General features: G+C 35.1%; 8 protein-coding genes and 1 non-coding gene across 17 annotated transcripts; 4 read left to right on the forward strand and 5 right to left on the reverse strand.

The window, feature by feature from the left end:
• Window positions 1-66,971: 66,971 nt before the first annotated feature.
• On the forward strand, window positions 66,972-67,700 carry LOC123310386. Its single transcript, XM_044893854.1, has one exon. The coding sequence runs from the start codon at window positions 66,972-66,974 to the stop codon at window positions 67,698-67,700; it is 729 nt and encodes a 242-aa protein (XP_044749789.1).
• A 4,386-nt stretch (window positions 67,701-72,086) lies between these two features.
• Window positions 72,087-72,193, forward strand: LOC123310614. Its single transcript, XR_006537386.1, has one exon. It is a non-coding gene; the product is annotated as a U6 spliceosomal RNA (small nuclear RNA).
• A 15,160-nt stretch (window positions 72,194-87,353) lies between these two features.
• On the reverse strand, window positions 87,354-88,595 carry LOC123310387. The gene has a single exon (XM_044893855.1). The coding sequence runs from the start codon at window positions 88,593-88,595 to the stop codon at window positions 87,354-87,356; it is 1,242 nt and encodes a 413-aa protein (XP_044749790.1).
• A 3,354-nt stretch (window positions 88,596-91,949) lies between these two features.
• Window positions 91,950-177,592, reverse strand: LOC123309999 (potassium voltage-gated channel protein eag). Of its 5 annotated transcripts, none has more exons than XM_044893347.1 (10): window positions 177,166-177,592; window positions 150,997-151,230; window positions 115,567-115,590; window positions 109,078-109,209; window positions 106,519-106,640; window positions 105,809-106,204; window positions 103,283-103,706; window positions 99,906-100,105; window positions 97,258-97,510; window positions 91,950-95,215 (listed from the first exon to the last, which is right to left on the reverse strand). In XM_044893347.1, exons 1-10 carry the CDS (start codon window positions 177,242-177,244, stop codon window positions 93,909-93,911), a joined length of 3,171 nt encoding a protein of 1,056 aa, XP_044749282.1. In that variant the 5' UTR covers window positions 177,245-177,592; the 3' UTR covers window positions 91,950-93,908. The 5 variants fall into 5 exon arrangements, with proteins under 5 accessions (XP_044749282.1, XP_044749283.1, XP_044749284.1 ...); XM_044893348.1 differs by lacking the exon at window positions 115,567-115,590 and adding an exon at window positions 131,177-131,188; XM_044893349.1 differs by lacking the exon at window positions 115,567-115,590 and adding an exon at window positions 132,706-132,714.
• Window positions 177,593-185,119: 7,527 nt separating this feature from the next.
• LOC123309240 lies at window positions 185,120-186,847 on the reverse strand. Of its 2 annotated transcripts, none has more exons than XM_044892236.1 (4): window positions 186,309-186,847; window positions 185,881-186,255; window positions 185,712-185,780; window positions 185,120-185,615 (listed from the first exon to the last, which is right to left on the reverse strand). In XM_044892236.1, exons 1-4 carry the CDS (start codon window positions 186,720-186,722, stop codon window positions 185,331-185,333), a joined length of 1,143 nt encoding a protein of 380 aa, XP_044748171.1. In that variant the 5' UTR covers window positions 186,723-186,847; the 3' UTR covers window positions 185,120-185,330. The 2 variants fall into 2 exon arrangements, with proteins under 2 accessions (XP_044748171.1, XP_044748170.1); XM_044892235.1 differs by having other exon boundaries at window positions 185,120-185,627.
• Window positions 186,848-188,070: 1,223 nt separating this feature from the next.
• LOC123310509 (breast carcinoma-amplified sequence 3 homolog) lies at window positions 188,071-204,367 on the forward strand. 3 transcript variants are annotated; one of them, XM_044894001.1, is made up of 10 exons: window positions 188,073-188,359; window positions 189,025-189,312; window positions 192,279-192,497; window positions 192,553-192,810; window positions 192,931-193,122; window positions 193,592-194,189; window positions 195,787-196,267; window positions 196,490-196,728; window positions 198,981-199,928; window positions 202,983-204,367. In XM_044894001.1, exons 2-10 carry the CDS (start codon window positions 189,040-189,042, stop codon window positions 203,111-203,113), a joined length of 3,339 nt encoding a protein of 1,112 aa, XP_044749936.1. In that variant the 5' UTR covers window positions 188,073-188,359; window positions 189,025-189,039; the 3' UTR covers window positions 203,114-204,367. The 3 variants fall into 3 exon arrangements, with proteins under 3 accessions (XP_044749934.1, XP_044749936.1, XP_044749935.1); XM_044893999.1 differs by lacking the exon at window positions 202,983-204,367 and having other exon boundaries at window positions 188,071-188,359; window positions 198,981-202,899; XM_044894000.1 differs by lacking the exons at window positions 188,073-188,359; window positions 202,983-204,367 and adding an exon at window positions 188,637-188,789 and having other exon boundaries at window positions 198,981-202,899.
• A 1,416-nt stretch (window positions 204,368-205,783) lies between these two features.
• LOC123309660 (ets DNA-binding protein pokkuri) lies at window positions 205,784-217,980 on the reverse strand. The gene is made up of 6 exons (XM_044892871.1): window positions 217,669-217,980; window positions 209,469-209,765; window positions 207,942-208,228; window positions 207,533-207,842; window positions 207,159-207,408; window positions 205,784-206,995 (listed from the first exon to the last, which is right to left on the reverse strand). The coding sequence occupies exons 2-6, from the start codon at window positions 209,755-209,757 to the stop codon at window positions 206,707-206,709; spliced, it is 1,425 nt and encodes a 474-aa protein (XP_044748806.1). The 5' UTR covers window positions 209,758-209,765; window positions 217,669-217,980; the 3' UTR covers window positions 205,784-206,706.
• A 52,067-nt stretch (window positions 217,981-270,047) lies between these two features.
• LOC123309611 (putative nuclease HARBI1) lies at window positions 270,048-271,834 on the forward strand. The gene is made up of 4 exons (XM_044892810.1): window positions 270,048-270,451; window positions 270,511-270,750; window positions 270,805-270,940; window positions 271,179-271,834. The coding sequence occupies exons 1-4, from the start codon at window positions 270,230-270,232 to the stop codon at window positions 271,691-271,693; spliced, it is 1,113 nt and encodes a 370-aa protein (XP_044748745.1). The 5' UTR covers window positions 270,048-270,229; the 3' UTR covers window positions 271,694-271,834.
• LOC123309612 (trihelix transcription factor GTL1-like) lies at window positions 271,681-273,230 on the reverse strand. Of its 2 annotated transcripts, XM_044892811.1 has the most exons (5): window positions 273,037-273,230; window positions 272,684-272,728; window positions 272,507-272,560; window positions 271,980-272,442; window positions 271,681-271,898 (listed from the first exon to the last, which is right to left on the reverse strand). In XM_044892811.1, the coding sequence occupies exons 1-5, from the start codon at window positions 273,080-273,082 to the stop codon at window positions 271,715-271,717; spliced, it is 792 nt and encodes a 263-aa protein (XP_044748746.1). In that variant the 5' UTR covers window positions 273,083-273,230; the 3' UTR covers window positions 271,681-271,714. The 2 variants fall into 2 exon arrangements, with proteins under 2 accessions (XP_044748746.1, XP_044748747.1); XM_044892812.1 differs by lacking the exon at window positions 272,684-272,728.
• Between the last annotated feature and the right edge of the window lie 15,128 nt (window positions 273,231-288,358).

Here is a 288,358-nt window from a genome sequence, read left to right on the forward strand (position 1 = left end):
AATGCGAAAGCTGGAAGCCCTACAGGCGACATATTAAACATCTTGAACAAAATCAACAACGTCATCTAAGACAAATAATGCACATCAGATGGTTCCACAAAGTTTCGAATGCAGAAGTCTTGCAACGCGCGAGTTGTACAACAATTGAGACTCAAGTAACGAGGGCCCGACTCAGATGGAGCGGCCACGTTCTGAGGATGCAAGACACAAGACTCCCCAAAATAGCTCTGTATGGCGAATTTACAGAGAGAGCTCGGAAACCAGGAGGACAGTATAAGCGGTTTAAGAATATGTAGTATATTCTTATCCCTAAAATCAGTTAATGCCAATCATAACTGGGAAACTGGGAACAACTAGCTTTAGACAGATCACAGTGGAGGTCCTTGGTCCACAGTTATAATAGAGACTCGAGAAGAATACAGCGGCGGCCAGATCTGGTTGGTGACTATCCATGCCCGGAGTGTGGAAGGATCTTTAGGTCACGGTTGGGTCTCTTTAGTCACAGCAGGGCACACTTTCGCAATTAGCCCTAAGAAATTCTAAGTATGTTCGCAACGATAGTTTTTTTTTTTTTGAGTTCTTTTGTAGATTTGTTCTCGGTTACGGGATACAGCAAAGAAAATGAATGAACGAATGAATGATAATGAACGAGCGTTTGAAATACAAGAGAAGTCAAAACATCTAAACACAACTGTAGACCGGTTTCGGTTCCTACTCAGTTTAAAAAAAGGAAAAATTGACTTATTGTCACGCCCATATCATCTGTTTTCATAATCGAATGAACATTTTTTCAGAGAGTCTAGTTCGAAATGGATTGCAAAATCAAAAACAATAAACCAGGAAAAGGAAATCACCACACATGTGTTTACAGTCCGAACAACCATCTGGGAAGACCCTCTCCAAAACCAACCTTAACCTGGCAAGTACACTACCTACAGAAACATACTTGCAGGTTGATCACTTATTATTTTCATTCCATTCTAGATTCAATATTGTAGCATATTATATCATATGCATATATGAGTATGATTGGGTAGCACATACTACGACAATTCATAAACCATTATCGATTCTCTGCAGGTGCAGATGTGGAAGTCCAAAATACCAGATCAAAAAACTGGGGCTGGTATACAATCGAAACTGGTCTCAATCTAGTGACCACTGACCTGTTTCCGGCATCAGATGATCCACTGAGCAACATCCTCCACACCTGCAGAAAGGGTTGTTCAGCAGCATGCTCCTGCAAGAAAGCTGCCCTCAAATGCTTACGAAATGTTCATAGTGTCGAAGACCAAGAGGTGTCAGGTAACGAAAAAATTTTATACAGGATCTTTGACTCGTACAAATGTTTCGATAGTAGATTCTTGAGGTCAAAAGAAATACTTTTTTTTCCTCTACCATTTTTTCCGAATCGGCTCGGTCCAAAAGATACAGGCCATAAAAATCTTATTTTTAGTTCTATCTCACTAACGGTTTCATCGAAGGAAATGAATTTCGGAATATACTTTTTCATTTATTTGATTAATCCTTTTCGAACACAAGATATTACTCACGTCTTCCAGTTTTCTCATTATGACAATTACGCACCATAAAAATACCATAATTCAAAGAACTCATCTCTTGAAACTGAGTTGGACGCTATCCAATGAATATTTGAACGTTTTGCAAAATAAAAGTATTCTTCATATTTTTTTGTATAATGCGCCGTTTTTGAGTAATTGAAAATTAAAAAATATCTGTGAAATTCGAAAAATCGGGTACTTTGACCGAATGTAACTCTGTTTAAGATATCCACAGATGTGTAGTGTCACAGATTCAGCTAGTTATTCTGAAAGTAATTTTGTTTTTCCAGGCGTGGCGCAGCTATATCTTTTATCAGGGCCGGATCGGAACAAATGGTATATGAGAAAAGTGTTTCTTTTGTCCTCAAAAATCTACTGTTGAAATATTTGTGCTCTTGATCTGAGTTTTAAAAAATATCCTAATTTGGCGATCGATTGTGTCTTAACCACTTGGAAGATTTGAATAATTTTGATGTCATTTAAAAATTTGTTTCCTATTTTAGAAAAGAAGTCAAAAACAAATTTCTATCAGATGCTCTCTATTGCAAATTGTAAAAAAACAAGAAAAGGCCAACAAGTTTCTTTGTCCTCAAAAGTTGAGCCTTGGCAAAAAATTGTCGATATTTGAGATGCGCTCCATCGTTCGAAACGATTTCCAGGTTGTTAGAAATTTTTAAGAACCATAATCCAAATTTTCCTGGGCTAATAGTGAATGCCGAAGATCAATTTTGTGCGCAAGATACTTATTACTCACTTTATATATCAAAACAGCAACATACTGCCTCAGATGATAAATTTAATGGAAAATATGAATTCCCTGATTATAATTGAGAGTTGTAATCACACTGAGTGCTGCAAATTGTTACACGAATTTCATTCTAGAGAGTAATCAAGAAGCAAATTCCACCACCTTTCTAGAACAAAATAAACCAAATAATCAGCACGGTTCTTTGGAATCACAAATTCCAATATATTTTTTTTTATTTGGAATGTATACTTCCCTCCCCTCTCCCCTGTTTTCCTCAGTGGCAACTCATTCGGTTCCCATTTCACTCGAACACGGCGAAACCGTTTCTCCACCAACCGAAACCATCCCCGAAATGAAACTCCCCCAAATATTGCTTTCGAACGAGAAATGGAATAAGCGGATGGCGGCGGGCTTCGCAGGCACAGTAGACGCCAGTGCATTTAAATGAAAATCTTTGAAGCATACAAGGAATCAAAGTTGAAATGTTCATCGATTAATGGCTCGACGTCGAAGTTCTATTCGTTTGAATTGATAGGAAATGTTTTAGGGAAGACGTCAAATTGAAGGTACGCAACGAACGCCAAAATGCTATTATTCTGAATGAATCGATAAAGGCGATAGGTTCTGCTGCGGTTACGAAGTAATGAATTGCTGTTCGATGTATTTGGGATAAGAGGTACAACAAGGGAAATTCACTGGGAACTGCAAGGACTAAATTACATCACAACTATTGGAAATTACTACACGTGTTTAGCGGCGTTTTATTTTCAAGGAAATTGAGGGGTAAGATTGATTCAGTGAAATGCAGCCAGAAGTGATTATTTCGATGATTTGTAGCAATGAATGCACTCAACTGTGTTTTGTTCAATTTAGAATATTATTTTTCGTTCCTCAAGAGAAGTCTGTGAAGTTACTACCCCCAAATGCTGATTTTGAAACCAACCGTTGATACAAACGTTGCTCTAAAGGAGCAACACTTCGAGTAATAAATCTCGAAATTTCACTTCGGTGCAACCGTTCCTACTTGATGAATATTTAACTGATACCATCTTTTTGGAAAATTTTCGAGGGTCAGCTTTCGACACGTGTATATCCCAGAAAAATCATCGTAGAGCTTAATGTTATACACATTCTAAAGGAGCAACTCTTCTCATAACTCATCTCGAAATTTCATTGAGCTCGTTTCAACCGTTCCGTCTTGACGATTTTTTAGCTGACCTCATCTTTTGGAATATTTTCCAAAGGTCACCTTGGACACGCGTATCTGCCAGAAAAATCATCGTAGTTGTAAATGTGATGCATGTGTATATTCTAAAAGAGCAACATAATTATATATATGAAATTTTGTAATGTGTTCTTTGATATAAAATAAATATATCTTCATAATTGTTATATCTGCTAAATGCTATACAGGGTGTCCGAGGAATAGTGAATCAAACGTCACACCACGATAGAGTAGACCAAATACTATCGAATAACACCAACAATGTTCAGCAAAAATGTACCGTTTCCAAAATATTTAGAATTTTATGAAAATACCTAAAATAACGAACTATTTTTTTCAATCGCAGGGCCAATTTGAGATTGGATAGCGTTTTTCGCCCATATTAATCCCAGATTATTGTATTATCAGTATATACCAGAAAAATTCTAAATAATTAATCGAAAATCTCAGTACCGTAAAACGGGGCTACTTTATACACTTTTCCACATTTTAGGTCCTACCTCGCTGTAACAAAGAAACGTTAATCGAAAATAAAATTATTTTAGCTTACTTTGGAGTAAGGGCTATCAGGTGTCATACTCGGAAAACTTCTAGCCCACCCCATATTGAAGAAAAAAAACTTGAAAGAAATTTTTCAAGTAGCCCCATGATGGGGCTAAAAAATACTTTTATTTAGTGGTGAGTAGGAACTTACAACCTGATTACAAAAATATAAAAGGTGTAATAAAGAAAAACAACTACAACCATTCTGAATTAAGTCTTTAAATTTTATTTGTCCTCTTCTTAAAATTTCGTATTGGAGAAGCCGTTTCTTTATTTCATTTTTTCCGACGATGCCACTCTGCCTATATAATTGTAGCGCAGGCTGAAGAGTTTCATTATCATAGTCTCGGTATTTTCGACTTCCTGGCTTTCTTTTGTAAAATCGCACCATTTTCAAGTAGCCCCTGAAATGACAATAAAAAATAAATTTCTACAACAATGGCTAGTTAAACACGAAATATATGTTTTGACGTTAGATTGCCGAAGGTAATACTAGTCTCTTTCAAAAAAAAAAGTGGCTGTGCTACATTACTCATAGGTTTCTTTGTGTAATAGGAAGCATACAGGTTCATAAAGAATATATAAAACTTACCTTTTTTCAAAGCTACACAATCACTATTAACCAACACAACAAACTAGATGCCGGTAGCATGTGACTTAAGCAGTGACGGGTGAAATTTTCAAGTTACCTCGCCGTTTTCAAGTAGTCCCGTTTACGGTACCGGTAGATTCGGGTGACTTGGGACAGTCCTGTAACTTGGGACATTTTCCCCCTTTCAGATTTCTTTGTTTCTTACCATTTATGAGTGAAGGGGCAAACTTATAAGATCTTCTAGCGTCTTTTCGGTTAGTTTAACAATTAATTCCTGTTGAGTTTGACGTGACCAGAGCGTTTGAATTGACAGGAAAAATTAACGAATTCAGGAGAGTAAAAGCGCGTTTTTTATGGCCCTTATACTTTCTAGTGTCCTATACATGTGTTTCACTTTGTGCATGTGTAATTTTTTTTTCTTATTTTGTTGTTTCATAGGGTGACTTGGGACAATGCCGATTTTTAGCAGGATATTATTATTTACGTTATTTCCACAAAGAAATCACCAAAGAATAAAAGAAATCGAAGTTCCCTTGTTTTATTTTGTTTTATTACATTTGAGTTTCAATATATTTAATTTCTCTGTAATAGGGATTTATCATTTAATTTCCTTACCAAATTTCAACTATATAATCACAAATTCTATTTTTTCAACACTATACACAGTCCAAAGTCACCTATTTCATTTGAGAGTTGAGAAATCAATAGATTTTAACTTGTGTCCCAAGCTTCCCAAATCGGTGGGTGACTTGGGACAAGTATATTTTATTTTTTTCAAAATTTATATCCGAATTCTGAAGCATGGTATATATCCTAATCAATAGTCTGAGTCATTCAGCATATTTGAACCTCTTTCTCACATGAGAATAGGTCACCGTTTTTGAAATATGACAAGTTGAATTTCAAAATCGTCTTAAGTCACCCGAGTCTACGGTAAATATAAATTAAAACATTTTTTTTACATTTTTTTTGTTATTCAGAATTGAAAAATGATTATGATTTTTTCAAACTAGTGGTGGTTTATTCTGAGTAATGAAAATTATTTAAAAAAAATTGTTTTAATTTACATTTATTATCATTTTTCGATCAACTACTCAGAATAATTTCAATCAGTGTTGATAATACAATAATCTATTATTAATATGAGCTCAAATCGCTATCCTTGATCACAAACTGACCCTGTGATTGAAAAAAATACTTCGAAAATTGGCAATTTTGGCTAGTTGGAAACTTATTTTTATTTGACGAAATAAAATTATTTTCGATATTCGAAAAAATATTTCTCTCAAGTTCTAAAAAGGAAGGGGGCATACCCTCGCCTCACTGAATCCACCTTTGATAACTGCGCTATCGGCTATAGCGCAATTTTGAGTTAATTTAATGAGTTGACTAGGAAACATGCGCTTGTTGGTGTAAGAGTTAACCATCTCTACAAAAGCCATTTCGAGATTTATAGGTACGTCCACAACTTTTGACAAAACAGGGAAATCTTCAGAAAGACGAACCACACCTCTCCTGAAGGGGACAGTGTTTGTAACTCTTCTGAGCTTGAGAACCACTAAAACCTAAATCTGCATCTTCTTTTGTTTCGGGCATTTGCCTTTAAATCGTTGGTTCATGAGTTTCATCCTCCTTCTCTCTTTTTAAAGAGAAATAATAATTTCATGGAATTGTTTCAATGAGTTTCAGTTCTTATTTCAATCTCTTCTTCAATTGATCTTACGGTCTTACTCAGGGTCGTGGACTATAAGTCTGCTGAGTTCTTGATTCAGATGATTTTTCGCTGTTTCGAATAATTTCTCTGCTTTCCTTTTCGTTGATGGTTTCACAATTTAAATCTCGATAAATCTGTCCAATCCTGACACACCATCTAGTGTGCATCTTAACAGCTTGTTTTCTGTGGCCTGAATTCTGTTCATTTATATGGCTTTTTGCTGCGAATCCCCTTGCAAATGATCCATACGTCAATTGAGGCCTAGTAACGGCTTCAATTATTTGTAATTTGCTCCTTCTAACAGGGGTTAGAATCTATTCATCGCTGCTTTAGTTTTGTAGATATCTTGCTTAATATGGCTTTTCCAAATCAGTTCTTCGTCTAGGGTAATACATGAGTATTTAGCTTCATCTTTCCACTTGATTTCCTATCTATCAACCTCTAGATTTGTTTTGGTTCGGAGTTTTCTCTCCTGAAATAATAAAGCTTGGCTCTTTTGCACATTGAGCATGATTTTCCACTTTTTACACCAGTAATTCGTTTCGCTTCTTGCGAAATCGTCATCGCAGGCTTGCGATGACGAATTGCGGTTTCAGTGTCGTTTGAATATCTGAATATCACTAGGACCCTTATTCGTTGTGGACTGTAAACGTGCACTCTTACAAGAATTGGAGAACTGCCCGCTCAAAAAATCTCAGACGTCGAAGTGTGTACCTTCTTTGTCGTAATCTTTCTGGTGAACGTAGGGAAGCATAATGGCATGAAAAGTACTCGTACACTCCACCAAAAGTATTTGTTTCACTTTTCACTGCATGAAATTCCCCAAAATATCGACAACATTAGCAGCCAATGCAAATTTTGCTTCCAAAAGCAGACTAAGCCCTACTCGTAAATTAAAGGTTTTTCCTGATACGCCACGGTCTGCCAGCATTTCGCATATTATGAATATGTCCAAAACAGTCCCTCTTCACGCGCCAGTCCATAAAACTGAAAACCGCCGGCTTTTGTCCGTGACACGCGATAATGTATCAATTTCGAAAACAGCTAATAAATTCGCATTTTTCCGCTGCACTCGAAACTTGGCGGTACATTTGTGCAACATTTCACGTTTATTAAATTTGCGTTTCGATAAATACCAGTTAAGCGACCCGCCGAAACCGCGCAAGTGAGTCGGACTGTCATGCCGGGCGTTTTGTTCTGTTTTTCTGCTTTTACGGCAATTGGAAAACGGAGCTGCAGGAGCTGCATGCGAGAAATAGTTGCCAATAGCCGGCCTCGAGGTTAGAGTGGCTTTTTACTTATTTATGGGAAAGTGGAGCTGGCCGAAAGGATGAAGAGAAGAAGACCAAGTTTCTTATTGAGAAGTGGTTTTTGCTTCAAGGTTACATTTTTATGACATAGTTTTTTGAAAACTATCGAAAAATGGTTTACAAAATGATGCAATTTCAAGGAAAAAAATTAGTACATTCTTCACCCTTCACATGGCACAGTAGAGTATCTCTACCAAAAATTAGTCCTGTTAATAGAGGGAATTGTCTAGGACAGCCTGCCAGAATAGTAAGAAAAAACGATCATTGTACATACTCGAGCGTATCAGATTGATATGTATGTGATTAATTACATGTTGAAAAGTATATATTCTCTTAATCTGATAATTTAAGCGTGAGTGGGAGGGCGCCAAACTTGCAAAAAAAAGAAGTCACGTGTACATTCTCGAGCGCATTGGCTTTTTTTTCTCAATTTGAAGCTAATGATTCGAGAATATCGGAAAAAATATAGTCTGACCGTTTCAGCAAGCCAAAACAATAAAAATTGGTCACTAAGGTCGCAAATATCAGTTTTTTTGAATTATCTCCACTCCTGGGCTTCAAATAGTTTTCGCATTCATTATAAAAGTTGTAGACTATAACATTTTCTACAAATTTTGTTCGAAGCTATTTTTTCTCCCTTGGAATGTTTTTGAGATATATGACGATTAATGTTCATTATACTGGGTTTCTACACTGATCTTGGCCTCTCGAATGTGTGGCTAAGATCCTCCAACTCATCGCCCTCTAGCCCGAAAACGGTTAAGAGTATGTAAAATTGCTTCAGACAAAAGTTGTATAGAATTTTATTATCTTCAACTTCCATAATGAATACAGAAACGATTAGAGGTACAGGAAGGGAGATATTAAAAAAAAAATTCCTTGTTATCATCTTCAAACTGTCAGATTAAGAAAACCTTCCCTGATTAGTGTCAGGACAACACGTCTGAAACGCCGAGATTAACCATCTGTATGAAAATCTGACACGCTCGAGTAGGTACAACAATTTTTTTTTGCATTTTCAAACGCCACTGTGACCTTGCGTCACGTCCAAATTGTCAGTCCCTTGAAAAGTAGCTTCCTTTGGGTCCAACTAACATATCTTTTAAAATGTGACACGCTCCAAATAATTTTTTTTACCTTCTTCAACTCTTCCGTACGGCCAGCCCCACCACGCAAACTGAATTTATTATCAGAGACACGAAGGGCATATACAGTAAATTAATCTGACACACTTGGGTATGTACACCTGACAATTTTTTTTATATCGTCGAAAACCTGCAGGCGTTTTCCCCACCGCTGAAAGTGCATATATCATAGAACCTTTTTTCTTTCTACCATCTAATCTTCAAAATCCATTAGATCTGGTCTAGATTTTATAGATATCAATGTCAATTTGATATAAACAGTTCAATTATAACAACAACACCAAAAATAACAAATTACGAGGCATTAATTAACGAATATTCACCTGATATCAAGACAGATGCTTCTGCTTCTGATGATTTGAGCATCTCACTATTGTAGTAAAAAGGACAGCACCTTTTATACTTAAGTATCCTGACAATATAATGAACAAATGCACTTCAAGTAGATAGTACCTTTCAGCCTGGAAAAATTCTATACAGGATGTTTTCGAAGGTGAGGCTTTTTTTTGACAGAAGGTAGAACTCATCACAATAAGTCATTTAACCAAAAATTGGCTATATAAAATATCCAATATGGCTGAGATACAACCCCTAGAAGTTTGACAACATTTCATTGAATTTCAAGTACGGGACTGTGGAAGGTGATTCCAGCATCGCAAAAACGAAATAAAACATAAACATATGTCTGGACAATGAATGGTTCAGTACCAAGTTCATCGGATTAGATGCATCAGGTCACTTTTGAGAGAATCATAATTGTTGTATCGTGCAATTTAGGGTGAAAAAAATGTTTTCTTCCCACTGCTTTGCCATAATTCAGCTAACAAACGATCTAGGGTAGTATTAGGATCTATTTCAATAACCATTTTCAATTTTTTTTTCAACTTTGTCATTTTGAAAGTTTTGTATATGTGATTTTTGGTGAAACTCCTCATTTTGACCTGTTCTGCCTGCCCCATCTGAAACATTCTAGGTAGGTGAGCCACAGGGATCCCTTGTAGGTCCCTTGCTTTTTATGTTTTATACCCACATCTTTTGCTACCTTCAATTCTGTAATTCTCATTTTTAGACTGATGGTGTTTGATTTTATTTCGGTTTTATGGTCATGATGTTGTTGGTGTGAGGGGGATAAATCATTATCTTGCTACATCAAAAAAATGTCTGAGCAACCGAAGCTATCGATTAATTTTGGTCCAGATTAATTTGTACTCATCACCATAAACATTGGTATGTTATTTTGATGTGCTATTTTATCTAGGAACAAAAGCAGTTCTGCACACAGTTCGATATTATCAAGATTCCCTTTTAACAAACCAACCACGAACATTATTCTCTTTTTATCTCCAAACCATGGACACCGAATCTGGGGAGCAACACTTAGTGTATAAGAACCATACAAGATAGTTATTTGTATTTTATAAGCCAAGAATATATTTGCCCCGATCTCTACATGAGTATGAGTTCTTCTGGAGTACGCCGAGGAAAGTAAAATTTTATTTTGAGACCAACATCTTTTGGTTGCAAATTCGTGATGTCCAATGTCCATCTACCAAAGCGGAAAGGCAACCTCCTCAAGAATCTTGAGTGGCAGTAGAAGACCAGTGATCACATTTTGTTGAAAGTTTCGCAATTCTTTTGATGAATATGCTAAAAATTGCTCTTAGGGGTTCTTTCCGTTGTGAAAAACTCGTTGGAAGTGATGGGTGCTGATATTACTGAACAAATTTCAATTTATACATCATAAAAACCCTAGATAATTCAATCCTCGTACCCTCATCAATGAATAGAAGTATCATTCAGAGACGAACAAGCTCCTAACGAGTTTTGAATCGGTAACAAATATTCTGTCTACATCATTGTGCAAATATTTTCTCACCGAATTACTATCTGCCAAGACTCCTTCGTTCTTTTACCGCTCAAGAAGGTATAATAAAAGTCGGACCTTTCCCACTACCCATCTATTAGTCAGACAGGCTTTGTGAATCTGTTTTGCCGACTACAATCCCAAAACACTTTCGGCGCTCGTGAATGGGAAGTGGTTTTGGACACCCATATTGTGGATACCTGCTTCATTCTTCATTTTTTCACTGCTATTAATTTTGGTAAATCATGTAATGATATAGATATGTAGTTTTTCAACACTTTTTATCCAAGAAAGATGAAATCTAATTCAATTCCGAATTTTTTATGAGATAAGTTCACTTCGAAATGATGAACATGGACCAGAACGTTCAAAAAAATTGGCCGTGGATAAATATCGAGAGAAGCTTACGAAAAATCAGGAGCTATTTTGGGAGAGGATAAAACTGATATCAAAATAGTGTCATTCGTGTAATTTTTGACAGTGTACAAAAATCGAATCTAAAGAAAGGCTAAGCCTCCTCATGTAGCTGAGCACCAGAATTTATAATATACATACATTTCTGACTTATCATAAATCTTATGAATTGATTTCAATTTGAATGTAACGTGCTAAACTCGAATTTTGAATACTTTGTGATTTTATTGACAGGGGATGATGCTGGATCTAAAGCCCGTTTGCAACAGCCGAGAATTCTCTAGAAAATTTACTCGAGATTTCATGCGCCGTGAATTATGTACCGTTACATACGCACTTTCGGTAGAATTCTTTGTTGAGTTGCGTACTAAATAATCTCTGCCGTTTTCTTGCGAGAATTTTGTAGAGAATTCTCCAGAGAATTCTCGGCTTAATATATAACGCATCAAAAAGAGAAAATTAGTGAATTATTTTACATTGGATTCTGAGAAATATTTTCATGAGTCAGTTAGATTTTCCTGGCAAAAAATAACTCTCAACTTCACGCTAGTTTTTACTGAACGAAAAATATTGTATTTTGGAAACGATATTAATTTCATATCACTTTTTATTATACTGAAGAAATATAATTGATGTCTGAGAATACTTGAATCCATTACTCATCAAAATTTTAGCCTCCTTGGTGATGATCACGAGACGCTACTGCCGTATCTTGAGAATCGATGTATCTAGTTTTTTAGAAAAGCTTTTAAAAATTACAATAGTAATATAATAATATTGGCAATCCAATGGGCAATGCCTGGTAGCGCCTTTAAAGAGATTATCCCTGCAACTATTGGTGAAGAAGAGGTTTCTGGGGGAACTATACACATCTCAGCTTTTCTTTCAATTGGCACCAGATTGTATACAATCTATTTAGTCTAAATTTTGGAATTTCTTCTCTTCTTACAGATAATCTAATTAGTTTTTTACTAATAGGTCGGCAGAAGCGAATTATATAAAAACCCTAGGACTCGTTAAATTTGGATAACAGGGTGAAAATTCATAAGATCAAATGCAAAACCGTATCGGTTCAAACCTTTGTGTTTCAACCCCGAAACCATAAATTTTGAAAAGGGAAGATGAGGTAGGAGATATTTCATTTGAAAGTCCTTTTTCTTCTGAGTTCAGAAAATTTAATTTATTTTCATTCGATTTCGAAATATTTACGTTTGAATTTTAAAGAACGTTGGTTTTCCTCTTCAAGCATTCTGTCTAAATCAATCGAATTTTCAATCATTCATACTGCAATTTAGATAATAAATTTGCTGTACGGTTTCCGGACTGGTTATTTTTGAAAAATAAAGAGATTATTTGAGTTCTTTCTGCCTATGATTAAAGTATTTTCACCTTAATTGTAATGTTGTCTGCTGTATGGCAGTTTAACGATTATCGTCGAAACCATAGAATAAATTAGTGAAAAAATTATATTTAACGAAATGACCAATTCCTTACGAAATTTAAATTTGAAAATCTCAAAAACGAATGGATTAAATAAAAAAAATTAAATATTTTGAACTCACAATAGAAAGGCTATTCAAAATATACAATGTGGGTCTTCAACTCGTACAAATATTTTAACAGTAGATTCTTGAGGTCAAAAGAAACACTTTTTTCCCATACCATTTTTTCCGATTCGGTTCTGATAAAAAGATATAGCCGTTTTAAGTTTTCATAATAAGCTGGAAAAATAAAACTACCTCCAGAATAACTAGCTTAATCTGTGACACTACACATCTGTTGATCTTAAACAGAGTTGTATTCAGCCAAAAAACCCAATTTTTCAAATTTCACAGATACTTTTTAATTTTTGAACATCAGAATACTCGAAAACGGCGCATTATACGAGAAAATATGAATAATATAATACTTTTATTTTACAATACGTCCAAAAATTCATCAGATAGCGCCCAACTTAGTTTCCAGAGTTGGGTTCTTTGGATTTTTGGTATTTTTATGATACGTAATGGTCATAATGAGGAAACTGAAAGACTTGAGTGATATCTTGTGTTCGAAAAAGATTAATCAAATAAATGAAGAACTGTTTCACTGCATTTGATCAAACCGTTTATGAAATAGAACTGAAAATAACATTTTTTTATGGTTTTTCAAGAGCATGTATCTTTTAAACCGAGCCAATTTGGAGAAAATGGTAAAGAAAAAGAGTTTCTTTTGCCTGTTACAATATTTGTTCGAGTCAAAGACTCGCCCTGTAGAGTATAGAGGGGTTGTAACACTAATGTTTGTAGTGATATGGCTTTGAATTCGATATTAGAAGTTGTCCACTTGGTATCAAAAAAGGAAGCGTCCGAGCTTTTCATATACATAATTTTGTCGAACTAAAGACACTCTTTCGTTTTCAATAGCTCACACTTATATATGATATTCAATACACAGGGTTTACAATTATTTCCTAAGTTATATTGTTGTTCATGAAGCTCGTTCCATTTCCGAACAATTTTTAGTTGAAATTAAAAATTAAGGTTTTTTCGAATGATATTAATCCTCAGATTCTTCAAATACCTGAATAAACGTCCGGTCAGGTTACGAAGCTCTGAATTACGGACCACCACAAAGTCCCCACTCGTTTAAAAGCCTGTTTAAAAAGCTCTAAGGACAATGAAGTTGGATATTGTTGATATTGTAGGCATAACAATTCATTTTTATAAAAATTCTTCATTTTCTATAAAGTTGAGAAGATGAGTCTCATGCTGTGTTCGTTTTTTGTTGTAGCATTAGGCCCCTACTGTAACATATAGCCCACAGCCCCTAGCGCGGGGCTGAAAGTTGCACGCCTCTTTTTTTAGAATTCATTCGTTTATGTTTTTCACTAGTATGGTATCAAAAAATGTTTTTGAGTTAACTAACTAACTAACTGATCCTGATCAAACATAAATTAAGACAAAAATTTTTATGACCAGTCCTTGTGTCATCTGTCGATAAGAATGCAAGTGTTTGTAGATCCTATTTCAAAGAAATGAACGTGGTTGGACAATTTAATCATGCTAAATGACCGTGAAAAATTATAATGTACCTATATGTCGATATGTTTTGCCATAATGATCGTATTGTATGGCTAACACCGCAAAACATCCCACCCAAGTTTCAAAAACACCCATTACAGTTGTAACATCGGTACGCAACAGGTAATAAACCTCTTGAACGATACATCCACTAGGTGTACCACATCTGACAGACAGACAGACCCACGATCCGTGGACAAACGCGACTGACGAGCCATTACGATCGAGTTTGGGCGGCAACATGTGGACGCCTATATTGTTTCAAGATTATAAAAATAAAAAGCAATAATGACAGCTGTTGCTTGTTACCCGGGGGGTTCTCTGTCTGTTCGCCGACTGGTCTAACGACTACCGGTATCACAGGTGAAAGCGAGTCGCAGTCGGCGCTAGTTCATGCACCCCTGTTCTAGCAGTGCGGGCGTTTGTCCACTTCTGGAGCTGAGCGCAGCCCTCACCCCCGCCTCGATTATCGGATAAACCGTCCGGGTGTTTGCCTAGCGGTTCCCCCCATTAACTTTTTGTAACAACAAGTTAATTTGATAATCTCCGATTCGTTATCTGGATGTGATACCTACTCTGGTGGATCTGATTGTGAGAAACGTGAAACTGAAAGTAATCGGTTGATTTATTTCCCGTTCGAATTGAATAGAAAGCATGCGAATTATGATGGGAAATGGGGGAATTCTGTCTCAAGTTTCCAATCATCCGAGTCGTAGAAGTTCAATTTCCTTCTTAATATCGTGACGTTTTTTCATTAACCCATATCTAACGGGTATGAGGATCAGTTTCTTGATCGATATCCTCCCTGTCAGTATCTTTAAATCCAGTGTCTTTTTATTTACAGATGGAAAGAGTCTAGTCAATTGAGTTGGGATATGGGTAGGTATAATTAGAACAAATATTCAAGGCTTTCAGCGCCTTGTGGGTACAAAATCCAAGGTAGGAATCTATCGGTATATGAAACAGAATACATATTCGACTATCAGTCAGGGCCATCGCTATGAGGGAGAAGGTTACCCCTCTCTCGGAGCATATTGGAAAGGGCGACGAACTGACCGAGGGGCATGTGTGTGCAGTTGGGGCAGCACTTTTCGATTTCCAAAAAAAAAATTCTTGTGCTGAATTGTGCTAGGTTTGTGCTGCTTTGTGCGTGGAATTTTTTTTTCAATTCCATACGGTTCTCAAGATATTCCACAAAATGTATGGAATGGACCAGCCCAGCACTTTTAAAAAAAATTCGTTTTTAAGCCCGAAATAGTTGTGCTATATATGTATTCAGTTGTGCCATCGAATTTTTGCGAAATTTTCTCTTATCTCCCAGAAAATCGAAAATGAAGAAGAAAGTTAACCTAGCACTTTCGTGTTTTTTGTTCATAACTATTATTGGAATAATTTGTGCTACATCTGTGCTTACTTGTGGTTTAAATATTTTCTCAAAAATTCGTCGAATTTTCCGAGAAATCCCAAAATTGAAAAAAATCTAGCCCAGCACTAGTTTTTTCTTGACAAAAACATATAAATAAAATTGTGCTACACGTATACAAACTTGTGCCATTGATATTTTCACGAAAATTTTTCTAGTGAATAATAAAGATTTTGGAAAAAGTTAGCCCAGCACTTTCGTGTTATTCGTTCCTAAAAATGAATGGAATAATTTGTGCTACATCTGTGCTGACTTGTGCCGTAAATATCTTCTCGGAAATTCATCGAAATTGAAAAAAAAAGCTAGCCCAGCACGTTTACCGTCCTTTCTTAACAAAAATATAAAAAAATTGTGCTACACGTGTATCTACAAACTTGTGCCGTTGGAATTTTCAAGAAAATTTTTCTAGTTTCTCGAAAAAGAAAGATTTCCGAGAAAAGTTCGTGTTCTTTTGTTGAAATTTTTTTATGTAGTTTTGATCTATTTGTGCTGACTTCTGCCGTTGAGATTTTGAGAAAAAGCTTCCAACTTTTCTTTCTATGGTGGATTTTAGAAAAAATAAGTAGATTGTTCGAAAATCACTGTACATTGCAACAGCACTAATATACAACTCGTTAAGTTTTTCATAGCGTCATAAATTATCTGAAGTGTATAAAATAACAGTGTGTTGCCAGAATTCAAGTTTCATAAGGAAAATCTTAAATTTAACTATAGTATGGATAGCTGATGACTAAAGAAGTTTGTCGTACAGTGAAAGTGCAAAAACAGTGAAAGGTGAAATTTTGACTTCATCTGCTAAAGTATTGTCTGACTCACTTTCTTGAAGAGAAAAAGGTTTGTTAAGAAACAATAACAATCATCGAGTATCCAAGCTGGACTTCATCAAGCTCAATTAACGAGAGAATTCTCTCCTAAAAGTGGAATTCTGGCAACATTGTTATTTTCATAATTTATGACACTATGCAAATCTTGACAAATCGTCTGTTGTGCATGGAGGGTTTGATTATCACTGATTTTTTCTAATATCTACCATTCGAAGGAAAAGTTAAAAGCTTTTTCTGAAAATCTCAAGGGCACAAATGTAGCACAACTATATAAAAAAAATTTCAACAAAAACACGAAAGTGCTGGGCTTCATCCAAAATCTTCATTTTTCGAGAAACTAGAAAAATTTTCCTGAAAATTTCAACGGCATAAGCTTGTACACGTATGGCACAATTTTTCGTTAAAAAAAAAACGATAGTGCTGGGCTAGCTTTTCTTTCAATTTTGCGATTTCCCGGAAAATTACTATAATCAATCTTTTTTGAGTATGTATACGGATACTTACTAATAGATTACCTTGATTTCTTTCAAAGACTCTTCAGCAGTCCAATTATAGTTTCCTTTTTCCAGGACAATAGACTTAAAGTTCAGGTCACTGTCAAGATAAAATAGACTCATCAGTAGGTACGAAAAATTATTAGCCTTAAGTTTTGGGCATCCGAATATTTCAAAATTGTTTGTCACTCATAATCCGACATGTAGAATGAGGTATACAAACCTACCATCCTTGTGTACTGAACCTCAAGGCTATAGTATTGAACCATTAAAAGATATTAACCCAAGGCGACAATACAACTTCTTTCTACCTGGTTTTGTTCGTAGGGGCAAGATTTTCAGCTGTTCAGGAAGAATTATCACTCGGAGAGTTGCGAAATATTCCTTTGATACTGAATAAGCAGTATCTTCAATCTGTTTCTTTAATTTCAGTACAGACACTTAAACCTGAGCGAAGTTATAAATTCAAATATTTCTTTGGTAAAAAGCGATATTTTCATCTAAGATGGAACAGCTGGATTAAAATGTTATGCCCAGTATAAAGAAACATTACTCAGGATCACATACAAAAAAAACATATAAAAAAGTAAATACCATCGTAGGTGTAAATCTTTTCGATTTTTTCAATCTATGATTTCTAAAATACGCTAAAAATACGTGACTGGTTTATATTTTTCCGATAACCATTTTGGTCTGGTCTCTCACCCGGTTTTGGCTTGATGTCGACATCTGGCACACCCTGTATGTATGTATGAAAGAGGATTCCTTTAGGTTATCATCGATATGAATCATCGGTCGATAGTGTATTTGTCTTATATTCTCTCCTTCGATATGAAACGCGCCAGTTCAAAAACTCCAAGATGAAACAATCCTCATGAGAGCACGTTCTCCTCCTGAAGAATAATAATCAAAAAAGCGAATTCAATGAAAGTAGTAAGGAAAGAGAAGCGCGAATCGAAAATGCCCCGCATAAGAAAGGCAATTTCTTTCAACGAAATTACGGAAAATTCTGTAACTCCACCTTGAGTAATTATTATTTGAGACTCTGTAATTTGCCAGCAACTTGGATCGCTGCAGCTCGAAAATAATAAACCCATTTACAAATGTAAGTGAATAACAATCTGTAAACGTTGTAGTGAAGAAGGAACTCGCAGGGTTATTATTTAAAGCTCGGAAATGAAGGAGAATGGAAAGAACAAGAAATATAATATAGAAGCCTAGTAGGGAAGTTCGATTTATCAGCAAGGGGCCCTTCTAATGCAGATGGTGAGGGCCGTAGCCAGATATTTCTAATCATTATTTGAGAGTAGCTATCCACACACTATAAGGGAGTATTTACATTTTTTTTTCAAATATAAGTCTTCTTTTCCAAAAAGAATACGGAATTCTTTTCAACACCGGTTGACAGATCAAAAATATATGATATGTCAATCACAGTTTCAAACATCTGCTCATTAATAGTTTCGTTTGTTTTTGTTCAGTATCAGAGAATCAGAGTCGTTTTGTTACATTCATCTTTTGAAATGTGATTAAATCAGTTATGTAACCATGTGTTTTTTACCTGACAGTGGCGGTACTGAAGGGAGTTGCTAGATGCTTGAGGTTCCTTTTCAACTCATTTTTACATATTCATACATATTTGAGTGTTGTGTAATAAATTAACATTAACAGGAGGAATAAACACAGTTGAAAAACCCAATTCAGCATTAACAGTTTGACAATACATATTACCTATCGTACAAAATATTGAATTAATGAATTGAATTCAATGTATTCAAGGGACCAAAAAAACCAACATGATTCATCAATCATTTATTAATGTATGAACGTCCCGAAAATAAAACTTTCAGTATGATTCATTGAATTGAAAGTAACACTTTACAAAAACAGTACTTTTTGCGTATCTATGATAACGGATTAGACAATAATATAAACTTTGTATTTTGTATTTTATGATGACATCTCTGTGTGTATTTCTTCTTTTTTCAAGTCCAAAAAATGTAAACAAGTAGCGAAAGTAAGACTGCAGAAAAAATAATCTACGTAACATGCTTCAAAAGTGATTTTACGGGACTGGCAGGATTCCTACTAGTCTCATAAAATATCATTTTCGGAGCTTGTTACGTGAATTATTACAAAAATATATTCTAATATTTTTATTTCACAAACAATTAAATAATTAAGATATGTTTATTTCCAATAATTTATAATTAATTTCAGACATTAAACTATCATCTAAATCTAAGATTATAGAATAAAAAGATAGGAAACCTCTTCATATCTTCAGTACTGAAAAGCGACTACATTTTGGTCAGTGGAAACACATTTGACAATGAGATGGCGCTTAAAACGTACCTACGTACGTACGTAATGGACCTATAAAGGTCATAATTTCCCCTTATATTAATAGGCCCTCTCTGCAAGGGATGCTTTCTGCATACAACAATTTACGTCGATGAACAGTTCTCAATTGACTTGCAGTTAAATGTTTACTACACATGGTCTCCTGACAATTTTATTCACTTTGGAGCACTGAAAATAAAAATCAATGAATGACCAATTCATATGTTACGAGCTTTAATAGGTACTTACGTATCCATTTTCCTTCGTTGAGTGAAAAACTTAATTTCGGAAAATCCATTTTATTATTTGATCCACAGTTCTTCACCATTGATTAATTTTCGAAGGATATTTTGGGGTCTTCCACCAAGAAATTGGATTAGAAAATTCAATAACTAGCAACTAGAACGAGCTAGATAAACAAAAAGCGATACAAAAATCAAAACATTATCTCTTTGATAAAAATGGCCATCTGAAATCTTTCATATGTTTCTGCAAATGGTATTCAAATTAATATTTTAACCAGTCCTGATGTCTTAAAAACACACTTGACACGCAGATGGCGCTCACATCACTTTAATCGCTTCATTTCCCATTTTTCACTCTAGAATCTTTGGGTTAAATGCTACTGCCAGATTTTTAATCGACGCATTCGGCCACGCATTTTTTCGAAGATTTTCTTTATATGATGGTACCAAAAGTGGTTCGGGAAATGCAATAGCAATGGATCTACTTTATTTGGTTCTTGTAATTCCTTAGATTGGCGGTATATTTTGTCAATGTCGAAAAAAACATAATTTCGTATAGGCATACTTTCTGTAGATATTTCTTTTTGTTCGGAACATTCCTAGAGTGTTCAACAAATACAACCCCAGGGGGTCTTCCAGTAATCGTCAGAAATCATAGCTGATATCTCCCGGCACAGAACGAAAGGAATTGTATACAGTTCACTTCCGGCCCTCCCTAGCGGCGATTTCCATGAAATACATCTCTGGGGTTGTCCCGTCAGCGTCGCGGCGCATCAGGTCCGTAACGCTACACTTTAATCGATAAGGGGTATCCGTATGCGCGCCAAAAGTGTACAACCTCATTTGTATTCCCGGCGATTCCGTGGCCTTCTGCGTTAGATTTTTCCGATCTCGGCTTTATTAAAAACCATAACTCCTAATCCGTTGCTGAAGCGTTTTTTTTTGGGGGGGAATCATTTTCGCATCATCGTACGGCATAGGGGATAGAATTCGTTCACGATGTTGTATAGGAGAGTTCCTCATTTTGGCTTCCTTTGTGTGGGAGCAAGGGATTGGAACGTCAGGTATACATCGATTTGGATGATGATCGGCATTATACACAAAACGGGTATGATTAGCCTTACCTTAAGATGTTACGGAACAACTGATAGCGTTCTCGTAAAAAAATTGTGATCAACTAAGGAATCTGAACAACTTTATTCGACAGATGTTAATGAGAGTTTCAGATGACGCTTTTATATGGCCTCAATGCTGTTCACTCCCTTGTCGACTGCACGTGGGATCGAAATAACTACTACTACTACTCCCGCACAATTTAAATGGAATATGGTTTGGTTAACTTTCCTGAATTTTTTTGGTATGTTCCAGATTTTGATTTCCCGGCAAAATAGTTTATGGACAACAAAATCGTAATGTATTTTCGAAATACAGGGTGTCAAAGTTTGAAAGTGAAGCTTTCGGCTCAGAATTCTTCACAATTTCGAATGAACGCCTTTAAACAGTGTGTCCCGGGATGAATGCGACAAACAGAAATTATAAACTGTCATCAAGACAGTGGTGGTTTCAGAGGTGATTTCAGAGGGGCCATAATTTTATATTCGAAATTCTCTAAGTTGTTTGTTGATATAAAATAGGTATATCTTTATAATTGTAATATAAGCTATATGTTTGAAAGAAAACTACCTTGAAACTCATTCATATTTGAAGAGGGAAATATAGTCATTTTTCGTTATTCAAAATGTAATTTCTCTCGTTTTCAAAGGGAGGGGGGTATGCTTCCCCCCTCTGGAACCGCCCTTAATCTCTACTCTATAGCGCAATTTTGAGTTAATTTAATGAGTTGGCTAGGAAACATATGCTTGTTGGTACAAGAAGTAAAAAAATCAGTACAGGAGTGGAAAACTTTCGGACTTTTTTAAGTAAGGTACCTACCTACCTTATATCAGATAATCCTGTATACTGAATATTGACATTATGAATTTTCCAATTTTTATGATTATAAAAAATCAACTCAACTATAAAATCCCAAACCTTTGCTTGGCACTACCATACAGGGTGAGTAATGAGCATTTTTTATAAATAAAAATATTTTTATTTTCATTGATATTTCAATTGTGTGAAATGTCACATATTACTTCATTGATTCTGCTCGTAGATTACACAACAATAAAATTCTTGCTTTTCCAAATTCCAAATATCTTGAATAAAAGTTCATTAAAATATTCTAATTTTCATGAAGATCAAGAATCTTGGTACCAAATTAATATAGGAAGATTTTTATTATGTTCTCTACAATCCTCTCGAATATTGGTGTAACTTTTAGTTGAGAATTCATAACATTGGATAAAAACAATTTCTTTGCTAAAAGTTTCATTTTTTTCGTTACAAATTAGAAAATGAATGGGAGGATTGTAGAAGAAAAATAACACAATGGTTGTACTAGAAGACAACAGAAAAAAGGACAGAATAATTTTCACTTTAAAAATTGCTCAATAATTATCGACAATTCAAAGCAAGTAAAAAAGGTGGTTCACAGACTTCTTTAATGAATATGGTAAATTTCTAAATTTTTCACGAGCGTTCAAATTTCTTTGCAAGAGTTGCTCCCTACTACGGATCGGTAACCGCAGATTAGGGAATAGAGATGGCCGAGCCACTTGTCCTTTCCTTCCGATCCATCTGTTTTATACAGAGTGAGTCTTTGACTCGTACAAATATTTTACAGTAGATTCTTGTGGTCAAAAGAAACACTTTTTTCCTTAACCATTTTTTCCGAATCGGCTCGGTTTAAAAGATACAGGCTGTTGAAAAACAGAATGAAATAAATTTCGGAATATAGTTTTTCATTTAAACAAGACACTACATACCAAAAATACCAAAAATTCAAAGAACCCAACTCTTGAAACTAAGTTGGATGCTATCTATTAAATACTTAAAGGTTTTGCAAAATAAAAGTATTCTTCATATTTTCTCATATGATATGATGCTCCATTTTCTATTAATTTGATGTTCAAAAATTCAAAAGTATCTGTGAAATGTGGAAAAGTGGGTAATTTGGCTGAATACAACTCTGTTTCAAAGATCCACATAGATTTAGCTAGTAATTCTGAAGGTTATTTTCTTTTTCCAGGGGTGGCACATTATTAAATCTCAAAATGGCTATATCTTTTTATCAGGGTTCACCATACATTAACTGACAATCTATTTCGACTCAGTTTTTGTATTATTGCTTTTAGAGATTCCTCATATCAGCTCAGACGTGAATATTACGCGAAATCAAAAAAACATGAACTCAAAACGAACAATTTTGTGTTCCTCAGACAAAATGGAATTCTCTATATTGAGGTTTCTGATAACATACTATCGAATGCGATCTAGGTATGGATAACTACTTTGTGATTAAAATGTAAACTAAATTCCACATTCTACGTTGGTGAACCATAAGAAATTATAAATATTGAAGAGATATAAATCAGGAGGATTATAATTAAGACTTTGAATCTCATAATAGACTTATAGCATTATATTGCATAATAAATCAACTTTATAAAAGTTCAGGAAATTGATTACGTGGATATGTGTGGGGGTTTAGATTTTATTATTTACAAGCTTTCACTCGCGGCTCCGCACGCGCTTATAATTAATGTTTATCGCAACATTATAATGTATAAATAGAAATATTTATTTTAAATCCTTTGACACTGTTTTTTCCATTTCCTGGTGGTAAAAAACACAAAGTAATACAAGTTCCTATGAGCTTTGCTTCCCTGTTAAATAATTCATATATTTGCCATTTGTTCTAATAATTATCACAGAATATGTTCATATTGTCCATCCTTTTTGCAGGACGGCATTTTTATCGATGTTTTGGTCTGATTTGAAGTCACATATTTTGTTGCAAAAGAGAAAATCTCTCACCTAATGAATCCCACCATGTCATCACTTGATAATCTCTCAATATATTACGTTCAAAATACTCCTGAAGTGTTGAGAATGTTCTGAAAACTTTGAACCCTATTTTCAGCTTGAGAATCAAACGTGAAGCTGTGAACTCTGAAAGGTTCGTCAGACGATGATTAATCGATCTCATAATTTTGTACGCATAAGTTGGGACTGACGGTGAGGTTATTACATCTAGGGCCCTCAAGGGCCATTATAAAGCATATCCGGAACAAAACCGGAAGTACCAAAACAATTTATGTGCGTGATAATGTGGAACATTAGCAACCTGCCACTTCTTCATTGGAGGATATTTGAATGTGAGATAAATTTCAGGATGAACATGGAAGTTGTCTGATCGCAAGTATCAGGAGGATGCTGTTTTCTATGAGAACTTCGACAGCTGTTTATGAAGCTACTCCTGAAGATTCCAAAATGTTCTACATCTTTATACTCAATCATCTTATTACTTCAACTATCTATGTATAAAAATGTTTTCGAAGGAAAGTTTCTTCAAAGTTGATTGATGATTCCAAAAATATTTCCCAAAATAAGAATCTGAGTGATTTCGACGTTGAAATAAGTGGAAAACATTACATTATGTGCAATCATAGTATGAAAAAATGCACAATCTTTCCGAAAATGCATTCACATCAAGCAATATTGCTTACAAAATTTGAGTCTATGAGGTATGAAACATTTTAGGAAAAGAAAAAGAAGGAAGAAAAATGTATTGGCTATAAGAAAAAATACTATATTAACAGTATAGATACAACTTCAAATTTAAGGAATCTAGAAGGTCTTATCATATCATTATAAGGCTTTTATTCAACTGAACATCTAATTCTCTACTATCTAATTTCTCTACAAAAAAAACACAATAGATGGAAGAGGTATTTAATGATTACAATACAAGAAAGTAAAAAGTAGGGAGATTATAAAAACCTCCAATAACTTACCAAATAAAAATAAAAATAAATTAAGGCGAAAATAACTTTTTGTAGAAGTTGATCTTGAACTATGTGGCACTGAAGGCTGAAGGGGTAAGGGGTAAGGCCCTTCTATTTTGAGCTCAGTATATTCAGACTTTTTCGTTCAATCTACAGAACTGGTCATTTCTTAAAACATGCTGTGTGAATCAATCAAATTTTCACTAGTTTAATCCATGGTTTCAACGACAACTGTTAACTTCCATATGCCAGACCTCAAAATATTACTATTTGTTTCTTTTATTACAATTAAGGTAAAAATATTTTATTCATTGGCAGAAAGGATTCAAATGTTTCCTCTATTTTTCAAAAATAACCAGTGCGAGAACAGTACAGCAGATTTATCATCGAAATTGCAGAATGAATGAGTGAAAATTCGATTGATTCACACAGCACACTTTGAGGGAAAATCAACGTTGTTTAAAATTTAAATGAGGTAATTTCGAAAACGAATGAATTGAATGAAGAAGAATTAAATATCGTGAACTCAGAATAAAAAGGCCTTTCAAATGAGGTATCATTTACCCCATTTTCCCTGTTCAAAATATAGGAGTTTTGGGGTTGTAAAACTAAGCGTTGAAGCTTTACGGTTTTGACGTGCTGAGCGTTTTTATATAATTTTGTTTTGCTTACCTACACAACCCCTGTTTCGTTTTCAATGGCCCACTCTGTATAGCACTTACCACTTACCACTTAGCAATTACAGAAAGGAGGAGTTTATGTTTATACCACGGGACTTTTTCGCCATCCGTATAAGTCGTAAAGGGGAAAAGACTACCAAAATGTGGGTTGTTGCCAGAACACTTGAACGATAAGTAGAAGTTACGAACTCTCGTCGAAAAGATGGCAGCACTTACCGAACGTCTTCTTTCAATTTCACCAGGATACGAATTGTAGCCAATGGCGAGACTTTTCGAGAGATTTCTTCTTGCGGAAATTCATAGAAGAAATAATTTCACTTCGGAAAGTTAATAACATGAATGAATATTTGTTCTTCAATAAAAAAAAATTTCTGACTTTCCGAGATGACGAACTGATTGAATTGAATTATAATAAAAACTCCATATAAATTAGTGGTTTCTGATGTAAGATATAGACCCCTCTTAAGAGGAAGTAGTACATACGATTCGAGATCAAGACGATCGACATTGGTTGCTTTACGGATGCTAGCCCAAATACGAAAATGTGTCACATATTTGAGCAATAGCCTAAATAGGGAATACTCCTTCATTTCAACCGTTTCCCAAAAAAAAAATATTTTAAGTACTTAAAAATGAAAAATAAAAATGGGTATTTAAAATTTAAAGGGTTTCATTTCAATTGCACAAGTTGAAAACATCGACTGAAATATGAATTGATAATAAAGGACAACAAATTCATTATCTTGATGAGATAGACAAAGATGGCTGTCTATGAAGTCTGCAACGAACGAGGAAGGTCGTAAAATTTTATGGGATTTTTATGGCCGGTTGCAGTTGAGGCTCGCCAGTAAGTACGCGCCTGTAAATCAACAGACATTGTTCTTTTTATTTTCTAGTAGGCGTAGTTGCCAAATCGTTAACTTGAAACCAAGCGATTTAAATTTTAAAATCCCTTATTTGAAGAATGATTTTGAATAGTTTCCGCGGTGCATTTGAAAACATCATGAATGAAACTCATAATTATTCAGTTTGAGCTTGCATATGCAGTGATAACCCAAATTGAGGAGAAGTCCCCATTACGTACTGAGTCAGTTGAAAAGTAGAAATTACCACGTGAGAGGTAATATTAGGAGTATTGAATAATTTTCAGTTATTCCTCAATTTCAGCGTAATTTTGGCATATATCGCTATGAGAATCTTTGCAATATATAAACAATTGAATCGTCGATGTCACCCCGTCGTTATTTTTATCGAAATAAGTCGAAAAACCGTCTAAAAATGATTGTGAAAACTAGTTTCATTGACACAAAGTTCAAGTTTTTTTTCTCGTAAAAAAACAACTAAATTGGAAGAAAAGAGACGGGGTGACATCAAGACGCATTCACAACTAGTGAATGCCATTTTTGAATGGAAATTCTTGAGGTATTACTTCCCCTTAAACCTGTCTTGAATAAGTCGGTTCGAACATGCATCACTTCACTAATAATTATCATAAATGTAGCGCTTTTTAATTGTGACCCCAGTCTAAGTATCCCCCGAAATCAAAATGAAATAAATCACCCTAGGCAGTTCCGGTTTGTGTTGAATTTAATAATCAGTGAACCGGCGCAGATACCTTCTGCATCCTACAGAGCCCCTCCGGCACTCTTGCTCTGACCACCTTTAACCGCCAGAAGTCGAAAATAATGAATTCGTCGTATCTCTGCTGCTTGTTCCGTCCCCGCAATCTCCCCATTTGTACCGGACGATTGTTACTGCGAATTCTCAGAGAGCGCCGGTCCTCCTAAATATTTGAATGGTCAACTTCAGGAGTCGGCATTAGATGCGACCCTTAAAAAGCAGCGTTGTCGTGCGATTTGCCATGCCTACTGCTTCGTTGTTCCTCTGCTACACCCTCTCGAATTCGGCCACCCTTCCCGAGTCACCCCGAAATGAATTATCTCTTTTCTTTCTCAGGCCCGGAGAACAGGTTCTCGTAAATAGGCCGAACGATAAAATGGATATTTATAACGGACGGAAACGGCGTTTCTTCGTGGAAATGATCTTGACGTTGATGAAGATGTTTTTGTGGAATATGAGGATGATGGCATGATTTATATCGGTTTACGGGTTGAGTGTTTCAGCGATTATACTGCAGTGTTTCATCTCGAGTGTAAAACAATTATACTCAAGTTTAATATTCCGCAGAGGAAGATATCCCGAAAAGGATTAATCTCTGAAACTATGCCTTTAAATGAAATTAATCCAGATACATAACGCCCGCTGATAAAATCAACCAATGTTACGATCTAACTAAATCGAAGATAAGATGCTACTTACAATGGAAATGAAACGAATTGATGACCCCTTCATTTGATGTCAATAGCCGGTGTGGTGAAAGGATTCACACTAGCGCCATCTGACAGGAAACGAGGACCACCTCAGTGAAGATTGCAGGATGTATCGATTCGCTCAAACTCTCAGATTGCAGGAATTGCATTGCATATTACGTTCATCATCAAGCATTCAGGGTAACAACTATACTCCATTCACTTTTATTTTAGCACTCGGTGGGCCATGAAATAATTTTCTCTCTAGTCTTGTAACTAGAACGGAGTAAGGTTGGCATGAAATGTCGTTAATGTCATAACGCCGTTGCCACAACTAATATTACAAAAATGCCGAAAGTGATTGAAAAAGATAGACGACAGGGTTTGAGGAAGTGCTATTTAGAATTCATGTCCGCTCATTCAAATAGTAGGTAATCCTGACATTTTAATATGTACAATATATCAGACGGTAGAGAACATATTCAATGTAAGTGAATTTATATATCTAATGTTTCATCTAAATCTAAATGACTTATATTTTAGCTGAATGTTTCCCCAATCAGAAAGATGGTGAATGAAGAGGATGACGAAGAATTTCCTTCTATTGGGGGACCCAAAAAAGTGGTGGCATTTGGCAATATTATTATTATATTATAGTATCAGGGTGAACGAATGCTAAAAATTTCTACACTACTACAGGATTTTCGATTAATGTAATCGTAGAATCAGTTCCAGAAAATTGATTTTTCTATTTTTCATTTGACTTATCCTATACATTGTAAATTTCTTAGGGGATCAATAAATATATAATTATTATAATATTATTATACCAAAGTTTAAAAAAAAACAGCCATAAATGGGAGCCAGTTGTCCTGTTAATTGTTAATTCATGTGAAATTTTTGTTTAAAGGTGAAGTTCTTGCCTCGAAACTTCCTTCAATTTCTTTGACTTCCATTGATGTTGCAGAATTTAACATTCTTGTAATTATCCGTTAAGTTCTTCGAGAGATATCTATTTCCTACCACTGCATCAGATGCATTTCATCTTCGGGTTGATTTTTTTGAAATCTACAACTGATGTAACGCCTTCAATCTTTAGCCATAAAAGTTAACCAACATCAACACTCCCCAAGCTTTTGCGTATTATGTGTCAATAATTCAATTTTCTTCCAAAGCAAAAATAAATGTATTCAAAAACTGTTCTCTTGTATTTTCCATGCAAATAACTAGATTTGGTATGCCTTCAATCAGTTTGTATAAACGTCAATTATGTTCGTCACATATTTTCGACTTCATATTTCCCGAAGTGATTCGACATAAAATACGTAATTACTGAGACTTTTACGTAGAACGGACAACATATCGCTGATTTAAAACCAAAAAATGTTTTGACAAGCGTCATAACCCCACATTTTCGTACTTCACAGAGTAAAATGTGTAAAATTTTCATGGCCAACCGAGTGCTAAAATAAAAGTGAATAGGTGATAAAAGATTTCCTCTCGTACGGACCGACATAAAAATGGTACACTTTCTGTATGCTCCACAAAATTATCATGCGTCGAAAATGATACAGGATGATTCTTTGACTCGTTCATACAGGGTGGTTCTACGAAAACTTAATACCTCGATTTTCCGACTTTAGAATGAAAATGTTGAAAATTGCTCGGACCTGTCAATTTTCTATATTTTATTTTTTATTTTTATTCTACAAAAAACAGGAAACTTCCGTTTTATTAGGATTGTAACATAAACGCCATTCGAGGAAATTTTTTTCTCGTCGACCTGAACAAAAAATTACAATTTACGTACTAATTTCCAACCGAAAAGTCGACTATTTTTGAAGGCGAGTGCTTTTCGTACTGATTCACTTTTCGTACTGATTTACTTTTCGTCCGGCTGTTCGTCACTGAGCATTATATTAGACTAAGGAGCGATTGAATCAATTTTGTGAATTTAATACAGAATTTGATGAAAACATAAGTGCCTGTGACTGTGACAATAACTGTCATTTGATGTTGTCAAATTAATTCTTTACGAAATCGGCTACATTTTACAAGTGAATTAGGTACGTGGTCTGAATGTTAGTATTCAGTATAATCAAGGATGGATAGTGATAGCGATATGGATAACAGTAACACTTCACCAGGGCTCAGGGAATCGGAAATTACGGACACCTAAATGAGGCCAGAAATCGGATAACTTCTTACTTTCATAAAGGTATGTGAGGTCGACGAGAAAGTGTGATATGCACCTCGGCAAAAAAATTGTCTATATCGTCTTGCCTGATTGCTATCCTCGGCTGTACCTCTGCTATCAATTTGCTGGCTCGACTGTAACAGACAGTTTTTCGTCCTTGGTACATAAATAATTATTTTAGGATTTCTAAATCTTGGCTTAAACTATTTTCTATTACTTCGAAATCAGAATGGCGAATGCCAAGAGCAATATCATTGGCTGAATGCAAGACTGTTCAAAGGTCCATAGGAGCGTAGTGTAATAGCTTTAGCTTGTAATGCTGAGTGAAGTTTTCCCAGAGGTGGCATAGCTCATTATGGAAATTTAAAATAGCTATATCTTTTTATCTAGGCTGAATCGGAAAAAAATGTGTTTCTTCTGTCCCTAAGAATCTACTGATAAAATATATAAACGAGGCAAAGATTCGCCCTATACAGGGTATACACCTCCATACTCGCATGATGGGCCCCGCCACATTTCCCTCTGAAGGCGAAGAATAAATTCATCAAGAAACCAATCCAGATAACATGTGGGCCGAGCCGTATCTTCAAAGCTGTCTGTTCACAGTTCTCCCGATTGAAATTGCTGAATCTGAAGCAACATCTGCCGCTCACACGCAGACCCTACGCCGATGATTTTCTTCATGTGTAACCCAATACCTCCCTCTGTAATTTCGAATAGGCCTCTTCTGCGTTTCATATCTATGTCTTTCTTTTCATATTATCCGTTGGGGTGTGGATGGAACGGATCTGAGACGGCACGAAGTTTCCCGGGGAAATTCCAGAAAGGAAATTGCGTGGGGAAAAGTTATAATGTACGGAGATCAAAGGGTTAGAGAAATCTCTATCAGAATTATTTTTGGGGCGAAGCGCCGAGGAGTGATGTCAGAAATAGAATTTTGTAAATTTGAGGTGAAAATTTCCGTAGAATTTGTTGCAGTGGCAAATTCGTTTTATTCTATATGAAAGTAGGGAGGATAAGGTGGAGCATATAAATAAAATTCGAAGTAGTAAGTTAACGCCGAACAAGAATGTAGAAAATTCCAAATGAAACGCCACATTAGTTCTCATCACTTTCATTACAAAATATTGATGCACTTTACGCTGAATCTCTGCTACTGTTTTTTTTCGAAAGAATACGAATTTCACGAGAAAAAAATCTTTGTAAGGCTCCCATTGTTTCTCAATTCTTAGCCAATGAAGGCAAATTTTTCACTTCCCTATATTCACATCCTGTATAACAAGGAGAGCTAGAAAAAAATACCCTGCTCCAGTTGAAAGTATGGAAGCTTTATACATCTAGCAAAAAATTCGTCGAAATGTCGGAGCTATACCTAAAATATTAAGAAAAAGAGGTGGCTTCATAAAATAGCGATATTTCCATAGCAACGCATTGTACATTTTACGAAAAAAATGTCAAAGACGTTCCGTGTTGAGCTAACAATCCCCCAGCATAGGAACAACTCGGTAAAGTCCTCTACCATTCTCAAATTCTTCGTCAAAAAGAGGAAATTTTTGGCTGTCCTGCATTCACAGCAAAAAGAGATTGAAAAAAATACTTTATGCTAGTGGAAAATAGGCGATGGATAATGATTTGCATCTCAGGGTGAAAACCCAACATCACGAAAGTAATGTCAAACGTAGGTAATTTTTCAGCTGTCCCATTTCATTTGCAAAAGCTGCAATACTATGGCATATACCTGATTTAATCCTATCTTGCCAATAGAACATAAATATTGTGGAATGACACCATTTCCGAACCCTATCACTGCAGGTGTGCTACAGGGTTCGATACTTGGACCGCTGCTTTTTATGTTCTTCCGGGGAATACTACAGCGCAGGTTGTTGCTACTAACACTGCGAAACTCACCTATTATTCCACCAGTCAGATGTCATATGTTGTTGCCCCCTGGGGAGTCTACACAGATGCTCGTATGGTACTTCAGAAGCGTGCTCTGAGGACACAGGTTTGAGTGATAGGACAAGTTGTCGAGAGATATTCAGGAGGGAGAGGATACTTACTATCACTTCTGTTCTCATAAACAAACGAAGAATTCCACGATTATCTGACTAAGAGAAGAAAGGAATTCATCCTGCCATGGACCAGAATCAGAAGGGAACAACAGGGGCTTAACCTCATGAGCCGTAAACTGTATAAACGACTACCAGCTAACATAAAGTCGTTAAATGCTACACACTCTGTAGCATTTAACAAGAGGAAACTTTATAAACAGTAGAATAGTTTTTGGGCTGCTGAATTTCAAACTGTTTCTATTTGTGAATCCTTTGTAGTTTATTGGTATGATAGTATTCTATTGTGTGCTTTTTTCACTTTTTTATATTGCCTTTTGACATCCCATGTAGGTAAAACATTTGATGGGTTAATAAATTTAATGAAATTTACTGCTTAGTTGAGATCATTTTGAAAATAATGCTGAGCATGTCAAAAAATCAGACATTGAAATTGAATGCCTATGTATAAGACGTAATCACATCAGAGACAAGGCAAAATAGGATAGGTATTACATTATTGTATTTGCAATAGGATATGTTTTAAAATTAAGAGGAGTTTATGTTACGGAACTTTTTCCCCATCCGTATAAGACGTAAATGGGGAGAGACTACCATCATGTGGGGTGTTAGCAGAACACTTGAATGATAAGTAGAAGTTACGAACCGTTTTTTTTCAATTTCACAAGGATACGAATTGTAGACAATAGCGAGACTTTTCGAGAAATTTTTTCATGTGGAAATTCATAGAATAGATAATTTCACCTCGAAAAGTTAATAACATGAATGAATCTTTTTTCTTCAAGGAAAAAAATTTTTAATATTTTTTTCCGTTTGTCGAATAATAAAATTTCCGACTTTCCGAGTTGACGAACTGATTGAATTGAATTATAATACAAACCCCACATAAATTAGTGGTTTCTGACGTAAAATATTCATTTCCTCTTTTTGAACTGACCACTAAAACGGTGTAGACCTCTGTTAAGTGCAAATGATAATGCTCTCGTTTGAAAACTAAAACGCAAAAATTAGTTAATGACAAGAATAACGAAACTCAATTCATGAAATGAGCTGGATTTCAGAAAATTCTCATATGATAGTTTTCAATGACAACAGGTTATGCTTTGTGTGAAGACCTTGGCAATTACCAAAATGAATGGAAAGGAAAGCTATTATCTTCAAAATTCTTGATATCGACAAGCAACATTCCTCAATAACTCCTGAAGTGACACAAACAGAATCCCAGTAGACTATAACAGCCTTCTGCAGTCTGCTCAGGGGTCGCATTCTATGGAACCACTCCATAAATAAAGCAAAAATGATGGATTCGCGACCAACGCGTTCGACTATTAGCAAATGGACGGTATAAAATAATTCGTAAACGAGGCGTATCATAGATTACGGTACAATTTACATCCTATATATATTTATTTTAATAACAACAGCAAGAGAGACAACCAGCTGCAATAGTGGAGAAGTAGATTTATGAACCTGCCGAGTGCCTATCGGACTTCTCTCCCTATCCTGTTTTCATTTCACTTACTCTTCCAGCGAGATCTGGCCCGTATTGGGGATTTTGAAGCTAACAATGGGTTTTTTCTCGACCCATCCACTGAGATGATTCTTAATGAGGTTCTATTCTGAATATTGTGAGGGGAAAATTAAAATCTTTTATTGAGAAAGTAACGGTGTTCTTCGATAAAAATTATTGGAAGTAGCCCAGATGTATTGGGTATCAAAATTAATTCGTAGCTTTTTTTAAGTAAATTGTGAATAGAATTACTCTTCACCATTTTTCAGGCACTAGACCAATGTTGCTTCGGAAGAAAGTCTGGTAAATATTTGGGATGTCTAGAAAATTTGATTAAATAGGCCATGAATCATCAATCCTAGCAAATGTGAGGATTTCCATTGAGGGGCATTCACAGGTATGCTACTTTTACAACTTTACTCACAGATTCATCAAAAATAATTTGAATTTTGCATATTTAAATACTTAATCTAGTGCCTGATATATTGTAAATAAACCGAATGGAAGCAGCCGATAATTTACTTCTAAATTTGCATAGTAAAGTGCAAAAATCGATTATTACTTACTTTCTCCAAGACAATGATCGTTTTTGCTGATACTTTGAAAATATAGTTTTGCGAATATCTCGTTTAATTCTACACTTAAATTATGTAGGTATGAATTTTTAAATAAGTAGGTGTATGGTATATGACGTATTAGTGCGTATTGTGAATGTATGCAATGATGTTTATCTACTCGTTACAATTTCAATATATCCATGACAATAGAACCCAAGAAACCGGTTGTTTGCAGTTTCTTCTATCTACCTGTTCTTGAGGGTCAGAGAGCCCTTAAAGTTATTTAATATACTCGTACGTTAGTACAAGTATTCATTGGATTCATTTACAATTTACAAATAATATTTTCAAGGTATAATACTTCGAGAAAATGCACAGAAAACGATTTCTTGAAAAGTCTGACTTCCTAAATCTCTTGAACTTTCGGAATAATGTATGATCATTTTATATCAGTCTGGCAATGTGGAATTTTAATTTGCCTCTTCCTTGCACCTTTCCTTTAAGGAATGCTTCAATTTAGTGTAGTCGGTATTTCACTCATGAAGTCACCCAGGTCAGCCAGCAGCTTTCGATAGTTCAGACCAATCTGAACCTCCCAAATAGACCACATAAGTATACAATTTCATCGCATATAATATATGCAAAATTTCAATAGTCAATAGTCAGTTACATTTTAAAGTGAAGTTAAACTTCTCGCAAGAACTATTTATTCAGTAAAATTATTGTTGGCCATATCCTTCTTGATACTATCAATGAATTAATTTTATTATTATTATACTATTGGGTAGTTATCTGATATTTATAGTCTTATGGCATGGCTGACAGTCTTGAAAACAAGCACAATTTGTTGAGAAAATGGTTCACACATTTTAATTACTTTTCAGGGTTTAATGAAAAAAAGGGCGGTCAAAATAATCATAAGAAACTCGTAGACTGCAAGTTAATCACTTGGTGCCATTTTTTCATGAACATTGAGGAAGTTTTCTTAAAATATTTGGAGATTTTTGCGGTCAATTTGAATGAGCGAATAAAAATTCTGAGCTAAACAAAATTTTCAGTTCTTATAATATTTTTTATAATTCGTTAATTCTTATGTTGAGTTTACCTCTTTTTATTCACTGAGAAATATTATTTTGATTGATTTAATATTTCCTCAAATTTTCTCACATTTTACAAATGTGACCAATTTTTTATTGGAACCAAAATGAGTCAAAATCTAAATTGATGTGAATTTTGCATTTTCTGGTACTGGCTCCATAAGGTGCATTATAGTAAATTATAATCCAAACGTAAAAAAAACCCAACCATGGCCTTCATCATGAATACTTCTCATCCTTTTAGTACTGCTTCGGAAACAGGCCACCCAGGGGTATATTGCTGAACAGTACCTACTGCCAGTTTTCTGAGAGACAACAGTCTCGGTTCTATTATTGTTATTCGAATGTGACCAGTAACACCAGCAATATCGGAACTTGTTTGCAATTTTCATACAGGGTAAGGAAAAATTACCAGAACTGTCGATTATTTCAAAACAAACCGAGGATATCAAAAAATGTCTCATAAAAGTTGTACGGCTATTAAAAATCTACATATCTGTGATAAATTGAAATATACAGGGTCGCCAAGTATGACACTCATATTTTTTCAATGGAACATCCTATATATTGTTGCCCATTTTGATTTCAGGCTCAATTTGAAATTCTTTTTTATCGGCCATCTATGATAACTGAATTTATTAGTTTCCTAGAAATCAGCATTTCAAAAGTAAGAGAATAACGAGGGAAATGCTTTTAAATACACAAAGACATTTTTGCGATAATTTGTATAATTGTCAGTTACTACTTGGCAGTTTCGACACTTATTGCAAAATAGAATCATTTTGCCATTATCTCTTAATCGTTGAAAATTGTTTCTTGGAATTTATTTTGTGTTTAGTAACTGATCAAATTGCCATTTTATCTAGGGTACTAATGAATTTAATTATAACATCCAGTTATACAGTGTGTTTCATTTGAAAAAATATAACATTCTGCATTACTTTTGGGGCAAACCTGTATATGTATTTCAATTTTCCACAGATATGTAGATTTTTTACACCCCTATATCTTTTATGTTAGACTTTGTCTGATACCACCTGTGCATTCTGAAATTATCGACCGTTCTGGTGATTTTTCCTAACCCTGTATGCATTGGCGTCGCTACGGGGAGGGGGGTAATGGTAATGGGGGGGGGGATCCCCCCAGGAAAATACTCACCTAAAATTTTTTATCCATATTTCTTTCACAATTATCTTTACCTGATATTTTTTCCAATTCAACAAACATTGTCAATTGCCTGCCTCATTTGCTGATATGCATATTTGCGCCCGACAAATCCACAAGATTAGCTTTGAGGCTAATTGCTGATTCAACGCGTCTTTGAATGAGTCAGGAAAGGCTGATAGGCGTTCTTGCATTTCCACCGAGAAGACGAAATAGATTTTGATGCAGTGTTAAAAAGACTTGCTTCTCAGAAAAAGGGAAAATTATAATTCATTTTATGGCTCGATACATGAGGAGTAAGGACCTCTATAATCACTTTTTTAACGTTTCTTACACTTCGTAGAGAAAATGTTCTCATTCATTACAGATATTATTTCATATACAGGGTGTAAAATCATTGTCAAAACAGAGGAGTGTCTTTTCTTAACAGCCCCCACTTCGATACAATCCCCTAAAGCTGGAACCTGAAAATCAATCCATAATGGGGAATTCTCCTCAATTTGGGTTATCACTACATATGCAAGTTTAAACTGAATAATTATGAGTTTCATTCATGATTTCTTCAAATTCACCGCGGAAACTATTTAAAATCATCCTTCAAATATGGGATTTTAAAATTTAAATCGCTTTGTGCGCAGTTTACGATTTGGCAACAGCGCATACAAGACAATGAAAAGAACAATGTCCGATCAGCTTGTTTATGAAATAACAGCTGTTGATCTACAGGCGCGTGTTTACTGGCAAGCTTCAACTGCAACCGGCCATAAAAATCTCATAAAATTTTACAACCTTCCTCGTTCGTCGCAGACTTCATAGACAGCCATCTTTGTCTATCTCATCAAGATAATGTATTTGTTGTCCTTCATTATCGAGACATATTTCAGTCGATGTTGCCAGCTTGTGCAATTCTCACAAAACGCTTTAAACTTTAAATACCCATTTTTATTTTTCATTTTTAAGTGCTTAAAATAATTTTTTTTTGGAAACGGTTGAAATGATTATTTCAAAATGTGACGTTTAGAAGATATTTCATAAAAAATACATCATTTTCGTCAGAAGGAGTATTCCCTATTCTTTTCTTAGAAACCAGAAAACTGACAGAAATTACATTACGCAGACATTCTATAGGAGTAAGAAGGCAAAGAAAAAATGTTGGTGGTGTTCCGCTATAATATGTCAGCATGATAGGTGGATAATAGGTAAATTCAAGGTCGAAGATAATTACATCCTATGTGATTCAAGGTACCTGTTGATAAAAAAAAAATTCTCAGAAAAAGTTTTTCAATGGTGGTGGGGAAAAAAGCTTCTTTCTAAACAAATTTCAGGGGCGGCTTTTTTAAACCCTTGTAATTATAGGCGAAGACCACCAATTATTTTGTATTGTCTTCTCCCTCCCATAAAATGTGCTCGATTTAATTATTGTCTGTTCTCTGGTTTCTAAGACAAAAATTAAAAATTTCTTTTCAGGTGCTATGCATTTTTAGGGAGCTCTATCTAACCAGAGGCTGCTCAAAAAAAAAATTATTGAAGACCCACACTATTTTTTGACAAGGAATCAATGCTTAAATTTTTTCACAACTATTCATTTACATATCGATTGAAATTTATTCTGGGAGGATTCTGCATTTCTTAATAAACTTTTTAGGGTTTTCACTCCCAATCTCTGAAACAAAATCAATTAAAAATGAAATCGACGATTTGCTCCTGCGTAAATTCTTGCACTAATTTGTCAGGAGCAAATTAACTAAAAAAAATTGTTGCCTGACAATGAACTGAAAATAAATAACGTTGAAATTATAATTTTGAGTGGTAACGTTTCGGAGTCTATATCAGACTCCTTCATCAGACGAAAAATCTATTTTCGAAAATCTTCTGAATTGTGGCTTTTGTTTGACATTAATTGTCAACGTTATTTATTTTCAGTTCATTGTCAGGCAACAATTTTTTCTAGTTAATTTGCTCCTGACAAATTAGTGCAAGAATTTACGCAGGAGCAAATCGTCGATTTCATTTTTAATTGATTTTGTTTCAGAGATTGGGAATGAAAACCCTAAAAAGTTTATTAAGAAATATTCATTTACAGTGTATAATATCGTTTATAAATTTCAATTACCCCCCAGCGACGCCCTTGCCTGTATGTATATATTGCGGTGCTATAATCTCTTCTGCTCGTTCCTACCTGAGTACACTTCTGTCCTTCCATTCCATTTCAGCCCAATCGATTCCGATAACTGAACCCTAACAATGTTTTTGCCATCGACGTGACACTAAACGCCATTCATATTGCTTTGAATCATAAATTTAAATCGCATTTTGCGAAAATCCATCCAGGGTTCAAAATCTGCGCGTTGCGGGAGTTCCGAAAGCCGACCTACAATTGACTAATATTTTATTTATTGGATTTTTGCGGTGAATTATTGCTCCGAACATAAACTGGTGTGAGGGTGCGGAAACGGGAAGAGAGAAAGTTTTTTCGAGGGGTTTTCGACTATAGTGGGTAATCTTCAAAGGCATTCTTCTGACCGGATTCAGGCCTTTTTTTGTACTTTCCGGGAAAGATAAATGAAACGCTTTGGTAAATCAGTAAAAAACGTTTCGCACGTTTGATGCAGAGAAAATCCATTTTTTTCAATTGTTCTTGAACCCTGCTGCTAAAGCGAATAATTGAAGCTTTGTCGATAATTCTTTAACTGTATACAATTCGAATTACTCAGGGTAACGCATATTTTTTTATTATAGGAATGAAATAGGAAATAGCTAAACTTATAGACTTCGAATTTTCGATTTCGAGATCGATACCTCAGAGATATCTTTGTTCCAAGTCAATGACATACGTTCTACACTTTAGGAGTTATCGATGTCCTGCCATCGAAAATATTCCTTTTTCGTATACAGGGTGTGTCTTTGACTTGTACAAATAATTTAACAAAAAATTCCTCAGATCGAAAGAAACACTTTTCCCTTGACCATTTTTTCCAGTTTAGCTCGATTGAAAATATACAGTCTGTCCAAAAAAGGTAAATTTCCAGTTAAATCTCGCAAATGATTCCATCGAATGAAATAATTGTCGGAATATAGCTTTTCATTGATGTGATGAATCTTCTCCGAACACAAAATTCCATTAAAATCTTTCCTTTTATTCCTTGTGAATATACAGGGTGGGCAGAATTCGTTGTCTACTGAAGGGATCTCGAGAACTATGAGAGCTAGAAGAAAACGGATGACATGACACATTTCTGAGCTCTTTTTCAGAGAAACAAAGAATGGGGTGAAAACCGTAGCCTCCTAAGTGTCTTCGTTTGTGAGTTATTAGCAAAAAATGAAATTTTGACGATTTCGAAAAGTTTCCATAGCTTTTTTGTCTTTAAAGTTGCAGATCCGAAACTTGAAACGTCTTAGGCACTTTTATAAGTAGAATCTACTGACAAAAGATTTTTCCAATAAAAAAATAACAAATTCAATAAAAGTTTGTATTTAAAAAAACGAAAATTCGACTAATGATTCGAAATAAAAAATATTTTTAGCCCGTCAGTGGATTCTACGTTAAAAAGTGCCTGCAGAAGGTTGACGAAATCGTCAAAATCTCATTTGTTTGTTGAGTTCGGAAATGTGTCATCTTTTTTCTTCTAGCTCTTATAGTTCTCGAGATCCCCTTTGTGGACAACGAATTTTGTCCATCCTGTACATCGATACCATAAAATATTAGAAATTCAAAAACCCAACTTTTATAAGCAAGTTAAACGCTCACTCGTGACTATTTATTTGATCATTTTGAAAAATAAAAGTATTACCTACTAATATTATCTCGTATGATGACTATAATGTGCAGTTTTTGAGTAATTTGATATTCGAAATTCAAAAATAAAAATATGTGTGAAATTCGACAAATTGGGTGCTTTGGCTGAATGCAACACTGTTCAAAAGAAAGAATATTTTCTACATTGAATGAGCACACATAACAACACTTTAAAGCATAAAACATTCTTCTTTTTTTTAAGTTATGTGTCTGGCTGTTGCCATCTTCACATTACAGATGTATAGAGTCACAGACTTAGCTTGTTATTATGGATGTTGTACAAGGCAAATAACGAAAGCAATAGTCAAAACTCCATTCCTATCTGCTTCAATCCATCATTCTTAAATATCTATGTAGTTCTTAAACGATTATTCTGTATTTAAAAGGATTGGAAATTTTCAATTGTCTAACTCAATATTACAATGTATTTCTGTATGGTTTTTTGTTATTTTTCCAGGGTTTGATTTCTGAATATTCCTTCTTATTATTTTTTGAGAACAGTTTCCCTATTTTTTCTTCGTAACCACTATTTTTCTCTTATTTTTGGGAAAAAAATTCCAAATTTTACATCAAAAGATGTTATTTTTACTATATTACTATAACCTACTATTGGAAGGAGAAGACATCTGAAATTGGTCGAAGTTGAGGAATATTTCAATTGACTCGTTAGTTCCAATTACCTAATTTAATTGGAGAAGCACTATTAAGTGCGATTTAAAAAAAGCAGAATTTGGATTTTTTTATGTAATGTAAATTTTTGTTTTGTTATGTGTTCATTGCGTAGATGCCTTCTTTCAGATTATTTTTATACTATTATTCGAAAAAAAGGACATATTAGTTGGTTAATATTTTTATGATATGCAAAGAAAATGATATTTTTGCGTATAATTCCGAATCAAAAATATAGTGTTCAACCATATCATGAGAATCATGTCATGCTTAACAAACTTGATGATATCAATGATGGCAATATAGGACAATCTCTAAGAAACTGACATAACTTGAAATCTATCTATGCAGTCTGCCCATGATAAAAATCAATTTTTCCTGGGTTCAAAGCAAACAAAATTGAATTATCCAGGTCCTGGTTAGTTCGTAATTCATTAATCAACCCTACTGTTGATGTAAGTGACGTCTCAACAAACTTAATTGCAAGTTCGAAGTATTGTGAAGTACCCATTCCGCAAGACAAATACGCCTGTTATAAATCACCATTTCTCCCGTAATAAAAAGCAGGTAAAACGGTGGGAACCAGCTCGTGCCATCATGCCTCAGCACCTGGCCCCTCTTTACGTACTCATGGGACGTTGTCTGCATTGGGTTGAGCACGACCTTACCCACAGCCAGGTGCCTAATCCTGTGAAAAAAGAATATGTTAAGCACATATACCTTTCGCTCAACATTCAGCGTGTAGGGGTGCAAACAGTGCGGCGTCTGTGGCGACAGAAACTAGCGAAAAGGAAATCGACGAAGGTACCTAGCATTTCGCATGTTTTAAACACGCTTTTATTAGCTTGACCTGTTTATATTTATCTAACTACACATCTATGAAACGGTATATTTCAACGTAATCGTTACCAACTTTGAGACGTCCGAGTGATTTTGAATTTATAAGGTGCTCACTCTTACCACTGATTACTGTGACATGGCATGATAAAGTTTGTTTAGGATAAAAACAAAATGGCGTCTCTAAGGTGGCGATCGCGGTTTCTGATAACGGTCCAGTTGGGTTTGAAATTGGTATGAGGGGATTTTTTGGGTAGTAGATTATGGTTTTTTCCCCCAAATTCATAAACTCAAAATGGTGGTTCTAATTTGGCGCACCAGATTCAAGATTATGATCCGACATCGTTCAAAATTGGTATGTTGGTGTTAATGGGGTGAGGGAGTAGGCACCAATAATAAATATTATTAATTGAGCAACGACTAGATTTAAAATTTGTATTATGGTGTCGGAGATCAATATGGCACCCCTAAGATGACAGACGAGTCCAAGTTATTTGAAATTATGTTTACGTAGTGACACCCGATGACAGTGAACTCTAAAAGACCGCCTTTTAGAGTTCACTGCCCGATGACCGTTAAATAATATAAGAGTTCAAGAACGAGCTAAAATCCCAATCATGTCCTCTTAGTATTTGAAACATAAAAACGGGGAACTCATCAATAGAATTATGAACGTTTCGAATGTCCCAGCATTAAAGAAATTAAAACAGAATATCGAATGTTCTGAAAACTATGAACTGAAAATAAAACAAATATCATTATTTTTCTGGAATTACAATTAGTAATATGAGTCATAAGAATCAACGTTTTTTCTACATTTCTTTTTTGTCTTTTTCAGTTTTTTTAAACTTTAATTCCATTATTTGACATTGGTATGTTTTCCAGTTGCTTCATTTTATTTTCATCTAATTTAAAATGAGTGCTTTATATTTTAAATATTTACTAATTTCATACTCGATCATTTTCAACGTATAACGTTGGTTTTTATATTATCCCTATTTTTCGACATTTTATGTCGATATTTTGTCATTCATTATAATGAATTACATTATCTGAAGAAAAAAATCTACCTTCTTTGGCAGTGGATGGTCATCGATTTGGAGGTTTGTTCAATTTTACAAATACTTTGAATTCAAAATAATACGCAGATTTAGACATTCTAGAAGATTAGAGTTCTGACTATTTTCACCATTTAAATTTTTGAACTTGAACTTAGTGACCTAGAAATTTAAATTTTACTTACTGAAAAAAGGATCACTATCGTACTGTGGACATCCAGGACAGCGATTAGTCATATTCCCTACTAGGTCAATCATTAAATTATTTTATTTAGTAATTTTTTCAGAAAGAGTTAATTAATAAAATTAACCAATCTCAAAAACATGCAATTGGATTTTGTTTGATTATGAACTCATTCAAATTTTTGTATCAAATTTATATTTTTTGTTAGAGACCTCCTGCAATTCAACTGTTACTTTGTATATGGAACTCCTAGGTTGCATGATTCATATTTTTACTCTTGTAGTTCTCTTCAGAAAGGAGATGTGTCCCTTATTTGAGGTAGACATTGAAGCCTAGCTGATGTGTAGCTGCTCTATAGATTCGGCAAACATTTTCTAGACGTATCGAATCAATGAATTTATGAACAAAACCAGGCGCGAAATGAAGAGAACAAATATTTTTCCTCTCCTCTCCCAGCATTTCTCCTCAATACATAACGTGACTCAACATGAGATCATGAGATGTTCTTTCCTCCGTGAGTGCAAGTGCTACTGAGACTTGGCTATTCGCTTTTATTTCAATCGGCCGCGGCTTAGAAAGTTCAAAAGAGGGAAATTCTGGAATTCTTTCGCTTTGTTTAACTGATGCGATTTGCCTTTAACTTTCCTCTCAATTTCTGTCATGTGATATTTCCTATCCCTATACAACCCTTAACCAGACCTATACACAGGGTGTTGTCAGAGGTGAGACTTTTTTTTCGACAGAAGGTAGAACTCATCAAAATAAGTCGTTTAACCACAAATATCCAAGATGGCTGAGATACAACTCCTAGAAGTTCGACAAAAACGAAACAAAACATTAACATATGGCTGGACAGTGAATGTTGCAGTACCAAGTTCATCGGATTAGATGCATTAGGTCGCTTTTGAGAGAATCACAATTGTTGTATTTGTATGGTGCAATTAAGGGTGAAAAAATCATGTAGAAGATTGAGGCAGTTTCTCGAAGGTGCTTATGTTAGTTATGTTGAAGAAGTGATATGATGTTTCCCCATTTCATCCCATTTTAAATACGATTGTTGGAATGTTCGAACAAGAAGATTGTGATGCCCATTGTGAAAAAATTCGTGAATGATTTAGGCGAATTTTATTGTTGCGATTTTGAAGTATTATTCAATTTTTCACACTTGTGTCCTAAGTCTCTTCTTTCAGTTGGTATCGAATTGAGCCATTTCATAAAATCGGGTAAGTTACTAAACAATAATGACAATAATTCGGCAATTTAAAGTTTCCATTTTCATTGCCACGTAAATATCGAACGAGCCAATAACCTAAACGAAACCACATGTTTTTTCCACTGCTTTGCAATAATTCAGCTTACAAACGGTCTAGGGTCGTATTAGAATCTATTTCAGTAATCATTTTCAATTTTTTTTTCAACTTTGTTATTTTGACAGTTTTGTATAGGTGATTTCTGGTGAAACGCTTCATTTTGATCAGTACGACCTTCTGTTGAAAAAAAGCCTCACCTTTAAATACACATTGTATTTGTGAACTGAATGCTATAATTATGTGACGAAACAAGGAGCACTGGATATATTTTTGCTACAGCAGCTCTGTAATATGGTCACCTGGGTTTCGACCACCCTTCGACAATGTTATTTTGAAGGGTTTCACGTTGTTTTAAATGAGTCCGCCTACGTCAATGTCAAGAAACCCTGCTCCAAACCGATGTTCGCATCAGAACAATTAATCTTCATTTCAATTCACATTGGAAATAATAAGCTCGAATTAACTTCTCTTCGACAGATAGATCGGTACCTAAATATAGCATATCGCTTCTAATAACTTTCAGTTGAAAACAACCCTTCCAGATGCCTAATGGACAGGGAATCAACACGCTTTCGGACGATTATTCGTAGAAAACGACATAACGAGTAATAGAAATCACGTCAAACAAATAGGCATCGCGAAACTGAGAACTGAGGACGCATAAAACGGATCCGAAATGGGACACAAGCTCGAAACGTTGACATATAAAATATAATGATGTGTTTGGGGATTCAGAGCGAAGTTATAATCAAAATGATTGCGAACTTTCCCAGCCCGCCGTAAATCCGAGAGGCTCCGTCCCCCAACCAGTTCCCTCCCGACAAGGAGATTCAGGTTATTCCATTCTCTCCACCCTTATTTCGGCGCACAATTCCGCATTGCTTTATGATGGGGATAAGAGACTTCGGATAGATCTGTCAGCAATAAAGTTTGCTCTACGTTATGCGCTTCTGGTTTATAAAATCAACATTGGTGATTATCATTTTGGGCGGTAGTTGTCCGAGCGTTCTTAGGAGCGTCTATTGTTAGGTTATGTAACTAACTTATGCCAGCCTATTAATCAATAAAAGAAAAATTTCTTTTCACGAACACTAGATTTTTTAAGTACTATCAAACAACATTTTTCTACGTGTGTTGAGAAGTTGATTATCTTTCGTGACATTCTTTCTAATAAGCTTACAGAATAAGAAATATAATAAATTCATAGAAACTTCGTGAAAATAACCAAATGACAATTGACAAAATACTTGCACTTGCTGGACCACTGAGGAGCACACCAGTGTTGGTTAAGTTCATGTTATTGTTACAGTGGCGATTTGAAAAACTTGACTATGGACAACTTAATCAATCAGACTGGCAGAAATCTGCATTCTAAGTATGGACATTGAGTATTGAACTCAATATACAGAGTGAGTCTTTGACTCGTACAAATAGTTCCAGTTTTCCCATTATGACCATTACGTACCATAAAAATACCAAAAATTCAAAGAACTTAACACTTGAAATTAAGTTGGGCGCTATCTAATGAATATTTGAACGTTTTGTGAAATAACAGTTATTTAATCAACTAGGTTATTAATGAAAGCGATTAATGATTGAGATATTTTAATGTTATAATGTTCGAGATCATGACAATAATGCATTCATAGGAAATTAACCAATAAAAGGGTTCATTAACAGCTAATGTCGTGTACGTTAAACAGTGCTATTATTAAGAGGTCGGTGTGAAAAGTATTTTTCATATTTTCTCGTATAATGCTCTGTTTTTGAGTAATTTGATGTTCAAAAATTGATAAGTATCTGTGAAATTTGAAAAATTGGGTACTTTGGCTGAATACAACTCTGTTTAAAAGATCCACAGATGTGTATTGTTACAGATTTCGCTTGTTATTCTGAAGGGAATTTTTCTCCAGAGGTGACATAGCTCATTATGAAAACTCAAAATGACTATATCTTTTTATCAGGGCCGAATCGGAAAAAATGGTACAGGAAAAAAGTGTTTCATTTAACCTCAAGAATCTACTGTTAAATTATTTGTACGAGTGGAAGACTCAGCCTGTATACGGTAGGGTGTATCTGAATGATACCGAAAAAATGAAAGGGGTAATTCTTAGAGAAAAATTAAAGTGAGTATTAGGTATGAAATGATTTGAAAAACCTCACCTCGGAAAGATGACACCTCTTAAAAGATTAACAAAAAAAATTGTTTCTCTTCTTTATGTTCGATATACATTAAGCTAAAGACAAAACTTGTGAATAAGAAACTAACAGAAAATGACATTGCATAATCCTGGTATCGGTATTATTGTTTTTATGATTGTCATTGTAAATCACAAACTTCTAGATATAGGCAAAATACCCTCGCCTAGCTCATCTTTTTGAAAATACATTGCATTTTTTCTCGTAAAAAGTAAGTATGTGAATTGGGCATTTCAGCCATGATTTTTGAAAAGAAAATTTTTTTGGGGAGACCCAAATGAATGTCATTGTAGTATAAGTTCTAGAAAATTACTTTTTTTTTCATTTGATTTGTCCTATACATTGTGATTATCCTAAGGGATTAATGAATATATATCAAATCAAAGTATTGAAAAATAAATAAATAAATAAATAAATAAATAATAAAATAATAATAATAATTAAATAAATAAATATGAGCCAGTTGTCCTTCAATCGTTAATTTATGTGAAATTTTTGTCTAAAAGTGAGGTTTCTCTCTTGCCTTAAAACTTAAATTATTTCGACTTTCATTGATGTAATATGATTCATGTTGAAGAATTTCTTGTAATTATCCTTCAATTCTTCAGAGAGATACCCATTCCCTATACTACCATATACTACCACTACATCAGATACATTTCATCTTTGGTTTGAGTTTTTTTTGATTCAACAACTGATGTAAAGCCCAGAACTTTTAGCAAGAGAAGATAACCAACATTATCTCTTCTCAAGCAACTGCATATTATGTGTCAATGATCTAATTTTTTTCCCATAGCAAAAATAAATATATTTAAAAACTGATCTCTTGTCCTTTCCATAAAAATAACTAGACTTGGAATTTCTTCAATCAGTTTGTATAAACGTCAATTATTTTCGTCAGATATTTTCTGTAATTTGACATTGTGATAAAATATATAATTACTTAAACTTTTATGTAGAACGGACAATTGGACAATATAGCGCCGATTTAAAACTCAAAAATATTTTGACAAGCATCATAACCTCACATTTTCGTACTATACAGTAATGCAGTGTGGAATGTGTAAAATTTAAATGGCTAATCGAGTGCTTTTGAAAAAGTGAATGGAGTACATATATGCTTAAACAGCCATCAATGTTAAATCTCCCCAACAAATAAGTATATAGAATAAGAATAAGCTCATTCTAATGTCAATGCCCAAGGTTCTCCGCTTTCTTGTCACTTGTCAGGAACATAGATATTTAGACTTATTCACTTATTTCTGAAGTTGGTAAGGAATTCCCGTCTGCTTATCGACAGTGAACTAAATGCACAACAATTCCCGAAAGGGTTCTGCTTCCTGCCTTCTGCATCATGCGGTGAAACAAGGGGCGTAAACTTTATCGCTGACCCATCTATCTGTTATCTCCGGCATACCGAAGTCGTTGAGATGAGAGAGACGAAGAATCGATCTTCGAAATTACAAATGAAAATGCGGAGAAAGAGTTGGGAGTATGAAGTTCGAGAGACAGTTTCATTAAGAGAGTCGAGTATTTGTTCGTAATTCTGGGCGACACTGTGCGAGGGGTTAGCGGTTCATTTTGTGTGAGATATTGATCATTATTTGATTTTTCCTGCGAGGCAAACCATCTGCTACGGAGGGCTATGGGTTGTGTTCAGCGGAAGCGGTCGTTTATTGATGCATAATCGGACGTTGTGATGAAAAGCGATAAAGGGGATGAAGGGCTGATGGGGTTAGATGCGGACAAGAGAATATACTAAATATTGGTTGGTCATGGACTTTTGAAATATGACCAGAAAACAAGTGGTATCATCCTAGAAATTTTCTTCGTTTATTTCTTTCCATCATTGAACAGAATTAAAAAAAATATATTATCTAACTTCAACCATTATTCCCCCCCCCCTCTTTCTCCCAGATATATCGAATATTCATGAAAGAAGCAATTAGGGAAGTTCATTAGTCTTTTCCTAACGCACCCTGTATAATTTCTATATTCGTTGAATGAACATGCAGTAAATCACTCTCTTTGAGGTGGAAAATGAGCAATAGCTTATACATTAAAAGGAGCTCCTAACGAAAGTAAAAAAGGGCCCCGAAATTCTTTCTCTGTTTTATATCAATATATAATTGCTTATGAATCATAAATCATACGCAAACCACTATGTAACTCTCATTTATGGAGTGACTTTGCCAACCTTCTTACTTCCCTAGGAAGTGTTATTGAGCAATATTTAGGGCAATCTTCGTTGAGTTGTATTTCAGTCTTGAAAACCATATGTTTATGCAACTTTTTTCTTAAAATTACTCAAGGAATCTCCTCCTTTCGTTTGTACCTTCAATTTAGAAACACCCTGTATTACGTATAGTACGAAGCACGATTAAAACTGTCTTCCATCTCAGAACCGACCATATTTTATGCCATCCTATGGCTTAAAACGAGGAAAGAATGTATAAAATGCAGTAATCAAAAAACAGAGAAACAATCAAAGTAAACTGACAATATAACAGACATATTAACTAAGACGATAATTAATTCAAAGATACAGAATCTTAACATACAGGGTGTATTTGAAGGTGAGGCTTCTTCTTCAACAGGTAGAACTGATCAAAATGAAGCGTTTCACCAAAAATCACCTGTATAAAACTTTCAGAATGACGAAGTTAAAAAAAAAATTGAAAATGATTACTGAAATAGATCCTAATACGACCCTAGACCGTTTTTTAGCTGAATGGGGAATTCTCCTCAATTTGGGTTATCACTGCATATGCAAGTTTAAACTGAATAATTATGAGTTTCATTAATGAATTTTTCAAATGAACCGCAGAAACTATTCAAAATCATTCTTCAAATATGAGGTTTTAAAATTTAAATCGCTTCGTCTCTAGTTTATGATTTGGCAACAGCGCCTACTAGAAGAAGAAAAGAACAACGGCTTGTTTATAAAATAACAGTTGTTGATTCACAGCCATCATGAGGCGCGTAGTCACTGGCGAGCCTCAACAGCAACCAGCCATAAAAATCCCATAAAATTTTACCACCTTCCTCGTTCGTCCCAGACTTCATAGACAGCCATCTTTGTCTATCTCATCAAGATAGTGTATTTGTTGTCCTCTAATATCAACGCAGATTTCAGACGATATTGCCAACTTGTGCAATTGAAACGAAAGGCTTTAAATTTTAAATACCCATTTTTATTCTTCATTTTTAAGTATTTGAAATAATTTTTTTTGGGAAACGGTTGAAATGACAGAAGATACTTAGGACACAAGTGTGAAAAATAGAATAATACTTCAAAATCTCACCAATAAAATTCGTCTAAATTATTCACGAATTTTTTCACTATGGGCATCACAATCTTCTTGTTCGAACATTCCAACAATCGTCGTAAAAATGGGATGAAATGGAGAAAAATCATAGCACTTTCTCAACATAACTAACAAAAGCACTTTCAAGAAACTGCCTCGATTTTCTGAATTTTTTTCTTCCTAAATGGCACGATAAAACAAGTATGATTCTCTCAAAAGTGACCTGATGCATCTAATCCGATGAACTTGGTACTGAACCATTCATTGTCCAGCCATATGTTTATGTTTTGTTTCGTTTTTGCGATGCCGTAGTTACCTTCCACTCCACAGTCCCGTACTTGAAATTCAATGAGATTTTGTTGAATTTCTAGGGGTTGTATCTCAGCCATCTCGAATATTTTATATAGACAATTTGAACGATTTATTTTGATGAGTTCTACCTTCTGTCAAAAAAAGCCTCACCTTTGAAGAGACCCTATATCTACGGTCAATAGGAACTTTCAAAAAACTACTATAATCTGAATTTTTGCCACCCTGTACAAACATATTTATGAATAGAATGAAAATATAATACTATAGAAAGGTTTATTCCTTTTTCATCATTGTTGAATTTCTCAATTTCATAATACCGAGTATTACCTTTACTTTTGTTAATTAAAACAGGTGCTGCTAGGCTGGGTTTCAGAATAGCTGTCCTCTAAAGTTTTACCTAACAATGCATGAAGTACATCGAATTATAAACCCTATCAAATCATAATTTTGTATTAAAGGGCGTGTAGTCAACCGTACAGTAGATTGCCATAAACAAGTGTCCACGTTTTTGATCAATTTTTCACCTTCGTTCAAATAAAATTCTCTTTGCCATCTCCTGAGGTACCTACATCTTGATATCGAATATCGTTGTGTTACATCAGAAGCAAATACATATCAGTGGGTCGTAGACTTCGGAAGTCGACACGTCACACTTTCCTCACACAGGAAACAGCTGCTACATTTTATTCAAGTGTCAGTGTTCTTCGGTTTATCAATAATGGGGCTCCGCATAGAACGGCTCTCCCCGATATCCAATCTGCCCAGTTAGATCGAGTTACATGGATTTATTACTCTATTTCAATTCCATGACTCCACTTATTTCCTCGTACGAAGCATGTTTAACTGATTAAAGAAAGCTCAAATCAGCAACTATGAAGAATTGCTCATTTATTTTTCTCGGAAATTTCCTCTAATTCATACACAGTTTGAGTATCCAACTTGGAATAAAATGAGTGAAACAGAGACAGTTTTTTTGTTTTAAATATGCTCGGGGAGGTCGATCAATAATTTAATTACTTTTTTATGCAAACAAATATTAGACAGTTTATCCGAGCATGAATTAATTAATTCCAAGTTGAGGCTCGCATTACATGTTCCATGTATTCTTTTTTGACTGCAAAGATTGTAAGGTGTGTTATTGTATGATGTAGTATTTTGTTATGATGATCTTAATTTTATTGTATTAAAGCATCGAGATTCTATGGCAACTGTTTGAGGCTCAAACAGCATAAATTGTCTCGTTTAGAAACGGGTTTAGACATCAGATTGAGGGTAAATCGATAAAATGTCCCTGCGGACTGTAGGCGATCAATATGGTTGTCAATCAGGTGGTCATCTCAGTTGACAGCGAAGGGTTAAACCGTTGGGGTAACAAACCGTCAACGAGCCTACAAACGAGCAACATGGTTGTCAACACGGAAGATTGCCAACTTGACAACCTTCTTTCTTGTTTGTGGAATACCTCAGAAACGAAGTGGGTATAGATACTTTTTAGTTCATATTTTCTCCTTCATATTTTTGCTGGAACAATCGATTTACTTACTCAATTCGTAAGTTATCTGTGGGTTTTTGACCTTCGAATCATAGTTGGGGAGCCCAAGAGAGAAATTCGGGATTTACTCGAGCGTGTCAGATTAATTTAAAGGACCCTGACTACCAAAAATTAGATCTGTATATAGGGAGAATTGTCTAGGACAGCCTGTCAGAATAGTAAAAAAAAAAACGATCGGGCGTGTCAGATTAAGATATATGTGGTTAATTACATGTTGAAAAGTGTATATTCTTTAAATGTGACAATGCGTGAAGAAAATGTGTGGAAGGGCGCCAAAATTGTAAAAAAAAGTCACGTGTACATTCTCGAGAGCGGTGAAATTTTTCCATATGCTGAAGCTAATAACTCAAGAATAACAGATAAAATAAAATCTGACAGTTTCAGCAGATCGAAACAATAAAAATTGGCCATAAAGGTCACAAAAATAGGTTTTTTCGAATTATCTCCTCTCATAGGCTTCAAGTTATTTTCGCATTGATTATTAAAATTGTAGAGCATAACATTTTCTTAAAATTTTGCCCGAAGCAATTTTTTATATCTTCGAACGTTTTTGAGATATATGGCGATGAATGTGCATTAGACTGTGTTTCTACATTGACCTTGGCCTTTCGCATGTGTGGCTAAGCTCTTCGCCCTTATCGCCCTCTAACTCGAAAACGATTAAGAGTATGTAAAATTGCTGCAGACAAAAGTTGTATAGAATTTTATTATCTACAACTTTCATTATGAATACAGAAACGATCAGAGTTACAGGAAGGGAGATATTTAAAAAAAAATCCTTTTCATCATCTTCAAACTGTCAGATTAAGAAAACCCTCCCTGATTAGTGTCAGATTAATGGGTGAACACGTCTACAACACCGAGATTAACCATCTGTATGAAAATCTGACGCGCTCGAGTATGTACAAGTAATGATTTTTTTTTCATTTTCAAAAGACCGCTGTGAGCTTGTGTCACGTCCGAATTGTCGGTCCTTTGAAAAACAGCCTCCTTTGGGTTCAATTAACAAATCCTCCAAAAATCTGACACGCTCGAAATTTTTTTTACCATGTTCAACTCTTCCGTACGGCCTGCCCCACCACGCAAACTGTCAGATTGACATGAATTTATTATCAAAGACACGTAGAGCTTATAAGGTGTGTTCATAAACTTACTCCGAGAGTAGAGTATGAGTATGGTCATGCTCAGAGAGCATACTCTGAGGAACTAAAAGTACGTTTGTGAACGCTTCGGGTAATCAGAGCTTACTCAGAGCTTGCTCTGAGTAAGTTTGTGAACGCAACCATACAGTATTTCAATCTGACACGCTCGAGTATGTGCATCGGACGATTCTTTTTTATTACATCTATGAGAACCTGTAGACGCTTTCCTCACCGCTGAAAGTGCTATTGAGCTAGCTAGTCATCACCACTAGGAACATCTAGAAAAGGTCCATTTCATCGAGAAAGGGCAGATGCTGACTATGGTTTCAGCTTCATTTGACCTCGTCAGAGCAACACAACTCGCCTCGATGAAAACGTTTACTTTATACGTAAGAATAAAAATGAGATCTAATTCAATTCTGCTTCTATAGACCCTCCGAGTGAAGATGGCGGCGTTCATCCCTGTGCTCCAACTGTCAGTTTGCAGGAAACGAGAGTCACCGTATGACAGCGAAAATCGTTTACCGCAAACTGAGAATTGGAGAACATGGATGAACGCTGCCATATCTTCACTCCGAGGGTTAAAAAGAAGAATTGAGTTGGATCCAGTTTTCTGTCAGGTGTCGCTGGTGTTTATTCGAGCATCATAGGAACTATTGACATCTAATATAGGGTCTAGTAATTCGCCTTAATAAGTGGGCTTATTTATATGATTATTGTTTGAAATATTAATATCTATTATCAAGCTGAAATTGAGTTGGCTTTTCCCCCCTTGATACTGTATTATGTCTTCACCTCTGTTGGATAACACTGTTGCGGCAGAAGATATGCCTAAAATAACTTTTCTATTAGTCCATTGGCAATTCGAACCCAACGGAAAAGGTATGTTTTCGATAACACTTCAAAAACTTTAATCACTCCTAAAGTGTATGTCATTGACCTCAAAATACATAAAAAGTGAAAATTCCGACCTCAATAAGTTTCACCATTTCATTTCTATAGTGAAAAGAGAGTTTATAAGAAATCTAATCAATGACAAAATCATCCTCAGCAGTAGTTATGCTTGCACAAAAAGTTAGGGTTGTCTTTATAAAAACATATAATTTTCCCTCCACCCCTCCGCCTTCGCACAAAGTGCATAACAAACTTATAGGGGAAGTGTGCCTATGAGGGCATCCTGCCTATGATGGCACACTATGGAAAAGTCTGTTATTATCAAGTGAATAACCTTATGTTGGCTAAGGTTGTTCTCCAGATGGCATTACTGGAAGGTATTCGTAGTTACACATGAATACGTGCCTTTTGGTGTTTTTTATGGCAGTTTATTCTTTCAGGTATGTGTTGATGTATGAAAGTTGTTCAATTTTTTTCGGATTATTCAGATGCTTCCAAACATTGTGTAAAAAATATGTATACTTTCCTTTAAAAACCCTGTAAAAATGCTGTACGTATAAAACTTTGAGGTCATGTCGTACTGCAAATACCTTATTCGCTTTGTTGAAAGATATATGACATTTATGCCTATGATGGCATAGTCAAAGTGTTCCTAAAGATAGCAGAGTGTGTCATCATATTCTGTGTTTTAACAGCTATGGCAACAAGTAAGAGACAACTTTAGAAAGAGGAAGATATGGAGGCAGTGCTAAATGATGTGGGTTGAAAGCTCGCAGCTAAAACTTTTAACGACAACTTCGAGAAGAAGGTTTGTGCTAAATAAAGGACCTGCAAAACACGATCCAGCTGGACGAAGGACTACTTTCACGAATCAGGTGGAAACTGAACTGGTTGAAAACCAATTTAATAACACTAATCGACAAAATTATAGCTTTGTGCTCCCACCTAAGGAAAATATACATATTTTTAATCTTCGTAGCACGATAAATAAATAGTCGAAGTTAGCTCTTGTTGTTTTTTAATAATTATATTCATGATTTTTAACAAAAACAATGCATTATAATATTTACAATGGTGTGAAAGATTCCGATCGCTTAAATCTTTTGGCTTTTCTGATGTAGGACGACTCCAGTATTTCTCTAACGATGGACCAACAATAATCAGCAAGCATAGAGGGTTCCCCTTTGCCTTGGTAGCGTTTTTAGAATGACGCGATGTCTTCATGGAATCGCTCTCCATGCTCGTCACTTACGGCTCCCATATTTTGTGGAAAGAAATTAATATGTGATTGCAAAAAGAGTATTTTTAAGGACATGTTGCATCCCATTTTTTGATGAGCCTGTAACATCGTTTTGACGATATTTACATATTGCGGAGATTTGTGATTGCCAAGAAAATTTTTGGTCACTTCTGCAAAGGACAACCAGGCTTCTTTTTCAACGTCATTCAATGCAGCCAGAAACTGGTTTCAATAGTTTGCTTATTTTATAAAGTATCGTAAGCTACAGAAGTGCGAACATGGAGAATTCACGAATGTCTTTTATTTTAATGACGGGAGCTAAACAGTAAGTACTATTATTTTTGTAATAAGGTGAGGGATACCTAACAAAAAAATTATAAATCTCTTAGGTGGGAGAACCCTTGTTGAATAGTGTAATCAATTTCATTTTGTTTTCAGTTATATGCCATCATAGGAAACATATGGCGCTTATTATGCCACCCAAGACAAAATTTTTGAAAATATTTTCATTCATTTCCATTCAGAATAATGCTGAAAATTCGTTAAGGGTGCCAACATGGGCACACTTCCCATACATTAAATTTGCGTATTTTAAAATGAAAATTTAAAGTTTGTTCATTACTTTTTACTAACTTTGTATGTACCCTTTCTAGCGATTATGTATTTGTCTTTGAACACTCCTTTTTCTATATACCAAATATTTGGATATCTGTGAAAAATACTCAGAGACACCTCAACACATTATTATATACTAAAACATTTTCGTTAATTTGTCAACTCCATCCAATTTTATGCCAAAACATGGTCAGTATAAAAGGATCAGTCGAGAATAAAATACTTATTTCAAAACATCACCTTCCTATTATGTAAATAGTGAATAGACTCATATTGGAAACGTCTGAATCTTGGGAATTGAAATGTCCACAAACGATGAAAACATATCCTATTTGCAGTTATTATAATACTGCAGGAGATTAGCTCCTGTAGCATTTCGATTAACTCTCACAACGCTAGCACGCAATTTAGTCGCAAATTTTACGACCAATAACTTAATGTATTGTTCATTTGTATTATCCATAAATTACGAATGCAAACTGTAATGCGTTCATCCTCTTAGCTGAGAAGCCGCGAGCAACCTCCAATATCTGAAGTGGAATACAGACTGTCATCTAATAAACACATTTAATAGAACACGAAACGTATTATTATAAAAGGAATCATAAAGACGGCAGTAAAAGGACCGTAAAATAAATCAACTTTAAAATCTTGAACTCTCAGGCAGTGAGGTCAAACAAATGTATTTTGGCAACATACCAATACAGAGACTTGAGCATCGATATAATAGCGCAATATCTAGCGGACATAAAAATATAGAAACAGCGTATTACACGATTCGAATATAAATTCTTCGGAATACGCTGAATAGAACGGAACATATGATGGAGGGATGAAGCCGAAGACGGGATAAATAGAACCGTTTGTATTATTCAACAGCATTTTCTCGTGATTCTTGATTGCCCTCTGGGAACTGTGAGCCGATAATGTTTGGGTGTGTTCGCTCAAGCAAGAGAAATTATTTGACCATTATATTCTAAAATATGGTCGACTGCTTCTTCAGAATTCACATTTCAATGAAGGTCTGGAAGGTTCACATTTAGAATCATAATTTGATTTCGGTTTTAATTGACCCTTGTAGCTACGTGAGTCGCCATGTTGTGAATGGCACAATGTAAGTATCTACTTAAATTGGTAACCCGAAACTGTCTCAAGGAATCAGTGAGGTTGACTTAGCCAGTTCCTAACTCGCACCCACGTGTCTCCTAGAGCACATCACTCATAATATTACGAATGGAGTGGCCCCCTTAAGTTATATATAAAGATAGTTGCGCCATCTAACGCCAGATAGGCGGAGGTGCTACCTAGACCTCATGTCCTATTTTTAGATTCCTATCAAATGGAGATAAGCGCCTCAATAAAGAGTAGCCACAGACTCTTTAGGGTACCTACCCAATTTTTAAGAGTGAAGCAAAAAAAAATCAGCTGTTGTTATGTATTCAAATCCTGATTTTCCTAGGTACCAAGGTGATACTCTCAGAAGCTACCTATATACCTATATAAAGAGCTTGTGAGAGTGTAGGCTTCGTTACTGCATTATTTGGACACCTTATGAACAGCACTATTGATTTTGTATCCATACTTTTTCTATAATATTCTAAATATGTATTGCTTAAATGTATATAAGTTGTTTTCGAGTGAGACTCGTAACTCCTTATTTATACGTTAACAAATTCTCATTTTTTGGCTGATTCTGGTACTTCCAGACTAGATAGGTGAAAATATTGAAAGGAGTTCTGGGTTAGATAACTAGATTTTCGTGAACAGTCCATCAGTAGGACACCGTTTCACGATATCTTCATTTGTCTTGAAGATATAACCAAATTTTGATATTTTGAAAATGTGGTAAAACTCGTTATTTTCGAAAACATCTGAAAACGATAAAAACTTTGTACAGGCGTTTTTTCACTAGGAATACGACTCATCTATATTCAACATTTTTTATTTGTGGTACTAAGGCTTATTTTGAGTACAAATGCGTCCTTTCTTTGATGTCATATACTAAAAAGTGTTAAAATACTATGCAATTGAAAAATTGAAAATGGTGAAGATTCTTCTGAAAGCAATCTCTCTAGCAGGAATACTATCACTATCACTATTTTTTTTCAATCTCATTTTTTCAAACTCATAATCCGTTAACTCTTCACCCAAGCAAGTTATTGCTAAATATTGTTGAAATAGATATTACATCAGCTGAACAAAACTAGAATCGTACTGTGTGGTACGACTTCTGTGACCTTACTATAACTATACTCCATTCACTTGTATTTTAGCACTCGGTTGGCCATGAAATAATTTTCTCAAATTTCTCAAACTAGAACGGAGTTACAAAAATGCCGAAAGTGATTGAAAAAGAGAGAGGACAGGGTTTCAGGAAGTGTTATTTAGAATTCAGGTCCGCCCATTCAAATAGTTATACCCTGTATCCTGATATTCTAAAATCCACAATACGTCTGACGGTAGCGAACATATTCAATGTAAGTGAATTTATATTTTGTTTCATCTGAATCTAAACGACTTATATTTTAGCTGAATATTTCCACAATCAGAAAGATTGTGAATGTAGAGGATGACAAAGAATTTCCTTCTATTGGGAGATCCAAAAAAGTGGTGGCATTTGGGAATTTTCGGTTTGAGTGAATTAATGCGAAAAGTTTACCACAGGATTTTCGATGAATGTCATCGTAGAATAAGTTCCCGAAAATTGATTTTTCTATTTTTCATTTGACTTGTCCTATACATTGTAAATGTCTTAAGGTACCAATAAATATTTTATTATTATTATTATATCAATGTATTGAGATGAGCCACCAGAGTCCTGTTAATTGTTTATTCATGTGAAATTCTTGTTCAAAGGTGAAGTTCATCTTGACTTGAAACTTCCTTCAATTCCTTTTACTTATATTGATGCAAGATGATTTTTGTTGAAGTTTTCAACATTCTTGTAATTATCTGTTAATTCCTTCAGGAAATACCCATTCCCAACCACTGCATCATATGCATTTCATCTTCGGGTTAATATTTTTGAAATCTACAACTGATGTAACGTATTCAAACTTTAGCCAAAGAAGATAACGAACATTAACTCCTCAAGCTAGTGCATATTATGATATTATACTGATCTCTTGTATTCTCCATGCAAAAAACTGGATTTAATATGCCTTAAATCAGTTTGTATAAACTTCAGTTATGTTCGTCACATATTTTCCGAAGAGATTCGACATTGTGATAAAATACGTAATAACAGAAACTTTTACGTAGAACGGGCAACAAAGCGTTGATTTAAAATAATTTAAAACCCAAAAATGTTTTGACAAGCTTCATAACCCCACATTTTCGTACTGAACAGAGTGAAATGTGTCAAATTTCCATGGCCAACCGAGTGGGTTAGGTGACGAACATAATTGAAGTTTATACAAACTGATTGAAGGCATACCAAATCCAGTTATTTGCATGGAAAATACAAGATCAGTATAATATCATAATGTACACCAGCTTGAGGAGAGTTAATGTACGATACCTTCTCTGGCTAAAGTGTGAATACGCTGCATCAGTTGTAGATTTCAAAAATATCAACCCGAAGATGAAATGCATATGATGCAGTGGTTGGGAATGGGTATCTCCCGAAAGAATTAACAGATAATTACAAGAATGTTAAATTCTTCAACAAAAATCATCTTGCATCAATATAAGTAAAAGGAAACAAGGGAGTTCCAAGTCAAGATGAACTTTACCTTTGAAAAAAAAATCACATGAATAAACAATTAACAGGACAACTGGCGCTTATTTGTGGCTGTTCATCTTAATACATTGATATAATAATACTAATTAGGTTTTTATTGGTACCTTAAGACATTTACAATGTGTAGGACATATGAAATGGAAAATAGAAAAATCAATTATCGGGAACTTATTCTACGATGACATTTATCGAAAATCCTGTAGTAAACATTTCGCAATAATTCACTCAAACATAAAATTCTCAAATGCCACCACTCTTTTGGGTCTCTCAATAGAAGGAAATTTTTTGTCATCCTCTTCATTCACAATCTTTATGATTGTGAAAATATTCAGCTGAAATATAAGTCGTTCAGATTCAGATTAAACATTATGTAAATTCTCTTACATTGAATGTTCGCTACCTTCTGAAGTATTGTGGATTTTAGAATATCACGGTGTAACTATTTGAATGAAAGGACCTGAATTCCAAATAGCACTGTCTCTTTTTTCAATCACTTTCGGCGTTTTCGTAATAAAAATTTATATTAGTTGTGGCAACAGCGTTATGACATTAACGAGATTTCATGAGTGCCAACCTTACAAAAACTTGAGAAAATTATTTCATTGCCAACCGACTGCTAAAATAAATGTGAATGGAGTATAGTTATAGTTTGGAAAATGAAATTCCAATGATGATTTCCCTTTTCGCCTTCCCTAGCATATCATAGCCTCTGAATAAAGCATAACCGGAAAACAACGAGAACCCACACCTTTTCCCCTGTCTTATAAACTATTGAGGGTTCCGTTGCTTTGCGTGTATTTTCTATTATCGATCTCGCCCCGATAGACGCGATGTCGAGGAACACAGAGTTTACCCCACGGCCTGGAAACATCTTTCAACAATGTATGCAGGGGTTGACTGCGAACACCCGCAAGTTATCCAGTTTCTACGCCCGACAGTTTCGGGATTTTAGCTCATCATCATTTCGACGGTGGAGAAAAGACAATAAAATTAACCGGCGCTGTCTGGACGAGAGCCAGGCGGTCAACGCACTTCGTTTGAGTATTGCGATTCGAAGTTTTCAGATATAATCGGTGTGCGATTTATATGGATGACTTCGAATCGGGTGGAATTCTTTAAACGATAATACAGTTTGAATTTATTATGAAATCAAGATTTTGTCGAATTGACAATTCGTTTATATTTTTTTCAGAACCAGAAACATACAGTAAGTAATAAACTGCTCCACATGAGTTAGGGATATTGACTTAAATTCCAAAAAAATATACACTGCACAAAAAAATTAACGCACTGAAAATCTCAATTTTAATGAAAGTTAACTCTACATTGACCTTATAACTTATTTTTTATGTTCTCTCGGGAAGGTTTTGAACGAAACAACACACATTAAATGGAAGAAAAATTCAGGATTTCACCGAATCTTATGTGAAAGAAGAGAAATGAACAATTTTCAAAATACTGAAATGCTGATAAGTGATTTAATACTTGGTATTTCCACCACTTATTACAGCTCGGCAACGACGGTTCATACTCAAAATTAGTGATCTTAAAATGTTCTGATCTAATCCTTCCCAGATTTCTCCGAGTTGGATTCCTAAGTCATTAAGAGTAGCTGGATGATTTTATGAACTTCTCAGCCTTCTATTGAGGTTGTCCCAAACCTGCTCAATCAAATTGAGATCTGGACTTCTCGCTGGCCATTCCATTCGAGAGACTTCAACCTCTTCAAGGTACTCCTGAACGATGCGCGCACGATGGGGTCTGGCATTATCGTCCATAAAAATGAAATTTTCACCAATGTATGGGACAAATGGCACTACATGCTCTTCAAGAATGTTCCTTTTATACTACTACCAAAATCGATCCTTCCCCGAAACCAGTAGTATTCAGGAAATTGCACTGAGCATATCTCTCATGTGGACGTCTGTATACAAGGGAACGTCGATCACAATGGTAGAGGCAGAATCTAGACTCATCTGTGAAGAGAACTCTTTCCCAATTGGCCTCTACCCAATGGATATGCTCTCTCGCAAAATTCAAACACGCCCTTCGATGGGCTGGGGTAAGAGCTGGGCCTCTTGCCGCGACACGAGGCCTTAAATCATATTCTCTGAGGCGATTCCTTATTGTCTGAGTGCTAATTTGCACCTCATGAGTTTGCTCAAGCTGAATTTGAAGGAGGCGAGCGGTTGCAAACCGTTGTCTCAACGGAGAAACTCTCAAGTAACGTTCTTGAATGGCAGTTGTTACCCGTGGTCTACCCTGTCCTGGTCTTCGGACATTCATACCTGTCTCCCTGAATCGCTGCAACATTCTGGACACACTTGTATGGGAAACTCCAAACCTTTCTGCAATTCTCGTGTATGTCCACCCTTCTTCTCGCAAAACTACCGCTTGGGCACATTCCTCTTGGGTCAAATTGCGTGTTTCGCGTTGCATAGCGATCGAGTGTAGAGAATCAAACGAAAGAAAAACTATTGATCACTAGAATTGATCGAGAACAACTGATTTTAGCCAATACATTCAAAATCTGATAATATCATCTTTTTTTATTCCTGCTGGGAAAAAACATCTGTATTGAAGAAAACCGTTGAAAGTGGATAACATATGCATGCATAATTCTGATAAAAATAATTATCATTGAGAACACCTTCAGTTGTAGAATAAATTTGAGATTTCCATAATGAGCTTTAATTTTTTTGCGCAGTGAAGTTGAATAAGATTTTTGTGATGAAAATTCATATTAATATGCTTTCAAGTTGCAAATTAATTTTAGCCTGTAGGTCTGCAGCGTATACAGGGTGGTTAAAAAAATCTGGTAAAATAACGAAATTTTATTCCCAGAGAATTCAAGCATTTCAAGACTATCAATACAATGTATGGCCTCCACGGGCATCAATAACAGCTTGACATCTTCTTTGCATACTACACACCAGGTTGTTGATCATTTCTTGAGGAATTTGGTTCCATAAACGGGGCAGAAGCTCTCTCAGATCAGGATTCTGGGGTAGGTTGATGATTATCTAATCTTCTTTGGGGCATACCCCATGCATGTTCTATGAAATTCAAATCTGGTGAGTGCGGAGGTATCGGTAAATGTGGAATACCAAGCTCCTCGCGCGCATTCTCAACTATGGCTGCACGGTGCGGTCTAGCGTTATCGTCTAGAAATTGAAACGTTTCACCAATAGCAGAGTGAAAATTTGGCACAACATTGTCAATGACATGCTCCCTATAGTGTAAGGCGGTCATATTTCCAGAACAAATGTGTAGATCTTTGCGTCCGTTGAAACATATCCCGGCCCATACCATAACACTACCCCCCTCGGAATGGATGGACTTCTTGGACATAGCGACGATTCCGGGGTATGCGTGGGATTGTCCATACCTTTATTCTTCGCAAATCTGAAAATCGTCCATATCTGGATTCATGAGTAAAAAGGACACTACGCGTTCCAATTGATATGGGCAAGGCCCATTCCAGTCTTTGACGCTTATGGTCACGTATTTATGGAACTCCTCTTAATGGGCGTCTAGAACCTAGATTCACCTCTCCCAATCGTCGTCTGATGGTTTCGATGGAAACTTGGACCCCATTTGCATTTTGAAGAGTATTCCGTAGCATTCTACACGTAGATATTGGGTTTCTTCTCGCCGAAACGGTGATGAAACGATCCTGAGCAGGTGTTGTTTTTCGTCGCCGACCAAGCCTTGGTCTTTCCAACACGGAACCTGTCTCCCTGAACCTATTCCAAAGTGGAGATATCACACTTTGGCTGACTTGGAGCCTCCGCTACAACAACCTGAGTTAGGCCACCCTGTAGCATTCCGATAGCCCTATTAGCCTCAGTGATTGTTAATTTAAGTCTTGGAATTTTCAGAAAACTCGTTTCAAATCGAAGCCGTTGATAAACTGACTTCATTTCAAAATAAGAACATTCACGAAGCATATGCAAAGAACCAAACTTAAAAAAAAAGGCAACCAGTTTGACGAAATGTCTCATACTGATTTTTATTGGATTGATTCAAGTTGTTATTGAGTTTTGAATGATTTTACAGCGATTTTCTCGAAGATTACATACTTTTAAAAACGATTGAACACTATATCCGATATCCCTAACTCTTGTGAGATAGAGAGAAAAGTGAATGTACCATTCATGTCGTCGTTTTTCGAGAAACCAACGAGATAGAGGAAAATGAATGTGCATTTCATGTCGTCTTTTTTCGAGAAACTAATAATGCCATCAACTGCATTCCTCTTTCTTCTTTTGTTTTTGAGTTATAGGCCAAAATTTAAATTTGGGCGATTTCAACTTTGCTCAATATCTCCGTTTCTGTTTGTGCTAGGATGTTGAAATGAAGACATTATACAGACACTTTTTTGATAGCAATCCAGTGGCGTTCTATGATTTTTTCCTACAGGAATATTTGCTGAGCTATAACATAAAGTTGTGTTTTTTCTTATGAAAACAGTAGTTTAAAATGACTCAAAAAGAATCGCCATTTTTTTACCGTTTCAGAAATATATTTTACTTCACCCTCAGTCATTCTAAGTCATTTTTAACTACTGTTTTCATAAGAAAATGTTAAGACGGAGTTATACCGAATATTCACAATTTTCAGAAAAACTTAAAAAAATCATATCTCCCAAACTAGAAGTCTCCTGAAGTTGACACATGCACCAATCGATTTTTCATACAATACTTTATCTAAAAAAGTATCGATGACAAAATCGGAGGTGGGCACTAATGTAAACTTTTACCAGAAAATTAATATAAATTTTAATCTGATCTAATGGGATTCAGTCAAGCGAGGGTGAACCGGGAAGACAAAGTGCTTTGTCAAAACAGTAACCATTTCGACAAATTCAATCCTCATAGCACTATCTCGAAATTTACATAAATAAGTGCACAAGTTTAGAAAGAGCCTATGAATCGCAATTTTCTAACTAAAACATTTTACATAAGTGACCGAAAACCCATTGAAATTATCAGCAAATTATTTCAACACTTTATAAAATTATAGATAGTTCACAGATCAAATAGATAAGTGGATCTTAAAATCTGGAACAATTTCGAAAATCGTATAGCGACTACCCAAATACCCTATGGGGTACTCTGACGATTTGTCAAAATCAGTTGACCGTTCGTTGCCGTGGGGTGCACAAAGTTTTTTATTATATAACTATAAAGTAGCACTGAGAAAGTTATAGTCTAATCCCTCTAATCTAACGCCGGGAAGGACATTTTTTCCAAAAACATGTACAGAACATAATAATCAGCCAAAACAGTATACGAATCAATGGAGTTCCCTATCAGAAATAGAGGAAGGTATTTCCTATTAAAAAAGTTATACCTACGTTTGTACTTTTTCTCATTTTCCGAACAGATTTTTTTTATTGACGTTATAAAAATGCCCGAAATGGATTATGGCGAATGAAGTAATGAACAAAACATTGGAAGAATTACATTCAAATGCATACAGCCCGCCGATATGAATATCAACAACTTTTACGATATAAATTGAACTAGCCATCGCAATGACAATTAAATGGAGAACATCCACCGAAGTAAACCAGATGCTGACCACGGTTTTGCTCATTTGACCTCGTCAGAGCAACACAGCTCCTTCTCCGATAAAAAACGTTTGTAATCGATGGACCCTCATTAAAATAATGGCAAACGCTTCTGAGTATTATCGAGTTGTACTCGAGCGCCACCGAGTATGAAACGAGATCCGATTCAATCACCTCCAGATCGAACCTAGACGAAGACAATGGCATATGTCCCATATTTCCTCCAATTCAGTACGCTAGCCTGCTTCATGCATACAACATGCTTGTAAGAATTGAGAAGGTGGGAACACGTTCAGTTCACGGCGGAAGTGGTGCCAGCGGTAAAATGATGAACGCCTTAAGTTAAGGCAATGAATGCCTTCATGAATTCATTGCCTCAAATCGTTATCAATTCATAATATACATTGTTTTTCAAATTTGAATAGAAATTAAAACATCTCTATCTCCTGAACGGAATCACCGATTTATAAGAAATTTGGAATGAACTATAAGGTTTCGGAAAACTGCAATCAATATCCTTAGATTTGCAGGACCGTATCACATGAATTTGGACAGTTTGATAAATTACCCTGTACAATGATTTGTATGATTTCTTCGATAGCTGAGAAAACTGTTCATTCAATTATTCAATTCGCCAAATAATATTGCATGGCACCAGAGTCCCGAATAAACATAAAGTGATGGATAAGAAATAGGTAAAATAAAACAAATCTAAGCGGCTGTCAATGTCTGTTCGAAATGAAGGCCTTCCATCTGAATACATTTCTCAGCTCTTTTATATTGGAAGGCCTTCATTTCGAACAGAGCCGCTTAGATTTTGTTTTATTTTACCTTATCCATCATTTTATAGTTTATTCTTGCTAACCAAATGAAATAAAGATAAATAATTGTTAAAATTGAGTTACGCTTCACTGCTTCAGATTTGATCAAATGAAAACTGAAATTAACATTCAATAATGTATATTTAATTGATTAACTTCATAAAGATTCAAAATTAATTTTGTTATGAGATTAATAGGATGTTGAATATCGACACGAGAAAAAAAATTATTGTCATCAAGAAAAAAAAGAAAGAAACCAAAAATTAACATCCACAAATTTGAGCCAGTTTTCCTGTCAAAGAAGGTAAACCAACTCCCTTTCAAGCAACTGCATATTATTTGTCAATAATTAAATTTTTTTTCATAACAAAAATAAATATATTCGAAAGCTGATGTCTATGCAAATAACTAGGTTAAGAAACCCTTCAATCAATTTATGTAAACGTAAATTATGTTCACCACATATTTTCGAATCCATATTTCCAGAAGTAAGTAAAATCACATTGTGATAAAATACGTGACAAATTACTGAGACTTTTACGTAGAACGGACAACACAACGCTGATTCAAAACCCCAAAATAACCTCACATTTTCGTAGTATACAGTGTGGAATGTTTTAAATTTCCATGGCCAACCGAGTGCTTTTATAAAAGTGAATGGGGTATAGTATGAACCCCCAAATAGCTATGTCATTACCTAATATGAGTATAATTTCTATTGAAACTTTGAATTTCGCACCCTTATTGAAATATTGAATACATAATTGATATTATTTTTGTTTTAATTCTCAATCAATAAAACATCAATGAGTTCCAATCATTCCATAAGGATTGAAACGAAGAAGTTTATTGTTTGAGAATAATCCAATTGCCTGAAACATCGTGAAAAGGTTAATCGATAACGTAGAAGCAACAAATAAATCGAGAGCGTAAATCAAATATCCACTACATTTCAACTCAACTGGAAGATATCCGATAAATCCACATCAATCGTTCAATAACGATCTCTAAACCGAAACTTATTATCCTGTCTACAGCTGATGGATAAGAAAATGGAGATATTTTAATCGAATGAATGTTAAGATATTGTGAGGGCTCTTGTGTTCAATAACGTTGATTCCAATCTCGAAGTGAACAGTAGCGTGGGGTTTATTTCTAATGCCATCGCCAACGCTAGTCGCATCTTCTCGTATCAAGGATATGAAAAGCTAAGAGGACTCATTATTCACATATTATTCCTGTTATGAATCAGCTCTACCGTCAAAACATTTTGGCGATCATTCATTATTCAATTTCATATGTTAGTGAGATGATGACATCTCGTTAATGTCATCAGTTGTGGCAAAATGAAGAAATCAACATTATTCATAATCAAGTTCGATCATAAAATTTGGCGACGAAGAAGGGATAATCGATTAACTCGATGTGAAGCAGAATGAATGAACTTTTGTTCGTGATTGTGGTTCCCCTCCGAAAACTAAAATGTTCTGAACAGATGAACTGAGTTCAGTTCAGAACATTTAAGAACCGCAATTACAATTACCAGCAAACATAACGAAGATAATCCATAACCTAAATAACAAAAACGTAACAAAGGTCAAGGTAGGAGATCAATTCACTGAAAATATCCCAACACCGGGAGGAATTAGACAGGGTGACAGTCTAAGTCCCTTTTTGTTTAATCTCCTCATGGATAAAATTATAAACAAAGTAACATGTCTAAACCGCGGATACAGAATGGGCAACAAAAGAGTTAGTATGGTGTGCTACGCCGATGATGCAGCAATTATTGCCGAATCAGAAAAGGATCTACAGAGACAATTATTCCAGTTCTTCCTAGTCGGCCGCCAACTCAATATGAATATCTCTATCAGCAAAACTAAATGTATGACAATCGCGAAGGATCCGCTCAGATGTAAGCTAGTGGTGGAGGACAATCCCATAGAACAGGTGATGCAATTCAGATATCTGGGCGTAGATATATCAAGTACCCACGACCCAGTTAAAGACCTAAGGAGACAGATTACCAAAACATCCGCACTATCAGGATGCCTACGAGATATAGTCTGGTCAAACCCGTACATGCGCAAGGATAGCAATGTTAGAATCTACAAGACTTGTATCAGACCCATCATGACGTACGGCACGGAAGTCCGCGAGGACACCGTTAAGACGAAACACATGCTAAGGGTGGCTGAAATGAAAACACTGAGAACAATAGTGGGGAAAACAAAAAGAGACAGAGTAAGAAACACAGATATCAGAGAACAATGCGGGATACAAGATATCGTGAGATGGGGAAGACAACGTAAGAGGCAGTGGTACAACCATGTAAGACGGATGGACGAGAACAGACTTCCGAGAATAGTCCTAGAAAACAACCCGCCCGGGAGACCACCTAAAAGATGGAAAGATAGTTGGCAATCTACCTCTCAGGAAGAGATGCAGAGGCAGCTTCAGAACTAACAGATCGACAGATCTCCAGGAAGTAGAAGAAGAAGAAGAATTACAATTACAAAGTAGTAGATTTGTTCTTGTTTCTTTTGAATATATTAGTAAAAGCAACTAGGAATATTTCTGGATGGTTCGAAATTTAATTAAAAAAAATTATGATTCGAAATAGTTAACAACAACACTGGTCAACTTGCAGCTACATTTTACTGATTTGAAATAATATTTATTTCAATTTGATGAGGTGTGTAGTTACAATTATAATGATTTGCATGTCTTCTTCTTCTTCAACAGCCTGTCCGTATCCACTCCTGGACATAGTGACCTTGAATTTTCCAATTTAAACGATCTTGAGCCAATTGGTGTCAACATGGTCCAGCCTTTGCTTTGATGTCATCTAACCAGCGTTTTGGTGGTCTTCCTATTTTATGTTCTCGTGGTCATTGAAGACCACGATTTGCATGTAACCCACACATAACTTATCAAATTGCTATAAATCTATATTCATATCAAAACATTCTTAAAATAATTCAACTATACTTAACTTTTTTTCAACATAAGTCACAATTTCAATGGAAAAAAAATTTATTCAGATGCATAACATTCGCTGATACTAAATTATCAAATGTGACGATCTCACTCGAACTAATAAACCACCATCACTCAAAGTATTACAGGATTACCGTCTCGTTGAGAAAAAGTCTATACTTCTTCTCATTTAGCCTCGTCAAAGTGACACAACTCATACCTCGACGAAAACTTAAATGAATTGTTATGCGATGGTCTCGTAGCGGATATGATGTAGGATATACCCCCTAATGACAGCCGAGAGGAAGCAAGGAACAACTGAATTCACTTCCCTAACTTTCAGAGTGAAGATGGAAGTAGGTATCTATGTTTGCCCAAACTCTCATATTGCAGAAATCGTATAAATCGATAAAAGGAGATTTTTTTTACCTCCTCCTACAAGATTTCAATTGTAATAGCGAAACAAGTGAAGTAGTCGTAATACTATTGAAAATCCTGCATAATTCATGTCAGCTTGAAATTCAATGAAGAACAATATTAGCAGTGTCACACAAAAAAGTAACAAATCGAAATCATGGAGGATCTACAACAGTTTGAATGGAAACATTCCTTCGATAGGTTCACCCCCAGCTAGTTTTCGACATTCCATTTTCTCTTACGAAGTCCTTGATTGCTCTATAGGAGTGCTAATATCGATTATCTCCCCATCTCTCTCTCCGAACACGAATATCCAGAGTGCGTTAGTCTCGCTTATCGGTTTCCCGCTGTTTCTTAAACATTTTTCTTTCAAAACAGAATTGTTATCTCAAAAATAAATGGCGAAATATTTCTTTTAGTGCTTCTTTCTAGGCATTCCATCATATTTTTCGGCTCGAGATACCACGATTGGTAAATAACTGTCCCAAATAGCATAAAAAATGTTTTTGATGTTGATATTCCTCAGAGCTGGAATACTTTATAGTATATCTATCATTCAACGGCTGTTGCTTTGTGCCATTTTCATATAAAACAACTCTAGAGAAAAGAGGATATATAAATTGGGTGGTCTCGAGGTCTAAGGACTAAAGGGGTTGCTGTGACGAGGGTTAACTTATGCACCATTGAATAAAATGTATTGATGAACGAGATATAAAAAATGACCTTTGCATTCTTTAGAGCCAGTTCGTGTGAATTATACGATTGGACTAAAGGTGCCTACATATTACTCTGACGTGACGTGGGACCACGTCATAATGCGCATGACTCAAAAATTTAACGTTCGATTTTGCACAGCAGCGTTCGAATTGTTTTGACGTGACGCAAACTTATTGTGTTATCAATATTTCAGATCAGGACATAGATACATGGAATGGAAAATATACATTCCGAAGACTGGAGTGAGATAGTTGCTTAGTGTTGCCAATTACAATTGAGACAGTTGACTCGGACATCATTGTACATCAATTTAGAGTACAAATAGATAGGAAACATCTAAATTTTTCAATATAACGCCACTGCCTTAGTGTCGCGCTAGAGAGAGAAACATCGAATGTGTGTACTACAAAAAAATTCATTCGCAGCACTGAATGTCCATTCCATGTATCTACATATGTTCTAAGATCAACATCTCCGAGAAATAATCAATGTTTTCTGGAATGAGAACGTCATAAAAGGACTTATAGACTTCATTAAAACAACCTAGAAATGTTCCAGCTATAACAAAGTATTTAAGCATAAAATAGGTATCGTGGAATTACATTGTTACATATTTAAATCATATCACAAATCACTACTGGGAATATAAGCTCATTTCATTTTCCATCTTGTAAGCCTGCTTTTCACTTTAAATAGTTTACTTCTAAGCAAATCGTTGCTGTCTAACAATTGATCTATATCTCTTTCAAGTATGGGGAATGACAATATCTCTTCAGATCCCTCTCCAATTCCCCGCATAAATTCTGTATCAAGTACGTTGAAGCTCTTAGTATTTGGCACATGTATATTACGTTAACACTGGAAGGGGTTTAAATAGCGCCTCGCACCATACTCCGAGGATTCTTCAATTTAAGCGTTTGGGCAAACAACACCTATTTGATGGCTGGCTCGTGGCCAACCAGATCGTGCATGCCGTTGCACATCTGTCGTCAGTAAGTGTGTAAAGATGGTTCGATATGTTCGAGAAACGGTCGAATGATCGAAGGAATCTTAGCAATAGCCATAGCTATCTATCAGCTGATACCTCATATAAAGTTATAACCTTCTCCTTCGGTAATTAAAAATATAAGTACACTGTAGATAGGGGTAAAAACTCCAATATGATCAAAACAATAAAACAACAACGAACTCAAAAAATATCTTGTTCAAATAACTATCGATAAACGATTAGATAATGCCTTAATATTAAGCTCTTATCCTTTCGTTTCTCTAGACGTACGGGCATCGATTATTATTGGCGTGAAAATGAACGTTTCCTTAGCACCATCTTGCATGTACGTCGACCGTGAAATGCGGTTCTTGGTAACTGAGAGTATGAAACACATCTTCATTCTATGAGTCGCGAGGAGAATATGAGATACACCTGTAATGAAAGATAAAATACTTCTATCAGGATTTTCAGTTAATCATCACCCACCCAACCTTGATGCGATTAAGCGCGAGCACAATGCTCGATGTAGGTACATCTTTTCATTAATCTATATGAATATTACTTTGCTGTTAGATTCTTATAAAAAGTGATGATATGGTTTCTACTAAGTAACTACAAGTTTCAAGTGTGTACCCGATATTTTCATGAGAAACTTACAAAAGTTATCTCCCGTATAGGGCCAAGTTTCTATAACTCTATATATCTTAGGGCCAATAGGGAATTCTACTCAATTTGGGTGATAACAGCAAATGCAAGTTCAAAGTGAATAATTATGAGTTTCATTCATGAATTTTTCAAATGCACCGCGGAAACTATTCAAAATCATTCTTCAAATATGAGGTTTTAAAATTTAAATCGCTTCGATTCTAGTTCACGATTTGGCAACAGCGCCTAGTAGAAAATAAAAAGAACATTGGCTTGTTTATAAAATAACAGCTGTTGATGTACAGCCATCATAAGGCGCGTACTCACTGGCGAGCCTCAACAGCAACCGGCCATAAAAATCCCATAAAATTTTAGGACCTTTCTCGTTAGTCGTTCGTCACAGACTTCATAGACAGCCATCTTTGTCTATCTCATCATGATAGTGTATTTGTTGTACTTTATTATCAACGCATATTTCAGTCGATGTTACCAACTTGTGCAATAGAAACGAAATGTTTTAAATTTAAATACCCATTTTTATTTTTAAGTACTTAAAATAATTTTTTTCTTGGGAAACGGTTGAAATGGTTATTTGAAAATGTGATGTTTCAAAGATATGTCATAAAAGATACATCATTGTCGTCAGAAGGAGTATTCCCTATTTCACGAAACGGTGATAACTCCGCTCAAATTAAACTCAGATTAAAAATCAAATAACTCTTTCGAACATTGACTGCTGCTTTGTCTAAGAAGTGAAGTGACCAGAGTAAAGAATCACACAGACACTTAATTTTTACTAAAATCATGATTTTCTTTCTTTAACGTCAGTTACGTCTAATCTCGGTTTATATAAGGATATAAACCGAGGAGTGAAATCGGCCCTTATTCAAAATTCATATGTGCACATGTAAAAAAAAGTATCGTTAACTTTTGTTTTGTAGAAGATGTCAACAGTTATTAACTAAATGCTTCATTTTGTTACTTAGAAGGTCTCACAAATATGCAATCACCAGTTTCTGGTTTGAGGTTGAGTTCTGCAGGAATACTAGGATACTACTTCTAGTATCCTACCAAAATACCAAATAATTAATAACATTACTTTAGTACTCGCTTCGGCGGTACATATACTAAAATTGGAACGATACAGAGAAGATTAGCATGGCCCCTGCGCAAGGATGACACGCAAAATCGTGAAGCGTTCCACATTTTTTAGACTTGAGGAACAACTGGAAAATGTCATACCTAAACACCAATTTGGATTTCGGACCAAAAAATCAACTACTTTGCCAATTACCATATTTATATCTAACACACAAAATGCTCAACTAAATCGAAAGAAAACAGCTGCGATTTGCCTAGACATCAACAAAGCATTTGACAGCATTTGGCACAGAGGACTACTGTTTAAATTACACCAACTCGACAATCCTCACTATCTCATAAAAATAATCAAGGAATTTTTGGAAGAAAGAAAACTGACAGTTAAGATAAATGAGACGACCTCTTCCTGGTTCTCCCCAGAGCAGGGCACACCACAGGGTTCACCACTGTCCCCGTTCCTCTATAACATATACTGCAGCGATATATATAATGCACCCAGCCAATCACAATACCTTCTACAGTATGCTGACGACACAATAGTTATTTCACACGAAAAAACAGAACAAAAATGCCTGAAAGGCCTACAACTCTACACAAACAGTCTAGTTTCCTGGTTTCACAAATGGCGACTTCAACCTAATATAAGCAAATCAAAACTGATAATATTCAATCATAAGATACGTCCAAATTCACCAACAATACAGATTGAAAACAACATCATATCACCATCTCCATCAATAAAATACCTAGGCATACAAGTAGACAACAAGGCCAATATGAAATTGAATTCCAACATAGCCAAAAAAAACACAATAGCAAGAGCTAAACATTTCAGATGCCTCACATATAACGACCAAGGAATAAGTTTGGAAAATTCCATCAAAATCTACAAAACCATCTGTAGACCAATTTTAGAATATGGACATCCACTATATACAAACGTTGCGGACTCGGTAATGAGAAATATAGAAGTAGGAGAAAGATCAGCACTAAGAATTATAACTCGACTGAGACACCCACTTAATAAACTCCACAACCTATCAAATGAACTATTATATGAAAAAGCCAACATATAGCCAATCAAGGAGAGACTAGAGAAACTGAATAGAAGATTTGCACAAAGATTGAAAGAAATAGAGGATGTTGAAATCATGTTCCACAAGGACCCCCCGGTAAATAATCCACACAGAAAATTTCCAACTCGAAGTGTGATGGACAGACTATCTGAGCTACAGTGAAGAAACTGAAATTGAATGAATTTTTTTTTTTTTTGTATTTTTGTAATTCACTAGGCTGAAGGACTTCGGTCGATGGCCAATAAAGTACAGTTATTATTATTATTATTCATTACTTTAAAAACAAAGACAAGTGAAAGTTGAACTATTCGAAAATGCATTCACCTCCGTTAAATTTATATGACTTCAAGTCAGCTGAGATAATCATTTCATGAAATTTGTAATACGCTTTCAATATTATGTGATAATAAAACTTTGTGTGAAGAGTTAGTAGTTTAATCATTCCTTCAGGCCAGGTATCTCCTTTGGAAAAATGCTGAAAGAATATCGTTTTTACGAGGGTTCGTGTTGAGCCGTAACTGTGAATAATACATGGTCTATATTTCAACCGGAGCAACAGCTGTTGTATTGACAACAAAGGCTGGCCGAATAACACTTTATGAGCGGGCCATAAGCGTATCTGCATGGACTTGTTGAAAAACGAAAGGTAGCCAAAACAATCCTGACTGGACAGCGGTTTCACCTTCTGGTACTCTGGTGCATCGGCATGGCTGGAATTTCTGTTGAAAGTAGGCATGTAAACTCTTCTCACAGACTCAAATTTGTGCCGTTCAATCAGGGCCAATGCAATCAGACTTAAATCAAAATTGAAAGTTGTCTAGCGAAATTTCATTGTGTGTGAAATGAATTTTGATTAACGAGGTCATCAGTAGGTAAATCCACTAATTAAATAAAAGCACTAATTCCGATATCCTATAGCCTTCCTCATACGAAAAGGACTTCTGCTTCATCTAAGAAAATTTTGGAATGAATTTCGTCAGAAAAGCCTCTTTTCTCCTTCTGATCTAACACATATAGCGTAGAAGGGAAATCATTCAATGACTGAGAATTAATAATTACTGAAATTACCATTTTCGTAACATAAAATGAGGTGGAATGGGTATTGGAAGTGTAATTTTTCATTCAAGTGTTAATTATATTCGTTCATTTTAAATAAGTTATTAAAAATTATATGATTATTATTGATGTTCTCCTGGAATATCCATTTTCATCAGGGCATAAAATACCACAAACTAATATAATTAATACTAGGGACCAATTTGAATGCACGAACGTTCAAAAAATAAAAGGAGGCACACTCATTCATCACGAACATAATACCAGCATAATCGATCCATCTCATACTTACCGTAACACTGCTTATCTACGGCTTATGATATGAGTAAATGATTGATGAAACCTGAGTTATTTGTAACTTTTACTTGGGAAAGAATATATTCGAGTTAAAACACTTATAAGTAACAACGCGCTTTCTCTAGTTGAAACTAGTTTTTACTAAATGCTAAATGTCTCTGTTAAAACAAGAATTTACTGCAGCTCAAAAATGAGTATTAGCATTGAGTTATCGTTTTATCTAGAGTCTAGACAAATCGCATTTTGTCGAACTGATAAGTTAAAACTGGTTGAACACCAAGACGATAAAAGTTTTTTCTGGGTGAATGAATTTATGCTTTGTATTTGTTTTCCTTGAGTTGGTTTTCTGATGCCGAAGGTGGCTTGTCATTGAGATGTTCAGAAAATCTTATGCTTGCAGTGCGTGGTCATGCCTACAGAGTACAGAGATGTAGGCTATAAAGTTGTGAAATGTTAGACGCTGATCCTCCGGTAGTGGATATTGGGATATTTAAATGAATGTAGATAGAGTCATTCTGGACAACTGTGTGCACTTTTGCCTTCCAAACCATACACTGTTTCAAATGTTGAAGCTGGGAAAATTAAAACATATTCATGAGATAAAGCATTTTCAGAAGGTAAACAAACAAAAACGTTTTCTTCCTGCAAAAGAAAAGCGAATAGATAAATTCGGAATGGAAGTGTAGTGTTTACCAGGAACAATGCACTGCTTATAAAGAGGCGCTTTTGTATAGACGAGAAGAAGCATATTTCTTATATTGTAACATTTTGATGACATTATTTGTTTGTGTTGTTCACTACGCAATACGTTTACTTAACCGCTCATGCATGCGTTCACATACCCAGTGAGAGTGCGCACGCTTACCAGCAATACGGGGCATGTGAACGCATGCGCGGTTAAGTAAACGCATTGCTCAGTGAACCACACAAACAAAACAAATAACAAAATAACGTCATCAAAATGTTAAAATATAAGAAATATGCTGCTTATTGTCAATACAAAAGTACCTCTTTATAAGCAGTGCATTGTTCCTGGTAAACACTACACTTGATCCATTCCGAATTTATCTATTCGCTTTCCTTTTGCAGGAAGAAAACGTTTGCCTTCTGAAAAGGCTCTATCACATGAATATTTTTTAATTCTCCCAGCTTCAACATTTGAAACAGAGTATGGTTTGAAAGGCAAAAGTGCACACAGTTGTTCAGAAGGACTCTATCTATATTTAAATATCCCAATACCCACTACCGAAGGATCAGCGTCTAACATTTCACAACTCCATAGCCTACAATGCCTACAATGTACTCTGCAGGCATGACCACAGGCGCTGCAATTTTTCTGAACAAAGAGGACAAAAGTAATCCCTTTTGAAATAGAAGGCTTCTTTCTGTTTGCTTCTATGAATGTTTTTCTCTTCTCTCTTTTTCTTCTAGATAGAAGCTTGTATGTTCTTTTTAGCAGAACCAGCTAGGGATAAAGCTGATGGAACCTTTCTTTTCCTCTTCTAGCCGTCTCTTTTCTTCCAGCTGTTCTTCATAGGGACTATCTGTAATCATTTGTGATTTTATAGAATCCTTTCCTCCAAGTCTTTTTTCTTTCACATATTGGTTAACTGTTGAATTTATGGTCATCATCAGACGCGTTTCTTCTTGACCTTTGGCAGTGAACTTTTCCACTGTTTTAGCAAGTGTTGAAGAGCTCGGAGTAGCCGCCTGCATACAAGAGGTGTAAGTGGAGCAACCAGCAAATCAACAATGATCCTTTATTCCTTACTGAAATAATGCCCATATAATGAACGCATGCGCACACTTACCAGCGCACTCTTTCAGCGAAATATGAGTTGTTGTTTTAAAAAGATAAGCAGCTAACAGAGCATTTTTATCATATACATATTTAGATGAATATGCGCATGATCGAATAAAACATTGTTTACACGAGTCGGATTCGCAACTTGGACATGACACAATTTGCAGTGATGCTAAAAATTAAGTATAGAACTACTAAATTTAATTGGCTGAAAATGAAAAGTTAACAAAAATTCGCACTGTGCAGTCCTATGAAAAACTACTTACGATTCTGCGCCTTTGCTTCACCAAATTGAACTTCTTGCCCATACATTCAAAGAGGAACCTCTTTAATACATTTCATAGTGTAGATATACAAGCTGCGCTCACTTACCTACTTCGCTCAGTTACTCCCAATATAATAAATCTTTTTATAATCGTAAATAAAGTATAGTATCATACTCGCATATTATGGTTACTGATCACCTGGATCATTTTCAGTTTATAATTAATATTTAAACGAAATATTGAATATTGAATTGACGAATTCATATAGCTAATAGACCAAAAGGTCCAAATTCGTAACAAAAGGGATAGAAATATATGAATTTTCACATTGATGAAACTGTGAGAACAAACATTCGTGTTTGGACGTTCAATATAGGGAAAACCTGTTAGACCTAAACTCTTCAATGGAAATTTCAACTGTAGCAGCCGTCGGTCGTTATAATAACCTATAATCGATAATATAAATTCGAGCTGAATAACGTCCTCTGCGCTGGGTGATCACCTAAATTTCAATTTTATTCCTGGATGGCATGGACGCCAGGCGTCAGCGATAATTTGTTTCATGGGCACTCGACGCTGTTCATGAAATTAACAATCAAATTAATGAATTGTTACTGAAGGGAGTAATGAACGGTTTATGTTTCTATGTACATACACGATGAACCCCGAAAATATGGTTTTCGGCGTTTCGAATAATATTCATTTCAAATTCTTGATGAGAAAAAATAGTACAATTTTTCTTTTCGGAATACCAATCAACTTCTTCAACAGACTCGATAAATGGGGAATTCTCCTCAATTTGGGATATCACTGCATATGCAAGTTTAAACTGAATAAGTATGAGTTTAATTCATGATTTTTTCGAATTCACCGCGGAAACTATTCAAAATCATCCTTCAAATATGGAGTTTTAAAATTTAAATCGCTTTGTGCGGAGTTTAAGATTTGGCAACAGCGCATACAAGACAATGAAAAGAAGAATGTCCGATCAGCTTGTTTATAAAATAACAGCTGTTGATCTACAGGCGCGATTACTGGCGAGCTTCATAAAAATCCCATAAAATTTTACGACCTTCCTCGTTCGTCGCATTCTTCATAGACAGTCATCTTTGTCTATCTCATCAAGATAATGCATTTGTTGTCCTTTATTATCAAGGCATACCTCAGTCGATGTTGCCAACTCGTGCAATAGAAACGAAACGCTTTAAATTTTAAATACCCATTTTTATTTTTCATTTTTAAGTGCTTAAAATAATTTTTTTTTGGGAAACGGTTGAAATGGTTATTTCAAAATGTGATGTTTCAAAGATAAAAAAATACATCATGTCAGAAGGAGTATTCCCTATTCAGTGAGCGTGCATTGTCTGGATTATTAGGGATAGGTGGTTGTAATTTCAGGCGTTTTCCATTTTTTTTTCAGTGCAACGATGTGATTCCTACCGCGGCATACGCTTGTTAAATACACTGCTCAAAAATTGAAGTGGGTAATTTCAGTAGGTGTAATAATAAAGAGTATTTTCAAAGGTGAGGCTTTTTTTGACAGAAGGTAGAAGACATAAAACTAAGTCATTTTAACAAAAATTGCCTATATAAATTAATAAAATATTGGTTCAATTCATCTGAGTATATTTGATTAGTTGCATCAGGTCACTGAAAAAATTGTTGTAACTATCGTACCATTTGGAGTGAAAACTCCAAATTGAGACAGTTTATTGAAAGAGCTCATGTTGACAAGGTGCAATTATTGTTTAAACCCTATTTCACCCCATTTTTACGACTATTGTAGGAAAGTTTTAACAAGAAGAATTTTGTGATGTACATTGTGAAGAAATTTGTGAATATGTAGTCGAATTTTATTGGTGAGATTTTGAACTAATATTCTGTTTTTTTACACTTGTGTCCTGAATCCTTTTCTGTCAGTTGGTGTCGAAATGAGCCATTTTATAAAGTAGTTGCAGTTACTAAATAATGAGGAAAATTCGGCAATTCTAAGTTTCAAATCAAAATCGAACGGGCCAATATCCTAAACGAAAACATATGGTTGAGTCAGTCATCACGAAATAAGTTTTTTCCATTGCATTCCATAATTCAGATAACAAATGATCTAGGGTCGTAATAGGACCTATTTCAGATATCATTTTAAATTTTTCTTCATCTTTTTCATTTTGAAAGGTTTTTAAAGGTGATTTTTGGTGAAACGCTCAATTTCTATCAGTACCTTCCGTTTAAAAAAAAAACCTTCAAATACCCCGTGTATATTCCAGATTCAAAACAAATATATTTTTTGTATCACCATTCTATTCAAAACAATTTTGGTGATGTCAACACCTACACTTCATACTGTATAAGTATAAGTAACATCAGGTTTTCTTCACGAAAGAAAATATCATAACATTCAGCTAGGTGTAGCACTATTTCAACATCTTTTATTACAGTACTTTCATGCAATGAATTTATGGCTTCGACAACCAGCTGTTGAGCTTGAGAGCCTCTGGGTCGAAAAATACGTGTACTTTACTTTGAAAGTATGTGGAATAATTTCATCAACTTATATTCGAACTATAACGCATAATGAGAGTCAAAACAATCCCGAAGATCAACCAAATATTCGGATAAAATCAAATCTTCAAACCAATCTACATACCAATAGATTGATTAGATCTGAGATAACACTCTGTTATCAAGAAAGAAACCTGTGTCACGAAACAGGCAACCTACTTCCCTAAGTGCTGAAACATCGGCTCCTGAAGTTTTACATGGGTGCAAAATTAACATTTAAAACATCTCAAATAAATTCTGGAACCCCATTCAATTTAGCTTTCAGCCGACCAATTCGACCTTCCTATCGCTACAGATGAATATTTTACTGTCCCGCTGCATATAACCTGTTAAAACAAATTCTGCTCGAATGGGCAAGGGGTGTCCAAGCCGAATTGTTGACGAAACGATGGATTTAAGCGAGTCGATATCCTCTTACTATTTATAGGGGATTGTTGAATGGCCTTGATGACACAATATGGAACAGAATTAAAATCCAACTAGTCAACTGCTCCGATGAAAATATCGAAGCCCTCAGTCATAAATTACATAAAAATTGACTGCATTTATTACGATTCGTGTCAAAAGTAAGTCTATATTTGATCAAATATGAAAAATGGACATCCATGGAAGGACTGACAAAGTTGTGATAATGGATATACCTACATAAATGCAACATTCCTTGTTCATCAAAAGATATCTACTGGATATCTGTACTGTATGATTAGGATATCTATTGTAGTATTGTATTGTAGCTACGTGAATATCCTTGATTTGTCAGGTAATTTAATAATAATAGGCCTTCATTACCAATATTATAAAACATTACATAATTTATCAGTTGAAACATTCACATGGCGGAGTTCAGATGGGTGTGTGTCCGCTGTTTTTCCAATCAAACCCTCTGTTCTTCCATTCAAACCCTTTCGATTTCCTGCGTCCATTGCACTTCAGCCAGTGAGTATCATGATACTTAAACAAAATGAATGGAACATTTAATCGGAAACTCCCTCGAACATCTTGAATCGATATGCCTTCCCTTCTGTACATCCCTGGCACGAATCCTCGCAAACTCATGGTTCAGGCAGCGAGTCAGGCAGCAGGAGAAGAGCTTTCACGTTCGATACAAAGTGGTTATCGTGGCGGTTGGAATGGACCGCCGGAAGATAGAGCAACACAAACGGCTCAGTGTGTTAGCGCCGAATTAGACTAGAATTGCTAATTGATGTATGGAGATGAGTATTATGCCTGGGCGTATTCATAATAAGTAACCCCCGCTGCGACTAATAGGGGTCAAACGATGTGGGGGAGGTATTAAAAGAGGTCTTCAATTTTTATTCATCCCCTATAGTGACTACCGGATTTTTCTTCGTGAGGTATGGAAGTATTCTTTTTGAACCATTATCCCAAATCGACTTCATATATTTGGATTACCTGCAATAGACCTTGATTTCATAATTAAATATATTAGAGCTTCGACAGTTTTGTTACCTCTATGAATTTAACATAAGGAATTAAACTCGTGCAGTAGCTGAACTTAGAGCCTTCGTATCACTAGGTGACAAAATTGTGTTATTGAAAGTTGAATACTCGATGCTGATACACTACCATTCAATCTACAGGGTGTAACCAAATGAGTCCAAAAGTTTTCATGGGGTAATGGCGAAAATTAAAGGGGGTATTTCATGTGAACCAAAGTTATTAGTTCGTACTCCTCTAAAAGTAAGACGTTATCAAAAATAAAAATAAAATATTTAATATTTTGCTGATGAGAGATATATGGCATTTTGTAGGCATGGTCATACAATATGAAGGCTTCAATAGAAATCAAAGTGAATTGACAGCCACATTCTAGATTTTTTCAATTTCATTCACAGAAGATCTGCCCATGATTATAAGCTTGAAGTAATGTCAACGTTTTGAAACTTTCTCTTCGTTCCCTTCTCTAGGCAAAAAAAAAACTTAATCGTTGTAAGCGACAACAAAAACGTCCGAGCATGAAGGTACATTCCTAACCTAATTTTATTAATCACGTAACATGATGAAAATAATAAAAGCTTCAATAGTGCAACATGGTGCAAGCAATAAAAGAAGGCAAAGAGGACTTATATTTGTGAAAAGTGTTATCTTCGAGAGGATAACCTTCTCTTATTGCTGTTTTGAATAACTTTTTCGCAAGCATCCTGTCTCTTAATTCCGCATTATAACCGTTATTCTCTGCAATGCTTGTGCGACATGTTATTTAAAGCATCAATAAAAGGAGTTTATCTTTTTCAAAAAACACACTAACCACAAATAATAAGTTATACCTTGAAAGAGTGTTGAAAAAAATCAATTTTTTTAAATCGGTATTAAATAAGATTTTGAGACGGAAAATACCCTACTATACATCAAGAATAATAAAGATCCAACGAATGAGATATAGATAAATGTGGAGTCTCTGTTGAATGCAAAGCACAACTTCAACGGAGACTTCGAAATTTTACATATAGAAAGAAGCTAACCAAAAAAAAAATTAAATCTTCTAGAAAGTTTGCAAGATCAATAATTATTATAAGTTATCGCCAAACTTACTCAACGATCAGGTTGACCTCAATAATTCTCCATTATTGAATATTTGTGTTCAACTAGTAACTAGATATTTTAGGAGTAGAGTTAAACGCTTGTTTATATATCTTCTCTGAAGATGCTATTGTGATAACAACCACGTGTCCTGGCTTAACAACTCATATTAGTGAAAATAATATAATATTATTCTGTTTTAAGTTCAATTCCGGATTTTCGTCAAGTATTGGCCACATCAATTCAGTATATAAGCATCTACACACTATATACAGGGTGCTTCATAACTATTGGGACATAGGCTAAGGGCAGATTGTTTGGACCAAAATATGGCGATAGGACCAAATATACCTCAATAAAATATTGGGGTGGAAAAAAAAGAGGGCGTTAAATTTGAATTTTTTGTTTGTTTTTTGCTGATAATTTCACTGTATATTTTTTCATCAGTTTCAAAAAAACACAATTGAACAGTACAGAGCATCGGAAGGGGATTTGAAGTAACGATTTATTAATTTTATTTATTTATTTCGACGATAAAGCATAATCAAAAACAATGTACCATAAAAAAATAAACTTAAATTAAATGCTCTACGTGCCTTTTCTAATTCTTTTAATAAGGGACTTCCGAATTTCGAAGAAAATAATATTCTGTCCCCTTATATAAAAAATTCAATTTTAACGCCCTCTATCTTTTTCCACAGCAATATTTTATGGAGGTATTTTTGGTCCAAACAATCTGCCCTTAGCCTGCCCTATGTCCCAATAGTTATGAATCACCCTGTACTTATTTTTCTTGACAATACATTCGTGAGTAAATTTCTAAGTCATCTTATAGCCTTTCGAATTGAAACACCCTTTAAATATCCTTAAGATTGTAAGGTTTCTCTTCAAACATGAACAATTTCTAAGAACATGAATTAACATCTAAATCGCAACATTTACATCTACAATCTACATGGCACCCAAGCAAATTCTAAACGCGTGTTACTCCAATCCCAAGTATCTTCATCTCCGAGTAGGTTGAATTCTCATCGTATCATGGCTTGACTTGTTATACTTGCTTGTTCAGCGCTCGATCAATCGTATCGAAACCAATTTCTCAGGTTCTCGAATGTGCCAGCATTGTTATCACTGTTGAATAATTAACTGTGTAATAGCGTATCGATTCTGGTTAGCAGATACCATAATGTTATAAATTATTATCGAGGGGATCATATCGAAATTCCTGTTTCGGAACTATGTGTAGCTGCTGCAGCCTAGTCGATAATGGATGGAATGCATGCAGGTAACTATACTGTTGGTCAATAAGCTATGCACTGCTGTTTGATCTTACAAGTTTGGAAGACGGAGACATAGTAATCGTTTCAAAAATTGAATCATAAAAACTGTTCAAATTCTCAGCAGAAAGTTCATCTTACGATATAACACTGGTTCCCGACTAGTGGTCCGTGGACCACTAGTGGTCCGCAGAAGCCAAAATATGGTCCGCGAACTCAGAACATGGAACTTAATTCGAAGTCCGCGAATGATTTACAGTTTTTTATTTAAGATTTAACCGCTGCTCTCAGACCAAACTGTTTAATAGATGGCGTTAATGAATAGAATCATCAGTAGTACAGTCAACACAAACTTCATTATGGAAGATAATCTTGGAGCTTTTATTTGCAAACTTCAATTGTGATTATACGTAAAAATTTCCAAAAAGATGGAATCAATTAGATAATCGTCAAGACCGAACGGCTGCAGCGAGCTCCATAAAATTTTCATATTTAGTATTAGAAGAAATGCTCTTTCAGAATATGTATCACATTTCCATCTATGTTTATTGTTATTGAGAGATAATCGACTCGAAAGGTAACTATCGAAAATTTTCCAAAAATATGGAGTCAATTAAATAATCGTCAAGACCGAATGGCTGCATGGAGCTCCATTAAATTGTCAGATTTATTACTAGAAGAGTTGCTCTTTCAGAAAATGCATAACATTTCCATCTATGTTTATTGTTATTGAGAGATAATCGACTCGAAAGGTGACTATCGAAAATTTTTCAAAAATATGGAGTCAATTGAATAATCATCAAGACGAACGATTGCATCGAGTTCCATAAAATTGTCAGGTTTATTACAGGTGATCCCTGCAAACAAGAATAATATAAAAGAGGTCCCTGGCCGAGAAAAGGTTGAGAACCCCTGATATAACATGACAATCGAACATCTCTTGATTCTTCTAATATCGAAATGACTGGCTGGTACATGATAAATCTCCATAATTATAAACTGAATTACATGATTATTTTCACCAACATGAGCTAAACTCAGTTTACCTTCACCCACCTGCAGCTGCTACTGTGATAGAGAAACACATGTCGTGGATAAATAACTAAGGTTAGTGAGAAATCATGTATGTTATTCAGTTTTTATTTCTTGCTACTTCTCTTGGTGCCCTCATCTTGATTGAATTTACTTCAACTACTGCGGAAAGTTCTATATTTTCAGTTCGGAGTTGAAAAGCCAACGATATCTTAGTTCGATTCAAACCGTAATACTTTATATCCATATCAGCAGGTGATATGCGTCTGCAAATCCTAATTATTAGGCTTGTTCTTAGAGTGGTTCACAACGGTGGTGAACTGTACAGGGTGGGCAAATTTCGATGTTTTAGCACTACAGTTTTTAAACCAGAGGAGATACGCAAAATCTGATAATCCACTCTCGTTCTCTTTTTCTGAGAAACTAACAATAGTAGTAGTCATTTTTGGTCACCTTCTTTTGTTTTCGAGTTATAAGCAAAAAGTGGAAAAATGGCGATATCGAAATAAATTTATATCTCCGCTAATATTGATGATAGAGCTCTGAAATTGAAACATTATACAGGCACTTTTTTACGTAGAATCCAGTGGCCTGCTCGCCTTTTTAGCAGGATTTTTAATTACGAAGCTATGACCCAAAGTTATGTTTTTTTAAATAGGAACACTAGTTTTCTGTGCAATTTTTTGAAAGCTTAATTTTTACTGATTTCAAAAATATATAATATCATATGGTTTGTATCAATATAAATAATAGAAAATGGTCAAAAACCTTTTTTTCTCCATATTTCTATGGTTTCAACTTTTGATGAGCATAGAAAAATATAACATCGTATGATTACCAGTGTCTCTTCCTATAAGTCCTTTCATTATTATGAAAATTTATGAAATATATCTTGATTCAAATTTTGTGAAAATTGGTAAAAAGCATAGAAAGAATGACATTGCCGGAAGGAGACTGCTTTTGTTATAGGAAACTCTATTTTTTGTGCTCGTCAAAAGTTGAAACCATAGAAATATTGGGAAAAAGAGTTTTTTACCATTTTCTATTATTTATATTGCTACAAACCATATGAGGTTATATATTTTTGAAATCAGCAAAAAGTAAGCTTTCAAAAAAATTGCACAGAAAACTAGTGTTCCTATTTAAAAAAACATAACCTTGGGTCATAGCTTCGTAATTAAAAATCCTGCTAAAAAGAGGAGCACGCCACTGGATTCTACGTAAAAAAGTGCCTGTATAATGTTTCAATTTCAGAGCTCTATCATCAGTATTAGCGGAAATATAAATTTATTTCGATATCGCCATTTTTCCAATTTTTGCTTATAACTCGAAAACAAAAGAAAGTGGCCAAAAATCACTACTACTATTGTATGTTTCTCAGAAAATGAGAACGAGAATGGGGTATCAGATTTTGTGTATCTCCTCTGGTTTAAAAGCTGTAGTGCTAAAACATCGAAATTTGCCCACCCTGTACAGAGCAAGCGCAAATGGATTTTCGCTACCCTAAAATGGAACTGCGCTTGCTCTGTATAGTTCACAACTGTTGTGAACCACTCTAAGAACAAGCCGTAGAGTGGTTTCCAACGGTTGTGAAATGTACAGAGCAAGCTCAGTTCCATTTTAGGGTAGCGAAAATCCATTTGCGCTTGCTCTGTACAGTTCACAACCGTTGCAAACCACTCTACGAACAAACCTATTATAGACGTTTCATCTTTAAACGGATCAATATTTTTGGTACTGATGGACGACGGTGGTCAATAGACTCAATTTTAGGTGAATCAGTAGTTTCACCATATGGGTAGGTCAGTAGGCCTTCAGATACTTTGAACCTGATATTGAATAATTTAGTCGCAACCCGACTAAACTACTAGCGTAGTCTGAGCAAGGCTCAAGACTTAACTATGAGCGTAGAGCGAACAAAACTTAATTATTGATAATTCCACGCGTTTGGTATTCAAATTACTCGCTATCCAACTACTAGCGAAGGGGAAACAAGACTTCAATAACGAAAAGGCTTCAGAGAGAGCAATTTTGAAGAATTTTTTATTTGGATAAGGGTAGAGCAATTACTATTCGACATTACTGACCACTCTACGGAAAAAAATTAAAGAGAAAAGACGCCGAAAGCTATCTAAAGGTGTTTTGTTTTTGCACGACAACTCCCCTGCACACAAATCTCATGTTGCCATGCAAAAAATTCGTGATTTAGGATTTGAATTACTAGAACACCCCCCCTTATTCACCAGATTTGGCTCCATCCTACTATCATCTCTTTCCTCAACTGAAAAAAATTTTAAAGGGTAAAGTTTCTTTCAACGAGGAGTTAATAAAAGCTGTGGAGGTCTGGTTTGAAGAGCAAGAAGAAACATTTTTTTTGGAAGGTCTAGAGACGTTGCAGGTTCGCTGAAATAAATGTATTCAATTGAGAGGAGAATATGTTGAGTAATGAAATATTTTGACATTGGTTCTATAGTAGAAAATTTTTCAATTTATTGGAATATTTCATTTCAATGTGGATAAAAACTAGGCACTTTGAAATCATCCTTCACTGTGTCAAATTCCAATGTACACGTATTATCACTGAAAAAAAATACCAAAATTCAAAGAAATACACAATACGAACCATAATCCAAGAAGACGCTGAAGAATAGAGATCCCCGTATCATATATTCGTTGAGGTATTCCGAAACTTCAACATTGACGTAACGACTCCTGCCGCTATGGAAGACAGCGGAAAATATAACGAAAAGGGAATCCTAAGATTTTGCGCCCGCGGCGATTCATCTTCCATTGAAATAGGTCGGCCTGGAAACTGTGAAAGATGGGAGAATTATGTTGGGGAATGAACTGATTTCGTCAGGATAAATATTATCCCTTCAAATCGAGTCTCATTTCTAGAGATACTTCAGACCTCTCAGTAGGCTTCTACTGACTGACATTTTTTAGAATAATTGGGCAATTCAGAACGATGAACTCTAATTTGTAAATAGGTATGTATACTCCATTCATATTTATTTTAGCAGTCGATTGGCCATGAAATAATTTTCTCAAGTTTTTGTTACTAGAACGGAGTAAGGTTGGCACTAATGAAATGTCGTTAATGTCATAACGCCGTTGCCACCAAAGATATTACCAAAGATATTACACATATTACAAAGATATTAATATCTTTGGTTGCCACAAAAAATATCAATTTTCATTACGAAAATGCCGAAAGTGATTGAAAAAAGGGACAGGAAGTGCTAGTTAGAATTCAGGTCCGCTTATTCAAACAGTTATACCTTGATATTCTAAAATCCACAATACGTCAGACGGTAGCGAACATATTCAATGTAAGATATATATATATATATATCCGGGTTCATAGCGTCCTACGCCTTCCGGTTCCTAATCTCCAAGCCTTTCTATCTTGCCAGTCCCCTGGATGTAGATTTCTTTCGGACATAGCCTTTTCTATTCCCTCAAACCACGTTTTTTTGGGCCTTCCTCTCTTTCTTCTTTCTGGTGGTGTCCATTTCAGTATCATCTTTGGTAGGCGCTCGTCGCACATTCTTTCCACATGCCCGTACCAAATCAGCTGTCTTCTCTGGATTTCATCTATGATGGTTCTTTCAACTTGCATTATATTTCTGATCGTTTCATTTCTCACTTTGTCCATTTTGGATTTTCCTGCAGATCGTCGCCAGAAATCCATCTCAAGGGCCAAAAGTCGACGTTCCACACCCTTAGTCAATTGCCACGTCTCACAGCCGTATAGCACTATACCCTCAAAGATGGAATTATATATTTGATGTTTTTTCTCCCGCGAAATGTTTTTGGACCACAATATTGAGTTCAAACATCCAATGACCCTTCTACCCTTCAATATTCTCAGCCCAATCTCAGTTTCTGTTCGGCCGGTGTGATCAATTTGAGCACCCAGGTAAGTATATTCACTACATGTTCCAATTTCTATGTTGTCTTCCAAGTGTAAACTATCTGCTTTCTGCCCAATGCATAAATATTTGGTTTTCGTTTTATTCACAGACAGTCCCCACTTTTCGTATTCGGCGAAGAGTCTTGTTGCCATAAATTCTAAGTCTTCCTTGTCTTGGGCCACTACCACCTGATCGTCTGCGAAATGAAGAGTGTACAAAGTTTTTATATCGTTAAGTTGTATTCCCATACCACTGCAAGATTTTCTCCATTTCCGTAGCGTTTCGTTCAGATATATTTTGAACAACGTGGTGGACAGACAGCATCCCTGTCGTAAGCCTTTTGATATTGGAAAACTTTCGGACATACTCTTACCTAGCTTTATTCGAGATGTTGCCTGATTATAGAGCTGTTTGATGGCTTGTATGACTGTGTTATTTATTGAGGACATTTCTAAGACTTGCCAGAGCTTTTGGGTAGGGACATTGTCGTAGGCTTTTGTTAGATCGACAAAAAGAAGGTGGACCTCCCTGTTTGTAGCCAGTTTCCTTTCATTTAGTTGAACCAAACTGAAAATATGATCTACACATGATCGTCCTGTGCGGAAACCTGCCTGCTCTTCTATTTCGTGTGATGCGTATTCTTGCTCGACTATACTTCGGAGGATTCGACCATACAGTTTACTCATCGTACTTGTGACTGAAATGCATTTCAATGTAAGAGAATTTATATAATGTTTCATCTGAATCTAAACGACTTATATTTCAGCTGCATGTTTCCACAATCAGAAAGATTGTGAATGAAGAGGATGACAAAGAATTTCCTTCAATTGGGAGACCCAAAAAAGTGGTGGCATTTGAGAATTTTATGTTTGAGTGAATTAATGCGAAAAGTTCACTACAGGATTTTCGATGAAGGTCATCGTAGAATAAGTTCCCGAAAATTGATTTTTCTATTTTTCATTTGACTTCTCCTATACATTGCAAATGTCTTAATTATTATTTTTATATCAATGTATTAAAATGAACAGCCACAAATACGCGCCAGTTGTCCTGTTAATTGTTCATTCATGTGAAATTTTTGTTCAAAAGTGAAGTTTATCTTGACTTGAAACTTTCTTTAATTCCTTTTACTTATATTGATGCAAGATGATTTTTGTTGAAGAATTTAACATTCTTGTAATTATCTGTTAATTCCTTCGGGAGATACCCATTCCCATCATATGCATTTCAACTTCGGGTTTATATTTTTGAAATCTACAACTGATGTAACCTATTCAAACTTTAGCCAAAGAAGATAACGAACATTAACTCTCTTCAAGCTAGTGCATATTATGATATTATACTGATCTCTTGTATTTTCCATAAAAATAACTGGATTTGGTATGCCTCAAATCAGTTTGTATAAACTTCAATTATGTTCGTCACATATTTTCCGAAGAGATTCGACATTGTGATAAATTACGTAATAACAGAAATTTTTACGTAGAACGGGCAACATAGCGTTGATTTAAAACTCAAAAATGTTTTGACAAGCTTCATAACCCCACATTTTCGTACTATACAGAGTGAAATGTGACAAATATACATGGCCAACCGAGTGCTAAAATAAAAGTGAATGGAGTATACTCTAACGATTTGTCAAAAATCAGTTGAGCGTTCGTTGCTGTGGATTACACAAGCTTTTCCTCCATTGATTTGAATGCCGTTTTGGTCGAATATTGTGTTTTATGCATGTTTTGGAGAAAAATTTCTTTCCGACGTTATATTGGAGTGATTAAACAATAAACTTTCTCAGATATGTCTCTTTACAGTGATAGAGAAATGGTTTGTGTGACTCACGGCAACCAACCGATTTTGACAGCTGATTTTGACAAATAGTTAGAATACCCTATAGTACAAAAATGCTGGGTTATGACGCTTGTCAAAACATTTTTCAAATCAGCACTATATGTTGTCCGTCCTATGTAAAAGTCTCAGTAAATACGCATCTCATCACAATGTCGAATCACTTCGCAAAATATGAAATAAGTATATAGGTACCTACAAACTGATTGAAGGCATACTAAGGAAAATACAAGAGATGAGTTTTTAATATATTTATTTTTTCTATGGCCTAAATTGAATTATTGACACATAATATGCTTGGAGCTTGAGGAGAGTTAATGTTGGTTATCTTCTGTGGCTAAAGCAGGGGTTCCCAATCTTTTCTTGGTCAGGGACCTCTTTTATATCATTCTTGTTAGCAGGGACCACTTGTAATAAACCTGTAATAAATTGAGAATTTTATGGAGTTCGATACAGCCGTTCGGTCTTGACGATTATTCAATTGATTCCATCTTTCTGGAAATTTTTCGAAAGTCACCTTTCGAGTGGATTATCTCTCAATAACAATAACCGAAGATGGAATTCTGATATTAATTCTGGAACAGCAATTCTTCTAGTAATAAATCTGAAAATTTTATAGAGCTCGATACAGCCGTTCGGTCTTGACGATCATTCAATTGATTCCATCTTTTTGGAAATTTTTCGATAGTCACATTTCGAGTCGATTATCTCTCAATAACAATAACCGTAGATGGAATTGTGACAAATTCTGAAGGGGCAACTCTTCTAGAAATAAATCTGAAAATTTTATGGAGCTCGATGCACAATTGAAGTTTGCTCCAAGGTTATCTTCAAAAATGAATATATTTGGGACATTCTCAAATTTTTCAGCAAGTTTGTATTGACTCTACTACTGATTCTATTCACTAACGCCATCTATTAAACAGTTTGGTCTGAGAGCAGCAGTTAAATTTCAAAAAAAAAACTGTAAATCATTTGCCGACTTCGAATTAAGTTTCATGTTCTAAGTTCGCAGACCATATTTTGGCTTCTGCGGACCTAGAATTTCATGAAAATACCTAAAATTGTCGATTTTCGAACTATTTTTTTGTCAATCACAATTCACAGGGCCAGTTTGCGATTGAAGATAACGATTTTACCTCGTATTAATAATCGTAGATTATTGTATTATCACCTGTAATCAAAAGCATTCCAAGCTAAGTAGTTAATCGAATAGTAAATGTAAATTAAAACAATTTTTTTCCACATAATTTTTATTGCTCGCCATGAAATAATATACTATTTTTTTTACTTCTATAATATCACAGGTGGCTCTGGAAGCCTAAATTTATGTTGACTCAATTTACGATAAAACAAATTTTAGATATCTAGTGATATATGCCACATTACATCCCCTAACCATAGATATATAGACATATACGTCTCTATGTCTATGCCCCTAACACTGCTACTGAGCGAACCACTGCAAAGTGTATAAAGTCGCTGTATTGGTAAATTGTAACCGGGTAGAGCCATCTGCACGTTTTGGTTCTAAACATTAAAAGAAGGCTCTTATTCTCTGCTCGAATTTCTCAAGGCCTCAATAGATGGCGACATTTGTTTTTTAAATATTGATTCTTGATAATACTAATTCACAAATTAAAAAAAAAACACCTAATGTCGAAATATTGAAAAACTTCCTATAAAAGATAGAATCCTTTTTTACTACTACATATAAGATAATGTAGATATTATCATAAGATATTATGAAAGATATGTGTGGATTTCAGCGAACAAAATCTTCTAGAACTGGTGATACGTTTGTCTTCTTGAACTGAAACCTAATGAAGGAACCAATTTTATTGGCAAATAAAACTAGTTTTTGAAGCCAAATGGAAACTACTGTTACGATGACATTGGTGTACTTACTACACGGGCGTAGCCAGGGGGGGGGTTTTGGGGGTTCAAACCCCCCCCGAAATAATAAAGTTACATAATATTAGTTTCAAAAAGTCACAATTTATATGTCAAAATCAGAAAAATTTCATTTCAAAACCCCCCCCCGAAACTCAACCCGGGCTACGCCTATGACTTACTACCTACCTACTCTTCGAAAAAATTTCAAATCAATATTCAGAATGTTATTCGGCTTTCCTGGAAAATTATTCTTTTTTTTTAAAGACGATGTATGAAATGGGATAGTACAGAAACATAGATTTTTCATTTTAAAGCTTCGTTTATTAAATAAAAGTCAACTAAATATCACTCAAGATTTCATCTACACAAAGATAATTGATCATAATCCAATAGTCAATTGAAATATTCAACAAATTCAATCAATTCATACTTTATTATGTTAAAACTTAATATATATTATTTTATTGCTGTCAGCCAGTATTAGTGTTTTGATGTATTAAGTTGACACTTATCTGAGAAATATCACTCGATATAATTTTGCAAATAGCCAGGTATTCCAGCGCTGAGCAAGGATTCAAGTTGTAATTATTGACATAGGTAAGGTAAAATGAAGATTATAAACATTTTGGTGACATATCGATTAAAAGCATATCAATAAAAAAACATAATAGTTTTTGTATTCGTATGGGGCAGGTACATGAGATGATAAGAAGTATGATAAAGTAAGTAAATTTATAATGAGCACCTTTGAGTATGAGGGTAACAGATCTTTTTTAAACTTTGAATTTTGCAATAACAGTACGAATAATCTTTCCAAATGATATGTGTGAATTTGAAAACAAAAAAAACTTCTCCATCTGTTCAACAGTTCAACGTAGGAGGAAATATTTATAAAATACCTACTTTTGTATTGAAAAAACTATTTAAGATTTCCTAATACTGTTTCAATAAATATTCAATTCATTTCTAAGCAAAACTAGTTAGCATTAACAATAAGTTTTGTCACGAATATAGTTTAATTTTCAATCATTTGAATTTTGCTTGTTAAACACTATTTTGAAACCAAATTGTTAAAGATGTTATAAGAACCTAATTGAATTGGTGTTTTGTGTTTAGCATAGCGTGTAAAGATTTTTTTAAGCTCCAAGAAAAGAGCAAAGGCAGAAGTGGTCAACTTTTCGAAACAAAATGCGTATTGAAATATTAGAACAATTTATTGGTCAAGAAAAATTGAAATTTTTCCATAAGTTGAGTACTCAGTTTAAATGGCCAATAAGTAGGTATATTGAGTAGAATTTGATAATCCAATTGATTTCATGATTTAAATTTCATCAGATAAAAAGACTCTTTGAAATTTCAATAGTTCTGACCAATCAGATTTCCATTTCACTTTTGACTTGAATTTATACAGATTTATACAATTTCATGTTATATGTACAATTTTGCATGAATATAAAACATTTTAATAAATATGCACAACCTTTTACTCAGTTCGGTGAAACCTCCTCAAGAATAAGAAGAAATCTAAGTGGGAAAGCGATGAATTGGTTAGAAATTGATCCTTTGTTTCGTGGGGAAAATATGGCATTCTTATTCGAAAATTTCACTAGCAGTGTTCCCTAAAACTCTAATGTCTAAAAACGTCAAATATCGTTATATGAATTGCAGTTTTTGCTTCGGCAATAACTTTTGAGCTCTGAATGCTAATTCGAAGATGTAAATGAAGGGTGAATCTTCAGCTCTACGTTGAAGCGACGAAATTTTGAAGCAATCGTAATGAAGTTATTCTATGTCATCGACTCTTATGTTCAGTATAAAATAAACTAGATGACATCTGGGAAATTATATTAAAAGGTATGTGGATATTCTATATATTAATGACTTTTTTGTCAGAACCGCGATTTCTAGCCAGCTTCAATTCTCTTTTGACCGATAAGGTATATAATAAGGGGTTAGGGCGGCTCCTGCCGATCTATATATGCGTATAGTTTGATGATTCTACTGATTTCAGTTTTCAGTAGCTTTCAAGAAGTACGGCTCGAAATGGAATGTGATTCTGATAAAAAATTCACTGTATAAAGATAAAGAAAAAGAAACAATATTTCGGGTTTTTCCTCACTTTACGGAGCTTAAAGTGAATGTGATTCATCTATAGTAATTGCAAGAACTTTACAACTGACGTATATATATCCCCCTTCTTCTACGCAAAAAACTTAATAAGCAAGAGTTTCTTCAATTCACTCCGGTGTTCGTAAACGCTAAAGGTATTCGATAGATTTCTTCGAGGACGGAGTTGCTTCTTCGATCATATTTCCAGATTCTGTAGGACTAGAAGCTTGGCTTTCTGGTGAAGTAACTTTACTTCCTAGAGGCGTAGGAACTTGAGGTGCAGCTCCTTTGGCTCTGCTTTTCGACCTTCTCTTCCTCAATATAACAGGACCTAAACCACTTCCTTCCATAGCCTTCGTACAGAGATCAGTAGGTCGCTCAACTACTATCATGGAAGACTTTTTAGGCTCAGGATCTCCTTGTGGAGACTGGGAACTAGAACTACTCTCAGGAGGCGTAAGCCTCCTGATGATTTCATTCAGTAAATCCTCCAGTTTGCCCATTCTTTGGTTCAGTTTTTGTATTTCTAACTTAACGTCTACTTTGAAATCCATAAGATTGGTCATCAATTCTTTGTATTCAGGGGGAGCGATAGGATCGGGAAGAGGTGTCTGGTACATGGACGCTGTGGATGGATCTCTTAGGCCACAATCGTAACTTAGCATTTTTCGGAGGGATAGGTTCTTTGGAGGGTCCAGTTCTACCATCTCATCTATGGTATCCTGTCTGGTGATACCAGGGCTTGATGAAGAAGCAACCTTTTGTAGTTTTGGGAACACTTTATTACCACTTCCAGCAGCTATTTGAACCCCGGAACTACCTGAAGATGAGGAACTGGGGCGTTCTTTAGAATCTTTAGCACTGAGGCTTCTCGTGAAACCCTGAGGTGGCTGGGTGCTTCCCTCGCACCCAGAATCCAAACTCGCAGAACCTAGAAGTCTACCCCATTTGCTAGCCGGCCGTCCAGTTACAGGTCTAGCCACGGTTGTTTTGACAGCTCCTCCATTACCGTTCTTCTCGGCAACAGCTGAAAGTTTAGTTGTGGGTAAAGGTTTCGGGTTCACCTTGTCAGTTTCGTCTCCTTTCTCAACATCCGAGGATTGCTGGGAATTCGACTGATGCTGGGATCTGTCCCTCCTGAACTTCGAGAAGATTTTCCTTACTAGATGATCCTGACTCTGATCAAGCTGGGGTTCGTTTTTTCTACGTTCTGCTAATTCTTTTTCTCTCTTCACGTCAGCTACTTTTCTGAATATAAGGCGATGTCTTAGGTTATAGGTAAGTATTAAATTTCTTGCGAAACTATTAGCGAAAGCCTGATAAAAATCTAAAACTTCTAAGAGTTTGTCCCTCTTAATCGTGTGTAAATCACAATAAGTTAAAGCACGAACATTCGCTGCTGACTGTCCGACAGCGTTGTCCTTCCAGAAAGAGTCACCAAACACATCACCTTTACCTGAAAAAAAAACGAGAATTAGCATAGTTATATATTTTTTCTTAAAGCCTGCGCGGTCAGCCCTTTTCCTGCACGCATTTAAAGTCTCAAATAGTAACTTTTTCGCACCCAAATGTTAAAGATTAAATTGAATTCTATCATGTCTCTATGCACCTAGCGCCAATGATGATATAACTATGGTAACGACATCCAGAATTAAAGGTGGCTACAGATTACTCTGACGTGACGTGGGACCACGTCATAATACGCATGATTGAAAAATCTAACATACGATTTTGCGAGGGATCGCACAAAACCCTATGTTAGATTTTTGAATCATGCGCATTATGACGTTGTCCCACGTTACGTCAGAGTAATCTGTAGGCACCTTAAAGGTGCCTGTTTCGTACAATGGATATATACAGGGTGATTCCACAGAAGGTAGAACTCATCAAAATAAGTTGTTTAACCAAAAATTGTCTATATAAAATATCGGAGATCCTGAGATACAACCCCTAAAAGTTTCAATGAATTTCAAGTAAGGGACTGTGGGAAGGTGACTTCGGCATCGCAAAAACGAAACAAAACATAAAGATATGGCTGGACAATGAATGGTTCACTACCAAGTTCATCGGATTAGATGCATCAGGTCACTTTTGAGGGAATCATAATTGTTGTATCGTGCAATTTAGGGTGAAAAAAAAATGTAGAAAATCCAGGCAGTTTCTTGATAGAACTCATGTTAGTTATGTTGAAAAAGAGCTATGATGTTTCTCTATTTCATCCCATTTTCACGACGATTGTTGGAATGTTCGAACAAGAACAAGAACAAGAACAAGTGAGATTTTGAAGTATTATTCTATTATTTCACACTTGTGTCCTAAGTCTCTTCTGTCAATTGGTATTGAAATGAGCCATTTCATAAAATCGTGTAAACCTAAGTTTCCATTTTCATTACCACCTAAATATCGAACGAGCCAATATCCCAAACGAAACCACATGGTCGAATCAGGAGATAAGTTTTTCCCACTGCTTTGCGATAATTCAGCTAACAAACGGTCTAAGGTCGTATTAGGATCTATTTCAGGAATCATTTTAAATATTGTTTTTTCAACCTTGTCAATTTTTAGGTGATTTTTGTTGAGACACTTCATTTTGACCAGTTCTACCTTCTGTTGAAAAAAAAAGCCTCACCTTCAAATACACCCTGTATATTTCAAGCGCTTGTAGAAAAAATATTGTTCCTAACTCGTGCGGAACAAACTAAAAACTATTCTAAAATAAATAAATTAAAAAATGTCTGCCATCCATGGTAGTATCCATCCACACATTTTTTGAATAACTTATACGAATTTTATTAGTGAGAGTTTGAACTTTTTTTTTCAATTTGAAAAACCATTTCATAGGAAATTGTCCTAACTTCTTCAGTGACTTTTCAGGAATACTTTCACATTTATTATAAAAAATTATGATTAAATTTTAATATCCTTTAATTTTTGCATGTATAGAAACAAGAAGTAGAAAACCTATGCATAGTTAATCTGCATGAATAATTCATAAATACTTTCGACATTTTGGTCATTGCTAATCGATATCTTCTTCATCAAATATTTCGAGAGTGTACTTTCAATGAAATTCTAATGAAATCAATTGCTTTATCTCAATAAAAATTTCAAGATTAGACAACTTTTTATCGATGGAATAGTTTGTTGTTTTGTTCTACTTCAAAGAAGAAAATTAATGGGACAGAGTCGAAAATTGAAAGACAATCAGAGAGGAATGACTGGAATTCAATTTCTGGCCCGCATTCTATCAATTCTGACCAAAAACATAATAATCGCCGTAAAAGATATTATCGATTTTCAACCCTACTTTCAGGAGCAGGTAACAAACTCCATTAGTGAAAATAATAATTTGAATGGGAATTGTTTGGTTTATTCCATAGAGTTTGAATGTTCAGATAATACTCAGAGTCGATATAAACTTATTCTATCGCTATCCCTATGGGATATCAATTTTCGGGACCTTTCTGAACTTCTGAAACTCGTACGAATGTGTCTTACCCAATATTGCTACAACTTCGTCATCTTGTATAACTTCCAGAGAGCCGGTGACGATGAAGCATAGTGAATCTATCGATTCTCCTGTGTGGTAGAGGAGATCACCAGGGGCAGAATGAGACATGGTGAAATGCATCGCCAAAGCCCTGAGACAACCATCGGACGCCAGTCGGAATGCTGGATGTTCGTTGAAAACTTTCCTATTCAAGTGGACGCAAATGTCAGCTTTCATGTCCTTTGGGCAGAAGTTCAGCACCTGAGTATAACAGTTGTGTCACTAGAGAGCACACTTGGAATAACTGATAAGTTTCCTTGAATGAATCAGTCATGTTCATATACGAATCATTTTAACTGAATATTGAATAAATTTGAGTGAAAATTACCGTGTATCACTCATTATGAAAAACTGTGAGAAATAAAGTAGGCGCAGAATTTTAAATTTTCTGATTACATTTTGATATTAGAAATTATATGATATGGTAATGCATAATTTTCTGAATGAATTGCATTAGCCTAAGAACTTAGAAGTATCATATTCACTCCGGTGTTCATGAGTGGTGATTGCAATGCGATACTTATTAGTTTTGGAGTCATAGGTCTTGACTTGATCTATTTTTCAATATTATCTCTTCAGAGTCTGGTAGTTAGACCCTAGAGCAAGAGCAAGATACCCCAATTTCGTTTATTGCCAGACTAAGTCAGAAATATGTATGATGCCACAAATTCCTCTAGAAAATTACAGAAAAAAGTTCAAAATTTTTTAAAGAGATGTTATTGATACTTGACTTAAGCTAAGCTGAGTACCATAAGGATTTCCTTCGAACAATTAACAATTCTTGTGCAAGCAGATACAACTGGGTTGCTTTGGCCGAGCACCAAGAATTATTGACATCGAAAATAAAACTGATGATTTTTATATGTAGTTTTTGTGTGTGCAACCAGTTGGAAAAGGCATCATTACGAAGCGAATTACGAAAAATAGTGTTTCCCAACGTGATTCAAACGATACTTTTTCTGATTTCGAATAGGGTGTGACTATTTAAATTGAAATTAAAATTAATAAAAACGTGTATACAAGCGTCCCTCGCAGATTGTTTTTGAACCGTCTAGTGACAGAAATATTTATTTCTCACTTCGTTGCTATGGAAGCAAGTATCGTTACGAAATATTTCACTTTTAGTAACTGGTTGCGAAAAGTAAAAAGTTCAAAACGAAAATGAGTTTTAAAAAATGTCACTTTATTAGTCAAAATTATAAAAATTAATTTATTCATAACCTAGAAAGGCATTTGAAGAAATTAGGCATTTCGGATTGACGTCACTTGGGGGCAAACAAGCCAATGACATTTATGATCACAAAACATTAAATTATAACGTGCGCTCAAAAAAAGTCGTCGTCAAGTAGGCTATGGAATTTTAAACGTTGATATTGGGTTTCTGAACGTAGGTCTTTTCTTGAATTACCTCATCCTCCCAAAATGTAAACAATGATGATATTAACCTATACATCGTAATTTTGCTTGGAAAGTGGAAAGACACTTTTAAAGAAAAGTTAATTTCACCCAAAATGCAAAAAGCATTTCTTTCATTGAGTCAGATCACAAGAATCCAAACAATCTTAGACGGTTAGAAAAATTCTTGAAAAAAATTTGAACCCATGTCCACTATTTTCATACGTAGAGACATGAATCTTGAACGAATCGTGGTATTATGTTTTTTTTTGTGAAAAGCTTCTACCTATTTCAGTTATATGATTAAAGCACAGTGAAAATCTCAATATGTCTATTAATTTTCTATAAATATTGGATTGATTTGGTCGTTACTGAAAATACATGACTGAACTAAAGAACTGAAATACGTAAAAATAAATATTTGACAATTTATCAGAATTCAATTTAGCTATAAAAAGGCGTGATGCTTTCTCCTTATTCATAACGTTCTACTGTTAAAGTTCCAAAATAGAGCTTTTCACACGTCCGTGAAAACCATCATTATAATTTGGTGATAATTTCAATTCAACTACAATCCAAAATGCTAATTTCTAACTTAACAGTTCACCTGGAAAATACTACAGCAAAAGCTAAGAATTGCGTTTAAACACGAAATATCGACGTTCAAAATTCCATAGCCTACTTGACGACGAATTTTTTTGAACGCACATTATTTAATGGATAATACCTATAGTCAGTTTTCTATCTTAGCGATCTTTTATATGACCTCTGAAGGATGAACAATATTTATTTACGGATTGCGGATTAAGTAATAACAATTATTGTTAAGATCGCCAATGCTTGTCTGAAACTACGTACGTTGAACTGATATACATGGTGTGTAAATATATTTGCTGTTTTCAAATTAATATCTTCATGTGCATTCATGTTCCTCCCGGTGTGAAACAAATTCAATTATGCAACATTCGAACACGGAATGTACCCAATAATTCTCCTGGCACTGTTCGCCAGAATTACGCAGTTAGGAAAAACAATCCTCACTGGACCAGGTGAAGAAAACAAAGAGGTTTTCCTGCCAAACAAGTTCGAGGGAATTGCGGGACTCTGTTTGTAAACAAGATGAATGAGAAAACATACACGGAAGTGTTGGAGGATGGAAAATAAGATATAAAATCGCCAATATACTCCGAATTCTGCCTACCTTATCCTGATCGAGTCCTTTCGTCATAGCCCATGTGGATACCACATAGTCCATTACCCTTTCAGACAGCGCCTTCGGAACTTCATGCAATTTCATGAACTCCCTTACATTGTTCAGCATATCGTGGTATTTTGCCGTGGCAGATGTCATTTGTTGAATTATGGTAGTCACATGACCGAATATGGTGGCGTAGAGCAAGGCTGTAGAAAACAGAAATCAGGAACACACAAAAGTTGAAGATATTCATGAAAATTACTGAGTTTTTGCCAAACATAATAATGAATTAATTTCCAAACTATGAAATTTTATGTAACATGAATAAATATACCTAATCTATAAATTATATGTCATAAATAAAAAAAACAGAATAGTCTCAAGATGATTTTGCTTGAACTCAATTGGAAATGCGTTGTATATTTCAATTCCCATGTATCTATGTGATTTTTCTTATTCAGTTAGCTGTGATATGGAATTGCCTAGTCACACCTTTGGGAAGGTATTCAATTATTGAGTATACAAGAGGTGAATACTCAATGATTACACTAAGTTCACTAAGGAACCTTATAGTGAACTTAACAATGTACCTAAGAGGTTGATTTAGATCCAGTTGACTTTTTAGCACTATAACCGCTGAGGTTTATAAATTTGAAATAAAAGTTCAAGTACCCATGATTGTTCTTCTGATTTCAATTATTATGGACGCTATAAAAGTACAAATCGAGAAATGAAAATCGAAAAATTTGACCTTGGCTTGCACCATCTTGAATTTTCAGTACTGGAAATTAGTACTTAATTTAGCATAGTGGCAAATGTCCATGACCTACTTCCAGCAAGCCTTTTTGGCCTTTTTGAACACCGTTGAATAACATCCCAGAGAATTATAATACACTCCGTATCTCGTGGTTTGAATCCAGTATGAATTATTCATAGTAATATACGGTAATACGTATTTAATGATGTTGTTGAATGAACAAGCCCTGTAGGGTGAGAACAGCATTCTATGTTTCAGTTTACTCAGCGTATGGTGAGAGTACATAACAATTTTTCAAATGACGACATTCTAGTACCCTTTTTCAGGTCTGTCAATGTCCCTCCGGTGACGTTTGTGGATTCTTTCTTCAGCTTCATGCTGTAAAAAATTTGTCCGAGACAGCAACTTTCACATTGCCCTTTTGAATTCACTCGAATAATCCAGAACAGGGTAGCTTAATCGACGCATAGGGAACCTAAATCATCCCTGCAACTCACTTAACACGTTGACTGTCCCCATTCTAATTTTTTTTCACCCCCCACGTCCAACACATTTATCCAAAGAGAAGGGTTACTTTTGAGTGATAAAATATATATTCTATGAAAAATTGATTCTGCAACCATTTAAGGAAGTGTTCTTGTTCAAAATCTTCAAGTCCAATGGAAGGCTTGATGCTGACGTTTCTTGAATCACGTATGATTAATTATGATTGAGGTTATCAATACATATTTCTACAAAACGTTAAGCCCATATGAACCTAGCAAACTGCAGCGTTCATGAAAAGTAACCATATTTATCTTGAACGTCAAATGAATCAATGAATCACATACGACTCATGGACTCCTGACGAAAATTTTTATGTATCATATGTGATTCATGGGACAGTCAACGTGTTAAGTACTTTTTTTTTATCTTGGGACGCACAGCCGGACAGAAATAATTGTGATTTTATGCAGAGTTACTAAGAACTGATACCTCAGAAAGGGACCAATCATTGAATGATGCTCTCCTATGTTTGGATAATCTATTCTAATGGTTTCTAGAAGAAGCACAATGAATTCAACTAAGCAGTATCTAGTATCTATACATAGGTTAGATTATATTGGATATTCATTTAATATATCTACTAAATGCTCCACTGAATAAGAGGAAATTTTGGGGCCGTTTCAAAAGTCTTGTTCATCAAGTGTTCATTCATGAGTAATCAAATGTTTACTATCTTATATCTGAATGGTTTTTTCGCTGTTCGTTTAGTAACTTTCTAGTTTCGGGCAAGTTTAAGTTTAAGTGTTTTGCGTTTCAAAGAATTTTGAATCAGTTATATTTTTACGTATTTACAGTTAACTTAAAATCTGAATATGTGTTTTGCAATACTGCCTAGACGAGTGGATGAAGCGAATAAGTTATTGGTGTAATAGAGGTGGGACGTAATCTTATAGATGTTGTGAATTTTTTTCAAGTATGTGAAAACGTAGTTTCTGAGCTCATCGTGACCGAAAGACTGAGAAGTGGACTCCCAAGACCTACCACTACTCCACAAAATCGGTTTTTGACTGTGTATTTCCGTGGAGGGCCTTTGAGTACTTGTCAAATCATGTAAGAGCAGCATTTGAACGCTTCTTAGAGACCTTAATTTACATTCTTGACGACTTTTGAGAAAGATTCCACCAACTCAAAATCAAATGCGACTTCGATTGTTCACAGATGAGTCTAAATGTGGATGGTTTTCGTCGTGTTCGAGTATGGAGCCATCCTCTGGTGCCCAAAAATCGCAGAACGGTTCAGAAGTTCATCTGTTCAGAAGTGACACAGTTAGGTACTGTTTGGTAAGACATTTGTTTCAACGGACGTTTAGATTCTTTTTGGTTGATGCTACCATGAATGTGCAGATTTACATGGAGCGAGTCATTAATGATATTTTTCCTTCGTTTCATGCTGCTGTTGGGCCAAATTTCTTATTTTTGGAGTTTGATGCTAATGCACCACCCCATTATGCGAGAATTGTCGATGAAGCTCTAGAAATATATGGTTCTCCGCATTTGGCCTTACCCTCTGTATGGTCAGACCTCAATCATATTGAACACGCTTAGCATCAGCTAGAAAGAGCTTTCGATTCTCATCAACTACCTTTACATAGACTTCAACGACTCAGACCGACTTACCGCAATGCTGGAGAGAAATTGATCAAGGCTACTTCAACAATCTTATCGAGGATTTGCAAACGAGTGTCAGGCTGTTGTTGATTTTCGAGGAGGCCTTACTCTTTACTGAATTTTATTTTTTCAATTTTTTTGGTGAACGAATTTCGTGCTACGAACATAAAAATTTTGATTTCAAATTCAAACAATTGGTCTCAAAACTTCCTTTACTTCTGTGGAGCTGTATATTCTCTTCGGTATTTGTAAACGCTTGTTCGGTAACAACTTTTTCTTCATTTGAATCGTGAGCAAGATTTTGATGAAATACTTGTTAATCAACCTAATTAAATAATTTCAAATTAGCCTGGCAATAACTGATTGACTTGGTTAATCTTTTAAATAGAAAGCTGATTTACATTCCATCTGATGATAAATATATTTCTCTCAGAATAATACTAAAGGAAGATATAAAAATGATTCTGACTCACCGGCTATTATCATCATACAAATGGTAAAAATTCTTTCGTTGTCAGTCTCAGCGGCCACGTTGCCAAATCCAACGGAAGTCATACAGGTCATAGTGAAGTAGAGGGCAGTAACATACATCGTTTTCCTAGACGGACCATTGATCAGTTCTGGAGTACTCGAGTCATTAGGCCAAACATATGAATAGGGATTCTGAGTTATATTCGCCAATTTCCACAGCCAACTGTACTGAACCCCATTATCTGCGTCCGACCTTCCTATTGAGTACCACACGCAAGCTAGCCAATGAGCTACCAGCATATAAAAACATAACAGTAAAATCAGCATGGCGGCTCCATATTCTAGATATCTATCTAGTTTTCGGACTACTCGACCAAGTCTTAGAAGACGTACCACCTTCAGGGCACTGAAGAGACTTCCAATACCCTAAAATGTATTATATGATGAAGGATAATTGTAATACCTAGTACAGAAGCTGATTGCAAATGTTCACTAGTATAATAAATTTGCCTAAAATTAGCTGATTTGCTCAGATTCTAAATTAACACTCGTTCAGCAGTTCGGCTAACTGAACAGTAAAATTAGAAGAAAATGCGATATTTCTAACAATAGTGGAAACATTCTTTTTAACAGGTTCAAAAATAATAAATCAACAAATGTAACGATCTGAACGGAACTAGCAAACCACCATCACTCAAAGTATTAACAGAAATACCACCTCGTCGAGAAAGACTATATCCTGACCATGGCATTTGAACCCATCAGAGCAACACAACACATACCCAGACGAAAATGGAATGACTGAATTGATGACTCCTTTTTCAATGTCAGTAGCCGGTATAGTGTAGGAATAGATCCTAGCGACATCTGACAGAAGCGAGAATCAACTAAATTCACTTTCCTAACTAGAGTGAAGATGGCAACATGTACATATTTGCCCAAACTCGCAGATTGCAGGATGGGTATTTTCATGATAATAAAGCAGGGTATTGAAGAAGTTTGAATTCTCAACTGTAAGTTGCCTTCTAAAACAAAAATGGATATCGCCTTCTAGAAGGTGAATAAAAAATAAAAGAAATCAATTTAGATACATGACACCTGTTGATATGAGAACAACAGATGTTACAATCTGCCTGGAACTAGCGAACTACCATCACCCAAAATATTAACAGAAACACCACCTCGTCGAGAAATAACGAGAGAATGAATTGAGTTGGTCCTCATTTCTTCCCAGATGTCGCTAGGAGTGCATTCCTGCACCATACCGGCTACTGGCATCGAATAAAGTGGCCATTAATTCATTTTACTTTCGTCGGGGATTGAGTTGTCTTGCTCTGACGAGGTCAAATGGGATTCTTTTAATACTTGTGATGGTGGCTTATCAGTTCGATTCAGATCGTAACATTTGCTGATTTTATATTAGCGGGTTTAATGTGTTTGAATCAATTTCGTTAATTTTTCATTTGCCAGAAGGTGATAATCATCCATTTATGATGATAATAAATAATCCTGAAGATGGCCTGGAAATATGCTGCGCAAGCACTAATTGCTGATGAACATTCGATAACCGGTTTAATTCTTCTAACTTAATGGTATAGCTAGCAAAATGGGGGTTTCATTTTTCATTAGGGTGATAAATAGCATTAAATTATGGTGTGGCGAAATTCTTGTTGAACATTCCATTAACGGTTGGGTTCTGTTAATGTAAGATCAACCTTGACCTAGCGATTTCTCAAACAATTGTTAAGCAAGAAATTTTGCAACTGAAAAGCTGGTAGTAGCAGAACCCATTTTTGTCAAAAAAAAACTAAAATCTGCAGTGGATTCGAATAAGAAAGAAAAATTAATGGAAACAACAATTCCGAAGGAATTGTCGTTCCAATAATGTGAGTTAGTCATGAACTATCATAGGAAGTCCCAGAGAAGTCGAAAAATTCAAGTGCGACTTCTCTGGGACTTCCTATGATAGTTCATGACTAACTCACATTATTGGAACGACAATTCCTTCGGAATTGTTGTTTCCATTAATTTTTCATTCTTCCGATGCGCCTCATTAGGCGCTTGAACTGGAGTGCTGTACACTGTACAGTACTCCTTTTTGTATTGGATTCGAATAAGAGCCTGAAATGAGCATCAAATTATTATGTGATCATATTGTTGACAAACATTTAAGCTATATCAATGCGATAATTAGGGAGCAAAAAATTGATCCCTTTGCGTTTTTTCAGCTTTCAGAATTTCAATTAACACTGTGCTTGTAGTGTTAATTTTGTTCAGCCTTCGAAATATTCCAGTTACCATAAACCTCACTAATGTTTTATTTTTTTCATTCTGGTCTCTATTCCGGACTTTGTGAAATAGACCATATCCTCGCTGAACAGAATGTTCAACGATTTCACTATTTGATTCAATTATGTATTTCTTCATGTATTCTCTGTACATAAAACTCAGCCAAAATTTAAAAATTTCAAAAAATAAACAAATTCTGCGCCACGATGAGAAAAGCAATACAATACTAATTCACTTACATCTTCATCATGATCGAAAGCATTGAAAACGTCATAGGGCAAACAACTCAAAAGGTCTATAATGAACCAGCTCTTCAAATAGTTCATCCTGATGACCTTAGGATCAGAAACCACCTCACCACCTGGCCCCACAAAGGTGGTGTGAAAATTCAAAACGATGTCTATGAAAAATATCACATCTACTATCGAATCCACCACCAACAATGACACATCCTCCGACGTTTTGTTCTTGAAAGCCACGTTATAAGGAACCATTATAGCTGTGTAGAAGGTGAGGCACAGTATTATCCAATCCCAGATAGCTTTGAAGGCGCAGTAATGAAGAAGAATGTGTGGAGGTGTTTTTGGAGCTTCTTGGCGATATTGTGGCATAATATCTGCGCTTAAGCTCATCATCTATCGTGATAACGATAACGAAAGAAAAATAATTGAAAAAAAATATATTCAATAAAGAATCAAAGAGAAATAACAGAAAAGGATTCATATAATCGTTAAGGATAAAATATTTCAGTACAATCCAATAAGATACAGAAAATAGTGAGTAATGTACGAAATAAAACAAGGTGCATATAGAAAAATCAAAGCAGGTCGAGATAACGAATTAATCGTTTTCGTGGAAGAAAATACCGCAGTGAGCATAATCCAGCAGCATGAAAAAAAGAACGTCCATTAGTTTACTTCGGAAGGAACCAGTCATTAGTTTGACTGACTTGGGCCAAATGGGACTGCTTCGTGGTGTCCTTGAGGTTGGGAAGATGGGAGGAGAACTGGGAAACGAGAACAGAGCGGCTCCTTGTCACCGACCTTGCCAGTTTGGCGAACTTCGATAGACCTGAAAAAAAATCCTTTATGAATTACTCCGTGGGGTATTTTGGATGATGGCATAAATATGAACCCTATCATTCGGGAATTGAACGGGTATCGATTTTGTCTCATTTGATGCTATCTGCGTTTTTAGATAGAATGTAGGACAGCCGTTCAGTTCATATCAGCCGAAAATGAGTTTTGATCGTTTACGTAATGCAAAAAGTCGTTCTCATTTGTGAATTTTTTGCCACAAATGGGGTTCGTCCTCATCAGATGGTAGAGTCTGAAATTTCCGATTGAACCAATTTCTATAAAAATTAAACCTCGATACATCTCATGAATATCATCATTCTTCAAGAAAATCAATCAATTGTTTTGAATAATTATCCCCAAAATTGACTCATCAGTTTTTTGCTTCCATTCTTTAATGTGATATACACTGCGCAAAAAAATTGACGCACATTATGGAAATCTCAAATTTATTCTACAACTGAAGGTGTTCTCAATGATAATGATTTTTATCAGAATTATGCATGCATATGTCTACTTTCAACGGTTTTCTTCAATACAGATGTTTTTTCCCAGCAGGAATAAAAAAAGATGATATCAGATTTTGAATGTATTGGCTCCATTCTGAAATCAGTTGTTCTCGATCAATTCTAGTGATCAATAGTTTTTTTTCGTTTGATTTTCTACACTCGATCGCTATGCAACGCGAAACACGCAATTTGACCCAAGAGGAATGTGCCTAAGCGGTAGTTTTGCGAGAAGAAGGATGGACATACACAAGAATTGCAGAAAAGTTTAGAGTTTCCCATACAAGTGTGTCCAGAATGTTGCAGCGATTCAGGGAGACAGGTATGAATGTCCGAAGACCAGGACAGGGTAGACCACGGGTAACAACTGCCATTCAAAAACGTTACTTGAGAGTTTCTTCGTTGAGACAACGGTTTGCAACCGCTCGCCTCCTTCAAATTCAGCTTGAGCAAACTCATGAGGTGCAAATTAGCACTCAGACAATAAGAAATCGCCTCAGATATGATTTAAGGCCTCGTGTCGCGGCAAGAGGCCCAGCTCTTACCCCAGCCCATCGAAGGGCGCGTTTGGATTTTGCGAGAGAGCATATGCATTGGGAAGAGGCCGATGGGGAAAGAGTTCTCTTCACAGATGAGTCTAGATTCTGCCTCAACCATTGTGATCGACGTTACCTTGTATACAGACGTCCACATGAAAGATATGCTCAGTGCAATTTCCTGAATACTACTGGTTTCGGGGGAGGATCGGTTATGGTATGGGGTGGAATATCTTTGACTGCTCGCACAGACCTAGTGGTCGTTGATAATGGAGCTATGAATGCTGATAAGTATATAAGGAACATTCTTGAGGAGCATGTAGTGCCATTTGCCCAATACATTGGTGAAAATTTCATTTTTTTGGACGATAATGCCAGACCCCATCGTGCGCGCATCGTTCAGGAGTACTTTGAAGAGATTGAAGTCTCTCGAATGCAATGGCCAGCAAGAAGTCCAGATCTCAATCCGATTGAGCAGGTTTGGGACAACCTCAATAGAAGGCTGAGAAGTTCAGAAAATCATCCAGCTACTCTTAATGACTTAGGAATCCAACTCGGAGAAATATGGGAAGGATTAGATCAGAACATTTTCAGATCACTCATTTTGAGCATGAACCGTCGTTGCCGAGCTGTAATAAACGCAAGGGGTGGAAATACCAAGTATTAAATCACTTATCAGCATTTCAGTATTTTGAAAATTGTTCATTTCTCTTTTTTCACATAAGATTCGGTGAAATCCTGAACTTTTCTTTCATTTAATGTGTCCTGTTTCGTTCAAAACCTTCCCGAGAGAACATAAAAAATAAGTTATAAAGTTAACTTTCATTAAAATTGAGAATTTCAGAAAGTGCGTTAATTTTTTTGCGCTGTGTATAAATATATATATCCTTCATTCAAATTCTACAAAAAACATCTTTTGTGTATTTTATATAAGATGAATCGGAATTCCAAAGAAATATTGGTAGCTGCTTTTTGTCTAATGAAATCATGTCTAAATCTGAAACTGTTCATTGAGAGTAAGTATTAAAACATACGAAATCACACCAGCATTTTGATCTTATAGTTCTCTTATTGATATATCAATCAAAAACAAACCGTTTTAGAGTACTTAATTTATCCTTCAAGATTGATCTGTTTGACTTTTTAAAAGAATGTCAACCAAATTTCCGATCAGTAGGTACCTCTGAATCAGCATTGTTCAGGTGAACTGTTTCCATCGACAGAAGAAGCATCAATGCAATTGTTCCTTGCATTATTTGAAGGACGCATAGAAGAATTCCTTTGAAAAAATTCATCCCACGAAGCAGGCGCTTGAAGCTAGTATTTAGTAAGCAGATATCTTTATTTCTTGATTGAAAAATATTAAAAAAAAATGGATAATCAAACTTACCTCCTTTTGTGTCGTCTGTTTCTATGGGCTGCTTCAAGGCAGTGATGTCTCGAAATGTAAGTAGAAACAGCACCACCAAATCCCTCTCGTTCTTGATCGGGGAAATTTGCAGGAGTAGCCATAGCGGAGTTTCTATAAGAGAAAACAAATAGTTTTAGATTACTTCGAGTACTGTGGGAATAAGAGGTAGAATTAAATCTTCATACTATCTCAAGCAGCCAGACAATAACAAGCAATATTGTAAGTACTTCACCGCTACTAGTAATCAACCAAAGGCTACTTTTATGCATAATAATAAGCTATCAAGATCATCTACAAGTGTCCTTGATTTATTTCTACTGATGCATGGTTCAGATGAGGATTGTGAGAGTATATATTACATGATCGTAGAAATACTGGATTAGTTACTGCGCATGTAAATAAGGCGAAAGGATTCATAATGCTTCAGTGTTTTGGCATACTACATCAGGTGCATTCCCTTCTCCAAGTAACGGTTTCAAAGTGGAAAAATGTTTCTTATGATTTCTTAACTTGTTGGTTCGCCTTTGAACATCGAATAAGCGCATAATACATAAGAAATAATTATAAATCCTGTTTATTGAATATCATATACAGAGTGGGCCATTGAAGAAGAAACAGCGACTCTGTAGGTCGGCAGAACCGAATTTTTATAAAAACGCTCGATTTTTTATTCCAGTGGTGTTACAACCCCAGCCCTTATATTATGAATAGGGATGATGGTGTAAGCGACAACCCATTTGAAAGGACTTTCTATTTCGTGTTCATCATATTGATTTTTTTTTCATTCAATTTATTCGTTTTTGAAATATTCAAATTCGAATTTTGTACAGAATTGGTCATTGCGTTAAACATGCTGTTTGAATCAATCAAATTTTTGCTAAATTATTCTATGGTTTCGACTCTAATCGTTGACTGAATAGATCAGGCATCAGAATATTATTGTTTGGTTCTTTTATTAACAATCAAGGTAAAAATGGTTTATTCATGGTCAGTAAGTGACCTGTAAAGCAGATTCAGTATCGAAATTCCGGAATGAATGAGTGAAAAGTCGATTGATCTACGCAGCATGCTTGAAGGTTAAACAAACGTAGTGTCAAATTTAAATGTGAACATTTTGAAAACGAATGTATTGAATGAAAAAAAAAATTAAATATGCCGAACTCCAAATAGAAAGGCCTTTCAAATGATGTATTACTCACCCCATCTTACCTATTGAAAATATAGGGGTTGGGGTTGTAACACCAAGGGTTGAAGCGATACGGTTTTGAATTTTATCATAGAAGTTGTCCCCTTGGAATCATGAATTGACTTGTCTGAGCATTTTTCTATAAATAATTTTCGGTTCTGCCGACATAGAGAGCCGATGTTTCGTTATCAATGGCCCACTCTGTAGTTACTTCATCCTTTTCGATATTTTAATAGCGAAGTAAAAGTACCTGCACAATTCCTCATTTTAATGTTCAAGAGAGGTTTGTTATGTTAAATTCGATATAATAGCTTTCCCATTTATTACAATACCAAGTTTTGATTTTGTTCAAAAATTAATTATTATGGTATTTTTATAATACTACACACATGTTTTCCTAACAAAATATTTCAGCTTCCTTTTGTACAGGGTATCCCAAATTAGATTTCCAGTGAGGGGATTTCAGAAACTAGATGAGTTAGAGCACCCTAGATGGCACCTTTTCGAACTCTCTTTCAAAAACACACAGAATAGTGAAATCCGTAGTCTCCTAGAATCCTTCATTTTTGAGTTATTAGAGCCGTTTTCGATAAATTCTCCTAACTTTTTTTCCTTGAAGTTACAGATCTAAAATTTGAACCCTCTAGAGGCAGTTTTTGTAATGTAAACTATTATTGAATCTCTGAATTGGAAAAAAACAGATTTCCAAAATATAGATGTCTACTATTTTTTCTAAACGTAGCAAAAAATGTGAATTTTTGTGTCAATTGGTCAAATTGGCATACTTTGAACCATGAAAAGGTTGGTTTAGATTTCGAAGCATATATATTTTTGGTTTAGCTCATTTTTTTTGTGACTAATTCTAAATTTTCGATATTTTCCTTGCAGAAATTTGATGATTAGGTGCATTATCACAACATTTGTTATGAAGGAGGAAAAATTGCACTCGATTATTGACTTGAAGAAAACTGACTATTTTAGGATATGATTTTTCGTAATTTCTTGAGTTCTCGAGGTTGTTTGGTAGCAATTTACATCTCATCGGTCTCATGTAAGTGCTGGAAGATGGCCTTGCTCGAAAAAAAGCATGGGGAAATTGAATGTTTCAAGAGAGTTTTTCTATCTGATTATCACTACATTTTACAGGGTGTAAATGAATAGTTGCGAAAAAATCTAAAGGTAGATTCCTTGTCGAAAAATGATGTGAATCTTTCATCTTTCTTTAGGGAGCCTCCTAAAGATGGCACCTGAAAGGCAATTTTTAATTTTTTACAGGAACCAGAAAACTGACAAAAATGAAATGTTGAGTTGACATTTTATGGGAGCCATCTATGGCAATCAGAAATTTTTTTAGGTGTTCCCTGATAATGTCATCATGATATCTGCTTACTGAGTGGATTTAAATTTGAAGAAAATTCCAGCCTATACGACACACGCTACGTTTATTTTGAAAAAAAAATTTTTTTCTCAAAAACCGTTACTGTCAGTGTCAGGTGGCCTCATTTGTTCAAAATGAATCAAAGTGCCCAAAATGAATTTTTCAATACACTATGAATAAGGACGAATGTTTTAGGGTGGCTTTTTCTACCCTTGCAATTTGATTGCCCCCATGAAATGGGGAAATTAAATATCTGTCAGTTTTCTGATTTCTCAGAAAAAAATATTTTTCAAAAAATATATGAAGGACCCACATCTTTTTTCATTACACCCTTTATACCTCTTTTTCTGTAGTTTGACTTTTCTGGAATGAAAACCTGGTATGTTGACAGATGGCATATTAGATATTGAAAATCTGGCCATAACACCAAATAGATAGCTGACCTTTTTTTACTGTAGTATATACCATCTTTGGACAGGGGACATGCCTTAACAATGTTATATTTTGTGTCAACTCTCAATATTTCGAATCTTTTCAATTCAATTAGTTAATAATTAAGCATATTTCATTACGAAAGAACCATCCATTCAACTTAAAAACCTCAATTTTTCATTTATTGGTAAAAATTTGAGTGTTATTCATCAACTTGGTGCAGGATAATGAATTCAAGTTGTAACAAAATATGTTAAATAATCCAGCATTGTAGATCTATTCTTTTGATTCAACAATTAAACCAAGCTAATGAACAGCGTAGTGTACTGAAGAAGACCGATTTCTAAAAATTTTTTTTGTTCCTTTCAACCCTTCTAGGATTTCTTGAATAAAAGCTCCATATTACAGTTGACAAATTCATGGAATCGACTGTCGTGCATGCTTTCTATTTTAAATGAGGAACTAAATCTTTTCTAAGAAATGCTTTATTTCCAGGAAAAGTTGAAAACGGCATCTTGACATACAACGTTGGATCCATTTGCTATATCACATCAGGGTGAATTTTTCTATGAATTATCATTTTTATCAGTGAAAACACTGTGATTTCTAAAACACTCGGACTTTTTCAAACCTTAAAAGAATGTTTCCGAAATCTGTGGAATTTCTTGAATCGAAGTGAACAGCGATTCCCAACTTTCTGTCACTCATCACAAGAAAATTGTATCATAAGTTTCCTACATTTTCCATGCCGCAGTTTCCTCTCAATTTCTCAAATAAATTCTTGTGGTCCTACAGTGAACTACATATTCTAATTGGATTTGAATTTCCGTGAAGTTTCATCTTGAAACATACAGAAATATCAGAGGAGCTTCATCACCTAACAACTTTGACATCATTAAAAATGTGTATTTTGCTGGAGGAGTAACTACGCCGCAACTTTTCAGGGGAAAATGCAAATGAATTAGTTTGATTAATTCCAATACAGGTTTGAAGGTGAGTCTTTTTTTTCAACAGAAGGTAGAAGGTCAAAATAAATTGTTTCCACCAAAATCACCCCAACATTCAAAATTATTGGAAGGCCAATTTCATCAAACGGTGATAACCTCCGCACAACTTAACGAACTATTTCTGAAATTGACATTTCCTTTGCCTAAAAAGTAAAGTAAGGATGGTTTGGAAACCACAAAACACAGAGACACTCAATTTTTTTAACTGCAAACGTAGATCGGCAACGTAGATCGCCGAGTTTTTTTTCCTTAACGCCACTTACTTCTAATCTCGTAGTATATATAATACTTGGTGAAATTGGTCCTTTTGTTAAAATAGGTCACAATACCAATGTAGATCGGAAAGCTGTAAGAAACACATCGTCCCTTGATGACTTCATTAACCATATGGTTCAACCATTCGGTTTTTGAATGGGAATGAAAATGGAATCTTAGGATGTCAGTATTTTTCTTATTATCCTGTAACTTGGAGAATTTTTTATAAATGATTAATTTCCATATGTTCTACCCACTAACAGAAAAAGACTCAAGACGCCGGTATAAAAAAAAATTCAACACTTAAGCAATTATCTACTAACTACTATATTCAGAGTCGTCAACACATCCTTCTTCTTGTACAAAGTTGTCCGCAACCCCAATGCAATATTGGCGTAAAATACGGTGGCAGTTGTAGCACTTTGTCAACCAACAATGTCACAAGCACATTCAATAATGAAAATAAAATGTGTCGGTTCCACTACACAATTTTTACCTTACCTACACATATTTTTTCGAATGACTCGAAACAATCTTTCAGATGGTCTCGAATGCGCTGAGCTATTGTTAACAATGTTGGCTCAGTCATTTGTTGTCTTTTATTCCCATACTTGAAATTTATGAAATCGCATCGTACTAATAACTCCATCATCTTGAATATTGGATATACGCGATTTTTGGTGAAATGATTTAGTTTAATGAGTTCTACTTTCTGTTAAAAAAAGATTAACCTTCAAAAGTAAACTCTGTTTGTTGAATAAACCCTAAAATGGAAGTTATTTCATCGCCATATCAAAGAAGGTATTATACAAAAAGCGAAATATGATCATCAGAAACGAAAGCCTGTAATTTCTGCAAAAAAGATGGCTGATAGACAACCATGCTTTCGAAAACAGAGGCATATCCCACTGATTTTCACGTAAAACAAATATTTGATAGAATTATTATAGGTTTTCCTTTGAATTCGTTCAACGCGAAAAAAGTTCAAGGTAAGTCATTGTTGCCTTACCCTTTGTTGAAAAGCTAGTTGAAGTATTTAGTTCAGAACCTAGAGTTAGAAGTTCCGATTATAGTATTTATTCCAGAGCAAAATAGCGGAACACCTTCTTACTTATGGAAAATAAGAAAAAATATAACCCCACACCCCACAATGTTCGGACACATCATTTTTGTTTGATTTGATATAAAAACCATTTATTTGCACAGCATACTCATGAAATTTGAATTGTAGTGACGCATCAAATAAAAAAAAAATTATCGATGGTTTTTATAGTCACAAATATTGATGTAGATAGAGAAATGGAAGTTTTGAATGTTTATTTATCCTTCCTCTCTTGAAAAGAAGTTTCTACTTTATTATATTTATTATACCTTAGTCGAAATAGGTTAGGTTAGGTGCGTAATGGGACAATCAGAAAATCGAATCATCAAAATTATAAAATATCAATTATGGAAAATGTCAATCTTTGAAACTTCCCAATGCATTTATTCAATGCACAAAGAGAGTCGAATAAAATTGGTATGAATGAACAAAGTACACTCATCAGAATACTGGTGAGCAACTATAAATCTCATCATTTCATTGATGAATTAAAATAAACAAAAATATTCCAACCATTATTATCTTATTTGTAAAAAAGAGCCTGAATTGTAGATCGAGAATTCCTTTTTTCGATATTTGAAATGAATTTATATTTAAAATTTTTCGAAATCTTTTTTATCCGCTTTGATTGATTCAAATTGCTATTAGGGAAAACTGCTGAAACATAACCTTATATTTCAGGAGTTCAGATCTTTCAGATTTGTCTGGTTTTGACCGATCAAAAATTGTTTCAACAAAGACTCAAAATAGGAATATGCTTGAAAATATTCGATTACCAGATTCAAAACTATCAATAAATAATATAAATATAAGTATTTCGAGTATTTTCGATTACTGGAATCCTGTAATCAGACAGTACCATTTTCTACCCTGCAAGCAGAAAATATTTCGTGTTATCATCGAAAGGGAAATAGCCAATTCAATTTGGGAATACCTTTGAAAACACTCGGTGTTAAGCGAGAAGTATCTGTGTGCTAAATCTATAAAGCTAACTAACATGCATGCTCAAAATATATACATACTAGGTGTGATTATATAAGAAAATACTCGAATTTACGTTATCAAACTTGTGATGAGCTTTAGCTGTATGAGATGAAATGATTATCACCTTGTTCTTCCACCACCGTGATACCTTTGGTTAAACGGTCGATTCACAATAAAAATAAAAATTAAAATTTGACAATCAAGGACGAATCGCATTTAGTATTTCAAAATAATGTTGGTTGTGTGATACTGTGCCAATTATCAATAACTGTAAGTATACCTCTATATTTTGTCTTCGAAGAACTGTGTGTGTAGATAATAGATTATAATACTACCTACATAAAACAAAAATTCCAATTTGAAAGAAAAGAACGTTTTTAAACTGCTCAAATACAGAACTATTATTCTCTAAAAGATTGCCTGATAGTTGAAAAATATTCTTATTTTCCGTAGGTTCATTCAATTTTCGTATCCAGAGACTCCGGAGAGCAACAGGATACCAACATTCTTCTGTATTTTGCGGTACCTAAGGTCCGCTAAATCTTGCAGATTTAAATGAAAATTTCTACTTAGTCTTATGTCTCTATAAGAAAAACAGAATACATATTTTGATAACAGGTCGAATTATGCAGTTTTGGGTAGTAATTCACATACGTTTTTGTAGAACAAAGTAAGGAGAGGTAAGTGTGGAGAGACCCTAAATATTATTTTATTTATCAAAGGAAAATTTTTATGAAAAAAAGCCAAGATAGAGAAGTTTTAGAATTTCTCTTTTCGGACAAACTTTCATATTCATATTCATATTCATTTCCCTCACCTTTTTTTCTGTTTTTTAAGATATCGACTTCTTCTGGTAAACGAGAGTTTATTAGATAGATAGTCATGCTGATTTACTGATTGCAAACAGAAAGGGATGTTTCAATTATATTTGACTTTACTTGTTCAAAATCTAAACTTCAAAAAGCGCAGTACCTATAGTAGCTCTTTTTATACCTAAACATCGCCAAAGCTGTATTTTTTTATATCATAAAAAATGGTTCACTATTTAAAACATCTATACGAAATTGAAATTTTCCATTCTCTTATCGAAGGAATGAATAAAAACCAAAATACTCAAATATTTCAGCCTGATTTTCCACGTTCACATTCAGCACATGAAAATATGGGTTAAATTCAAAGGTGCAGAAGGTTCACTTCCTTCCAAATATTGAAGAAATATGCAGTGACTAATGTGAAAAATTATTTTATTTCTTTTGGGCTGGACTAATCAAGAATGTAATTATTCATTGCATTTTTGCATAACTTTAAAAACTCAATATCACAGTTTCACTTCAATGATTCAATGACTTTTATGATATCAACTATAATAATTGAATATGATGGTATAGGTGGACTGATTTCTGGAGCGGCGGGAACAATAATAGATGTTCGAAAATATATGAAATTCGAGATATTATCAATATTATTATGTAGATTCTAGTCAAGTTCAGTTGATGGTTGATATTATATAAAAACTTAGAAAACGATCTACATAGAAACTCCTCGAGATGTCTCTGACGACAAAAAGAGCCAAATATGAAAGCTGTAAAGGCTGAAAACATTTCTTCAAAAACGCATTTATGAATTATTATCGATGTTAGTTTCTTCTTCTTGTATATGGACGAATTTTGATTCTTAACCTTACTGCAGAGCTTCTAAAACATAGTATAAAAAATTATTGTAATTTTCATTTGAACTATTGGTTATTGCGTTTTGTTTCGAACCCATGCAATGGCACTATTTGACGTTATTTATATCACCGGTTAATTTTCAAACAACAATTTTTCATTCATTGGAAGAAATTTTTCAAGGAAGAACTTAGCCAAACGATGTGTTAAAAACGTTGATTAGATTTCTTGCTGTTCCGGGATCACAGACGAAAATTTTTTCATTATTCCTTCATGTTTTGGAAAAAATAAGTTGTTTAGAGCGCCAATGGTGCTGAACGCGAATGTATTTATGAACATTTTGTAATTATTTTTATAAATTTCTGTAGTCCTGGGACAGGACAGTGTGTACATAAAAAATCCCAGTGCGAGAAAATGAATTCATTCCATACTTTCTGTACACACTGTATACGTTTGACTTTTTTTCGGCTACATTACCTAATATTGACATTGTTTTATCTGAGCATTAATATATCGAAATTTTAAAGAAAAATCAAGAGTTTCCATTCTTTACACCTCATATGCAAGAAGGGGTCATATTTGACATTACTTCTCTGCACAATTTTAATTGTTTCCGTACAAGAAGAAACATCCATCTTCAGTAAACAGGCCGTACATACCAGAGGCGGATCCAGGCTTCGATTTTGGGGGGGGGGGCGCAACCCTCCCCCCTATTCCCCATCTCTCCCAGACTAAAATTTTTTATTCTTGTCTAAAAAAATACTTTTTTATGGTAATGCACGAACATCTTTAGGCTTCTTCTGTTTTCGAGATATAGTGAAAAAAAAAAGGTTATCGGTCGATAAGAGAAGTCATAACACGAAAATATAAAACAAAATATGTAGTCGCATTCAGAGACGGGTTCAGATCTCCCAGATTCGAGTTTTGGTGAACTATTCGAATCCACTGAGGTGAATTTTCGGAAATATATTTGAAAATCATATGAAAATTTAGTGCAAGCGAGGAAAAAATTTTTGGTTTTGGGAGGGGGCACGTGCCCCCTGTGCCGCCCCTCCTGGATCCGCTACTGGTAAATACTCTGACATCCAAATCCAACAGTATTTCGATCATGAAAACTTTTAGGTGTTAATTCATTTAAATTCGATTCTGCGCATATTTGGTTATAATAATGAAAGGTAATACTTAATGGCTGAGTGGAGTTTGAAGTTCCATCTGAATAATTTCAACATCGTTAATTCGCTCTTCGCTGAAGTACTATATTCGCGACAAGCCATCGTAAATTTACGCTTTTCCACAACGGCCCTCGAATTTCCCCAATATCGCTCATCCAAATAAACGGGAAATTAACAGAAGGGGAAACTTTGGGCAGCCGAAATCCGCCGGTCTTCAAGCGCTCGCGGAAAACTACACGAATTTTACGACGCTATCTTTGTGCCGAGGACAGGGAAGCTGTATGTTCCTGGTGTTAACGTCCTGAAATATTGGGAGGCGAACTGTGTTCGTTCTGGCACCGGCAAATTGAGTTATTGGAGAAGCCGGGCAAAAATCGAACTAGTGTTGTCTAGTTGGACTGCAAATGAGAATGGGGGCCTTTGTGGAAATTCCGAGGGTCATATTGTCTTTTGAATACATTGAACTCTCTTGAGGAGCTGGGAATATAAGGGAAATTGAATTCGTTGAGAAGCTATTGCGAATGATTATTGAAATTAGGTAGACATCATCATGAGAGCTGATAAAAATAATAATAATAATAAATCAGAGCCAGATGAAGAAATAATTAACGGAGGATTATTACCTACGTTTTCTCAGCATTGAGCTACTCATTCGGTATAATCTATTTGACCACCACGGATTTAGCAGCACTACAGAGAAAAATAAGGACGATGCCGACAAAACGTAATGAACATCACAACAGAGCTGCCACGACATCTTGGGGGTAGAGAATTGTTGACTTGTCCAACCGCATGTCCCAGGAAATTGATGGACTTCGAAAATATATTGCCCCACAAGAGTTAGGGATATCGTAAATTATCAAACGCTGAGGCTAATAGGGCTATCGGAATGCTGCAGGGTGGCCTAACCCAGGTTGTTGTAGCGTAAAGGCTCCAAGTCAGCCAAAGTGTGATATCTCGACTTTGGAATAGGTTCAGGGAGACAGATTCCGTGTTGGAAAGACCAAAGCTTGGTGGGCGACGAAAAACAACACCTGCTCAGGATCGTTTCATCACCGTTTCGGCGAGAAGAAACCCTACATCTACGTGTAGAATGCTACGGAATACTCTTCAAAATGCAGATGGGGTCCAAGTTTCCATCGAAACCATCAGACGAAGTTTGAGAGAGGTGAATCTAGGTTCTAGACGTCCATTAAGAGGAGTTTCATTAACACGTGACCATAAGCGTCAAAGACTGGAATGGGCAAGGCAACATATCAATTGGAACGATCAATGGCGTGGTGTCCTTTTCACTGATGAATCCAGATATGGACGATTTTCAGATTCTCGAAGAATAAGGGTATGGACAATTCCACACATAACCCGTAATCGTCGCTATGTCCAAGAAGTCCATCCATTCCGAGGGTGTAGTGTTATGGTAAAGGCCAAGATATGTTTCAACGGGCGCACAGATCTACACATTTGTCCTGGGAATTTGACCGCCTTACACTATAGGGAACATGTCATTGACAATGTTGTGCCAAATTTTCACGCTGCTATTGGTGAAACTTTTCAATTTCGATAACGCTAGTCCGCACCGTGCAGCCATATTTGAGAATGCGAGCGAGGAGCTTGGTATTCCACATTTACCAATACATCCGCACACACCAGATTTGAATTGCATAGAACATGCATGGGATATGCTCCAAAGAAGATTAGATAATCATCAACCTACCCCAGAATCCTTAAATGATCTGAGAGAGCTTCTGCCCCGTTTATGGAACCAAATTCCTCAAGAAATGTGCAACAACCTCGTGTGTAGTATGCAAAGAACATGTCGAGCTGTTATTGATGCCCGTGGAGGCCATACATGGTATTGATAGTCTTAAAATGCTTGAATTCTCTGGGAATAAATTTCGTTATTTGACTCGATTTTTCTTAATCACCCTGTATACGCTGCAAACCTACAGGCTAAAATTAATTTGCAACTTGAAATCATATTAATATGAATTTTTTGCAATTCAAGTCAATATCCCTAACTCATGTGGAGCAGTTTATTTACTGAACAAGGCTGCTTCGTCAGAACTCCATCGAGTTGTTTGTGTTGCTGATAGTTCTACTCCGTTGAAGCTACAACAGGACCACTTGGAAGCTGTCGAACTATCTGCAGAAAGCAAAATGCAGAAACTCATGATTGGCAAACCTTTGCATGGAAGGCACCAGAACGAGGTCAATCATGATTACGTCGACATATCTGCGTCTAACTACTGGTTGACTGCCAGAAGGTTTGTTTCCCGAGACAGAGGGCTTCATCCTCTTCATCCAGGACCAGGTGATTTCGACAAGGAACTGAATGAAATATATCGACAAGGATGCCTCAGTTAAAGACGATTGCTGTCGTTATGGCTATGCGACACATGAAACTATCCAGCACACCACTGGGGGATGTCAGAAGTTCGCATGGTTCTGCATGGCCCTGAATACCTTGTCTCAAAATTGTATTATACGAACTACGTCCTTAAGGGAAAAATGTCCAACGTCCGATATTGCAGAATTTACACTAGGTGTTTCGAAATTGAATCTTTTTTTGTAACAGAAGGTAGAGCCGGTCAAAATGAAGTGTTTCACCAAAAATCATCGATCCAAACGACCCTAGATCGTCTCGGAATGTCTTGGATCTGCAATATTGGGAGAAGATAAACACTTCATCCCATGGTAACTGAACCAAGCATGACTTTATTCACAATATATGTAGAATATTGACCAATTGACCAGTGGCATATTAGGACTAGGTTAACCCAGGCAAGGTCTAAGGGGCGGCAAATTTTTTATTAATAACAGAGCAAAGATGTTTCATGAATAAAAAAAGGTAAGCACTCACAAAAATCATGAATTCACTGAAATGATCATTTTTCTGCATGAATATTACTAATATTTTGTTTGTTGGTATATTTATTCCATTAGTTTATTATTGTATTAAATAATTGATCGTTTGGAATTTTGTAAACCTAATTTATTCAGTCAAATATAATAAAACGTTTCGGGTTCGGGCCCTTTGAAGAATGAGGACACATGCACCACAAGCAGAAGACTTGGAAATTGTTAAAATAAAGATTGAAAAAGGGCCCGAACCCGAAACGTTTTATTATATTTGACTGAATAAATTAGGTTTACAAAATTCCAAACGATCAATTATTTAATACAATAATTACTAATATTAATAACAAAGCCAGAAGAGGCTTAATTACACTTTTGTTTTGTTTTTACCGGTTGCTTCTGATTTGTGAATGTATTGGGATATTGTTACGGCTGAGGCCATTTCATTTATGAAACTTCTAAACAAATATGCACATGTTGTATGTAGGTTTGTATTTGTTCTGCATCTGTGTGAACATACATTCATCGTTGAACCTGCTTGTGACCAAGGTGGTTGTGAGCGATAATAAATTAAATAAACTATACAGAATGTATTAAATTTTAGGTTAAAGGATATCTACTTCGACTCCAATTTTCTGGCGATTTATTGATTGTTTTAGAGAAGCAATTCCAAAATAATCAACAAAAGTGCAAATTTAATAAAAGAATTACTCTTGGAGAGCGGCCTAGTGATAGTGGGCATCTGATGCCAGCCTGCGCTAGTCCCTGTCGTGGTTTTAGAACCATCTGTATACCAATTAATGGTATTTCTTTTGAGGATATGGGAGGTGGGTTCCCTTTCCCAAACTTTCTTTCTACTTAGCAACTGGAAGAATCGCTTATGGGATGTACTCAGAGAGGGCTTAGAGGGATGATAAGTCCGCCATTTTGAACATATTCAAAGGATAAATATAATTTGATTCGAGCTACTTTCTATATTCAGGAATAATGAATCAAAACAGATAAGCAAGGGCAATGAACGCTCACGCAAATCCTTATTCATATGAATATAGCTTCCTATCATCCAAAATTCTAAAATATTCGTTAGCTAGGTCGTTTTGCCTTATCTCACTGAAGGATGCTCGTTTCGATTGATGAATCTATACCTTTTCAAGTTCTAATTAGCGTTAATCAGAGTCAAAATGACATTAAAATCAAATTGGCAACATCAATTTCAAACTGGCATCAATCAAAAGCAAATTGGCAATAATCAAGTTCAAACTGGCATTTATCAATTGCAATTTGAAAATAAAAAAAATAAAATTGCAACTGTAGAAATCGAACATCAAAGTTCGAATGGAGCTGAATCAGTTGATCACACAGATCAACATGCTTTTTCAGCTTCTTTATCTGTCATTTTTGTACAAAAATTTTAAGTTTTTCTGATGCCAACATTTCGAAAATACTAAGTAGTGTATTCGGAGTCTCTTAAACCTTTTCATATTTTGCGAAATTAAATAAATAATATCCAAAAAACAGTGAACGGAAGTGAACGTTGATTCTGAAACACAATGAGGGACTGACATCGTCTCTTTTATGATAACTCATTAAAAAAACGCACGATTGTGGTTATCTTCTCTGTTTTGTAACGGCTCGGCTGTAGAATCCAGAATTTGCAGAGATTAGAGAATATCGTTTATATCCAAAGAATCATTCCTCCTGCATTGGATAACTAAGATATATTTTGTTGAGAAAATTCGTTATTCACGAAAGGTTTTAATTAATTATTATTATCATTCAATTCAATTCTTTTATTCAATACATTTCATTCAAATGGAGAATTCAAATTCAGAATTGACAATTTGATGTTGTTTATTTTCATTTTGCAATTGGCAAATGCCAGATGAAATTGATTATTGCCAATTTGTTTCTTGATTAATTCCAGTTTGAAATTGATGTTGCCAATTTGATTTCGAATAGCGTCATTTTGTTTTTAATTAGGATCAATTTAAACTTGAAAAGGTATAGTGCAGACGAAATTGTTCTTAAGTTTTCAGCAATAGGTTTTATACTGCGAGACTATACACAGACAACTCGAGAAGTCATGTCCCGTTTCGTCAATGAAATATCAAGTCCCGTCTAAAAAACGAGACAACACTATTGATTATTGTTGATTTTCACGTGAATATTTTTAAATAAAGGGTTCTATTTTTGAACAACAGATCTGTAAGTAACCCCTTTGTATATAAATAAATTATGAGCCATATCGAAATAAGTTTTTATTGATTTCCGTAAATCTTTGAAACGACAATTTGATGAGATATCTCTAAAAATGACTGTTTCTACTCAACCGTATTTTAATGGTTATCCAACTCGATCAATAATTTCCATGGTTTCATCAGAACACGAGAGAAGCTAATATATACAGTTTTGTTGTCCATTATGCAGTATATTGCTTTCACTAATCTCATTTATTTTCTACCGCCCCTTATGAAATAATATATATTTTCCTATCTTGAAGCAAGTCTTCAATACCAGAGTACATTCAATTGCTCGAAAATAACTGTTTATCAATCATGAAAATATGTCTACCCACAGACAGAAAAATTCAATCAATCATACAACTTTTTCCAATATATCCGTCATTTCCTTTCTAAAATAAATCACTCTGTTCATTCAAAAATTTGAGGACAAACTTTCTTGATCGTTATGCTGGATTGTGGGGTGGTTTTCATCATAATGCGCTTCGCGTGACCGAAGTATACAAATACATAAATAAGGGTAACTTACAGGAGTTTCGTTTTCTTTAACCCTGTGAGACATTCTAATATTTCGTGCTCTTTATCTTGGGTTTATTACAGGTAAATCTACAGGTAAAATATAAGGTTGGAGATAGGTATAAAAGATATCATTTCCATAGGGGATATTTTTATGAGGAAATAGGTCGTGTATATCGTCTTAGTGATAAAATTCGCAATATAATTCTTGTTCGTCATTCACAGTGTTTGAATAGCTTGAACATCCCAGTGACTTTCAATCTTTAGTATGGAGCTTGTTTGAGAAAGACATAAAAAAGATTGGCAATTTATATATTTACTATGATGGGTCTTTCATTCGAAGCTAAATGTATCTACTGTTACAATATTGTAAGAAAAGATTGCTCGAATTCAGTTGAACTCCTTTCCATTTCCCAAAAGTAGAGCTCTATCAGAGAATTGCCGAAAAGAATTTTTGATTCTTCCTCAGAGCCATGGCCAATCTTCCTTTGTCAAATTTGTTTTCTTCATTCAAGTTCTATTTATACAGGAGGTTTACTGAAGACACATCAAAATGCGGGAGAAAATTGATGAAACTGAAAAACCAAGATATATGTTGAAGTTCTTTCAATATTCTGAACAAAAAAAATGAGGTCATTCGCCTACTGTTTATTTTAGTGGTCTTTCCAGGGCTTACGACCCTTTATATCAATAATAACTTTTCGCCAGATGCAAATTTTCAACTGAATCATAGAAGTCTTGGAATGTTTGTCAGAAAAAACTACTCTGGCTATCAGGCTCTAAGCCTAAACCACTCCAACTTTCAAATAGTTGATTTTTCAATCTCTCCACTATTAGCGAAGCTGTAAGTTGTAGTGATACAATTACAATGTAACACTATACCGAGCATATTTTGTAGAACATCAAACTGAGGCCGCCAAACTATGAATTTTTGAGTATTCTTCAAAGATGATAACTTGTTGTATCGTGTAACTCTCCAATTCAGCTTACCCTAAACTGTCAGCAGTCAAAATGTTTTTTAGGGTTGCCAACACTTTACTGCACAAGTAGGGGAGTGTGCCTATAATGGCATCCTGTCTATGATGGCACACTATGGAAAAGTCTGTTATTATCGAGTGAATAATCTTATGTTCACTAAGGTCGTTTGCCAGATGGCATTATTGCAAGGTATGCGTAGTTACACATGAATACGTGCCTTTTAGTGTTTTCTTAAAATTTGTGTAAAAAACATTTATACTTCCCTTTAAAAGCCCTGTAACAATGCTTTACATTTAAAACTTTAAGGTCATGTCGTAATGCAAGTACCTTATTCGGTTTGTTGAAAGATATATGACTTGCATGTCTATGATGGCATAGTCAAAGTGTTCCTAAGATAGCATAGGCTGCCATCATATTCTTTGTTTTTGAATTAACAGCTATGGCAGCAAGAAGTAAGCTACAACTTTGGAAAGATATGGAGGCAGTGCTAAATGATGTGAAACAAAATGTGATGGGTTGAAAGCTCGCAGTTAAAACTTTTAACGTACCATCAACAACTCTGAGAAGAAGACGATTTAGGTGGACGCAGGCCTACTTTCAAAAATCAGGTGGAAACCAAACTGGTTGAAGACCAATTTAATCATCAATTTCATTTTATTTTCAGTTATATGCCATCATAGAAAACATATGCTCTTATGATGCCACCCAAGACAAATTTTTGAAAATGTTTTCATTCATTTCCTTTCAGATTAATGCTGAAAATATGCGAAAAAATGTATACTACAAGTGAGTAACACTAAATATGTATAGTCGATCATCCAAAAAAAATTTTTTCAGGGTGCCAACATGGGCACACTTCATATGCGAGCAAATTCAAATGTTGCATTTTAGAATTTCTTACAAATTAGAAAATCATCTGCTTTCATGAGAAAATTTTGAATTATGATTATAAGGAGCATTATTTTTTTTGTGAAATGATGTATTGTGATTCTTATTAAACTTTTTAGGGTTTTCCCTCCCAATCTATGAAACAAAATCAATTGAAAATGAAATAAACGATTTGCTCCTGCGTAAATTCTTGCCCTAATTTGTCAGGAGCAAATTAACTAATGACTGATGAAGGAGTCTGATATAGACTCCGACACGTTACAACATAAAATTATAATTTCAACGTTATTTATTTTCAGGTTATTGTCAGGAAACAATTTTTTTTAGTTAATTTGCTCCTGACAAATTAGTGCAAGAATTTACGCAGGAGCAAATCGTTTATTTCATTTTTAATTGATTGTGTTTTAGAGATTGGGACTGAAAACCCTAAAAAGTTTATTAAGAAATGCAGAATCCTCCCAGAATAAATTTCAATCGATATATGATGTATTGTGAATTAGTCTACATACGGTTAACCTTCCTGAAATGGCAACAGTAAGCTAGACTGCTCGAGAGCGACAACAGTAGATAAATGAACAAAATGAGGATTCTTCCTGGTGGAGTTTGCAGGCTTATAATACGGTTTGTTGGGATAGAATTTTGTATTTTTAGGTTTAGGGCTTGATCTAAAGGTGTCCAAAGTGATTTATGACAGGGTGAGAGTTTTGGATATGGACGTAGCATTTTTGATAAATTATTTTTTTGGTATATCAATAATGTGCCATCATTTTTCTTAATTGGGTGGATGTTCCATGGGAAACCATGTTTGTTATTGAAATAACAACGAATATCCCCTGGTACTTGTTGGTCCCCCAAACCCTCGGCCATAACCTAGCGTTCTAGTTATCGATTTTCTGATAAATGCAAATCCACTTCAAAGGTGGATCTGCTGTTCCTCCTGTTTGTTTTATCGTGATTCAGCATGAACTGAGTACGCCTGAGAATCAAACATAGCTCCTGTAATTGAATTATTAGATCCCCATGCAAGGTCAGTTTAATACTAATTGGATTAAATGACTTAATCTTTAGTTACGACCAGGTTACGAGTAGCAGGGTTATATTTTCACGTTCTTCGTGAACGACTCTCGATTTTCCCCAGTAGGAACTGCGATTGACCGTTTTAATAGAATTAGGTCTAAAAACCCACATTCCTGAAACTGTCTACATGAGATACATGTAAGGAAGTATTCACTCGATTTTTCTTTCGTCATCCTCGGGTATATAAAGGTGTCAAATAATCTGAACCACCGGAAAACGCTTGTCTTGATATACTTTTATTGGCTTCTATAAATGTAGATACATTTTAAAATATTATGATAAGATTATTCGGCCTAAAATGAAAAGTGCTATGCGAGCAACAATCACTTATTGTGTAGCTTTCTTGTCTACCCAAATATCTTGAATGAGACTAACATTTTGTTATATAAGATTTATTTTAGTAGCCCAAATCATCAGCCCTTCATCTAAATCTTCTAAATATAATCTTATTGTGAAAATTCCTTCTCACCTAAGATTGTTTAGCCGAGTTTTCGAATCGATAGGTACCCGATAAAAATATCTAAATGTTCACTATGTTCGATTCAAAGAAACAACGGGTGTTGAAAAAACAATACCTTTACTGGTATTTATCTCAGGGGGAACGTGAAAACCTCATTTCGCTGGTATTAAGGGCGTAGGGCACCATGCAATATACGCCAGAGAAATTACCTTCGAACAATTTCGGATGATAATAAAAGAAATATCTCGGGCTTTACGCCTCAAACAAAGCTTCACAACTGTTTTAACGTTTTCCTACTCACCGAACTGGAGGAAGTTATCGGGAAAATTGGTGGAGAACGTTTACTATTTGATGTATTTTTTCTATTTCAGATCTCGATTTTGTTTGATGACCCACTAGAAGTTCGAACGACTTGACAACCTCTTTTAGCGATTTCAGGAGTAAATCATCTCAACTCAATCGATCGGCGACTTCATAATATGTCATCGTACAGGGAGTACCGACATAAAATTGAAATAAAAAGAAGAGGAAAACTTAATCTGAACCCATATTTGGAAAGGTTATGTTTTCGATATACAGGTTGGTCCCATAAGACAGTTATTTTTAATAATGAAGAATGATCACGCCTTAACAGAGAAGCCATGAATACAATAATAAGAATTCATTCAAAAGCATAGCACCCGTTATTTTTAATTTTAATTTTGCAACTGATGGAGAAAAGTGGATGCAAATTTGTTAGATATTTCGCAAATGACACCACAACTGATTTTGCATGGAGACTTTGATCTCAAGACAGCAGGTCATTAACAACGTCGTGTCTTTGCCGATTGAACGTTAGGACAGCATGAAAATGACATGAACATGAATTCACTCAATTCAATAACTTTGCGAGAATGTAATGTGGAATATTTTTCACAAAATAAAAAATTTTCCTATAAATCGAAGAGAAAATCTAATTTGAAATCCCGTATATACTAATGAAAGAAATAATGCAAAAACCTTACTCAAGTACAAAATTGACATGCCTAATTTGCTGGCCGAACAAAAATTATCAAAGGTAAACTAGTGTGGAGCCTAACTTTTAAATACTAGCTTGTCTCACTATTCGGTGCTTCTTTTGGCACTTAAATAATAAAAGAAGCCTGTCAACTTGAACGTTAAAAATTAACTGATAAACAGAATAAGTAGGTACACTCCTTTCAGCTAGATCCATCAGCATCTGCAGCATCTCTAACGCTTCATTGCAAATGAAGAAAAACTAGGGTTGTTTCTATACACAAGATTTATAGTTGGCATGCCAGGCCAGCCAGAATATTATAATTAGCACTTTTAGTACAACCGTCTTTTTATAGGTACACGCTTATTAAATAATGCAATAATTTATCATTACGAATAGCTCTACACGTGCTTATTGCTGAACAGAAAATTCAATAACAAATATGAGAAACATGACCCGAATTAAATCTTTTTAGAAAATGGTAGAATCTTGATATACTATGCAAGGCCTAGAATCGTTTTCTTCAGATATTCCTTCTGAAAAAGTTCAACAAATTTTTTATTTAAACCATCAACATTCAAAATCAGATCAGCAGATCACCGAAAGTTAATTAGACCTACTTCCTTAGGTATCAAACAGCCAAACAACTAAGAGCTCTGAAATCCAACTGCTAGAACTCTCTGCTGACCTGGGAATGCCGCAACACCATGAAGAAGTTGGCCAGAGAATACAAAGTGACTCTTCTATGTATGCCAGAGCACTGCCGCATCGAGGGCATGAAAAGTTCTATTAACTTACGAATAGTGCATGGAGGGTACAACCTTTTGCACCTGAATCATTCTGTGGCTTGCAGAAGACCTCTTAAGGACTGCTATCCAGCAGAGGTAGTTGCAAAACAAGAAACTGCTCTGGATTAAAACCCCAAGACCCAAAGAAGCGAAAAGATTCGTGGAATTATCGCCTTTCTACAGACATCAGAAAGCTAATCCAGAGCTTCGGTGTATTGTTGGATCGCTAATGGGCACATCGCTACAAAGACCTTTTTCATCAAGTAGGCAAGTTGGCGGATCAACTGTTACCGGAAAGGAAACTACTGAACATATAGTACGCAAAACGCAAGTGTCTGAAGCTTGCTTGCCCCAAAAACATACACTGAGGCAACTCGGAATCTCTTAGGGAGATTGCTAGATTTATGAGGGTGATTGATGATATCCTTAGGGTTTGATTGAGTAGGGTACAAGAATAAAAGATCTACAGGGTCGTAGTTCTGAAAGTCTGAACTCCAACTAACTGCTCATTAGGATAAGAAGCATTGACTTCAACTACAACAAAGCTAATAATGTCAATCATTTGTAGAGATTGAAAATTGTCAATTTATGGAATCATTTTTTGACATTGTCGAAGTTCAATTTATTATTTAACAACTCAGAGTCACGTTTTATTGAATTTCAACCGAAAATTAAGGAATTACATCTATAATTGTGTGTTGAGTTGTCTTGTCGTTCGTTATTTCATGTTTTACTCACTCTTTTCATATAGCTCTCATTGAATGTAAGTATGGACGTTCAGTCATTCATCTGCAGCTTTGTTATTTAAAATTTTTCCTAGTTCTCTGATGGATATTATGCAAATAGTCCCATGAAATTCATATTGTCTAATATCAAAAATTTCCTCGTGAATAGCGACATAAATGCGAATACTGGTGTGATGTAAGGTAAATAATGAATTCATAAGAGCACTTCATTAACTATTGTGAATGAAAAATAAACTAATAAATAAAAATTTTCTCAGCGAATATGTCCATTTAATACTACGTGAATTTTGCTTGAGATCTCAATAAACCTATTATATTGGGAATTTTATGATCAGATCAGATATATAGAAGATCTATCTTCCAAGAATATAGTTCTTTCTTGCACTATACAATTTCAGTAGGTCGGTACATCACTTTGAATTAATATTTCCCCTGTAGTTGCTGTTGTGATTCCATTGAATGGTTCCCAATATTTCTAGATTGAGCACTACTGAGCTCTCCATAGTGAAGTTTTTTTATAAAAAGGATAATTTTCAATTTTTTAGTTTATCTCTATTGAAGACTTTTTCTAGTTTTTTCCTCTGTTATACTTATTTCTTATTTGAAATATATCATGTTTAATAATTTCTGAATATTTTTCATGATGTAATTTTATCGTTGGCTTCATTTTGATTGATAACGTTTATTATTGTGTGTATGAAATATGCGTTTTTCATTCGTGATAATTGTTATGCAAGAAGTTGAGAGGAAGAGATTTTATCAGCAAGTTTCGATCTACTGAAGCATATTGTTCTTAATTAGAGTTAAGGAGAACAAGCTTTCATGCCTGTAAATAAGAAATGAATAAGGCAGAAAAAGGAGCATGATAAAAGTTTCTTGAATAAACGTATGATTTCGATTCACCTGATGAAAAAAAAAACTGGACACCCATTAAAAGTATCGATGCAGAGAATACCCATGATTTTATATGCGATTTCGCAAAACATATTTCAGCCAATCTATCATTATAAGAACAGAAGGATGAATTCATATTTTGTTTTAGAGATAAATCAATAAATTTATTATTCAAAAAATTCAGGGGTTTGATTCCACATGTATTTTACCACATCATAAGACCCTCTGCCAGGGTGGTGTCCAGTTCTGGCATATTAATTTAACTTTGGAACCGAGAAATGGTACTGCTTTCTGATTTTTAAGGTTTATTCAGATTCATAGATGCGACTAAATTAAGCAGGAATATAGATTGAAGATAATGATAGAGATAGATAGAGACCCATTCTACAAAGCCAGAATAGAGACAGAGAGATAGAAGTTCATTTCACTTAAAATAGCGCTGTAATATTACATACCTTCAGGAATACCTGTTGAAAAATAAAATCTTAATCAGTTACTTCGCACAGTTGTGAGTTCATGTTTTTATTTTTTATTCTGCTCATGAAATGTTTTCATAACGTTACACATATTACATATTCGTATAATATGTGGAATGGAAGTAGTAAATGTTCCTCATGCAGAAACACTTGGTACGTTTGTTTGAAGCATTTTAAACAATTTAACTGTCATCTCCGGTAATTAACGCGTTGTAACGTGTTATCGATTTTATTTCATAATCCTTTCTGTTAGATGGAAACATCACTCAAACAAAATTTTCTAATTGTTGTAACCTTTCCTCAACTAAAAGTGTCAATCATGCAGTTACAACGATATTGATTGGAGTGTCCATTTCTTGGCATCCACTTCATCTCATATTATTGATAATAATATTTATAGTGTAGTGTTTTCTTGGAAATTTCAATATTTGAAATGTTGGAGTATAATTTCTGGTATATGACTAGCTGACTGGCTCGACTGACATGCAATTCTAAAGTTCAATGTTTGAAGTCGTATATTGACCATTACTAGAGCGATTTTGATATTTTTATTATCCAAAGTTTGTTTTTTTACTTAAAGTGACCTCCATTCATTAGGTGAATCTTCAGGTATCATAGAAACTAACACCATGATGGACCAACTAGGTCATTTCACTCTTTCTAAATTGACAAACATAAAGAGAAATTATCTTGTCGAAATGAATCCCTGTAAGGAAAGTAAAAAAATAAAACAATGTTAGAGCTTCTACTAAAACACCTGTTCATCTAACTACACTAAGTAGTCACTTGTCGAAATAAAAATCACAAATATATTTAGAGGCATAATGGCTTTTTATATCAATTTAGAGATTTCTGGTCAGAATGGACACCCCAAACCAACGAACACGAAGCAGACAGAGAACACCGAACAACGTCAAAAATCAAGCTTCAAGTATTTTGTAATGAGTATTCCATGGGCACTTGAAAAACTATATGAATTATTTATAATATACTAAGTATACTCGAAAGTAGATTGATATTTTTGTCAAATCGGGATTTGTGTGTCAGTAATAAAAATTACAGACATATGTCTTCTATAAGTGGAAAGAAAAAAGAATTAAATATAGATAGTCTAGGTTCAACGTAAATATAATTCAGGTCGACAATCTTGAGTTCAAAATATGAAAATACAATTGGGCCTATCCATATTAACGTTAAATTCGCATTACCTGTATAGTCAAGATGAATTGAAATAAAAGGAATTAGTTGTTGCAAAAGTTTAAACATTCAAATGAAAACTATTTTACAAAAACAACATTAAAATCCAAATTGACAAAGAAACAGTTCAATTACTATATCCTAAGTGCCCATGGAAAAATATACCATACGACAGAGAATTTGAAGCACCGCTCCTTCGTACAGAAAATATTCATAATAAACTATAAGCACATCGAACATCGACAAAAATCATCACAATCTGTAGGCGATAGTCATTCCCATACTAAGAAATGTCCTGTAGAGCTACATACCTTTGTTTTCTATACAAATCATGCGCGATGCGGGCGAAGACAAACACATATACAAGTTACAAAAAAGATATTCACAAATTTTCAAATTTGAATGTTGTAATTGTTCAATCTATTCATGTGTTATTCAGTGCAATTTTGTTAGTTTGTACTTTGTGTCATGCTCACAGTTCAGAATTAATTAGGATATGTTGACTGAACTATAAGTTGGTAACTCAAAAATAATTACTACGACGATTTTAATAAATAACTCATAGAGTAAATATACAAACACACAGCACTATCACTACTCATCATTTTGTAACCCATGAAGTCTCAGTTATACAATACACTATATCGTATATATATTAATAATATAAATTAATTATATTATATATTATTATATGTGGCCTTTCTCGTACATTTTCAGTTGTTATTATTATGTGTCATAAGTGAGAAACTCAAATAATAATTCACAAAATTTTTGTATCTCACCAATGTAGGTAATGTTTGAGTAGATTGAAAATTGATTGAAAATTTTCAATGAATATATACACCAATGGTAGGTAGAACATAATTTTTTTAATCAAAAAGCCTAATGACAAGAAAAATTTTCTCCTGAAACTGTGTTCAGTAAATGAAACACTGTTTTTGGATTAGAACTAGAACTAGAACTATCTCGAATGTGTTCATGTTTGTTCTGATCTCCAAATCCTATTCATAATGATATAAAAGTATCCTCCTAACTATAAAGGAAGTTGAGGGCATATCTGAGAGCTGGGTTTCATTTAAATGCTGCCAATGTCGTACAGTAATGTACGACATGTATGGTCCTAGTAGATTAAGATGGTACTTATGGCGGATGTGATTTTTCAAGAAGAAAGCAAACATTTTCTGTCACAATCACTACCCAAATTTGAATACCATTGTAACTTACAGATGGTTTAAATTAAATCTCCAAATTTTCAAAAAAAGTTGCGAATTAAATGTTGAACCTCATGTGGGGATCCAACTCGAGAATGGCTTGTTTCTGCTTTCAACTTAAGCTTCATCTCAAAATAGAAGGACATATATAGGTCAATATTAGTCGTTATTTTCTATTCTGGGGTGGAAGCACTATTCGATATATCTCTTACAAATTTTGTCTTTCATTAAAGGCTTTTCCACCTCACCTGCATCTAAGATCTAAGATTGCCCTATTGAGTCATTTTCAACCAACAATTTGTACCAGAATTTTTGTTTTCAACAATGATGTAAGTGGAGAATTTTTAAAATTAACCACAAACAGACCAGAAATTTGAATAAAAATAAAATAAAATCTGATCAATTGCTCTTAATTTCTTAAGCTGTCAAAATGATATTTCAGCGAGATTTTGTACAGCCCTATGGTTGCTGAAAATAGAATTTACAGGTTTTTTCCGAAAAGGAAAAAATAGGTTGACAAAGGCATGTCAGCTGCAGGATTCTCGGAAAGTAAATTTGCTAGACCAAAGGAGTATGTTGTATGTCCCTTCCAAAAAATCTTATTTTTTCGTTATATTATTTATAACGTGTCTTTAATATTGCTACGAAATTTTTGGTTATTTCACTAGCATTTAGAGTAAAATTCAGAACTCTTTGATTTCATGAATTCACACAAAAAATTTAAGAATGAAGATTGAATTGAAGTTGATGAATAACGATACCTTACCGCTGGCGCTGTCATGGTTGCGTTAATGAAAAAAATTAGATCTGTGCGCCCATTACAACAAATGCCTCCCCAAACACAAACTAAGCCACACAAAAGTGTTGTTGGCGTCATGAAATTTTCATTATAATTTTTTTTATTTATTCACAGGATACTAGGTAATAGCTCAACATTTAATGTCATGAATTGTCCATTTAATTGATCTTCATTTAACTGAGAATTTCTTCACTTAGTAGAGATTCATTTTCGATTCAATAAAAGAAGAATACAAATTTAAATAATACAATTTTATATATCGTCTTTTATTTCTATTCAGCTCAACAATAGCTATTTTTCTAACAAGTGTCCAAGGTGTCTCCGCACACAAAAATGCAGTCTGCACAAGTATACATTTTTCTAAGAACGTCTGAACTTTTTTATGGTTTGATCATGAAATCATAATGTCACTTCTTGTTGACACTAACGGAGGAACAAATAGACCTCATGCGTCAGAGTCAGCAGAAGCACATTACAGGTAATAAACAATATCAGTTTTTTGTATAAAAATTTAATAGAAAGATCGGAATCACGATTGAAAGGTTACGTAGCCTACAGCTACTAAAATAAATATACCTAAATTTTCTGTAACGCTGTGATTTTTGAGAAATCTTAGTTTTACGCACGCAAATACGTAATATTATTTTTCCGAAACGAATAGTCGAAACTAAGTGGTCGGATAGCTTTCTGATTACACATATATCAAAACAAAGGGATGAAAGAGCCTTTCTCTCACCGACATGAATAGACTCATGAAAGTTTCCAAACTAACTTTATCCAGATAAGAATGTTAGAAAATGATGGCACAGAAACTTGAAGCTTATCATGTGAGTTGCCGCAAAGGGTTTCTCTCCTCTTTTCTCTTTCCTCATGTATATAAAAGCCAATATTTTGGCTGAATATCCAGAAAGTCTTGCATTATCCATTCATTTCGTTCGTTGTCCGCATTCACTTACTGCAATTCTTCATTCCCTTGTTTTCCCCAAATGGATATGTTTGCCTAAATATCCATTTCTTCTTATATTCAGATATTACTGTAGGAAAATTCATGGTTTGATGTGTAGCAACTTGGCACGAAAAAAAAGTGGATATCTAGGTCGTCTTTATCATTTATAATGATTATTATATCGAGATTTCATCAAAATTCATTGTCATGCCGGCTTTGGATTAGCGGAAGAAGATGATTTATATGTGAACTCTACTTGTACACCGTCAAGTTCTCGAACTCCAATATTGAAGCAAATGAAATAAACCCGATTTATACTTCTTCATGTACATAATTGTTCGGAGTAAATCCCAAATGAAAAAAACTTGATTTAGGGGAGTATCTCCGTTATATTTTCAGCAATTATTCAAATAAGTTCCACTCGAGCAACATATTAATTATCCAAACCATACGAGAGATAGTTGAAGAATATGTCCTCAATTTAACTAAACACGTCAACCTTCTTTTCACCAAATAACAGTAATTGTAAATATACAGGGTCTTTCACGAGGAACCTCACCCATATTTATACGAGAAACTACTGAACGTATTTTCATGAAATTCAGCACTTATAAGTATTTCACGATGCTGATGAAATCTAAAATATTTTCAAGGCATGAGCACCTCCGGTTTTTCCGGAAATGACGTCAACTTCCGTTTTTCAAATTAGAACACCATTATTTTATTGCAGAAATGGATTCCTTAGAAAATTTCAAGTTATTTTGATGTAACATTTTTCAGTTTTGGTTGGAAAATTCTCTCTGAGCGGGAAAATTCGAAAAAAAAATCGAAAATAGAGCTCCGCTGAAACAAGAATAACTTCGAGGTTTTTGGATGGAAAATTTTCATTTTTGGGATTTTTCAAGATGTAAGATTGATGTATCCACTTTAAAAATCGAAATCGCGATTCATGATAAAGGGGGTGAAAAAATCGTTTTCAAAGTTAGGGATGACAAAATCGTGAAAAATCAATTTTTTCAAATTAGAACCCCATTTTTTTATGGCAGATATTGAATCTACGTTAAAAAATAATGTGAGTGTATGCATCACACCCTTTGCCCTAAAGTGGATATTTTCTGAGTTATTCACAAAAAACTGTTTTTCGTCTTGAATTTTCAGCTATTTCTTTTTCCTTCACGCCAAAAAGATGAAATTTTCAGGAACTGTTACTTAAACCATGTTTTAGATTTTACTACCCTAATATGCAAGAGAAAAAAGTTACAGGTTGTTCCTGAATAGTTGGCGAATTTTGATTCGAATTTGTATCGGAAACCTCTTTATTTCAACTAATCGGCCATCGGTTTTCTCTCCAGTGATAAATAAATAATTCCTTATGAACCATATGCAAAAACTTACCATGTTTTACATTTTTTTTTTCAATGATAGATATCATTAATTACATCTGCCAAATTCCTTTTTATTCAGTAGCATTTTGTGTTTACTATTAATTTGGTGATAATTCGTATTAAGTTATAAAATCGATCACTATGCCTAATTTTTCCAATGAAGATTATTTAAATCTCATTCTACTTCATGGAGAATGTAATAAAGTTGTAGATAGAACGATTCGACTGTTCATTGAGAGGTTTCCTGACCGACCCAGACCAACGAAAGATACCATTAACAGAACCATGACAAACTTGAGAAATGTCGGATCTTTCGTTAAGAAAACTATACACAGAAAAAAAAGTGTAGTAGAAGATGAGAACCACGAAATTACAGTTCTTGCATATTTTCGTGTGAATCCTGAAAATTCTCTCAAAGATGCCGAGATTGATCTGGGATTATCTCAATCGAGTGTTTGGAGAATATTAAAAAAACATAAAATGCACCCATATAAATTCAATAGGGTACAGCATTTGAAGGAAACTGATTTCGTCAGGAGAACAGAGTTTTGCGTAGCTATGATAATTAGATTTAAAGAGAATGAAAACTTTCTGGACTGTATAATTTGGACAGATGAATCTAAATTCACAAAGAATGGTTCTTTCAATAGGCATAACAGTCATTATTGGGATGAAGAGAACAACCACCACTTCAGACAATGGAACTTTCAAGAGACCTGGAGCTTCAATGTTTTTTACGCCATCAAAAATAATGCAATTCTCGATGTTCACATTTATGATGGGAACTGGTAAGATAGAACACTACACATGTTTGCATTATTTAAAGAATGTTCTCCCTTAGGAGATAGATATTCTCACATATTGACTCAAATAATTGAGCCGCTAGTACAGAACCATAATGACTTATGGTATCAACAAGATGGCGCGCCTCCACACAATTCACTCAATGTGTCAAATATCCTCTACAGGCTATTTGAAGATCGATGGTTGGCGAACAATGGTCCACATCTTTGGCCACCACGTTCTGCCGATTTAACTCCTTGATAACTGATAAAGAGGACTGCATAGAACGAGTCAGAAATGCGTTCAGGTTTGTTTAGATCTTTAGATTCATAGTTTTGAAACTCAATTTGGTTTTTAAACACTTTTGTAGATCTCTTCCTCCCGATGAAATAAGAACAGCAACGCACGAAGCATTCCTGAGACGTATAAATAAATGTCTAGAAATTAACGCTCAAAACTTTGAGCATCTTCTCTAGTTATGCGACACATTCCACACTGTGTATAGGACGAAAATGTGAAGTTATGACGGTTGTCAAAACATTTTTGTGTTTTATATCAAAGTTATTGTCCTATCTTTATAAAGGTCTCGGTAATTAAATATTTCTCACAAAGTGAACAAATGGATTCGAAAAGATGTGATAATTGAAGTTTATATACTTAGATAAACTGATTTAAGAGGTTTCTTATTCATTTTCTGAGTGGAGAGTACAAAAGATCCGTGTTTAAATATATTTATTTTCGTTATGGAACAAAATAAAATTATTGACATATAATAAGCGTTGCTTTACAAATTATAATTCCAAATTTCTTCTTGCAGATCTATCTAAAAGTAAAATCCTCAACAGGTATCATCATTTTAGGTCTCCCAATAAAAGAGAATTCTTTGTCATCCTCTTCACTCACAAAATCTTCCTGATTGTGGAAACTCGTTGCTAAAATATACCTAAGTCATTCAGATTCGAATTAAAAATAATACAAATTTCGGCATTTTTGTCGCGTTTAAAAATAGAAGTTGGTAAATAGTTGTGGCAAAGTCGTTTTGACATTGAAGACATTTCATGTGTCTCCGTTCCAGTACCAGGAACATAAGACAATCATTCCACGCGGCCAACTAACTGATTTTATAAAACTGAATGGAGATTTCATTTCCGAGAATCGCAAAACCTGAACAAGTAAAACCGAAAAATGAAAACAATTATAATTTACGTGAAGAAGACTCTCTCAATTTTTAATCCCGACCGCAAGTCGCCCGAGTCAATTCTCTCAATCTGAAGAAATATCATAATCTTAATTGAAGTCCCGAGTTCTTCAACTCTGTCCGACTCCAGCCAAAGGGGAATAAAATAAACGAACTGTGTTCTTTCAGAATCCTTAATTACGCCTCATTTCGAGCGGACCATCAAAAACGCGGATGGGTAAATTTAATAGTTGGTTTACCATGCCTCTCGGAAGCGAAATATTAAGAATTGAAGTAAAAACGAATCAAAATGTAAATTAACTCGTTTTATGGCAATACGTCGGATGAGGATGTGGAAAATTCATGACGATTCGCCGAAGACCCTTCGTATTGCATGAAAAAATACACGAACATAGCCGCCTGCCTCCAGCCAGACCAGATTTTATTCTGGGACTGAAATATCGCCAATAAATTACTATCCGGCAATGAAAACTCAATGGGAGCTTGCGCTATAATTCCTGTTTACTGGAGAAATTCAGGAGAGCCCCTTTTATGATCGTGACAACGGTTTAACGTCTTCGAAATTTCTTGGATATGTGCCTTTTTTGAAGATTTTAATGAACTTTGAAGGCAGCTAGGAACGCAAAAATATAATGAAAAGGTTATGAGGTATTGAATTAGGAAGAAATAATGCACATTACTTCAAAAACAACCCATATGATCTATTTTTTTCCGAATATCTCATATAACTCATGGATAAGTTTCAAACAACAAATAATATAAAATAAAATTAGAAAGCACTATCGGCAGATGGTAATCGTAAAATGTGAATAGGGCCTTGTGTTGTTATTCTTCGAATAACAGATACAGATAACCATCTCCCACAGATATAAATCTGTGGGAGATGATTCTCAAACACCTGAAGAGCAGAAGAATCTTCATTCAGGAGGCTGTTCGAAACAAAGAAAAAAGAAAGAGCAAAAGTGATAGATCTCACAAATTGATATAAAAATTTGATGCTCCTCACAATACATCTGGAGGACAAGTCCATGAAAGGATATTCATTCATTTCAATATACATTTATTTATTAATTTATTGTACATTTAAAAGTATTGAGTAAGTATTTATCTTTATTTCATGGTCAAGTCAGTAAAATTTTATAAAAATATATTATTTACTGGCTCTTTCTTGTTCTCCTTTCTTTTTTCGTTCAGATATGATTTCGAGATGAAGAGATAATAAAGAAATAATTTTCCATTGAAGAAGCGTCCTTCAGTATGAATAGTTAGCTTATGCTGTAAACAATTTCAACTGTTCTCTGTTTTCCCTTAGCTTTTGTAGCATATACGCCAAAAATGTATGGTACCCTGACACTAACCTCTACTAAAACTTTTTTCTCATACACATGTTATGTTGCTTGATGTATAAAAATTGTCTATAGGATAGCCTATCAGAATAGTAAAAAAAAAGATCATTGTACCTACTCCAGCGTGTCAGATTAAGATATATGTGGTTAATTGTTTGGTGAAAAGTATATATTCTCTTAATCTGACAATTTAAGCGTGACGAAAATGTGTGGGAGGGCGCCAAACTTGCAAAAAAAAACGTTAAGTGTACATTCCCGAGGGCGGTGGCTTCTTTTCTTATTTTGAAGCTAATGATTCAAGAATAACAGAAAAAAATATAATTTGACAGTTTCAGCAAGCGGAAACAATAATTTTTGAATTATCGCATTCGTTATAGAAGTTGTAGAGCATAACATTTTCTACAAATTATGTATAAATCAATTTTTTCTACGCTTGAACGTTTTTGAGATATATGGCGTTGAATGTAGATTGTAGGTACATTACACTGGGTTTCTACATTGACGTTGGCATTTCACCTGTATGGCTAAGCTCCTCTAACTTATCGCCCTCTAACTCGAAAACGGTTAAGAATATATAAAATTGCTTCAGACAAAAGTTGTTAAGAATCTTATTATCTACAACTTTCATAATGAATACAGAAACGATTCAAATTGTAAGATTAAGAAACTCTCCCCTGATTAGTGTCAGGTCAATGGGTCAGCACGTCTACAACAACGAGATTAACCATTTGTATGAAAATCTGACACACTCGAGTATGTACAAATAACGATTTTTTTCAGTCTCTTGAAAGGTAGCTTCCTTTGGGTCCAATTAACATATCCCCTAAAAATCTGACACGCTGGAAAAAAATATTTTTTTACCATTTTCAACTCTTCCGTACGGCCAGCCCCACCACGCAAACTGTCAGATTAACGTGAATTTATTATCAGAGACAATAACAATATCTTAATCTGAAACGATCGAGTAATGTACACCTGACGTTTTTCTTTTACATCTTTGAGAATGTTTTTTCCATCTAATCTTCAAAATCTACTAGGTCTCCACTACGCTCAATTAAATCACGATTTAGCATCGTCGGCTCCCCAACTATCATAAACAATCCAAATTTACGAAATAATCACATTAAAACGATTATTATACAAATATTTTGCTATGATTAGTCGATATTATTTCTACTCATTTCGACTGCCTGAATACGGTAGTTATGCCAAAATTAATGCTGAGCCTTTCTATCCCCCAAATTCAAAAAACCACCAGAATCGGTTGAATCGTTCTTAAGTTATCACAAAAAAAAACTGAATTATTGGAGTACCATTTGGAGACACATATCACCGTAGGGGGGGCTTCGTAGGAGAAAAAATACAAAAAAATTAAAGCACTCCTGTCTTCTCTTTATATTTTATACACTTCATTCATTCAAGTAGCCTACTTGTAGGTGTACAAGTAGGTGGCACATACTTCAACTAAATTTAATGATATCTTTCATATATTTTTTTTATTCCAAGCGAATTTTTTTCCAAGTTTCTGCTTCTGAATTTGGGGATAACATTGTGTGTATTGAATATCTTCTATAGGAAACAATAGGAATGGAATTTGGGGTAATGGAGTATCAATTAGTGATAGTTTTAAAAATCATAAAAGGGTAAAAAATCTCTGCAATACTTCGCATCAAAACTTCGACGATTCTCAAATAAAAATTGATTTGACAAGAATTTGAATATCCTATCCAAATCCAACCCTTTCGGCCATTAGCATCATTCTATTACACGATGATTAAATTTTTGAACCACGTTCGTTACATAGAAATAAAAATATTGTTTGATGAAACGGTACAAACGACAATCAGAATCAATATCCAATATAAGGTCATTTGATTAGTGGTTTTCTGTACTAATAGAAAAATGACGATCTCGTACGCAAATCATTTTTCGGAACATCCCCAGATAATGTGAAATGAACGAAATAAATGAGTGTGTCCGCATTGCTAATGGACTCCAACCAGATACTTCCCATGATAAATTATAGGAACCAGAGAAGATAAGAAATGGCAAACTAGGTCGTTGAAAACTTAAGGGTTCGATGTTTTCAGCTCCCTCTCGAAAAAGGAATTCGAAGAGAATGCAGCATTCGAAAGCGAATATTCATCACTAGATGAACCGCAGTAACCATAATTTTTAACACCAGAGACAAGGATAAGACTGCAAGTATCTTATTTTAGTGAGGGCATAACACAAGGTCTTTATAAATTAATGTAACATAGAAGTTGGGGTAATGTTTGTAGAAATTCTATGATTTTTGATTCCCTAGGCTAGGCAAATTAAGGATTTTTTGGTTCCTAAAAATTGCTAACAAGCTCAAAATGATTTCAATCGATGGAGGACATCTAAAATATGGATAAAGTGGAGTTTACGACAATACAATTTTCTGCCAGGTTTTAACATTTGGGGACGAAGAAACCACGAAATTTTTCGTCTTTTTTGTTTTTCTTGCAATTTTCAGTCAGAAAAGAACATCGCCACAAAAAATTCTCACTTCTTTAGTAGAAGAATCGTCTAAGTGGTTAGGCCAAAATTAGGACTCCTTAAATGATTTTAGGTTATGCCTTGAGCACATTCATATGAAAATATAGTAACAGTATTCGAATATGAGTACAATATAATAATACAAACATTATTCAGATGTGCATTCTTGAACGTTTCTGAGCAGAGGGCTCAGATGTGCAGGGACAAGAAGAAGATTTTACGTCATCTACAACTTTATTGACGTCGAGCTTCTCGTCAGATTTGTAAATCAAATCCTTTTCCAGAATATCAAATTCTTCGTCACCAGAATCCTTTTGGTCTTGAGGAGAATAGCAGGTATAGCACTTCCAATATGAACATATCGCTGAACATTTTAAGGCAGCTTTCTTGCAGGAACATGCTGGTGAATAACTCTTCCTGCAAGTGCAAAAGACGTTGTTCACTAGATCTTCTGGGGCTGAAAGCAGGTCAGTGGTCATTGGATAGAGACCACTCGCAGACGAATGTTGTTCAGTCTTTTGTTACTGGTACCTGAGTAGACAGAAGCAACGAATTTTGCCCGGGATCAGTGGCGTTGTGGTCCATGCAAATAGAGAGAGTTTTCTGGAAGTCTAGGCTTCTTTTGAATGTCTTTTTGAATTTCCCTGCCCAAATAGGCTTTTAGGCTTAAGTCTTGTTGCTTTTAGTGAAGGCAGGAAAAAATAATATTTGATTTCTGACCACTTACAGCCGTTCGGACTGTAAACACATATGTTCTGCTTTCCGTTCCCTAGCTTCATTAAAAAAACATTGTTGATAGGTTCTGAATCCAAGAACTAATCCAGTACATGGGCTGTGAGGATGACCAGCAAGTTTATATCCTTCCTGGCAATTAGAACTTTGCTTTCTGCACTACTGACCTCTCCTGCTGATTTCACAATTAAACGGTCAGCGTCCTAAGTGACCCGTTTGAAGCGGATGCCCTGACAACATAATCTCTCAGTCAGCAAAGCTATCTCTTCTTATTCATTTCATTCAATAAGAAGCGTTTCTTGAGCATTGTGTCTCGTCAGAAATTACCGATACTGATGAATGGGTTCCTGTCATAATGCACTCACTTGGAGGAGTAGGAAAAAACATCCGAATTTTGGAGATCGATTGTTGCTGAACCATTTATACGATTTCAACGATTTGCATGTCATTCAAAAAGTTACTTCCTCTTTTATGAAAAATTGGGAACAAACTTTGTGATACACTCTTCTCCGAAAATTCCTAGGTTTCTTGGCTCCCAAAAGTCCAACCCTTGCAGAAAACTTTCGCAAACTTCAACTTCCCCATATTTGAGAAGCCGTTCGTCTTTTGAAACCATTTCCAGCTTGTAAGCAATTTTTAGGTAGCACAGTTCTTTTTCGACCTAATTTGCCTGGGCTATAAGTAAAAAGCAACAAAGAGTAATTCAAGTCTAACTGCGATATTACAATCATTTATGAAGACCATGTACCATTAGTCCAAGATCCCAGAGCGACCAGACATAACTAATTTTCACACAGATGAAACTTTAGGATCTCAGTAGAGTCTCATGTGCTTTGAAAACTTGCGAACTTGTGGAGCTTGCCCAGTGACACCTGGGCAGATACCAGGTGGCAAAGGTAACTAAAAATAAGTGTTACTTAACTTATTTTCACAAGGCTGATTTTTATATTATATATGTTTTGAAGAATATTATTCTGAAGTTATATTATAAGTGACAGACACTTTCCATGGGCCAAAACTCTTGCCAGACGCTTTGAAGCTGCACAAAAAATAAATGAACTTTACTTATTTTCCTCTCTTCTTTTCTTATGATGTAGTCATCCTAAACCCCTATTTTCCAAAAAAATTTGGATTTACCGAAATTTCGATTATCCGAAATCACGTTGGTCCACATTATTTCGAATAATCGAGACTGTACTGTACTGAAATCGATTTGTGCAAAACCTGGCATCATCTACGAAAATACAAAAGAATTATACTTTTAATAGGAGTCATGCATGTCCATTAACTATTCGAAAGAAAATACTACCCCATTGTATCAGAATTAACAAGGGACTATGAATGCAGTCAGTTAGTTTATTGGGAATAAGTATGTGCTGTGTATGTGCAAGAGTTGATACTCTTAGGCATGTGTATGGTGTATGTGCCATACGCGCAATGTATAGTATCATTGAGTATTAATACTCAATGATAGTATACAGTGAAGGGGCCCCAAACATATTGTGAAAGGGAACCAAGCTACCATAGTCTCACTCACTCTGAAACGCATGCATAATGCTCTCGCGTTCACACTACTATTTGTCTGAATGATGAAATATAACTTTTTTGTAGTTATTTCAATGACATATTTCAATATCAGGCATGTGTAAATAAGTAAAGTTCATTTATTTTTTGTGCAGCAAAGCGTCTGGCAAGAGTTTTGGCCCATAGAAAGTGTCTGTCACTTATAATATAACAGAATGATATTCTTTAAAACATATATAAAAATCAGCCATGTGAAAATAACTTAAGTAACACTTATTTTTAGTAACCTTTGCCACCTGGTATCTGCCCAGATGTCACTAGGTAAGCTGCACAAGGTCGTAGGCATTCAAAGCACATGGGACTCTACTGAGATCCTAAAGTTCCATCTGCATGAATAAATTCCTCAATTATTCATGAAAAGTTGCGGATTTCCATAAGCAAGACGGTAACAGAAGATATGAATTATTTGCATAACTTTTCAACTAACTATATATTCAATATATTCACTGAATTGTTTTCTTCGCTCCGAATATCCTTTCACGTCCCCATTACATAAAATTGTTAAAACCATAAAAACTGAAGTAATAAACATTTTAATGCTTTTGATAACGCTTCGTGAGTAAACAACAACAGGGGTAAAAAACAAACAAAGCATAAAGCATCAATTCCACTAATGAATATTGTCTGCAATTTTTCCGGTTTAATTAACTCCACTTGTAACTCTTGTCAGCACATATCGCACCTTGTACACGGAGCCTTTCCATTACAAAAACAAACAGCTTTTTTACTGGTCAGAAATGTCATCCGAAAATTTCGGCTCACATTTCTTTTACCTCGAACAAACGAGCAAGAAGGACAAACAAAGGTGTAATATCCAACTGTTTCCTCCTGCCGGTTATAAAATCCGATGAGGATAGCCCTTTTTCCGTAAGCGAGCCTCTATCGGGTTAATGAAATGAAACTGAATCAAAACTTACACAGGTAAAATCGATTATCTGCCAGCATTATGTTTTGGCTGGTTAATAGGCCAAATGCTATAGGCCGGATGACGTATGAAGGTAGGGTAAGCGTGAAATTGAATGAGATTGCGTCCCGGATCACGTTTTCGGTAACGCGATTCTCCTGAATAGTTGGATAAGTTGAGAGTAACGATTGATTAGATTTTGGTGAAAAATAGTTTTTTATACAACAAGTGAGTTTAATGAATTTTTATTCATTAGAAGAAAGTTTAACCCACGAACCCGAATAAGTAAACATTTATAACTCACGTGTTGTATACACATTCACTAATACCAGAGGTCATGCCTCTGTGATAGATTATATAGTCACCAATAGACCCATACATCCAGGTCAGATCCTCGAGGTTAGAACTCTTAATTCAGCTAACATAGGAAGTGATCATAAATTACTGCTAGGAAAAATTAAAATAAAACTAACACCCAAGAAATATAAGCATTCGACAAAGCAAATAGAGAAAATCAATATCGATTCCTTGTGGGATCTGTCCATAAGGAAGTTATACCAAGAAAGGCTTAGGGAAAAGATAGACACAAACCCCGTAAACAATTCAGATGACGTAGACGCATGCTGGGTAAAAATTCAACAAAATATCAAGGACGCTGCTAACGAAGCTTTAGGCAAGCGTGTAGTAAAACGTGATACCAACAATGTAAGTAAGACACCATGGTTTTGCCAAGAAGTCAAGGCTAAATGTAGGGAAAAGAAGATAGCCTACCTTAAATATAGATCCTCAAAAACCGCAGAATCTTACGAACACTACAAACGTGTACGAAATGAAACAACAGCCTTGGTCAGACAAACAAAAAATAGTCACTGGGAAAAATTTTCAAAGAAGATGGAAGATGATTTTTACGGTCTGCAGAAGCAAATGTGGCGATTCATTCGGAACCAAAGAAAAGAAATCAGAGAATTGAATGAATCAAGTAAGATCAAACAAGAAACATGGATCCAATACCTCACCGAAATGTATAAAGCAGACAGTCCTAGGACTGAAAATAGAATACCAGAAATAACAACGAATGAGGACATTGAAATAAATGAATCCGACGTGGAAGATGCTATCAGAAAAATGAAGAATAGGAAGAGTCCGGGAATAGATGGTATAACGAATGAATTACTCAAATATGGCGGACCAAGCCTCACACGTCAACTAACCTGTTTGATCCGGAAGGTCATCTCCAGTCATAAAATCCCGGATGAATGGCGGACGAGTATCACAATCCCAATGTTTAAGAAGGGTGACAAAAAACTTCCAACTAACTACAGATGCATTAACCTTCTCTGCACTACATTGAAACTAACAACGAAGATCATAACCAATCAGATCAACCGGCTGATTAGGTACGCTATCAGATGAGCAACAGGGGTTTAGATCAGGGAGATCATGCACCGATGCGGTCTTCATCATCAGGCAGATAATGGAAAAGTCCATCGAATATAATAAACCAGCATATTTATGTTTCGTAGATCTGGAAAAAGCGTTCGATCGGGTTAAACTTGAGGACATCATACATCTTCTCCATGCCAGACAGATCCCTCACAACTTGATAAAAACCATTGAGAATATATATGAGGCAAACAAAATCAATGTCAGAATAAATAATGAGCTAACCCAGGCAATACCAGTTGGAAAAGGAATTAGACAGGGGGACTCTCTAAGCCCACTTCTTTTCAACATCATCATGGACGTGATAATACAGAAAATACGTAAACTGAGGGGATACAAAATGGGCGATAAAGAGATCAAGATCTTATGTTACGCCGATGATGCGGTCCTGGTCGCAGAGAGCGAAGATGACCTACAGCGGCTTCTTCATATGTTCAATCAGACGGCTAAAACGTTGAATATGGTGATATCAATATCCAAAACAAAATGCATGACAACGGCAAAAATTCCAACACGTTGTAAGCTGGTTGTTGATGATAAAATAGTTGAACAAGTCATGAAATTCAAATATCTCGGTATAGAAATATCAGGATATGGAGACGTTGAAGCCGAGGTCCAAGAGCAAACCAACAAAGCCTCTAGAATAGCAGCTTGCCTCAATAACTCAATCTGGCGTAATAAACATATTTTAACAGAAACGAAATCAAGAATATATAAGGCAACAATAAGACCAATAATGACTTATACTGCTGAAACTCGACCGGACACATCGAAGACAAAACGATTACTGGAAACGGCAGAAATGAGGGTACTCAGAAGAATTGTTGGAAAAACATTGCTAGACCGAGAACGCAGTGAAGCTATCAGGGAAACATGCAGGATAAAGGATGTTAACAGCTGGATACTGGATAGGAAGGTCGAATGGAATCAACATATCAATCGAATGGACGACACACGAATTGTAAAAATTGCCCGCGACAAATCACCTTTGGGTCGCAGAAGTGTCGGACGACCGAGGAAGCGATGGAGTGACACTTGAGACCAGACTAGGCATGGTGACGAAGAAGAAACAGGGAATTATGCCTATTTTTGAAGTTTGAAGAAGAAGAAGTGTTGTATACAGAATTTTATTCCATTTTGATAAGGATTCAAATGATAACACTCTCCGGGCAAAAAGCACTTTCCGCAAATGTTAGGAAAATTCTTTGGCATTGCCTTGTCCTTACTCTATGACAGTGGTTCCCAACTAGTGGTCCGTGGACCACCAGTGCTCCGCAGAAGCCAAAATATGGTCCGCGAATGATTTACAGTTTTTTATTCAAGATTTAGCCGCTGCTCTCAGACCAAACTGTTTAATAGATGGCGTTAGTGATAAGAATCAGTAGCACACTCAACACATACTTGCTGAAAAATTTGAGAACGTCGCAAATATATTCATTTTTGAAGATAACCTTGGAGCTTTTATTTGCAAACTACAAATGTGATTATACGTAAAAATTTCCAAAAAGATGGAATCAATCAAATAATCGTCAAGACCGAACGGTTGCATCGAGCTCCATAAAATTTTCAGATTTATTACTAGAAGAGTTGCTCTTTCAGAATATGTATCACATTTCCATCTACGGTTATTGTTATTGAGAGATAATCCACTCGAAATGTGACTATCGAAAAATTTATGAAAAAATGGAATAAATTAAATAATCGTCAAGACCGAACGGCTGCATCGAGCTCCATAAAATTCTCAGATTTATTTCACGTTTATTACAGGTGGTCTCTGCTAACAAGAATAATTTAAAAGAGGTCCCTGGCCAAGAAAAGGTTGGGAACCCCTGTTCTATGAAAAATCGTTGGTAACCCATTTTTACCAAATCTCGATCAAATATTTCGAGCCTTTTCGACAATATCGAGTACATAATTCGTTATTTATTTGGAATACTTTCAACGCCCTGTATTTTCAAAACAGAGCATTACCGGACGAAGGCCTTAATAAAAAACACTGTATAATAGTACAAAGTATAACGTATAAAGGGAAAGTTCTACTATGCATTAGAAATCAATGATCAATGAATCAGTCAGTCAGTTTTTGGATTTTACATTGAACTAGCCAACTCCTTATTAACTGCATTTTGTACGAAGCCTATCTCTGTGTCAAATGGACTATATGAGCAGGAATGAAATACCTATGGTTACCTGATGAAAAGAAGTTATACCACATACACATAAATCATTTTTGTGTGAATGAAGATTTATGTTATGAATGAAATTTGTATTGCTTTACTGTGATTTGAATCGAAATGAATGTCTGAGAAGTGAAGACCAATCAATCGAATGAGTATTTCACAAACCAACACATTGAGTTCTTCTGGTTCAACCAGACTCTGACATGATCAGAAAAAAATTTAATCATAGCATTCTGGAAATATTATTTTTGTTACATTTTGTGTGAATTCATGAATGAATTAAGAAATATATACCTTATGATCGAATAACCATTGATTTTTTTTCTCATTTTCGTTTATCAGTCAGATTCAGATTCAGCATATTGTGGATACACAGCTTTTGAAATATCAACTCCTTAAATTCAATGTATTTATAATTCAGTTATGAATAGTCAAAATATCATTCTGACATCAAATTGGGTTATTCATATGCCCATTTAATGGTTCTCCATCTATTTTTCTTCATCTTATCGTTGATCGGACAATTCAAGCTTTGTGAAACCCACTGGTAGTTTGTATGTGGTCGCTAGTAGTTAACTGGGGGTTTCATAATAAAACTCGTTCCTTTAGTAGAACTAAACGAAGCTTTAAATTTACAGAGAATTTGAAATTGATGGAAAAACTGTAGCTCAAAACCTCTTATACAGGTGTAAATTCACAGTTCTGCTAGGTCATTCTGAATTTTGCTGAATTATATTCCAGTGAGCCATCACGAAACATCACTTGATAAGAGTGTATGATGATTGCAGTTACTCAAAATGCCCATTCTCTCCCTACATTTCTATATTAAATTCGAATGGTTTTCTCATCCGATTCAGTCTAATCCAGAATTTTTCTGTGAGCATTTACGTACAAAGTAATCAAGAAACGAAAAACCCTTATTTTTCAATTATTTTCGTTATAATAACGACCCTCACGAACCAAAATTATTGGTATAATATCTCCACATAACTGGATGTATCTCCAAAATATGGCTCAAAAATGTTTAGTTCGTGATCACTAGAAATATACCTGAGTAAGTGTAAATTTGCAGCAGTTTTTATTCAGTTAACACTTAAATAATTCATACCTAGTTGAACAAATGTTTCGCTACATGAAGTATCAACTGTGCCTTCTTGTGTTGACTGAAACACTTTTGTCATGTTTAAATATAAGATTTAAAATGAATACAAAATCCTTTTTAGGAAGGCAATTACTGGGGGAATACAATTAAGAAATGTTTTGCACACTGTTATCGTGTGAAAAATATAATATCGCGCGCAGATAAATAAAAAATATTCCATTGATTTTCAATTGGACTCAACTTTCGAATGTTGTGTTACTGGTACTTACATTTTCGTCTATTGCAAAAATGCATTTGACAGAAAATTATCAATTTGATGATCGTAAATGTGCGAGAAATTTCAAACGCTCACTGTTTCTCTTTGCTGTGATGCTTCATCAATTCATAATTTCTAAATTCGAAACTTGATAAATCATTTCGGAGATTTAAATTATTAGTCAAAGTGAAAAAAACATTTGGTACTCACTATTTTTCTTGTATAAAAGAATCTCGAACTGATCGTACAGCTGGTGCTCCAAAACCTGATCTATCCTGTCGATTGTTTCCTTGTCTGTCAGTTCCCCATACATGAAGGTGCATCTGCAGGACTTTTGCATCACTTCCGCCCTGTTGTAGCCAGAAATCTTGCAAAAGGACTCGTTGCAGTACACGATGGGGAAGTCTACGATTTGTGCGTTGGCCAGTAGAAAACTGCTGTCAGCTACGGAAAAAAATCAACAAATAATGACCTCATAATAACAAGGAAAAGAACCATAGTTATTTGATTTGAGCAATAAACACAGTATATAAAAGAAATGATAAAAAATTGAGTAATAAATGGTAAAAAATTTTGTCCCTTCAAGTTGATGATTTCACTTCTGAATTCCATCAAGTTTGGTCCTTGTAAATGATCGCTATGGACAGAGGTTGAGTAGAATAGCTCTAGGCTAAACTTCGCCTCATTATTGTATTCATAGAGTACATAATAAAGGCCCTTTACTATTATATTATTATTATAATCATTCTTTTGCGCTCCATACTAACAATTATAATGAAATTCGGAAATTGACAGTCAGTCTAATTATTACATTTTCAATTGTCATTAACATTTTGTGAACCTCCTTCTTAAACAGCCACTAAAATTATTGAAATTTGCAAAATGAGAATATTTCCACTCCCACTGCAATGTTAATACTCAATGATAATAAGAATTTGTCAACAATTTTACCATTGCTCACAAAGGGTGAGGCAGAGCATATTTATCACCCTTTGTGAGCAATGGTAAAATTGCTCGATTCATATGAATGAATCGCCTTTACTGCATAAAAAATGCCTACGTACTTGTTCGACTTTGATATTTTGGTCCGTTTTAGTGGAATTCTAGTCAATATTTTCAATACAATTGGAGCTTTTGTATACAAAAATCGACTTAAGCATCTTTAAACAAACCCCAGAACGACCTTTTTTATGTTTAGAATACTTTTTAGGCCTCGGTATTTATGAAAATCATTTTATCATGTTTTATTTTGTATTTTCACAATCGGCTGATATAGGTGAATCTACCTACAAGGTGGATCCCCTGGATTTTATTCTTTTTTTTTTATTTAGGGGCTAGGTAGCAAAAGGGTTCAACTACATTTTCTGTACAGAGTGGGCAAAATTCGTTGTCTACTCAGGGGATCTCGAGAACTATAGCAGCTAGAAGAAAACAATGAGAAAAAAAAAATGGTGTGAAAATCGTAGCCTCCTACGATTTTTCGTTTGTCAGCTATTAGCAGAAAAAAAAAAGTTCTCATAACCTTTTTATATTTGAAGTTGTAGATCTGAACCTTGAACCTTCCACAGGCACTTTTTTACGTAGAATCCACTGACGATGTCAAAATATTTTTTCACTTCGAATCATTAGTAGAGGCGAACTTTCGTTTTTGAAATGCAAATTTTAATTGAATTTGTAATCTTTGAATTCGAAAAAAAATGTTTGTCAGTAGATTCTACCTATAAAAGTGCCTAAGAAGGTTCAAGTGTCCGATCTGAAACAAAAAAGTTATGAGAACTTTTCGAAATCGTCAAAATCCCAATTTATCTTTATAACTCAAAATTTTGAAATGATAGGATGGCTCTGTTTTCAGATATGGATTAGTCAGGAAAAAAGGTCTTAGCGAATGTGTCCGTTTTTTTCTAGATGCTATAGTTCTCGAGATCCCCTCAGTAGACAATGAATTTTGCCCACCCTGTACTTCTGAAATGATTGGCTTTAACTTGCATTTAAAAAGTCTAGGAAAATTATACCTACCTTTATCAATACCTTGATTTTGTACAGATGAAAATAGAGTTCAAAGATAAAATGATTTTTGATTTAGGATATCTTTTAAATGTGATATTGTGCACTTGGGTCGTTTTTTAAAATGTTTGCACTTGAACCCTTTCACTTACATGCCCCTCAAATATTTATTTTATTATTTCTTAAGAGACTTTTGTATTTCTCATTTTCCGTGAGCTTTCCAACTAGCCAAACATTTCTCTATGGGGTTGAAGAAAAACACTCAATTCGGTTGCCAGAAAATGAGGGTAATTGAAAATCAATTGATGGGTTTCATGGTTTCCATTTTGAGTAATTGGTTGAGGAGATATTAATTTTATTACAGACTTACGCCCAAGCCTGTATAAATTTGATCCTCTGTTAGAATGTTCAAAGGCTTCATAAAACTCAAAATCCTCCGCTTGACTTTATTAGTCCGGTCCTTTTGTGTGTATATTTTCGCAACCACCATAGGCCGCAGGTAGTTTAAAGATACGAGCTGTAGATTTTATTAATTCACAGTTATTATGAATTTTATAATATGGTCTCGGTAAATTACAACGTCCGAACCACCCCACTATAATGTGGCGGATGAAAAGCCACCTTTGACCTTCAGAGCTGAGGACTATCCCTTGAAAGTGGATCGTTGGAAGTTGGCATGTTTTCACGTTCATTCCCAATGGGGATGAACAAAAAGTCTCGATGTTTTTGATGTATCGTGAGAAGTTGCCGAGTTAGAAGAAAGTTCATATTATTTTAGAATTACGAAAATTCAAAATCAGAATAAGTTTCGATTTTTCATTCAATTGATTCATATTTAGAGAGATATAATGTGTAGGGTGGAGAAATAACAATTTAAAAAAAAAAATTTCTCAACAGAAAGTGACATTTCAGAATCAACAGACTTCATCCTTCAGTTGAAAATTGATCTTTTGATAATCTCGAGTAGTTACTGGGTGATACCGCAACAAATACTGAAATGTATAAATGGGTGAATCAACTTTTATTTGATCAACATCAGGCCCTCAGAGTCCCTGATCGATAATATAAATTTATATAAAAGTAATGAATTTCATTTGTATTCCGTTATATTCTCACTGATATTATCTAACATTTTATCACAAAATATTTTATTTTATTTACTATCTACCAGTTCTTTAATGGTTGTCCGAAAGACCAAAAGTTGGTTTGCAATAATAGGACAGATTGTCCTGAACATGAATAATTATGAGTTTCATTCATGAATCTTTCAAATGCAGCGCAGAAACTATTTAAAATCATTATTCAAATATGAGGTTTTAAAATTTAAATCGCTTCGTTTTTAGTTAACGATTTGGCAACAGCGCCTACTAGAACATATAAAGAACAATGGCCTGCTTATAAAATAATAGCTGTTGATTGATAGCCATCATAAGGCGCGAACTCAACAGCAACCGGCCATAAAAATCTCATAAAATTTTACGACCTTCCTCGTTCGTCGCAGACTCCATAGGCAGCCATCTTTGTCTATCTCATCAAGATAGTGTATTTGTTGTCCTTTATTATCAACACATATTTCAGTCGATGTTGCCAACTTGTGCAATAGAAACGAAACTCTTTAAATCATAAAAAATACATCATTTTCGTCAGAAGGAGTGTTCCCTATTATTTCATCATGTGGGTATTTAAAAATTGATTCACCCTGCATCAAAAACTGAAATGTATAAAATACATTGATTTGAGATGAGACTCATAGTATCTAGTTATCAATTCAAAACACGAATATCGAAATTCTAGACATTGTATTAAGATTTTTTGTTTGCCTTCAGTCGTTCGGATATGGAAAACATAAATTTTGTGAACGTCGACCTTGTACCATCGATATTGTCCTATCCCTGTTCCCCAACGTCTTCATGCCGATTTAGCACCTAATCCCGCTCTTGTGAGCTTTGTAGAATATCGATCAGGGTGTTTGCTTTCTCATTCTGCAATCGTAGGTAGGTAATGAAACATCCAGCTAATCGTACGATTTCGTGACGTTCATTTCTAGCGGGGGTCAAGGATAAGAAGTCATGTTGCTGGGATATTGCGGTTTCTGTTTCAGACGTTGAATACACCCACAACAGACACGTGTACCGGAAAGATTGAAATCGAATTGTTGGATATTCAACGAGAGCAGTTTAGCAAATGGGGAAAAGAAATGGTGTACCTAATTGCTGAAATTACATTCGTGCTCTACAGGTTAGGTATAAATTTAACTTTTTGTTCCAGGGTGAGATAAGATATCTGTTGGGGTTTGCGAGAGATTCCTCGAACACACTGCAGTGCGAAACCCTTCGCTGGTCCTCTGCATCCCCCTCAATTTCCATAAAAATTGGAGTAGCTTCGCCTGTTCAATGAGACCGCAGTAGAAGGGATGAAGTTGATACTGCATCGCTCAACTGAATTTATACTTTTTCTGTATCCATCACATATTTTTGTTCTGATACTTTTCCTGAATTCTTAGATAACACGTGTAAATATGAATATCAAAAATATTTAGTTTGAAATTACAGTGCAACCTTAATATAACGAACCTCAATATAACGATTTCCTCGATTTAACTAATTTTTTCCTAATCCCTTGAATTGTCCATAAAAGTCAATGTAAATTTAACCTTTACATTACGAAAATTTTTCACGAACAACCTCATTATAACGAATTTTCAACTATCAAAGAAAAGTGTAAATACCTCTAATTAACGAATTATGTCAACTCAAAACCTCTGTATAACGTTCGCACCAATAAATTACCCTCAATCCCATAGTATGTGATTCAGTTGCGACAGGCTTCAACACGTTTTTTTCGTAAAACAGTCAAAGTTGATTGATGGCAAGTAAGGTATAAACAGTAGGTACCTACTGCTCGTCTAGTTGCAATGGCTGAGAAACGTAAACGATGTTCTTTATCAGTCGTAGAAAAGCGAAACATCATTAATTATGTTGACAATAATCCTAAGATGAAAAAATTAGACATAGCTAATAAGTTCGGGATTAACCCAAGCATATTGACTGCAATTTTAAGTAGAAAATATGTACCTAGATGTGATAAAAATGTGTTCTCATTTATAAGTAGAAGTTGTTCGCTAAAACAAGTCGAATACGTAATGTTGAGTTGAATAAAACTACAGTGGAACCTCGATATATAATAACAAATTTTAGACCAATCTCACCTCAATATAAAAAACCTTATTTTAACGAATTACTTGATATAACGAATTTTCACTTGTTCCCTTCCGATTTGTTATATCGAGGTTTCACTATATATACTAATATTACTACTATATAAAGTATGAACACCTTGAAAACGAATACAAAACTTTGCTAAGTTGCCGATGTGCCCACTCTAAATGTTCGTCTTTATACAGGGTGAGTGTTTGAGTCATACAGTATATTCTTGAGGTCAAAAGAAACACTGTTTTCCTACACCATTCTCTCCGAATCGGCTCGGTTTAAAAGATACAGGCTGTTGAAAAACCATAAAAAAATTATTTTTAGTAATCTCACAAATGGTATTATCGAATGAAATGAATATCGGAATATGGTTTTTCATTTATTTGATGGATCTTTTTCGAACATAAGATCACCCACGTCTTCCACTATCTCGTGTTGTGAAAATTACTCAATGAAATAGATAAATAAATACGGAAAAGTTTTTTTTTATTATCCACTCATTTCAAAAGGCGACAAATTGCAGGGTAGAAAATAAGTCTAATTCGACCCTGAATAGGGTCTCTGTTTTTGTTCTCCAATTCATCTTTCAACTCAACGATAATCAGATATTTTGGTGAAGTTTTGTTCCGAAATTCTTGGAGATAGTTTAATAGGGTTGGGTATAATTCTACTGTCCGTCATTTATGATTCTCAAACAACCTCTGGCAAAACCTCGGGATATCGATGTAAAGAATATCATTTAGACTAACATTGATGCATATCTTTGGTTTGCATGGGTGGTAAATAGGGATGTTTTACCACCGAAAAATTGATGTTTCTGAAATATCAATGTATCTCTTGCATCCCTATGCATAACACATCCTACCCCCCCTTGAATAGCCTTCGACTACTGCAAAAAGCTTTCCATTCCTTCATCCTGATAAAATGCTATTTGGCATAATTCTTAGGTCTTATTTGGTTTACAGTTACTTTGCTTAAGTTCCTGTTGGTGAATATTACGAGTATTTGCTCTACATTTAGATATTGTATCGAAAGGTATTCAATACTTTAATATCTGAAGCATCACTAATCGACTTTTCTTGAGATTTATATTTTCAAAAATTAGAAATGTTGATTTTGAAGCTGTTGATATTACTTGGCCAAATAGTTAGTGTTCTGTTGGATTTTCATAATCTTTCCCAGGATTCTCGACTTGAGTTTTTTTGAACCGGAAGAGTTTTAGAGATTTTTTCTATATTTTCACAATATTATACAATTTACAATTTCATGTTTTCGTATAATGCAGGAATTCATAATTCTTTCCGGGTTCATTTTTTATAGATTTCCCTTAGCTTGAATCAATATTACTTCGAAATTGCTGGAGATAGTCCATTATCGATTAATTCCATTTTTTGAATTGCTCATTCTTGTTCTCGCCTCTAATCATATCTTCATTATGACGCCTCTTACTCTGATTATGATAACTTAGAACAGGAGTTCTAAGGGAATTAGAAACAGACACAGATTAAAGGAAACACATAAAAACCGCCCTTGCTCGCTTCGCCTCACTCAGTAGAAAAACATCTAAATGTTACTGTTCTCTACACCCTCGGTCAGTGAATAAACCTAGTAAAAAACTTATATCAATTCCACTTAACCTTTCTTGTCAGCTGTCTCAAGAATACCTCATCTTCCCTATATCAAGGGGGAAAAAAGAAAAGATTCTGGATGAGTTATCGAAATGCGTAGGTTATAAATGTCGACTTCGCTGATGTTTCATAAATAATGCTTTCAATTTAATAAACGTTGGAGACAGACTATTATTCATTGTTTAGAAGGACCTTCATCATGAAATGAAAGAAAAACGTTATTGTATTGAATGAGTTCTTTCAGAACAGTTTAACTGTGGGAAAAGTGAAATTAAGAGATTCACTTTATACTATCTTGAACATTCCCGAAATAGTTATGCGGAATATGTAGGAATGTGAGCTGTTCAGAATATATACATTCCGTTTCATTCGGTGACAATACGAGTACAATAGGAGGTAACTAAAGATTCAGGAAAAATACACAAGGTGATAACTTCTCCAAAAGCATTAATATTCTTAGAAAGGTCGTTGAAATGGAAAGGTTTTCTTTGATGAATTTGATTGCGCAAAAATATTTCGAAAGTTCATCATTATTCTGCTGTTTTAAGGGGTTATCACCCCTTGAAACCACCCCAAATAGATACAAATTCACATCTGAAAGAAAAGATATTTTTGGTCGGATGCTAAAATGCAACCATTTCAAAAGAAAACAATCTGAAATGGTACAAAATACTGACGCATTTTTGAACATTTTTGTAACATATTGGTCGTCGTAGTAAGTACGATGTACGTTCATTCTGTCTACTTTTATATTGTCATATTGACATGAAAGACTATCTGTATATACTAAATATATTAGTATATACAGGGTGTATTTTAAAGTGAGGCGTTTTTAAACAGAAGGTAGGAGCTCAAAATGAAGCGTTTCACCAAAAATCCAAAAAACACCTATACAAAACTTTCAAAATGACAAAGTGGAAGAAAAAAAATTGAAAATGATTAATGAAATAGATCCTAATACGACGCTAAACCGTTTGTTAGCTGAATTATCTCAAAGCAATGAAAAAAACTTATAGATTCGACCATGTGGTTTCGTTTAGGATATTGGCACGTTCGATATTTACGTGGTAATGAAAATGGAAACTTTGGATTGCCGAATTGTCCTCATTATTTTTCAGTTACTTACAGGATTTTATGAAATGGCTCATTGTGATACCAACTGACAGAAGAGACTTAGGACACAAATGTGAAAAAAAAATATTTCTTCAAAACCTCATCAATAAAATTCGTTCTAAATTATTCACAATGTGCGTCACAATTATCTTGTTTGAACATTCCAACAATCGTCGTAAAAATGGAATGAAATGGGGAAACATCAAACACTTTTTCAACATAACCAACATGAGCACTTTCAAGAAACTGACTCGATTTTCTAAATTTTTTTCTACCCTAAATTGCACGATACAACAATTATTATTGTCTCAAGTGATGCCTTTCCGATGAACTTGGTACTGAATAATTCATTGTCCAGCCATATGTTTATGTTTTGTTTCGTTTTTGCGAAGCCGTCCCGTGCTTGAAATTCAGTGAAATTTTGTTGAATTTCTGGGCGTTGTATCTCAGCCAGATATATATTTTATATAGACAAATTTTGATGAGTTCTACCTTCTGTCAAAAAAAAATGCCCCACCTTTGAAAATACCCTATATAGTAGTGCAAGCAGAGCATAGTTATATGCTATGCTTCGATCGAAGATGAAAAAGAACGAGCGTGGAATTGGTCTGAAATGGAGTCTCAATTTCTGATTGAAGCTCCGCTTTGTCGTCCGACTACCCTCATATAAATACCTAGTACAAAACAGCATGTCTTGTTCACCAACAAACTCCCAGCAATAAAAATAAAACTTCCAAACCTATTGCATCATTTAAAGAAAACTAAGTCGTGTTTGATCGTATTTTGAATAGCTCTATCAATTTTAAAGCTCAAACGAACTTACTTTTAAGCCGAATAATAAAGAAAAGCGGAAATTGTACCAGCTACGGAACTTATAAGTGGAATTACGCTACATCGTAGAAGTTTCATTTGTTTTTCAGCTTCAACTTCATCTCAGTTTTCTTGGGGATAATTGCGGTATTATCTGATCTTATTATCTAGGTTTATTGCATGAACTTCTGACCCCCCACGCCAGAGGAATTAGTGGTTTCAGTTACAATTACAAGTTACAATAATAGGCTAACGCATAAATGGTAACTCAACTGGAAGGGTTCAATGTGGAAAAAATTCCCTATCAAATTTTTGTCAATTGGTTGAATTGTGCACACTGATGTAGAAATATCGAATTTTCACCCTTTATTTTGATGTCAATGATTGTTTTGTGTTATTGTGTTATCGGAAACATTTTCGTAGAGTAGTTGGCCTTGCGGCTTTCACACTCTTCTCCAGATGAACATTCACTTATCCAGATATCTCGGAAAAGTAGTTTTAAGCAAATTCTTTCCCACACTGGGTAATGTGGAAATTTCGGAAAAAAAATCTGGTTCGTTGCAAAATGGCGAAGGCACGGTCTAAACTCTCCAGGTTTATGATGAATGATGATCGTAGATCAGAATGTTAATGTACTTATGATTAACAGAGGTATGAGAGAACTTGTATATGAAGTATCACATGGCATATTCTTTTGTTCAAGTAATATCATCAATGACATCACTTGTTCAATATTTTCATAAAAAATTGGATTCTCCAAAATAAAATTATGTAATTATAGATTTTTTCGAGATTCAATGGATTATAAAAACATAAATATCTTTCAAAATTTTTGTTATGCAAGTTATGCAAAAAATTCAAAGTGTTTACTATTTTCTACAAAATTGTCCGGACAAACCAATTTTCATTTTAAATAACGCAACTTTTCATGTGTTTTTAAGGCCTTTTCAATACACCCTCTAAAAAGAAAACTGGTGAGTTTTTTCAGATTTTTTTAAATGGAACCTTTTGAAGGCTGGATGAAGCCTTTGTTGCTGAGGATGATTTATTCATTCATGGGGGTTTTCAGATCTATTCTAACATTTTCTTCAATTTTCTACCAAATACATAAATTTTGCTCGTTAGATAGTCTCCATATATGTATTTATATTATTTATTTATAAATAAATGTTTTTCATACAAACAATTTTTCGACTATTTTGTGTTACATTTAAGAAAAAATGCCTCTTTTTCGAAAATTTGATACAACCAATAAAATCATTTTTAGGCATTTGGAAGAAGGTTTAATCGAAATAAAGGTCTGCAGGCAACATTATCTTATTGAAATGCCAAAATACTTATTATGTACATTACATCTATAATAAAAAAATACTTTTCAGAATTTTGATTTAAACCATTGTCGCACTAAATAATTTCTCAAATTTTGCTTTTTTTTTTATCGCTACAATACCAGTTGCCTAATATTTCAATTGTTGCTAAATGGCAAATGCAACTAATATTTATTTATTTGTATATTTTCTCTTTCCCTATAGTGTCCCTTTTGCTTCATGGTTGAAAAATGGCGAATGGATGTGATATTTCCTACAACAGCCATATTCTGAGGGGTACTTCGGTACCTATGGAGAATCAGGATAATATGTATATGAATAATTTGAATATGAATATGAATGACCATATGGCTCAATAGTTGCAAAATGGCGAATGCGCATGCTTTATTCATTGGCATATTTATTCCTTCATTACAGTGGCCTTAGTGCTCCAAAGTTGAAAAATAGCCAATTCATTTTATTTTAATTAATTAATTTTTCTTTCGCTCTAATGATCTTATTGCTCTATGGTTGCAAAATGACGGATGCAAATGATTTTCATGCCCATCTTTTGTTTCGCTGCATTTGCCTTACTGCTCAATACTTGTAAAATGCCAAATTCATTTTATATTTATTCTTTGCTCAAATTTTCTTTCGCTATAGTGTCCTTGTTACTTCATGGTTGAGCATTGGCTTTATTACTCAGTAGTTGCAAAATGGCGAATGTACATTATTTATTCATTTGCTTATATTTTCCTTCTCTATAGTGGCCTTATTGCTCCATGGTCGCAAAATGACCACTTCATTTGACAGTCACCCTATTGATCAATTGTTGCAAAATGGCGAATTCATTTGATGTTTCCCTATTTTCTTACTCTTTTTCTTTCGCAACAGTGTTGGTAAATGACGAATGCAAATGATATTCGTGCTTAATTTTTCTTTCGCTATAATGTCCTTATCGCTTCGCATTTGCAAAATGGCGAATACATTTGATATTTGCTCATTTTTTTCTTTCACTAAAATGGCCTAATTGCTCTGTTGTTACTAAATGGGATGCAAATGACATTCATTCCTTTGCTTATTTTTTCTTTCGGTATAGTGTCCTTATGGCTTCGTATTTGCAAAATGGCGAAGGCATTTGATATTTATTCATTTGATTATTTTTTCTTTCGCTCGATTGTTGCAAAATGGCGAATGCATTGTCTTTATAAATGATGGCAACATCGTAGTGGGCGTCAATTTTTAAATTCTATAATATACAGTTCGAATACCTTCAGTGGAGAGCAACACTGAATAATTCGAAGCCGACAGCGATGTCACAATCATTCATAAAGATCCGTATAATGACCCCAGGTAAAACGGAGCATGCTGTTCTTCCGCATGGCGAACAAGAACAACGCTTATTTAATTCATAACTGCCCTCATGGGAAAATGCATTCTGGTGTTTTGTTTCTATACGACAGACGTCTATTTTGAGTAACAGCCCGTGAATGACCTCTATCGTGCTCTATCGGATCCGTTCGCCCTTACCGAAGACAAAACGCCTCAGTTATTTTTAGATGTGTTCCACTGTTCCAGTTTCCCCATAGTGCGCTTTATGGGAAGGGGAATTTCAGGTCAGGTAAATTATTCCGAATTGGTGCAGGGATGACAGAGCCACTGCTGATGGAATTTATAATATCGGAGGATTTGCTTACGTCGACTAGGGATGAAATGATTAAGCCAATTGAAGTGCTGCAGTTAGTTATCTTTTGCCACATTTAATCCTTTGTCAATTAAATATTCAAATAGTACGAGAAATGGTACTGAAATATTGATGAAATCATTAGAAAACATTTGTTTTCAGTATTTTGAAGTATATAATGAGGTGTATTTGAAGGTGAGGATTTTTTTTCAACAGAAGCTAGAAGTGATCAAAATGAAGCGTTCCACCAAAAATCACCTATACAAAACTTTCAAAATGACAAGGTTGAAAAAAAAAATTAAAATTATAACTGACACAGATCCTAATACGACGCTAGACCATTTGTTAGCTGAATTATCGCAAAGCAGTGGTAAAAAACTTATCTCCTGATTCGACCATGTGGTTTCGCTTAGAGTATTGGATCGTTCGATATTTACGTGGTAATGAAAATGGAAACTTAGGATTGCCGAATTGTTCTCATTATTTTTTAGTAACTTACACGATTTTATGAAATGTCTAATTTCGACACCAACTGACAGAAGAGACTCAGGACACAAGTGTAAAAAATAGAATAATACTTCAAAATCTCACCAGTCTAAATTATTCACGAAGTTTTTCACAATGGGGATCACAATCTTCTTGTTCGAACATTCCAACAATCGTCGTAAAAATGGACTGAAATGGGGAAACATCATAGCAGTTTTCCAACATAAGCACTTTCAAGAAACTGTCCCGATTTTCTACATTTTTTTCACCCTAAATTGCACTATACAACAATTATGATTCTCTCAAAAGTGAACTTATGCATCTAATCCGATGAACTTGGTACTGAACCATTCATTGTCCAGCCATATGTTTATGTTTCGTTCTGTTTTTGCGATGCCGGAGTCACCTTCCACAGTCCCGTACTTGAAATTCAATGAAATTTTGTACTTTTTTACTTCAAGGGGTCGCATCTCAGCCGTCTTTGATATCTTATATAGACAATTTTTGGTTAAACGACTTATTTTGATGTGTTCTACCTTCTGTCAAAATAAAGTCTCACCTTTGAAAACATCCTATATATAGAATGTTTTTGGCTTATTAGTAGAATTAGGTGAAGTCAAGAAAGGTGTGTAGTATGGGTTTCTCTGTAGTTATATCAACAAAGATTTCCAAAATTATCGTGGAGCATCAAATTATAATTCCAATCACTCTCTTAAAAACACTCGGTTTGCCATGGAAATTTGACACATTTCACACTGTATAATACAAAAATGTGAGCTTATGACGCTTGTTCTCAGTTTGAAAATAAGGAGTATTGCCTTTTTTTCATGATGGAGCGCCAGTCAATTCTTTGATCTACGCGCCCAAATCTGCCCATGTATCTGATTCTGGGAACTGGGAAATTTGCTATATTTCAAAGAACTCCATTTTTAGTGTTCCTTATTCTGCATTGGCTATCCATTATGAATATGAAGAGAAGCTTCTTAATTATCATATACGAATCGAATGATTCTGCAAGAAATTCTCGTATGCTAGAATTCACGATGCCTACTCCGGAATAAATCAAAGAAATTATTTTCCTTGATGAATTTTCCGATGTTTGGAAGTGTTGGAAATGAGAATTAGTGGAGTAACTACTCAGAGCAGCTTCATTTTTGACTTATTACAAGTTTGAAAGTTGCCGAATAATCGTTATCAGAAATAAATTTAACAGTTCAATCCACTCAATTTCAGCTCAATTTTCATTTTGACGAAATCATCACATTCACTTGCTGAACCTTAAATAACATTTTTTGCTGATATTCAATAGCTTCGAGTTATTATCCGCGACATCCACCATCTCGTTTTTTTCGGAGTCATGTACAATTACGAAAAGTTCGTAAACTTCTGCTCTGCGTTTCGAATTTTAAATCACATCGAAGACAAGAATGCTCTTCTGTTTTAGAAACTTGGTTCGTTAAAAAATTCATGAACTTTTAAGGCCCCCGAAAAATCTTGGAGGATATTAGTTGAAGTTTCCATCATTCATCCTAGGAGCATTATGTTCATACAAGACCAAAACCATAAATCCAAGAAGTTTCGATTTAACGCTTTGGGAATCTACGAAAAATCCGACATTAGCTTGAAAAATGCCGCAGAAGTAAATACATAGATTTTCACAACGACGAGAAATTATTTAATATAAACTGCATAATGAATAAAAATAGAACTATAAAACTAATTCAAATAGACAAAAATCCTTGAAGCATTGTTCTGCCTGCTGCAATGTCTCTCTATAGTAGAAATAGAATTACCTACTCAATCACATACGTAATGCTGAAAATTAATGATAAGTAGGAAAATACACCCTTCACCCACCTGAAACTACTTTTTCAATAGTAGTTGGGGAGCCCAAGTGATAAATTCGGGATTTACTCGAGCGTGATTCATATGAGGGGAGATACCTTGGACACTGTAGAGTGTAGAGTGTCTCTACCAAAAATTAGATATAGGGGAAATTGTCTAGGACAACCTGACAGAATTAAAAAAAAATCATTGATTCAAAAAATTTTCTTTCTACCATTTTCAACTTTTCCCGTACGGCCAGCTCCACCATGCAAACTGTCAGATTAGCATGAATTTATAATAGGGCACATGCAGTATTTTAATCTGACACGCTCTAGTATGTACACCTGACGATTTTTTTTTCACATCTTTGAAAACCTATAGAACCTCTCTTCTTTCCACCATCTAATTCTCAAAATCCACTAGGTCTCCACGATGCTCGAGTTAATTCCGATTTAGCATCGTCGGCTCCCCAACTATATCGAACGAAGCACACTTATTGTTGTAGCAAAACATGTTAGTTGTTCAGTTCAATGGGAAATTCTCCCCAATTTGGGTTATCAGATCATATGCACGTTTAAGCTGAATAATCATGAGTTCCATTCATGAATTTTTCAAATGCACCGCGAAAACTATTCAAAATCATTCTTCAAATACGAGGTTTTAAAATTAAAATCGCTTCGTTTCTAGTTTATGATTTGGCAACAGCGCCTACTGGAAAATAAAAAGAATAATGTCTTGTTTATAAAATAACAGCTGTTGATTTACAGCCATCATAAGGCGCATACTCACTGGCGAGCCTCAACAGCAACCGGCCATAAAAATCCCATTAAATTTTACAACCTTCCTCGTTCGTCGCAGACTTTGTCTTTGTCTATCTCATCGAGATAGTGTATTTGTTGTCTTTTATTATCAACGCATATTTCAGTCGATGTTGCCAACTTGTGCAATAGAAACGAAACGCTTCAAATTTTAAATACTCATTTTTATTTTCCATTTTTAAGTACTTAAAATAATTTTTTGGGAAACGGTTGAAATGGTTCACTGCGATCTTGAGATCCATTTTGGCCCCCATCGATGCTGTTGAATTTACTGAATTTTGAGTATGTTGTGGACTTTGACCTCACCGGCAAAATGTCCATGAGCACAAAATAATCATATAACTAGTTTTCAAGAAGAGGGAGCCTAGCATTATAAATGAAGCTTTCTGTTATAAACCAAGCTCAGAATTTTCAACATTTTCGAGGATGGAAAAAAAAAGTATTTATTGTAGGAATAAGATTACTTGTTTTGTTGAGTTAGGCTGTGATAGAACATGTAATATGTATATTAAATATTGTTTGATTGTTTCAATTTCGAATAGTCATTGCGTATATACTTTCTTAGTAGTATTTCTTCTCACTGAACCATTAATTGCCTAGAATTTTTGATATTACGCATATTTTGAAGAGTCCAAAATAAAGAGACATCAGTATGAGCATAGGCTCCATATTATTGTCAACAAAAAAAAAACATAAAATTCCTAACAATTCATAAACATTGAAAAAAAAATTCAGAGCAAAGTACCTATCTTCGAATATTTTGTAAATTCAGAATTCAGAATTCATCGTATGAATGGATGCTTAATTTGAATTTGTGTTTTCGAACAATATTCTTGTGCGAACTTATGCAAATTCAGAAATGGAAAGGTGATTAAGAGGAATAATTCTTCATATGCAGACATCCAATTTCTCTCGAATTCGAATTGACTGGTTGACGTCAATCAAAACCTCTATTAAACGACCGAGCTTTGCGGAAATTCAATTCTCGTTCGAAATATAGGAGGCAGTCTTCATTACGTCACTGAAAGTGGGGTAAACTCATATTACAGATACACGCAAAATTCCCAATGCTTCCACTTCCTTCCTGAGCATGTGGAATACCGTGAAACCTTGGCACTTATTCGATTGAAATTAGCGGACCGTGATTTCTTCACCTATTAACCCTGCTAGAAGGGCAATAATTCACCCCAAGTTACTAGTCCTCTCAACAATTAAAACCAACGCTTCTATCGCTTGTATGTAGGGACCATTCATACGATATATTTAGCCTATCTGTAGTAACTATGCTAATTAACTGAAACCTTGACACTCCAAGTTAAAGATTATGGCACTTCGCCAGCCCACAGGAGTAGTCGGCATTGATCCACATGGTCTCATTCCAACATTTGAGGCATCAGGAATTGGTTCATTATCATTTAGCGGATTCAAGTCTGTTTAATTCGCAAACTTTAACAATTTTTTGGTTCTAGATACATTAACATAATACTTCCACTTTGGCTGCCAGAAATAGATTGGAATTTGGGTTTTGATTGTACAGGTACAGACAGAAGTCCGCTGGGATTAACTGACAGCTCTGAAACTGTGAAAGATCAGGATAAATGGAGGTCACATTTTCTGCCTTGTTCTTCGAAAGATGTTCCTTATAACGGACGAAACCACATCCCTTTATCCTCTTCTGTTTTCAAATTGTGTTTCGATTCTTTGAATTGGTGCCTTTACCTCAATAAGTCTTGAATTTCCACTTTTAACTTGAAAAAAAAAGAAGGTAGAGCCCTAATGGATCTTTTGAAAATCGAGGTCGAAAATGTGTCGTTCATTTTTCTCTAGCTCTCAAGGTTTTAAACAGCTGCCATTAAATCCCATCAAATTCTGTCTACCTTATTTATTTTGTATTATCCAAAATTCGAAGGGTTACGGTTTCTACAATAGGTACAGTTTTCATCAAGCTTTGTTTTAAAATTTAAATCGCTACGTTACTAGTTTACGATTCGGCAACAGCGCCTACTAGAAAATAAAAAGAACAATGTCTTGTTTATAAAATCACAGCTGTTGATTTACAGCAATCATAGGGCGCGTACTCACTGGTGAGCCTCAACAGCAACCGGCCATAAAAATCTCATAAAATTTTAGGACCTTTCTCGTTCGTCGCAGACTTCATAGACAGCCATCATTGTCTATCTCATCAAGATAGTGTATTTGTTGTCCTTTATTATCAACGCATATTTCAGTCGCTGTTGCCACCTTGTGCAATAGAAACGAAACGCTTTAAATTTTAGATACCTATATTCATTTTTCATTTTTAAGAACTTAAAATATTTTTTTTGGGAAACGATTGAAATGGTCATTTCAAAATGTGACGTTTCAAAGATATTTCATAAAACATACATCATTTTCGTCAGAAGGAGTATTCCCTATTGTAAGAAAATGTCAACATTCCACCATTCCAGGCAGTTCCATGATTTCCTTACTAATATTGAGCTACTGGAGCGTGTATATTCTCTTTCCGTTTACCTGAGGTGTTTCGAATGTAATTTAAAGTGTGATTCACTACTACCAATATTTCAACCTGTGAGACAGACTTAAAAATAATCTCAAAAAATATTAATAGATTTCTTGGCAGTGTGGTGTATTCATAGTTGAGCTGCCACCTCGTACTTGAATTTGGACCTCAGATTAAACCAACCCCGTCCTGTACGAGGTTTCTCTCCCCCGGAAGTAGTTCGACTGGCGGTGCGAAAGCCCCTGGAAAGACTAAAAGGAGAAAATAAAAGACAAAAGGTCCTATCCGAGTTCTCACCCTACTGTAACTAGTTCGACTGCGGGTGTGAAAGCACCTGGAAAGACAAAATAAGAGCAATGAACCAAATCACTGAAAACGAGTGCGTTTTCTTCCGACCTGTGAACCTGTAACTTTCGAGGCTGAATTCCGTCCTCATTTTCCGATAATTCTCTCTCCGATCTCTGATTATCATCAGAGAAAATTCGTCCAACAAGGAGTCGATTACTGGGGCCCAAAAATTTACAATAAACTTCCTGATGCCATAAAGCAGCTTAACGGAAAGAAATTCAAAAACAATTTGAAAAATATGCTACTTAAAAATACCATATACTCTCTGGAAGAAATTTTCCAAAATGAAATTTGAAAAATTTGTATTTTCTGACGTGACATGTAATGTTTTGATGTTGAAATAATAATAATAATTATTATTATTATTATTGAAAGTCTTGGTTCTGGCTGACGAATGAATAGGGAACATCATTCTTTGAGTTGAATCCAGTAGCTTCATTTTCGAATTAGTTGATGTTTGATAAATATCCTTTTATCGACAAGGAAAAAGAATTTGACATTTAGTACGCATGTGTAACTTGATATACCCTAAGAATTGTTGTAAAAAAATGGTTGCCATTTTATAAAACTATCGATGACGTTATGGCTCAAATTTAGGACCGCTATATAACACTCTGTCGTCTCTGTCGCTTCAAAAGGATCGGCCTGTCAGAGCATATTTATTTCAAGTTGTAGCAGTGTATTTCATCTGAAAGTCGTAATCAAATTTACGTTACCTATATTCGAATTAGATGAAAATGCAGTTTTTTCAATCTGTAGTTTGTAATAAAATACTAAGGATAGAGTTATGTTTGGAATAGCAGATAAATACTTAGTGTCAAGTCTTTATTACCACATATGCACTCTTTTTGGTTCATGACCATTTAATATGAACGTAGCTGAGATTTTTTTAATGCAGAGTATTTCACAGGTTGTATGACATGTGGCATCCTCTTGTTAGCAACCACATGTTGGCCAGATCAATATTATCCAATTTAGTAAGAAACAGTCTCTACATGAGCCGCCTCATGTCCTAGGATCCCTTCAATACGTTATCCTCTTTGTAGTTTAGCCTTTAGCTAACACTATAAGCTGTTAAATTGTTGTTGCATTTTTCTGAAACAATGGCGATAAATTCATATCTTGACGACTTTTATCAAAATCGAATAATCACAAACGATTAAGCTTGTTATTTTATGTTGCAGTGTATTAAATGAAATTCTTGTTTCGACAACCATTCAACAGATGGTCATTAATGTTCTCCCTGCGGATTTTCAGCTGATTAAACCAGCTCTATTTAATTTAACCTAGAGGCATAAATAATTTTCAAAATACCTCACTCCATGGAGTTCACAATATCGTTCCACGTTCATATAGAAATCCTCTTTTAGTATTGTAACCAGTCCGGCCCTTGCGGTCGGACCTTTCGAGAACCAGGGCGGTCGCTTCCTTCTAGAAGAATCGCGAAAGGTTCGCGAAGGTACCTGAATGTTTCCGGCGCCTATATAAGCCCAGCGGAGGAGCAGGTAGGCAAGTGAAGTACAAGTACAGTAATAGTGCAAGCGACTAGTGGAAATAAACAAGAGTGGAAATAAATAGTAGTGTAATAGTTAGTTTGTGAGTCATAAGTGTATTAAGTGTAAATAAATAATTTTAATAAGTTGGACGTTTTAATCAAGCGAAGAAAACGTTACATTGGTGTCAAGTGTGAGGTTTAACATCGCTCGAATTAAATAAATAATTTTGGATATTTGAAGTTCATGCCAGTGACCACAAGACTGCAGAACGCGATGGAGACTCAAGCGGTAATGGACTTTTTGCGAAAATTGAATGAGAAAATGGACGAGAACTCTTGTAAGTTGAATGAGAAAATGGACGAGATTAAGGAAAATTGTAATGATGTGGTGAGTCAACTTACAGACAAATTGGACGAGAAACTGGAAATCATAAATGGAAAATTCGATAAAGTGGACGAGAGATTCGATATAGTGAGTGGAAAATTTGACGAAGTTGATGATAAGTTTGACAAGGTTAACGGCAAGTTTGAAGAAATGGCAGGAATAATTGAACATCATTCCAAGTTGATAGATTCCTTGAAAAGAATGTCAAACAGAACAGATATTCTGGCTTCAACACCCTACAGCACAGCGAAAGCGGAAAATGACGGCGAAGGTAGTAGAATGAAGATCAAGCCTCCAACTTTTGATGGAAAAATACCCTGGTCAACTTACCAAAAACAGTTTGAAGCTGCTGCGCTGGCAAACAATTGGAACGATAACGAAAAAGCCACGGCATTAATAATAGCTCTACGAGGAGAGGCACTCAACATTCTGCAAACGATTCCGGAGAGCCAACAAGCCTGTTACGAAGTTCTTACATCGAAACTTCAGATGAGATATGGTGATGCTCATCTACAACAAGTATACCATGCACAAATAAAGAATCGAGTGCAGAAAACAGGGGAAAATCTCCAAGAGTTTGAAGCTGATGTGGCGAGATTAGTCAGGCTGGCTTATCCATCTGCTCCAGATAGCTTCCTGGAACAGCTATCAATCCAGACATTCGTGGATGGGATAAAGGATAGCGAAATACAACAAGCCCTGAGACTAGCACGCCCTAGAACCATTGATGATGCCTTAGCCCAGGCTTTAGAAATTGAGGCAGCAAAGCAAGCTTCACATAGAGGACACCTTCGTGTAAGACAAGAACAAGAAACAGATCGATGTGTTGAGGAGATTGTCAGAGAAAAAGTCCGCAGAATATTGCTTGCTAGAAAAAAGGATGCTGTGTGCTGGAACTGCAACAAAAGGAGGCGTTTCAAGCAAAATCGTCCAGAATTTGAAAAGGCTACAGCTGGGAAAATGAAAGAAGTCGCTGTGGTAGACAATGGCTCGACCAAAACCATTGAGTGTCCCCAGAATTCCAACCATTGTTCGCGCCTGGAAGAAAAGATCGATTTAAGGCGGACCACCGTAATCGAACACGATTGGTTACCTGAGGAAATTCAAAGAGCACAAGAGGAGGATAACGACTTGAAAGTAATCCTGTGTTGGAAGAAGAGCGGTAGACGACCTACTTGGGAAGAAGTATCCAGACTGAGCCAGAATGTAAAGTCGTATTGGGCACAATGGGAAACATTGAAGATTGATGGAGGTCTTCTGAAACGTTGTTGGGAAAATGAAGATGGAACTGAGCAGAGACTTCAGTTGATTGTGCCGAAGAGCCGTGTGACAGACATTCTGACCAGACTACATAACGGAACTTCAGGTGGACATTTCGGGATAACCAAGACATTGGAAAAAGTCAGGCAGCGATTCTATTGGCCAAATTGTAAGAGGGACGTTAAAGATTGGTGTAGAAGATGCAAGGTTTGCGCTGCTGCTAACGGACCTTATGGTAAAGGAAAAGCACCAATGAGGCAATATAACGTCGGATCCCCCATGGAACGAGTAGCTATCGACATCGCTGGCCCCTTTACCGAAACAGACCATGGAAACAAGTACATTTTGGTAGCGATGGACTATTTCACGAAATGGGTGGAAGCCTACGGTATTCCTAATCAAGAGGCAAGTACGGTAGCTGATAAATTGGTCAGAGAATTCTTCTGCAGATTTGGAATACCTCTGGAGCTGCATTGTGATCAAGGCCGAAATTTCGAATCGAAGTTATTCCAAGAAGTATGCAGCAAATTGGGAATTCACAAAACAAGAACTACACCTCTTCATCCACAATCAGACGGCATGGTCGAACGAATGAATCGGACCATGGGAAAACATCTAGCCAAAGTAGTTTCTGACCACCAGCGGGATTGGGATGAATATTTACATCTATTCACCATGGCATATAGATCTTCGGTTCAAGAATCTACCAAGGAAACTCCATCCAGTATAATGTTCGGCCGAGAAATAAGGCTGCCTTGCGACCTAGAGTTTGGATGTAAGCCTGGAGAAGACGTAGCTGGGGAGGACTACGTTAGTAAGTTAAGGAACAAGCTGGATTACATTCATGACAAGGTACGCAATCAAATGCAGCAAGCAAGTGACCGAATGAAAATGCGCTACGACATCAAGGCTATTGAAGGTGGATTCACCACTGGAGATCTGGTGTGGCTACATAATCCACAAAGGAGGAAAGGTTTTTCACCAAAGCTGCAGAGACAGTGGGAGGGACCGTATGAAATAATCAAGAGGATAAATGATGTAGTTTACCGGATAAGGAAGCTCCCCAGAGGAAAACCAAAGGTTGTCCATTTCAACCGATTAGCCCCGTACGCGCAGGACAAAGAAGAAGTACGTCTTGTGGAAGCCCCGATGCAAGGTAGCAGCGATTACCAGAAGTTTATGGATTGTTATGGTGAGACACGCGTTGCACGGTTCGGCGTTACACAGGAAGTACATCAAGATCTCTTTACCGTGTCTGAGGAATACTCTCTCGCTCATTGCGTAGCGGAGGACCTTCGTATGAGCAAAGGAATAGCCAGAGTATTCAGAAATAAATTTGGACGTCAGGAACAACTATTGCGACAGCAGCCAAGAATCGGAAAAGTTTTGAAATTGAAGGCTGAAGGTCGGTTCATTTATTACCTAGTCACCAAGCGACATTCCCATCAGAAGCCAACCTATCAGAATCTATGGACGGCACTGCATAGCTTGAAAGAAGACCTTCAACGCTTTGGGGTTAGGAAATTAGCTGTTCCCAAGCTCGGTTGTGGATTGGACCAGCTAAATTGGCGAGTTGTGCGAAGCATGCTGGAGGTGGTATTTCAGGGGACTGGTATAAGGATCCTGGTGTGCAGTTTCAACCCAAAGCAGGCCAGGGAGCCTGGAAAAACTGTGGAGTGCTACTTCCATCAGAATGGCTACTGTAGGAATGGTGATGAGTGCAAGTTTCGCCACGGTCCTCGGAGGAATTCACTAAACCTGTTCTGGGACAGAACAGGCTTAAGGAGGGGACAGTGTAACCAGTCCGGCCCTTGCGGTCGGACCTTTCGAGAACCAGGGCGGTCGCTTCCTTCTAGAAGAATCGCGAAAGGTTCGCGAAGGTACCTGAATGTTTCCGGCGCCTATATAAGCCCAGCGGAGGAGCAGGTAGGCAAGTGAAGTACAAGTACAGTAATAGTGCAAGCGACTAGTGGAAATAAACAAGAGTGGAAATAAATAGTAGTGTAATAGTTAGTTTGTGAGTCATAAGTGTATTAAGTGTAAATAAATAATTTTAATAAGTTGGACGTTTTAATCAAGCGAAGAAAACGTTACAGTATTATGAACTGAGCTTTGAATGAATTACAATAATTACATCCAACAATGACAAATCAAGTTTTCATTTGGAATTTTCCGAACTCAGTCATATTTTTCTAATGAATACCGCAACTTCCCTAAAATACCTAACTAAAATATGTATTTATCACCTCACGCCAACTTTCCTCCACTCATGCCGATCGTACTTCGTCATCTAAAAATCACTCAAAATCCACTCAAGCCTCAAGTTCCTCACTTCAATTTCCTCTTTCCTTACCGTTGAGAGGCAACAATTTCCAAACAAAAGACGCCGCCGAAGCCTGTTGCGAGACGACGAAGGCATGCTAAGAATTTTCATCCTGATTTAAGTGATTTGACGTAAGATGTTCACTGAACCTTTGTCGCATTACTCAAATTCTCTGTCTGACGATTCACCTGAACGGAAGTTCAATAGAGCTGTTTTGTTTGATCTTGCCGTGAATCCCTTGCATTAGATTGTCCGATGAACATTGGACATGCTTGAGGTGCACGATTTTCGTTCTTTCACCCTTGCCGCTTCCCGCGATATTTCTCTAAAAATTACATGTCGAAATCTTCTAACAAGTTACGGGAAATATGGACGTTTCAAATGCGTATAACCGATTAGCTCTCAATTATTTAGTATTCAGTATTTTTTTTTTCAAAATGACCGACGAACAAACCCTAACACTATCTTTCTTGTATTACATGCACATAATAATCTGAGAAAAACCATCTTGGCAGTAAATTTCTCAAATAAAAACGAATGAAGATTGTTCAACATTTGTTGAGTCGAACTTTCTTTCAATAGCGCCTTAACCTAGGGTCATAAGATACAAGGATACAGAAGAATGGAATGAATTGCCATTTGTATCTTTCGCCTTTTAACAATTGAGTACAGATTTTTCGACCCAACATCTTAAGCACAGGAATAAAAATAAAAATTTGTTTTAACTGTTCCTTAAAATATAATAAGGGAAAAATGGCAAGAAATTAAAGTCAGTGTTAATTTCCGCAACCTATATCAGACTTTTTTCTGCATTGGACAGTAAATTCCAAACAAATTCTTTCAACTAGTCAGCGTTCTATTGTCATAACAAAATTTTTTCTGAGAGTATCCGAAACTTTACAGTGAATCATTAAGGCATATTGTCATTCTTGAATATCATAATGAGAACAAAAATTTTCCAATAATCGACCGAATTATCCAAAGATTTTGAATTCAGTGTCTGAAAATTTCATTTATTCTTATATTCATATTATTTCGATTCCCTTTTTTAAATAAATTATTCGAATATTTCACAAAGATTCTATTTAGATATTATTGCAGAGCTCCGACCATACGACGTGTAGACGGATTTGTTATTTGTTCTTTGAAAGCAAAATTTGTATCTATATAGAAAGTGAAATCATTTTTTTTGTTCAAGTCCAAAGGGTTATAGTTAAAAATAATGAATCGAGAATAGGAAATAAAATATTTCTCGTATAGAGGTTTCCAGCCTTTTATATTTATCAATCTTATTTTTTCTTATTAGGTTTCTTATTTTTCATAATTATTCATTTCTATAATTTTTAGTTCCTGTATTATTATTATTATCCATCAGAACATTATCGATTACGCTGTGATGTTAAAAATCATTTGTATAAATAATCGCACAGTTATCTCTTTAAACATTCTCAATGAAATATTTGGGATAAGTCGAGAGTAAAATTAATATTTCTTCAACCAATAACTCAAAATGAAAGCCGTAACCTCATCCGCATTGCCGCTTTTCAAATGAAAATATATATCATGTATGGGTTCGTTGGAAAGCTTAGTCACTTGAAAAAAGTTAAATTACAATTACAACAATATCATCTTTGTTTTAAAATTAATCTTTTCATAGGGTGATGAAATTCTATACTAGTACGTGAATGGGGAAGATAGTTCTAATATGTATTCCGATGGGTGCATGATCTTAGTAGAGCTTGAGGGTTTATTTGATCCATTCTTTTACCTAATCGTATGCTTGTATCGGAGTCATATAACTCCGTTTTTCTTTTTCTTTATATTGTCGAATCTGAGTTTCGTTTACATAGTTTCGGCTGGTCATTTGTATTATTTCATAATGTATTATTTGCATTATTGGAGTTCGTCTTGTTGTCTTTCCTGATTTTTAATAAATGAATAGATTAATGAATAAATAAGCAAATAACTTTAAAATAAGACGCTGAAATAGTTTGAGTAAAGTAACCCTGGATCCTGGATCCAGCCTTCGTGTTTCAAATGGAAATATATACCATGTGTGGGTGGGCTACTAGCAAGATCACGGAAAATGGAATCCCACCATAATCTCTCTATATTTTTTCTAATTTGATGGTTATATTAAAAATAAAATTAATAGTTTTTCAACCAACAACTTAAGATGAAGACGCTGAAACACTTTAATTGGGTTTCGATTGTACTTATTATGTGGCAATGAAATTGAATTGTATTTTTCTCCAATCTCCTAACTGCAACCCTATTCAACCGTTTTTCAAATGAAAATATAAACCTACCATGTGTTGGCTTGTTGGAAAGTTTACGTAATTGGTCAACGCTTTATTTTTTGAAAATCAGATTAATTTTTCAGAGATAATCGTCGGTAGGCACTTGAAGAAAGGTGAAGAATGAAGAACAACTTGAAAAAATTATCCAGTCTTGAAAACTACATACAGTTTAATTAGAAATAGTGAACTTAAACTGGATAAAAAAAAAATAAAGTGTCTAGTGATTGAGTTGAGGAAGATTTGAACTAATTAGGAGTTATCATCGAAGTTGGATGGAGAAGTTATTTGGTCTGGAAGCAGTTTAATTAACGCAGAAATTTTGTTTATGATATGTAAATCTCTTCTCTTATAATATATTATTTGTAGATTGCACATATTGAAGGGAATGAAAACGCTGCAGTGTATCTGCTCTACTCGTTTCCAAACATGTAGGTTAATGATGTAGTTTTGATGACGCAAATACTATATTAGTAGGTATATGTACTCAAAGCATAGAATCATCACAAAGCTTCAAAACTTTTTCGGATATTCTTAATACATCGAAGATGTGTAATAAGTAATATACAATGAAAAAATAGTTTCTTTTGTTCCAACAGCAGTTTATTATTCCTCGTGACTTGTCGATTCAGTTGAGCATTTTTCCATTAACATAACAAACGATAGCCACAGTTGTAATCATTGATGTAATCAGAATAAAGTGGAAAAATATCGATTTCAACTAAGTTTATCTGTATCGATTGCCTGAAATGTTGTTGCTCAAGTTTGTTTTTTATGATTACGTTAACTTCTAAGGTACGCATTGTTGAATAAAAAATGAACCACCTCAACTTCGGTGTTGATATTCCTTAAATCTAGTGCGGACCATCTTCAAGACATACTCACGTTGAGAATTAGATCTTCGTATAATATTTTCCAAAAAAGTGTTTTGGGGGGCAACGAGCCCCCTCCTCCCCCCAGCCATGTTGACGGAATCCTAGGGTTAAATCACAATTTTCGTCATCTCCCCTCAATTACCATATCACAAAAATGAAACGGTAACACCGCAATTGGACCACGCACATTTTTAACCAAAATCGAGAAGGTTCAATTTTTTCTGCATGTTGATATCGTGGCAGTCCTAGAACCGCTCATAAAACCGACACTGTACACAAACATACTTTCGATTTCGAGGCACTTTTCTCTGAGTTTTTCCTTGTTTTCATAATAGGTTGGTCACTGCGTATACCGCTGGTTCAGTTTGAACATTTTTGCATGCCCCACTTGAAACACATTGTTTCTGTCGGGGTATGAACCACGTGATATCTGAGGGGGAATCTGGAAGGGTCTGCTGGACACACTTTGGATGTCAGTTGGAAATGGGGAGTGTTCTGCAACTGGGGATCTTTTCGAAATTTAAACGTGAAAAGTTCGTTCTTTTTCAATGTGTAGGTATCTATCAGTGTATACTACATTAAAACGAGGGATTTTGAATGAATTAAATGAAAAATTGGCAATGATTTCGGAGAAATTTTATTTTGATTTTAAATTTCTAAATTTTTTCTACACAAACATTATCTGTTAATGATTCTTGTTGATAGAAATTCAATCTGGCAGCACTCTGCATCTACTGAAATTCTTTAGGGTTTTCACTCCCAGTCTCTGAAACAAAATCAATTAAAAAATTCAAATAATTGGTTGGCTCCTGCCTCAATTCTTGCTCTAATTTGTCAGGAGCAAATCAGATGGAAAAAATTGTTGTCTGACAATGAACTTTAAAATGATGAACTTTCGTTACGTTTCGGAGTCTATATCAGATTCCTTCATCAGACGAATTCAATTGAAAAACAATAGTTTTTTTCATGAAATGTTTTTGACTAAAATGTTAAAATGTGATAAACAAAGTAACTAGAATTCCATACGAATCTCGAAATCGCATTTTTTATTTTTCTCAATCTCAAATATCCTGCGTTCTGCGTTTCACGTAAAAGTTGCAAGAGACAAGAAAGTTTTTCAATTCAATGGGATTTCTGAAGTAGGTATATAACCATTTAAATTATAACAATCTAATCTGAAACCATGTGCTAATGTCAGCAGACGCTCACAAAATCACGAAAAAATACTGAAACACTTGAGGTTTTATCCACGATCGATGCATAAAGTGATGATAATCTATCTGTCTCCTTGAACATTGTTATATTCATAGATCACTTGTAATTAATGAGTCATTATTCACTGATTGACTATCAAGCATTCATTAATCACTTGTGGGCCATTATTCACTGGTCTATCTAATTTAATGCTAACAAGGAAAGAGATGCCCTGAACATAGAAATAGTGCTATATACAAATATTCATGTGTCAGAACGTCAGAAGTGGTCATATAGGGACTATCAAATGTATTAAGATATTGAAATGAATAAAGATATTATTGAAAATGAAGTAAGATATTCTATAAATATTTGTTTTACAATCGTGAATGAAGTACAGTAATCCACTCGCTCTGTCTACAGAGCTGTTTTTGAACACTTATTTGTTTTTTGCGATGGATTTTTTTTAAATGTGCGTTATATTTTTTTGCTGTATCGGTTTCACCTGTTTGGTTATATCAATATGTTTTGTATATAAAATTTATTATATTTGGAATGTGTACGGGCCCAATAGGTCCTTGTGTAACAAAGATTTTTTGGCAATAAATATAATAATTATCACTAAAAGCTGTTGACAGGGAGTTAGGTTTGAAGAAAAAAGTCGTTATCAGCTTACTAATTTTTTGTTCGCTTTATAGTGAACCATACACACAGAGACATGGACTAAGTAATGTCATCATGAAATTGGCTATTTTATAGAAAGAGAGAAATGATCATCCGGCCATTACCTGTCTCTTTTCTGTTCACATAGAGGTGAGTGCGGACCAATCAAAATTCTAGAAAAAGACATCTGGATGCCCGATGTTCAGTTTCTCTCTGTCAATATTTTTTGACCGTATTTCATGCATAAATAGAAAGGGAAGGCACAGTACATGTCTTCATGTCTATGTAGTGAACCTCTTGTCGAGATAAAACCACTCTTAATAATATCAAATACAGGTTTGTTCTTTTCTACTTCAAGTTTGTCATATAGTGAAGCTATAGATTTTCTTTTGAAGTGGCTGAATATTTTACATAACTTACATAACTCCCGATACCAATGCCCGCATTTTCTGGTTCAAACTTGACTTAGATGCCAAAGATGAACAGTTACAGATTTTTTTTGGCGTCCGGACGACGGTAGCGCCGTGGTGTCTCCCGCGGCGTCGTTTGGCGATGGATCAAGCAGCGCACCGATTCTTGTTCTTCGTCATAACCATCGAATTTCGGAGGAAGATGGAGATATCGCCGTCGATTTTATCTAACGCCACTTTGGGATTGTAGAGGTTCTGTAGATCCTCTTGAGAAAGAACTTGTCGCCAGAGGATACTTAGGTCCGGTTGAGGGGGTGAAGGACTTTCGAAGTAGTCAATTATGCTGGCGAATTAATGTTCCCAACTCGAGGATAAATATTTTTTCCGCATTGAAATTCAGAAGCTATTTGTAGATTATTCGTCAGATTGATAATATAACCGAACAGAGCAATATGAGTCTATTGTCTAAGGGTTGTTTTCAGTGGTGAAAAATGTTTTTTTACGATTTCCGGCAGAACTGTACCTTATATCGATATAATGTTATGTAGATAATTGCGATATCTACAACTACTTTATTTTTCAATTCCTAACATAACCTCAAATTCATGGAGAGAAAGGCAAAAAAAACTATTTTCTGTTTATAATTTTTTTCTGCAACAAAAATGTATCAATTCAGATGAAAATCTCTGAAGATAAAAATTTCCATGTGTGGAATACCAATTAAAAAGAATTTTAAAACCAAAAATTTGATTTGCGATACTTTTCAAATTTTCATATTTAACAGTGCTCTTTCTTGAAATCTCAACCTAACGATGTAATAAGAAAAAAAATTTTGGTGTGAAAATATATTCTTCAACACGAGAAAAACCAAACAACTTTTCAGTAAGTGCTATGTGTTTAAATTTTTATGGCTTTAATGAAAATGAGAGAGGGAATTTTATGTGGTACTAAACAACCTTCACAAAATTATACTTCTACTATTTGAAGACCATCTGAACACATTGTTCAAATAACAACCGTTTATTCAAAATATTTCGGATATCAACACAGCAGCTTTTGAAAATGTTCAAAAAATCTTTTCACCCATCTAACAAAATGATGAAATTAAAATATTAATTCTTGCATTACAATACAAAATTGTTTAAATTATTTGCACGTGGTCAAAAGTAAATAATCTGAGAATTTTCTTTGAAGAGTTCTCTCCATCGTTGATGTAGCTTCCGATTTCTTCAGGTTCGTCTGAATCTTGAATATCGTCGGATTCTTTCGTACGTCTGTAGTTTAGAATTGGAACAAATTTCGGACACCCGTTCGTTTTTATTACATAAAATATTTTCAATACTTTTCATCAACTACTTAAATGAAAGACCGTCAAATCATCAGTTATAACCCTTATAACAAATTGGCGAATGCGTCGGTTGCCTTATTTCTTGATAATCCCACATGTATGTATTAAATATCATAGGCACACCGCGTTCTTCGATTTAAATATACAGGGTGAGTCGTACAAATATTTTAACAGTAGATTCTTGAGGTCGAATGAAGCACGTTTTTCCTTTACCATATTTTCCGAATCGGCTGGATTAAAAAGATACACATGCTATTGAAAAACCAAAAAAAAATTAATTTTTTTTGTTCTATCTCACAAAAGGTTTCATCGAATGAAATTAATTTCGGAATATAGTTTTTAATTTTTTTGGCAAATCTTTTTCGAACACAACCTATCCCCCATTTTTTCCAGTTTTCTCATTATGACAATTACACGTACCATCAAAATACCAAAAATTAAAAAGAACCCAACTCTTGAAACTAATAAGTTGGACGCCATCTGATAAATTATTGAACGTTTTCTGAATTAAAAGTATTCTTTATATTTTCTCGTATAATGCGCCGTTTTCGAGTAATTTGATGTTCAAAAATTAAAAAGTATCTGTGAAATTCGAAAAATTGGGTACTTGGCTGAATACAACTCTGTTTGAAAGATTCAAAGATGTGTAGTGACACAGCTAGTTATTTTGAAGGTAATTTTGTTTTTCCAGGGTTGGCCAGCTCATTACAAAAACTTAATATGGCTATATCTACTAATCTGTTTACCAGGGCCGAATCGAAAAAAATGGTATAGGAAAGAATAACTGTTTCTTTTGACCACAAGAATCTACTGTTTAAATATCTCACCTTGTATAGTTATATTATATATATTAATATATTAATTATATATCAAGAATTCATACACACAAATTTCGCAGACAGTCGTCAAAAATCTGTATAGATTTGGGAATCTGTTTATTAAAAATCTACATGGGTTTGAGGAACTGTATATTTAATGAATACACCCATAATATAATACCATTATAATAGTGTAGAGGACAACAATGTAAAATAAACTATATAGGTATATACGGTATACTTCCAAAATCACCACCATATACAAATTTCGCCCATTCTCTTCTGTCCGCTGTCATTGTCTTCCCCTTATTCAAGGGAATACTGAGGAGCTGCATGGGCTTATCAATGGAGGACTTCCCTACATGTTTGCCAACCTAGAAAAGGGTCTAAAAGGTCTACCATCAGGGAATGATTGCTTTCTAACGAAACCTACTTCATTCTTTCCGCAATGATCAAATATATTTATGAAATTCTATCGAGCTTTCTAGAGTTTACTGTTAAAAAGAAAAAAAGATTTTCATAACCTCGATTGCTGATTGGTTGAAATTTATGTTGGTATCACTACTTCTTGTGACAATCGACATATTTCATTGGCAAATGTCATTTTTACTGATATATATAATATTAATATTGTCTGCTGTATAGCTTACAAAATACAAGAAAACAAGAATGCGTTCAAGCAAAGATTGTGCACATAACCAAAACTTTGCCCATAACCTAACAGATTACTTTTTTCTTCTTGACATTTGCCAACGAAACATGTCAATTGTCACAAGAAGTAGTAATACCAACATAAATTTCAACCAATCAGCAATCGAGGTTATGAAAATCTTTTTTTCTTTTTAACAGTAAACTCTAGAAAGCTCGATAGAATTTCATAAATATATTTGATCATTGCGGAAAGAATGAAGTAGGTTTCGTTAGAAAGCAATCATTCCCTGATGGTAGACCTTTTAGACCTTTTTTTAGGTTGGCAAACATGTAGGGAAGTCCTCTATTGTTATTCCTCATTGGGCTATGATAGTGGATCTCGGACTTATTTGACCTACCTTCAGTTTAGAGGAAAATATTCTAACTTGTTCAAGTGGTTTCAACGTGGATCCTAGAGTAATCTGAGGACCAGATTTTGTCACCCATACCCTCTTTCTCATGCATATACCTACACGATTACCCCAGCTCAAAAGAACTAAATTGTGAGATTTGCAAAATACATCATTCACTAGTGACACACGTTTAAATATCGTTGAATTTTGCCTTTAAAGGTTCAAGGAAGCGATTGTACTCATCATTAATGTGAAAGCGTTTTATTTTCCGTATACATTGACAAAGTGTATATGGATATTGAAATCGGTGAGGCATTCATCTTATTCATAATTATTTCCGTTGATGTATTGTCCCACCATGCGTGGGTGTTTTTCCAAACCGTTTTATTATTTACTATGCCACCCCGAAACTTTTACAACTCACAGGGACGTGTTGGTGGACTGCAGGTAATCTAGATAGGTCACAACACTCTCACAGAAGCGCATTTTCCTCATGAGTTCACTAAGTGTCTGCTCGCAGTTCTTTGCCAAATTACACAATTGGGAAAGTTTGAAGAGGAATTGCCTGTGCCCCAGTAGTGTCCGCTACTATCCTGCCCAAGAACCCGAAACTTAATATCTCGCAGTGAAGAAATGGTGGACTGTGAGCCGCTTAGGTGATAACACAGTAACACACTCACGCATGAGCCCTATCGACGATAGTCCACCAAAGTGCCACTGCGAGATGTGAAGTTTATATTTCTCAGAAAGAATTCAAGCGTGCGCGAGTAGACATCGGCACTTTCTAAGAAAACTGTTCCAAACTCGTGAATTCAGCAAGTGACGATGACGGCATGCTCAGTGACCTAATAAGCAAGAAGAGATAGAGCTACCGCGATAGCGTTTTGACCTAGTCGGTCTATAGTACACACTATATAACAAAGCGAACGCGACTGAAACGGCAATTCCTGGGCAATAAGCTATTCCAAACAGTGTTGTGACATAGCCGGACGATAGTCCACCAAATCGCCACTGCGAGATATGAAGGTTCTGTTTCTCGGGAAGAATTGAAGCAGACGAGACTGGGTAGCAGCACTTCATAGGATAGGTAAACCTAAAGGAATTCTTGAATCTTGCCAGCGACCTCAAAACTGCAGGCACTCAGTGACCTAACAATTAAGGAGGGCTCCCGCCATAGCCTTGAGAACTAGCCGGTCGATAGTCCACCAAAGCGTCCTTACAAGTAGGGAAGGTTCGGTTCCTGAGAAAGAATTACAGTGGACGCGACTGGACACCGGTACTACCTGGGCAAACTGTTCCAAACAAAATACTTGAATCCGGCAAGTGACTTCAAAACGGCAGGCACCCAGTGGACTACCGAGCAAGATGGCCACCTGCGACAGTGTTGTGACCTAGCCGGACGATAGTCCACCAAAGCGCCACTGCGATACGTGAAGGTTCTGTTTCTCGGGAAGAATTGAAGCAGACGATACTTGGTATAAGCACTTCTAAGGCAAACGATTCCAAAGAGAATACTTGAATCCGGCAAGCGAATTCAAAACGACAGGTACTCAGTGGACTACCGAACATTGGGCTCCTGCGATAGCATTGTGACCTAGCCGGACGATAGTCCACCAAAGCGCCACTCCTAGATATGAAGTTTAGGATTCTCAGGAAGAATTGAAGTCTAAGATACCAGCAACACCCAGTCAAACTTTTTCAAATATAAATATATTGGCAAAGAAATTAATTATTAAGTTAATATTAATTGCTTTCATTTGTCTTTGGGGTTTCAAACGGTGCTTTCGCATCAAATTTTCGCGGTAGTTGATAGTGCTTTTTATCTGTATTTTCGTACATAGATTTGGAATTTTTCCACCTCTATGTTGAAGATAGATCCTCCATACATTCAATGAATGGAGAATTCTCCTGAATTTGGGTTATCACAGCAGATGCAAGTTCAAACTGAATAATTATGAGTTTCATTCATTAATTTTTCAAATGCACAGCGGAAAGTATTCGAAATCATTCTTCAAATACGAGGTTTTAAAATTTAAATCGCTTCGTTTCTAGATTTGGATTTGTCAACAGCCCCTACTAGAAAATGAAAAGAACAATGTTTGCTTTATAAAAAATCAGCTATTGATGTTCAGCCATCATAAGGCACGTACTCACTGGCGAGCCTCAACAGCACCCGGCTATCTCATCAACATAGTGTATTTGTTGTCCTTTATTATCAATGCATATTTCAGTCGATGTTGCCAACTTATGCAATAGAAACAAAACGCTTTAAATTTTAAATACCCATTTTTATTTTTCATTTTTAAGTACTTAAAATAATTTTTTTTGGGAAACAGTTGATATGGTGATTTCAAAATGTGACGTTTCAAAGATATTTCATAAAAAATACATCATTTTTGTCAGGAGGAGTATTCCCTATTATTCCTAAAAAAATGTGCAATAGTGTGACAATAAAATTTTTGATTGGCACTGACATAACAACACTCAGTTCTCTTTTAATCATCCAAATTCCTTTATTGAATTGCCAATTTTCAGGATAAATCTCCTTCATATTAATCAAGCAAAGTTGAAAAAGATTCATTATATCATCAGGACACCTCATTTAACACAATATCTTTCTTAAGATATATAAAGAAACAAGTTTTCTGAATGTACAAAATTTAAAATAATTTAACAATAACATAATAATATTTATACAATTATAAAACTAGTTTAGAATTAGATGTCAAATTCTCCATTTGTCCATGATACATTAAATCATGTACCAATTTCAAGGCAATACCATTCTGTTCTGCTGTCATGTCTCGAAGTCTTTTAGCCATCACTTTTCCTATTGTATCATAGACATCATCAGTCTGCTTGATATCCAAACTGTTTCCTGCCTCAACAGTTTGAGAAATATCAACTTGATCAAATGAGTCATTATCGATATTATCTGCCGATACCTCATAGTTATCTCGATCATTATCCCCACTATCACTTTCCTGTTTGAGAACCTTAAATTATTTGGAAATATATGCAATGATATTCACAATTGTTGTTAAATGAGCAACACTTGTGAATGAAAAGAAAATAATTACCTCTGCATGATTATAATCTTGGTCACTAGAAATATTCCCATTGCTCATCTTAATTCTTTTGCTTTGTCGCTGCGAAAAAATATATTATTTGGATATTTCAAATACAAGAAATCTTGGAATATTCATGGCTATCAGGAGTTACTGTATGAATCACTTCAAATAATATTACCTGGATCTGATCTCCATCTTTTCTCTTGAGCATACTTTCCATTTTCACAATATGTTTTCTGAGGAAAAAGAGCATGTTGAAACACCAAAGAGAAGGTTGATAGCTAGAAACATCTTTGCCAGACTGTCTATGCTTCTCAATTTTTCTGAATTCATACATAAATTGTCCCCTAAGTAAATGAATTTTTCTCCTTACGTCATCCTCGAAGAATATTTTGCCTGTTTTAGCCTTCAATTCTTCAGTTATTTTCTTAATAGCTTCAACCCTTTTATGTTTACTCTTGTAGTTAGGGTCATTTAAAGCATATAAGCATGTATGTTTTTTGTAGAGATTAATGGCCAAAGAAGAGTATTCTCTGCCCCAGAATGGGATTCTCTAAAAAAATATTATAAATGAAAGAAATCCACACCAGTAATGGGTTTCCTTACAACAACATTATAATCTTCAGGATTTGTTTCTACAGTAGTTTCATTGGTTATCGAGTTATCCTGCTCCTCATTTACCTCACCAGTAGTGAATAACAGAAGATCATAATACCATAAAGATGGCTTATATACATTTTTGGAATCAGGGTTTTGCATTCGTGAGTTCAAAACTTTTTTTCGTTCTTTTCGAAAAGTAGAACGCATAGAGTCTATTCTCAATCTAACATAATCCTCATCAGCCTCTGGAATGTATTCTTTACATTTTTTGAGTAGAATTTCGTACGCCTCACTGCGATCGTTCCTATTTTTATAGTTTGGATGATCTTTGTTCCAAAGACATTCTTGTTGTCTGTAGAGATTTATGAATTCTCTTAGGAATTTCTGATGCCCGTTCAAATTATGCAGGTGATTGTCCATTTTGGTTGATTACGATTTGCCATGAGAAAATATGGAGTCATATCAGTTAATAAACAATAGATGCATTTGTTATTAAACAAAAGCAAAAAACATCATTTATGTCAGTAGCAAAATGTGAGGTTAGATTTTCCATAATCATAGAACTTAATGACGTTTATTCCTGTCATTTAACTCTGTGGGAAACCATAGAGTTTTCAAGATGTGGCAGGGGCGTATTCAGGGGATTCGGAAGTTAGTTTTCTATACGGTATACGGTATTCCTTAATCTCTTAAACGGTTCATGGTCAGTCCGAAAACAAACAAAAATCAGAATTTAAGGCTTTAAGTCAAATAAACGTTTGTGGTTACTACCAAGGGTCCCCTTCCAAATTCTACGCCGATGGCGAAATTCCAAATTTGATCACAATTTTTTTCTTCTATATATTTGTATAAATTGCAGAAGAATACAATATGGTAAAAGTTTACTTAAGTGCCCACCTCCGATTTTGTCGTCGATTTTTTCAATAACGATTGTATTGTATTGTATATTGTATTGTGTTCATGTAGAAATTATTGGAGAATCGTAAAAATTTTGATAAAATTAGGTACAATTTTGGCTTTTTTCAGTAGTGTGTAGAATGTGGAAGAGAAAACCAATAAATAAGTCTTGGATAATGGAAAATGATCACAGTATTCACAGTAACAATCAAAACATGCCAAAAAGGAATATTATTCCTCAAAAATAAATAGTTTCCATCAGAAGTCATTCAACTAAATGAAAAATAATTTATGAAAAAATATTTGTTTACAAATATTATTAATTCTCATTCAATTGAATTACTTCTGATGGAAACTGATGAAAAACTTTTGAGTAATAATATTCGTTTTTGGCATGTTTTGATTGTTACTGTGAATACTATGATTATTTTCCATTATCCAAGACTTATTTAATGGTTGTCTTTTCCAAATACTACACACACTACTGGATACAAGGCAAATAATACCTAATTTTTGAATTGATAGACGTCAAATTCTTTCTATTTACGGAACTTTTGAGAAAACGGATACAATGGCAACATTGCTGCTCAAACGAGAAAAGAGTCCAATAGATGTCACCTGGAATATAATATTTCTTTTCTACTGGAATAATTCGATATTACGTAGAAAAAGCACTCATCCCATTACAATAATGAGTTGAAATATGATCTGTTCTACAGAAAATTTGGAAAATGATACGAGCGCACAGTTTTATTTGTACAAATTAATAAAATAAAATGCTTATTTCTAGCTAATAATTTCTATCGACCCATCAGAATTTCTACAGCGTTGCCGGCTGCTTTGTTTATCAACGATACGATCCCCAGACACAGCTGATTTCTGTTTTCAATGAAACGAACTGTCACTATTTTCCTTGAGTGAATTGACGTTGGTTTTGTTTGTACTACTAGATAAAAACAAACCACTTTGCAAATTCGAAATCGATTTTTTTCAGTTCAACGAATCTTGATCGAAATCTGAAAATCAACATTCGTATAAGAAACGATACTAATAATATAAATCGCGAAAAATGACGTCAAGTAACATATCATTTTGAAATCTCACAAACTCAAGAAATGGCGCAGTTGTGAATTCGAAATAATATTGTGATTCTTAACAGTGTAAGTCAGTTGCTTATTCATTATCCTAAATTGATTACTAATGATGACTATTTGCCATTTACTTTAATGCTTTGGAATAATGTTGCTATAAACATTTCCTTTGTTCTCAAGTTAATCTCACACCCTTTGTTTTGACACTATTGCATCACAACTAGAATCCTGACTGATTTTGTGTTGTTACAAAGAAATAAAATTTCATATTAAACATAATGCTCACAAAAAATAATTGTTTGAATATAAGTTGATCAATAATTTTTTTATTTATGTATGAACATTGCAAACATACTTCAAGGACTTTCAATTCAATCAGATGTCTGGGATGTGTATTATCACGAAAGATGCAGTTTTTTGCATCGATTCATTGTTTATCGGATTTAAAACTTCTGCTACTCATGAAAGTATCAAGTATTTTTCAACAAAACTTTTGAGGGTAATTTGATTTTCTAAATATCGCAATTTTCTCCACTAATGAACAACTATATCGCATTCCAATCTAGAATCTAGATATTATTGAATTTTTTTGTGAAAATCATGATTAATATTTGATATCATTGATGGTTAGAAAATGTAAATCATCTTCCCTAATTCATTCTAGTAGTTCCTAACTGAACTTACAACCTTCAACTTACACATTAGTTCGAATTAAGTATATTATGCTTTTCTAGTAAAACTTAAAGAAAATGTCATCCGATACAACAAAGTACCAAGTACCGAAGACTGTCAAGGAGGATCCTCATGTTGTCAATCCCCAAGTTGTTACTGATCCTTCCCTTTTGGACAGAGCTGCTGGTTTTATCAGTGACGTTGTCCCATCTTCTCACACAAATGTTGGGGATCAAATACAATGGGTACGATTTGAACAAGCTGAATTTGAAGAACTCTGCTACTTTCCTGAGAGCGAACATTTATCTCCACCAATTTTTTTAGTGGTAGGGTACACTAAAGGTGCTCAGGTAAGTCTAAGGTTCTGTGAGAAAACTAATGACTTTACCTTTAAGATTGTTGAATTTTTTGAGACATTGAGCAGGACACACCTTGAACTACTACAACTTAGCTGCCACTTGTTTTTTTATATATTAATCTTCTGTTAGGTAGAAATTAAAACAGATGGTGTTTTCAAGGAATGCAATCTTATATTTGAATAATTAATTAGTTACCACAAATCACAACAGAAGTTAGAATATGAATTGAAATGCTATTTTAGAAAAATATAAAATGTATCTATTTGTATATCGAGGAATCTATTATACGAGGATGTATTGATATCTAGTTAGCCTAGACCAGTTCCATGCATAAAAAAAATATTGTGTTACCATAGTAATGAACAGTAACTCATTAGAAGTGCCAGTGTGAAGTTTGAGGTAAAAAAAGTAAACCAGAGTTACGCAATAAATTAAAAGAAAGATGTCCACCGAAATTGTGAAAATCGAATAATTGGAGTATCGAGCCATCATCAAGTACCTGTATTTAAAAGGGTTAAGAGGTAAGCAGATTTACGAAGATATGCTTAATACCCTTGGTGATCAATGTCCTCCGTATGCGACCGTGAAAAATTGGACAAGCTTCAAAAGAGATAAATTGTACATTGAAGATGATGAACGATCGGGAAGGCCAGTTTCTGTGTCAGTCCCCGAAAATATCGATGCAGTTCACGACATGATTTTATCAGACCGTCGAATTGGGCTAAAACGTATATCTGAAGCACTGAATATTTCATACAAACGCGTTTATCAAATAGTTCACGTCAATTTGGACTTGAGAAAAATTGCTGCAAAATGGATACCCAAATGTTTGAGTGTTGACCAAAGCGTGATGGAAAAGTTTTTGCTTCAGTTTTTTAGGATTGCCATGGAGTAATAATGATTGATTTCTTGGATAAGGGTAGAACAATAACCGGAGATTACTATTCTATCCTAAGGTGTTTTGTTTTTGCGGGACAACGCCCCTGCACACAAATCCCATGTTGCCATGCAAAAAATTCGTAATTTAGGGTTTGAATTACTAGAAAACCCCCTTATTCACCAGATTTGGCTCCATCCGACTATCATCTCTTTCATCAACTGAAAAAGAGTACAAAATGTCGTAAATTTTTTTCCAACGAAGAGGTAATAAAAGCTGTGGAGATCTGGTTTGTAGAGCAAGAAGAAACATTTTTTTTTAAAGGCCTAGAGACGTTGCAGGTTCGCTGTAATAAATGTACACAATTAAAAGAAGAATATGTTGAGTAATAAAATATTTGGACATTGAAATTTTGTTTGGTTCTATAGTAGGCTAAGAATTTTTCAATATATCCTCGTATATAATATAAAGATCTTTCCAATATTGCTTGAATAGAGCACTCAACAGACACAGATCAAGGTCATTGACAGGAGTTCTGCCAAAATTCATGAGTGAAATCTCTTGTTGTTACTGTTTGCTAATGCCATTACTGCCATCTGGATTTATGCAATGAATTATATGAAGCATTTGCCCTGTACAACTTCACCCTTCAACTATTAAAAAATTTCACTATCCCTCAAAATAGCATTTCGACGCAGCTGATTTTTTAGTGGACCGCCATTTTTTTTCCTAAAGTCTTACTTCGTGAAGTGTTGGTTTAGTGGCTTTTGTAAATTCCTATCCATTTCTTGAGAAAATTATGTTTAGTGAAAGCCTCAAGAAGCGAGCTCGGTAATGCATATCCCCTTTAGGGCACTCTGATGAATTTCCAAAATTGCAGGAATGCCCTTGGTTACCGTGGGGCACTCAGTGCGTTTCTTAGAGCCGTTGTGTGTAAAAGTTTGCCCGCCCCACGGTATTCAACGGCAACCGACTATTTCTACAATTCGTTAGATTTCCCTATATCCGGGAAATTGAATCACGTGACAATAGACTAATCGGAACACAAGACCTCGCGAGTTTTAAGTTAAAAGTTACCGGATATGGCTGATATGCATTACCGAACTCGCTTAGTGGTGCAGTGAAAGTGCGGTATGATAAAAACAGATTTTTATTTACGATAATAAGACGTACAATTCGCTCGAGGTTTGCGAAGTTAGAGGCATCCAAAATTATCTTTCTCAATATTTGAATAATATTAATTCAAAGGAATTGAAATATTGGTGAGGTTCAAACAAGCACTTATGCGAAATATCATGTCGCAATATCGTATCATTGAAAAATAAAATAAATTCTATAACTGAGGAACAATCTACCAGATGGCGTTCCTGACTTCACTTCAGTACTGTGACTATCTGCTATATAGACTATATAGCTGGGGTTCCCAACCTTTTCTTGGCCAGGGACCTCCTTTATATTATTCTTGTTAACAGGGACCACCTGTAATAAATCTGAAAATTTTTCGATAGTCACCATTCGAGTGGATTATCTCTCAAAAACAATAACCGTAGATGGAAATGTGATACATATTCTGAAAGAGCAACTCTTCTAGTAATAAATACGAAAATTTTATGGAGCTCGATGCAGCCGTTCGGTCTTGACGATTATTCAAGTGATTCCATCTTTTTGGAAATTTTTTGATAGTCACCTTTCGGGTGGATTATCTCTCAATAACAATAACCGTAGATGGAAATGTGAAACTTATTCTGAAAGAGCAACTCTTCTAGTGATAAATACGAAAATTTTATGGAGCTCGATGCAGCGTTCGGTCTTGACGATTATTTGATTGATTCCATCTTTTTGAAAATTTTTGGAACTTCGATAGTCACCTTTCGTGTGGATTATCTGTCAATAACAATGACCGTTTTTCAGTTGATTTTGACTAAATTTCAATTTCATCAGAGAATTCTTAAAAACTCCTTAGCAGCACTTATGATGCATATTTAAATCCACTCTCTCAGATCAATAATAAATATTTTTTGTATTACCAGTGAGTCTTAAAAGTGATTTATTACTACTCACTTCCTGTCTTCCTTTGAAGGTATGGTGTATTTCTGCAACTGGAGAAGCAACTGAAATAATGTCCTGGAGACATCTGAACATTAAAACATTGCGCATTCTACCATCACCCTATATAGTGGATGAAAATATTGTTGATTTGTTTATGGATAAAAGACCTTTAATAGCTCTTTGTGACAATGGTACTCCTGCCGCCATGCACTCAACCCTAAGTTTCGTTTCCCTGAAAACTGGCGAACAGGTATCTGCTCAAGGATAAATACGTGAATAGACTTGAGAAATATGATCTGTTCTAGGTGTACCATATCAAGTTCAGAAACCAAGTGATCGACCTGCACTGCAATAAAACTTCTGTGGTCGTTACATTCGCTGAGAAGATAACAGTTTTAGATTCATTTAGCTTGAAAGAAAGATGTTCAGTAACAACATGTTATTTGAGTAGTGGGATTAATTGTAATCCCATTGCACTAGGAGCTCGCTGGCTTGCATTTGCCGATAAGACTCTTGTGCCATCTAGAAAAAGTTGTGGGGGATGTGAGAACGAAGGCGTTCAGGTAAATTCATAATTTATGTGGAATTATTGAGGTACCTACCTCAAGATGCAATAAGTTTTTGGACTATGTTCCTGAAGTAAACATGTAATATGTCGATTTTGAGATGCACTTTATTTACAGAGCTACAAAGCTACAGTAATACAGTGCGCTAAAACTTTAACACAAGGTTTCAAGGATCTTAGCGAAAGTGTAGCCAACAGCTTCACAGGGAACTCAAATTTCAAACCGAGCGTAGTTGGTCCTGGAAGCCCTCAGTCTGGAGGTCCTAATGATTGTTATGATAAAGGAACCGTTACTATTTTAAATTTAGAGGTAATGATGAAATAATGTAGGAAAAGTCACCAGCGGATATGTTGAATAATTTATATGCAAGTTGAATACTTGTTTTTGAAGTCATAAACTACGGAAGGGTAGTTTCCAAATATGTACTTTGAATACCCGACGACTACTTCATGAAGTGATTTTTCTGGAGATAATTTTATTTTTGATCAGAGTTGATTAAGTTTAGAAATCGTGCAGACCAGAAAAAACTCAAAAAATGTGAGATATTCGAAAATCACAGACGATCACTACAATTTTATTAGTTTTATTATTGATATTTGATCAAAACATGAATGTGAATATGCTCTCTTGTATTAATTTCGGAATTAAATATTTGAACGCCTTATTTATGAATACTTCAGAAGCGAAAAGACGCTAAAGACGATATTGATATCAACTGGTGACTACAACTCCTAACCTAACGCGTGAAGCATCCACTAGTGGACTGATTTCGTTTCAGTGTCATAAGCTTGAAGGGAACGAAGGTGCGATTCCAGCTGACGCTGTAGTGGCCCACTTCATGGCTCACAGCGATGTCATAGTTCAGCTTGAATTCGACAGGAGCGGGATGTTGTTACTCACCGCCGATTGCAAAGGATACGATTTCCACGTTTTCCGCATCCATCCGCACCCTTTGGGTTCTCAGATGGGCTCCGTACACCATCTCTACACTTTGCATCGCGGCGACACAGAGGCAACGATTCAGTCGATGTCTTTCTCATCGGACTCTAGATGGGTGGCAGTATCTTCTGCGAGGGGTACAACCCACGTGTTTCCTATCACTCCCTACGGCGGTAATATAAACTATAGGACGCACACCAAGAAGCGCGTGGTGAACAAACTTTCAAGGTATCATAGATCTGCTGGTCTTTCAAATGAAGAACGACCGAGGAGCCCGATACTTGGTACAGAAAGCCTAGGAGCGAAGGTTTATCCATATGCAAATCCAAGACACCCACCGTTTCCTAATCCCACCGTTATAAATCCTTTGGCTCAGCTTAGACTATCAACGGCAAGCCAAACGGCTGGAGCGGGTTTGCCTTCGAGAAGCACAATCAGTGAGTTATTAATTCTTCTTACTAATCGCATTCTTTGAAACAGCACATAAGAAGAAATTCCCTGTTAAAAAATACACTGCTCATTATAAGTTGGTCAACGTTAGGAATTATGTGACGTCAGCCGTCAAAAGTACAACATCGTTGCAAGTTTGTCCAAATAATCCTAGCTTTTTCTGCTTAAATTACTTAACGAATTTTCCTGTCAAATGATTCATTCAGATTCTAATGTAATGAATTTTCTCTATAAAGGATGATAAACATTTCACTTTTATTGGTCGTTTTGAGTAACATGGATGAGTTCCATAGCTTACTTAATGATCATTTATTTTTGAATATAAAGACAAAAGTTGCGGTGAAAGACTTTTATTGACATAAAGTCTGATCAAAATCTCTATCTGAGCTGTTCGACAACACAAGCATTTTCAATGAACTGTCTCAATTTTCTAGAATAATTTTTTCAAGTGACCAGATGCAATTACAGATAGACTCGGATTTACTGAACCATTGTGAACAATTTTGGTCTAGTTTATGTTATCTTTCGTTTTTCCGATGCCGGAGTCGCCTTCCACAGTCCAGTACTTGAAATTTCTGGTGTTATAGCTCAGCCGTCTTCAGTATTTTATATAGGCAATGGGGAATTCTCCTCAATTTGGGTTATCACAGCATATGCAAGTTTGAACTGAATAATTATGAGTTTCATTCATGAATTTTTCAAATGCACCACGGAAACTATTCAAAATCATTCTTCAAATATGAGGTTTTAAGATTTAATCCGGCTCGTTTCTAGTTTACGATTTGGCAACAGCGCCTACTAGAAAATAAAAAAACAATGGCTTGTTTAAAAAGCCAGCTGTTTATTTACAGTCATCATAAGGCGCGTACTCACTGGCGAGCCTCAACAGCAACAGGCCATAAAAATCCCATAAAATTTTACGACCTTCCACGTTCGTCGCAAACATCATAGACAGCCTTCTTTGTCTATCTCATCAACATAGTGTATTTGTTGTCCTTTATTATCAACGCATATTTCACTCGATGTTGCCAACTTGTGCAATAGAAACGCTTTAAATTTTAAATACCCATTTTTATTTTTCATTTTCAAGTACTTAAAATAATTTTTTTTGGGAAACGGTTGAAATGGTTATTTCAAAATGTGACGTTTCATTTTCGTCAGAAGGAGTATTCCCTATTTTGGCGAAATGAGTTACAAAAAAAAGCCTCACCTTTGGAAACGCCCTGTATAATATCAACACAGTAAATGGAAAATAGCCCATTTTTGTCGAAGCTCGGGATCTCATATGGCGAGAAGAGGAAGTAGTCCCTGCATGTTGGCCCATAAACGGAAAGAAAGAGCTATGTAAATCCAAGCGTTACAAGAAACAATAAACTAATCTAGTCCGGAAAATATTCTCTGTACAATGATCAATAGATATTATTGTCACTTACAGGGTATACTCATAACTGATTTGCAGTCTTAAGGTTAGCTTTAGTGTAGGTACTTCAACATTTTTCAAAAATTGAAACAGAAGTTTTTCATATTTCCTCTCTTAAATATAAGTATAATAAAGCGTCACATTGTGCTCGTGCTTTGTTTCAGCTCGACAGCGATCGTCTTCATCTTCAGATGAGCTGGTGTACACTAAAGTGGTCACATGCTTCGCTGCATCAAGAGCACATTCGACTATGCCTATGCCAACAGACGAAAACGAGCATAAATTCATAGAACACCTGTTCCAAATGAATTCAAACGGTATATTGTTCCAATACGACTTGGAACCTATCCCGGTATCTAATGGGGCGCCAGATTTGGTATGTGACGACACTCCCATTCAACTCAAGGCTACTCCTAGGTCTCAATGGGTGCTACAAAGGAGGCAGAATGCTGAAGATGTTCAACTACCGTTGGCAGAGGAATATCTCCGGTATTTTGTTCCTAGTGACGCTTTCAAGAGATCGTTTTCTTCGCAAAATGACAGCCACTGGCTGTCCCAGGTCGAAATACTCACGCATGCCGGGCCGCATAGGAGGCTTTGGATGGGTCCTCAGTTTGTTTTCAAAACTTACACCACAGCATCAAGGTGAGTTCCAAAATTGGAACATTTCTCTCCTCAGTTTCTTATTCTCCCTTTAAATGTCCACGGCTCCTAAGTTCAATTTATCAGTATGTACAAAAGCTACATAACTTTTTTAGTTTAAAAGTTTCCCGTAAATAAAACTTTGTTTCGGTGATTCCAACTACAATCATGCAGAACGTAAAAAAATTAATTGTCCTCCCTAGTATCTACTCAATTTCTTTCTAGGGTACCGGCTACTTTAAGCAATATTCAGCAGATTGATATTGCTCGTTCTAAACCAGTGAACATGCCAGTGACTCAAAACGCTGTTCTTATTGAATGCGGATCAGCTAATAGTAGAGAACTGTCACCTCCTGTAAACACATATCACGCCAAAACGGACGCCCTTGGAGGCTCAGAAGAAACGCGCCTTCAGGAAGATCTTGCTGATGCCATGCTTGAATCTTCAGACAGCAGAGAAGCAGGTAAGTTCATTACTGTTGCATGCTATGTTTGTAGATCCCTATTATCATTATCAGTGAATATCTATTAGTACCTGCTTCATGGTTCGTCACAAAGAGGGTTAGCATCTATTGGGTGCAATTTAATTTTTGATAAAGTAATTAAATGGAAAACTTCGATCTTACAAGCGTTTCGTCATATCACAATTAGTGAGATCGGAATAAATAGTACTATCTTATTGTAGTTTGTAAGTTATACTTTCTCTTCTGTTCGCGAAAGACTAGAATAGAAATTATGTATGTTCAATTAATCATAACACACTCATGCAATATAATTGTTCACGAAAAATTTATAAACAGGTGATTCAAAAGTAAGTTGTAAAAATGAACATATGTATGATAATACATACAGCTCGGTACAGAAACAAATCCGTCAAAGGGCTAGATATACAGATAGAAGCCTCCCATCTCTCTCTTTTATAATGATAAGTGATCTCTTTCTTATGCGTTGGGAGTCTACCTTCATCAGAATATTTTTAGTTCTTGTATAACCTGATAGTAAGCCGTAAAGATTGAGAATTAGTAATCGCTTTCGGTTGCTGAATGCAGCACTGGGCAACATCCAGTATATTGACGCTGCTATAATAGAACTACATATTCATTCTGCTAGTGCTCTAGAACCTACAATTTTACATCTTCCATACAAAATAACTTCAATAGGACATTAAGTAAAGTCAATATTTTTTCGAATTCTGAATGTATGTTGCTCATACTTGATTAAAATAATTCATCTAATTGATAAAAAATCTTGATCAGTCCAATTATTTAATGTGAAGAATATTCTTGAACGAGACGAATTCATGTCCATAGAAAATTTGTTAATCTAGAGTAGAAAAGAAGGTTAACGTAATTTTAGATGCAACTTTTTTGAACATCAGAAGTCCTTAACTTCTAAACTAAGGTAGACTGATTAGATCCATCTTGAGTAACAATGCTCAGGAAAACGAAATGAGTAGGTGCATGTTAAAATATCTATGTGCTTTATGCAGAACATTCACCATTGTACTTAAATTTTTATTCATATCGCACATTTCATATTTACACGAATAAAAACACGTATTAGATGAGTTGGGTTTCAGAATATCAATGTATCTTGACATCAATTGTGAGACAAGTAGTTGGTTTAATACATCAATTAGTTTCTTATTTCTTGTTATATTCTCATCATAATTTTATAATATATATTATTAAGGTCTCTGGAAGTAACCAATAATAAAATATTTCATGTTATGGAAAATTAAGCTTCAAAATTACAAACTGTTGGAACATACCAATCATCATCTATTGATGATCTCACTCACTGAATCAAGAACAAATTGTATATAGGAAATTTTATTTATCGAATATGTAGTTTAAAATAATTCATGAAAAAATATCCTGATGGTGAATGAATTTTCAGTAATGACTAAAATATGTGGAATATAAATTTAGATAATCTACAAGATGCATGAACTCATGTTTACCATAACATTATAAGGCTTGTTCGTAGAGTGGTTTGAAACGGTTGTGAACTGTACAGAGCAAGCGCAAATGGATTTTCGCTACCCTAAAATGGAATTGCGCTTGCTCTGTACAGTTCACAACCGTTTCAAACCACTCTACGAACAAAGCTATAATAAACGAAAAGTATAATTTTTTTTGATTATATTCACTGCTGATAATTCTCAAAATTGGATTTATATTTGTCTATAACTTTACACATATAATGTTTTCATTCTTTAATCTCATTTCGAGTGTATCCATGTTCCTCCTAACCTCTGACCATCTATTGATTTTTACCAATTATCTTCATTTTATGATTTATCTGTTTTAGCCTTCAGTTTTCAGCTGCTTATTGACACTGTGCTAATTTTGGTTGTGGTATTTTTATTATTTCTCGTCCAGGCTGTACCAGAATTAGCCAAAGGCAGGAAATTCACTTTCACTTTGGGCTATGGGCTGCCGGCTTGCTAACTATTTTGCTAAATTAATCAACAGGCAAGTTTTGCAAGACATTCAAACGCCGATTCGGTCGATACAACAGTTTCGGTTTAATTTTTGTTGCTTGAAAATAAATTTGGACTGAAAATGCATAATCCGAGTTGAGGTTTTGCAAAACGATCCGCACTCAGCTTCAATACCCTGCATGTAGCATGTTGTTTCCATCACACACATAAACACAAGATTGTTTGAAATTGATGCCTCAGTAATACCTGCCATTGGCTTTTTCTGTCCAGGTGGGCATCGCGTAATAGTTTCCATGAAATCCCAGGCGACTCCGGTTGCTAAAGTAGTGAACCCTCTGGGAACGGTGGTGACAATCCACTCTGACGCAGAAACGGAACAGGAAGAATTCGAAGAACCTGTTATACACGAAAACTGCGACGAAGCTTTATTCCGACCCATATTGATTTCAAAACCGGTAGTGCATACTGATGGAAAACCGCACACCAATCCCATCGACACAATGCTTGTTAGAAGTTTGGACGGTGGCACGGAAGTTGCAGTGAAGTTGCTGAACAAATCGAAAAATATACCTTCGAAAATTCCTTCGACCAACAAGAAACCAAAGCATATCAATGAAAAAACGATTAACAGTTCTACAAAACAAAAAACTAGCAATAGGAATATAAACGCGAACGAGAAGAATGAAGTCAAAAAAGACAATGAACAAATAAGTGAGAAGAAGGAGATGGTCAGCACACCTTTCGACATATCAAATCGGTCTGATTCAATCTCAATGGACGAAAACAAATATTCAAGTATTCCACCAGATGACATCGACTGCGGATTAGTATTCGACGACAACAAGGATTTCAAAAACGATTACGACTTCCCATACTTCGATAACAAGAACGAAGACAAAGAGGCCAAAACTGACATGTTTGAGGACGCCACAGATTGTTACGACGATCTTTACATCAACATGAAGAAAGAAATAGCCGAAAAGAACGAAGAAAATTTGACGGAAGATAAAATTACCACTGCGAAACCTAGGAAACCTAAGGCAAAATTAGGAGTACGCATTCCGAACAAAAACTTCCCCATCAAAAACGATGAAGAAGTCGAGAGCGTGATTCCAAAAAGGTCTTGGAGCTCAGTGGCCGCTACCAAACCTAAGGACAAAGTTGTAGATATTTCAGAAAAAGAAAATTGTGATCTTTTGGATCTGTCGGATGAGAAAGGTATGAAGAAATCTTTTAATTCCAGTATAAAAAACGTCAAGTTGATACACATTGAAACGCCTGCAGACGAAGATACAGCCATAGAGATCATAGAGCCGGCATTACCGGAGTATAGAAAAAATAACCGGTATTCTAATGTGCTGGATAAATCTTCAGACGAAGAGAAATTGGTCGATTTATCAGGGGAAACTACCGAAAGCGATGATTCGGGAAAATTACCGGAAAATACTACTATTGCGGACGAAATAATATCACAGAATATCGTTCCGACTGTGACAAAAGCCTCCAAAAAAAAGATCAAAAAGAAGCGCAAATAGAATTGTTTGTAACGAAGATATTTACGTATTAATATTATATCTTAGGAACGTTGTGTAGAGAATTCTGTGAAAAAAAAAATAAAAAAAAACAAATAAAAAACGAACGATTGTCAAACGAAAAGGTACAGACATTATTAAGATTCAAGAGCACTTGGAAAAAAATAATTTGGCTGAAATTGCATTTGATTAAGGGATTCTAGAATATTCATAATCTGTCCTGGGAAAATATGAAAATAAACTGCAGAAATGTTATGCGAATCTAAACTTTAACGTTTCCTGAAAGTTTCCCAAAAGAAAGTTTTCTCTTTCATTCTTTCAAAACTCTGGTAGTCTGACTTATCCTGTTTATACGCAAGGATAATATAGTCTTTGCTTACTTTAACGCAGTTGGCTTGACCCCTCTGTGAGTCGGTGCAGTAAATCAATACTTTATATAAAACGACTGAAAAACGGTACGATTACTCACTTGAGTAACATTTTTTGTTCTGCGCTGACTACGAATGGCATCTCCGATCCCTGTTTCACCTCTTCGCCTAAAAGAACAATACGGTATACGTTGGCCATAGCCTAATAAAATGAAAATTTACTAGGCTATGCGTTGGATTATTAGAGCTTTGATATGCATTCTGCCCATTTGGAGAGCTTGGGGTTTTGTCTAAAGCGTGTCGCCTTCGTTGTGTGTGGTTCATTATCAATCTTATCGAGACATTTTGAACACTTTAAAAATGAGTAGGTATTAGCCAAATTTTTGGATTTGTGGGTGCAGCAAAAAGAAGGCATTATATTGTTCTGCAGCGTGAATTTTCAATAATTTAACTCGCAATATTTTGGAAAAAATGTGTGCTGCAAAAGGTCTGTTTTGAAATTTTTTTCAACCTGGTATAACCAGGTCCCTCTATATGACAAGGTAACTTCCGATGACAATGAAAGATGAATAGATCCAGCATTCCATTCATAATATCGGGATTGTTATGAAGCCATTGAAGTCTCTAACCATGTGCTAAAAAAAGACAACAATGCAGTAATATTGCTGCTTTGCCAACGCCGCATATATTAAGTCATACATGCGCATATATCGACGATACTGGTTGTGTCAAACATAAACCCGGTTCAAATCATCCCATTTTATGCAAACTTCTTCCGTATGGCATTGCCGCATTTTTATATTTGTTGGATATACATATGGATATGAGTCAGTGGTAGTGAAAGAGTTGAACACCGAGAACTTGCTTTAATTCTTTGTTGAACAAAAAAAAGTTAGAAACTACAAAAACACTTTGTGGTAGAAATGTGAATCAATATTTCTACTGATTTTTTCTTCTTGCCACTCAGTAATTTAAATTTGTTATGGATATCCAACTATGGGAAGCTTTTGCTATAGTTTCATGTCAGTGTCACAAGAAATCTCATTTTTTATGCCGATATGAAAATTCGTCATAAAAAATTATAGATCACAATCATCCATTTCGGTTTGTCCATTCTCCTTAATTCAACTTCTATTTTTGTTAAGTGAATTCAAGTACATAGTAGTAAAATGTAAAGGGAATGGAATTATAGCGATTATGTATTTAAGTTTATGCCATAAATCGTTTTGAAACGAAACTTTCTTTTGGGGCTTATAACAAAAAACACTTCAAATAACCTTGAATATTCATGAAGACCCCAATTATAAATAATCACTGGCGTAATGTTTATCGATTTGACCAAACCATTTTGGCAGCAATTCGCCATCGTAGTGAACCTTGCTGATATGTATATGAATGAATTGTAAGTTCTTCTGCTGTCTATTGGCCACTTTACTTGTCTCAAATGTTCATTTTTGGAGGTTTTCCATTTTCATTTAGTTAAAAAGGTAGAAAATCTCTTTCTGCAAAGCTATACAATTTATCGAAATTTTCGGTTAATGTACTTTAAGCTTTAACGCATATAGTTGTTTTAACATGAAATATTATGAACCTTGAAACTAAAAGATTGACTAGTACTCTGTTGAGAAAAAAATTCAATCCGCACTTTCACATACAATAAAAGTATTGATCTCAACGAAGTATTATTCTTGAAGCAAGATTTCAAATGCTGATCAAAGTATCAAATCAGTCGGAGACATATTCAAGAACCTATTTTCAAAGTACAGGATATATTGAAAAGATTGTGATATCAAGCAAAGATGCAAATTTGTGTTTTTTCGACTTTGTGTTCATGCTACATCGTTAATGTATATTAATTAATAATTAATTAACATTCTCGGCAAAGAATGAATTGTTCGATTATGTTAAATTGTTTGTTAGCTATTTATTTTAATCGAAATATTAGTTTATTAGAAATAAATGTGTACATATATTATACTTAGATCATGAAGATGTCTAGTTTACTACTGAGTATTATATCCACCGAATAAAAATATTTATATGGAAATATATCATATTTTGGTTAAATAGAGGTTTGAGATATCGATTCCAAATATGAGACAAAATCGGAATTAGAGCTAGAGTAGAGTGACGATTGATCAAATTCGTAATGTACGATAGTTTTAAATAATTTAATACTGCAACTCCACTGGCTTCGGACATTTCTCAATGAATAGTCTGTTTTCTATTTCTTCAGCTAACTTGTAATACGTCATTTATGAATCAAAATAAAGATCTCATTGATATAAAGAGTTGTTTTTTCCCAGAATTTGTCACTTTTTCGTTTATTATCATTTTTGTTTAATATTACTCATGATGAAAAGTGTTTTCAGGTGGTGAATCGAGCAGAAATAATGATATAGAGGCGGAATTTGGTTCTTCTGAAAGCGTTGATACAACTAGTAAAACTTCAGTAAATAGTGATGGAGTATTAGAACTGTCTGGGGATATAGCTTTTCTATAATGCTAACCCTAAACAATGGTTCTTATGTCTTCTCTTTCCTTACAATATTCAACACAATCTCATTCAACTAACAAGAATGGAAATATTGATGGATCACATGGTGTTCCTTTGTTTTAATAAATATGTAATAAGTAGGTTTGAACTCAGGTACAAATTATCGGGATTGTGTTGTATATTCATCTTTGATCGACATATTCGAAAAGACAGTGTTTGAGTAGATGAGAGGCTGTGGAGTGAGTGCTAAAAAGACAGGCTGTGTCGTTTCGGAAGGTTGAAACGAAATATTGGGTGATATTTTTGATACGCACTCTAACAGAACGCTGTTCTGGAAGAAGCATTTTTTCACTCAAAAATAAGATTCAAATTGAGTATGAATTAGGAATTCTTTTGATTAGTCATGAAGAAAATCTCTTTAAATACATATTAAATTATTTATTTCCCCAGTGAATTGTTCCATTTGTATTACAAACATTTATGTTTTTGATTTGATATTTGTTGAAGCAATTTTTTTCAGTTCAGTGAAAATTAGCTGTTTATATTTGTTGCAATTTTATATTTGAATATCCACATTTCTTGTATTCGTAAAAATGTTTATATTTAAAACAATATCAATTTTATAAGTGAAGTAGTTTCGTCTTTTTTATCGGTAAATCATAATTAGAAATGAGAATTGTAATAGATTCGATTACTTAGCAGGTTTATATGTGTAAAGTATTTAAGGGATTTGTTGTAGGTTCTTTATTTTGTTTAATTGTTCACATTGATATTTTCGTTCAATATTATTTCTTCTGAATTTTCACCGTTGCCATAACTAATTGTTGCAAGAAACTTGATGAACATATGTGATCATTTTTACAATCCTTATTATAGTACTCTTATGAATTGCCGCTTGAACCATTATGTAGAAAGCAGAAATATCAAAATTTTTAAATATTTTTCATATTAAAATGAGTTTAAAGTACAACTTGTAGTACAAAAATATATTGGCAATACGAATTACCTACATTTTTTTTAAGAACAGAATTTCCTATAAAGATTGGTGATATGATATAAAAAGACAATGAATTGAATAAACTCCTTAAATAGCCAAGTGACGAATTTTTATTGGATAAATTGTTTATTTTCTAGTCTTTGCTGCTCAAAGTAACTCTTCATTTTTCAATTGAGTACGATAATTTAAGTTCAATATATATGTCATAAAGCAAACATTACTTCTCATTAATATTAACTCTGATTAAAGCATCGAATTAATTATGAATTTATTTATTTACAACCTATATTATTTACTATCTTTCGAGTTAAATGAAATGAGAAATTTGATGCATCTGTAAAACCGTCGCTTCATATTTTCAAGTTCGGGTAGTAAGTGCTGAAAAATTGAATAGTTCCTATAATGAGGTATTAGGAGCAAAAGATACTGGACGAAATATGTAAACAGACAAATACAACAAATGTATCAATTAATTATTTTTATTGATTCCCAAAAAAATAATCAATTTTAAGATTTGGTCATTAACAAATTTCTAATTATAAAATACTTTCTCACGGTCCCTTTACAAATGAAACAAAACTAGAAAAACTCACGGTAGGTTCTCAACCCAGATGTCGAGATATCTGTAATATTACGGAAGGAACAATAAATATCAAAGGCTTTCGGTCGTAAACATACATTCAGCTATGCGAATCGCAAGATTCTGATGATCTTTCAATCAGGAACGACATTCTGCCGACCCTGGGTATTGAGCAAATGGCCCATGATCAATATAAAAGGCAGTACCTTGAAAGTTTTTGAATGTTCAAAGAAGGTAGAAAATTGATCATTGTTACAATAAAATGTTCACCACAAAGATTATAGAGTTCACTCTACAATCTTTGGTTTACGTTCAAAAAATCACATTCGAATGGATGAACCTGCGACCGATACGTCAGAGGTTTTGTTTGGGTCCCCGAAATGAAAGAAAATTGTGATTTTTACACGAATTTGAATTTTTTCAAATGATTCACATCGAAATTTCTTATTCACAAGCCTAGGAAGGGAATAAATTTCCCGAAACGTTGCGCTGCTGAATAAATTGTACATTAATAGTTCCTTGTCATTGAAACCTTCACCTATTCTAATAAAAAATGAGTTTTTACTCATTTTTACACTATGTCATGTATGTGTGCCCGCTTATAAAACAATAGAGGTTGTAATTTTTTTCAGTTGAAAAATGCCTGCAGCAATTTAAAACGACAGAATTCGATTAATAAAATCTGGAAATAGCAAAGGATGAACATAGTACAAGTAGAGTGGACATAAACCAAAGTAGAAAAAATTAAGAAAAATGTTATCCCTGGTGAATCGTGAAAGGGAGGCGAACGGTGTAGAGGGAGAGAACGGTGAATTTTTATGGTTTTGAAGGTGCTTGTGCATTGAACTCTAAAAGCACTTTTAGAGTTCACTGTGTTTGTGAAACTGTTGGTATTACTGCTGTTGTATTTTAACCCAATTTTTACGTGAGCCGAGACTGTTCGGATATCGAATGCTGATAACTCAATAATTTTTGTGATAAATTCAGACCAATTTTATTGGCTATTTGTCTCACTGGTGCCTTAGGTCTTTTTCTGTTTAAGTGTTTTTCTTTGTTGGAGGGTAGGTTCTTGGGATTTTCTTGAAGAAAACAGATTCGCTAGAATTCTGATGGTATTCTATTTCAGTTTTTCCATCTTTAACAACATAATATTTTTTATAAAAAACAATTTACAAGTATGTATGAGTTAAAGACTTAAATTATTGCATATTTCCACAGTTCTATTTACAAAAATAAACATAATGGAACAAAATACCAACTGACAAAATGAAAACACATTCTAAAGCTCTCAACCCTATAAATTTTCTAATTTTGAAATGTTTGAATTTAGTTTTCTTCTATATACAAAATTTATATGAATATTCAATATATATAATAGATATATACTGCATCTTTAATTAGAAAAATCACACATGTTGAGTCAAATATTCATTCAGAGATCACAGAAACTGAGCTGGGAATTCAGCCTTTATATTTGAAAATATATTTCCAAAAATGTGAGACAAGTTTTTTCTAGTGGAATGTTTTGTGTTTTCTCTCAACCAAATCAATCGAAAATGTTTTTCCAGTCCCATCTTTTTGTACATTTCAATTCCTTTGCAAAATTCGATAATTTTTTATTGTCATTAATGAAACTATCACAATTGTGACATTTTCTCCATAATGGGGAAATTAAAGCTGCCTTTGGCAGTCAACGCTACCATTTGTGTCCAAATGATTATGTCTACATCAGACCCCACAATGATAAAACTTTTTATGTTCAAAAACCATTTTGATTCTTAATTTGATATCTGAATTGAAATAATTTGAGGAATAATTAGTTCTTTGCAGGGGCGACATTTTGGCACATTATTTAAAATTCTTATAAAAATATGCAATCTATACTATCCTATGCACAATTTTATAAAAATCTCTGTATAATAAACACTATTTACAAAAACTATCACTATTTGCACATTTGTTAAGGTCTATTGCATTGGCACTTAAAGTTTTATAATGCACATAATCACGTATCATTTGCTGCTAGTTTGCCTGTATTGGGGGATCAGGCGAACAAACTATATTCACATGTCTATTACTACTCAAATCGGTGGGGCTTTTGTCCATACTAAGATCGGTAGGCTTATCGTCATATTCCATTCGGGCACTTTCCTGCGTTTCTGTTGGTTCAGGTTTGACGTTTATCTGCGGCACCATCTGGGGAGGCGTTGCTTGACTTGAAGAACTTTTATTTGTAGGCGATATCGTCATTTGTTGTCTAAGTAAAGAAATGTTTTTTATGTTTTTGAGTTCTGTGGGATTCCTCAGGAACCTGTAAAGAAAAATAAGCAATGAAGTTTGTTTTCAAAAATTAATATGGAGAAAATCGCGAAAATTAATTCAGGGTAGTAACTTCTGAAGGCACTGATACTTTTAATACTTTGGAAGTTGTTCTACATTTACTCTATGATATTGATGCAATGAATGGTACTTACTGGTAACAATGTCTCTCGCCTTGAACTTTCCTCAAGATGTTCACCCTGTAGTAGTATCTCAAAGCTCTAGACATCTTGTCGTAATTCATAGAAAGGTGATTTTTTTGAATTCCCCAGAGTTTTGCAAGTCCAGCTGGATCTACTATTTTAAAAACACCTGTTTCCCTGTTCTTCCACGCGATGTGATTTGTGTATCTTTGAGCCGGATCGTTCAGCAATTGCTGAAGGAAGTCCCACAACAATCTTCCATCTGTAAGAAAAATAAATCTTTAAGAAATAATCAAATGTTAATTATTTATCGAATATCAACGAATAAACCGCAAATATTCTCTATAATATGATATTTTTTGTTTGATTCTGGCTATTCAACTTACTCGTGTTTGGTTCTGGCGAATCATTGGGGAAGAAATCTCTTCCGAAACTCCGAACATAAGAGTCTGGACTGAAATTTGGTTCCTTGGGGCTCCTTGGTGGACCTGTTTGTACTGAGTGTGTATTGAAGGTGAATGTTGGAGTGTTAGGAGGACTTGTCTGACTCCATTTCTTCTCTTCTTCGTCTGAATCGGAAGGATTGCTGCCATTACTACCAGTTGTACTGAATGCGTTGTGGCTGTAGGTTTGATGGTCCGAGTGTTGAGGGCTACTGTTTTGGCTGTCCATAGAGGGTGCTGGACTCAGAGTTACCTAAAAAGCGAAATTCAACATTAGCCATTATAATTCACGGGATTATAGCACAAAAAATGCTTATTCAGGTTCAGCAATCAGATATTAATTTTCACTTACCGAATTACTGTGGGCCAAGAGTTGTGCTGCAAGGTTAGCAGTGTGGGAGCTCTGGAAGGATTCTCCATTGTTTTGAGCGAGGACGTTCCAGGTGGGGGTTGGGGGGTGCGAGTGGGGAGAAATTGGGTACGGGTGTCGTGATGTTGGTGTCACTGGACTCGATGGTAACATCCGTTGGAAGGCATTCGCCTCGCGAACAAGAATTTGAAGAACGTTGTATAAAACGTCTCCAGAGCCTGGCGCTCTTTCGCCCAAATCTGTCCTGGTGAGGAGACACATTGCTTTACCTGGAAAAAACAAAGTCTCTGATAAGATTTTGGAAGATCGGTAGTAAAATTCGAAAATTGTCCTAATGAGCAACTGAACTTATTTCTGATACATTGAAGATTATTTCTCAGTAAGGAATTTTTGGAAAATGATACGTGAAAAATGCATTTCTACTAATTGGAAACATTGCAATCAATTACAGCCACTAATTATATTTGTCGAAAATAATATCGTTACAAAAATACAGGCGGAAAAAAACGTAGTTCAAGTTCACTTATTTAGATCAATTACTATTGGAGTAATGTAACGAAGTGCAACTTAATATCTCAGATTGCATTCTGTAGAAAAATATAAAATACCGTTCCAATTCTAACTAAATGTTGCAATCTTTTCGAAATAAGGCATCGCCATCGCCATAATTTTAAATGTAAATTCAGGAAATAATAACCGCGGAAATGGATATTTTCATGAATATCTATAGTCGACACATAATTGAGGAAATAAAAAAGGAGATTTATAATGGAAAAATTAATAAGTTAAGTTAATAATCAAAATAATATTTACAGCCGGATTTAATGATAAGCCTGATAATGCATCCCAGAAACTATTCGCGGAAATAAGCTGTATTTGATAAGGAAATCATTTATTGATAAGCTGGAGCTAATAGTGCGGTTACATAGAAATTGAACCGACACATTGTCGGGAACTAAGAAACGTGATGTTGCCCTTTCTAAGAAAAACATGACTTATTTGTATCAATAGACATCAAAGAGTATTAGAATATTCCATTTGATGTTACTAAATAAATTAATACCATGAATAAGTGGTGATTAGATTTCCTTTTTCATTTTATCATATATTTATTTTCCATATGGCGAAAAATTTAATTTGTGAAAGGGAGAATCCACCTCCGATGTTTACACTTCTCAAGTCTGCCCAATTATTATTGGTCATATTTGATGTATACCTAATTTATTATAAGAATAAAAATAATCAAATTGAAGATTTTCTGAGGGAGTATGAAATCGAGTTGGCTTACATCGTGGAAGGGAGGTTGAAAAATTTAATATTTCCCATGGAGTACTGAATATCCTAAACTATATACAACCTAATTCATTTTCCCTAAATGCGTTTTTTTAATACTTGATGATGTTTGATTCTCAGGGCTAGCAGTTTCATAATATTTATTACAGGCGTAGCTCAAATATTTTCACGATATTTCGTCCCTCATCCATATATGTAACTGTAGCAAGAACTCACCATTCATTTGGAACATATCCATATCTATGGGTTGGATATCGTATTCTCTTTCCGCCCATCTCAAGAAAGTTATGACGTCTTCCCTCGACCACAACCTTGGGTCTGATGTTAAGCTTGATGGCAGTTGGCTTTTGTAGTCCAAGAGAGGTGAGGATGGTTGTTGGCCTATTGAGGAAAATCCTAAAGGATACCTCCACAACAGATCTGGACTGAAAGGCATAGGCAGTGGCAGACGATCCATAGTAGTTCCAGTGGGTATTGGTGGCAGAGGCCCAGGTACTAATTTCATATTTCAGCCTGAAACAAAAGAAATATATTGAATAAGGCATGAAAATTCACATTATATAATTATAATCGACAAAGTTGCATTCGCAACAATCTTAAATCGTTGGTTTGAAGATTTCAATTTCGGTCTTTCTTCGGGTTTAACCTATTGTAATACTGATCAAGTTCGATTAAGAGTGTTTATGTTCTTCTCACAATAAGACAAATCATTGAATTTTTCCTAATTGCGAAAAACTTATATATTAAATACGCGAATCAAGTTATATCCATTGTCCAACCGAATTTAAACAAAGGTACCTCATCGAAACACAAATGATGGATAATAAAGAATATTTTAAGATAAGAGATTCGACGTTTACTGAATATGTCTAATGACAAAGGTTGAAAGCATATAAATTATAATCACGATAGTGTTATACCTCCTACTGCCACTGATAATCCAATGCCTCTTCCCAGTAAAAGTGTTATAAAAATTAATCTATTCTCTGCGAACTGTTCCAGAATAGCTGAATCACTTCCTTGCGGAACAACAATGGTATTGACGTAAAATGTGTTAATGTTAGTCTGCTCTTGGAGGCCTTCCGAAATTTTTGGAATTCTCGAAACGAAAATAATGAAATTTCTAAATTTACCGCACTCTGATGGGTGTGATATATGCCTAGGTTATTTTGGTACCGGCATTTTATTATGAGATGTAATGCGCGATTGGAAGACGCCACAGGCGCCGTTTTAGTCGATTTATAATTCTCATTCTCTGTCTTTTAGATGACGAGAACGTAAATAATTATCTCAAAGGAAAGATGGGGAAAACACCTTCCGTCTTCAGTAGGTAATACGATATTTTTTCTTTTTGATAATTCGATTGGAATCATGTGGGTGAGAAAACCTGCTATGAATAAAACTGTTTGGAATAAAATTACGTAATTACTGAATAAATGTGGTGTGTTTTTGCTTGCAATATTGGTGACTGCCACTGGGAATTAGCTAAAGGAAGATTATCAAGTCTATCTAGGACCTAGGCTATGGTTTTGTATAAAATACAAGCTTAGTTTCTGGTGATGCCAACAGGTGGCGATAGTTGTTGGTACATCTTACTCCGGTCTGCGCTAGTCTCGGTGCTAGTAGTACGGCGTATGGTTGGCACTTATGATTGATTATTTTAATGCTTTCTATGATTAGGAAGGTCAATGTGAGAAACGATAATCACTATTTAGATCATTTTATTATAGTTTGAGGTACAACAATCGAGACAACAATATATTTCTTCAGATTCAAAAATACGGATAATCAAGGTATATTCATAATAACATCGCAGTTGCCTTTGAATTACTCTAGGAGGAAAGAATTTGAATTACTCTATCCAGCTCCTTACTAAAAGGTTCCGAACTAAATTGCATAGAATTTAATAATTAACGCCCACTTCCAGGCGGATTTTCTATATAGGCTAGGTAGGTATAGCCTACTGCGAATTTTTGCAGGCGGTGAATTTCCGAAAGCGAACTTTGCCAAATTGGCAATTTAACCATTTTTGAAGCAACGTAACTCTTCAACGGAGCGTTTCCGGGCATTACTCCGCCGGTAGTTTCGTCTTATTTTTAGGTTTTCCATATTTATTCTCCTTAATCATGTATTTTAATATTATATTTTACTACCCATTCTTAGTTTTGTAAGAAATATAGGATAGGCGGCAATTTGGGTCAGCCTATAGGCGGCACATTTGTTAATCCGCTTCTGTGCCCGCTGTTATGTTAAAGTTAAAATCAAAAAGACATAGAAGCAGGCGCATTTCAGTTAGAGTTGGAAGAAAATTGGAAGGTTCATGACGTATTGGGTGGCAATGTTCATTATATTGGAAATAACGTGACCGGTTCATGTCGCTGACATGCTGAGATACTTTAAATCTGCGAATGATGTGACTTTACTAGCTAAGGAACACGTTCGCACACAGAACACCAACCTTGAATATTCCACAGTCTACTTGATGATGATGATAACGAAGACAGAGTTCTGTGTTCTGTCAAATATTCAAGATCCTGTCAAGTATCCAAGATTTTGACGAGTATCTTTGTATTATTACATCAAGTGTTATTTATGCAAATTCTGTTCCTCTTCTTCAAATTGAAAAGGAAATTTTTTTAGGGGTAGCCAAAAATAAATACGAGACATTTCAAGCATTCCAATGCAATCGCTAGGAAGTACGACAAAAATTCTAATGAATCCGACGGGCGCATAGAATGCAATAAAATATTGATATCGTTCCAGGCGATATATCGCGTTTATTGTTCCAGTAAAAATATCACTTAAAAATACTGCCGGATTTCTCAATCGACCTGAAGGCGCGCCACAGACAAAGAGAATTCCCGTCATCGAAATCGTATACCGATACTTTTTTTTCCATTCTGAAACCGCACAATGAAAAGCTCTCGGGAAGTATATAAGGCGGCCGAGTAGGAAGTAAATAAAACTGCTGGCGATTTAAAAATACGCCAACTAATGGTAAAGTTGAATATACGTGGGTATATGACGGTCACGGAAGTTATTTCAAGGCTGAAGTTGTGTTTTTCAATCGTTCATTTACATAAATGATTTTCCGGTAATTACGACAAGGAACGGCTTCGCTCCTCAGGCCTTTTTAGCGTTTTTTCTCGGCGAGATCGAACCGTCTCTTTGACTTTTGCCATTTCGTTGCCGGTCGTAGGGATAAATCTTGTTGATTTCCATACCGAACTCGTTTGCGGCTATTCTTCCAGTTCTGTGATGCTTTCTTTGTTCTCGTTGAACACTTCCGGGTACCGCGTTGGTAGATTTGTCGGGTCGTTTTGTGGAAGTTTACTTCTTCAACGTTTGAATGCTAGCTGTTTGTATTATCGGTCGAATACAATTTCATGAAAGATATTTAACGTCTACTATTTTGATGCACTTCGATACACTTTGTACTTTCACTATTCGGTTGGCATAATTATAATTATGTACACCTATTATTTATTTCAATCATGGAACTTCATCCTTTTAATTTTCATAAATTACTGCAACATCGCATTATGGAATTAGAAATATTGTCATTTTGGAGATTTTAATAATATGAAAATATTGGAATACAATAGTTGAAATGACTGACTCGAAATTTATTGAGACCTTGTATAATATGAGGAGCTGCTAAAAAAATGAGCCCAGTTGCCATAGTTTTCATAAAAAGAAAAATCGTTATTGTAAATGAAGGATGAAGAAAATTTAACTCAATGATTCGAAGAAATGATGTATACAGCGTGTTTTCAAAGGTGAGACTTTTTTGACAGAAGGTAGAACGCATCAAATTAAGTCATTTAACCAAAAATTGTCTATATAAAATATCCAAGATGGCTGAGATACAAACCCCTTGAAGTTCGACAGAATTTCATTAAATTTCAAGTACGGGACTGTGGAAGGTGACTGCGGCATAGCAAAAACGAAACGAATCATAAACATATGGCTGGACAATGGACGGTTCAGTACCAAGTTCAACGGACTAGATGCATCAGGTCACTTTTGAGATAATCATAATTGTTGTATCGTGCAATTTAGGGTGAAAAAAAAATGTAGAAAAGCGAGGCAGTTTCTTGAAAGTGCTTATGTTAGTTATGTTGAAAAAGTGCTATGTTGTTTTCCCATTTCTACCCATTTTTAAGACGATTGTTGGAATGCTCGCACAGGAAGATTGTGATGCCCATTGTGAAAAAATTCAGACGAATTTTATTGGTGAGATTTTGACTCGGATTTTGAAGTCTTATTCTATTTTTTACACTTGTGTCCTATAAGTCTCTTCTGTCAGTTGGTATAGAATTTTCATAAAATCGTGTAAGTTACTAAAAAATAATGGCAATCCTAAGTTTCAATATCGAACGAGCCAATATATCCTTAACGAAACCACATGGTCGAATCAGGAGTGGGTTTTCACCCACTGCTTTGCGATAATTCAACTAACAAACGGTCTAGGGTCGTATTTGGACCTACTACAGTAATCATTTTGAATTTTTTTGCAACTTTGTCATTTTGAAAGTTTTGTATATGTGATTTACGCTTTATTTTGACCAGTTCTACCTTCTGTTGAAAAAAAAAGAACCTCACCTTCAAATACACTATGAGATAAATTAATCCCAAATTAATTTTCGATATGAAAACTTGTTAGGAAAAATTCCTAGCATATTCTCGCAAAATCCGAAACGGCAACTTGATACGTTTGATACGTTTATTAAACGTAAAAGATGACCACAAATTGAACAGAAGCTGAGCATTACTAACAAGCCGAGTTTCAGGAACAGAATATCAACCTTCAAAGCTCCATATAGCGTACTTGAGAACGATTTTTTTCGAACGCACGTGATTGAGTTACTAAATTCATATATTCGGATCATAAAATACCTAATTTGGCCGTCAAAATGAATGGGTTCATAAGCTCTGGCCATTCGAATTGCAAATAAATAATTTATCGGTGGAATTCCGCACATGGCATATTGATATATTTATGCACTCGTTTCATTTGAAAAAATCCGCATTTTTTCTTCTCGCATTAGTTGTACGATTTTCGAGTAAAAGAATAATATCATAACTTTCCAGGAAGTAAATAAATATACCTGTTTTTGAAGTCAGAAATGAACACAGAAACAAGAATAGCGAAAACATAATGCTCGAGATAATGCTATAATCGAGATCTCAATTTAAATATCTTGAATGCAATTTATGGGAGCATGTATTTTCTGCTTTCAACGTGTTTTTTGTTATGTTGTTCGCAATTTCGCTGTTACGGCGCGGACAATCTTAAATCCAGCATACAGTACGGGGCGGACGTAATAGATCTTTACGTATTGCATTTCCATATTCTTTGTCTATAATTTTCTTGACGTTAAAAAACTGTATATAACAAGGAGTACAAAGTTCACCAGAATCATACAATTTCACACTCGTTTAAAATCGTTTATTTCCATTCAAAACGGTGTGGGACAAGCACGTCTTTATTCCTTCTAAATAACGTTGACTACCTAAACTAGCGGAAAATGTGTGCTTTCGAGTTTTGCAAGACAATTGAATCGATAAGGGTATCGTTCAAATGACACATCATTTTCCGTATCTTCGACGATAACCCAACGCTGGTGTCATTAAAATTTTCTAATCGATTCTGGTACCTATAATTGCTACCCAATATTATGGCTTAAGGCTTTTTATCTTTGGTATAACTAGTATATACAGAGGTTAATATAATTATTCCGTGGATAAGAGGATAAGATTAACTAAGGTGATTGATTCTACATGAAACATACTATATTGTTCGTTGGGTTCTTAACCCTTATTATGAAACAAGAAGTCTCGCAAGTGGTAGGTATATTAGATTATATTTTTCTACAAAAATATCTATTATCAATCTTTACAAACTTTTTCTATATAATCTCTTTTATTTATTCATACCAATATAAAACTAAGTATAGTCCATATTCGGAATAGAGGTAGGTATAAGAACTGATTTCACAAGAACATTTCATAGATGGCTTTTTAAGTAACCAAAGCATGAAGAACCAACCCTAGGGAAAACCCTCGGGAAAACCGGATATTATCCAACATCAAAAATTTGTAAACAACAAGGAATTAATTTTGAACATCTGTTTTTGGTTCTCATTACATGCAACTAGATTGTAAAGTGTTCCGTATGAAAATAAGGACACCCATATGAGACGAAGTTCTTGAAAGTTATACTTTCGTCCCCAAATAATCTTAGACATGAAAATTGAAATCAATCTGCCAGTTTTCATATGGTGCCAAAATAAAAAAAATCATTTGTACTCATGATATGAAAAGTCAAAATTGTCTGCACATACATAAAAAGAGCATCGAAGTTGATAACATCTCACCCCTTCTTCTATAGCGATTTTTTATGGGTTAAGCTGTGATTGTTGATTGACGCCATAAAGAGACGCCTACCTACTGAATTACTTGTGTTTTTCCCGAGATTTTTCCGAACAAACAAGTTACTTATGACATAAACTCGGGCATAAACTACATTCTAAGAAAATCGTGTTCTAAGTAGCTTGTTGAATGTGCAAATAAACCAACCGCATATTAATGTACTGGAAATTGCTCGGGAGCTAGGATTGTTTATTTACTGGTAATCCCAGGTTAAGGGAGTCATTTGTCATTGAGTCAGTTTTATGCTTGCTTTATGCGCCAACTTAAAATAGAAAATGTACGTCTTTTCTGTCAAATCATTTCCAAGCTGGTGTCTATGCCGGGGGAATAGGGGTGGTTAACCCCTAACGAAAATCTAAGCGATATACCTAATTCTTGAAATACTAAATGTAACAGTGTGGTTAACCTATGTGGCATTTTTTTTTAAATTTAATCAAAAGGAGACATTTAGATATTATCAATAGGCTTCTGAAGCTTTGATGGTTCAAAATTGATTCAACTGAATAACCTTCTTTTTTAGTATGGAGTGGCGTGCAATCAAATACGTATTTAGCAAGAGCTTTCGCGTCTCATTCAGATTGTTTGCAGAAGATTTTCTGTATTTGTTCAATTCTTGTTTATAAAATGTTAAGCTCGGCTACGATCATGTGTCCGTAACATTGATCATAGAAAAAAACGATAAGGGATATACCTGAGTATCGAATTAATGTAGAAACAGGGGTGTAATTTCCTATTTGTCGAACGTGACGTCCAAACATTATCACCTCCAGCCGCATGGTAACGCAGCAAACGACGAAATAGGAACTTATCGGATTGACTATCGGCAAAAAAGCTTTTATCGCTCGACATTTTGACTTCCAATATTTAATCGTAAGAAGCAGTTCCGGCTGATAACATTTGAGAAGTTTCAACATTAATTCTTGCTTACGTGAACATTAATCGAGGTACACATTCGAACGCTATCAAGTTGTACACCCCGTTTCTCGTTTTTCATCACGTAGAAACGACGTCTTATGAAATGATGGTGTAGGTAATAGTCATTCTTTTATTTACAAACTGCGAGAAGGCCTTTTGTAAAAGCCGAAATTGAGAAATGTTTTTCCTGAAGCACACCATTGGGTTAACAAAGCATCCATTCCATTATTTACACTCCAGATATACACTGACATTCTGTTGCTCTTTCAAGCGTTAAGTCTCAAGAAGGAATCCGCTGATACAGGTAGAAATCCTTGTATACCTACAATAAGTTCGTCGGAAGCGCCAACGCCAGTCAGCGTGACACCAAAATTCATTTACACCAATTCAGAGCCAATTACCGGAAGTGATTCCCAGAAATTACTATTTGAATACCTCAATTATGATTGCCTTATTTCCTCATTTCCTATTTCATAGCATTCTTCGAATAATTTGGCATGTTGGATCCCAATGAAAGAATCATTTGTGATTTGCTAGAGAGAAATTTCCTGACAAGTTCTGGCTGTTCTCTGAATACCTGTTGATGCGATAAGCCGTGCGGCTTCAAGACGGTTCGGAATAACGCACTTCCGGTTAAATAATCCCCATTTAGGACTGTTTTAAGAAAATGACCTTCCGAGTCATACTTCGTATCTCCTGATTTATGATGCCACAGGTAGGTTACAGCAATAAAAGGAATCCCTGGTTGTTAGTGCCCATTGACGAAGCATTAACTTTATGCTATCTATGTCATTGACTTCTCCTTAAGTGTAAATTTCAATTGTGCATAATATTCTCAGATTGCTATAAAATAATTTCTGGAGCAAGAGGAATCCTTTGGATTATCCTTATTTTCTTGAAGCTAAACAAACCATGCAACCGATTCGAACGAATAAGATTAAAAATAATTTTGTTCACCGTATCAATTCAGCATTTATAATAAATTCATCGCAAGATAACTTTCCACCCGATCAACTCTCAATACACCTCGCTTCACGTGCGTCTACTAACTTCATACCTAACATACCTTTCAGATTGTATCGGTTCGGGTCAGTGGTTATCCAAAACTTGCGGGCACATAGACACGGTAAATCCACAGGTGGTTGGCAAAGCACAGAATTGGGTCCGTTTGAATTCACTAGACTCGTACGGGACACAAGTTTTCATAGGAAAAACCGGCGATCGGAAAAGTTCAAATATCTCAGTGCACGATAGCAGTAACTGTGACCTGCCTAATCACGGGGCCACCTTACTACTTCAACTACTGTTCCGAAACTGATCTGAAAACGTCCGACTCGTCCGTTCGAAACCGTGCGTAGATTTGTCGGAGGTGAGGGAGTAGAGAGACCTGCGCCGCCTTGCCTTGAATTATTGCGGCTATAGGAAGTGGAAGGAACTAGGGACTTAGTGGAATTTTGAATCCTGACAGGCTTTATGATAGGATATTGGCGACCAATGGGATAATGATGTTCCTTGGCTTGACTTAGACAATGTATTCGCAAATGGAACACACCCCTTGCTTGTGGACACTTTAATATCCCTATTTCGGAGACATAGAACATAGAACAGTGTTTCTTGTAAAAACAGAAGAAAAGTGTCCTTAAGTTTATGTTTGCAACTAGCGCTTAGCTTGTTTCATACATTTTGTGGAAATCTGAATCTGTCAAACTTCAAACTGTCAAATTCACAAATTTGAAGCGCTGAAGGAAGTTAAGAAAGATTCCATTCAAAATATAAAATAGGTTCCCAGATTTGATGCATAATGTTAATAATGAAGAAGCTCTCTGAAGTTCTCAATGGGAAATTCTTCTGAATTTGGGTAATCACAGCATATGCAAGTTTAAACTGAATAATTATGAGTTTCATTCATGAATTTTTCAAATGCACCGTGGAAACTATTCAAAATTATTCCTCAAATATGAGGTTTTAAAATTTGAATCGCTTCGGTTCTAGTTAACGATTTGGCAACAGCGCCTACTAGAAAATAAAAAGAACAATGGCTTGTTTATAAAATAACAGCTGTTAGTGTAGAGCCATCATAAGGCGCGTACTCACTAGCGAGCCTCAACAGCACCCGGCCATAAAAATCCCATAAAATTTTACGACCTTCCTCGTTCGTCGCAACTTCATAGACAGCCATCTTTGTCTATCTCATCAACATAGTGTATTTGTTGTCCTTTATTATCAATGCATATTTCAGTCGATGTTGCCAACTTGTACAATAGAAACGAAACGCTTTAAATTTTAAATACCCAATTTTATTTTTCATTTTTAAGTTCTTAAAATAATTTTTTTTGGGGAACGGTTGAAATGGTGATTTCAAAATGTGACGGTTCAAAGATATATCGACTAGTGAGCAAAGATATTATTCATCTTGACTGGCAGTTGTTGATAGATCCACCCTTTCCGATGGATTCATTAAATCGAATTGAGAAAACCCTATATGAAATTTAAATATACAGATACAGTTCTACGATTTGCAGGCAAATATCATAAAGTTTTATGAACCTAAATTTTTTGACACAACTCTATGACCGGTCTAGAACAGGGCCGGCGCGAGTACTTTTGGCGCCTGAAGCAAAAAAATTTTTGGCGCCCCTGCCAAAAAAAGAATTTTTTCTTCCTTGAATGAGTGCGTAAAAAAAATTAAATTCGAGTGAATGAGGGATATTAAAATGTGCTATTATATAATACATATTTCACTTAGTGTTTCCAAAGTTTTTGAATGTGATAAAACAGCAAAAAAGAAATCTAGTTTATTCATACATAATTAAAAAATATTGTATACATAATTTACAAAATAACAAAACAAAAAATTAGTTTATTTATAACAAAGCATGAAAAGTAAAACAAAATATCACATTTGTTAATGAGATAGGATCTGTAAAAAAATCGTCATCACATAAGCATGTTTAAACCTACATACATAAAATATGAAAAAGCACATGGAATTTGTAGAAACTAAATGCATATAGCATTAAAATTTTATTAGGATTAGAACTAAGATAAATCACAGTATTTGTACCTTTCTAGATTTAATCCTGGCAAAATCATCTATAATATTTTCAAAATCTATTTTTGAACTAATTGTGTGTTCAATAGATATTATTGCCAGGCCCGAAAGTCTCTCCTGATGCATCGCGGAGCTCAAATAATTTTTTATAATTTTTAATTTAGAAAAAGAACGTTCTCCACTAGCTACAGTTACCGGCATTGTATAATTAGTATCCGAAGAACAATAACTATATTAGGATAATTTTCAGATAGATTACCCCCCTCCAAATAATTCAGCAACTTGATAGGTGACATTTTAGATTCCAATCGTGCTGCTCAAAAGAAGCAATTCTGTGCTGAGATTTTTGGGCTCAATGTCATTTCCTAATTGCTCGAAGAGTCCATTGCAATTTTGCATTATGTGCTCTGGTGATTTTGTAGATATTGCCTTAACGTAGTATAAGAATTCAAACAATGAGCTATGTTCTTTCAGTTGTAGGAAGCGTTCATTCAAAGAGTTAATGCAAATATCTAATAAATAATTGAAAAAATCTATCTGAAATTTTTTTTGAGGGTCTGTTATCGGTGTATCTCTTCCTTCATATTGAAAAAGCCTTGTTTTCCTACGAATGCGGACTTCTCTCTCAGATTCGAATTCAGGGTTTATTTCCATATTATCTGCCATTTCTTTAGCAGAGCAAAGCATTTGCTCGAAACTTTGTTCAGCTCGCTAACGCAAACATTTATTATCATACCTGGACTTTGCAATTGGTTGGAAACGTTATTGATACGAACTAAAACCTCGTACCAAGTAACTACTGAACAAATGAACTTGAAACATGAAATTTTCAAAGCCAAAATTTTTGCTCTTACTTCTGGTATCATCATTTCTCATCATTCGCTGCTATTTCACAAAGAGTATCATATATTTCCCCTAACTGATACCTTAGCGGCGTAATAGCATTTATTCTACTTTCCCATCTAGTGGTACTGAGACCTTTTAGAGTTAGTGCTAAATTGTGTTTTTTCAAAAATGAGATTTGAAAAAACGGGAATCAAGTGCGACCAATAAAATTGCGAGCTGCAAATGGAACGAACATTTGGTGCAACATGCATGCCGTAAAATTTTATGGCATTTTTATGGCCATTGCTGTTGGCCAGTGGGTACGCGCCTAAACAAACATCTGTTCCGCTGAATCTGAATACATCTGGCAGTAGCTTCGAATTCAAAATTAAAGTAATTTTCCATGTGTTAAATCTGTAAAAAACGGTTCCCAGAGCCAAACTGCCAAATAACTGGCAAGCGAAGGAAATTTTGATTCTGTGCAAAACAGCGATATACATATTTGTTTTTAAAAATTGAGGATGAAATTCCAAAAGGCGGCCGGTAAACTGAGCCGATATGCCGCCCCTCAGACAGTGGCGCCTGAAACAGTCGCTTCACTGTTTCACCCCTAACGCCGGCCCTGGTCTAGAATAATCTAAATCGTTAACTCCTCTTCAAGCCCACTCCAAACATTATCTTTTTCTTCGATGCAGTCTTAACTGTTAGTAAGTACAGTTTAAGCTACGCCCTCTTTGGATATCCAAAAGTTCTCTTAACGAGCGTTTTGATAAATTTTGATGAATTGGGAGTTTCCATATGAGAATTAGAAATAGTTGTTAGTTAATCTTCATAGATTCGAAATAAGTGCAGAATATAAGTCAGATAAATTGAACAGAAAGTTTATTGATGACCATTGAGTTCTGATGTGGCCAATATTTGATGAAAATCCATAATTTAAGTGAATGATGCATTACAAGATTTTCACTGATGGCGAAGGACATGTACCTAGGTAGTAGTTAAGTAACTTAACCTAGTGAAAATCATGTAATTCAGTTTGTAGTTTGATTGACGTAAATTTCAATAAAAAGAATGAAAAATTTATAGTTAAGATAATAAAAATGATTGAATAAGAAAGATATTGTACTAAATTGGAGAGTGATGAACGATGAATAATGAAATCTCAGGAGATAAAAATCGGTTTTTGATGTAAGAATAAATCAATTCTGAATTTCCACTCCAAATAAGTGTGTGAGCACTGAAATGCTCATCGTCAAAACACTCATTTACCCATTGAACCTTTCGAATCAAAGATCACGCTTATCTTGTTCTGTAGACGCACGATACACAGTGTTGTCACATTTATCCACACCGGATCTACACTTGTCCAACTGGAGTGGGGTAACACCGAACCGACCAGACTTCCTCTTTTATTCAATCTGTGCTGCGTTCGTTGATCATGCGAGACCGCCAACCTTATTGGTCGTTTTGTCTTCTTCGCCTTTCGAGATCTCCTGATGCACGATAATTTTCTGTGTGCGTCAGGCAGGTGTTACGTTCCGATACCATGAGAAAGAGGTTTTTCATCACCGGAAGTAGGAAATGATCGCAGGATCACATTATCTTTTATGCCGATACGTGTGGAATTTTCGAGACTTTGATTGTGCAGGTTTTAGAGGGTCATCGAGAATTGAGATTGGAGGATGGTGCCCGAATTGTTTCTACGGAGATTTAATGATAAATGAGTGCTCCACTCCGAGATAGGCAAATTCCAAGACCTCATTTCCTATTATTTTTCATGTCTTCAATTTTCCAAGCAATACAATAATTATTGTATTAAATATTTCGAGAATACTGAAACTTTTTTCGCCTTTGCTTATTCAAAAAGTATAAAAGTCAGATAACGTAAACAGAAAGTTCATTCATGAATGCAATTTGACAATCATAATAAAATTGATGAATCAAGGAAAGTAGTACAACATTGTTTTATCATTTATCGATATTTTATCAGTAGGTATCTTTATGAACAACACTTCAAGAAAGTTTTATACTTAACATTGTTGTTTTTCAGTTTTTTATTCCTAGTATACCTTTTTGTTTCCGTTTTTATTTTTTGGTTCTTTATTTGTATTATCTTCTTTATATTCTTGCTTCAGTTTATAATGACTTGAAAATGGGTTAGTTGTACCTACAGACGATGAAGGTTGAAATACTCAAGAAGAACTGAACATTACCCACCATAAGTAGGTACATAAATAATGAAATTTCTTAAAATATTGTGACGGTTCACAAAAGGCTTTCTTAATATGTATATTATATTCACCTTTGAAAGGTGACACATTTGAAAAAAGAGCCATCATCAACTGTTCTTTTGTGGAATTTCAGGGATTCAAGTTGCATTATTATTGTATACATTTTATTGTACGCGGGGTCTAGATGAAAATTATTTTCGAAAATTGGGCTGTTAGTACAGAAAGATTGGGGAACGCCGCTTCAGAGAACGGTGCAATTCTTGCAGAACGCCTTATACCACCATTCTGAGGAGAGTGAGTATAGTACACCAATATTTCCCTGCCAAAACCGGAAGCATAGTTCAATTTGTAAAATTTTTATTACAGTTATCACTCCGACTTTTATTACACCTGCCATTTCCGGGTTGAATCTGTTTGGTGTAGGACTCTATCTAAAGCTTTACCACCCACTTGTAAATTTTGGAGTAGGTAATTGTGATAATGGAATGCGATTTAGAATAGAATTTATTACAAATGAATCACAACTGACTCATCAATTACACTCCCAATTTTGACCTTCCACCGTCATCCCAAATATTATCTAATACAGGGTGTTGTAACCATACCTTAAATAGTTTTTCGATAATACAAAACGAATTATATTGCATTCAAAATTTCACATTTTTCTTCAACCAATAGTATGATAATCGCAAATTTCGTGACCATTTAGGAATGACAACTGACAAAATTCTTGACAATTCTCAGAGCAGTGTTGCAACATCTACATATTTTACGGTCGCCATTTTGCTAACGAAAGCTACGGACGCATTTTCCCACTCATCCTTCATAAGATCAGCAAATATAATTAATGTAAAATGTATTTTGAAGCCATGAAGCTCATAAGTATTTGAAACTGCTTTGAGCATTAGCCTTGTACTGTTTGTACAAGTTTCAGTAGTATGAGTCACACAATGAAACCAAACCTAATGACCAATTTTTGAAAAACTTTAAAACCCTTCCAAAATCATAATCCTTGAAGTTCAACATGAAAATGATAATGTTTGTCCGAATAAGTAACACATATGTGTTACTTACCTCACTACTCACTGACTTCAAGGATTATGCTTTTGGAAGGGTTTTAAAGTTTTTCAAAAATTGGTCATCCAGTTTGGTTTCATTGTGTGACTCATTTAAAATATCCGCTAGTTATTATGTTCATTATTCCTTAAATTTTTGGTTGAAATGACATTTTTCGTGTCTGCTGGACATAGAAATGAAAATAATACTAAGGTTACTTCTGAAAAAATGTAAGGTTTCAACCTGTGTACATCATCATGGAAAAAAAAAACAGGTTACATTTGAAAAAATTGAGAAAAAATTATTTGAAATTCTTCATATTTGGACATTGATAACGGACACCTTGTATAAGAGAGGTTGATAATTTAGGAACGATGACTAGGAAAATTCTTAAGTTGAAAGAAATCCTGATCAAATTCATGTTTCAATTTTAAATCGCTTCTGGAAATCGGTAAAGGGCTTTTACCGAACTACTGTTTCGTCGAAATTTCACAGCTTTTTCTGAATAAGATCCGTACCGTTGGAAAAATATCCCTAATATTTTGAATCATGGTAGAGGTATTGAAGGGCATTGAAAATATGCAAAAATATAAGGGGTGTTGCATTTAAAAAATAACGCATTTGTTGAATAATTTCATTTGGGAACAGCCTGTTTATTAGAAAATAATTTCCTGAGATGCAGAATTGAAAGTACAAAGGGAATGTTTTTCAACTAAATTTCTAAAACGTCTGGTTTGGCAGCTATGGAAACCTAACGCACTATTGCTGGACCCTGTTTATAATAAGTATCGCCAACGAAATTGCGGTAAGTTTTATTTATTCCGAGAAAAAATTTTACTTTTTTTCTCCAGAATTGAATGGGAAACCATAATAGAATTTTATTTTTCGAAAATCTATCCCACGAAAACAATTTTTGAAGGAAAATCATAGGGGGTTGTTATTTTCAACTCCTAATAATAATGTTATGAGACCTAAACAAATTTTGTGAGTAACATTTACTTAATGCTTCATATTATGTAAAGTTTAAAACTGTAAACTCGACATCGCCTTCCAAAGGCTGTATCTTGGAAGGGAGGTTGATTTCGAAAAAAAATTATGGAAACTACCCCTGCTTATTTTCATCGAGGAATCATCTCCCTAAGTCCTTCGTATTTATTTACAGACACCCTGTATATTTTTTCGTTCGGTATCAAATAATTCAGTTTCCCTTCACCCACCTGAAGATGCAACTGTGATAGCGAAACACGTGTCGTGGTTAAACATCAAACTAATCTTAGTGAAAATTATGTTATTCAGTTTTTAGTTTAATCGTGGATTTTCATCGAGTATTATTGTTCTTATCAATTCAATTTTTCGGAACTCAAGGACCCTAATAGAATTTTGTTTTGAACTCATGCGTATTCATGGGTCGATTCTTCGCAGGCACACCGTGCAGAAGAAGATCCGACATCGGAAAATGAAACATTTCGAAATGTTGACTTATGTAACCACCCGTGCAGTAGACGGAGTCACGTTCTTGTTGTATAAGGCGTCTTGAGCAAGTCCCAGGTTCAAAATTGGGTTAGTCGGTAGCCCCACACGGCTCGGCTCGTCGTTGCGGAGAAAGTTGACGGTGAATTTGTAACAAACTCGTCTTGGTTTGCCATACTATACACTCCCACGCTGCTCCGGCGTTATATCATAAACGGCGAATTTGATAATCGACCTGGAATGCTCGCTCAATTGCCTCATTATTGAGGAAGTTCTGATTTTATTTCTCATTCCGATCCTTATCGGATAAATATCGCTCTTACCCGGAGGTTGCGACAGGTAGGTAGATTATTTTATGGTTATAGGGTTACCCCTATTCTTAAAGCTTATTGCTTTGAGGGTTCCGTTAGAGAATTTATGATTATGGAAGATTTATTGTTGTTTTGGTGACTTTTCCTAGTATATAATGCTCTTCAGGGAATTTTCGTTTATCTATTATTTTTTCATAAGAATAAGAAAGATACATAAATGACCAAAATCATCTTCAGCAACAAAAGGCACAAAGAGAAATGAAAAAAGGATTGCCATTTGAAGAAACTCAACTGTTCTTCGAAGCCGAATAGACAAGAATTCTTGTCTTGATAAAAACTTTTTGTCTTGTCTCTAGAGAAAGTCAAGAAATTTGAAAAAATATTGTTTTGACGTTTTCATAACATATATCTTGTTTTGACTCAGAAGCGAATTAACAAATGTGCCGCCTATAGATAAGGCTGACCCAAATTACCGCCTATCCTATATTTCTTACAAAACTAAGAATGGGTAGTAACATATAATATTAAAATACCTACATGATTAAGGAGAATAAATTTGGAAAACCTAAAATTAAGACGAGAAGTACCTATGGCGGAGTCATGCCCGGAAACGCTCCGTTGAAGAGTTACGTTGCTTCAAAAAAGATTAAATGGCCAATTCGGCAAAGTTCGCATTCGGAAATTAGCCGCCTGCAAAAATTCACCGCCGTAGGCTATAGCCTACCTAGCCTATATAGAAAATCCGCCTCTGTCTACACTCAAGAAATTTCAATATTGGCGATCATACAAGAAGTTCAATTCTCGATGGGCGCGCGGGTGAAAAACATTGCAAATAATGAAGTATTCTGTATAGTGTATGTATAAGTTCAGTAACTTTCCTAAAAAATGACATGTGTGAACACCCCTTTAGGCTGCGTCCACTCAATCCGACATTGTCAAAGTTTTCACTTCCTAAAACTCCTGTATCCACTCTTTCTTGGATTATTTCCAGATCATTCTTCGTTATGTATACGATTTCTGAGCTCGATCAATAATCATCATTAGATAATAATTAAACTTTAACGAATGGATAAACTGTCGTTAATTTTGTATGACGTTTTGAGGTTACTTTAGATGTTTTGACAACTGTTAGTCAGATAATTTGTGGTTTTCGGAAGATTTGATCCATCCAGTATCTTTCCCCTATTTCTTCCATCACTAGGTACTAAAATTCAAACACTAGTATGGTATTTACCCAAGTGAGGTCTGTAAACAAGAACGTCAAATAGTATGTCATCATTCACGGGTTAACTCAATCCAAGTTACTGGGAGTTTTTCTTTCCAAGCAGGACTCGGCAACTCAAATGACCAATTATCGGTCTATTAAGTTTATCGAATAGATAAATGGAGCTCAGAAACCGGTCATTACAGGCCCGGCTTTTCTATCTCATGGGGACTATATGAAAATGATCCGAAACGATGGTATTTTACTGCGGCAAGTCGTAATTTCCCCACAACCACCGATAATTTGCGATTAAAATCATTTAGGGTTAAAAAAATTACTCGATCGGTCGATAATCTTAAAATATACAGTGGTTATGTGTGTCTCATGTCTAATATAAAAGTTGTACACTGCAACACTGCTGTTAAAATTATGCATATATGTGATAAATTGAAATATATAGGGTCCCCGCACAAGGGTGTGAAGAATTATTGTTGTTTTTTTCAAAAGGAACACTCTCTATATCATTACATATTCCGATTTTCGAAATTTTAAAAAGTATCAGCGAAATTCGGAAAATTGGGTACTTTGGCTGAATGCAACTCTGTCTACAAGATCAACAGATGTGTAGTGTTATTCTGTTAGCTTGTTATTCTGAAGAAAATTTTTTTTCTCTAGGGGAAGCTTAGCTCATTGTGAAAACTTAAAATGGCTATATCTTTTTATCAGTGCCGAATCGGAAAGAACGGTGTAGAAAAAAGTGTTTCTTTTAACCTCGGGAAAATACTCTTAAAATATTTGTACGAGTCAAAGACTCACCCTGTATATATATTTATATTCTTTTGATGATGAGCATAACATTTTTTTACATCGAAAAATAATTATTGCATGTGTATCGCATACAGTTTTAGAAGAGGTTAGCGCAATGGGATACTATACACTTTGGCGTATGATACATGAGCTAAGGAAAAAAGGGTAAAAAACCCTTTCTCCCGTAAAGGCCGTTTGCAACAGCCGAGAATTCTCTAGAAAATTTACTCGAGATTTCATGCGCCGTGAATTCTTTACCGTTACTTTCGGTAGAATTCTCTGTTCAGTTGCATACAAAATAATCTCTGCCGTTTTCTTACCAAAATTTGGTGGAGAATTCTCCAGAGAATTCTCGGTTGTTACAAACGGGCTTTAGTGTAGTGGATTGTTAGAAATGAAACTGTTTGCGAAACAAGCTGGTACCTATGACTTTGAGACACATCCAGCTGAAAATACTCTAATTAGTGTTACGTATTCTAGTTTGTTGGGTCAACCAGGTCAACCTCTTCATCAAATACCCAGAAAAAAATGCTCGGTTAAGTAAAAAAAGTATACCGAAATGTGGGAAAGAAACATAGGACTTCTCAACCTCCTTCTCATATCTCTCGGTTCCCACTGTACCACAATATTACTTCCTTATTGTGACACCTCAGAACTCATCCATAATGGACTCTGATTGCTCAAGTGATATATGAGATTGCGGAGCCATTGTCGAAGAAAAACGGAGATAACTCGAAGATGATGCGGGAAAAATGTCACATCCTACACGGTGTCCATCAGGTTTTACCGTAAATCAATTTATTCTCGCTGTGAATCTGCGGCGAGGAATACAATGAGCAGGTGCTTTGGCGTTTCCATCGGAACAGAGACAAATTGACCACAATTGTAATGTTGGGGCCACCCTGGACGTTTTTCGACCTCGAAATTCATAATGTATCGATGGAATAACAAAAAGCTAGTAAACAGCACATATTCTGAAGATTGTTGTTGGCTACATGATAAGGAGTAGATGCTTATGTTGAGAAAAGAGCATTTGCTCTTTATTATAACAGGCATATACGAGTAAAGGCATCTTCCACTTCAAAATGATCATATAGACCACTTGAAGCGATCCTAATATCAATAGAATTTCAAATCAATTAATCATGATCTAATTATGGATTAATTATTAGTTATTTACCCGTAAAAAAGAATTTATCAGTATTTCAGGTCCCTCTATCAAGTTAAAAAGTCAAGAATGTTCAGAATGCTCCGAAAGTTCACTAATAAAGAATATGCAGACGGATGGAACGGAATGGGAGGACAACAACATTGGCCTGCTTGATTCCCTGATCTGACACCCCTCCATTTCTTTCTTTGGGGTTATTTGAAGACCAAGTTCTATGAAACAGATATCCTGACAATGGAATAATTATTAGATCGAATAAATGCTGCTTGCGACGAAATTCGTAATAAATGTAATAAAACAAGCAGTTATAAGAATAATAAAGAGGGTCAAAAAGTGTATAAAATGTGGTGGTTTAGAACATCTACCTGACAGAGCTAGTTATCCACAGGAAGACGATTTATTATGAAGATCATGTTTCAATTAAAAGTTTCAAGATAGAGTAGTTTTTCTCCCCATATTTGTGTGTTATCATTTACACAACATTTTAGCATTTAGCATTGTGAATGACAATTTTGAATGACCGAATATTGTATAAATGTTGAATACATTCAAGAAAATATTTATTGAAGAAAAAATTGCAAATGAAAATTTCTAAATCCATTTTCATGAAGTGCCCTATTCCTTAGAGGCGTCTGACCACAAAACAATTATTCATAAAACATGATCCATAGGTGGGGCACCCCAATGATTCATTTAATCCGAAACAATCATAAATGCAGATAACGAAAATGTTAAAATTATCATGAAAAACTACATACAGGGTGTATTTCATAAGTTTGAAGTTGAATAAAGCCTCACTGAGTCCAGTCCTGATTTTTGTCGAATTTTAATATTATCTTTCATTGAAACTAACAACTTCAACGTAAATATAAATTTTCAGTCGAATCGATCGAGAATTTCAAGAGTAATATATCCAAACGAAAATTTTAAAATTTCAGAAATATCGGAAACGGAGTACCTACCTACACAAATATGAGGTGTTTTTGAACTCAGCTTAATGACCTCTATTCACGGTTTTCATTTGTTTACTCGTGAAACACCCTGTATAGCGAAAATTATAAAAATTTTTATGAGTCTTGGTACAAATAATATAAAATAGTGGGACTGAGTGTCAAATCAATCTTTCATGAAACAAGGAGAAAATGATTTTATACGATTTTTTCTGGCGTTAATCTCTGCCATTTAATTATTGGTATGGTTTCATTTCCAAACAGAATCATCATTACACGTAAAAACTGTTTCTTTGTTCTTCGTTCGGAACTTTTTATCATTTTGATATTGACCGGCATTTCATAGTTTTCCTCATTTATTTCAGAGTGATACGAAAGCTACTAGGCTATCACTATATCGAAAGCAGTTTGAAGAGTGATATAAATTTCCGACAATCCACACAAAACAAACAGTGAAATCTTTTTTCCTGTTTTCAATCAGAACTTGGATAAGTATAGGTATGTCTATTATCTTCTGTTTGCTCACAAATGATAGGCACCTGTTCAACTAAAATAATTACCCATTGACCAACAACGCATTCATCACCAAGGCAACTGATAAAATTAGATTAATAAAAATGAGTTTTGATATAACGAGTTTCAAGAATGAAAGGGATATGCCCTATATAGGGTTTTCATTTGATGTGAAGTTTATGTAATATGAATATGAAGTTTGATCTTTTCTTTTGTATAATTCATAATAAAATAACCAATGTAATAGAAATGATTATTTTCGGAACGTTAATTGAATTTCAATGGAATTCATTCATTAATACTTACTGACAAAATGTCTAGAAACTATCAGAAACCATAATAATTCACTTCAACTACCTATTGCTTTGAAGATCGATTGCAGTAAACAGGTTGAATTGTTACACTGCATTATTTCTTAATATCATCGCTGAATCTCTTGCTGTAACTACTAACTGTGTATATTTTTTTCCTGAATGAATATTATTATTTGATGAATATTATTACCATTTGGTGAATAAACCGGCTTAGTTGTTGATGTTGCAGAGGCTATCTACCTACAACTTCTGAAGATGTCTTTTGCTTTCATGTAGTGAGTATATTATACTAATTACTGAGAATCATTTCGAGTTTAATTATGAATTTGAAATCTAAACTCTACCTCCGTGCTTTGAAGGACACAATCAAATTTGTATGCAAATATGACAATTTGTCGTTGAAGTATACGAAAGCGCTGAAGTGCCACACACAAAAAAATCCAAATGTACAATTCCTACTTGCAAGTCGGAATTCTGAGATGCAAGACAGGAGGAGGGCTAAAATAGATCTAATGATTTGTTTTTTTGCATTCGATCCGTGAATGTGTTTTTGGCTTCTTGGAGGAATTTTGGATGAATGAAATGATATTCTATTTTTCTCTTCGGTTGCACCATAGCTGAGCTGTCCCAAAGCTTCGTGCTCAGTGCTTGTGAAAGCACTTGGAGTATTTTTGTACTCCCGAGAATTATGCTTCTGGGAACTTTTCAAAACCTTCTTTATAGTGCTTAGTGATTCGAGCACTTTATCGAAATTCCTACATCCAGTTTCATAATCAAGTTCAAAGTCACTTTAAGTTTCGTTTAGTGTCAGTTTCGGTTGGGTTGAAGAAAAGCTTCAAAATAGAAGGGGCTTTAAGTTTGATTATGAAACTGGCCGTTAGTGCTTAGTACGACGAACCTCTCAGAAGCTCTGTAAGCTTGTCAGAATTAATACATCCGTTAAAACTTTTGAAGGAAAAGAGATAGGGTAGGCGTAGGTTAAGGATCCAAATGTGCATATAGATGCCTTAAATTAGACAAATCTGCTCTACAGAGGGCATTTTGCTCACATGATTCGGCAACAATCGAATGCAGCAAAGCAAATGTCATTCGACCAATTCTAGCCCCACTACTGTCTTGCATCTCACAATTCTGACTTGTAACTCAGAATTCCGACTTGCAAGTCGGAATTCCGACTTGTATCTCAGAATTCCGACTTGTAACTCAGAATTCTGACTTGGCAAATCGGAATTATACATCGGATTTTTTTTGTGTGGCCCGCCAGCGCTTTCGTATGACATACAAAATATTTGCACTGGTATATAATATAAAATAAAAATACGGTATTTCAACTACCTACTTTTATTTCAAATACGAAATGTTCAAATCACAGAAAAAACGACAGGAGTTATGTATATAGAATACAACTAATCCAGTGAATAAATCGGTAAAAGAAGAAATTCGATTTTCAACTGTGTTATCAGAGAAACTGCCTCTTGTTGGGGAATGAATAAAGCATGCGGAAGAAAAATTTTTTTCCAGATGAGCACTAAATCATGTTATATCGTACGAACAAATTTTTCATATTTGGATAGTGTTCAAGGATTCAAGCTTTTTGATCTTTTCGCTTCGGAAGATTACTATATCTCCATTTTGAAATATGCTGTCCCTGTTCCCAAAAACAATTAATACGTCATTCTCTTCATTACTACTGCTACTCCAAGGCAATATTTTTTTTTTAATTTGTCCCTAAGGCATGAATAGCAAGATTTTTAAATCTTTCCCTCACATTTTCAAGAAGAAGTTGAAATATAAATACCAAATACGTGTGTATTTTCATTTCAACTGAGTATTTCGATAACAAGTAATACTGCCCAACTCTGAGCCCATTCATTCGCTCAATTACTGTAAAATATCCAGTAGCTATCAATATCTTCATATTGTGGTTTCTTGTTCATCAATTTCGAGGTTTTTCCTGAAACCAGCGAAACAGATTCTCATTAAAAACAGAGGTGTGTACGTTTCTATAAATCCCCATCGTCATTATTCAACGGTATATTTCCCACGAAATAGCATCATGTAACACAATGATCACCCATATTTCTTGCGAATATGGTAACCCACATATCCAGCATAATTGAATGCATCCGTATTGACTATGTGCGAATAAAATTATGTAATTCGCACAGAAAACTAGATAGAAAGCAGTGGCGTAGTCGCGGTTCGTATTAGGAGTCAAGATGCTCATTTTATTTGATAGGCATCACAGGAATTTATTTAAAAAAAAATCATCTACATAAAACTATTGAAACAATACTATATATTTATAAGACAAGGAATTCAACGCCAACATGGCTATGAACAAGAATACATGAGATTACATTACATTAGACAAGCAGAGATCTAAATTCAAAGTTAACCATAGAGAACGTGCCGACACCGAAGGAGAGCAGCGATAGACTGGTTTCGGCCTTATTAGAGCTCATCAGTAGGCAACCTATACCTATACAAGGTTGAAATGAATAGTTGCGAAAAAATACATGGGGTAATTCCTTGTAAAAAAATAGTGTCTTTGACATAAACTTTTTTTGAGCAACCCCTTAGCTTAGACACAGCCGCCTAAAGATGGCACCTGAAAAGCAATTTTTAATTGTTTGCAAAAAACCAGGGTACTGGCAGGAATGAAATTTAGCATGAGAGCAAGGAGGCAAGAAATACCTGATAGGATACAAATATCAGAAAAATAAAAAAATTTTAATAACATCATTATGAAAGAATAGGTCCAGAAAAGGGTAAATTAGTAACTTGTAGGATTAGAACATTGCAATTGGATAAGCGCTTTTTGAATGAATAATTCGTCGATAACATATTATAAATATTTGAAATGAATAAAAAGAGGCCTGATGATGTAACAAAATATGAATAATTTCGATTGGTAGATGCACTTTTGAGAATAGGGTAGGCGGTTTCTACCTTGTCTATCCCGACGAGCCGCCACTGATATATCTAATCCTGATCGGGAATCTTTTCTTTGGTGTAAACAGAACAGTTTTCGAATTATGCTATTTTTTTTCAGTTGAAACTTGTGAAACGTTACAAAATATAACTCTACAATAGAGCCATAACATACCCTACTCTACAGAAACATTTTTGTAGAATCATTTTGTGAAATTGGCTGGATTTTTGCACATCTTTATACAGGGTGAATCTTTGACTTACGAATATATTAACAGTAGGTCCTTGGTTCTTGAGGTCAAAACAAACACTCTTTTCCTGCAACATTTTTCCGAATCCGCTCGGTTTAAAAGATAAACCGCAGGTTTCATAAAACTTCCAATTCCTGATTAACTACATAACAGTCACTTGATTTCCAAAACGAAATCACTGAGACCTTTGCATTGCTGAATATTTTGAAGGAGTATGAATTGAGAATAATTGAATGGATGCATATAGATCACAATTTAATGCGAGAATGATATTCGGAATGCTGATGAATTATCGATTGAAAACAAATTGACGTTTATTCGTCAATCAAGCGTTGATTCCCTGATCAAGCTTTGTTGAACCGGGTGTAAGGCTTTTGAAAAACCACGAAATGATGTTACTTTAGTTCTATCTCACAAGCGGTTTTAACGAATGAAATCAATTTCGGAATATAGTTTAACATTTATTTGATAAATCTCTTTCAAACACAAGATGTCACCCACGTCTTTTAGTTTTCTTATTATGACCATTACGTAGGTATCATAGAAATACCAAAATTCAAAAAACCCAACTCTTGAAACTAAGTTCGACGCTATCCGATGTAAAATGAAAGCATTCTTCATATTTTCTCGTATAATCTGCCGTTTTCGTGTATCGAATATCTGCAAAATTTTAAAAATTGGTTACCTACTTTGGCTTAATACAACTCTGTTTAAAAGATCCAACGATGTGTAGTGTCACAACTTTCGCTAGTTATTCTGAAGATAATTTTTATTTTTTAGGGGTGTCTCAGCTCATTATGAAAACTAAAAATGGCTATATCTTTTTATCAGGTCCGAATCGGAAGAATTGGTATAAGAAAAAATTGTTTGAAATTGTTCTGTTTCTCACTTGTTGGAAAAAGAACTGGATGGATGAAAAAGCGATGGAGAAGGAAGTGATAGATTTTACGAACTCAATCAAATCCAACTACGTCTATGAGAAGATGGAAGGTAAGGAAGTGAAGGTTGGCTGCAATAACCGTATTGCGATCGACTCTTTTGTAATTGTTGTATCCGTTTCCTTGTTTTCGTGTCACGGAATGATAGTTTCTCATATAAATTAAGCAAGGAAGTCGATTTGTGTAGCGGAATCACTATTCAAGGTTATCGGAGCTATGAAGCTAAATAGGTATTTCTGTTTCCATTGTAATATTACCAATTTTACTATGCTGACACTAATACTCCTGTACAGGTAGTTATATAACTCATTACGAAATTTCGCGATAGTGGTATTCGGTTGTTAACATGCAGCTACATATCGTTGAGTGGTTTTATGTCCAACAACAATGTAGTTTTGATTATTTCACGAAATTTAGTACCACTTTTATCAGTTACGATCAGAACTGGATTTGCAAGAATATTATTTTGGTGATCATTGAAACCCTTTAAACTTTGAATTTTGTTAATTGACATTAAACATTTGCGGATTAACGTGGAAAAAAAAGTTCAAGGAGAGCATCAGATGCAAAACTGAACTTTAAAAACGTTATTTTGGAGCCAAGTAATCATTGGATCTGTGTTTTTAGAAATATTGGGAAAATATTTTGTTTCTTGGAGCCAGAAAGCGTTTGGCCCATTGATGTCTTCATTATTTAATCACACAACTTTGATTGCGATTCTCTAAGGTTCGGTTGTACAGTTCAGGTCTAAGCCGTTTAAGTTTAGGTTTAGGTTGATCCCAGGTCTATTTTGATATTTTCGGTTAATTTTGTCAGGTTGAACTGGGTTTAACATTGAAATGGGCTTAATCCTAGGCTGTACAACCAGGCCTAAGTATTTCTTCAACAATTATGACTTGCGGTTTTCACTCCTCTCTAGAGGTACCTTCACTTATCCCAGATATCTCAGATATTAAAAGGATCTGTTAAAACCCTTTTACAGTTTTCGAGCTCATGGTAGTGGTGGGGATCGGTCTGTTTCCCGACACCCTGATGTCGATCGGGTCATGTCTTCTCCTCAGGACGGTTGGATTCCTGATCTCCCTGCACCTGTCAAAGCGGGTGGGTGGTGTTCATTTCCACTTTCTTTAGCCTTGTACTTTACAGTTCTAGCCGTTCCTAGCAGTACCGCTTTCTGCATAACTCTATGGAATATAGATCCTTTAGTCCAATCGAAGTTTCTTCAAATTCTTTGGTAGTTTCTTCAGTATCCGACCTGCAGATGGAGTAACAAAGATATCAAGACCATGATATCTTCCAACTTTCGTTGTATTTTGGTTTTTTTCTCGAAATTTTTTCAATGTGCCAATCTAGTAGGTTACTGTGAATTCGAGTGACTTAGTGCGATTGTTGAATTCAACTTGCAATATTTTCAAAACGGTGACCTATTTTTATTTGAAAGAGAGGCTCGAATATGCTTAATGACTCAGACTTTTAATTAGGATATATACCATGCATCAGAATTCGGATATAAATTTTGAATAAAATAAAATATACTTGTCCCAAGTCACAAGGAAGCTTTAAGCTTAAAGTGACTTTAAATTTGATTATGTAACTCGACGTAACCCTACTAACGTCCTGTTTTATAATCAAATTTAAAGTCACTTATACTTCACCTAAGTTTACAGGAAAGCAAATGAAAGTAGCTTTCATCATTCAACATTTGAATACATCGATGAATGTATATAGATTTTATGGTAAACAAAAGAACACATTGCTTCTCATCCTACGCATAATGATCAGTTGTGTCCGAGGTCATGTCAGTGTCTATCTTTCCACTAAAAAGTTGCTATTATTACGAAGCGAGCGAAACTGTCTGTTGAAGCATTGAGTATTGGGTTAACACTCAATGGTTGAGGCTAGTTGAGCCGGTAGCAGCTAATGGTAAAGCTTGGCCAAGTTCGTTCAAACATGTGAGATTATTCTATTGTCCAAATGAAATTGAAAAATTTCAGATTAATCAATAGATCTGGAGAAATCATAACTTAATGTAAATGAAGATATTGCAGTCTTAAAAATAGAACGACGATAAATATGAATAAGATGTGAAACAATTGACGGTTATTATAAGTTTCTTGGATCCTTGAGAATATTATTCGTTAAATATTGGGCAATATTCCCACGTGAAAATTATCAGACCATTACAGAATCCCTAAGAATTTTTATTCTCAATTGTGGTTTCCTCGAATTTTCTTAATTATGGTTTTCTCGAAGTTGGTTGACATATCATTAAAGTTTTTCCACTTGAATATCGTGATTCTACTGAAATAGACTCTGTCGTGCAGGAAACAACTTTGGCTGTGAAAAAATGGTGTGCGGAAATAAAACGGACGGCTATAGGTAATATGGCTCAAGTAAGAGGAGTTAAAGGTCATTCTATTTTGAAGTAGTCGCTAACGCGTGACCCCCTCACAAAAGATGCTATTATTCTATAATAACGCTCTTGTATTTACATAACAATGGATCTGAATGCCCACATACCTCCTGTCTATTATTATGACAAATGACAACAAGATCGTCTTTATCCTTTTAAGGCCAAGAAAATCAGAATGATATGTTGCTTGCAAATTAAACCTAGAGAATAATTTTCACATTTACAAAGACATAAATCTTCTTCTTCTTTCTTCCTATCATCTCATCTAGAAGAAAATCAAGAAATAAAACTTCTCTAGATAGTACAGTATAAATCTTCACTCTTTTTAATACATCCTCTAACCTAATTTACTTCTCTCTCTTCCCTCTTGAACATTCTCAAAATTATAAGATATTTCGGATTGATCTATGACATTTATATGTAATCACAAAACTTTTCAATGCAAATTTCCTTATTTCAATTGGGACCTTATATTATATTTTTTAGTCAATTATGATTCTATTCCTAAACACAAATCAATATCTTCTTCGAACCAAATGCGTTAAATTCACCAAATGGTGAACTTTAAAAATTCTAGATATTCAAGAAGTAGCACTGTTCTAAACCCAGTACATATATAGAAAACGCATTAAGTTTATATTACATATTAATCGTATTATAAAAAAAAACAACAATATTGGAATGGTCATCAGGGATTCACATCTGGGAAATTCATTCTTATTCGTGTTCACCGTTTAATGAACATTCGACAAAATTGGGTATACTTGAATCCCATGCTTATTCATAGAGAATGTTATCGAGTTGTGAATGGAACAATTAGAAATTAGATCCTACATTGGGAGATTCCTTGTCCAACCTGAACTATCAAGAGATAGTTCATGCTTCTGTGAATACCTATAGAATTTTTCAGTCACAATCATAGTGAAAAACGGTCGAAATATTTTCAAGAGACGCTTCTGGAAATCGAATAGAGATGGAGATGGAACAGATCGCAGGCTTAAATAACTCTTAAAAGCGTCGGACGAAGATTAAAGAGTAGTAACCTAACCCAACTCCATAACTTTGGCTTCGGAATGCCAGTAGAATCAAGGTCGAATGGTAATCCAAATATGTGATAATTTATTGAGCATGTCATTCGAAGAAACTAAGTTGATAGCCACTTCCGGTATCACTGGAAGTGATAAAAACGTTTTAGATAATTCAAATGATTCATAATGCATATACCTACACTTTAGGGCTATTCTGCCTTATTTCCTCTTTCCTATCACTTGTCGATGTCTTCAGTGATTACAGATTCTGTTTGTCGACGATTGGTGCTTTGGCTAGGGCAAAAAAACCGTGTGTAAACGTTTTATTATCTGTGAAAAATCCCTACCACCGGTTCTCTTAACTATGAGCATATTATATAACATATAGGGTGTATTTGAAGGTGAGGCTTTTTTTTCAACAGAAGGTAGAACTGGTCAAAATGAAGCGTTTCACTGAAAATCATAAATACAAAACTTTTCAAAATCACGAAGTTGGAAAAAAATTGAAAATGATTACTGAAATAGATCCTAATATGATCCTAGACCGTTTGTTAGCTGAATTATTGCAAAGCAGTGGAAAAAAACTTATCTCCTGATTCGACCATGTGGTTTCGTTAAGGATATTGGCTCGTTCGATATTTACGTGGTAATAAAAATGGAAACTTAGGATTGCCGAATTGTTCTCATTATTTTTCAGTAACTTACACAGTTTCATGAAATGACTCATTTCGATACCAACTGACAGAAGAGACACAAGTGTAAAAAATAGAATAATACTTCGAAATCTCACCAGTAAAATTCGTCTAAATTATTCACGAATTTTTTGACAATGGGCATCACAATCTTCTTGTCGAACATTCCAACAATCGTCGTAAAAATGGGATCAAATGGCGAAACATCATAGCACTTTTTCAACATAACTAACATAAGAACTTTCAAGAAACTGCCTCGATTTTCAACATTTTTTTTCACCCTGAATTGCACGATACAACAATTGTGATTCTCTCAAAAGTGACCTGATGCATCTAATCCGATGAACTTGGTACTGAGCTATTCATTGTCCAGGCATATGTTTATGTTTTGTTTCGGTTTTGCGATACCAGAGTCACCTTCCACAGTCCCGTAGTTGGAATTCAATGAAATTTTGTCGAACTTCTAAGGGTTCTATCTCAGCCATCTTGGATATTTTATTTTATATAGAAAGTTTTTGGTTAAACGACCTTTGAACACACCCTTATAATATTATAATGGAAAATGGATCTCTATCTTTCCCTGAAGATTTCGACAAACTCAAGGGTACTACATCTCAGAAGTAAATCCAATTGATCAGAACTATGCCAAGCAGTGGCACACAGGCACACCCAGAATTATATTATGTGGTGAAGCACACAAGCTGCATGCTTGATGAAAGTAGTTCCGGAGGCGTTTTTTAAGGTTATACCATGGCAAAATCAGTTAGATTTTCGACTCTTTTGGGCAAGTCAGAGTGTTTCTCTTTCCGTTACCTCCTTCCACAAGAACTGTTTCTTATCAGTTTGGTTTTCGTCTTTGAAGACAATTTAATAAAACAGCTTTTCTCTGGAATTTGGACTATATTTTATTTTCTCAAATTCTATTCAATTTGCTGACGTTTCGGAGGTATAGTTCCTCCTTCTTCAGGGCTAAAAGACAAAAAGACACTCAACAAAACAATCAAAAAGACAGACTATGATACCAACCTAAAGAATATCAATTCTTGTTTCTTATGTTGACTACCAGTTTTATAACACTTCACTCTTTTACTCCACCTTACTTGAAGAGTCCAACAGTTAAAAGCCATGTAAATTGGTTGGGCCAACTCGGACTAACACACCTGACAAAGAGACAAAAATTTCAGAAATGGTTGATTATGTTTAGATAACTTGAAAAAAACTCGAAAAAGTCAGACATTCGAAAATTATAGACAGACACTACAACTTTTGTTTATTGGTGTAGATATAATTCTTAGATAGACTTCTTGAGTGTGTGAAACTAAAAAGGATATAATATAGGACTGCAAAATCAAGGTGTACATCTTTTTGAATTTAGGAAATATGTATTTCATATAACATCATCATTATCCTAGACAGCATAGAATTCCTTTTTCATTAAAGAAAAACATTTCAATTTTAATTATTTGAGAATCTCCAAGATTCTCTCCTTAGATCATGCAAAGTATTGCAAAGTCAATAGGATTTCAATAAGAAAAAGGTGATTGGGCTACGATTTGTTCAACTAATGGAATTATACGGAATTTTGATTCAATACACTGAAATTTTCGATAATTTTTCGAATAGTATTTTGTCGACAATTCTCTGATAAAAATTTCCCAACCGTCTCAGTTTCCACTGGAATCTCGAAGAATTGAAAGCTGTTCGCACTTTGGTTTCGTATCGGATTGTTCCCCAAAATTCATTATTTTCAATCTGTTCCTAAGAAGCAGTCTGTGGCTTAGAGTTAATTCAAGTAAATAATTCGTTTCATTATGGCACGACAGTAATATGGTGAATATTCCAAAACAAATCTTCATACCCGATGTTGAAAGAGTAATTTTGTTTATGTAACCGTATTACGCTGATCCTCAGATAGGTGGTAGACTTCGAATGTCTCGTGACAATTCCGTTTCAAAAATAGACACGAAAAATTGAATTTATAGCATCCAATGAACATTATGGGATACTCAGGTGTCAACGGGAAATTTATAGGACAAAATATTTTGGGATGAGACGCATTCTTGTCCGATTGTGATCGTTCCGAAAACAAAATGATGGAAATGAATCTTCGTCGGCTTTAGGGTGATTTTGAAGTTATTCTTTAATGGCAATTTGTCAAAACACAATTGAAATTCTCGAAATAATATAAAATATTCGTGAGGAATAATATCATATCTCGAATTTCCTTGACCAACACTATATCAAGAAACAACTTTTGAGAATAATGTACCTACGCATAACTTCTAAAGTAGGGGAAACTTCTACAAACAATTTGCTCAGTATATATATGACCGTTCAAAATTTACAACCCCTTTTTTAATCACTCGCTGGCATACGTTTGAGTGATATTTTGTACACACCATTAAGTATTAGGAAGATTGATACTCAATGCATACAGGTATAAATCGGATATATACAGGGTCTTTGACTCGTACAAATATTTCAACAGTGGATTCTTTGGGTAAAAAAAAACACCTTTTTTCCTATATATCATTTTTTCCGATTCGGTACTGATAAAGGGATTTACTTAGCCATTTTAAGTTTTCATAATGAGCTGTGCCACCCCTGGAAAATAAAAATTGCCTTCAGAATAACTAGCTACGCATCTGTCGATATTTTAATCAAAAGTTTTATTCAGCCAAAGTAACCAATTTTTCAAATTTCACAGAAAATTATCTTCAGAGTAACTAGCTTCATCTGTGACACTTCACATTTGTGGATCTTTTAAACAGAGTAGTATTCAGACAGTTTTTCAAATTGCAGATGCTTTTCAATTTTTGAACATCAATATACTCGAAAACGGCTCATTCTACTAGAAAATATGAGGAATACTTTTACTTTAGGAAACGTTCAAAGATTCATCAGTTTCTAGAGTTGGTTTCCTTGAATTTTTGGTAGTTTTATGGTACGTAATGGTCATAATGAAGAAACTGAATGACGTGGGTGATATCTTCGAAAAAGATTCATCAAACAAATGAAAAACTATATTCCGAAATTCATTTCATTCGATAGAACCGTTTGTGAGAATTAAAAACATTTTTTTATGGTTTTTCAACAGCCTGTATCTTTTAAACTGAGCTGATTCGGAATGAATGGTATATGAAGAAAGTGTTTCTTTTGGCCTCAAGAATCTACTGTTAAAATATTTGTACGAGTCGAAGACTCACCTTGTACATGTATCTGTACACGGTGTCTGTAAACAAATGCGAAGTACTTAGGGAGATGATTCCTCGCTGAAAATAAGCAAATTTTTTTTCGAAATCAACCTCACTTCCAAGATACAGCCTTTGGAAGGCGATGTCGAGTTGACAGTTTTAAATTTTTTTACGGGTTATAAAAAACACACAAGTCATAAATCTATACATAATAGGAAGCACTTAGTAGATGTAACTCACACAGTTCTTTTAGGTCTCATAACTTTATTATTAGGAGTTGAAAATAACAACCCCTTATGATTTTCCTTCAAGAATTGTTTTCGTGGGATAGATTTTCGAAAAATAAAATTCTATTATAAATTTTTTTCAAAATATAACTGCCTTCCAAGATACAGCCTTCAGAAGGTTATGACGAGTTGACAGTTTTTAATTTTTTTTACGAGTTCTGAAAAACATTAAGTCATAAAACTACACATAATATGAAGCACTAAGTAGATGTTACTCACACAATTTTTTTAGATCTCATAACTTTATTATTAGGGGTTAAAAATAAAAACCCCCTATGATTTTCCTTCAAAAATTATTGTGTTCATGGGATAGATTTTCGAAAAATAAAATTCTTTTATGGTTCTGATCACTGTTCATTCCATTTCATCGTATAAGTGTTCCATAGAATGATTACCTCCCGCTAAAATACATGCATCAACTCTCTACCTCATAGAGCTTCGTATACTGCTTGTAAGTTTTTATTTATTCCGAGAATAGTATCGACTCTATCGAAATCTTGCAGGAGACTTTTTTCTCCAGAATTGAATGGGAAACCGTAAGAGAATTTCAGTTTTCGAAAATCTATCCCACGAAAACAATTTTCGAAGGAAAATCATAAGGGGTTGTTATTTTCAACCCATTATTATAAGTTTATGGGATATGAAAAAATGGTGTGAGTATCATCTATTTAGTGCTTCATATGTTGTTTAGTTTTATGACTCAGTGTTTTTTAGAACCCGTAAAAAATTAAATACTGTCAACTCGTCATCGCCTTCCAAAGGCTGTATCTTGGAGGGAGGTCAATTTCGAAAAAAAATTATAGGAACTACCCCTGCTTATTTTCATCGAGGAATCATCTCCCTAAGTCCTTCGCATTTGTTTACAGACACTATGTATAAACATAAAATCCAGACACTCATAAGAGTAATCCAATAAGGCAATTAATTATATTTATGGATGAAAGTCTGTTAAATCCATCTATAGCAAACCCTATTAGTGGATGTCCAACAATGTTCTTCAATATGTGGTAATTCACATCGATATTTTAAATCCCCGCTCATCAGTTACAACGGGTTTGAGCCATTTAACTTCAGTACCGTACACCAATTGTCAAACTGAAAGATGAGCAATTCTTGTCAACGCATACAAGGCACTACCATTCAAACAGACCCATTTACGGAGAATACTACCTCATTTCCTCAGGTTTATCCCCAGCCCCGTTAGAAAATTGCACATTGTCGGAAGACCTAGCTCACCTTCTCGATCGATAGCTCACTCATTATCGTCTATTTTTATCGTGCTCGTAGCTAGTTTATCCTAACGGATACTCTGCAAATTGTAAAACGTTTTTCGAGTGTATAAATCTGCTTAAGCGACATCTTATTTGAAATGTAAATAGCAATTTCATTTAATCTGGACGTGCGATGTTAGTCCGATGTGCACATAGAGGCGAATTCCCGAAAGTTCACTGTCCCCTGGATGTATTTGTGGACTTCGCCTTCATGATGCACTCTTGCGGTTTTATAATGCAAGGACTTCACACGTCGAATTGGACGTGATGGATCATATCGTTGATCAGTTTGTTTTATTTCGAGATCGCTGGCTGTTCTACTCCTTCCGGGTATCTTGATTCTTTGTACATGGCAGTGATTTTATCTCGATGATTTCCAATTCCAAGGATTAAAATTTGGGATTGGACACAGCGAGCGTCCATTGAAAATCTCTATCCAGCTGGCTATGCAATATTGAAAGTTAACATCCTATGTGCATTTCTCTGTGTATTTCTATTCGACTTGCTATCAGATATTCGGTATAATGTTTTGGTTGAACGGAACAGTTTTACCGCCTTTTTCAGACGGTGAATAACTTCTAACGATAATGTTGTCTGAAGTCTACTGCATTGAGAACAATAATAGAGTATAAAGGCCTTCCTTCTATTTAACATCACACTTATTACAGACATTTTAATGTGCGAGGTTTAGTTAGTCAGATTATTCGATCATCAAACGACTGTTCAACTAACCCACTTTAAAATAATTACAAACTAAAGAATATATTCAAGAGAATTGATAAAAAACAAAATTTGAGAGTACATTCCATGAGTCAGGAACTTCTGCTTGCTAGTCCAAATTCATGACCATCATATCTGATATCAATGATACAGTTCATCAATTTTCTTGGATAGCCATTTTAAATTTTCGAAGAAAAGAGGAACATGCGCTCCATCGTAAACAGAACATCGGTTTATTTTGATCGTTGAAGGTGGGATTCTAGGGCTGTCAGAATGAAACAAAATTTTTTTCTGAGTACATCTGATACATTCTTCTATCCATCAATTTTATCAGCTGTCTATTTTGAACTTGAATAATGAGGAATATGCATTTTATCGTAGACTGAATAGTTCACTTTGATCCTCGGTGAGACGGAGCTCTAATACTTGAGCTCCGACTCACCGAGGATCAAAATGAACCATACGGACAAAAAATTATGTTAGGATATTTTAGTCATCACTTTATGTACTCTAACCATCATATTCCTTGGTCAGCTATTTTGAACTGACTTTTCTTCTGGAGAAGGAATCCTTTCAACAATCTGAGAAGAAACAAAGGAAAAATGTAATATGAAATAATGAAATCAAGGATTATAAAACATAATCCATCCATCCTTCCTTGCATATATCTAATTATTCGCTTCGCCATTCTATTATGAATTAGGAAGAAGAAATTTTGCTGAATGCAGCATTGATATGAGAGATATGGTATTGACCTTGGTAGAATAGTTGTCTTGGAGATGGCCCTGCCGGGAGCAAATACAAGATAATATAATAGAAGGGAAAACGATATAAATTCGAGGAGGATCATACGTTATATTAAAACAAAAATGGTTCATTCAGGACAAGTCTACATCATAAATTCATATAATGTTCAAAAAAGAGTTGAAGTTTTCGTAAGTATCCGAAAATAAAAACATATTCATTTAATTAATCGAATGAAAATATGAGATATTCAAAATAGGACATAGCGAAGAAAGAATTTAAAAAAAATTCAAATCAATTCTGCTGCTGTATAAGTGTTTCACTGTGACAACTTTATAACCCACATGCATGAGTTTGAGAAGTCTCACATCCAACTGAATTAGAAAATGGGAAAGAGAATAAGAATAAAATACTGAATACTGATTTTGTTTGATATGCCTTTAAAATGATCAAGAAAGAAAGAGCTTTTCTTCATCAAATGTAATTGATCAAGTTAATCAAAAAAAAAACCTACTCAAGAGTGCATCCTCGCAGATATCAGAGTATCAACTTTATAACCCTCATGGTACATCATGAGTTTGAGAAGTCTTGAATCCAACGGAATTAGAAAATGGAAAAAAAAATAAGAATAAAATATTGAATGCTGAATTTCTTTGATATACATACCTCTAAAATTAGCATCAAATGTAATTGATGAAGTGCTTATTTTCCATTGACATTAAACTTTCTTTCCTCTCTCTATTTCGAAATTATATCTGAAACGAAAAATCAGAGAGGAAAACGAGAAAGAAAAAGTAAATAATACAGCGAAGATGTGATGATAACTAAAGAAAATAGAGTTAATAATTGGTACATAAATTGTTCTCGAATTGCACTGTGAAAAATATCATCTCTGCGTCAAAAATCTTCTGCTGAATTTGTGAATGATCACTCTCGTCGTTAATAATCCCTCAGTGTTGAAATTAATAATGTACCAAATCTTGCTTTTGACATAGGGAGGTCTTTCGACTAGGTTCGGTCTTCCAGGTGATGATACTTCTGTTATTCAGTTGTTCGAGGAACGCAACTGGACCCTTATATTGGCGAATCATCTCCCATAGATATATCAATGGTTATTCATTTAAAAGTAGGAAAAAACGAAATTAAAACAACTTCTGACACTTTATTGACAATTTGTCTCATAATGACCAGCTTGAATAGAAACTTTTTAAAAAAGAAGGAAAGTTGGTAGATTCAAAAGCTTCTTACATCCGTGTAAGCCGGAACAGGTCTTTCAAAGAGAATCTCCCTGTATTATCAGCCTAGCGATCAGCTTCCTACCAGCAGCGTATCAAGTTAACGGAAGCAAGTCGTTGCAGATAACACGGCCGATATTCTTCAGCGCTCTTCGACGTCCCTTCACTTTTTGCCGCTGTCCGCGGAAAAAGCACTTGTCATCGACTTTAATATGATACATATCAAACGGCTGAATTGAAATCCCACACGGAGCGGATATCCTGCCTGAGTTCTCCTTTTACTTCTCCACTTGGCGACCGGAAATAACCATTACTTGTGATGCATCAGGAAGTTGGGTTATTTCGGAAATAGAGTCGGTCGCCTGTAGCGCTACACTACAACAGGCGGTGGAAATGCTGAAGATACGCTCCCTAATCACGAGGGTTTATCGGTTCTGAGGAATCTTTAACTTCGGCTCTTTTTGGTTGATGTATCACATAATAACCGAGTACGGTAGATTCGGGTGACTTGTATTGGGACAATTAACCCCCTTGCAGATTTCTTTGTTTCTTACCATTTATGAGTGAAGGGACAAACTTATAAGATTCTGTAGCGTCTTTTCGGTTAGTTTAACAATTAATTCCTGTTGAGTTTGCCGTAACCAGAGCGTTTGAATTGACAGGAAAACGAATTCAGGAGAGTAAAAGCGCTTTTTTTATGTCCCTTATACCTTCTAGTTTCCTGTACATGTGTTTCACTTTGTGCATGTGTAATTTTTTTCTGGATACGTGGGATATTAGATAGGTCATGAAACAAGGTTGTTCACAAATCAATCGGTAACACAGATCTCATTCATTTATTTTGTTGTTTCATAGGGTGATTCGGGACAATGCCGAATAGATACAAGCGGCGCAGTGGCAGCAGGAAATATGCCGATTTTTCGCAGGATCTTATTATTTACATTATTTCCACAAAGAAATCACCAAAGGATGAAAGAAATCAAAGTTCCCTTGTTTTGTTTAGTTTTTTTACACTTAAGTTGCAATATATTTACTTTCGCTGTATTAGGGGTTTATCATTTGATTTCCTTACCGAATTTCAACTATATAATCACAAATTCTAATTTTTCGAAACTATACACTGTCCCAAGTCACCTATTCCATTCGAGAATTGAGAAATCAATCGATTTTAACTTGTGACCCAAGCCTCCCAACTCGGTGGGTGACTTGGGACAAGTATATTTTATTTTTTCAAAATTTATATCATAATTCAGAAGCATGGTATATCCTAATCAATAGTCTGAGTCATTAAGCATATTCGAACCTCTTTTCCAGATAAAAATAGGTCACCGTTTTGAAAATATGACAAGTTGAATTCAGCAATCGTCCCAAGTCAGCCAAATCTACGGTATTGAGTACTTAAAAATACATTATTTGAAATGTATCCACATATTTCAAATTTTTGTAATATATATAAAACTTCCTATAGTGAGAACTAACTGATATACAAGGTGAATCGGAAGTGTTAGGCAATATTTCTAGGGAAGATAGAACATCAATGAATAAATAATTGTATTGTTCCACATGAATTTATGACAGAAAAAGAGCTTATTGAGGGTGCCGCAAATCGATAATGTTTAAGACATAAGTTCATAAGACCAAGAGCACTTATTTTTGGGCGTTCTATCATCCCTAGAAATTTTGCTCTACATTCAAATGTTGAGGTTGGGCATTATTCAAGGATACCAAGACGCGTTATTTGCTAATGCTTCTTTCATTTTTCGGATTCACTACGGTTAGTTTTGAGTGGATGAGTTACCCTTTTCTGGACATATTTCTTTGTTATCAGTTTCATTAGAAAATATGTATAAGAACAATATTCCTTCAAGCGTTTCCTTAAGATGAGGTTCCCTTCATTCAGGGTGTTTTCAAAAGTGAGGCTTTTTTTTTGACAGAAGGTAGAACTCATCAAAATAAGTCGTTCAAACAAAAATTTTCTATATAAAATATTTAAGATGGCGGAGATACAACCCCTAGAAGTTCGGCAAAATTTCATTGAATTTCAAGTACGGGACTGTGAAAGGTGACTCCGTCATCGCAAAAACGAAACAACACATAAACATAGGGCTGAACAATGAATGGTTCAGTAACAAGTTCATCGGATTAGATGCATCAGGTAACTTTTGAGAGGATCATAATTATTGTTGTATCGTGCAATTCAGGGTGAAAAAAAATGTAAAATACCGAGGCAGTTTCTTGAAAATGCTTATGTTAGTTATGTTGAAAAAATGCTGTGCTGTTTCCCCATTTCAACCCATTTGTACGACGATTGTTGGAATGTTCGAACAAGAAGATTGTGATGCCCATTGTGAAAAAATTCGTGAATAATTAAGACGAATTTTATTGGTGAGATTTCGAAGGATTATTCGATTTTTTACACTTGTGTCCTAAGTCTCTTCTGTCAGTTGGTATCGAAATGAACCATTTCATAAAATCGTGTAAGTTACTAAAAAATAATGACAAAAATTCGGCAATCCTAAGTTTCCTTTTTTATTACCTACCACGTAAATATCGAACGAGCCAATATCGTAAACGAAACCACATGGTCGAATCAGGAGATAAATTTTTTCCCACTGCTTTGCGATTATTCAACTGACAAATGGTCTAGGGTCGTATTAGGATATATTTCAGTAATCATTTTCAATTCAACTTTGTCATTTTGAAAGTTTTGTATAGGTGTTTTTTGGTGAAAAAGTTTTGACATCTGTTGAAAAAAAGCCTCACCTTCAAATACACCCTGTATATAATCTGCAAAGTGGCCATTTTTGAATGATTCATATCTGTTCGTATTTTAAGATTATAATAACAGTAATGTGAATCAAGATTGTGTCATTACTTCAACATGAAAATATAGTACTGAATCTGAAAGAAAGCCAATAAATATCTATGTAGCCTTTTACTACTGAACTCATTATCGAAATCCTTCATTAAGGGTGCGTCAACCCCTAGAAGAAAGGCCTATAAATAAAAGGTTTTATCCAAATAACTCGAAAACGGTTCATTTTATGAATGATCCAGGAAAAGCCTCAAAAATTTAAAAAAAAAATTCAGATATAATGAATCTGCTTCCTTGAAAATTACCCTTAATGAATCCAAAAAAATTGAAGCAGCATAATTATGCAGATTACATAGGAATACTTGGAAGTATTTTATGGTCACCATCCTTGATCACTATACCCAGTATTTGAATGTATTATTATCTAGAAAAAAACGTTTTTCGATATACTATGTCTGACAGTTCAGCACCATTAATAAGTAATAATACTACATATTTCCCGAATCCTACAAAACTCGTCAAATTTGACTCCGATAACGCGCATTCCACGAGTGTCCTCTCATAATCAGGATTATTATTGGTTTGACATATAATTTTTCAGAATTTATAATGAATGTGTGTCGTGGTGCTAAGAATGTAACGTTTCCGTTCTTTTCTAGTCACAAAACAACAAAATTCTTATCGTAAATAATCAAGGGTCGCAACCATTATCCTTCACAAAAACGAAATGAAAAAACTCTTGAGGAAATTGACTGATTCTAACGATTTATGTGGAACATCATAACAAAAAGCGCCACGCCAACCATAGCAGGTCAAACACATTAGTTCTCTGTACCTTTTCATCACACCTGAAAGAGGACGATAACCAAAAGTTACTACTATGTGTGGACCAAAAGTCTGAAATATATGTTATATCCTCAATTGTCTGCCGAAGTGTCTGCAGTATCCAATATCTATTGTTCAAGTGGACAACAATGAGCAACAGAAATTCCCCCAACAGTTGTAACAATGGGTTTTCGACGAACCTCACAGGTATCGTTTAAACATCACAGTTCCTGAGTTGGGTGGGAAGAATGTACAGCTCTTCAGGTATAAGTGGAACGTAACCACAATTTGGGGCATGTAATTTAGGTTTTATGAATGCAGGTACTTGTAGGAAGTTGAATCTTTACGATTAGGCTATACCTGATCATTAACACATTTGATTTCGGCACTATCTGGAAGAAAAAGAAGTTGAAGGCTATTTAAGATAGTCACTCTCAGTTTCATTCTCAACTTTTTGGTTCAATGTGAAAAAAGCTCAATAAAAATATTTTTGGTCCTTAAGTGATGAGTTTCCATATTATTATTCTCCTCGTGTCTGAAAATATTTCAAAATAGAAGATTAGTTTCTGATTACACATATTGGAAAAAAATTATTCTTGCCAATTATTATAGGCAGAAACAGAAGTGTCATTCATGAATGCATGATGTCTTACAAAATGCGTTGAAATTCAGTTCGAATACTTCCAACATACCAATTTGTTAACATAGATCATCCGGCTGTTATTTATTGAAAAATATTGTTTATTTTCATTTCAAATTACGTTTTTTAATCTGTCAGAAGAAGTGTTTGGAGCAAGGATGGGAATATTTCTATCAACTACTAACATTATAGTACATACAGGGTGTATTTGAAGGTGAGGCTTTTTTTTTCAACAGAAGGTAGAACTGGTCAAAATGAAGCATTTCACCAAAAATCACCAATACAAAACTTCCAAAATGACAAAGTAGAAAAAAAAATTGAAAATGATTACTGAAGTAGATCCTTATACGACCCTAGACCGTTTGTTAGCTTATCTCCTGATTCGACCATGTGGTTTCGTTTTGGATATTGGCTCGTTCGATATTTACGTGGTAATGAAAATGGAAACTTAGGATTGCCCAATTGTTGTCATTATTTTTTAGTGACTTATACGATTTTATGAAATGGCTCATTACGATACCAACTGACAGAAGAGACTTAGAACACAAAATCTAACATATCAAATTCGTCTGAATTATTCACGAATTTTTCCACAATGGACATCACAATCTTCTTGTTCGAACATTTCAACAATCGTCGTAAAAATGGGATGAAATGGGGAAACATCATAGCACTTTTTCACATAACTAACATAAGCACTTTCAAGAAACTGCCTCGATTTTCTACATTTTTTTTTCACCCTAAATTGCACGATACAACAATTATAATTCTCTCAAAAGTGACCTGATGCATCTAATCCGATGAACTTGGTACTGAACTATTCATTGTCCAGCCATATGTTTATGTTTTGTTTCGTTTTTGCGATGATGGAGTAACCTTCCACAGTCCCGTACTTGAAATTCAATTAAATTTTGTCGAAATTCTAGTATCACAGCATTTTGGATATTTTATATAGACCATTTTTGGTTAAACAACTTATTTTTAAGCCTCACCTTTGAAAACACCCTGTATATGTACAGTCGAAGCAAGTACATTTAAATTATGAGGTATAGAGGACTCAGAAACTTAAAACTAATTATAATGAAAATCATTAAATTCAGTTTATTCAGTTTAGTTATGGATTTTCATCATCATCATTGATCACTTGAATTCAATATTTATAGAAAAATAAACATATTGAAATTCTTACTTTTATTACTTAAATTTGTGCAACAAGTAGGAACAAAAAACTTTAATTAAAAATTTTAACTAAACATCCTTTTCGCACGTTGGAAGAAGTCAGCATTGATTCTGATGATAGGAACTCTTTCCGAAAAGTGCCTTTTCATACAAAATTAAGATATATAGATAGGTTACTGTCACGTTCAGTCACAGAACATCGTTAAATCACAGAATAACTTTCATTCACACAACTTTAACTAAAACTCCATAGTCTATCTGACGACGAATTTTTTTGAACGCACGTTATAAAATATAAAAAAAACAAAATATAATTAACTTAATTATTATTGGTCCACAGGTACTAAAAATGTTAATACAATACGAACACAATAAGTTCAAATACATAAAAGATCGCCAAGATAATGAAATAAGTAGTGAAAGTTGTAGCGTAGAGAGATTCGACCTCACCCTTCTATGCATTCTGGAAACTCAAAATCTACTATCTCATCATCAACAAGAAACGGACATTAGCGGAATTGAGGGAGACCTGAGGCCATCGTTTATAAACAATGAAATATAGGCCAACGAGTAATTACTCCAATGAGTCTGTAATTGCCATAAATGCGGCATCATCAGGAAGACCAACGCTTCAACGATTCTAACAGGACATAAATGCCCACAATTAGGATAATTAAATCAAACATACTATAGATTTCGAAGAGAGCTGCCTTCGTTTTCCATAGCATATGGTCACAACTTGATGAGGTAATTTGCAGCATTATCCTACATAATACTACTAAAAATAAAAATTTAGTGAAAGTCGAAAAACTTTGCAGTTATTAGTCTTTGTAAATAGTCGTCAATAACGATAGTAAGACGTAATTTTGAGCTGAAAGAAATAGTGTGTCAACTTTTAAATTCAATGGTGCGCTCTTCAAGTATATATTTTAATAAACAGGGTGATTCGCGCAAGTCCAGTCCAGTCTGTCCTCTTTATTTTAAATTGAACACCCCGTATATTTTTATATTTTCAACGCTCCTTATTAATTACCTGATTTTAACAAACTATCAATGCACGGTCTATTATGTGCAATACTGGGTGAAATAACTACAGATATGCGGAATATTTGAACTGAAACTTCAAACAAAGTTAGAAAGGAGTTTCACAGAAGAGTGTGTTATTGCTGAGGTGCAGAACATTTTGATGAACTAAATCAAATTAAGTATTCAAATTCTTGCAACTAATGAATAGAATGAATAAATCATATACATAAAAAAATGGTATTTTTAGTTCTAGCTCAAAAACGGTCTTATCGAATGAAATGAATTTCGGATTATAATTTTTCATTTGTCTGACGAATCTCTTTCGAACACAAGATATCACCCACATCTTTCAGTTTTCTCATTAAGATCATTACGTACCATAAAAATACCAAAAATTCAAAGAACCCAGCTCTTGAAACTAATTTGGTGGCTATCTAATGACTATTTGAACGTTTTGTGAACTAAAAGAATTCTTCATATTTCCTCCTATGTTTTCGAGTATTTTGATGTTCGAAAATTAAAAAGTATCCGTAAAATTTGAAAAATTGAGTACTTTGCCTAAATACAACAATACAACTCTGTTTGAAAGATCCACAGATGCGAATGTCATAGATTTAGCTAGTTATTCTGAAGGTTTTTTGTTTTTCCAGGGGTGGCACATAATGAGAACTTGAAATGGCCATATCTTTTTATCAGAGCCGAATCGGAAAAAATCACCTATACAAAACTTTAAAAATGACAAAGTAGAAAAAAAAATTGAAAATGATTACTGAAATAAATCCTAATACGACCCTAGACCGTTTGATAGCTGAATTAGCAGTGGAAAAAAACTCTTCTGATTCGACCATGTGGTTCAGCTTAGGATATTGGCTCGTTCGATATTTACGTGGTAATGAAAATGGAAACTTTGGATTGCCGAATTGTTCTCATTATTTTTTAGTAACGTACACGATTTCATGAAATGGCTCATTTCGATACCAACAGAAGACAGAAGAGACTTGGGACACCAGTATAAAAATAGAATAATACTTTAAAAGCTCACCAATAAAATTCGTCTAAATTATTCACGAGTTTTTTCACAATGGACATCACAATCTTCTTGCTCGATCTTTCCAACAATCGTCGTAAAAATGGGATGCAATGGGTAAACATCGTAGCACTTTTTCAACATAACTAACATAAGCACTTTCAAGAAACTGCCTCGATTTTCTACTTTTTTTTCACCCTAAATTGCACGATACAACAATTATGATTCTTTCAAAAGTGACCTGATGCATCTAATGCGATGAACTTGGTACTGAACCATTCATTGTCCAGCCATATGTTTATGTTTTGTTTCGTTTTTGCGATGCCGGAGTCACCTTCCACAGTCCGGTACTTGAAATTCAATGAAATTTTGTCGAACTTCTATTCTTTTTGTATCTCAGCCACCTTGGATATTTTATATAGATAATTTTTCGTTAAACGACTTAATTTCTGTCAAAAAAAAGCCTCACCTTTGAGAACACCCTGTAACTTTTAATCAATTTCTGATTACCCCCATATATTTCGAAATAAGCGACCATTCTTCTGATTTTTCCTTCGAATCAAACAAAATCTATTCTATTATGAAATAGGTACGTTAGAGAGACTTCAAATATAACGCTTTGAATTTGCAGTTCTTTGGCATTATGTAGTTGAAATTGTAAATAAAAAACCTTTCACCTGAAGAATCTTTCGTTTCCTAATGAAGTATTACCGTCCCCGTCAGACGCAATCATATGACCTAGGGGCATTTTCATTTTCTAAGTTAACTCGACTAAGCATCACCATCTCCTCTCTAAAATTCCAATAAAGAACATAGTCGAGGTCGAATTAAAAATAATCACTCGACCAACTTGTGAATTGAATGCGGAAATGAATTACGATTATTTACATTGGGAAATTATTGCCTACTGTTGAGATTAAAATGTAAACGGTTGAGAGAGATGAATAAGTAGGTATCATTATTATCACACCGTACTATTAATTAGCAGTAATCAATGCATACCTACATCACACCTACTGAAAGCAGAAAAAATTAGTATAAATAACAATTTGTTTTTTTGGAAAATCAAGAACTGCATCCTGAAATGTACCTCACTAATGATGAGGTTTTTCTACTTCGCACGAAACAACTGAAACAAGCAGAAGAGCATCAAAGGCTATGGTTACTATGGATGCGTATATGGACGGAAATTTGACGGATAAAACTCATCGAATTCGTCCATCTTCGGAGGGTGATCCTGATCTTAACGTTCTGGTGGGCAGAAATCACAGTGTAACCACCTACCACCTTGTTCGAATCAGCAAATTGCACGAACGCAGTTTACCGACCTGACTCCGTATACGCATGCATAGTAGCCGCAGCCTAAGGAGTTATGTGAAAGAGGTGTGCGCAGGCTCATTGTCATTATTTAAGAAACCTACATAATATAGATCTTGTGGTTTAGAAATTGTATCTCTCCATTGCTCGAAAATTGCTGGGTACATCAGAAATCCTCTGAAATTCCTCAGGTTTTTCACTACCAGCCTTTGAAATAAAATCAATTAAAAAATTTGAATAATCGACATGCTCCTGCCTAAATTCTTGCACTAATTTTAGGTCAATAAATGTCATGAAGTATTAGTATTTATGAAAAAAATTCTGACTATGTTCTGAATCGGCTGATAAAAGCAATATATTTTTTGAATTCGAACTTCTTGTCTCTTAACACAATCATAATAGAAGGAAATTCATTACATAAATGGAGAGCCACAACCATGATTTCTTGCCTTCTCCATTATATACAATGGCTAAAATTGCAACTTCGATGCTAAGAAAACTTGTCTAAGTTGAACTGGAAATCAGAAATGATTTTCTAAATGAATTTTTTGTGAATGCTATCGAAATTCATATGTATATTAAATAACTAGATAACATATTTGTTTTTTGTGTAAATCCTTTCATTTTGAGGTTATATTTTCAGGTTAGTTAATTCACATTCTACTTTTCGTAACCAATTTGAAATGTACAAAAACTTTACAGTGCTATAAGGACGAGATACATTTTATGTTCTTAAATGTTGACTAAACGTTCATTTCATCGCGGAAAGCAGTAAAAACTGACATCTTCACAAGAAAGTCTTAATCGAAGATTTGCTCAAAGGATTTAAATCATGAAAACTTTACTAAGCTTTTCCCTTTGGCACAAGATAGATTAAGATATTTTCAACAGATTAAGATATATTTTTTATGGAAACTTTTATTTAAACACCAAAGTATTCTCCAAAAATGGTCTGAAATTATTGGGATGGACGAAGGAAAATAGAAACTCGAAATTTTCAGGGTAGGTGGTAGGTTGCGGAGAGTTCCATAATGAATAAAATCCGTTTTTTTCGCTATTTATAAAAATAGCTGCAATACGTGTCTTATGCAAAATTTTGCTCGCACAATTAAAAAATTGTGTATAACAAGAATTATCCGCCAGATGCATGAGCCTCAAACAACAACAAATTAATTACTTTTATGTTTTATGTCTTGTTTACAATGAATATTCTTTCCGAGTTTCAATACAAATCGGAAGGAAGCCTCTATCATCCATACTGAAACTCGATATGCAAGAATATCATCTCTCAACCAGCATCAGTATCGATTCCCGCTAATCCACCCCCTTTTATATCGAAATCATCCCCCCTAGTGCAATAGGAAGCGGAAAATAGAATGCACGTAGGAAACTCGAATTGCATCCAAAATCAATTTGGGTTACATGACCATGACATGGGGCCTGTTTTGAAATCAGTGACGAAAAAACAGGTTGGTCCACAAGGGAGCGAGGGATATGTGTCAACCCCTCACCGTTGAAAACAGAGGAGGGTGGAGGGTTGTGTTTTTGTAGGCACATCGTTGCCACATGTCGCAACTAAATTATATTAATGACAGTCCCCTATGGTATTTGGTTCAAACACTTGTTCCAATGGATGGGAAGCATGTGAAATAGGGTGGCTGGGGGTTCTGACGATGTTTTAAAATACAGGATGCTGCGGTGTTTCCGTCTACATAATTAGATCTGGCGTTTAAAAATCTTTCAACAGGAGGATTTTGGTGTATTATTTTTATTTATGGCTTATTCGAATGGATATTTTACCTACAAGGTGTATTGCAATCACAACTCAACGACCTCTCACACCTTTCTGGAAAATTTATTGAATTAGCCAAATTTGCGCAATTCATCTAGAAATTGAATGAGATCTTCACTTTTCGGAGTGAAAGAAATAAAAGGAATAACTGAGTTATAGCTACAAAAGCGTAAAAGGGCCACGGGATTAGTTTTAAATCCTGAATCCTGACATAAATGCTTGGCTATAATCTTCGAATTTCACTTGATTATCTCGTATTCGAGGTATAATAATACAGACTTGGTAATATATACAGGGTGTCCCAGGAAAAAATGCCACAAACCATAAACTGAGACCATCAAGATATTCCAATTGCTTCGTTTAAGATATACAGTGTATAATCTGTGTTGAATGAAATTTCAAAGTCCAATAAATCTTGAACTCATCAATAAACTGATTTCAAATTTTTCAGTTGTGTCTCCCTTTCCGACCGCTTACGTTCAACATTATTGAAATTGACAAAGTCAGGACCGGAGTACATATATAGGAAAATTGTTTTGTACCTATATGACAGTATTATATTTTTGTTTATCAACATAGGAAAGCAACTGAACTACATAATCCAAAAAGTTTGTGAAGAAAAACATTTTCATTTTTAAGACGGAGAAGCAACTCAACTACAAAATTCAAAAACTTGTGAAGAAAATAATTTTATTTTATTTTTTAAATTGGCTTAACGGATATTTCCCTCTGTATTGTATAAAATATCCATTTATCCTTGCTACATTCAGCATAAACTTTTTTGGCCAATCGTTTGTTTTTTCATTAACAAATAAGGAAATCAATGGAAGAATTTGGGAAATAATTAAAAAAGATCGATTAAACTACAAGAACAATGAAAAAAAAACCAGGATAACTTTTCACTTCTTGATACTTTCAGAACGTGCAAAATATTCTACCATAGATTTCTTTATTGAATTCTGTAAATTTCTCCTTTGTGTTGCTACCTAGTATGTGGATCTGCACCGCATAAACCTCATGAAAGTGACATTTTCATTTTATTTTTTCAGTTTTCTTCTAGTTTGAACATTCTCTCACTATTTTTTCTTCAATTTTCCCATTCATTCTCTTCTAAAATTTTTTGCCGAATAAATTATTTGCATCCAATGTTAACTCATTCTAAATTATCAACTGAAAGTGATACCAAAGGTCGGGTGGATTTTTAGGGAAAATTATGTAACATAAGTCTTCCAACTTTAATCTAATTTTATGATTATGAAATTTGAATGTTTTAATTTAATTTAATGTCATTCAATTCATTTGAGGTTTGAGAAATTAATTAATTTTATTATTGTGTGATCTTCCTGAATAAATAAAATAAATAAAGAATATAATAATAATTGATATCAATTAAGGTTAAAATATAAATCAAGCCAATTGAAAAATAAAAATATTTTTATTTAGAAAGAATTTGTATTCATTACTCGACTTGTTTGATCGTGCCAAGTAAAGATTTTGGATTTTATAGTTGAGTTTATTTTCTATGGTCATAAAAATGGGAAAAAGTATCAATGTACAAGATGATCTTATATTGACTTTCCTACTCCGGCATTGATTTTTTCAGCTCAAAACAGATTATACGATTTTCACAAAATAAGTTTTCAAACCATGAAACGTGTTTCGCTATTACAATAGCATTTTCAGGTGGGTAAAGGTGAAATTTATTTGTTTGTTTCTTTTTCTGTGTACAAAAAAAAATATGTATTCGAGTTTCAGTGAATTAATTTTATTTGTTTGATAAATATATTATTTAATCAGAAAAAAATATTTCAACCCAATAATATAGCTATATACCATTGAAGTTTCTTTTTTTCCTGTCCTAATTTCAATGTATAAACTTTATCCTTATAAAATCCCGAATGCAGAATCGACATTCTGAATCTCAGTCCATATCCGAGTTGTTGGGCGATGAATGATTCGATAGTCCTCTTGATAAGCCCCCCTGGCTACGGAACGACCCCTTGTAATAAACGATGCCACTCTCTACGACCTAGACCAAGGGACAAAAAACATTTTACTGCCGGAGGGTGAGAAACTGGGGTATTTTCTATACGACCATAACTAATCTGCCAAATGGGAATAGGTGCACCTGTTTTGTTGCGTCAGTTCCTGACCCCATGCTGAGGCACACTATAAAAATAGATTTTCTGATCTATGTTACGGGAGCGATGGTGCGCCTACTCAATAAACTTGTTCTTTTCCTAGTCAGACACAAATTTTTTGAGTAATGTTCCATACCGTAATGTATGTGTGAGTAGGGGAAGAATTATTTCTAGATTTTCAAGTCTAGGATTAAAAATATTTTTTGTGCCTGATAAAATACCTACATATTGATATTTTGTCCATTTAAAACTCAAGTTTTCCCGGGAAAATACTTATTATCGTTCAGGAAAATGATAACGTAAATGAATTTCGCTTGAGGCGTTTATTTAATGATGCAAAAAAATGAATATATTATGGGTAATAGATAATGTACCAAATTTATAGTGTAACGTGATATTGCCTTACAAAAATAATATCGTAATAATATGAATGACCGAATAACTCAACGTTATATTTCATTATCTACATAAAATGCATTCTCATATTTCTAAATAGATCCACAAGACAATCCAAGAGAATATTATTCAAGATTTCCAATTTATTGTGTGATGAAGAACTGTTATGAAGGCTCCGATACTATACAACTATACATCGATTTATTGAATAATATGTTTCGATATTATTTGTTAGACAGCTTCGTTTCAAAAAATTACTTCTAATTTAGGAAATTTTTTTTTATTTTCGTTCCTTGCGTTTCAGATGTTGGTAGGTAAAATACAAATAGGAACAAAAAAGGGGAAAAGTCTTCTCTGGGATACACAGATTTATTGTTTGGCAAAAATCCTTCCATTTTGAGGTTATAAGTATATCCAGGTTAGCTAAGGTCCATTTTCATAATCAAATTTAAAGTCACTCTAAGCTTAAAGCTTCCTTCACTGTCATTTTTAGTAGGGTTAAAGGAAGCTTTAAAATTAAAGGGACTTTAGGTTTGATAATGTGAAAACGCTTTACCATTCTATGAGAACAAGATGAGTATGCCCTTTAACATTGACTGAACATTCATTTCATCGTGGAAAATAGTGAAAACTGACACCTTAACAAGAATGTTGTATTGGAAGATTTGCCCAAAGGATCCAAATTATGATAAATTCACTCATTATCATGAGATGGAGGAGGTGTTAGTATCACTAATTTGCTGTCCTTTGAGCCATATTTATTGATAACCAAAAATCAACAGTTTCCGAGATATTTGAATTCTTGTGTTTTTCAAAAAAATTCTTACCTACTTGATTTTTTGTCAATTCTTTCTACGTTGACCAAGTTTGATGATAATTTTGAATTATTTTCATCAGAAAAAGATATGATACGTATGAAAAAAGCAAAACTATCCTTAATTCTCATTCACTATTTTTCATATTGGACATTCAAAAGGTTGTTTATTAAAAACTCTACTGAAACGAAACTAGTGACTGCATTCTAACGAAATCTTTTTCAGAGAAAAAAGGAAAAATTTGGCAAGTTTTTAAAATAATTTTTTCATACATGAATTGTGGAATTCGAAAGTTGTAGGCAAATTGATATTAGAAATTGATTTTTCTTTTCTTCAAATACCAAATTTTAAATCATACTTATTCTTTTTCAACATTTAATACAGGATAGTTTTGCTTTTTTCATACGTTTATCTTCTTCTGATGAAAATAATCCAAAATTATAACCCAACTTGGTCAACGTAGAAAAAATTGACGAAAAATGAAGGTGAGGAATTTTTTGAAAAACACAAGAATTCAAATATCTCGGAAACTGTTGATTTCTGGTTATCAATGAATATGACTCAAACGACAGCGAATGAGTGATACTAACACCTCCTCTAAGGTTCACGACTAATTTGGAAACACCCTGTATACATATTACGGTTGCAGGAATGTCAATTGTAATTCAATGATTCTTTAAACTTTTAATCCTCCATTAAATGAGATATATACACCGGGGTTAAAAAGCGTGGTGTATACTCCCGTTCAATGGAGAATTAAAATTTGGACGAACCATTAAATTATAATTGATATTCCAGCAATTGGGCTTTCAAAGCAAATGATCTCTATCGGTTTCACTTATAGTTTCAAATTACGAATTGGTTTTTCTTTTCTTAAGATGAGTATGAAAATAACTCTATCCAATTTCTCTTCTCTTTGGTCCTTGCTGCTGGTGAAGCTATTACTATGGATTTCCTTTGAAATATGTGATGTAACTAGAATTTTGGGTGGATTCAAGGGATTATTATTTGGAACATATCGATTGGTGAAACATGTGAAAATATTTCAAACATAACGAATTAGTATGTAGCTATTTTGAATACCTGTATACCAAAGTTATCCTGTTGAATGAAAGAAATCATAAAGAACTTGTGCTAAACGATCTTTCTCAAACGATGTCAATTCATCATCATGGTCGATACAAAAATATAAAGACTGTGTTAGGTATAAGGCGCTATTTGCGATATAGGTGTTTCGAAATGTTCACCGTAAAACACCATTGTCCCAATAACTCCCCATAACATTTTTACACAGATCACTTCAGATCTGAAATAATTAGACTCAATAACAACTGATTATATATTTTAAAATAAGTCGACAAATCATTCTAAGTCCGAAAAGTATTATTTCGGCTTTTCGGTTTACCGATTATAACAGATTTCAACATCGAAAATTGTCAATTTCATAGACAGATCCCTCAATTATTATACGTCCAAATTACCTGCCCTGTTTCCTACAACTAAATTCGAGTCACATCTCGCTGTAACACGTATCGTTCTCGAAAGATCAAAACTAATGCTTCCCTAACATCTATAACAACCCCCAATCCACCCATGAAATATTTTCTATATTGCCGACTGCGGCATCCCATAATTGACAGAACCATTTCGGAACACAGAATATACGGTCTATTTGTCAAGCTGTCAAGAGAGGTCAGGAAAAAATGGAGCTAAGCGCCGGAAATGGAATATTTCGGGGTTGGACTTCATAAGGGACAACTTAAAATTTTGATAGGTGTGCCTGAGGCATTCCAATCTTCCTAGAATTCTCATTCCCATGCAGGCAAAAGGATATCTAGGATGAGAGGAGGATCTGAGTTCTGCAGTTTTCACAAATATTTATTCCACATACTTCTTTTTTATTCTTTGCATAGTTTTTATCCAAGATAGTGAAAATTGATTTCACTCACAAGAATGAAAGTTTTGATTAATTTTACCCTTCACCTGTCATATACTTGCAACGTGAGATTACTACATATCAACAATGTTGAAGGGACACAACTGGAAATTTAATATTAAGAATATCGATGGAATTGCGTTACTCGAGATTAAAAATTGGCAACAATGAGTTCATAGATGACGTGCCCCAACCTTCAATCAAACATGTACGAAATAACGTCAAAAGAACAACCCTCAGATGGAAATTAAAAATGTCTTTCATTCCAGAAACCATTGTAGATGGAGCGTAATAATTCTAGGTGTAAGTTATTGTACGCATTCATAACATCCAGCAGGTTTGGATGCATTTTCTATGGCTCTCCGCAATCTCGTTGGCCCCCTATCAGAAATTCAGTCTTTCGAGATGATGAAATGGCCCCTAAAAGCCTGCTTCAAATTAAACTTCACATGTGGTTTTAATGACTTCTGTCTACCGACGGGAAAGTATCTGGTTTCAAAGTGTTTTTGTTGCATATCGTGAATAGTTTGGAAATGGAAAAATTATGTCGATGGAATTTTGGGGCCTCATTTTTACGTTTCTGAATTCCTGTCTTGCTGTTTTGTCGCTTACAACAATCGATAGTAGAATAGGCTGCAATGTGATACAAGCTTCAAATTACATAGAGGGAGGTCTTTAGATTCGCACTTAATTAATTGAATAATCATAATAAAGGCCTCGAATAACAAGGGTGTAAATGAGTAGTGCACCTGAACAGCCGTTTTTAATTTTTTAGTTGGAAACCTGAAAACTGACAGAAATCCAATTAAGCAGATATTTCTGTACAATAGGCAATCGAAAAAATTTTGGTGGTGCTCAACTACAATTGCAAGGCGAGAACTTTTTTTGCCTATGCATATTACACCATTGAAAAATTTATTTTTTATAGCTTGATTCATTCTGAACAAGGAAAAACAGAGGGTTTTGCTGCAAAAAGCAAGATGGTTGAATCGTATCGTTATTTGTTTAGGCTACATACATCTGCTTCAATTTTAGGTCAATCTGACATATTGAATATAATTTTATTATTTTACCTTTTTCTGCTTTTGTTTTCTCTCTATTTCAGTTAAAAGTTTCTGGTATCTTGGAGGAGACTTTCTGGATTTTCCTTTTTGTTGGAGAAAGAATCAATTTTTGCAGTGCGAGATGCCCTTCAATATGGAATATTTCAGCTTATTTCGTGAACAATTACAATCCGAGAAAATTCTCGTCTCGTCTCGTCATTTATGAAACATCCATGATATTTTTTGACAAGGAATCACCACTCAAAATTAAATTTTTTGTAACCATTCATTTACACCCTCTATAATCTATTATCAAAATAAAAAACACAAGGTTTGTACCTAATTAATTTTGTTTTCAATAATTTTAATTTATACATTGAGAAGCGTAGTTTAAATTTCATTTTTTCACAAAAGATACTGAAAATGCCACCTACCTTCTGCAATGCAACTCTCACTGCAGAATCTACGAAAAAAAAACAACATTCAATGCCCTGCAGCTCCGGAACTGAGCATTTGCAGACATATTTACGAGGATATATTGAAAAATTCTTAGCCTACTATAGATCCAAACAAAATTTCAAAATATTTTATTACTCAACATATTCTCCTCTTAATTTGATACATTTATTAGCGAACCTGTAACTTCTTCTTCTTGCTCTGCAAACCAAACGTCCACAACTTTTATTACCTTCTCGTTGGATGAAATTTACGACCTTTAAAACTTTTTTCAGTTCTAGAAAGAGATGATAGTCGGATGGAGCCAAATCTGGCGAATAAGGGAGGTGTTCTAGATTCAAACCCTAAATCACGAAATTTTTGCATGGCAACATGAGATTTATGTGCAGGGGCGTTGTCCTGCAGAAACCAAACACCATTGGATAGCTTCGCGTCTTTTCTCTTTAATTTTTTAGCGTAGATTGGTCAGTAATGTCGAATAGTAATCTCCGGTTATTGTTCTACCCTTATCCAAAAAATCAATCATGATTACTCCATGGCAATCCCAAAAAACTGTAAGAAGTAAGAACCTTTCCAGCAGATTTTTGGACACGAAACTTCTTAGGTCTTGGAGAACCAGAGTGTCGCCATTCCCTCTATTGTTGCTTTGTTTCTGGATCGTAGAAATGTACCCAAGTCTCATCCATAGTAACAATTCGGTTCAAGAAGTCTACATCGTTTTCAAATCGAGCACAGATCGAACGCGATGCATCTACCTTTGCACGCTTTTGGTCAACATTCAAACGTTTGGGGATCTATTTTGCAGCAATTTTTCTCATGTCCAAATTCACGTGAACTATATTATGAACGCGTTTGTATGAAATATTCAGTGCGTCAGTTCGTCATCTCGGAAAGTCAGAAATTCTTTTATTCGTCAAACAGAAAAAAATGTTTTTCATTTAAAGGTCAAATATCCATTCATGTTATTAACTTTCCGAGGTGCAATTATCTCTTCTATGAATTTCCACATGAAAAAATTTCTCGAAAAGTCTCACCATTGGCTACAATTCGTATCCTGGTGAAATTGAAAAAAGACGTTCGTTAAGTGCTGCCATCATTTCGACGAAAGTAGAAACTATTGTAATATCGTTCAAATGTTCTTGCAGCACCCCACATTCTGTTAGTCTTTCCACCTTTAAGCCTTATACGGATGGAGGAAAGTCCCATGGTAAAAACTCCTCAAGCGCAGCAATGCAGCAAACACTGAAACCCACTAAACCCAGCCACTGTACGAAAACCAAAAAACTGTACAGACTAATTATTCTTATTTTCACCATGCTTTCTAAATCTGCAGTAAAATTCGGGGTGTTTCATAAAAAAACATATATTCGGTTCCTACTATTTTCCTGAGACACCCTGTATATTCAAAAACAATTTCAAAATATTACACCACTTGACCTTAATGATTCTGCGTTAAAACAAACAAAATGAAAATGTTACTGCTCAAGCGTAATCGACATCCGCGTCACCGGTGAAACACCCAGTATAAAAAAATTGGCTCAATGTTCCACATGAGAAATCATGAAACGGACTCCAAAAACAAATCATTAACGTGTTTATAGCTAACCTAGTAGTTTCAATATTATTCCAAAATATCCTACCGTGCTTCCCTTTTCCGGTACATGAAGAAATCGCGAAAAGTTCAAAGAAATATTAGACGGCGGACGTTACAATTCCGACGCCCGCCCACCTTCTCCGCGATTTTCGACGTCGCTATTTCTGTAACCACGTTGTTTCCGAATTATTTTGGAAGGTGGATATTATTTTCAGCAAGGTGAAACCGAATTTAAAATAGACCGGTTGACGTAAATGAGATACGGCAACCGGTATCACCCGGACGAAGGAAGAAGTCAGAAATTTCCATTGTTTTGCGAACGACTTGGGGATTAAATTAAAGTGGAGGATTGACTTTGGTAAATAAATAAAGGTTGCGTATCTCGTGCGTTGACGGTTTTGCAGAATAAACAATTTATGTCGGTTCGGTGTGAGGATCAATTCCTGTTAACAACAACTGGATTAGTTGGTTGATTTTGAAACCGAAAATATCCTTACTTTGTTAAAAGATTCAAGATGGGTAAAAAGGTGTTGCACTAGCTATTCAGCTAGAATTATTGGATTTGGTTTCGATTTTATCTATCATAATTCGTGATGAAAAATAATTATGGTAGGTCACACGGTTAAATAGATTGCACGTAGGGCAGAGTAGCAAGTACATATTTCGAAAACTTTTCCTTGTCGAATTTGAATTCTAAAAGGGTTTGATAGTTTGATTCCTATACAGAGTAAGTCTGCGGCTCGTACAAATATTTCAAAAGTAGATTCTTCAGGTCAAAAGAAACAATTTTTTCCTTAACCATTTTGTCCGAATCCACTCCGTTTAAAAGATACAGGCTGTTGAAAAACCATAAAAAATGTTATTTTCAGTTCTATCTCACAAACTGTTTCATCGCATTAGATTGAATTCGGAATATGGTTTTCCATTTATTTGATTGATCATTTTCGAACACAAGATATCACCCACGTCTTTCAGTTTTCTCAGTATGAACATTACATACCACACAAATACCAAAAATTTAAAGAACCCAACTCTTGAAACTAAGTTGGACGCTATCTAATGAATATTTGAACGTTCTGTTAAATAGAGGTATTCTTCATAATATGTCGTATAATGCGCCGTTTTCGAGAAATTTGATGTTCAAAAAAAAGAAAAAAAAATATCAGTAAAATTCGAAAACTTGTGTACTTTGACCTAATGCAACTCTTTTTAAAAGATCCACAGATGCTGAAGATAATTTTGTTTTTCAAGCGGTGGCACAGCTTATTATGAAAACTCAAAATGGCGATAAAAATGGTTTAGGACAAAAGTGTTTCTTACAGTTCTTATACTTTTAAATTATTTGTACCAGCCAAAGACAATAAGGAGCTATGTGAAGTTGGCACCCCATGCGAAATTCGAAACAAAAATATCAGGGTCGTTTGTCCATCGTAGGTCCACGTTTATCCACCTTTTTTTTATTTGTCCAGGTACTATTCTAGAGATATCGGAAAAGAACTTTTTTCGGTTCATTTTCTGAGCAGCACCCCAAATCGCGAAAACTTATTTTTGATGGTACACGTCCACTTTTGTCCACCAAATTTTTTCATTTGTCCACCCACTGAACCATAGAAATCAGAAAATGCACCGAAAAATCTTATTTTTCCATATCTCTAACGGTGCCTGGACAAATGAAAAAAAATGGTGGACAAACATGGACCTACGTGGGACAAACGATCCTGAAATTTTGGTTTTGAAATTTTCATTTGGGATGCCAACTTCACACTTTGAAAAATTTGCATTGGTTTGACAAACGATTTATACCATTAAAAATACGTTTCTGCAATTTTGGGGTGCTACTCATAAAATGCACAGAAACAACTTTTTTTTTGTTGTGCTAGCTTTACATAGCTTCAATAGGGCTATCCTTGGTTTCCCACTCTAGGTATAGAAAGGAAGTTTAAGTTTTGGTTATCATAAATGGTTATAGGTAGAGGTCAAAATATGAAGAAAACTCCATATCAACTAGATTCTAAAATGCATTCACAAGCGTTAGAAGCTCTTCAGCATGACCTCCAAAATCCAATCAATTTGCGATAGCTTTGTCAAAATTTAGGGGATTCAAATGCATTTCAGTACCTGGCGGTTTTGGATGAACTGCGTATGGTGATAAAAACTGATTTTCATCAATGGCGGAGATGACAGGGGGTCCTTCATAAAATTACTTTTAGATTTCAAGTAACTGATCTAATTTAAATTTTGATCAAAGAAATAAACTCCTCAAATATTTTTCTAGAAAAAACGTACGAAAACATAAAAGTCATCCATTTCAGATTAAATCATGATTGAAGTCAATATAACGTTATTGATAACGAATATCGAAACACGGCCCTATTAACACAGTGTTAAGGGGGATGTGGTCAAAGAGAAAGGCTATTATTATGTTTTTCGAGATGAGTTAAAATGTATATCATAACGATACAAGTTTTTCCTCAAAAATGATGCTCCGTAACGCATTCAACGATTTTTTGCACCAAAAATGATTGGGGAGTCTCATTCTCTAGTTGAAATTAAAATTAAGTAGATCACTTACTCAATAATTAGAAGTAATTTTATGATAGGTCTCCCTAGTAAATCTGTCCCACTGATGAATATCAGTCAATTTCATTTATCACCGGGCGATTCAGGTTATCCAGAATATTCCATGTATTAAATTTCATTCGAATCCGCCAAATTTTGACAAAGCTATCGTAAATTTACTGGATTTTGGAGGTATTGTTGGAGAGCGCCTGTGTGGTGCATTTAAGGACCTAAGTTGTTGTGAATTTTTCCTCATATTTCGACCTCTAGAATCACTAGCAGCAGCCCAACTCGAAAGTTCACCTTTTACATACATATGACTAATTGCTGTTGTCGAATTTCAGATGAATGAATCCTCATGTTCTCCAGGGTGGACGTTGGAATTAGTAGTTTTCCTTCACAACGCGATGAGAACCTCCCAAATATGGTTCAACGGTCAGTGGTGAGCCATGATACTTGTTGACAATCTCTCGTCCTGGTTCCACCCTGGAAGGTCTGCTCTGGTAATCGTGTACTCTCTCAATTACTATGATCTCCCCATTATAATTTGTATTTTGATAGATATATGCTCATATTCATTAATCTTGCTCGACAATCAGATTAGTTTTCAAACTTTATGCTCTTCTCGAAACCAACGATTAGTGGTTTACCTCATTGGTACTCTCATTTTGTACCTCTCATAATTTATCAATTGTGTCTTCTATTTTTTTGATGGACGTTCTAATCGTGCTTACTTGTAAGCAGACCGTCACTGTAAATGTTGTATTCATTGTTGAACTTTTGCATTCTTCAAGACGTTATTTTTAATAATTATACTATTATTGCTTTTCTCATATTGATTATAATATTGTTGCTCCTCTCATATTAATAATATTTTCTTGCTATTGTCATTTAACTTATAATATTCTTGCCCTACTCATATTTAAATTATAACTATTGATCGACTCACATTGGATGCATTGATCTCCCATTGATAACCAGACTTAGACGATTTCGTTTTAACCTCTTGGCCTATATCATTATTACAACACAGCCTTCTCATTAAAATTCATTATTCTAACCTTACGCTTTTCTGATGGAAGAGCCTCGCAATCAATTATCATTAATTGCTCTGTCACTATAAACGTTGTGTTAATCTTGAATTTATGATACCTATACAATAAATGTTTTTACACCACCATTCCCAACTCAATTATCTGTTAATACAGTCCACTACTAATTTCCACAAAATCTAAACACCTCCGATTCTTAACACATTATAACTTGAAATTTGTGAGGTAGGATAATGGCTGATGGCGCCATTTAATTTTGTTAATCGAAAATATCTGCTCGATGGTTTCGGAGTTCGAGGCACCTCAATTTTTAACAGTATTCGAAAAATGCCGATCCAAATGAATTCCAACACAACAAATAGTTGTGAAGTAGCGTTGGGTCTAATCACTGAATAATATTTTCATTTGGACCACGACTATCAAAGAGAGAAGGCACGATGGATCAGGATAGTGGCTAACTCACTCTCACACAAGTTTCGGAAACCACCAAAATGCCTTAGGCCAAAATCACAGCTATTTGCACGTGGTCAGATATGGACTTATGGCCATAACTCATAGGACAGCATACTATGAGGCGATGGCTGAATATTTATCCGACAAATCCATGTAACATCAGTCACCATCAACACTTTAAATTGATTGCACCTATCTAAGAACATCCCTGACATCTTAAAAATATTGTAATTGCCAGATACGAAAGATAAAAATTAGCCCGATATACGAGTTAACTACCTCTAACCGGAAAAAATATATCAACGTATCCACTTTCCGCGTGATGTACTGTTTCCCCACGAAGATATCGGCCACCTGTTAAATGTTGACGTTCAATCTTGACAACGTGACGATCAAATCATAACAGAGATTATAAATAGCGTGGTCTCGATCTCTCTGTACCTTCGAAATATGCAGTGGAGACGAGGGAAGAAAAATGTTCCAACGCGTTGGTCTCATCTTAAATAAACAAAGAGCCAGGCCACGGCGGTCTGCACACATGAACCAAGAAATAACGAACATGTGTGTAACCGGAGACTTCCTGACACCAGCTGCATGTGAACTTGTCGTTTTTGTTTGTTATAGGTTTCCGACGACACCTTACCGTGATTGCTCAACTGAGAAAGAATGGTCGCATTCAGCGGACGGAGCGCAAAGCGCTTCTGCTACCCATCGGTAGCGGTAGCGGTCGGGAACATGTTGAACGTCCGCTGGCAAGCCGAGATAGGATAAGGCAGTCCAATGAGCTGTCACTATCAGCTGATTAGTTGAGAAGTCTGTAGGAAGGAAGTAAACAAACGGATTTTTTAAGTTTCGTTAACCTTGTACTGGTGGAGTCAATTTTTTTTGTGAAGAATTACTAAGTGTATTCTCTATCCATTGCGGTTCATGTACTTACCTACCTCTATAGAAAAATGGAGAATTATATTCTAAGTGAAATAATGGAGAGTAATCAAAATGTAGATATTATTCTTCAAATCGCTTTGGAATTGGCAGAACCAATTCGATTATTGGAGGAAAATGATGGTGGTAGACCAGTAATACCACGAAATGAAAATTATTATGAAATCACAATAAGGAGTTATGAAGGAAACTTATTCTCCGAACACTTTCGCATGATGCGACCTACATTTGAGGTAAAATAGATTTTGTGAAACATGATTGTAACTTATTTTATTTAAACGTTCTCTTCAAGAAATTACTACAAAACCTAGCAAATATTGGTGCTGTGAGACCTGCAGTAATACCTTTCGAAAAAAAAGTGTTATTCACTATTTGGGTACTTGCTAAGCCCGAGTCATTTTTGGCAGCTGGTGATAGGTTTGGGTTTGCGAGAAGTACTGCCCATATGGTTTTCAAAGAAATTGTTGAAATTATAAGGCAAATGATGCCCCAGTTGATATCTTGGCCAGTGAATCATCAACAAGCTATAAATGTGAGTTTAATTTTGAAGCACTGAGGAAATATGTATTTGAAATGTACATTTTAGGTATTTCGAGAAAGATCCCATGGATTTCCTGGTGTTGTAGGAGCTATTGATGGATGTCACATCCCAATAAAACAACCAAAAAACAATGCCACCGATTACTACAACAGAAAAGAATTCCATTCGATAATTTTGCAAGGTGCCTAATCAGTTAGTTAGACAGGGTTTTTTTACTGACATTTTTCCCTAAGCTCATGTATCATACTCCAAATTGTATGGTACCCCGTTACACTAACCATTGCTAAAATTCACACATATGCTTTATTGTTTGATACCAAAAAATGTATTGCTGACATTCAAAAGAATATATATATATATATATTTATATATTTTTACGTATTGAAAATGTTCGACAGTTTATTCTTTTGTATTTCAAGGTGTCTGCGATCATCGAATGGCTTTCATTGATGTATTTATTGGGATGCCAGGGAGAGTACATGACGCAAGAGTGTTCAGATCTAGCGACATCTATCAGAAATTGATAAATGCAAATAACCCCTTATTGTCTAGAGATATGCATTTGCTTGGCGATTCTGCTTACCCTCTGATGACAAATTTACTGACACCATATAGGGACAATGGCCATTTGAATGATATTCAAAATAACTACAATTATAGAATGAACTCCATTCGTTCAGTAATCGAAAGAACATTTGGGCGATTGAAAGGAAAATTTCGACGTTTGAAGTATTTAGATATAGGAGATCCTGATTTTGGAACACACATAATCAGTGCTGCATGTGTTCTTCACAATTTTTTAATACTGAATGAAGTGGAAGAAGATCCTCAAGAAGTACTAGAAGAGGATCTACCACTACCAAACCCAGAAGGGGACGTTGCAGATGAGGGTGGAAATGACAAAAGGGATAACATCGCAAATATGTTATTATAAATATTTTATTTAGAAAATACATTATTGTTTTTTTGAAGAATTAAAAAAATTTTCTAAAATTTCATTTCTTCGTTCTTGAATTTCATTGTGTCTTTCAAGTGCTTCCCGAAGAAGTTTGATTTCGTTGACACGGGCAGTCTCAATTTCAGCCAGCTTCTTCCTCAAATAAAACATTCCACTCTTGGAATCCATTTTTGTGGATTTTCTGCAATTAAAATATATTGCTAGTTTAATTTTATGTCTGTGAAATTAATATAGAAAAGAATACAGCTTAAACTTAACATACGGAGTGAGTGTTATGTTGTCTTTCTGCTTTTCAATTTGAGGAGTGGCTGCAATACTGGGTTGAGGTTCCTCTATTATTTGAACAGGTTCCTTTATGGAGTCTGGATTTATTCCAGGCCCCTTTTGGATCACGGATACTGGAGCTGATGAGAGTGTTCGGGGTAAATTCACTGTTTTATCGTCTCTGTATATTTCATCAAATTGATTATAATATTCCCAGTGTATTCTACCCCTTCCAGTTTTGCGTATGTTATCTTTAATGCCTGTATAGGTTTTTTTCATATTTCTCCATTTTCTATCCAAAATCTCTTCCGTGACATTATGCCCTTTGGAGGTAAATGTTTGTTTTATTTCGTCCCACAGCTTTTTTTTTTTAATTTTTGGATCTCTAAATGCATCCTTAAGATGCATGTACCGTTCCACCAGTAATTGCGTGGTTTGCTTATCCCACGAAAAAGGCTGACCTGCAAAAAATGAATAACATCCATAATTTGAAAAGAAAATTTTTTTTCTGAGAAGACTACATACCTGGATTCAAGCGTTGATTTCCAGAAGTTTCCCCCAAAGCTTCTCTGGGAGATACTGAAAAAATAAAAATTCATAAAAATACATTACTTTGTCACCTCCTGAAGTTTGTCGCACCTATTCACTGAGACCCTGTATATTATATACCACAATAAATAGTTTTTCGCAAAATAAACATACCTTCTTCCATAACGATGGATTCCCTTAAAGAATGCTCCAAGAACGCTGAGGAATAATAAAAATAAAGATATATTTGCATTTAGTGAGAAAAAAAATGATGAAAACAAGAAGAAAAATATATATGTTGAAATACGTTTTCACTCCCAGTCTCTGAAACAGAATGACTTTAAAAAAAAGACCTATGAAAATTAGATCTTTATTATTTGGAGTTTTTTCATGATTGTGATTCAAAGACTGGGAGTGAAAACCCATAAAAGTTTCCGAAAAAAACATAATCAAGAATTTTGACGAATTACTTTTGTTGCTCTAGTATATTTCCTATAACTTATTAAACATCCTTCTATATTTCTTACCTTCAATTTCCATTCCGTTTTCGTCAACTAACTCAAACTCGTACATTTTACACACTAAACAACACTACTCGGTTCGAGTCCAACTTTCGCTCCTTTCCGCTACCGCTACCTAGCACAAATCAAATCCGCTCCCAAAAATGGCGTCCGCTCCAGAACGTGTTGAGAATGTAGCGCATATGTCACCGAACGTTTCCGCTAGCGTTTGGTAACAGTTGCGCAACTGTTTCGTCCGCTGAATGCGACCAATGTTTTAGTTTTGCCGGATTGGTTACTGCGAAGCTCTCTAAATGAGCTTGATGGTACAGGAGTTTTCCCTCCTGTGTATGGCTTTACGTAACGGTTTTGGTGAGGGGAACCATTTACGTAGGCTACCTACCTGTAGAGTATATCAGTCGAAATTGTGCTGAAATTGAAACTTCGTATCGTTTTACGTCATGGTTGATGTGTCAAAGTTCAACACACCACCTAGTTGGATGTCTGATGTTATATTTTTATCGACTTGATGTCGCAGAAATCAAAGAAAGTGGTTTATTGAGTTGAAACCTGCTGTCTGTAAATTATTCCGCATGTCATACAAGCGAACAGTTGAGTTTGGATGAGCGCACAAGTGCAGTCCATAGGAAAGTGTTTTCCTTCGATCTAGCCGTTTTATCAAAAGTCATGGAAGCAGCTATATACGTCTTGAAATGGTTGAATGCCTAGAGAGATAATGTGGATTAGCTACATTAGCTCAACAGGTGATCATCTCAGCTATGTGGCGCATGTGTGGATAAGGACCATTGATCTGTTGATCCAAATCCTTCAATCGTGTCTAGCATCAAGCTCTTGTGTATGACCCATTTTCTTAAGCTTTTTCTGAGAATGCGGGATGATGAATCAACAAGAGTATTCCGGTAGTAGTGGACTGTGTACGTTCGGCTGGATTCATTGTCATTACTGGAGTACCCCAAGGCTCAGTTTTGGTACACACTTTCTTCCTGATCCATATAAAAATGTTTCATTCAACCGAGGACCACATCGTCAGCTTCATGGAGGACAGCAAGTTGATATCTTCAATAATATTAACAAGTGACACACCTGTCGAATTTAACCTATACAGAAGCCAGGTAGCAAATAGATTCCAGATCCCAAGAAGATATACGAATGGGTCGAAGGAATTTGATGCATTTTTATGCTTCGAAAAAGCAAATAACAACATTTTTTCGAACATCCCAATTCTTCTGACTTGATATAGGATGAGGTGCGGCAAATAAAGGAGTCCATGCATCTCCTTGGTGTGAATGTCAACTCTTCGCTCTTTAATGGTGACTTAGCGGATAAGTTGGGATATCTGTTCATATATACTTCTACTTTGAAGGTCCAGATCAAATGAGGACTTTAATACTGACAAATTGTTACCATCTGCATCATAGACATGCTCCTAGGTGCATTTGTATGCCCTTTCAGGACGGACAAACTATAAAGACTTTGAATTCCTCTTTCTCTGTAGCCTTCTTGGATTTCAAGAACTAATGAGTTTGCTGTAGAGGATTTATTGCAATTGTTGTACTAAATAGGTCATAAGAACCTACGTCTGTCGAATATTCTTTGACTTCTAGAGACATGTGCGCCAAATTTTAACACTCGTGTTACCAAAAACAAGACAGAAAAAATGCGATATATGTAATATTACCCCGATGTCAAATCAATGAGAGAGAAAAAATCGATGAAACTAGTACCACAAACAAGGACAGGTGGCACAATCCTGCCTAATTGATTGATTGGTGTCATGATTCGAATTAAAAGTATTAGTCTATTAGCCCTCTGAATCTTCTGCTTGTTACAAACTGTTTCTGATCGTTTCCCAAAAGAATAATGCGAAATGATGAGATTAATCTTCTCTCAAATATTTATGACTATAAACTTTAGCGCACATCATCTAAACCTTTGTCAACATACATATATGTTTTGGATATGATTAATATCCAAAAACACGTGATAAAACCAAATTAAATATTTTAATAGTTCCAGGTGATGAAAACAAATAATGGCTGAAAATAATTGAAATATTTGAGTTACATCATAAAAACAAACAGAATGGTCAGTGATGTGAAACATAACGATGACTATTTGATTTTTAGTTTGTATGTGTGGGGTAATACTGCTATGCTAGTTGTAGCAATAACGATACACTTGTAGTGAGAATAATTATAAAAATGTATAAGCTGTGTTCTCAGTGTAGGTGCAGGTATTGAGAGAATTAAGAGTCAGAGAGCCTGGCCCTCTCTAAACAAGTACATCTCGTCAGGAAACCTACCTAGTGATGTTATGATGCGTAGACATAAACCTGGAAAGAAACTATCAAGGATGTGACATAGTGCTCCATTCTGATAATCAAGCCGCTATTAAAGCCCTGAAGTCCTATGTCATCGACTCAAACCTGATATGGGACTGCAGAAGGAAACTAAATGGAAGAGGCAAGAAGAATAAGATCTCGTTAGTCTGGGTTTCAGGTCACTCTGGAATCAAAGGAAACCAGAAAGCCAACACACTCGCCAAAAAAGAACACAAACGCCATTTACTGGCCCAAAGCCTTTCTCTGCTATAGAAAAATGCACCTATAGAAAAGAATTTCTGGAGAAAGAAGAAACCAAAAAAGAAACACTCTAGAGGAATCTTCCAGGAATGGATCATTCCAAAAGATTCCTCTTGCTTTGAGCAATGAGTATTGAGTATTTAATTTGTACAATATTATTTGATAACCCTAAAAAGTTTCAGGAAATGCAGAATCCTGCCAGAATTAATTTTAATCGATATCTGAATATTATTTGAATTGTAAATTGTTCTGCTTTCTTCAGATGAATAAATTCATTCCAATGATTATTTTCAACCCAATGAGAAGGTACTCGAAATATTAACACAAGAGATGTTTAATTTGGGGTGTTCTTTCCAGCAGTTCGTGAAGAAGTAATATAATAATTAATAATGACACAATATTATATTTCACGCCAAAAGAGAAAGGCCTTACATGATAAAAGCAAATCTTAGATAGAAATGAAAAAAGTTAAATCATTTTCCTACAAAGAAAACATACAAAACATGAAATAATATTCAGTGATATATCAGCTAAGACCGAACCTAAACCCTCGTTTAATTTTCATAACAATTATTGAATAAAGTATTCGTTTCTGAATGTTGTAGCAAAAAAGCTTATAGTTGCAGGATATAGAAATTGTTCTACAAAATATGAGAAAATTTTTCTGTCTATTTAAATAATTATTTCAAACATTAGAAATTAAATTTCCTATTCATTCAAACAGGTCAGCTTCACATCGGTATTTCATATACAGAAATATTTCATCATGAAAGCAGCCAAGTAATTCTTTCACAACCTTTGAATCTTTTTTGTTACTTCTACTTATCATTACCCAATATTATTGCTATTAAGTTTTCATTAATGATCAATAGGTTTGACGAAGATTATTCGATGTGAGTATAGCAACTAAATTGTAGCTTCCTCCCTGTACGGTGAGAGGGTGCGTGGTTTCTACAAACAACCCCCCAGGAGACAGATGTGTGCCATTCGTCCTTTTAACCTGCACGTACTGTATGAGACACTTGCAGCTTCACGTTAATGAGATGGAACTCTTTTTGTTCGCATTTTTTATCCCCCCTGCAATATTGGCAGTACAATACCCGGCTTTGTACGGCTGGGTGAACCCCAGGGGTTTTCGTTTATAAGCGTATTTTTCAGAATACGCCGATAAGGTTGCCATTTCAATAAGGAAATTGAAATTGTCGAAGTTTACAAATTTTATTTGAGATTGTTCAATGAAATAGTTATTTTCCTAACAAGTATGTCGAGTGCGGAAAAGGCACTTTCCCCATCAGTTAGAAAAAATATTTTTCCTACTACTGTAAATGAAACATTTTCACGCGGTGGATCGTCTTGAAACTGACGTTATAAGAAATTATACAGGGTGTTCTCAAAGGTGAGACTTTTTTTGACAGAAGGTAGAACTCATCAAAATGTGTCGTTTACCCAAAAATTGTCTATATAAAATATCTAAGATGGCTGAGATACAACCCCTAGGAGATCGACAAAATTTAATTGAATTTCAAATACGGAACTGTGGAAGATGACTCAGGCATCGTAAAAACGAAACAAAACATAAACATATGGCTGGACAATGAATGGTTCAGTACCAAGTTCATTGGATTAGATGCATCAGGTCTCTTTTGAGAGAATCATAATTGTTTCATTGTTCAGTTTCTTGAAAGTGCTTCCTTTAGTTATGTTGAAAAAGTGCCATGATGTTTCCCCATTTCATGCCATTTTTACGACGATTGTTGGAATGTTCGAACAAGAAGATTGTGATGCCCATTGTGAAAAAATTCGTGAATGAATTAGACGAATTTTATTGGTGAGATTTTGAAGTATTATTCTATTTTTTACATTTGAGTCCTAAATCTCTTCTGTCAGTTGGTATCGAAATGAGCCATTTCATAAAATCGTATAAGTTACTAAAAAATAATGAGAACAATTCGGCAATCCTAAGTTCCTATTTTCATTACCATGTAAATATCGAACGAGCCAATATCCTAAACGAAACCACATGGTCGAATCAGGAGATAAGTTTTTTCCCTTTGTTTTGCGATAATTCAGCTAACAAACGGTCTAGGGTCGTATTAGGATCTATTTCAGTTATCATTTTCAATTTTTCTTCAACTTTGTCAGTTTTGTATAGGGGATTTTTGAAAAAAAGAAAAGCTTCATTTTGACCAGTTCTACCTTCTGTTGAAATAAAGCCTCACCTTCAAATACACCCTGTTTTTATTATGCGTTCAGCCGCATAGAGAAACGTTTGAATTTTATGATTGGCGCATAGAGACATGCCAAAATTTTGTGTTTGGCGCAACTCTTCAATATTTGCGTGGGGAAAGTACTACTTTCCAAACGTCAATGCGTGTGGAAAGTAATACTTTCGAAACGCTAGTAGGGAATAAAAAAAATTCTAAAATTGGTCGATAAAATGTATTTTCAGGGTCTCATTTCATGTTCATATAATTTAAAAAAAAATATTTTCCTTAGGTATGTGTCTCCATTTTTGAGTTTCGAAGCAAATTTCACTGCAAGAATATGGATCAATTTTACAGGGCTGTCAGATATCACAAATATTTCCGTTATTATTCCTCATCCTCATCGATTGAATGCATGTATGTACCTATTTAAATACTCTCCTTCATTCTCTGATATTACTAGATTTCGTTCAAGTTGTAACCCGACTATTTGTGAAGAGGATTTCGTCTTCTTGTTCTTCCTCAGGTGCCTATCCGTTTCGGATGTTGGCTACTGGCATGCCTATTTTGATCTTGTTTGCTGCTGCCGGGAAAAGTCCTGTGATGGTAAAAGAGAAGAAGTACTTTCTCAGGCTGTGAAGAGACATACATTTCAGTTAAATTTTTCCGAAAAAGTTTTTTCATCGAAGTGTAATTATAGAAATGAAATTCGCCTGTCCATTACTTATCCTGGTGATCTGAAGTTGTGGTAAAAGCAACTAATTCGTCAAACGCCACCAAAACCTGTCAACATCGACCCATTCCTATTGAAGAACACTTCATCATGTTGTGTTACGGACGCAATTATTTACAGCTCATTAACAAACCGTCAACAAGATTATCTGAAAGAAAAATACCATTATCTATTTCAATGCCTATCGATACAGTGACGAGTTGATCGCATTTTTGCTAGCGTAGCGGTAGATGAATGTGATACATTCCCGGGAATGATACCGTCAGACGTAACACCTATAGCAGTTACTCCATCCAGCGTCCCAACAACCGTATCTGTTATCCATCAAGAACGGCAGATACGTCCTCTGCAGCGGGTCATTCTGGCTGTCTTCGATACCAACGAACGGAATCCGTGGAATTAATGATCTGAACATATTAAGACGATGAATAAGGCCATGCCGGAAGTTCGGTCATTTTTGTCAAACGCCAAGCTCATCTCGATGAGCGCTTGTTGTCGTTTATAAATAAAACGACTAATAATAGAGCCGGAACAAAGGAGAGCCGTTCTGCGTCTTCGAAGAACCGAAGTATGTGATGAAATGTGGGTCTCTTGTTTTGTCGAATGCACACTCGGTGACATTTTAATGCTCTTCGTAATGTATATTTAGAAAATCCGATTTTCCTGATTCCGTTTGATATGCTGTAACCATGGAGATATTATAGGTAGAGGAAACCAGGTTCTCAAAGGATATTCATTCAAAACTGTGAGACGGTAACATTTTGAAAGAGTGAAAAGGAATTTTTAGGGTAGGTAGATTTAGTCTAAGATATGATACGATTGAGTTCATTAATGGACCAAATCCAGAGGTCAGTCTCTAGAAGAGTGATCTCTTCGGTTATTAATTTAAACAAGCGCACAGAAGCTCCTAGCCCACGTTGGTGCACTCAATTTCAACTAAGATTTATTCACTATGCAAGGCCCTTCTGACTCTGGTATTTCTCAAAACTTAATATGTTTGACTGTTAAAATACACTTCATATCCGTCTTTGAATACGAGAATTAGCACTTCAACGCCTGAGGACTACTTACTTCCAGGGCCGGCGTCAGCATTGGTATATAGTATATCGTATAGAAGTATAGCACCTCCATATCCTTATTTTTCCAAAACATGAAGAAATCATGAAATGAATTTGTGTCTTCGATACGAGGAGCATCTAGAAATATATTATAAATTGAAGCATGAACATGTTCATGCTTCTACTTCTTTCAACTAGACTGCAGTCTAGTTAACCATAATGACATATTTCGATAAGATGAATGATGATGAGACGGACTTTTCTCCTCAAGAATGATAGTTGAAAATACATCCATTTGATAACCCAAAATTCGAGTTCGATTTTATACCAATCGTTTATATTAATTTCTCTGTTATGATTTTGTTGAGAACGTTTTGTCCTTACAAATCTTTCTTTATATCACAAAGGCTTCCGGGATAGAGCTCATATGGATCAAATATTGCATGACCCATGCTCTCTTCAGAAAGGAAGTGTTCCATTTTTGGGGCGGACATTTATTCATTGGTCCATTGGTGTATCCCGTTACCGAGAATAAATCTACAAAAAGACTCAAAAACAAAACTATCGGTGCGATCAAACTTATAATTTCTTAGGGCTACTTGCGATTGTGAGCCCTCCTGTGACTGGAGAGACCCAACCGTGACCTACAGATCCTTCCACGCTCCGGGCATGGATAGTCACCAACCAGATCTGGCAGCCGCTGTATTCTTCTCGAGTCTCCATTATAACTATGGACCAAGGACCTCCACTGTGATCTGTCTAAAGCTGGTTGTTCCCAGTTATGGTTGACATTAAAGGTCAGTTCATATTATCCGTCCGTCTCAGTTCAGTTCAGCTCAGTCAAAATATCTTTCAATGTGTTTTATATGGACTAATTCATACTATCCGTCTCCGACCCTTCAGCACCTATCGGCACGCTTACGACCGTCCGGCGGTATTCTTCCAGAGAATATTGTGCGGATGGACTGAAGGGCGTGGTTGGACTGAATGAGACTGAACGTATAATATGAATAAGCAACCGCTCAGTTCAGCTCAGTCAATCGAGGGTTTTTCCTTTGTTGTGATAGCTTCTTTGAACTTTTTTTTGTATTAATTGCGAAATTTTTCACAGTATACAGGATGATTCATAACTATTGGGACATAGGCTAAGGGCAGATTGTTTGGACCAAAATATGGCGATAGGACCAAATATACCTCAATGAAATATTGCTGTGCAAAAAAGATAGAGGGCGTTGAAGTTGATTTTTTTTTCGTTTTTTACTAATAATTTAACTGTATATTTTTTCATCCGTTTTTAAGAAAAACACAATTGAACAGTTCAGAGCATCGGAAGGGGATTTGAAGTAACGACTTATTTATTTTATTTATTTATTTCGACGATAAAGCATAATTAAAAACAATGTAACATAAAAAGAATAAACTTTAATTAAATGTTCTGCGTGTCCTCCCCCTACTTCTATGCATTTTCTAAATCTTTCAATAAAGGACTTTCGAACTTTGAAGAAAATATTATTCTCTCCCCTTATAAAAAATTCAACTTTAAAGCCCTCTATCTTTTTCCGCAGCAATATTTTATTGAGGTATATTTGGTCCTATCGCCATATTTTGGTCCAAACAATCTGCCCTTAGCCCATGTCTCAATATGAATCACCCTGTATAATCGAAATGATATCCTGTTCATTCTAAAATAGCCATGATGTGTGGACCAATTTTTTTTTATAATGTCCAATATTCACCTTCAACTTTCCTCTTTTCAAATATTGGTTAGACACCCAATCTTTTTACCGACTTTTTGTTCCTCTTCATCTTCGTCTGACAATAATGCAAAACCACATCATTCATTCAGGCGTAATTGCAGCAATTTTATTTTCAGCAGAAGTTGAAGGGTTTACGTCCTATGAGATAGGGCACGTAAGAGAAACAACGAAAATAATAATACTGATAATTTAACAATATTTTTAGGGTCCTTCTTGTACTGTTTTGATCAAAATGAAAGGCTTCATGTGTCAAGTGCTGGTCGATTCGAATGCAACCGAAGATTCACGACACACGAAGCGGAAGGTGACTGAGACAATCGTGACTGATAATATGAACGCAACCTCCGTCAACGGCTAATGATCCTTCCGCCGGCCTGAACTGAGCGGAACGTATAATATGAATCGACCTTAACTGATTTTAGTGATTGATGCAGTATATCCTTAAACCGTTTATACTGGCCTCCTGGTTTCCGAGCTCCCTCTGTGAATTCGCCATACAGAGCTGTTTGGGGAGTCTTGTGTCTTGCATCCTCAGAATGTGGTGGCTCCATCTGAGTCGGGCCCTCGTTACTTGAGTCTCAATTATTATAGAACTTGAGCGCTGCAAAACTTCTGCATTTGAAACTTTGTGGAACCATCTGATGTGCCTTATTCGTCTTAAATAATGTTGTTGCGTTTGTTCAAGCTGTTTAATATGCCGCCTGTAGGGCGTCCAGCTTTCGCTTCCGTAAAGAAGCGTTGGGAGGACCACTGCTTTGTAAAACAGCTGTCTTGGTCTTCAGATTCAGGTCGTGATTTTGCAACACTCTGTCCTTTAGCTTCCAGAATGCCCGTGATGCCGAATTGATACGGTTGTGTATTTCCATGTCCAGGTTAGGTTAGGTTAGGTTAGGTTAGGCTAAGTTCCCGTGCGATGGTCATCACCTTGTCGTGGTGCACGGGCTTAAGTAATTGCGAGAAATCTCAAGACTTGTTTTGAGGGGAGCAATAAAAACTAAGAATGACCAACAACAACAGGAAGTAACTATGACTTTCTGGCTCCCAGAGTTTATGAATTCATGGACTCGGGGCAGACCCAGAGAGTATTGTTAGTACTTCACTGTTGTAGTCCTATCTCTGATGAGTTCCCCACTACAAAGCTTTCTATGTTACAGGAAACAGCGAAACCGACAGTGGGAAACAAAGAAGAGGACTTCCCACCGAAGAGAAGAAACAGGATCAACTTCGAAATTTGATGGGGAGTAACTATGGCTTAAGTGGCCCCTGAAATCTAAGGACTTCAGGTAGACCCACGGAGCAATGTTAGTGCTTTCCATCACAATATCCCGAACCCAAAATCCTTCTACTCCAAGGGCTAAAGTCTAGGCATTCTGCCGGAGACAGAGCTATCGAGAAAAGGCTTCGGAGAGTTCGCAGGAGGAAGTGGCGTGGTTAACTATGGCTTCTTTGGCCCTTCTAGTCCGCGGACAAGAGGTAGACCCAAGAAGTACCGTTAGTACCACCTGCAAGAAGCAACTATGACTCTCTTGGCACTTCGAGTCCACGGACACAGGGAAGACCCAAGGAGTAATGTTAGCGCTTCGAATCAGAACTACGACTTGTCTATCCCGGAGGGAATCCGAGCGTGGCCGCAACCCCCCTCGGAACCACGGGCTTGGCATTGATCGTGGTTATAAGTCAGAGAGACTATTGCCCACTTGGCCCTCCGGTCCCGGAGGAGACCCAAGGGGTACCGTTAATGTCTGACAGACACCACAACCCCACTGCGCAATCCTCCGCCACAAGCTTCTTCTTGCGGGGGCTGTAAACTGTGAGAGCGTAAGGCGAGGTCTTCGCTCCCCCCCGATCCCTACTTCCAAGGGGGGTAAGGAGGGATATGCGCACCACGCTGCAACCCGTACATACCAATCGCCTTGGTCGAGACGGAGTTGTCCTGGAACACAGCAACTTAGTCGTACGGGTCAGCGTCCCTGAGACCCCCGACTATGTTGTTGAGGAGGGGGTTTTGGTGGGTGAGAGCCCCACACGAATCCGCAGCATTGCACCGTCCGCTGTGGAGAAGCCGGTACCGGTTTCCCCCTACCTCGTGGGCAAAAAAAAAAAGGTTAGGTTAGGTTAGCCCTGGTATTAATGAAGCTTCCCAAGTATTTGAACTGCTCGAACTGTTCTAGAGTTTCATTCTCCAGGCTGATATGTGTTTGAAGGCTTTCTGGGGAGTCCCCCCTGGTAAGTCACCAGGATTTTGGTTTTGTCGATATTGAGCTTCGTATATATGTGTTTATAGGTGTTCAACATCATCTGTAAGTCCGCAGTCGTCTGCATATTGAAGTTCCGTGATGAACTGAGGTGCTTCAGGAACAGGCCTCCATAAAATCTGAATCTTATTCCAACACCTCTTACAGGCATACTCATGTAAGCAATTATCGAGACAGCTATGGCAAAAATATTGAACAGTAAAGGCGATAACATGCAGCCTTGTTTTATTCCAGAGTTGGTTAAGAAATTGTCGCTTGTAGAGCCATTATGCTGACGTAGGACAGTAGCTGCTATAAATATAGGTGCCCTGAATGCTATAGGTATTTATATGACCCTTGGTATAGTTTTTGGTTGAGGTGTACACAAGGAAGCTGGTTGGTTCCTTCTATATTTAAATCATTTTTCGATTGTTGAGACGTTATGTGTATATTGCATCAATTCTCCTGAAATTATCAACGGTGATTTCTGAGCCTGAGAAGATACGTGGGAAAGAATTTACCCTAAACTACCGTTTTGTTCAAACAATATTCAAAGGTTGTTGATTCAGCGAATCTTACAGTGCCGACCCAACAACAACAATTCTTCGGGAAGTAAAGGTGCAAGATTCCGGTAGAACGGTTCCAAAACGAAACTCACAATCGATAATTCCATCGATGATCTCGAGAAACCGGATTTGAGGAAGTCACAAGACGTTGGCTGGTCCTTCGAGACGGAAGGAGAAGACGTTCCCACGCCAAACAATGCCGAAGATTCCTTTCAATAAACTTGCACATTGCGTTGTCCTCTTTCCATCGACGCAACAACCGCCCATATATTTTCTATAGAAATAGTCAGTCCCGTTCGTTGCGCGATTTATTGTTATGTAATGCGTCTTCGGTAATATCTCCAAGAAGTCTTTCTTGCCTGGGGTCGAGGATTCTTAACTTTGTTGTCGGATCGAATGGCTGAATGGGATATCGGGGTGGTACTCCCCCTGATACTGCAGATATGAGGATCTGAATAGGAGGCATTTTATTGAATCTTTAATAGGTTTTTTAATCCTTTCATGGATTCGGGATTAGGGCGCATCAAATTGAAATTTTTTTCATTGGAACCTGAATCGAAATGTCCCACATAATTTTCGGATTTCTTTTATGGAGAAAAATTTTGAAATATAATGTTCCTAAAATTAAAAGCTGCTTGTTTTTCATATTTCATATTACAGGATGAGTCGTAGAGTCGTACAAATATTTTAACAGTGGATTATTTAGGTCGAAAGAAATACTTTTTTCTCATATCATTTTTTCCGAATCAGCTCGGTTGAAAAGTTACAGGCTGTTGAAAAACCATAAAAAAATGTCTCTCAAACGGTTTTATCGAATGAAATGAATTTCGGAATATAGTTTTTCACTTATTTGATTAATCTTTTTCGAACACAAGATATCACCCACGTCTGCCAGTTTCCTCATTACGTATAATGCGCCATTTTTGAGTAATTTGATGTTCAAAAATTAAAAAGTGTCGGTGAAATTTGAAAATTTGTGTGCTTTGGCTGGATACAACTCTAAAAGATCAACACTCACAGATGTTGCTAGTTATTCTGAAAGTTATTTTGTTTTTCTAGGGGTGGCACAGCTCATTATGAAAACTTAAAATGGCTATATCTTTTTATCAGTGCCGAATCGAAAGAAATGATATAGGAAAAAAGTTTTTCTTTTGAGCTCAAGAATTTACTGTTGCATACATGCATCTTCATAATGAAAATAATAATAAATGCGAAGGTACCTATTACCTATTGCTTCTAGTAGGCGTACAGAAGGCAGTGACGAGGGTGCTTTTTCGAGCACAGGGCTGTTATGCTGTCTGGCAATAGAATTCACCGAAGGCTGCTCGGACCAGCGAATATTTCGTCGAAATCTTTTCAAAAGGGTTCTGACAATCACTCATTATAAATTTCTTCTTCGAATGAACTGATATTGTTAAAAAATCATCTGAGGAATAGAGCGTCTTATACAGCTGAGTATTATCAGTATAGAACAAGAGGTTTCTACAAATATTCCATACCCGGACATTCCATACGGCTGGATCCTCACGTGAGCCCGGGTAGCTCGGTTGGGAGAGTACCTGACCGGTAGTCGGGGGGTCGTAGGTTCGAATCCTGCTCTGGGTGGCATTTTTATCAGAATTCAATTCCTGTCTGCATGCCGCTAAAAACCTTCATTTCATTATTATTACTATATAATCCTGATTCTCCCTATGTAAAGAAGTACCCCTCAGAAGCTCTGTGAGCTTGTACGAGTTCGGAGTTGTGTTCTGTGTAGGCTTTGTTGCTGTGTCCCTTCACGAAATTGATGTATTCGGACCAGGATTCACTTCCTTCATATTTACCGCATATATAGGTAGTGAAAATTATATCTGGCAAAAGAAATAACAGATATTGATTCTACAGGCTATAGATGTATGTACAGTAGTATGGTCCAATTATCTTACTTTGTGAAGTTATTCAAGACGCCCACTAAGATTTTGTACCAATTCACAATTTTTGCACTAAAAATTCAGCATAACTTGAAAACTGTCATCTTGATCAAATATGTTCATCCGTGAAAACCTAAAACTGAATATTAATCAAAATCCATGGTACACAGGAAAGATTTGCGATGAAGATTATAGTTTTTAAGAATACATGATTTCACTGTGTGAAATATGGCCATCCTGTATACAAATTCTGCAGCACAGAAATCATGTTGAAAAAAATCACGCTATCTTGGTGTAGTACTCTCAATATCACTGCGTATATGAGTATCAAGAAAGTATTGCGTTCTCCGTTGCAACTTCAGGTCGAATCCTGTTAAATAATGGAACAATATAAACTTCCTCAATATCGTGTTGATATAACGGCCGCACAGTTCAGGCATGGGGTATTGTCACTTACTAATATAAATTAATATGACCGCAGGCTAGATATATTTCATTGTAAATTGAGTATGTAACACCCGGATATAGTTCTTTCGAAGGGATTACATCATCGTCTATATTCACTCCGGTCTGTAACTTACCAGCTGGATTGATCTCGAATATTTCATGAGTGAACTAATGAACAATGCTGCTCGTCTGAAGAGAAGTCCATTGAAAACTACAAGAAAGATTTCTATGGTAGAAAAAAATAAATTTGGAACAAAAATATATTTCTGAATAATCTCCTTCACATTTTACATTATTTGTGAAATGCATTCTTTAAACAATTTCATATTCTCCTAGCAAGTGTTTCGCTAACCTTTTACGGCCGTTTTCAATAAACCTATCTATTCATTTCTTCAGTTACTGAAGATAGAAAAACCATCTGATTTCGTTTCTATGATCCATCTGTAGATATATTTTAGAATAGTTTTCAATCGTCAGTAATTAAATCGATGGATAGATAGGTTTATTGAAAACGGCAGTTAGTGAATCATGAAATACGAGGATGTATTGATATCTAGTTAGCCTAGACCAGTTCCATGCATAAAAAAATATTGCGTTACCATAGCAACGAACAATAAATCATTAGAAGTGTTAGTGTCAAGTTTGAGGTCAAAAGAGTAAACACGAGTAACGCAATAAATTAAATGAAAGAAGATGTCCACCGAAATTGTAAAAATCGAAAAATTGGAGTATCGAGCCATCATCAAGTAGGTACCTGAATTTAAAAAGGTTAAGAGGTAAGCAGATTTACGAAGATACGCTTAATACCCTTGGTGATCAATGTCCTTCATATGCGATCGTGAAAAATTGGACTGCAAGCATCAAAAGAGGTGAATTTCCCATTGAAGATGATGACCGATCTGGAAGGCCAGTTCCTGTGTCAGTTCCCGAAAATATCGATGCAGTTCATGACGGATATCTGAAGCACTGAATATTTCATACGAACGCGTTCATCATATAGTTCACGTCAATTTGGACATTGCTGCAAAGTGGATCCCCAAATCTTCGAATGTTGACCAAAAGAGTGCATGGGTAGAAGCATCGCGTTCGATGTGTGCTCGATTTGAAAACGATGTAGACATCTTGAACCGAATTGTTACTATGGATGAGTCTCGGGTACATTTCTAAAATCCAGAAACAAAACAGTAATCGATGGTATGGCGACACTCTGGTTCTCCAAGACCTAAGAAGTTTTGTGTCCAAAAATCAGCTGGAAAAGTTCTTGCTTCAGTTTTTTGGGATTGCTATGGAGTAATCATGATTGATTTTTTGGATAAAGGTAGAACAATAATCGGAGATTACTATTCGACATTACTGACCACTCTACGGGAAAAAATTGAAGAGAAAAGACGCAGAAAGCTATCCAAAGGTGTTTTGTTTTTGCAGGACAACGCCCCTGCACACAAATCTCATGTTGCCATGCAAAAATTCGTGATTTATGGTTTGAATTACTAGAACACCTCCCCTTATTCACCAGATTTGGCTCCATCCGACTATTATCTCTTTCCTCAACTGAAAAAAAGTATAAAAGGTCGTAAATTCTCTTCCAACGAGGAGGTGATAAAAGCTGTGGAGGTCTGGTTTGCAGAGCAAGAAGAAACTTTTTTTTGAAAGGTCTAGAGACGTTGCAGGTTCGCTGTAATAAATGTATCCAATTAAGAGGAGAATATGTTGAGTAATAAAATATTTTGACATTGAAATTTTGTTTGGTTCTATAGTAGGCTAAGAATTTTTCAATATATCCTCATAGATAACGCAGATCCTAACATTAGTTGATTTTATATGAGCTGATGTACTGT

Source organism: Coccinella septempunctata, chromosome 3 (genome assembly GCF_907165205.1).
Source record: "Coccinella septempunctata chromosome 3, icCocSept1.1, whole genome shotgun sequence".
NCBI lineage: Eukaryota > Metazoa > Arthropoda > Insecta > Coleoptera > Coccinellidae > Coccinella > Coccinella septempunctata.

Bases quoted from the DNA above. Each gene is read 5' to 3' on its own strand.
- LOC123310386 (XM_044893854.1), top strand. From the start codon at position 66,972: ATGGGCAACAAAAGAGTTAGTATGGTGTGCTACGCCGATGATGCAGCA.
- LOC123310387 (XM_044893855.1), bottom strand. From the start codon at position 88,595: ATGAGTAAACTGTATGGTCGAATCCTCCGAAGTATAGTCGAGCAAGAA.
- LOC123309999 (XM_044893347.1), bottom strand. From the start codon at position 177,244: ATGGCTGGGGGGAGGAGGGGGCTCGTTGCCCCCCAAAACACTTTTTTG. The intron at 151,231-177,165 runs GTGAGTATGTCT...TTTTTTCCGTAG, and splicing joins ACGAAGATCTAATTCTCAAC to CTGACAGCAGTTTTCTACTG. The intron at 106,641-109,077 runs GTAAGTTTGATT...ATTTTTTTTCAG, and splicing joins AACAGACGACACAAAAGGAG to GTCTATCGAAGTTCGCCAAA.
- LOC123309240 (XM_044892235.1), bottom strand. From the start codon at position 186,722: ATGGACAATCACCTGCATAATTTGAACGGGCATCAGAAATTCCTAAGA. The intron at 186,256-186,308 runs GTAAGGAAACCC...ATATTTTTTTAG, and splicing joins CTGAAGATTATAATGTTGTT to AGAATCCCATTCTGGGGCAG. The intron at 185,628-185,711 runs GTAATTATTTTC...AAATAATTTAAG, and splicing joins AAGATTATAATCATGCAGAG to GTTCTCAAACAGGAAAGTGA.
- LOC123310509 (XM_044893999.1), top strand. From the start codon at position 189,040: ATGTCATCCGATACAACAAAGTACCAAGTACCGAAGACTGTCAAGGAG. The intron at 192,498-192,552 runs GTATCTGCTCAA...GATCTGTTCTAG, and splicing joins CCCTGAAAACTGGCGAACAG to GTGTACCATATCAAGTTCAG. The intron at 193,123-193,591 runs GTAATGATGAAA...ATTTCGTTTCAG, and splicing joins TTACTATTTTAAATTTAGAG to TGTCATAAGCTTGAAGGGAA.
- LOC123309660 (XM_044892871.1), bottom strand. From the start codon at position 209,757: ATGAAATTAGTACCTGGGCCTCTGCCACCAATACCCACTGGAACTACT. The intron at 208,229-209,468 runs GTGAGTTCTTGC...TGTTTTTTCCAG, and splicing joins GGATATGTTCCAAATGAATG to GTAAAGCAATGTGTCTCCTC. The intron at 206,996-207,158 runs GTAAGTACCATT...TTTTCTTTACAG, and splicing joins GGCGAGAGACATTGTTACCA to GTTCCTGAGGAATCCCACAG.
- LOC123309611 (XM_044892810.1), top strand. From the start codon at position 270,230: ATGGAGAATTATATTCTAAGTGAAATAATGGAGAGTAATCAAAATGTA. The intron at 270,751-270,804 runs GTGAGTTTAATT...TGTACATTTTAG, and splicing joins ATCATCAACAAGCTATAAAT to GTATTTCGAGAAAGATCCCA. The intron at 270,941-271,178 runs GTGCCTAATCAG...TTGTATTTCAAG, and splicing joins CCATTCGATAATTTTGCAAG to GTGTCTGCGATCATCGAATG.
- LOC123309612 (XM_044892811.1), bottom strand. From the start codon at position 273,082: ATGTACGAGTTTGAGTTAGTTGACGAAAACGGAATGGAAATTGAAG. The intron at 272,561-272,683 runs GTATGTTTATTT...TTATTTTTTCAG, and splicing joins ATCCATCGTTATGGAAGAAG to TATCTCCCAGAGAAGCTTTG. The intron at 271,899-271,979 runs GTATGTTAAGTT...TTTTAATTGCAG, and splicing joins GACAACATAACACTCACTCC to AAAATCCACAAAAATGGATT.